The sequence below is a fragment of the Apiospora aurea genome (genome assembly GCF_038362705.1).
Source record: "Apiospora aurea strain CBS 24483 chromosome Unknown utg000005l_segment0_segment0, whole genome shotgun sequence".
NCBI classification, from domain to species: Eukaryota; Fungi; Ascomycota; class Sordariomycetes; order Amphisphaeriales; family Apiosporaceae; genus Apiospora; species Apiospora aurea.
The window spans coordinates 226,510-495,602 of record NW_027117392.1 but is presented as its reverse complement, the minus strand read 5'-3'; the positions used below and the strand labels follow the sequence as shown (position 1 = coordinate 495,602).

Below are 269,093 nucleotides of genomic sequence, written 5' to 3'. Positions count from 1 at the left end.
GAATCCGGGATGGCCCAGACTCATGCCACATGGATATAGGGCTGCCTCAATATAGGAATCAGTCTTACACACGCTCCTTTGGCTGACATGCTCCCCTGTTCGCCATGGTTGCGAATAACGGCGAGGCCGGGGAACCACGCACATTGCCCGGCGACAATTATCGAGAATAACATTACACCATGCAACACGAATCTTTTCCCGTTAGGCTGCCCAGCATGACAGTTTGAAGCCATGACAAGGGGTGCACTGGCAAGGAAGGAAAGACTTCGGACCCAGGAATTGCACAATGAACATGCCGTGACATGCTGGCCAAACCCTGTAAATTAAAATGTGTGCACTTCTATTTTGGTAGCCTCTATACCAGAAGAAACCCGCCTTTTATAATCATACAGCCCAAGACCAAGTTGTCCTCAGGCAGTCCCAGTAGTGGGAAAACACATGGAAGTGACGGCACTAGCCAACCAACCTAGCTGACCCTCTTCTGGAACAGCTCGCTGTTCTTGATCCCGTCCTTCTGGGTGAGGGCCTCCACCGAGCCCGGCTTGATGTTACCGTCCTTGTCGATGAACCGCTTCGACTCGGGCGTCCACGACTTGAACCGCATGCTTGCCCGGGGCACCGGCACCATGTTCTTGGCGTCGCTCTCCGTCGCCCACTCGAGGCCCGTGGCGCCGATGTGGTCCGGGATCGAGGGCGTCACCTTGAGCTTGTCGAGCATCTCAAAGTACCAGTTCCAGACCCCGACCCCTTGCTCCTGGTTGCGGAAGTGCGGCGCGCCCTGGCCCCGCGCCATCCGCATCGCCGCGTCGTAGCCCGCGCGCATGGCCGGGATCACGCCGACGGTGGTGTACGACGGCCCCGCCACCATGAGCTGGCCCTGGAAGGCCGACGAGAGCTCGTAGTGCGCCTTGCGCAGCCGGTCGCGGTGGCCCACGGTGTGCTGCGGCAAGCAGTCGCGGCAGAGTCTGGCCGAAGCGACGAGACCCTCCTCGTCGGGACTGATGCCCAAATGGCGCTGAACCACGTTCTTGGCCATTTCGACGGCCATCTGCTCATCGGGAAGGAAGGCCCATTTGTCCCACTGGTGTCCGCCCATCATCACGGTCAGCTTAGTACCGGCCTGTTCCTCTCGCGTCTGAATGTCAGAGTCGAAGAGAACGCCGAGGGCGCGTTCTGGGTTCTGTTCCTTGGATACACCTTGCGGGATCAGGTAGCCAAACCCTGGGTTGGCGGCCAATAGGTCTTCATTGGGATACCACATGTTGACCACCATGATGGTCACCGCAGGAACCTCGCTCAATGAGGGAAGAGAGTTGGCCGGCTGAGCGATTTTCGCAAGTTGGCCGGCATAGATAGTACTGAGGACTTGATCGAATTGTTCAGTCTTGCCATCAGCAGAGACCTGGGCCATTATTAGCCAAGTATTTAAATATGAGCAAACGGCGGGTACTTACGAGGACTTTGCCATCTTTGTAAGCAAGAGAAGTCACCGGAGTATTGCGCTTGATCTCAACGTTTGCCCACTCTTTCAGGTCATCTTCCAGACCACGTACAAGCGTAAGCAATCCGTCTTCGAAGGCAATCAGTTTGTGCTGGATACCTCTCTCAGCCAAGTCGATGACATGGTAGGCATTGGGGCCGTCTAGTATATCGTAAGGGAGGAAGATGTCCTTGACGGCCATCCAGACCTCGCCATCGCGGGTCAACGACTGGTCTTTGTACCAGAAACGGTCGAAGATGGTGTGCTTGGCGCTCAGCTTGTAAGCGTCACCGCCGTAGATGCCATGCAGCATGCCTGAGACAACATTCTTGATCAAGCGGTCCTCGCCCATGGTACGCAGAAGGTAGTCAGCGACTGACTCGTCCTGGTCAAGCACACTCGTGTCTATAATCGGCATCGGCTCGTTCCTCATCAGGGCGGTCCGTATCTCTAGCTCACGGTGGTCTCGCTTATTTTTCGTCTCTAGGGAATACTTCCACATATGCAGACCCGCGCCAACGGTGCCCTCCCATATCGGTTCGGTCAGGAAGGACTGCACGCTTTCGAGGATGTTGTTCAAGCTAAACTCCTCGGACGGTAGCTTCACGAGGTGGTCGGGGTAGTAGAGGTAGCGCGAATTGGCGGCGCCTTTGGGATAGACGATTTTGTGGCCGAGCTCCAGGTTGGCGAGCTGCAGACGGGAATGAGATCAGCACATATCACCAAGCGGCCGCGATTTTAGAGGACTTACCACATCGTACAGAATAAGGTCGTCGTACTTGTTCCCGCTCGCACCGGACCTTAACATGCGTGGGCCACGCTGGAGAAGGATCTCCTCGCCTTCTGCAGTCTTGGCGACTTCACCCTTGATCCAGCCACCCAGATGATCGCCTCCCTCATACAAGGTGATATGTGCGTTCTTCGCATGTCGGGCCAGATAGTGCGCGGCTGTGAGGCCAGTGATGCCGCCTCCGAGGACAGCGATTCTGCGGGGTGGGTCTGCAGAGGGCGGGCTTTGGACATCGGTGTTGGCTTGAGGTTGCGGAGGTTGCGGAGGCGTCGCCGCAGTCGCATAGCCACGACTGGATCGTGAAAGGAGTGCCTTAGGGACATAAGGCAACCTCGCGCGGCCGGTTGCAAAGCCGCGGGTGTAGGGCGCCTGAGCTCTCAGGAAAGTCAATTGGGGCAGAGCTCTGGTGGGCCGGGCTCCCGAAACAGCATGACGGCAACCATTGCTATAGGCAGACCGCAGGAGGGCTATAAAGAGCTCTTCTGGGCGTTTGGAGGTCATGGCTGCGATGCCAATGGTTGTTGTGTCATGGAGAAAGACGTGGTTCGTGGCCCTGCAATTGCAATTTGTAGCTGTATGCAGCCTTACCTGGGACTGGTAGCGACTGCGGCCTCGGCTAAACTCTCCACCATCGCATCATCGCATCATCGAACCGGCGCCAGCAGAGCAGAACAGCAAACACATGGAAAATACTCGCCGTCGTATGACAACCGCACCATTCACATACACCAATACCTCTTTCTCGAGTTTTCCTCGTTCTACTGGATAGCTGGTTTGCATGGTTAACTGTTTAGGTAAGTATCTCAAGTACATATCACAATGGCGGAGATTTTTCACAATCAGGCAAAGAATAGCTGTTCTGTTGGGTGTCAAATCACAAAAATGCGCTGGGGGTATATTGTGTATGGTTTGGCTCATAGAGAGAAAGTCTGGGACTTTTCCGTAATCCATGAAACTCCTGAATGTCATCTAAAATTCATCCTGCCAAAGAACGCCGCTGTCATGTCCCCTGCAAAACACTCTCGGCTGAAGACCGATGTGCTGTCACCCAGGGGTTTCATAATATACAAACACCGATTCTGATTTGCTCTCCGAACGCTTCTCCTTTTCTCGCTTTCGCATATGACGGCCACAACCTCGTCCGCGGCAACGTCATCACATCGTATTACCAATACTGTGGAAACAATGCATCTATGCAACTGATTCATCCATAGCAGCATTCTCCTCTGCACCCGGAACCACCAACTCCTCCGCCGTGTCCTGGTCGACAAATTTCCTATCGCTGACGTGCGATCCGTCTGCAGTCCACACCTTGTCCTGGAATTTTCCTCGCTGTCCATCCTCGTGCTTGTAATGGCAGTAACGGTTTGTGCAAGGATTGAATCGGCACATGGTGGTGATGTGGGTGAACTTGCATCCCTCCACCTTGCAATCACCTCCGTTACGGCAAGCCGGCATATCCGGGTGCTTGAAGGGACACTTCGGGTTGGTGCAGTTGGGGTAGAACTTGCACTCCTGGTCGTTTTGATGCGCACGCTTAGTAGCCGGCGATGGATGCCTGCCTGTGCACTTGAAGTTCTTGCAGGCTGCGCCGTAAGAGCAGACGTCTGAGACATCTATCGTGGTGTTGGGAGGTGCGGCAGGCGATTGGTGAGCGAACTTGCAGTCTCGGTTCGTGCAAGACAGGTTGAACTTGCAGAGTGTCGTCTCGGGGGTGGCGTTCTGTCGGGGTTGAGACATATCGACATCCTCTCCTTCAGCGCCAGCAGCACCATTGGCAGACTCAGTCTGTTGCGAAGGGCCATTGCCATGATGACCACCACGGCGGAAGTTGTTACCACCACGTTGGGTGCGCTCAAACAGGGACTTTCCTCCACGACCACCACGGTTGCCCATGTTTTGTTGTTGCTGGCTCTGTGCCAGCTGTTGCGACAGCGCAACCATCATCTGGTTCTGTTGCTGCAAAAGAGAGAAGATATCACCCTGCTGGGCACCGTTCTGCATCATCCAGTTGACATCGCCCATACCGTTCATCGGGGGGACTCCGTTCATGCCGTTCATCTGATTTGCCATGCCATGGGCAATGTTGTTTGCGCGGTGGTTCATAGCCCGGTTGTTGCGGCCATTTCCGCGAGGGCCGGTCGGGGGTGTTCTTCCGTGGGCATTGATGCGGTCAGTACCAGCACCGCCACGGATGCGATGGAGTGCATTCTCATGAGGTCGGTTCATATGACTGTTAAGCTGACCCAACATGTTGCGCTTTCCGCCGCGAGCACCACCACGCATGTCGCCGTTGCGCATCGACTTGGGACCCGTAGGGGCGTTGAACTCGGGCGCGTCGCTAGCAGACATGCCCATGTCCATATCTTGGTCCATTTGCGAGGACGCGTCTTGTGTTGGTTGGTCGAAGGAGGGTGCATTGCCGTTCAGTTGGGCGTTCAGGATCTCGATCTGCTCGAACAGCCATCGTGCAAAGTCCTTGGCGGCAGGGTCGTCGGGACCTAAGCTAAGCAAGTCGCCAGCCAGCTCGCTGGCGATGTCGTCCTGGGTTCTGCCGTTGACGAGCATGAGGATGATGTATTCGGAGAGGGAGGCATCGTCTCCGCCGCTTGCCCATCCAACTTCGACAAGCTTGGGTTGGATGGCCGCAGTTAGAGCCTCGGAAAGAGGAGTGTTCATAGCTACTTCGACCGACATGATGACGAAGCGCCGACGCAGCAATGAGAGAGGCAATTAGGTGCGATGTGTTGAAGATTTCGAGTAGGTAGGAGGGATTGGCGACAAGTAACAGATCAGATTGTGCAGATTCTGTTACTGGAAGGATCAAGTCGCGTGCGAGATACCAGTGGCGAAGCCACCTGAAAAATAGCAGAAAGTCGACAAGGTTCGCAGAGGTCTTGTCTCAAAGAAGTAATGCAGAACAGTAGGAGTGATTTTTTTTTATCTTGGTATGGCTTTCCTCAATGAATCTGGGATCAAGAAAGGGAAAAAAGCCAGGGTCGATGTCTGTCTTTCCACGGTTGGATAAAGGAATGACGATAGGTGGTTGTTCAAATGTTGTGGAGAGCTTTGATGCTGCTTTGCATCTTCGGTAGGCTACTTAGCAAGCCATGTGTTGCTGACATTCAAGCCTTCTCCGACAATCACTTTGGCTCACAATCCTTTGGTACTCGCGATAAGATTTATCCGGCCCACATTTTCCTGCGCCACTTTCTGCTGACAAAGCATGTGGCGCTTATTCATACTTCGGAATAACAATGGAATACACCAGATGGCTCAACTATTTCATTGTCCCGTTCAACTCTCGAATCAAAACTCGTCAAAACCTTGCCAAAAACGATAATGACAAGGCTTAACAAATGGAATAACACGCTCGTCTCGCCCGTGTCTTACTAGGGAGAAAGAAGTGTAGAATGTTTGAGAATCGGTCACGACAAGAACAGATTCAGCAGCTGGCCAACTTGTTCATCAACCGACCTTGAATGAAATAGTCAGAGAAGCGGGAGGTTACTTGCGCGCCTAAGTAAGTGCACTTTTGGTCAACGCTGGACAAGCCTGGGCAATCCAGGCAGTCTCATAGGAGCTGCTCTCGTCGCAACTGTAGCAGATCGATCTGTGCTTGTTTGGCGAATTTGTGCTCCATGGTCTACGAACACTCTCAGGCTTGACAGCTTCGTATGGAGTTTCTTGCTGCATGCCAATGCCTTAAGGTACTCAGCCTTCGAAATAACAACAGTAGAATGTATCGGCAAATGTACGTGCCAAACAAAGTTGTTTGGTATGAAATCGGATTCAAATCGCAGCGAGAACACTACCATGTAACCTACCTAGACTTGGAGGTGTAGTTGCACTACGATGCTGCCGGTAGAGACTTAACCAGCTTTCTCGAGTCAAGTAGTTTGTTTACGCCTGCCGAGACTAGGATGCTAGGCGTACCGTGCCATATGAGCGGTCAGAAACCAGTAGCTTCCGAGACGCCTCTAATGACATGGCTCACTGTCGGTCTAGAGCCTATTCCCAGTCAATCAGTCCCTGGGGTTGCCGGCGTGTCATGCCTACATTATAAGTTTCGGGAGATGGGCATGATCCAACATGTTCGTCCCCGCCTTAACCGTTAATTGCATACATATGCCGTCTGTTAGCACTGCATCACTATCCACTGGGACCCTCGGGGCCCAGACTGAGTCGACAGTCGGTGGGAAGTATGCACAAAACTCTGAACTTGGGCACATAACAAGTGGAAGTGGCGTACCTACCTAGTGCTAGGTACGTCGTGCATGTGCCGGCACGGATGTGAGGTAGGTGGTAACGTTCGAGGCTCGTTATGCTTATATGTGCTATGACTATGACATCCAGAATACCCGTCCATTTTAAGTTGAACCCCGCAGGCCAATAGTAGTCACAATGCGGGACGGATGACTTTGTACATGCCATGCCGTACCGTACTCCATAGAAACACACCGTATATTCTTCCAATATTATATAGAAACGACCATTATTTGTATTAGGGACACAATAGCATATCGTACGACTACGTAGTTCTTCTCACCGCGTATGACAGGAAGGTTGGAATGGGGACTGGAGGTTGGTATTGCAGTGCGGTGGTGATGTTGGGCTTCCAGGTTGGGGCAGCGGGAACGGGCGCGGAGGCGCTTGAGCCAGCACACGAGGCACACCAACCAGAGATAGCCATCGAATGTTTCTGGCGTAGATCCCTTCCGGATTCTCCCCTCCTCATCTCCAGGTTCAGTCAAGCTCGCCACAAATAGTACAGCAGTCTATTGCAGACCAAGCAGGCCCATGAAATTCCCCGGCTCAAAGATCAGCACAAAGCAACTTGATGGGCATAGTCAATTCAACTGCCTAAGTACGGCAATTGCTCACTGGCGCGACTGGCCGGAGGAGCTGCATCCTAGGTACATGATCCCCTTCAGGCACATGCACACGCGATTCGGATCGACCTGTCTGGGCCAGTCTGGAGACCAGACGACAGACTCAGCTGCCAAGCTGGGAGCTTCTGAGCAAGCAGATTCACAGCGCCGCATATTGTCTCTCTCTGCCCTCCCTGTCGAATTCGTGGCGTCGAGGAAGCAAGTCAAGTCTCGGATCGTCGCTGTGAGGAGAAGACGACCTGACCTGGCCCTGACGTAACGTTGCCCTGCCCGCTGCGAGATTCGCCAAGCGAAGATCTGTCTATCTACATACGGCAGCCCTCCATCTAGCGTCACCACTTGCATCCTCTGCGAGACTCCCTGATAGGTTCCTTGGTGTATCCTTGGAGCTCGGAACCTGCAGTTGGAGCAAATATTTGTTGTTTGCATATTATTTTCCGTTACTGGGGGGTGGGGTCCCAATCCAACACCGCCAGGTTCCAACACCGCCTGCAGAAGAGTAACTTGACAGCTTGGTGGCGGCACAAGCGAGCTGCATTCGATGTCCTACTACACTGGCCAGCCGTACCAAAGTTTATAAGCGCCCTGCACACAGCCATTCATACGTCCCTCTCATAGCCAACCTCCTCTGCACTTCTGCCGGGCTTCTGGTTGGACTTCGGCAATTTTCTTAAGCGGTATCTCTTTGCCACTCTACGCTGTTTCGATGTTTTGATTCCCGCGAAATCAGTTCAACAACATTAAATTGCAACGCAATGAAGCTCTTTGGCGGTAGTAAGGCGTGGTTGTCCACATGTCTTGTGGTCTTGGTCGCTGTTGCTGCTCCTGTTCAAGCCATCTGGCCAGCCCCGAGTAACATCACCACTGGCCAGTCGACTCTTTGGATCAAGCACGGCGTCTTTGTCACTTATAATGGAGGGATTGTATGCTGGTCTTCCTCGTCTCCTGCCCCTTCATGCATGTTCAGTTCGCCAAGTACTAATAAGAAACCCATGGTGCTGCAGCTCCCATGGACCTATGGCTTTGTTCCGCCGGGTCCCAAGTTCTCTAGCAGAGATATCGTGACAGGTGGTGTGTCGCGGGCTTTGGATGCTATTCTGAACAAGAATTTTGTTCCGTGGAAACTCTATGCCCGCAACAAGGTCCAAGAAACCGAGGCTGAATACACCAGGCTGAAGACATACATCACGCGACTTGAGATTACTCAGACGAGCAAGGACACGGATAGCACCTGGAAGCCTGTGGCAGGCGAGGTCGATGAATCATACAGCTTGACTCTTGACACCAAGGGTACTGCCAGAATCAAAGCTGTCTCGGCAGTCGGCGTACTGAGAGCTCTCGAATCGTTCACGCAGCTGTTTTTCAAGCATTCTCGGGGGTCCATCTACACCTCAGTTGCGCCAGTTTCCATTACTGATGCGCCCGAGTACCCTCACCGTGGCATCCTTATGGATGTGGCTCGCAACTGGTACCCTATCGAGAACATCTTCCGGACCCTTGATGCCATGTCTTGGAACAAGATGAACAGGCTTCACCTTCACGTGACTGACTCCCAAGCATGGCCTCTCGAGATCCCCTCCATGCCAGACCTCGCCCGGAACGGCGCGTATGCGAAGGGGCTTACGTATTCGCCCTCAGACATCAGGGCTATCCAAACCTACGCCATCCATCGTGGTATCGAGGTCATTTTTGAGATCGACACTCCGGGGCACATTGGTATCGTCGCCGAGACTTATCCCGACCTGATCACTGCCTGGGGTGCCGAACCCTGGACGACGTATTGTGCTGAACCTCCTTGTGGCCAGTTCCGACTGAATGAGCCAAAGGTCGACAAGTTTATGGACAAGCTGATGGACGATCTCCTCCCGCGTCTTGCTCCCTACACGGCCTATTTCCACACCGGTGGTGACGAGGTGAACTTCCAGGAATACCTTTTGGACCCAACCGTGGGCACCAACGATTCAGCGGTTATTGGACCGCTTATCCAGAAATTTACGGATAAGAACCACGCCCGAGTAAGGAAAGCAGGATTGATTCCCTTTGTGTGGGAGGAAATTCCCGCGTCATACAACGTTACCGTTGGCGAAGATGTGGTGGTTCAAAGTTGGCTCGGTGGCACAGCCATTAAAGACCTTACCGCAAAAGGCCACAAAGTCATCGATAGCAACTACAATTACTGGGTAGGGAGCATCTTTCACCCCCTGTTTCTAGATCAGAGCTAACCAATCATGTCGCAGTACCTGGATTGTGGCCGTGGCGCGTGGCTTACATTCGAAAACGGCGATGCTTTTGATGGGAACTACCCATTCAACGACTGGTGCGGCCCTACCAAGAGCTGGGGGCTGATCTACTCGTACGACCCACGGGCGAACCTGACGGAGGAGCAGGCCAAGCTTGTCTTGGGCGGCGAGGTCGCGGCATGGAGCGAGGAGATTGACGAGACCAACCTGGACAACATCCTGTGGCCGCGGGCCAGCGCGGCCGGAGAGGTTCTTTGGTCCGGCCGCACTGTCGGCGGGCAGAACAGAAGCCAGGTCGAAGCAGGGCCCCGGCTGAACGAGTTCCGTGAGCGCATGGTCGCGCGAGGTGTCCGGGCCGCACCGATCACCATGGTGTTCTGCACGCAGGGCATGGACGGAAGCACTTGCGAACTGCCCATGTAGAAACGGCAGGTGCTCTATACACATGCATCTTCCTCTTCGTAGCTGATAACGGGACACGAAACTTTATTGTTCAAGATAACAATATAATAAAATTCTGACTGCAGCTCGGGAGTTGAGAGCAGCCTGATACTGAACTACAGCAGATCGCCGCTCTTCAACCGAATCAGTGCGTTGCCTCGGTCCAGATCGAGGTCCCGTACACACCACGTCCGGGGCTTACCCCACACTTGTCTGGCTGCTCCGATCCTAGCCAAAGGTGACGACATTTCCAGGCCGTTGATGCTGTGACTGGTGAGGGGTCAACATGTGAAGCTGTCTGATACGTACAAAAGAGGTGTGCCATGTGGAGGAATCACGCCTCGGGTGACCGCTCTTTGAGTAACTGTTCATAGGGCCGAGAGTGCTACAGACATTTTTCTTTCCTACTCGTTCAACGGTGATTGGCAAGTGATTTACTTTCCTTGGCGCATTCTATGCCTGTCGCACCAGGTACGGCGCCGCCGTTATGGATTCTAGCGTGGGTTGGTATATCTTGAGTCGAGATAGGTCCCGAGGGCACTAAATATACCTGTGTACTTCTGTAACTGGAATTCCTCAACGGCAAACGCCACCTTAGACTAATCACTGCAGGTCATGACTCTTTTCCCGGGTAGTACACTGCTTAGGCGTGTCTAGTTCCGGGCGCATATCAAGATGAATGAATTACACGTTCTGATGTACGGCAGGCACTGACATCAATTGTTTTACAACACGTACACTTTGGGGAACCCGGGAGAAGAGATCCTTCTTAATGCGGCAGGGGGAAGGCAAGAAAAAGGAAACGAGCCCACTATTTCCATCGACGACTTGGGATAGCATTTCATCGACCAAAAAACCCCACCTTCTGCACCTCGGCATCGTTTACCCTGTCACCCTGTCAAGCTAGCAGAAAAGAAGGTTGTCGGAGACTCGTGTTGACGTTGACACAACTGCCATGTCTGCGTTGAGATCGGCTTTCAGCTCGACCAAACAATTGGTCACTCAGGCCGTCGGCCGTGTCACCCGAAGCACCTAACTAATAAGCCTCTCCCAAGCCTCTCCTCCTCAGCACCACCTACCCCAGGATCCAAAGCAACCCCTCGACCTCGAACGACGGGCTGGCTGCAGGGTCTGAGAGCCTCTAAGATTACCATCCTCGCCTTTTTCCCCTCCAGCATCCCATATCACATCCCGTTTCTTCTCTTGCATCTCACGCAGTGCTGTACAGGTCGGCGGCTGTCTGCCTTTTTATCATCTTCATTCTAGCTGCGTCCGGCTTGGTCAGCGTTGCAACTCTGTGCTTCTACTCCCTAACCGCACTTTATGTGATAGCCAGTGGCCCAAGACCCAAGCTATCCTGGACAAACTACTCGTCGGCGATTGGTTGCTGAGCTAGTGTGTCCCTGATACGCAGCAAGAAGTTGTACTCGGGTTCACTGCCAACAGGAGAGTATAGCTTTCAAACCTGATTGCCCTGCCAGTGTCGCATCGCCTACACGACATTCGAATCTCTTGCCCTCTCCCAACTACTGCCTTCACGGCTCCTGCGCGAGACCAGCAAACAACATGGCTCTTTTGGAGGAGCTCGTACACCATGTCTCCGTTACGGGGCTACTCGTCTTCGTTGGCGTCAGTTCCATCCTGTACATCGTGCTCACTAGACTCGACCAGTCAATGCGACTGCGCCGGCTCCCCGGTACCCGAGCTACGAGCGTGAAAGGAACTCTACCTTTCGGTAAGTCCCACCAGTCACCATACATGTCGCCGTGCATTGGCCATGGTTATACTCACATCCACTCTAGGGCTCGATATCGTGAGGGACCAGGTGAATGCTACCATGAACCACAAGAACCTGGAGATGTGGACCAAGATTCTGGGCGATAAACCTGAGTACACTGCCGAGACCACCATCGTTGGCAAGCGCATGTTCTTCACTGCAGACCCGGAAAACATCAAGGCTATACTGGCCTCCCAGTTCACCGATTACGGCAAGGGCAAGCCCTTTCACGATGAATGGAGCGAGTTTCTGGGGGACAGCATCTTCACCACGGATGGAGACAAGTGGCATGCTAGCAGACAGCTCATTCGCCCCCAGTTCGTCAAGGAGCGCATCAGCCATCTGGATTGCTTCGAATCTCACTTGGAAACTTTCTTCAAGGCCATGGCTCATGGCGAGGCGCTAAACGGAGAGACCCAGAAGGTCGACTTTGAGTCGGGAAATGGCAAAGTCATCGAGATCAGTGACTTGCTATTCCGATACACCCTCGACGTCGCCACTGATTTCCTGCTGGGCCTGGACGTCAAATCTCTCACGTAAGTTGCACAGAAGCAGCCACTGGCTCTTCTCAGACCCTAGCCAACTATAGTCGGAGAAACTAACCTCCTGAACAGTACTCCCCGCCAAGCCTTTGCTGATGCATTCAACGAGGTTCAACGAATCCAGAACATTCGCGCGCGTGCCGGACCTCTGCAACGCTTCGTCCCCCTTGGCTCTTTCCGCGCCGGTCTCAAGACTATCAACGAGCTCTGCAACGCCTACATTGACCGGGCCCTGCGCCTGAGCCCCGAGGAGCTTGCCACCCACACCAAGTCTGACGAAGGTTACACATTCCTCCACGAGCTGGCCTCGTTTACGCGCGACCGCAAGGTTATTCGTGACCAGCTGGTCGCGATCTTGCTGGCAGGCCGTGACACTACCGCCGCCACCCTCTCCTGGACCATTTATGAGCTCAGCCGGCACCCCGAGGCCGTACGTAAGCTGCGCGCCGAAATTATTGAGCAGGTCGGCCTGACCCGCAAGCCGACGTACCAGGACCTCAAGAGCATGAAGTACCTCCAGAACGTCATGAACGAGACGCTGCGAATGTACCCCGCCGTGCCCTTCAACGTGCGCCTGGCGCTCAAGGACTGCACGCTGCCGCGCGGTGGCGGGCCCGACGGCTCGCAGCCTGTCGCCCTCCTCAAGGACACGCCCATCGGCTATAGCACGCTGCTGATGCAGCGCCGGCCGGACCTGTACCCCCCTCCCTCGGAAAAGTTCGCGCCCATCGACCAGTTCAGCCCGGACCGCTGGTTCCACTGGCAGCCCAAGCCGTGGCAGTACGTGCCCTTCAACGGCGGGCCCCGCATCTGCATTGGGCAGCAGTTCGCGCTGACGGAGATGGGCTACGTGCTCACGCGCCTGTTCCAGCGGTTCGAGCGGGTCGAGAGCTTCATGCACGAGGTCGACGGCGGCAACCCGACGCTCAAGGCCGAGATTGTCATTCAGCCTGGCGACGGGGTCAAGGTGGCCTTTTGGGAGGCGAAGAAGTAGGGGTTGGTGAGAAAGGGTGAGGTTGTGTGTATATAAATTATCTAGGCTTGTCGCGGTTGTGACGGCTGGAAGACATTCTTTGTATATAGCTTCATCATTGTCGCAAAATGTCGGAGAGGGCGGTAGGTCTAGTTGCCCGTGCTATCTTCGGGCTGTATTTTGTTGATTAATTATATAGCATTATACAAAAGGTCTACATATAAAGTGTGCATCCCCTGGTGATTCTCCTGTCATCTATTAAGGGGGCACACGTGTCTGCTACAAAGGCCTGCCTACTACTTCCCATTCTATCATGAGCCCCTGGTCCGTTGTCATTTACTTGTAAGCTTTTAGCAATAAATGGCCAGCTGTGAGACCCAACATCACTCTAGGAAGATAGTCTATCATCAGACTCAGGTCGAGGTTAGTGCCCTTAGTTCAAGGAGAGGAGGTCGTTCGGCATAGTTCTGTTGAGAAACAATGCTCTGCTTTCCCCCGACGACTGACATACCGCTGTCGGATTAGGGAGCCGTGAAGAAGTAACCTTCGTATACGCCGCCTAGGCCTCCCATACATATTGGCCAAGACTGAACAAAAGTTGGCAGGCGCCTGCCTATATGGCAATGCACTGGGGCCTGTTGGAGACCATTGTTGGGACTTGGCTTTGCCTTTTGCCGGGAAAATGCTCGTGTAGTGCATCAACGAAGAATAGATATATAGGGTAGGTATTTCGGCGTTGTCACAGACATTCCTCCCCTTCGCACGCCTTGGTGGCCGTGGGCTCGACGCCTCACCTAACCATCTTGGCCTGTAAAAGGAAGTTTCACTTAATGAGACTTGAGTGCAGCCACTGTTTCCGGTCCCTGGTTTTTCTTTCTTTCTTTCTTTCTTTCTTTCTTTCTTTCTTTCTTTCTTTCTTTCTTTCTTTCTTTCTTTCTTTCTTTCTTTCTTTTTTTTTCATTCTGGAGCGAGGAGGGGAGGGTAGGGGAGGGTTCGAGGGACCTTGTGGCCACCGAAATATTGCCACGAAGAGACTCCGGCTGTCGTTGTCGCGGTGCTCTCCTCCGACCAGCGATACTTTTCCAAGCTGTTGCCCTTTATGACTGTAACAGAGAGAGGCAGGATACGTATACTCAGACAACAACTGTGGTATATGACGGAAGTCGAACTTGGACGTTTTGCCCCGGCTTGCTGAACCCTTGGCCCGTCTGGCCTAGTCTGGCCCAGACTCCCTCCCACCTTCCGACAATCAGCCTGTCCCTGAAGCCCTCGAGGTTACTTACTTGACCAAACCAGACCTTCTCACGACGGCTCAGCAGGACTGGACAAAGATCTTGGCAGACAGTTGACCTGTTCAGCCAGCCTTCATCGTCGTCCGGCGTCTTCCTTTTTATACCACCGGGCCGCCACCAATGGGGGCCAAGGACTGCGCACATTGGCTTGACGGGCTGCGAGACTGCTCATTCGAGAGGAAAAGGAAGATCTGGCAGGAAGCTAACCGCTCAGCTCGTCGTCGGGATACTCCGCCTTCCGCCTCACTTCTCGTCCGCGCGCCCGCCCGCAGTATATCGTAAGGAATACCGTAAGAAAGCCATGCCAGCCGGTTTCCGAAAGCATATTCAAACGATGAGCAATGCAAGATCGAATCGCCGCCCCAAAACCCGGCCGGTCCGCAGAATGAAGGAGGGAAAAGAAAAGGGGAAGGATAAAAGAAAGAAACGACCGTGTGTCCCTCGCACGTCCCAATTTACCGTTGTAAGACCCAGCCCGACCGGAACAGCCATCAGCTCAAGATGCAACCAAAGCTTTCTTTCATCACGGTGCGTGCAGTGGTTTTTCTTTCTTTACTCTCTTCCTTCCTTTCCTCAACGGCCGCCGCCGCCGATCCCACCCTGAAAGCTCGGTGTCCCGACAGCACCCCACGGAGCAGATCCGAACTCCCGGGACCCAATCAATTGCCCTTCAATTGGGTCTTGCTTCAGCTGAGTCGTCCTCCTTTTTGGCCCCCCGAACTCTCGCCTGAGACTTCGAAATGGTCACACACAACCATTTTTGCTTATTTGCCCCCCTATCCCCTCTCTCTTCTTGCCCACCTTAAGATCCCCAAAAGGAAAGACAAAAAAGCAGATCGGCTTTCAGGAATCGTTAGGTTTTCTGCATGGAAGCTGGGCTAATCGGGCGGGAAAGCAAGAGGGTTGGATCTTTCTCATGCAAGAACCCATCCCCCCCCCCCCCCAACCTCATGTGGTGTACCGGTTCGACTCGTTTAAAATGTCGGATAACGGGCAAACACTCCAGTGAAAGCCTCCTCTTACGAACAATGACGTGCATCGACCCCCTTTCCTTCTGGGGGCGCTTCTGCAACCACATACCCCGCGAAGCTCAAGCTGATTGACTCGTTGCTCGTGACACTTACATGGGAGGTTTCAGGGGCTGGAAACATACCTCGGAGCTCAGCACGTATGCGCTTCAGTTGATTCGCCCCATCATGCATATATCCGTGCAAGTCGTAGTACGCAGGCAAAGGAACGCACAAGATATATGCCACGAGAAACAAATGAAAAGCGACTGACGTGCTAGAAGGGGCAGACAGGAGACACACACTTGGATCTTGACGATTGGTCATTTTAACTGTCTTGGTAAATGCAAAACGCCTACATACACGATGCCGAAAGATAAAATGAGCTGGTCGCTCATTTTCCACCTTCCGTCCCAGATGGCGCCAAGGGTGCTTTTGTTCCTCTGCACCAAAACTCCGTTCCGTGCCGATCTGCCACCAATGATGTGGTAATATTGTACAAACCATTCATGAATTCTCGTCTCGACGCAACGCCAATGGGGCCAATGCCGGGCCTTGATGATGATAATGATAAATGCTGGTAGTGATGGGTCAATGGTTCGCCATCCGTATGGGTATTCCGAATGCTGAATGAGCCAAACATATAAAAATAAAATAAAAAAAGGCCTTGGTATAAGCGACTCCTCCTCCACGTCTTTCCTTTTGCGAACCGCCGTGCTGCCGTCTTTCATGTCGTACGCCAATGCCATAGTGTGTGGTAAAATATAAGACACGCGTGAATAGAATCGAATCCGTGGTTGGACCCAAAAAGGCCTCAAAGCCTTACGAAGCACCGTCGCTTGGCGCAAACGCGTTCAGGTAGTTGTAATGTAGAAGAAACGGGGCAGCCGCAGGCGCAACAGTGAGGTATCCTGTCGCCGAAATCCTGGGATGACTCCGTTCCGGGTATCAATAAATCTAGGTGATGGCGATCTCGTTCGTGTCGGTTCCTGCTAAATCAGGACTCTTGTCGCTTTGGTCGACCAGGGGCAACAGCGACGGTACGAGCTTTCGCTAACAACCTCTTCCCCGTGCTTCAAATTGGTAGTGCAGTGCGTTGTTATAACAACTCATTTCCTGCCTCGAATGCCGCCTGCGGTAATTTTGCTCGTGCTCATAAGATCGCCGATGTATTTTTGCAGGAATTTGTTGTTGTTGTCGAGTTTGTCATGCTCCTCCTTGACAGCCTCTATACGGTTGAAGAGAAGCAGCAGAGAATCTTGCAGGGCTTTTGCGTGTCTAAACAATGGCAGGTTAGCTTTGCGTCCTTGACAACGTCTTCTCTCCTCAACATACCTGTGAAGCTCCTCGCGTGCTTCGCGGCCCATCTTGTCGAGGTCTTCGCTATTCCGCCGGGGGCTCATTGCTCTGACATCATCGGATCCAAAAACGGTTGGTACAGGGCCGACTTGGGATGAATCGCGGGGGACAATCAGCGTCCCACTGCTCTTGCGGCTCGGAAGGCGTGGCCTCGTAGGAATTGGCATATGAATCTCTTGGCTTTCGACTGACGATCCAGAAGACGAGTCGGCACGCTGAGGGCGCGGCGGATCCACTGCTGGGAATGATTCACTCATTTTCTCGGTGGTTCGTGTATACCGTGTATACGTTTGACGATCGGGTTCTTGTCGTCGAGCAGTAGTCGGCTGCCGTGTGTATGCCGGGTCAGGATGGTAGACGGCGGCGGCAGGTGATGTGTAAGCGGCTTTGCAAAGTGCAAAGTGGGAATTCGACCAGGTAGAGAGTGTGTGTCCGAGTCTATGTTGCTGCAGAGTGGTTGGCAACAGCAGTCGAAGTGATCGTAGTGTTGGTATATGCGTGTTGTACTGCTGAGCAGGAAGAGGGAGGGAAAAAAAAAAGTTTGGAGAAATAGCTTTGTACAAAGCAAGGGGATGGTGGTGGTAGTGGTGTGATTCCACAAGAAGTGGTAAGTGCAGTGCAAATGTGTGGGTGTGGGAGTAGGCGTTGGTCCAGGGAGGGTTCTTCCGGAAAGTGCCTGGCGGGCGGCCTTATGCAATGGGACTAGTCTGTAGTTGCAGATTGCAGTTGTGGGAGAAAATGCAGTTGCACGTAGGGAACTGAGAGAAAGGCCGAGGGGTAGGTAAAGGGTTTGATGGTTTGTCGCCTTCTTTGCCTCGCAATCCGTCCGCTTCTGTTCCTTTTTGCTCTTCTGCCTGGCTTGTCTCCTTTCTGTGCTGTGAGCGAGCGAGTGGGAGCGAGCGGGAGTGCGATGGTGGTGCAGCAGCGGCTACGGGGTGGGAAACCAAACAGCTCCTCCTCTTCTTGTCCCCCTGCAGTTTTAGATTTTTTTTCTTCTGTCTCGTTGCAGTGCTACCCACTCTCGTTCACTTCACAGTACACAGCTGGCGATGAGGATGCAGGGAAGGAGTCTGGTGGTGTGGGAACGCGAGGGTGCTGTTGCTGACAGACTGCGGCCAAAAAGGAATTGTCGGTCTGGTCTGGTCTGGTCTGGAAAGAATCAAAAGTCGGAAATGTATCTTCAGGTCGAGAGCGATGCCTGGAATAAAAAGGGAGAAGGCCGACGGGCTAGCGAGGTGACAAGAGCACAGAAAGATGGGTTCAATGGGTCGGGGCAGGTTCGCCGCGCAACGAAGCGGCTTGATGGAAAGGCGCGAGAAGAAGGGCCATGAGGGCCTTGGGTACTACTCCTTGGGACTTGCCTGGGACTTCCCTGGGACTCTCCCTGGGGCCTCGGGGGGCTTGTACACGCTATGCTCAGTGGCAGGTGGGAAGAATACCGGGGTCCCGTTGCAATTTTTGGGGCGGGCGGGACCCTCTCTGCTGAAAGTTGGAAATTGTACTTGTAGCAGTACCCTGATTCCATCCTGATAGGGCCATGTTGTAAGTGATCGTCAGTCCTGCCGACAGGTAATTGGGGGGTCCGACTACGAGGCAAGAGACTTGTTTTGGGCCTCGCTCCCATGCCCCGAAAATGCTACAATGGGTGTGTACATACTTCGAAATCTGCGGCGCTGCGGCGGTACCTCGAACCCGTGCGGCGCGCGCCCCCTTTTGACTCGCTGATCAACCAAACATGTAGCGTGCCGACGAGAGCGTCAGTGCCTACCACCTACATACATCGCTTGATAGGCAGGCAGAGAATCCAGAGATGGGAGGGGCATGGGCATGGTGGGTGAATGACAACGGTTATGCCTACATACATACTGAACCTAGCAGCAGCCTAGCACAGCAAAGCAGACCCAGCAAAGCCAGCTCGCATGCTCCAAGCTCAGCATGTAGGCAGGTATATGTATGTACACCTGCCACCGTCACTGTCACTGCCTAACCTACGGTTTGCTCTACTTACACCTGCTTCCAACCGCATGCCCCTCTCTGGCCTTCCGGCAGCTAAGCAACTCGACGAGGTTGAACGCAGATACCGGCGGAGATGAAAAACGGTTCGAAGCGTGCCGATTCGTGCGACTAGGGAGACTGCCATGTCCGAAAACAGCAACCCTCAGACCTGCCTATTTGGGCCGGCTCTTTCACCCTCGAAGGCTAACCGTTGGTCAGTGGATGGCACAAAGACAGCAAGGTAGTCCCCTGCCGTCGTACATACATACACACGTTCAACCCAGGAGCTACCCTGCGGTTTTGCTCAGAGTTGGTCCCTGTCACCACCATCAGGAGCAACAACGGCAACAACAGCATCGTCATCATCATCATCATTCGATTATCCTGTCATAGGATAAAGTTAAGAAAACAAAGGATTCAAGGGAAACCCTGGCCAATGCGACCTAATTGTCAGCAGTGTGAGGCGTACTGGACGTACCCTTCAATTGTGCAAATACAAAATACCTCCGGCGCTTGTCCTGGACGGTATTCATTAATAGATCTGCACTTGTGACGACATTACTCAGTTGTGATTGGCGAGCGCCGAGGAGAGCAACCGGGGCTAAAGAGGATATGCACATGTACGAGCAGGCATGGGATGTACCTCACGTACCGCACCAAGCACCATGGGCAACTTGGGCAAGTACCTCGAGGGAGGGAAATTTATGGGAATGTTGATGGGCCCCCATGTCGACTCCCCTGCCCCTGGCGGATAATCCCATTCTGGCCAACGCCCTGAGAGCCAATTGGGCATCTTTTTTGTCCGTTGTGCGGTCCCAGTGTTTCCACGCGTGCCACGGCAATTTGGTGCCGGCGTTCCCTTCCAGCGGCCAGCACGACTGACAGTGACCAGCAAGCCAGGCGAGCATGTACCTGTGCAATGTCGCCCGTTGCGACGTCATGATGTAGCCCCTAGCAGTCCCGTCTCCACCCGCAAAAAGCGTGGCCGCGTGGGAACAAGCATCGTCACGAAGGTCAAGTTCGGCTTCTCGCAAACAAAACGGATTTCGACCAGCTGAAAGCGAACGGGCTATGTAGGTACGACCTCGTATAGAGCATAAACGCGGTTGGGTGCCACTTTGCACGATGCAATGTGTGCATACATTGTAGTTCCCAGTGGTGATGTGTGTGGACGGGTGTGGCTAGGGCGGTACTCGAGAAAAGAAAAGAAAAAGAAAAAGAAAAAAGAAAGAAAACACAGACAGACAGTGTGCATCCAGTGCCGGAAGGACACTCACTAACTGGGAGAAAGTCGTGTTGTTGTATGTACATGGGCACATGTAACGCACAGGATTTGATGAAAGCAAAGCATGCAAGCCATCCCACTCCTTCCCATCCGGGCGGGTGTCCCACCCCCCTGTGATAATAATTGGCTACGTCTCAAACTCATGCAACCGCAGGTGACAAACCGCTCATCCACCCGCTATCTCTGTCTCTCTTAAAATATGACCTATACGTGCCTCATTAATTAAAATCGCATGCGCCGGGAACCATGGACCCCTATTGGAAAAAGCATGCTGCTTTGCAGCCGTTCGACTGGATGCTTCCTTCTTCTCATGCAGAGGCACACCTATCGTAGCCGTAAATTCACATTCTTGTTTTTGGAGGGGCCAATGTATTTTGGTGCGTGACCAACCGTCAGGTCAGGTCAGATCAGGTCAGGTGCAAAATATATGTACATCAAAATTGATGTGCAGCCATTATTGCTGAGATCAAGCGCTCGACCTGACACCGGCATGGCAGATACCCCGCTAAGGTGCAACTCCCCAACCCTCTATTAATCAATGTAGGTGACTTGAGTCAGTGCTCAGAGGGCTAGGAAGAGTCGGTCATGCAGACTCGGGCTCCCGTTCCTCCCTCTGGTTCTTCCGTTGGCGTTGCGCAGAGAGGCGACCCGAGCGAAAATGAAAGTGATGTCATGATCGCTTAGCACGGTCAGTCCTGGCACGGGTACGGCCGGCCAGCCCTGCCTGCCAGCATCGATAGCCATCTCTTTGCAGTCACGTTGTGTCCAGCAGACACGACACGACCATCGCCGACTCCGAAATCCATTGTTCCTGCGAACAAGAACCGCTTGGTAAGGGAACACTAGCGACGGTGCAGCATGTACATAGGGAGGGCCATGGGGTGACGGGCTAGTGGTCGCCCAGCATCCGTGGTAGAATCGGTGTTGACGGCATTGCCAGTGCCAATCATAGCAAATAGCAAAAGTATGTTGATGCATACCTAATGTATGCTAGGAAGTACGTACCTATTACTTGCGCTAAACTAATGTTCTATTGTGCGGTGGCTCGTCTTAGCCGGCGACATATCACTTCGCAGCCTGCGACATTTCGCGTCGTCGTCTATCTCAACAATCGTCAAGATCGTCGCCCTTAGCGCTTGCCCTCCAAGGAAGGTACACGAGCAATCGCAATCATAGTTGTATAACGATTCGCTATTAGGACACGCAGGGCTCTATGTATGCTCTACTTATTTCATATCTACTATCTTACTTACATTGAACGTCAGCTGCCGCTTTTCAATACGCGTTGCACAATTCCCCATCCACGAAACCCGACTCCCGACCGTCCTTTCGACTCCGTGTTCCTATTTCTCTTACATACCACCATCACATCACATCACGTTCAAGGATCACAATAAGCTGGGATTCAGTGGCGTTTCTTTCTTTTTTAAGCTTACATGGTCGAGCAGAAATGACGCCATTAAGCAGATAGCCGTCTCACATCTTACCACCCCTCATGATGTAGCTACGCCCGTATTCGCCGGCGCGAGGGCTTGGAGGCCGATTGAGACACTATGGCTGATTCGGACGGGGGAAGGGGGGGGCCTTTGTTCTGCATTCAGCATACAAAATGGTGCCGACTGCGCCATCATCGAGGACCCTTTTGTTCGCATATCTGCCCTGCCAGATCGTCTCTCGGAGCAAACCGCTAGCTGGCGTTTCATGCAGCACTGGTGACATCATCCCATCAACCTCCCAACAGCATGTGCATTCCCCCCCAGAGCCATCCTAGCGAGTGAGTGCGTGCTACGGTGTAACCATGTCAGGTAGCGGCACTCCTACAACAAACAGCAACCCTTCAGAAGCCTTGCATCCAACCAAACGCCTTTTGCTCGAAACTATCGCGTAGTGTGTTTGCTTGACAGGAACCAACCGCACCCGTAATGCCTGCTACCGTGCCTACCTTATTTTGCTAGGGCCAATAATGGACTCTCGCTAACGATTCCAAGTGTTTTCCGGCCGGTCACCGCTAACCCTACCTGATTGCAAACGAGATCCCAACGTGAGCGAACCCCCCATTTGTGGGTGTCCAGCTAGGCCGTATCACGATATGATACCTAGAATCCTTCCTTTAGTCATCTAGAAGCAATCGGGAGACTCCACCGACATATACACCTTCCAGAAACGGACCAGAAAGGCCCCGGGCACAGCACCCAAGGCTATCGGAGGTAATGCGGGCAGCCATAACTAAAAAAAGAAAAAGAAAAAAAAAGTCGCAGAAAGTCTCTGCCTCTTCGGTCAGAAACCGACAGAGGGGTTAGCGTCTGATGGAGATCCGTCTTGACCGCCTCGACGAAAAGTCTCGCTCCCCGTCGCACCACGCTCCCAGCTGCAATTGATCGTCAAGATTGACCGACGCTCAATCACCCATTGGTCGCATCTAGCGCATCAAGGAGAGCATGACTTCCTTGGATGCTGATCTCTCAACGCTCGTTCCATTGAAACTGGCCGAATCCCACGAATCAGGCGTCTCGGAGCATGTCCCCCGTCGCCCGTCCGCTGTCCAAGCTTCAAGAAGCTTCTCGTCGGGGCGTAGTATGATCACGTTTGACAATAAGGTAGCAACTGGACGGAGGAGTTCGGTGTGTTCCTTCGCAGTTGTGACACCACGCTCATGGCTTTCAGGCTGCTAGGCTGTCTTCACCGGTGCTTACCTACGTGCGATAAGCATTAGGTATTTACCTTTTACCTGCTGCCACAAAACTTGGAGGCAACCCGGTCATTGGTAGTGCTTTCCCTGGATTGCATGTCGCCAACTCGGGAGTCGGTGCGACTCATACACTGGCCGTTTCTTCTTCGGGTCATTTGACAAGTAATACATTGGAAGTATCGTGGCCATCTTCTTACCCCGAAAGTGCCCCTGGTCGATACTTACCCGTCAGACGGACATCTGGACAGGCGACGGTTTACCTCGCCACGGTATTCCACCGTTTACTCCCAAAGCCGACGGATACTGCTTTAGTATGCCTGGGCTGCGTGATGTGGCATTATGTATGTATGTACAGGCAGCATCGCTGGTTCAGGCTCTAGTCAGTCACCACCGAAGAGGGGTGACTGGACATCGAAGGAATGTGTGATCCAAGCGCCGCAAATGAAACGTCTTCATCCCACGATACATTCACAGTACCTTGGGAAGCACCCAGACACCAAGGCCCAAGACGATAGCTTCGTGGCATGAAGCTTCTGACCAAGTCTCTCAAAAAGACAAGGGCTGGCTTGACTCATCCATTTCCAGCGGGACATTTTCAAAGGGAAGCCGCCCACCGCCCTCCCTGCCGCCATGCCTTGGTGGATGGTGTTTCTGGTAGGCTGTAGGCTACTAGGCCACCGGGATTTGCACATGAAGGGTCCAGAGTATGGACCCTGAATTGTACTTCCCAGCCTTACCGAGCCAGTAAGCCGCTGCTGCTGCCCAACGCTGTGTCTCGTGGGCGGGACTTGTGGTGACAGGGGAGCCCATAGAGAGAGCATTTTACTTCCCTGCCCGAAAGAATCTTCAAACATGTTTTTCGCAATACCCACCCGGTAGTGGACCTCCAGAGGACCCAGCTGGCGTTACATATTCACACCACCCAAGTCGTATCTCATCATCTCACCCAGACCAGCAAACTTGTTTTGTGAGATGGCCAACTGGCCCGCTATCTACTGTCTCAAGATATGGACACAGGAGATGGGCAGATATGTGCCCCCTTCAAGATAGGCTATCCACTATGCGTGCTTACTTACGTTTCTCAAATCTCGGAACGATCTTTACGACTTCCACTAGTATATAGACCAAGTATATATATAATGTAAACTTGCGAAGATCCTCGAAAGGCATGACGGATAAACCCCGCTCACACATTCACTCAACCCCTCGGCCGACACTGAAGCCGGCGGGCAGGATCACGCAAGAACAAGACTTGACGGCGATCATTGCTTTTTCTTGGCACCTACATGACGACGATTCATGTCCGCAACTGCCCAGGGGGCGCATTGGCGCATGCATACGTCGTAGGCGGCGGGAAACTCCTCTGCCAGATGCAGGTGCAAACAGGCACGCAGGGTCCTGCCAAGGCGGGCAAGGTTTATGACTCATGAGCTTGCCGCAGCCTGGCAGTCTCTCCCCCATGCTATGCAAGTAGTTTGGTCCCCTTATTCAATATCCCGTTGCGATATGATTTCCTGTGTGGCTGGCGCAAGGCAAGCACCCCCAGTCGCGCTTCAACCCGCGAAACATCAAGGTCCAAGGCCGGGAACTGGGTTGCTACTGTGAAGGGAAGGCTGTCCAGATCTCTGTCTGGGGGAGGATGACGGGGAAGGGGGGCATGACCCTTACTCGTGCGTGCCTCATCTTTCGAACGGGGGAGGAGGTCTAGACCTTGGCTTGCTGACTTGAAAGAAGGGCCACCGTTGTTGCCACTGCCTTGGAAACTCCAAAGCTTGGGGGGCATGGGTGGTGTCATCGTCACTCATCGTGACATTCGTTTGAGCTTCGGACGAGCAAGGGTCCGAATATCATCGTGCATATACCACCAGCACTCAACCCGGGGTCAGTTTCTTGACGAATACGCCTGCAAGAGTGGTGTGTGGCTAGCACGTGGAAAGAAAAAGAAGGAGCAGCAAATTGCCACCAGGGGTGATGCCAATGCCACCTGCATTGGGGGAGTAGGAGAGGAGAGGAGAGTGCGTGAGGCTCGTGACTACAAGCGCGTCTGCGTGGAGTTGGGGCCGTGTCGTGCGTGTCCTCTTTGCTTCTTCTCCTCAACGGCCGCGTACTTCTAGAATGGAGAAGCGCTCGAAAAGAAGGTCCCCGTGTGCGGGGAGAGAGGAGAGGCAGGTGTTCGAGCCACTTGACGGTAGCTCCGCCGGGCTGTCCAGGCGGTCAGCCGCCTCCACGGGCACACCTCAGACAGACTAGAACGGGTGTGGGCCGGAGGGTTAGCGGCTACCGCGAGGTAAACCACACCAAAGCACCCCCCTCACTACTTACACGTACTTGCTTGGTAAGTCAGTCAACCCGGGTTGACCACCCTGCCGCCGGAGAGCAAACCCCTCTTTGGGTTCGGTAAGGAGGCCGGACAAGGGCATACGTCACCTTGAAATACCAACGACATCGTCAGGCTGGTTGGTGCTGGTATTGGTGTTGGTGTTGGTGTCGGTGGGTATAAGAAAATGCCAACGACGTCGTCGGACTGTTTGGCATCGACGGGCATAGCGAGATGGATATGAAAGAGTTTATCCCAGGCAGAAACATATGTATACTGGGGCTTACTATAGAGCCTCGTTGTCCATGGTTGAAACACCAGTTCTTGCGTTAGTTCAGGATATTATCCGCCAATCAAGGTGCAAGTGGTAGAGTTGTCTGCAACGGCTGCAAGAGCTAACTACGTCCACGTCGCCCATCGCATGCGTATAGACGCCATGTCCGCAAAAGGATAGAGAGAAACACGTGACTCATAATAAATATTCTCGCCGAAAGGGCATCCGTTTGCGGCCGGGGACAAGCAAGGAAAAAGGGGGCGAGGATGGCAACAGCCGCGCCGGATGGGGCCGAGTTAGGCACCGGCCGGTCCGGGCCTCTCAAGATGGGCACTAGTAGATCTATGCTGCAGATCTCGGGTCGCCGTGGTGGGTGGCACCGCTTTGAAGTATGTCTCAGTCTAATATTCATCTATATAAATATCATTCGTTGACAATGTACCTTCAGACGCTGTGCAGTCGACTAAAGCTTGTTTGGTCGCTTCTCGAGTTTACACATGCCTGACTGGCTGTAGAGGACCAGTACCAGGGGCCAGAATCTCTGATATGGACACTTAGGAGCTTTCGGTGTCACCACCAAAATCTACACGTGGTTAGTCCGGGGTCTGGGTGAAGGTGCTGTGCCACAAGAACTGGACGGGTATACTCGACGCCCGATGATCTGGTTGCGTGCGACCTAGTGTAATTGCGTTATTTATATCTCCGTTCTGGAGTACCTGTATTCTTCCATATCCAATGCAGGAGACTGCTGCGGTGCTACTCAAGCAGGCCAGGGTCTTTCTTCTGTTCTGAAGGTTGCCAATGTATAACTGCGCAGCGTAAAGGTACTCCAATCGTGGATCACATGCCGGTCGACACGTGTTGAGAGACGAGGATCAGGTATCGATGGCCTATGGAAGCGGAAGTTCTAATGCTAGCCATTGCTCGTTCGTGCTGGCCGGTTGGCTCTAATGCAAAACGGTTAGTATCACTCCCACGTGTATCTAGAAAGAAGCCGACGACAATCACACGGCAGTTGATATTCACAGGGGCATTTATTGACTCCGCAGCTTCGTGGCACGACCAATGGAAAAGACCGTACTCCTCGCTGCTCGGCAGGACCGTATGTATGTAGATCGAGATTTTCGCAACACGAGAATATAGGGCTCAATCGTGGTCGAATGACATGGGACTGGCTGGGCCTATCTATCTATCTACTGTATGTACACATAGAGCCCTGCCAATACCTACACCAGCAAGTCTATTGATAGGTCCGTCCTCCGGCGAACCCGTTCCAACCCCTCCGTTGGTCCGAAAGATGGACCTGGACCACCTTTCAGGTGCGTCAAGCCCTGAGTCAACCACAACCAGTCAGCCGTAAGCGAGGAGCCGTCTTATACGATTTCCGGTCGGCACATGTGTGACGCAGAACCAGCACATCGTGCCGCCCTTTACCGAGTTACGCCTGGCCTGCCTGGTTATTTCACCCGCCAGACTGTTATCGAGTGCCCACAAGTACAATGAGTATGGATGCCTTGAGAGGTGTGCCAGACCAACTTGGTTGGACAATGGCATCCCAAGTGGTTTCTGGGCCACAAACTATGACTGTACAAGCAAAAACTTGGACCAGAGGGCATATACGCACCGGTACACATGGTGCCCAATAACCGAACCAGCCACAGTTACCGACCCATCAACGTGGCCTGCTGGCCGAGTTGGTTGACGCGCGGGTTGACGAACCACGCGCGGCCTACAACGAAAGGGTCCCAAGCCATGAGAAAAACCCCTACCCGGAGGGGTTGTCGTAGGCCATTTCGAGCCCCGATGGGGGCTCGCAGGCTGAGCTTTTTGGATGCTCTTTCTGGCTTGCCTCTCTCCTTTTCTCCCGATTCTTTCCGCTCCAACCAACGCCGCCGCTGCTGGCTGACTGCGAGGCGGATACCCCTGGCTTGGGGTAACAGCTTCAAGTGCTGTTGCTCTGTGGTGCTAGACTCGAACCTCTTGTCTTTTTGGGTTATCCCCCCTCTGCAGTTGCATTGCGGGACCTCTCATCAAAGGTTGGATGGGAAGTGGCAGACACTGCTTGTCCCGCGGCCGATCATGGTTGATTCTCTTGAGCCGCTGCTGCCCATTTCAGATGGCATCATAAAATGCAAAGGGGCTGGTTCTCGTTGCTCCTCCTGATTATGGCTCAAGGGGGGGAGTGCGATAGCCTCGCTTTCTATACTTTTCATCTTCCTTGAAGGCGATGGTGCATGGGGCGTAACGACTTCGTTGGGTCGGAGCGGTCGACCGACAAGCTTCGCATGCCGCTAGACGAATCTTCCGTCGTCTGGAAGGGTTCCCGAGCTTATGAACAGTCACATCGCTTCGGATCACCGTCAGCCTACACGTCAAAACGTGACAGTAAGGCTCTGCGTTGCCTAGAGCCGAACGGCATCGGAATACCACATTGCTACTGTGATATCCCAGACTAGATGCACATAAGAGCAGAGACATGAACCAGCGCGTCTATGTAACTGTAACATTGATGCCTTCCTGCCAGATCGCCTGCGTCACTTCCAATGCGCTACAAGTGTTACGGCCTAGCCCTGCCTAGCCTTCTGGCATGGTACGCACGCGGCGGTGGCAGGGCAAACTACGCAGCACTGGGAGGCCGTTTGTTGGTAACTGAAAGCCTCCCCTTTTTAGCATTCCTCGATAGGGGTATCCCTCATCATCAACGCCCCGCCCTCGGCATAAGGAGTTTCGACTGCTAACGTGGGGAAACGCTACCAAGGCAATTTTTGTTGCGCCCGGCGTGGCAGTAGACAAACGGCATCAAGAGCCGGTGCTTTATTACAGACTTTTGACGGGGGATGGCATCGGCTTGGTGTTTTCTCCATGGATACTAGGGATCTGATATAGTTGCTTCACGCATTCTGGAAATCTGCGACAGCTGCCGAAGAGCCAAGTGTGTTGTTGATGGGCCTCGTAGTCGTATTCTCGAGTTCGCTCGGGGGGGTTGATGGTTCCCTAGCCGGCGTTTTCGGGTTTCGAGGCACATTGTTTATGCTTGTCTTGTCTTGTCTGTCCAAGGCGACATCGGATTAGGGTTGGGAAGACAATGCAGTCGTCTCTGAATGACAAGGGGCGCCGCAGGGCGCCAAGAGCCATGGCAGCCCTCCCCCGAGCTCCCCTCCAGGTCGGATTGGGGAAGCCCAGCTGAGTCGCACAGAGGCTCTCCCCGCATTCTGGTCAGACACTAACCTAGGCCCGAACGAGTAACTGGCGACCGCTCGGTTGCCGTGGTGGGAGACAGAATGCCTCGGCCCATCAGAGGTGGACAAATGATGGGGGGTTGTTATGCAACTCAGCTAGCTGGTGTGAGCTGTACTGATATATTATCAAGGCATATATATAAGCACATATCTTGTTCTAGTAGCTGAGCATCATACCAACACGTTTCGACCTCAATTGCGCAGAATCACAGATTCGTTTCCTGATATTGCTCAGTAGATATTACTCAGTCGCTACATCAATCACAGGGACCTTGAATATCACCCAGGTTTCCCATCGCCCAACAAGCGCCTCATCAATCGTCCTCTGCTCTTTGTTTTCACAGGGCCTGATAGTTTGTTCTGAACTGCACATGCTTGCTATTTCTGGCCTAAGATAAGTGCCCGCCCCTCCTCAGCCGGCATTACGTACCTTAAAAAGGGGCCCCACCACGACCTTCATATACAGCTCAACAACATACCTCTCTCGGGTAACGTACGACGGTGCTCCTACATCCAAACCACCTTTGCCAGATACACGAGCGATAGTCCTTTTGTTTTCTTTTTCTTCAATCTTCCAGAATACAGCAAACGCCACAGGACCACGCAGAGACACACACATACACAATGGCAGCCCCAGCCAGCAAGACGATCGGCGATCTCAACGGGACATGGGCCATGGTACGTGCAATTCCAGCCGCCAGGTGGTAGCTTGCTCATGCGGGTCCGCCGCATTTGCATGCATACCGCCCAGACGCAGGACAACGAACGGCATGGCTAACGTCCTGGGACACGCACACACGCACACAGAACAAGAGCCTGTCCGACAACACGGAGCCCGGCCTGGCGCTGCAGGGCATCGGCTACCTGACGCGCAAGGCCATCGGGCTGGCCTCGGTGACGCTGACGGTGAAGCAGTACTCGGGCCCGCACCTGCCGCCCTCGGCGGCGGCCGGCGACTGCGTGCGCATCGACATTGAGCAGACGGCGACGGGCGGCATCAAGGGCACGACGGAGAACCGGTGCGCCGACGGCGAGAAGCGCACCCACAGCGACTGGCTCTTCGGCACCGTCGAGTCCTCCTCGCGCTTCGCCCCGGCCGGCGACGCCCTCAAGCAGGCCGTCGGCGACTACGGGCTCGACGCCGCCAGCGTCGAGTATCTCGCCGGCAACTGGCTAGTCGACGAGTCTGAGAAGACGGGCCCCGACGGCGCCGCGCACCTGGTCAGCTGTGCCGACAACCAGAAGGACGGCTGGGTCGCCGTCCAGGTCTGGGGCTTCCAGACCATCGGCGGCGAGCGCCGGTACGCCCGCAACATCGTGCTCAAGAAGGGCGACAAGAAGGTCGAGATGCGCCTTGTCTACGACTACATTTCTTAGGCTGTGCTGCTGAAGACACTGGGACACCTAAACTCCGCAACAGGAGGGCAGAGTCCATGAACGCGTGAGATAGGGCCCAGGAAAGCACTCGGGAGATAGCACCCATCAGAATTTAGACATACATATATATATGCACTTTTCAGTTTTGTCGGGACACCGGTTGTATTGCATATATTGACCCTGTGTCACTTACAGCTCTCATTTTGATGCTGTCAGTTTCAGTCTTGCCCACGTCAAGTACTCTCTATCTGTCATAGGGGGCAACACCAACGTCTCGGATCCTCACTTCTCCGTAGATCCTTAATACCGTCGCAGATTGGTACTGATTGGACTTCATTATTAATTCATTTTATTACCCATCGTCGTACGTAACTCGTTGAAGAGCCCAATGCCTCCTTTTACAGGAACGACGACTACGTGCCAAAGTACGGAACCACCCAAAGAAATTACGCAACGCCGATATGCATGTGCCTCCCAACCAGTCTAAAGACCCCCTAGTTCCGTTCTTCCCTAGTTGCCATTCTGACCTGGTTGATCCGCGCGAAGTCGTACCGTGCAAAGAGCGGCTCATTGTTGAATGCAGCCTCCTATGCCGGTATTCGTTTACCCCCAGAACTGTGTGACCTGGTCTTCTACAGGCCTTCGGGAAATCACTCCTATGGAAGATGTCGTAATGCTAACACAGCAGGAGAGGAGAATATTGTCGACTATCCCAATAGCAGCAGGCGCACTTCTCCAACCGCAGCACTGGGCAATCCCTTTGCAGCTTTTATACGTTGCTCTTACGCGGGCCTCCGCTTGACAAACTCCTCGAGGTCGGCGCGCGTGGCGACGCCCAGGACGAAGCGGCGGCCCTCGTCGGTGACGACGGCGAACTCCTGCTTCTGGCCCCAGGGGTCGTTGGCGCCCTCGAAGAAGGCCTCGAGCTCCTCGAGGGGCGTGGCCATGGTGATGACCTTGTACTTGCGGCCCTTGCGCTGGAAGCGGGCCATGGCCTGGCCGATGGCGTCCTCGCCCTGGACCTTGCCGGCGTCGAGCTGGGCCTGCAGCGTCGGGATCGAGACGTAGCCCAGTAGCGCGCGCGTGTCGCCGTCCACCACCGTCAAGTGCGTGTAGTCGCGCTCAAAGGCCGAGAGCATGGCGAGAGAGATGGGGTCGGTGGGGTTCAGGGACAGGGCGGCCGGGGGCTCGAGGTCTTGGACGGTCGCCTGTTATCAGAGGCAAGAAGCGATTGTCAACAGCATGTTCCCGAGAGTGCAGCATGGGAGAGGGACGTCAGGTACAGGGGGAAGAAGAGGAGAGGGAGGGAGAGAAAGAGAGAGAAGAGAAAGAAAGGAAGTCTGCGCAAGAGGACTTACACCTCGGTATCGCGAGGACCACTTGGACACGAAGGCCGGCTTGAGAGGCGAGGGCCCGACATGCGGACCTTTGATGGACACTGTTGTAGACATGGCGTCGTTTGTGACGGTGTTTCCAGTAGTGAATCTGCGAAGCAAAGCTTTAATGATGCAGTCATATGTCAATATAGCGGTCCTCTTATTGTGCTGGGTTGGCAACCAAATGTTTTAAGATCGGCAAAGGTAAAGGCGAGCGTGCATGCCGTTGTCGCTCGGTCGGATCGCTTTTCTCCCAGGGCTGATAGTGGGATGGCTGGCACTATTTCTCAGAAGGTGGGGGGGGGTTTCAATAGCGGCTGCAGAACCCCGAAGTGGGCCTTCAACTGTCAACACCCTCCATTGTCTAAGTCTCTAAGACGGCATCCCTGGTGCTGCCAGTACCTCCAGCTCCCGACATCACGGAAGATATCCGACTTACAATGTTGGGCGTGGGCGGGGCCTCGTTCTCGCTTGACGGGCATGGGCACTTGCTTTGCTTTAATGTACATAACACCGGCGTAGATAATAAGTCGGACAGCACAGGAGAATACGAACCCTCATATAAGCCTGTCTGTCTGGAAACCCAGTAAGCACCGGCACAATCTGACACAGTTCGGGACATGGAGTTATCGAGCTTAACTCCGTCCTGTACCTTAGGTATGTACAGGAGTCGAGTAGGTACTTGCCATCTTCAGCAATGGGGTAGGTTAGATGCTGCCAGGCAGGACGGACAATGGGATGGGACAGTCGGGTAATCACATCACGTCGCGGATGGCACCTAAATAACTCCCCTATCATCATGATAACCTAATCCAGCATCATTTCCTTTCTCTTCCGTTCCTCTGATTGATTCGACCTCCTTCCCATCCGGAATCGAATCGACTTACATTACCTGATCGAAGACCAAAACACCATCCTTTCGCGGACCTTGCGCATTCCAGCTCCAGCCATTTGAGAGGCTTTGACATATGTTCGTCTGTTCCCCGCCCTTGCCAAGTAGACCCTAGACACGATCAATGCGATTGCTACCACGCTTTCCACCAGTCCCCAGAGTCGTGTTATCCATGGCAGATCCCGCGATCTAGGCTAACATGAACCCTTGACTCAGTAGTAGCATACACCTAGCGGCCCGTAATCCAGATTGATGACACCCCAGTAACAATCATGCCTGGACTGTTTCCGAGTCACAGCATCCTGCAGCAGAGCTTCGGCTCGCCTGCGCCCCCCGCGCCGTTCCCAGGCCACGCCGTACCAGGCCCGCCCCGAGCTGTACGGCGCCTTCTCCGTCGTGGACGATGCCAAGAACAAGGCCAAGAAGCTGAGCTCCGAGGCGCAGGCCGAGTTCGACAAGGCCAGCGCCGCCACCAAGGCCAAGACGGGCCAGCTCGAGCTCTACTCGCCCGGCTACTATGCCGCCTGCACATTTGGCGGGATGATGGCTTGCGTGAGTCTGACCCGATTGGACGGGGCGGGAAGCCCGGGATCATCCTCAGCTGAGTCGAATGACTAACAACCGTTGCTAGGGACTGACGCACACGGCCGTGACTCCATTGGACCTGGTCAAGTGCCGTCGCCAGGTCGACTCGAAGTTGTACAAGGGCAACTTCCAGGCTTGGAATTTAATCTACCGCCAGGAAGGCCTCCGAGGAATCTTCACGGGTTGGGGCCCGACGTTCTTCGGTTACTCCGCCCAGGGTGCATTCAAGTATGGATGGTAAGTAATGCTGCATGCAGACAGTATACCCCTTTTCAAGTATACCGGGGAGTGGCTTAACGTGATGCCAAAGGTATGAGTACTTCAAGAAGACCTACGCCGACCTTGCCGGCCCGGAAAATGCCTACAGGTACAAGACTGGACTGTATCTGGCCGCATCCGCTTCTGCCGAGTTCCTCGCCGATATCGCACTCTGCCCCTTTGAAGCCGTCAAGGTCCGCATGCAGACAACGATTCCTCCGCCATACACGGGAACCTTTGACGGATTCTCCAAGATCACTGCTGCGGAGGGCTTCGGTGGGCTCTACAAGGGACTCTACCCCCTTTGGGGCCGACAAATCCCCTATACGATGATGGTATGGCTTCCCCTTTCCATTCTGATAAAATCCAAGAGCAACTTCATGTGAGCTGGAGCTGTGGTAAGCTAATTGAGTCTGTCAGAAATTCGCCTCATTCGAAACCATTGTCGAGATGATGTACGCCCGCCTACCTGGCCAGAAGAGCGATTACAGCAAGGCCGCCCAGACCGGTGTCTCATTCGCCAGCGGCTACCTCGCCGGTATTCTCTGCGCCATTGTCTCCCACCCCGCCGACGTCCTTGTCAGCAAGCTCAATGCGAACCGCGCATCCGGTGAAGGATTCGGCGCCGCCGTGGCCCGCAACTACCGCGACATCGGCTTCATGGGACTGTGGAACGGCCTGCCGGTGAGAATCGTCATGATTGGTACCTTGACCGGTCTCCAGTGGATGATCTACGTAAGTCATGCATAATTCAATTGTTATACAACTTTGACTGACTCTTTCCCCTCAGGACTACTTCAAGATCTTCATGGGTTTCCCCAGCACTGGCGGTGGCGCCCCTGCGGCGGAAGAGAAGAAGTAGTTGCATGATCTCCAGCAATGGCGGAATCTGGCATAGCTTGTAGACACGATAAAAGCTGGCGCCCTGACGGTACAGTTTATACAGGTTATAGCAACGGAAAGACAAAGATGGTCATGATTGCCCGCTCGATGGCGGACTCTCGTAGTGTGTATTATGCGATTCGGGTCCTGGAGTTGTTCATTTCTAGTGTTTCGTGTATAGCACAGTAGCCACCTATTCATTCGTTCTTTCTCCAGAAGACATACTGTTCACAAGTGACGTAAGAAGGAGACCTGGAGCAAAGGTTGAGCTGGCTAGTTTGAAGACCGTTTCTTGACTGTATGTAGATCTGACTTGGTGTGGACCTGAGAGCTATTGGTGCGAGAATTACTGGATACAGAGAAGCAGCAAGTCACCATATTCTTGACCCTCTGATTCCAATTAAGCGTCGGCTGAGAAATCCATTTGATACCCAAGACCTCCCCATCAGTGCGACCCTTTCCAACTTGTCTCTCTAACATCGGTCACCAATCCGTAACGTCGTCGTCGCCACCGGTACCTGTATCCGTCGCAGGCTGCAAGAACAAAAGGGTAAGTATGGAGAGAGAGCAGTTGTATACTCCAGCACGGAAAGCCCGTGCGGTTCTCAACTTACCTCGAGAAGTATGACTTCGATATCCTCATGCGGCTTCCATCCGCAGGGCGAACTGCCGCCGCCCATGATGAGGAGTTCGGAGCCGGAGACGGTCTCGATTTCAGGCATGGTTTTATTTAACTCCTTGTGTATGATTTGTAGTATATTGAAATATCTTGGTTATTATGCCTTGTCAGCTTTACCAAATGGGCTGTTGGTTTCAAAGGCGGTTGATGGTTATGAGGCAAATAACCATTCTATGGAATAGGTACTGGTATGTGTTCCCGAGGTGTTATCTTCCGTATGTCCCGGTGTTCCCCCCCTCACTCGACAGTACGTCATGATCTTGGCATCTCTGCTGCCCAAAGACCCAAGCGGTATCTTCCCTGGGTCGAGCGTGCGTCATGATGATCGTGACGAGGCGCGGTGGGGATATTTGGGGTTGCAATGGGCGGAAAATAGAGTTCGCCCGAGCACTGGTAGCGAGAATGGAACCGCCCGTGTTCGAGTGGCATCGACCGGAGACGGCCGGACGTCTTCATCCCACAACACTCCCACTGAGATCAGACTACGGAGTGAACGCTACCCCACCATTGACTCAGGGAACGTCTTCCGTCCGTCCGTCCGTCTGCCCGTTGCCGATGGTATGTGCGTAGACATGATATCTGTTGCTATTCACCAGTCACCGTCCATACCCGCTTCGCTCGCCGGACTCGCCGTGCTCGACGGACCCTGCCTCACTTCATCATACAACACCGTCCCGCGCTTGCCATAGAACTCAGCGTCCTCGACATTATCGAATTCTTCCGACCGGAAGCTCCGCGGCACGCGCAACAATACCTCGAGATCCACGGCCGCCGCCTGTGCGAGGTCCTGCATCCTGTCGCCTCCCGGCGTCCGCCACGTCGCAATGGCCCAGTTTCGGTCGCGGTCGACCACCTCCCTCTCCTCGACCGCGATTCTCCGCATCTGCCTCCCGAGCTCTCCCTTAGTGACTCGGCGCAGCAGCTCGGCGAGCCATGCTAGCCCGTCGCCGTCCTCGCGGAGACGCCGGTCCCACAGCTGCGACTCAAAGGTGCCGCTGCGCGTGTGCTCGCGCATCTCGGTCAGGGACCAGAAGAGGCCCAAGTCTCCGTCGAACGCAATCGTCAGCTTCGCCAGTGCCGGCGGGAGACACGGCCAGATATCGTCTCCGCTCGATACCACGGGGCCCCTCCCGGCGCCGAAGAGTAGACACGCGGAGATCTCGAGATGGCGCAGGCGGTCAAAGGCCGAGAGGTTGATCCGGGAGCCGTCGTGCTGTGCGGGGAGGGACACGTTGTCCGCGACAAGGTCCATCTGCTCCAGCGACGCGGCGGCGGGGGCCAGCACCCGCCCGATGGAGCGCGGGGACAGAACGGGGCCCTTTAGGTCGTAGCCTCCGCTGCTGACGTCGTTGCACATCTTGCGGTTGACCTCGACGGCCGCGCCGGGCAGGCCCATGCTGAGCATTCTGATATTAGGGGTGCGCGGTAGCACTTCACGCAAAAGGGCCATGGAGACCGGCCGGCCATACCCGAAGGACATCTCCGTGAGCCCTAGCGTGGGCGGTGGTTCGCTGCTGGCATCACAGCTATTGTGCTGCTCACCACCACATCCACCACGGCTACCAACAACGTCGTCATCATCATGGTCTACGGCGGCGGGTGCACAAATGGTGATATCTTGTAGACTTGGCAGTTCACACAGCCGGACGAGGAAAGCCACCGGAACCCGGGCAGCGTGGTCCACATTGTCCATATGGACATGCAGCTCGCGGAGCGCCGCGAAGCTGCCGGGCTGCCACTGAAACAGCGCCGACAGAGGACCGCCGGCGGTGGTGTCACCACCGGCCGCCGCTGGTAGAAGCGGCGGCGGGTAGCCCAGCTGGGCCTTGAGGGAGACCAGCGACTTCGAACGCGCGAGATGCGCGAGGAATTCCTCGTAGTGCGGAGTCGCGTAGTCCTGGTGGAACCAGCGGGTGTCGGCGGAGCGGATGCGGTGGACCAGCTGCGGGTTGGCACGGCAGGAGCGGTTCAGCAGCACCATGCGCTGCTCGTCCCTGGCAACGTCGCCGTTGCGCTCGAGCGTGATGGCGCCGTACAGCAGGCCAGTGGCCACCTCGGCGAGACCACCTCGCGCGCCGCTGAGGGCCAGGGCGCAGAGGCTGGGCTGGCCATGATCTGCATACTCCCGCCCTGTCGCGTCATCTTCTAGTAGGTGGGATATGATCTCCCGCAGGAGTTCTGGCGGCAGATTCATCAACTGCATTTTGTCTTCGTCTCTGGCTTCTTCTCGCCCAGACGCAGACGACGGGGCGCTGCTGATCTGCCGGCTAACGAGGCCGAGAAGGGGAAAGAAGCAGGGCACATCATTGCAACCCCGCGAACGCAAAAAGTGAAGCGCCGGCCAAATCGACGAACAGCGGTGAGTAACTAGGGGGACAACTAACGGCCAAGGCTAATGATATAGGTAAGCGGGGGGTCACTTGTAAGCGCCTACAGGTCCGATCGGGATAGTAGGCAAAAAAGCCCTCCACGAGAGCACTGCAACGTTCCAAGCGAAGAGCTACTGGGCTTGTTCGCCGATCCAAGAAAATTCCTCTTTGAGGTGTAGTTTTGAGCATGTAGTCGCGCTAAGGCATGCGGGATAGTGGTAACTGCGGGCCTTTTGATGCGAGGAGGGATCAGGCACTGACACCGTCGGCTCTCGCAAGCAAACGTTGCTTGGTTGGTTGCGGCTACACACAGTCTGATAGAAACCCCCACCTGAACATGAGACGAATCTCGCCAGACTAGTAGAGGGACACGGGAAGCAGATGTCATGCTCGGGATTCTTGTTCATTACTGACGAAACGGGAAATTTAATGATGTCCTATTCGTACATGGCCGTAGCCTCAGGTTTGGGAGAAACGTCTCACTCGAACGCCGAAGCGACATTGCCCTCGTGGTCGCAACCCGTGTCCCTGCAACGTCTGTGAATATAGGCCATATCCAATCGATTCTATCCCTGCAGTGGCGGTCGTATATGGTCTGGCGATGTCATGAACCTTTGTGTCGATATTGGAATTTATGTATATGCCCACTTGTCTCACTGCCGCGTGTTTCACGGCCACCACTTCATCTTCTTGTAGCTTTCGATAACTTCCTCCAGCAGCTCCTTGGTGATTTGCGGCTTTTGGTATTCGAATCCAACCACCTTCTCCAGGCGTGATCCATCCATGCTCAGATCGGTATCTTTGAGAAGCTCCTTCTCCATGAATGGCGTTAGCGGGCCAGGTCTCGTAATGCCGGCATCAGCCAGAAGGTCTGCCCAGGGACCCAACAGCTCGTCGTTTATGTCATCGACGACACTGTCCATGTTCATCCGGGCGAAGGTGCTAATGAATTGGCCTTGGAAGCCAGTCTGAATGTCGAACATTTCTCCAATGAGGTTGGCGACGGTGCCTTGTGTCGTTGTGCCCTTGTCTACCACGTTGAACGTCGGGGTTGTCCCCATCTCTTTCTCATCCCAGTTTGCCTTGCCAGCGTCGTACCAGTGAGCCACGTCCCACAGGGCACGTGTAACATCATCAATGTGTGCCGTGTTTGTGCGCAGGTCCTTGGTCCAGAGCCACTTCATCTCCTCGTTGAGGTGCTTGTAAACGCGGGCCATGCAGAGCGCCGTGGCTACCCACTGCGATGCGTAGGGGCCGTATACATGAGCAAGGCGTACAACTACCAGGTTCAATCTTGTTGCGCGTAATGTCAGTACCACTGCCAGGAGTTATGCGGGACGCATGGGTTGAACATACCCTTCAATCTTGGCCAGCTCTTCTTCGGCTTGCAGCTTGAAGACTGCAATCTTGCTCCAAGGCTTCGTCTTATCTCCTTCCTTGCTAGGCGACGAGTCAGGCTTGTACACCATGCCTGTGCTCAGCTCGACGAAGCACTTGCACTTGCGTTTTGCCGCTTCCCGGCCGACAGCTAGAGACAGCTCTTTGGATCGGAGCCGATATACTTCGTCCTCCTGTGAGTACCTCGTCTCGCCTCCACAGTTGAAGACATAGTCCCATTCTTTGCCATCGGGCCGGTCGAATATTCGCGACAGGGCTTCTGTAAAAAGGGCGAGCAGGATTAGCAGATGCGCATGACGGCCCCCCTTGATTGGCGTGGCGAGGCGAGGCGAGGTGAGGGGGAGAGAGCATTGGCAAAGACTTACGTTCTCTGGTTGCATCTGCCTGTATGAACTTATCACCAGAGCAGGCCTGGTCAAACTCGGGTGCCAGCCAGGCCAGCTGGGGGAGGACCTTGTCTACCAGGCGGACCTCGGATGCGAGGTCGTTCTTGTGGATATGAAGGGCCAAGAAGCGTCCGATGTAGCCCAACCCACCAATGATGAGCACCGAAGGCTTCTCGGCGGCCATCCTGGGAAGGAAGTGTTCAGACGAGTCTGCGACGTTCTGGTTCGAGGGTCTGAGGTTCAGAAATTCTGTAGGAAGGGGGGTTGACGCGGGGTGGTGTCGAGCGAGTAATCTCGAGGCCGCTGGCGAGGAGGGGGGGGGAAGTGTGCAGAAGAAGCCGTTGAAATTCGAAGCTCCACTTGACGGGCAGCAGGAGACAGTTCTGGCCTCGGGGAGGGATGCTTATTATTAGGTCAACAAGAAAGAAGTAAGAGGACTGGCGATTTCTATGGCCAGGGAAAGAGGGGATACGGTTCTGTATCGCTTCCAAGCACACAAGCAAGAGCAGGGCAGAATATTGCCGGAGACAGGTACGATTGGGTCAAGAGTGGACTTTCTTGATGCCAGAGAGGAGGGAGCTAAGATGTGCTCATTTCACTTGCTGGGGAGGGTCCAGTCAGTTTCCAAGTCCAAGCGGGAGGGAGAGCCCCAGCCCTATATAAAAAGACAGGCCGGAGCTAATGAAGGAATCCCTGAAGCCTGGGAGAGAGGGACTGAGACTGGCAGGACTGGGACTGCACGAGGCGAGGAGAGAGAGAGAGAGGAGGCAGACGGTTTGGTTTGAGTGAGGGTGTCAGTGTCAAGCAAGATTGGCAAGTACCACCCCCGGTCCCCAAGACAGTATGGAATTTGTACGATGTGACGCAGGGGCGGAGGGGGAGGGGGTGGGAAGCGACGAGGGAGAGAGAGAGAGAGAGAAAAAAAAAGAGCGAAAATAAAATCAAAAATAAAAAGGCCTGAGGCACGGTAAGTCTTGCTGTCTGTCTGTCTGTACCTAATACTAATTTGACGTGAACGAACGCATGTTCGGAGCAACGGGTGACACGAGAGATGAGATTGGCAGCACACTGAAGGTTCGTGGTGGCCGAGTTGAGTATATGAACTTGTAGAACCCAATATACCACACGCCTACCGACCGTGTCTATTGATCCCTCAATCAATCAAGGCAGGCGAGGGGGATGGCAGGAGGAAAATGGATGGATGGATGGATGGGTGGGATGGGTGGAGGAGGCCACTTTGAGCTTAGGGAACAAGACAAGGAATAGCTCTCTAACCAGCTAACTTATTGGGTACATGGGCAAAGAGAGAGAGAGAGAGAGAGAGAGAGAGAGAGAGAGCGGGCGGGCTGAATGAGGCGGCGTTGAACTTGGGCGCTCTGCTCAAGGGTCAGTCTGGATGGGTACCTACAGCACTGCACTGCAGTGCATGTGGGCTGTACTCACTCACCTAGCTCAACGAACATTATTGCTGTAGGTACACGCCACTCTGTCCGAGTTTGGGATATCATATTTCTTCCCTCTTACGGTATTTTTTTTTTCTTCATCTAACCCCCTACGTACGGGTCGTATACCTATCTTTTTCATACGCTCTTCCCTCTTGTTTATTATATTCACTTTTTTTTTGCACCTCGAAAACACAATTATGTTTACGAAGAGATGAAACGGAGGATTGGCCAGTCGCTGCTTGCATTCAAGGGAAAATACTTGTGGAGTCGATAGCGGGCTGGTCCTTTTTTTTCTTACATGAGACCTCTGTGCGACCACTGAAGGATTCAAAGTCCACTCAGGTTTAACTTGGAGAGATGGAAGTCCAGTGCTGCTGCATCAATACAGATTGAATGGTTGTAAATACCGTGCTGGGATTCTATGTCCCGTTCCAGTCGACGATTGACACAATAATCAATAAACCCCAAATAAAGAGGTTTAAAACCCGATGACGGCTGTTCGTTCGACCTACCAATGCCTCCACTGTCTTAACGCCGAATATGCGCACCGAACAAATGTATACTTGCGCTATTCTACACGTAACCGTATTAATGTGCTACGTTGTGTAATTATTGCGCCTGATCTGGTCTTCCGGTCTAGCATTGATGGCTGGAACTTTGAAATCATTGATCATTGAAACAGGGACGGTCTTGCAAGCGATAAGAGCAACGTCAACCACGCTGCCGTAGATCCAGGAAATACCCAGAGGATGGCGAGAGGGAGCAAAGAGATGAACACCAAGGCGATCAGTTCGCAGAAGCTACGACCGCTCATATCTACTTAAGGTTAACTGTCGTCGATTCGCAGGTAAGTGCACTTACTCCATTAGGAAACCCCCTTCCTGCCCTTTCGGCTTCGATCAAATGCCTCCTCCTCCAACGGGCCTTCCTTTTGCATTTCATATTGATCTATATATATATACCTAACCTACGTACATTGGACAAGAAAGATACCAGACTTGCCATTTATTGATTTGTACTATTGGCCCTTCCCACACCCATTGGGGTTGTATCAACAATATTCATCAAATCACTATTCCATCCCTATCCCCTACCCAATGCAGCTCGATGCCTTCCAGCCAGCCTCTCAGTGTCAAGTGGTTCCAACCTTGGGCCACCTTATGCACACGCACACGCACACACACACACCTGCATTGACTAATCCGTCTTAGGTACTATGCCTCGCCGATGCCGATGTCGACTTCGAAACCAATACATTGATCTACATACCTCGTTCCATGGTATGAACAGCTGCATTGGAAGTACTGAAGTCGCGATGGCTTTCTTGCCGAGCACCATTGCTAGTAATCTTAGGTAAGTATGTACATGATGCAAAACGCTTATGTGCGTCGTTGATAGGTCCCAAAGGGATTCCCTTGCTTGAGCAATTTCACCAGCGACTTTTTGTCCATCGTTGCTTCGAGATACTGGTTGGTATCAAGATACTTGTTGGTCGTCCTCAAAACGTGGCGGACAAATCCAAATAACACGCACCACACCACATCACAACCATGACCATGTTTGAGTTGAGTTATGGCCGCCTGGCAATCCAATCCCTCTCACCGACTTTGTGAAGCTGGTGGCTCGCATCCATCGTCCACATTCGCACTCCTTAAAAGGGTTATCCTATTGGTCATACAGGCCAATCAAGCTCTGTCACCCAGCACCAACCGTGACGACCATGGATTCGATACATCGTCCATCCTCCCCTCGTGCGCCAGCCTGTATTACCAACCACACTGCCATGGTGGAGGATGCTACCATCTGATTACTTCCTCTCCCGCGATGAGGCACTTCACTGACAAACATCTGCAGCCAGGGCGCAAACAGGAGCCGGGCTCCATCTGGTCAGCATGCTTGCGTATCTCTCTCTCTCTCTCTCTCTCTCTCTCTCTCTCTCTCTCTCTCTGTGTGTGTGTACCTGTAGCATGCATGCAGCGTGCATGGCATGGCCCCTCGGGATGTGTGCTCGCGCTCTTGCTAATTTGACTTGGGACCCCTTCGTCTGCCGTCGCCATCATCACCGCCGCGCCGCACCGCACACCACCACCAAACTGTCTGTCGTGCCATGTCGCGCAGTGTCGCAGATGTCGCCCCAGAATAATGTCTGACTTGCTGCGGCGAAAGCCTGGTGCGTCCAGTACCAGCCATGTTCGGGGAAATTCTCCTCTGCAGCAACACGTCAACGGAAGCTTGCAACCTCATAGAATCCAGGGGCAGCAGCTGTTGGCAAAGTGCAATAATGGTAAATGCTGCATGGTGGTGGTTGGCACTGCAAGCGTACATGCAAGTCTGCTGCAACCTGGTGGCTTGCCCCAATCATGGCTCTTGGGGGCACGCAAGCAGGCAAGGGCCGTCCGGTGCTGGTGCTGGGCCGCCGCTGGTTGGCCTACTGTGAAATCACCTTACTGCATCCTGGGCTAGTGGGCACCACCCGTTTACACAGCTGGTGATCCCGCTGGAGGCCGCATCAGAAGGGACCCCAAAAATACACCGCACAGCTGACTTGTACCGCCAAAGCCCCTATGCTATTCCACGCACTGTAACTGCTTCAAATAACGCCGTGAAAAATACACAAAAAATATCTATATTAAATCCGTATTCGAAATATATAACTTGAATTTCCCTGACTTTTATAACGCTGCGTTGCTGGAAATAAAGGTAGGTTAAAACATGCGACTCCTTTGCGGCACCTTGGAGCTGTGCGGTGTATTTTTGGTGTGGCTACTGGCCGCATCTTCTGTTCAGGGGACTTCCTTTCACGGGATTTCTTTAGGGGCTTGGTAGCTTCGGAAACAAAAACCTTCTAGAAGGGTTCCTTGCATTGCACACCATTCCGCGCCGCCCGTTCGACGTTGACCCTTGCCGTGGTGTGTGTGCGTGTCTCGGCCTTCTTATCGAAACATTGTTTGCTGCATCTACATCTCGTCAAGCAGCTAGACAGTCGTTTCTGCCAACCTTCGGTCTGCATGGCCGCACATTTAAATCCGAAATTTGCATGCCCACCAACGGAGATCAGGAACAGTACCATCCGCAATGACTCGTTTGAATCGCGATTGACGCAAGAATATATCGAAGGGCGCATTTAAGGGAAGACAAGACGCAGCTGAAACTACGAAAGCCCTCCCTCAACCACAACAGGGACAATCTCCCAGCTTGTCTGTCCTCTCTGCACCGGCAACCATCCCCGCGACATGGGTTTACCGAAGATTTGCACGCAGTCATGCTTATTTTCCTTTGTTTTTCAGCCCGAAAGTAATACGGAAGTACTTCGCGCCTCACCTGAAGCGCACCACTACACGAACAATACCCAGCCTCTTGGGTCGCACTCTGCTAGTGACAAGCAATAGGCATGGATTGTATTGAGCATGCAGCAGTAGCCTGCTCGAACATCCAGAGTGGCATACGGCGCTCGAATCAATCAGGGGTTTTCCACCTGGATCAGCACGCACGCCAAGTATTCTGGATGCAATGCTTGTAGACAATCAAATGCGAATGACGAAGAGCACTGCTCGTCTGCTTATGATGAAACACAACAGTTGAACAACTAATCATCCAGTGCGAGGGCGAGGGCAATAGGAATTCATTCAGAAGCTTACCCTCTCAGCAAGGATGGAACCGGCAGGCGGCCGATTACAGCGCAAGGGCGATTGCTTGTCACGATGGATACCCATCAGGCATGTACGAACATAGGGGTGATGATCGAAATGACACATCGGTAGGAAAGTTTGCTCTCTGAACTTCCATTCTCAGGTGGGCAAGCAACGCACACCCCTTTCAGCCGCGAACGTGTGTCGAAAATTCGAAACTAAGCGATATGCATGTCATTTTCCACCCATGACACCGGCCATGCGGGAGTAAAATTACGACATTGAGAGACGACACAGCAATCGCTTATCTTTTCCCTGGCTTGCCGGTCACAACCTCCAACCAACTCTCAACCTCCTGCCAGGCCTTCGCCCGAGAGCTTCCCCAGTGCATCACCGCGATCCTGCTTTTGTCGGTTCCATCAAATCATATGATGAAAGCTTTGGAAGTCGTCAACCAAAACGTCGTCGTCGATCAGCCATGCGTTAGCAGCCAATTGTTGGCCGGTCGAGACCCAAGATTTGTCATATTGTAATGTAACCTACGACCAATTTTCAACATTTATTCGCGGCCTCAGGTTTAATTTCGGGCCACAGCTAGCCCCGATGGACCAGTCGATCAGATCCTTCGGAAAGAATCATCAGAACATGCATACACACAGCTGGAGGTGCAGTTAGGTCCCCATCCCCTTGCAGTGACAACAAGAATGCATATGCAGGCCAAGGTTGGATTGACCTGCCCAGGCGGGCCAGTCGCAAGTTTAGGTAGGTAGTACCTGGCTATAGGACGTGGACGGGCTGTACCGAGAACTTCCAACATCTGCTTGAGCAGGTGTTTTTAGACCAGACGAGACGACGAAGGAGTGGATGAAGTAGGTATGAACGGATACCTTGTGAGTTGCGTCTCGGTTATGGTACTGGCAGATTCCTTTTCACTGTGCTCATCTCCTGAAGACACCGGTGTGTCCCATTGTCCATTCACCATTGTCGTGGCCTTAGGATTTGTGAATTGCTACACCGAAACGTATGCGATCTCTGCGAGTGCAGCAAGCAGGGCTACAAAGAGAAGCCTTGACGACGAGCGCTTGACAAATGCTATAGATGTCCCTTCAGCCTCGGTGTCATCTGAAAGCCGGCCAGCACAATATTACGTGCTTGTGGTAACCGTATGCAGACGATCCTTGTGCATCATTAAAGGGTGAGAGATAATATTTAACTGTAGTAGCCTTAACTCTGACCTCGCATAGTCCAAGTTCTATTTGGCTCTCTTCTCCGCTAGCTCTGCCCCTGACGGCTTCTGTTTCATTGACTGGTGGCATTGAGGCAAGGAGAATGGTACACGAAGCCCAAATGATGAATACTAGACTGGGAAACAGGGCAATGCAATAACTTTATGAAGCATGTCTCTTATTTCACTAAAGCCACAGAGACATAGATCCGATCGTGAACGATGCCAAACATAGATACATGATGTATGCATGCGCGCTCACCAAGAGGTGAGTCTGGCTCATGTACCGTCAAGCCTGAGAGATACACACCCCTTTCTCGTGGTTTCAAGTAATAACGAGCTCAACCCCCGATCCTTGTCTCGACAGGAGCCATGCCAACGATAATGGCACCCTTCCTTTATGGGTGATGTATCGTATCCATGAATTGGCATCACACGCAGTCCTCGCCCCGCGTATTATAATGTGATACGGCAAAACGAATAAGCAGAAATAAGGAGCAGACGAACCTCTATTCCGCCCCTTTTTCCAACTCTTGACGAGATGGCGTGCCAGAGAGAGCAGGTCACACAGCACCGGACAAATTCTGGGCGGTGGCTGAGACCTTGGGAGTCCTTCGTGTCCCCTTTCTCAAACGACATCCCGGTTTGGGGAAAAGGATGGTCGCTCGCCCTCGTGTTCGAAGCTTGGGAATAGAAAAAAAGTAACAAAAAGTTGGCATCGGATAGCTACTTGGCTTGACGAGGCGTCTCTCGTCAGGCCAGAGAGGTGCGGCCGTCTTACTCGGTCTTATGTGGGGAATAGGAGAGTGCCGAACTTCGTTATTCGTTCATGTGTTGCATTGGATGTCTCTTATGGTGGGAAAGTCGATTGAGAGCTTGCCGCCCAATCTATATCGATCTTGACCCGTCTGTGCTAGAAGCTAGATGTTTTTTGCTGACAGTTGCCCCCTTCCCAAGGATCATCATGGTCAGTGAAACATTTCACCCGATTATCACTTCTTCTACTAATATGGGATACGAACGTCGAGTGTTGCAACTGATCAAAGACTTCACCCTGGGGCCGTTACTACGCAACATACATATAGCCCTGGGGGTGGGCTTTCGTGTCGGCTAGGACCCGCGACTCCGGCCGCTCTAACGGAGGAGCAGCAGTCGCCGATTCATCCCAACGGGATCCACCAGTTTGTTGGCTATGCGGCCTGCGTGCGAGGCAACTTCTAGACCGTCGGGCGCAGGGACTATCGATGGGGCTCATCAGCCAACATGAACGTTACACGCACCCTACTTATCTGTAAGGGCGGCCAAGATCGACACGGTACAGGAGGCGACATCGCTGAGTGAGTGAGTGGCTTTGAGGCTCCTATGTAAGGGGCAGGGCCGTCGGCCGAGCTCAGCTACACCATCGGCACAGAAGTCACCACCAAAAGCCCCCTCGCTCAGGCTTAACAAATGTCGGCTCTCTCGGACGTCTAAGACACGACTAACTGACCGCTCGTAATGGTTCTGCAGCAGAAGAGCATGGAATCAATCTATCCGCCACGCGAACAGCTTCCCCAAGGAGAAGGAGGAAGAGAACATGCTGTGTAACCGCATTTTAAGATGAATTGTGTTTCTTTTGTCTCATCATCGTTATTGGCCATGCCCAATTTCACCCAGTTCTTCGTCCTGGGCGAATGAGAAGATATAGTCCCCGAACAAAAAAACTCCGTAACTGAAATGCTTCTACCAAACAGCAGCGGGTACGCCGGTCTTCTTTCGCCGTCCACAACAAACTGCTGGCGCAGGTACATGAGACACACAGCAGGAGAGATTATACATCTGAAAGCCAGAATAAAGCAAGATTCCCCCGAAATCTCCATAGGTTCATCGCCGCATGCTGCCAATGAGCTCGCGCTGCGCCTCGCGGTCCCTGCCCGCCTCGCTCAGGCTGCCGACGCTCCGCAGGTCGCCGACGACGTCCTTGGCCTTGCCGAAGTAGACCTCCTGCAGCAGGTTGCGCATCTTGAGCTCCATGTCCTCGACGAGCTTGCCGATGTTGGCGATCTGTTGCTCGTCGCTCTCGGCCGGCAGCTCCTGCTCGATCTGCCGCGTCATGTTGCCGCTCAGGTCCATCTCGCCGAGGCCGGTGCTGCTCGTCGATAGCGACAGGATGACGGTCGACGTCAGGTTGTACTGGGTCATGCGGGCGCGGTCGATGGCCTCGAACACGTGGATCGAGTCCCAGGAGCCTTCGCTGGCGCTGCCGGGCTTGGCCTCTGTGATGGTCATATGGTTAGCTAGCCAATCCCAGTAGAAACAAATATTTGCCTTTAGACGATCATGTCGTGAGCTCCCCCGGATCTTGGGAGGGCAAGGTAAGACCTATGACTCAGGTTCCTGATCGATCGAAGCATGTTCGGATCACAGATCCGAAGTCTTAGATCGCAAGTAGCACAGGTAGTAGCGCAAGTTGCGCCTCTGGATGCTGTGCACTCGGCCCCCTGGTACACCGAACACACCCCTAATATATTCCAAACGACATTGTACTTTGAATGGTTCTGCGAGCCACACAGTCCGACCTTGGAAACGAGCCCTCTGCCCCTTGCCAATCGAGGTTGTAGACCCACTCGTAGTCGTAACGATATCGACGTTGCCTACACCCCCCAAGCTGGGAATCACGGGCAGATAATCTGGAAAGGAAACACCATTGTCTCACTCACCCTTCTTCAACAGGACCACACCGGCGAACCCATCGTCGAGGTTCCAGAAGTAGACGGAGCTGACGCCGCCCTCGTAGTAGAGCTCACGGTAGACGTCGAAGGCCTCGTTGGCCTTGACCTCCATGCGGCGGACCTTCTCGCTCGGGGTGGCGCCGCCGCCGCCTTCGGCGCCGCCGGGGGCGCCGGAGCCGAGCGGGGGGTCGAACTCGTTGGACCAGGGGGAGCGGTAGCTGTCGCCGTCGCGGTTGTAGTCGCACAGCAGGTAGTCGCGCCCCGTCTGCTTGCAGCGGCGGATGCTGAGGGGCTGGTCGACCGACGACAGCAGGTCCTCGGTCAGGTCGGGCGCGAGCGAGATGAGGCTCTGCAGGTGCTTGGTCGTGTGCTTCGGGTTGAGGCGGCGGAGGAGGTCGCTGCGCGGCGGTGACAAAGGAGAGGGGAGGGGTTAGCCTAGCTTTCGGTTCGGTGTGTAGCGAGAGGTCAAATTGGGTGGGCGCATTTGGCACTTACAGAGCCGAGTCAAAGGGATCGGCGGACGCCATGATGTCTACAGGAAAGAAGGAAAAGGCTGTCGCGTCCGGGAGTCTGGTGACGATTGTTTGGCTTCGGAAAGGGGAGGCTTCAATGGCTGCTGCTGCGTTGGGTTCACAGATGATGGATGCCAGCATTAATCGTGGTGGGGTTCAAGGGAAGGGGGGGAGCTTGGGCCTGTGCCTGGCGTGTCGGAGGGGCTACTACAAGTCTGGTTAGGCCAGTCCAGTGCATCATTCCGTCAGCGCATTGTCAATGAAACATTATCTTGACTTCAGGCACCAGCCTTTTCAAGTATATGCATGTAAAGATACTCTAGGTGTCCGGGTATATAAGGAAACAAATCAGGGTAACGGGTTAGTTTCTCAGGGTTGTCTTCCCCGTTCCTTTGGTCAATCTTTCGTCTGGCCTCCAATAGCTGTCCACTGGACGGCCCATCCCCCCATCTTTTCGTCAACATCACTGAGCTCACCCACATGCGAATATCATGAGTGAGGCGCGCCCTGTTCAGAAGACCACGTCCAGCTGAGCGTGATGTTGTGCTCCCCCATTATTGTGGCATATTGCTCATAATATGGCTTCCACATTCTGGCTGCCCTCAACTCAGTGCTCTCCGAGTCCAGCTCGTGATCAACGACTAGGGACTGCAAATTGGGTAACTGGTCAGAGGAGACAGCTTTTTCCAGCTTGAAGAAACACAGTGAGAGCCAAGTGCCCCTCGGCTCGCCCAGATCGGACCGTTTCTCGCCTTCTCGACCTTCGTGCTCGTCCTTGTCCGGCTGGTACCAGTGACGGTGGAAGTCACTTTCGCAGGCGACAACCACTGCGAGTTCCTTCAGGCTCGCTGGCAAGCATACCTCAGTAGCAGTCACTCTAGCCAGACCCTCCAAGTCGACCCGTAGCTTCTCCAGCTTGGCTAGCCCCTGAAAGCATCTGAGAGGCATGGGCAGGACTTCTTCCTCTAGGAAGCTTTGCGGCAGCTCATAGTCGTAATCTCGATTCACCAACCGGAACTCTTTCAATGCCTGCCCTCCAAGCCCCAGGCATGTTGAGTCGTGCTCATTGTCTGGGAGTATCTCAGACCACGATTGTGTATTCAGGTCCCACCGTAGCTGCTCCAGCTCTGGACAATGCTCCAATATGTTCTTGATGACCATGAAGGTCATCGAGATTCCAAACAAGTTAAGACGTATTAGGCTCCTTGGTAATGAGTATGGGAATGAAAGCTTCGGCGGGATACAAATGTTCTGCGGCCCCCTGAAACAGAACGTTAGCTTCCGAACCGGGTCTGGAAGCTTGATGTACACCATCTGTGGAGGAAAGTCTCTCTTCTTTGAACCCCCATACGACTGGAAAATCAAAGTCCTTAGTGATGGCCATTTCTTCTTCGCGGCCAGGCAACATATCCGATGACTGAGCGCGCGAAGCTCTTGATCCGGCATAAACAGTGCGACGCACCGGGGGTTTATAGGGTGCTGTAAGACCCGCATGAGCCTATTCGTGACACTATACAGGCCGTTGCCTGAAGACAGAGAACCATCTGTGTTGGAGGACCATTTTCTGGAGTATAGATGCTGAACATGGGCTGCCTGCTCTGGTTTCTTGTCTAGGGCGTCAGAGAAGCTGTCCAAGTTCTTGTCATGCTGGATGAAGACAGATTGGTATAGAATCGGCAATCCTATGTCGTGGAACCTCTTCGATGCCCTGCAAAAGTTGAGGAGTGAGCCGCTGTCAAGTAGAGTTTGGCTTGCCCAGGTCTCAGGGTGCCGCTCCGCCGTTTCTTGGTCACAGATGAGACAACCAAATACAGCTTGTTGCAGCTCCGTGGGAAGGCCTGAGAGGCTGGCATCGCTAGATGATGGCGGGTTGATCGACATTGTCCCCTTTGCTCAGGACACTGCTGGGAATATGGGGTGAAATGGAAGAGATACTATCGTAATGAAAATACTCACATTCCATCGAAATTTTCAGTAAACTTTTTAGGTTATAGAAACCGCCAGGCCGACGGTGCGGAGGAGTCCCTCAGGCATAAGGATTGGACGCGGCCAGAAATTGAGATCCAAGGCCGTACCGGATAACTGTGAATCTTGAACTCATCGTCTTCCCAGCTCAAAGTATAACACTACTGGCTATGCCATGGCTTGAAGAAACTATACTGTCCCGGCTATGGGTATAGTGCGATAGGCACAGAATTATGCGTGCGAGTGGTATTTGGGAGTGATGGTGCGGCTCAGTCATCTTACCATCTCGCCTTCTATCACACCCCAGTGACATTTTCTGCCGTCAGCCTCGGGTGCCATCGAGCCAAAAATCGAATACCGCCTCAATCAACTACAGCCAGCCAGTTCCCGGATGAAAGGACTACCTCGTGAATCTCATCGCTGCCATCAAAACTTGGTTCCATAATAAGTTTAGCTTGATCAGGGTCGGTTCGGTCCCCATCTTCCCATAAACCCAAAAAGAAGCCTCGGAACGGCCAGAATATACAGCACTGCGGTAAATACCAGAGCTCCTCAAGGTTCTGCCCAAGCCAGGATGTTCTCAAATCTTGGGACCTTCGTCTATTTGGTTTTCTGGGAGCTGGGGCAAAGTGAAGAAAGAATACCGGATTCAACGCTGAAGCACCATGAGGCGTACTCAGTATAAGCTCATCTTGCGTATGTGCTGCTATAAGTCGACTCATGTCTATCTTCGCTGCCCCGATGCGTCAGGATATGGTCTCGGCCCGAGCTAAGAAAGCTGACTATAGAGCTCTTGGGAAGACCTACGTAGATAGCCATCAATGGATGGTGCTAACCACTCCCGGCATCTGGTTGGGCCATGCTAAAGAGTATGACAGTGGCACACACCATGAGTGGGCGGCACTCCGACCTGATTGGGTCGCAAGGCGAGACTCTCAGCCATTCTGGCATGGTGGGATCAAGCAGTGGTTGGTAGGCATTCGTAGTTCATCCCCCGCGATGATATAGCTGGCTATGGCCAGCACCCTTTACATTGTCCATACGTCATAGGCCGTGTGCTCAGACTAGCTATACGGCAAGAGATGACGTGAGGCGGTACCGGATGGCGGTTATATCAAGCAACGACGCAAACCCATTGGCTTTTCGCGTCGCTGGCGCATATCGCTCGGGAGCAGCACGCTGGGATAGCCGCCCTATCACCAACGCTACGCCAGATGTTCAAGATGGGATGGGATGGGATGATGACGAAATACCAGCCGTCGTAGGAGAGTTTCAAAGCCTACTGTAAGCCCCCCGCCCTGGCTATCCAATCCGAGCAGTCCCGGTGGCTTGGTTAGCCTGAATGAAGACCGGTTCAAATTACTCCAAGCGAGTGGAGTGCATGATGGATTTTGATGGCTATGGCTGTCTACTTCTTGCTTGTGTGTCCAAACCGGATTCGGGCTCAGCTCACCATCTGGTGTGCTTGGTGCCCAGAAGGTTTGAGTCCGAAAGCGAGTGAATGTCAGAAGTTTGTTTTGGCAGCCAGCGCCACGTTGCTTGCTTCTAGAAGGCCATGCGATGCGTGTTACACCTTCTGCATCCAGCCTAGAGGAGGTTCGTAGTAGTGCTGGAACTTGGGGGGTCGCATTCTCCACTGTCTGTGCAAGAACGGGCGGGAATCGCGACGAACTATTATTGCCTTAGGTATCTGCTATTGGCTTTCTCGGATAAAGGAAACCTATGCATTTTTAGCTGATCCTGCGCGGCGCGTCGCGTGAGGCGGGACTTCTGTTCCTGAGAATAAGTATGTGTACATACATCCTACATAGCAGCAGGCAAGAGAGCAGAGGTGAGGTGCAGTGCAGGTCTATGTATGTATGCAAGTGGGAGGCCGTTCCACTGACATGCCGGAACATTTACAATACATACGGCTTCCCACACTTGTCGAATGTGTCTTCAGGTGAACCGGCGTCTGCAGCCGTCGACGAATAGCGAATTGGAGCTCAGCGTGTCAACCTGAAGAGGCCATCTCTCCGATGGATGTCACCCCATCTTTTTGGCCCCCCCTTCCCCCCTCCCCCAGGCCCCTCATAGTGTGCTTTTTCCTGCCTCTTTTCTGCTCCAGGGTAAATAGCTTGGGACGAATTAGATCTCGAGCGTGCTCCAAATGGGTCGCTTGTCTAGCGCGCCCCAAGTTTTCGGGTCCTGTGCCATGCTCTTCGACCCAGACCCACGAGGTCGCGGTCAGGTCAGCGCCAGCCAGCCGTCCACCCCCCTCCATCGATTCGATTCAATCGACGCAAAAGCCTGCCGGCCGCTGTTTTTCCGTATCACGGACCCGGCTTCACTTCATGCTGCGACGAGGAGGGCAATAACAGGGGAAGAACAGGATGTGGAAGGGGCAGAACGACAAGGGGCGAGATCCTTCGAACATTACTCTTTACCTACATAAGCAGTTGGCCCATTTATGGGGTAATAACAGATAATCTGCACGGGATCTTTCTCACCTGCACTTGGCTGGATCCGAGCAAACCACCTACCAACCTTGTTCAGTCCGACCATCCATGCTTGACTGTCTGCAAGGCACTCGTTCCATGTAGGGAGAATAGGGGGAGGAGGAGGAGGAGGAGGCAGAGGTATGTATGGTTGGTAGTAGAGAAGGAAGAAGCAGAGAACTCGCCGCGACAGGATGCATGTAGGCGGATGGAGCAGGTGTCCATAGATCGTAGGCAAGTGGAGGAGAGCAGGAGACAGTCCCCGGAGTGCTGCTCATACCTCTCTCGACTCTCCTCCAACGGGACGCATCGCATTACCTAATCATTACGACCGAGGGTATCTGTGAGCTTACACCAGCTATAGCCGCGGCAACTGGCTCCCCCAGCTCCAGCGCCCAGCCGTGACAGAAGCTGTTCCAAATCCGAATCCACGGGTGCGTCCCTTGCTCTTGCTGCACGTACTTACTCGGTCGGCCAGGCCTCTCTGGTGCTAGTGAAATCGGGACCCCAGGTCTGCCCAGGCTGCTGCTATATTTCCCCAACGCCCCGATCAGCGAGGGTTCCCCGCTCGGGCCAATCAACCAGCCCAGTTTCAACCGTTTCCAACGTCCAACGTGCCTGCGCGTGCCTCTGTTCCTTCTGTACCTACTACTACTGTACCTACTGTAGCAGTCGCCCTGGGGACCTGCCTGGAACCTGCCCGGAACCTGCCTGGGCGTGGGACCTACCTAATTTGCTAATCTAATGCCTGCTGAGGCCCTTCACTTCAGTCGCCTCGATTCGATTCCCTCGATGTAACTCGAACTCAACCTTCGCATTCAACATCGAATGAGGCGACTGACTTACTTCTCTCGACCACGCTTGATCCCGACCCAGCAACCGGCAATACCAAGTCGCTCCTTATCCTTATGTTTTGGTATTGATCGCATTCTTTGCTCCCAATTAATTGTACTTCTTTGACCCAGTATACTACCCGCCATATATACCCTGCGCCGCTGTCCTGCTACTTGCATACTCGACGTGACCTCCGAATGACGCTTTGCGACGGTGCAGCCGTGTCTTGACCTGCTGACACTTGCGCAACGCCTACTTGGCCGCCGGGGTCGAGCGCCGCCATTCTCCCTTCGCTCACCCCCGACAAGAAGCCTTCAATTGAGCCTCTGCCGACACCATGACGAGCCTCCTCAGCAGATTCAAGACCGGCGCTGCCGTAAGTTCCCGTCAACCAGCCAGCCACCTTGGCGGCCACCCCTTCGGCCCAGACGGACGGCACACTCGATACATCCTTCTTGAGACAGGACTAACATAACGTGCGTTTTGTTCCAGGGCGACGCCAAAGCCGCCAGCAAGGATGCGCAAAAGAAGAAAGAAGAACCGCCGCCCGAGTTGACGCCGTTAGAGAAGATGCTCCAGAACGCGGGTCCCGTACGCGAAGACGGATCCGACAAGTTCTATGGTCTCGAAAATGTATGTCCCCTCAAACAACGGCGCACCTGGTCGCATAATGCTAATGCCACCCCTCTCAGTTCGGGAATACATGGTAAGCCTCCTGGTATTATGAATAATGGCAGCAAGGTGCTGGGTGCTAACCGAGTGATAGCTACTGCAATTCCATGGTGCAGGCCCTTTACTATACGACTGTCTTTCGCGAGAACGTGCTCAACTACCCGCCTCTGTCACCATCCGAAACACCCGAAGGATTCAAGCCGAAAGTCAATATCGTTGTGCGGGCTCCTCAGGCCGAGAACGGGACAGCAAACCAGGCAAACGAAAAGAAGACTCTGACCACAGCGGAAGTCCTGGCGCGGCGGAAACAGATCAACTCTGGACAAGTAATACCCGCTACCCAGCAGGGAATCAGACCGGAGGATAAACCAGACACTCCGGAATACAAGAAAAAGCAGGCAATGCTCAAGGGCCCGATACTGGAGCTGACGCAGGAGAACCCGGGCGCATATGGCATGGACGAGTGCACCTTTACCGGCTTACGCGACATCTTCATGACTCTCGTGGAAGCGAATACCCGAACGGGTGTCCTGAGTCCCCAGCGGTTTCTCGAGATATTTAAGCGCGATAACGAGATGTTCCGCAACTCGATGCACCAGGACGCTCACGAGTTTTATGGCCTTGTACTGAATGATGTCATCTCCAATGTCGAGCGGAATGCGAAGCGATTAATGGAGCAAGAGTCGAAACACGCCAATGATGGACTTCTGCGGTCGCTCGAGTCTGCGTTTAGCCACACCGTCGTGCCGACATCGACCGGGGTGAACTCGCCCGGTACTGGCTGGGTGCACGACATCTTTGAAGGCGTACTGACATCGGAGACCAAGTGCCTGACATGCGAGACTACATCGCAGCGAGACGAGACATTCTTGGACTTATCCATTGACTTGGAGGAACATTCGTCCGTAACATCGTGTCTACAGAAGTTCTCCGCCGAAGAAATGCTCTGCGAACGGAATAAGTTCCATTGCGACCATTGCGGTGGATTGCAAGAAGCTGAGAAACGTATGAAGATAAAGCGATTACCAAAGGTATTGGCATTGCACCTGAAACGGTTCAAGTACACTGAGGACTACAGCCGACTTCAAAAGCTGTTCCATCGGGTCGTCTATCCCTACGAGCTCCGAATGTTCAACACCACAGAAGATGCTGAAGATCCAGACCGGCTTTATGAACTATATGCCGTCATCGTCCATATCGGCGGAAATGCATACCATGGCCATTACGTCTCCGTTATCAAGACCGAGGATCGGGGCTGGCTACTATTTGACGACGAGATGGTGGAACCTGTGGACAAGCACTATGTCCGCAATTTCTTTGGCGATAAGCCCGGCATGGCGTGCGCATATGTTTTGCTATACCAAGAGACCACTTTCGAAAAGGTGCGCGCACAACAAGAAGCCGAAGGCCTTGAAGAAGTCCGCATAGCAAGCGAAAAGGCGGACGTAGCCACAGAAGAGAATGGACTGGGCGGGTCAACCAATGGCCTTACGCGGCAAGTTTCTCAACCAAATGCTACCGACGACCGCGAAATGATGACGAGATTGGCTCATGCATCCACTGCTCCTGGAATGGTCATCTCATCTCCGCCTCCGCCGTTGCCTACCCCTCATAACCAGGTCGAAAGCTCTTCGGTCCTGGCTCGATCACTGACAGCCAAGCCGGACCCCAAATCCAAAGAAGAAAAGAAGGAGGCCAAAGCGGCAGAAAAGGCCAAGAAAGTCGCCGAGAAGGAAGAGCAGAAAGCCAAGGAGAAGCAGAAAAAAGAGCAGGAAGTCCAACTGCGGGAAGCTCGGAAAGCCGAGGCTGAAAACCTCAAGAAGGCGCTCGAGGAGAGTAACAAGGCCACCGAAGAAAGCACCCCGAAGACCAAAGAGGCACCAGGGCCAAGCGTTCCCTCAGGAACCATGGGCCTTCTGAACCGCACAAGGCAGGGGAGCAAGTCCATGTCTAAGAAAAGTCTCAATTTCCTGTCCAAGGACAAGTCGAAACGCGACAGCAGTGAAATTCCAGAAGAAGCGGGACAAAATGGCGAAGCAGTGAATCCCGACAAGCCACCGCATACGCCCAAGATCAAGGAGCGTTTCAGCTTCAGTCTAGGCCGGAAGAAAAGTCATAATGTCTTGTCGTGAAGCAGCAGCAGCATTAACATACTGGAGTTTGGCGTAGACGTTTCACAGACACATTCTGCATCAGGAGAGAAGCGTACACAAGCTGTTGTATATATATCCATCAGATGGAAGCGTGCTTTTCTTGTGATGGCCGATACAATACTTTTTCAGCGGAGAGGCTTGGATTATTGGGTAGTGCACAGCAAGCAGCATCACAGTCTATAGCTTAGTAGACTCTGGGGCCTCGATTGAGCGATGGCCTGTTCTAAAAACCAGCCCATATGTCTACTTATCCGTCTCTATTTCAGACTGCCCGTACTCGAGGTATACACTTAGTCTGGTAGCTCATATCTTCAGGAATAAATCGTTCGTCCGGACAATATGCAACTACACATCCAGGCCAGCCATGTAGGCGTTTAAACCGGAACGCCGAGCTCAATAGGAGCGCATCGCCTACTTCAACCGTTTTATACCTTGACCCAACCTTCGTTTTAAGACTTCATTGCTTCGTTTTCTCTTCGCGGCGCGACTGCCTCAACCCAAAATCAGCTCGTAGAGAACGATCAGCGTATTGACCGCTATTAGAGGAACTGCGAACGAACTTATGTTAGCATCTGATGCGTCTCACTGAATCCCGAATCCTCAAGCCCTGCCTGTAAGGTTGCTCTGCTAGACCACTGCTTGGATGCATCGATGCGACTGCTGACCCCCCCCCATGTGGGTCGGGGCTCGCGTGTAGAAGACTGACAGGTTGCAGGGTGAGGCTAGTGACTGTGCGGAATAGGGGGGAAGGGAGGGAGGAAGAGGACGTACTCCGTGTAACCAGCCGCACGCTCGCGATGCCGTTGATCACCTTGGCCTTGGCGCTCTGGGAGTCGCCGGCGCCGAAGGCGGGGTCGTAGGTCGAGGTAGACAGGTTGATGCGCGCGAGGAGGCGGTCCTCGGACAGGACTGCTATCGCGTTGATGGCGAGTACGATGACTGTTGTATGTGTAAGAATCATGCGTTAGCGAGGGGGGCAGCGGACGAGGACGAGGGTATCATACCGTAGAGGAAGTTGCCCAGAAGAAGCATTTTGAAGGAGTTCGCGGAGCAGCGCACTGGTTTACTCGGAGGGGAAGGATGGGAGAAAAGGGCGTTCGGAAATGCGAGGCCTGTTCGAAGTCGTCTGGAGGAATTGGCTCGTAGGTGGTTGCTCAGGAGGTTGTCGCCGGGCGTTCAATGGTGCTGGCGCATTGGATTTTTGACGACGACACGGAGATACGTAGTGCCAGCTTGCAGACACCTGGAACTTTGACTTAGGCCAGGGGGAGAAGCAGTGGGGATGCTACTGTTCGGGCGCATGTTTTGGGGCTGGCTGATTGGCTGCTCCAGATTCCGGCATCCCTCTGTCTCACATTCGCTGTTGGCAATCGACAGGCAGCGAGAACTGGGCCGCATCCTCTGCTTCACTGCCGGTTGAGGGAGGCAACGACATGAGTGGTTTTACATCTTTTTGACATTATACACATTGACCAATTGAGCTGTGAGGAATCTCCTGTACACCGGTACTGCGACGATACCGTCTTGCCACGCTGGAGGCAGCGCTCGAGCTAGACTGATGCTAGTTGCTGCCACATCAGCAATTGGATATCGTTAAGTCCGATTGGCTCTTTCCTCCTATTCCATACTTCATACTTCTATAGAATGCCGATTCACCTTCCCTACCACTGAATCTCCAGATTTCAGCAGGCTTTCTTTGGGGAGTCAACATGGGGAAAACCGGGGAGGCCGTGCTAGACACGCTGTTGTCTTTGACCATCCCGGCACTGGTCATCTTGCACCTCATCATCGCTCCCTACACCAAGGTCGAGGAGTCGTTCAATCTCCAGGCCACCCATGACATCCTGGTGTACGGGACACCCACAAGCGACGTCCATCGCCGTCTCTCGGCTCGTTATGACCACTTCGACTTCCCGGGCGCCGTTCCCAGGACTTTCATCGGCTCCGTTCTTCTCGCCGGCCTCTCCCAGCCCTTCATTTACCTAGCAGGGTTTCGGCATGCACAGCTCGTCGTGAGGGCCGTTCTGGGGCTCTCCAATGCCGGTGCTCTCCTGGTGTTTAAATCCCGGGTCAAGCAGGCCTTTGGCAAGCCGACTGCACGGTGGTACACACTGCTGCAGGCCAGCCAGTTCCACGTCTTGTTCTACGCCTCGAGAACTCTCCCGAACATGTTTGCATTTGCGCTCAGTGAGTCTATGGGCACCCCCTTTCACTACTAGAAAACGAGCAAAGCGCTAACTATGCCTGTAGCCACACTTGCATTCGCACAACTGGTGGGTGATCCCAGAACCATCTCGGCCGGGCGATGCCGTGTGGCCATCGGCTTTTTCACCTACGCCACGGCCGTCTTCCGGTCCGAATTGGCTATTCTGCTCACGACCACAACGTTATACACCCTCTTAATGGGATGTACGACAATCAGACGGATCATACCCGCCTTCCTCGGTTCTTTCGCTTTCTCTTTACTTGCGTCGGTTCCTGTGGACTCCTACTTCTGGCAGAAACCCATCTGGCCTGAACTATGGGGTTTCTACTACAACGCAATTCTGGGCTCATCATCTGAATGGGGTGTCTCGCCATGGCACTCGTATTTCACCAGTGCGTTGCCCAAGATTATGATCAATCCCTTGACCTGGACCGTTCTGATCCCCTACGCCTTGTTCAACAAATCAACGCGGCTGTCGGCTCAGTGTCTTACTTTCCCCAGTCTCTTGTTTGTCGCCATCTACTCGATACAGCCTCACAAGGAAGCGAGATTCATATTCTACGTTGCGCCCCCTCTGACAGCGGCTGCTGCACTGGGCGCGAACTACATTTTTACCAGACGGGCAAAATCGGTGATCTATGTAGTTGCATCATTGGCTCTGGCCGGCTCAGTGGTTCTGTCGTTCGTTGGCAGTACCGGCATGCTTATGCTCTCGTCCCTTAACTACCCCGGCGGCGAAGCACTGTCCCAGCTTGGTTCGGTCATTGATATGACCAGCCCCTCCCCCGATGTCAAGACAGTCACGGTGCACACGGATGTGCTATCCTGCATGACGGGCGTCACACTTTTCGGGCAGCTCGCTTACCCGAAAAAGACGCTGAATCCGGCAGCGGACACGGTCTCTTTCGTCTTTGACAAGTCCGAGAAGCCGGCGCTGCTGCAAACGCCAGGCTTTTGGGGCAAGTTCGACTACGTCATGGTGGAAGACCCGAGCAGAGTCACGGGGAGTTGGGAGACGGTGGGCGTGGTTGAAGGCTTTGCCGGCGTGGAGCTGCTGAAACCCGGCGCCGAAGCTGCAGGAAGCGACTTGGAGCCTGGGAATGGGAATGGGAATAAGAACGACCTCGTCCTGGGACGCGGTGCGCTGGTGAGGCGTGTGCGGGACGCAGTCAGGAAGCTTACGGGTGGGTGGTGGATTGGACCGCGGATGGAGCCGAAGATTCAGATACTAAAACGGCTGAGGGCGGCTCCTCGTAAGGAGGTTACCGAGTAGAGCAGAACTCGCGTGATGGGTGGAGATAAAAGGAGAAGATCAGCCGATATGGTCGGTTCCAAGATTTTTGTACGAATATGGCTTAGATATACACACACGCGCCTAATGTTGCTTGCCCAATTATGAACAGTCAAGCCTCCAAGGCCATTACTGCAGTGTCGCGCAGTCTGGAATTTAACAACTGACACAGAGGCATGGGAGGTAGCAGCGATCTGGCATGGCGTAACCTATATCAACGCATGTTATTGCATACCCAAGTACCCAATCTATCCAAGGCGCGCTTCTAACAGCAAGCAGGCGCAGACACGTTTAAGCTGCATGCATAAGGCCACCGAAGCGCGTTACTACTATACTTGTATCAATTATTCAAGTACCTAGGTATCAATTGATTCGAGTGTTGGTGTTCCCGGTTAACCTATTCGAGATTTACCAGCAGAGTATACGGAGTATCCAGCTAGCTTTTCGTATTAGTTGTTGACTCTGGAGTCTTGCCGAAACCAAATGCACCTCTGCATCATTGCATGCATCTCAAGCAACCAACGCTTGAAATGCGGGCTCCGGCCGTTTAGTCAGGACAACGCGGGCATGTAACTTGGTTTAGGTGATGATGCAATCAGTCTCGCAGATCAAACCCATTTCAAGAGGCCTAATTTCTTAATTTTTTTCCCCCAAGTGCAATTTTTCCCCCTTGGACTTGAATAAAGCCGATCATGTTACCTGAGTGATGAGGTTTCCGAAGTACGTAAAGCATCAATGTCAAAAAAAGAAAAACATCCACCTCGTCGGTTAGCGACATCCTCCACTTACACGAAAACTCATCTTGGCCCAGCAAGCGCCGCAACGAGGACGAGGGGGAGAAGAGGAGGGCCGAGAAAGTGACTTGACTTTCTCGGCGGTAGCGCAGCCGATTTTAGAATGACAGGAATTGCCGGGCGCCGGGATGGCAGGTTGCGCTCATGTGATGGTGCCTGAGTGGAGGTGGAGGTGGCTCAGTTAATCAATAGAGACTTCGTAACTCCCAAGCAAAGCCCGGCCTGTCCCTGTCTGGCCTTTTGTCCCTTATTATCACCTTATCATCCTGGTAGCCTCCGGCCTAGTACCGGTTCTGGGCACTCTATCCCTTTGGTGGTCCCCTGGCGGCTGGCCTCCTGGTCAGTCTTCCTGGTGCCCCTCTGCCCCTGGTCCCCTGATGGAAGCTTTTACTTACGACCCGAAATTTCCAGAGCGGGTCGGTTTCCAAGCCTGAAACGCGTTGATCTCATGTGAGACCCTGAGAGAGACAGCTGGGAAAGAGGACGGCGCGGAGAGGGAGAAGCAGCGAAAGCCCATCTGCCATCAATCAATTATTAGTCAAGCGTATTCTTTGGTGCCACCTGCTAACCTACATGCTACCATTGCGTACATAGCGCAGTGCAGTACGCAGTACGCCGTAGGGCGCTGCTGGTACCGACATGGAGGCACGAGGAACATTGCCAAGTTTGTGTTTGTTTGCTTCGCACGCAGTCTCACTTGCAGCAGTCCGACTCCGAGTTTGGTCTCTGGTCGGGTCGTACCTGCTACTAGCAGACACACGATCAAGCTGCACAGCACATGTACACAATTCTCACCCATTCGCACCCTTTAAGGCTCATGGCATCGCATGTGTCGGCAGCCGTGAACGGCCTGGGCTGGGCCAAGTTGTGTCCTATGCAATCTTACCGGACTTTCCTTTAGGCACACAGATCAACTGGTATGCCCAGATGCCCAGTTGAGTGTGTGAGGGCCAGACATGAAATAGCAATATAATCTGGTTCTGGCCCCCTCTCATGTCTCGCCCTCCAGGCTTCCTCGTCCATGTCCATCTCCAGCCGTCTGTCCCTCTCGTTTAATGATCCCGCCTACTTGTACATCTGACTGACATGTGGTGCACGTCAAAAAAAGTTATTATTAGTTACTTACCTAAGGTTAGTCGCCTGTCCACTTTCTCCTGCCAACGCCCACCACCACCAACAGGCTATGTACTCCCAGCCCAAGCCCAGTACGGCCAGCACTACACACGCACACACACGCACGCACCTTGCCTTGCTGGACTGACACTACCCTCGTCCCCTCGTCCCCTCGTCCCCTCGTCTCCCATGCCACAGTCCGTCAATTGATGAAGGGGTGTGCCCACTTCCACCACTGACGATCTCGGGCGTCGCGTCGTCTCCGTCTGTCTCCCCATCAGCCATCCCATGCCCATCCTACTGTATCCCACCCATCTCCAACGGCTGCCACCACTAAAACAATCTCCGTTCGTTCTGTTGCTGCATGTCTCAAAACCTCTCCTGTGCAACTCGGCCCCCTTTCGCAAGCAGCAGCTGCCGTTGGCTGTTCCTCTAGTTAGCGGTTGACCTTGGGTGGCCTCCCCTGCATATCTCCAATTCATCTTTTCTGTTCCTTCGATTCATTTGATTCCCTTTCCCGTTGCAGACAAAAACCACCCGAATACACTGGAACTTCCTCATTTCCCGTCCATTCTACATTGCATATTAATTACCCCGCCAAATAAAGCCAAACGCTAGAGGCATAGAACAAAGCCCAATATTCCCAAACTCCGACGCAAGACCACCACCCTGGACTTGGAACTTCGATTTGGCCTTGGAACCCAAGCCCTGCTCCGATTTGGTTTTAACTGCTGGGACTGAATTGACTCTTGACTTGGCTTGACGGGCAAAACAGCCGCGGGCGTTCCTGTCTTGTCTGCCTTAAATGGTCCGCCCCACCCTCACTCGCCATTGCCGACAATAGCTTCCTCCAAACAACTCCTCGGGCGTTTGCGTGGTCTTCGACAGCTCTAATACATACAAACCACCCACCACCCACCACCACCGCCCACCATGGAGAACGACCCGCCCGTCGAAGGTCGCCATTCGCGAACGAATCGGCTCATGGGCAAATTCTTTGGAGGCGAGAGGAAGGCCGAGAAGCAAAGAGAACGCCAGTATCGCACCGAGCAGAGCGCCAACGACATCTCGGCCTTCCTGGGCGGCAATGGCGACAGATTGGCCGTTACGCACCCGCCCCCACCGCCGCCTGCGCAAGGCCACCGCGAGTACGATCGCCAGCAGCCGATGCTGGCATTAGACACGAGCCGGGCGACGAGATATCCCCAAGCTACCGGGCTGGAGGCCGAGGCCCGATCGCAACAGAACATGTCATATCGTGCACGCTCGCACAGCCCACCGCACACCCGGAAGGGCAAGGGACTCGCGGTTCGCTTCGTGGACAGCTACCCCGAGATCATCGGCGAGGGAGGTGACGAATGCTCCACTGTGGTCGCCGAGATTGGGAACAGGAAGCGCTCCAAGTCCGCCCCGGTCTCCTCGCCCATACCGCCTACGAAGCAGGGCCACGAGTACGCAAGGCAGGTTGGTGCGTTCCAGGAGGTGAAGCCGAATCCAAGTCCCTCCGAAGGCTTTAGCCCCGGTCCTATACGGAGAACGCAGACAGGGCTTGTGTCGCAGAGCGACCTTGCTCAACAAGACGCTGCGATACCGCCTCCCGAACCCCCGCAACAAAGGACGGTACCGGTGGGCGAGACGACGCGGACCAGGTTTCTGGACACGTCCGACAGGAAAGACGAGAACAGACGATCGTTCATCGAGGTTCAGCAACAAGAGCAAAGGCAGGCCGAAGGAATGGCCTTTGCCGAAGCTTTGAGAAGTGCAAGCACCAGCGCGAACTCGCATCACGAATGGGATGATGAAGTGCCCAGCTCATCCCCTGAAACGACGCCGCAGAAACCCCAGCGAAGAGATGTACCCCCCGTCGTGGTGCAGGACCCGACGATTCCTGAAACGCCGCCACCACCTTACCGTGCTCAGTCGCAAAAGACGGGATCGATCGGAGACCACGAACGGCCGCCCATGCGAGCGCAGTCTACGAGAACCCACCTGCCGCCACTGATGCCGCAACCAGAAGCAATGTCGTGGCAGTCGCCGCCGCAACTACCCCCCTCCGCGCAACCCTGCCCGCAAGTCTCCCCTCCCGGACACACCACAGGCCTCAGCGGGCTCTCCCATAACCGGTTCGCCTGCTACTCGATCGCCCATGAGTCGTCCTCAATTACCTGGCCAATATGCTAGTTCAGACTTCATGAATCAACTTGCGCGTTCTCTGCGGCCCACGTCACCGGATGAGTTACGCTTGAATACGTCCAACGTGAGCCAGAGCCCAGTGTCTCAGAATGCGGCCTCTCTCCATTCAAGTACCGATCTTTCTCAGCCTACGCCTGTTACCCAGAACCCAGCGGACAGATTAGACAGGATGCTTAGTAACTCCGGTAATCCTAACCGATCGCCTGAGAGGGCTAACCGGACTGCAGCCGCAGCCGACGAGGCGTTCGAGGAGTTCGTGCAACGAACCAAACATTTGTATGAGCTCTTCAGGTTGCACGCCGAGCAGCTGAAGCCGTTGGGGTCATGCCAGCCAGATGACTTGACTCGGGCAGCTCTCTGGTGGTTCCTCAAGGGCCGCATGGGGGTCGAGTCCACGGTCCGGAATCGTGCGACGGAGACGGACGAGACGAAGGCCCTTATGGGGAAATATCAGGCCTTCACCGACTTGACCAAGGCATACTGGCTGACGGAATTAGCGCTACCAGAGATCGCAGAGGGGAAATTCAGCCCGGTAGACGGTGAATTCGGCGAGGTCAGACAGGCCATCAAGGCAGCAGCCACGAAATTGGCTGGATCGATGAAGAGAAACGGACTGATGCCTCCCGACGAACCGTTCATGCCACAGATGATGGACAAATCAATATGGATCGAATACCCCGTTTTGAGCCAGGATATCACGGCTTTGATGAACAGCAACTGGGGTTCCCTACTGAACGCGAACAACCAAGCCAATCGCCAAATCAGTGCTCTGGAAGCTCTTCCCTTAGGTGACAGCCCGCAGAACTTCAACTATGGTCGGTACCTGGTGGACGTGTACTTGATGGAGCAGGGAATGGAGTCCAACCAAACCCGTTTCTCATGCATGCTCTCCGTCAACCGCCCGACCAAGGACTCGCAGCTTGTTTTCACCATAGCCAGCCAAAATGGCGCCGTGACGCTGCGCATCCAGTCGGACAAAACCGCCGGGCCTTGCTGGGAGAACCTACGATGGAGGGCAGAAGCGAACTCACTAGAATTAAAGATGCCGCGAGGATTCATGGCAGCGATACAATGCTCAAAACAAGATTTCCGCATGTTATGGAACATTTTCGACTTTGGTTCCAAGGTTCAGTCTTACCTTTACCCTCGGCAGGACGAAACGGTCGCATTCAGGACGCAACTTCGAGGTTTCCACTACTTTGATGCCGATCCCAACTCGAGAAACTTCCCGAGGGAAGCTGTGGGGCAGTGTGAAGTCGGGCTGTATGAGAAGATTCTGAAGGAAGGAAGCCCAACAGGCCCACGAACATTCCACAGAGGGTACCGACTAGCAGTTGTTACGGGTCCCAAGATCAGAACGCTCAGCGGGGTTACCCATTTCTACACACCGCAGCAGCCCATACAATATGCGTACCTGCGCGGGGACCAACGGGAGCCCATGTTGCAGCTCGCGTTCAAAGATGCCAAGGTGAAGTGTCGCATGGTGCTCTCCTTCAATGACGAGGGCGAGCGTGAGCAACTTTTGACCATGCTGAAGGGCAGCTACGTTCATAACGACGAAGAAGTGGTTGCCGAAGTAGCACTTCAGGGCCACAGCATCAGCCAATCGCTTGCAGATTCGCAAGGCGGGTTCCCAGCCCTGCAGCGGCTGCCCTGGCAGATTGCGCGCATCATCAACGACAAGTATGCGGGTGATGCCCCTCCTACGGTTTTAGCGGAGAAGCTGCGCCTGGAGGTCACATCGGTAGATGGCCAGGGCGCCCCCGTGGGTACCATCACCGACAGGTTAAATTTGGCCCCGGGCGAATTCAAGGTTCGACTGGACACCAAGGACTTCTTGACAGTACATATCCTGCGCCATCCGCAATCTGACATGACGGTGTCGGTGCTCGATCGGCCAGGTCTGAGCGAAGCCCCCGGGAGTTTACCCAGGTGCAAGATGCCGTCAGCCGATCGCAGACTGTCCGCACGTACCGGTTCTCCAGTTTCAAGGATCTGCATGCCTTTGAGGCTGGTGTGACCGGATACACTGTGCTCTACGATGGAGCAGCCGCTTCGCTCAACATCTCGCGTCGCCGCATGGTGGTGCCTGTCTACAAGAAGTGGGAGTCCGGCATGGCTCGCATCCAAGTCGTGCAACAAGAAAAGACCATTCAGCTGCTGGCTTTCTTCCAGGACTGGCATCACGGACAGGCCATGGGCATTGTTCTGAAGGGGACCGACGTGTACGAGGTGTTCGGAAAGGGGAACAAGGCGGGCCTCAAAATGGTGGATGCCAAATTCCCGTTGCCCAAGGTGCCAGAAGAGGGCCGTGACAAGACGGATGACATGGCCTTCGTGTCCCTGGACATGCCCGACTACGCGGGAGAACACGACGACATTAGTATAGTCTTTGAGGACGAAGGTGGTAAGTTATGCAAGCTCTTTCTATTCATTTCTGCGTCGGCCTTGCTAACGAAAAGACAGAACGAGACAGACTCATCACAGTCCTACCTGCTCCCGTGAAGGGATCGCGGCTGAGCAGAGCAGGAAAATAAAGCTAAGCGAACCGGGCCAGGCCCTCAGAAAGTACTATATGAAGGAATGAGACCATGAACAAGTATATGTGCGACTACACAAACCCCGCGGCCTATCGAGCTATTTGGATGGGCGACGGCTATATTCCCCCCATTAAAGATTGAAATGGGCGATTCGATCTGCTTCTGCATTGATACGAGACTTAGAGTGAGACGGAGAAAGGAAGGAGACAGTTTTACAGGCGGGCCGGAAGGAAAGAGACTTCAGTTCACGTGTGCCATATAGATACCCCTAGCGGTAGAGGAAGTTAGAGACCGAAGATAATGGAAGATATCCAATAACAACCAACAACAACAGCCCGGCGTTAATGATTTTCGTGCATGCCCCATTCCAAGCCCGCGCCGTTCCAGCTTAGGCTCCCGCCAGTCTAGGGTGTACCTCCGGAGCTGGGGCCGATACCGGCAAATATGAGCCATCCGACTGGCTACACGGAAGGACTCCTCCCTGGTACCAAAGCCTCGTCGCTTTTTTTGGTGTAAGCAACAAACGTCTTACGCGTCTTCGACATATAGCGACAAGTTTTCAAGGTTACCGACGCATATCAGCTCGTATGCAGCGCGCATGTATCCGTATTGATGACAACCTTGTTGGGCTGCATGCTGACCGGATCTTACGTGGTAGCAACCCCCATCCTTTTCCGCCACTGCCGTCAGCTCGGCGGCTTGCATGCACAGATCACACCTAATCTTGACCCCCTTCACTTTCGCTGCGCCGCAATATCAGCGTGGGACGGGCTGTCATTAGTCCCCCGTGTCCCGGTCTGCTGAATAGGCAGACAACGAGCTCTAACTGGACACGCGCACATACTCTGAGGGACCTACCACGACGGTCTGGACTATGGCGTCAGGAGATGTCGACCAGGCCCTCAGCAAACCCCGTCCCATCCCCGACGGCTTCGAGATCGTCCACGTCGGCGCCGAAGACCCGGAGCGCATCGCGGCGGTGGCCCGCTTGTTCGCGGCGTACACGGACTCCCTCGGGATCGACCTCGCTTACCAGAACTACGCGGCGGAGCTCGCGGGGCTGCCGGGGAAGTATGGGCCGCCGGATGGTGCGCTACTCTTAGTGGTTCGCAGTCACAGTCGAGACACCGGAGGGGAAGTGGAGGAGGACAATGAAGCAGCAGCGGTAGGGTGTGTGGCGCTACGGCCCCTTCCCGACGTACACGACACCACCGCCGACACCGCTGACGTCAGCACGAGGAAAGGGAGAAAGAGGAGGAGGGCCGAGATCAAGCGCCTGTACGTCGACCCGGCGGCGCGCGGACACCGGCTGGGCCGCGCGCTGTTCGCAGCGGTGCTGGCGGAGGCGCGGGCCAAGGGCTACGACGAGGTCGTGCTGGACACGCTGGCGCACATGGTGGAGGCGCGGCGCATATATGAGCGGGAGGGGTTCGCGGCGCTGGAGGAGCCGTATTACGAGGTTGCGGCTGGGGCTGGGGGCGAAGAATCGCGGCATCCGGACGGGACTGTGTTTTATCGGTTGGAGTTGTGAGAGCAAGATATGGAGAGATGGGACAGGCGCACAGGCGTGTAGGTATGCTTCATAGGTCGTCAGTTGGATCGCTGAGTCATCTAGATCGATAATCGGATCTCTTTGCGCCGTCCTTCATTCACGCCTGTAGACTTCAGTCCCTGCGATGGTACAAGGGTCGGAATTAGAGATATGCGGGATACGAGAGCTCCATGGGTCCGAGTCCTCCAAGCCGTTCAGAGATGGAGCCTTCGAGTATGCCGGGGAACGTAAGGGGTCGTAAAAGACGTGGCTGCATCTTGGTACGGTGCCGTTAGCCGTCCACGTGGGATTTTGAACCTTATCGTTTACCAGTTGCCGCCGGAGACATAGTTGGAAACGGACTTGTCCCCGAAAAGCTATACCTATATCGTAGGCATCCGATTGCACTCTGTGCCCTGCTACTATGCTGAGTCTCTTTGGGGATATTAGCCCCCCGTACCACCACTACCATACGACTCTTCTATCCCAGCTGCCTTCAAACGCCTAAGCGAATCAATGAAGAACCACGAAGATGGAAACACCACTCCAAATCATATGACATGTGCTATTACCGCAGTTAGGGGTTGGCGGAATGCGTACAGGATCTCCAGAATGTGGATGGGTGGACGCTTGGACGGGTTGGCGCGATGTCACTGCACACAACAGCCGCCAGCCCTTATAAGCCAGACAGCTGGAGCCGGTAGGTAGTTTGCAGGGGCTTCCGCTTCCCAGCTCGCCTCACTGTGTTTCCAAATGTCGACCGCACATCTGTGGGCTTCATCTGCTTCACGGCCCATCACCTGTACTCGACAAAACGAGCCCAGAGACGCTCGCTGCGAAGACTCTTGCCGTTGCTAGCTCTTACCGCTGCTCTTATGGGCGGCTTCACCACTGCCAGCATCTTTGCTGCTAAAATTGCCACCAGCTCCGAGGTCCTCATATCGAGCCCGTCTTGTGGCGTTAGAGGGAACGACAGGCCGCTGCCGGACGACCAGTGGCAGAGAGACGTGCAGTACTGGTTCCAAGTATCGCTGGCCGCGTGGCAGAAGGGCTTCGTCGATAGCGCCGCCGGGGTCTCGAACCCGGACGTGGCGTCGTGGGTACAGGCGCCTAACAACACGGAGGAGTACAAGATGTGCGAGAGCCAGGTAAGCAACCCCCTTTTCTATTCCTTTTGGTGCACCGACTGTGCAATACTGAAACGGGATTCGTCTACGGCGAGGCATCCGCACACAATGTCGTAATAGAAACTTGGTGGGGACAACAAAGCAACTTCAAGACGATTTTTGTGTACCTTTTCCTATGTCGAATATAAACCTTAAGCCACTTAAATGTCCCTTTCGTCTTTTGGCCATCCACTTCATACGTTGTAGTTTGCCACGCAGCTCTACCCCTGACCTCAATCTATAATTCCGGGCCAGGGAAAGTATATCCCAAGCGAGCATTTTTTGACAGCGTACAATGCGGATTGGGTCTAGTTCCTACTGTTAGGACCAATGGTATAAGAACCATTAGCAAACGAAGGGGCAAATATGGGCGCATTGCTATCATTCTTTGTTGGCACCGCATGTTTTGCCGCTGTTTCCAAACCTCGAGACTTCGATCCCTTTCTCTCACAACAGCTCGTCATCATGTGCAGTTTCAATCAATAACTAATCATGTCTTGCCTTGCCACCATATAGTCTGTGCTCTTTCCTCCCTCTAGTCGAGCTTGGAATGTAGCAAAACATCCGGTGGCCCAAAAACGGAGAATACAACGATTAGACCACACATCAGACGAGTCATTCAAGTTTTGTTTGAAAGTTTGCTCGGTACCATCCTAACCTACCTGATCCAATGCCAAGGAATGAACAACGTGGACATACCCTTCGGAAGAACTCAGTATAAACAGAGTTGACGGTCGAAGCCTTGACCATGCGCCGAAACCTCGCTATGTTTATCTCCTTGATTACGGAATACGGCTCAAAGGGTAGAGAAGTTTCGATAAATACAACAGCGGAGGTAACCAACAGAATGTCAAGAAGGATATTAATGCAGCACAGGCAGGTTCGGCCATCAGCCCCGATGTGACAATGCAATGCAGGAGATAAGGCCATCCTGTCGACGCCAAGGCTGCAGAGGGCACGCCAAGCAGAGCTAGGCCAGGTCCACGGTTGCTCAAGACGGAAGGTGTAATCATCGGACGAGACTCCGTGAACCGGTGGCGCGGCTTTTTGTGGTTTTTTTGTCAGTCCTGCCCTTCCTGACGGTCCTGCCCGTCGCTGCTAGACCCGACACAGCAGCTGCATCTGCAGTTTCTACTGTCCCTCCTCTTGGCGCAACGACAAGGGCAAGCACGACACGACAATTCAGGCCATCTCGGCCGTGCTTGCCGTTTCCATGCAGGGTATTGGTTGGCAGGTGCATGTGTGCCTGCATATCCTAATTTCCAGACGATGTGATTTACTTGTATTCCCCGGACCGCACCTCTTCAATCATCGTCACCCTCCCTCCAGTCCCCCATCTCATTTTTTTTGGTCACCGCATATTCCCGTCGGGTTGGCATCATTAGTACTTGACTGCCCACGATGCGTCTCCTAGGCCTCGTGCTGAGTGCCGCCATCGCCCAGGCCGCCCGCCCGAACGAGTACATTGTCGAGTACACCTCGGGCGCCGGCGGCAATGCGCTGCGGGCCCGCGACAGCCTCGCCAGCAAGGGCGGCATCCGCGTGCGCAAGTCCTTCAACAGCGCCGTCTTCTCGGGCGCCAGCATCGAGACCGAGGCATTTGACTTTGACGGCCTGAATGCCCTGCCCGAGGTCGCCCGCGTCTGGCGCAACAACATTGTCACCCTCGACCCCATGGCCCGCCAGGCCGAGAAGGTCGGGGCCTACAAGGATCTTGACTATGTTGTTCACAACTCCACTGGCGTCGCTAAGCTGCACTCGGCCGGCGTGCTCGGCGAGGGCGCACTTGTCGGTATCGTGGATACAGGTGTCTGGTGGACACATCCTGCGGTGAGTATTTGTCCCTCTGTCACTTCTGGTCAAGATTGTTTGCTGTACAGTCGTGCTGACGGCTCGTATGTGTGGTGCAGCTGGGTGGTTGCTTTGGCCCAGAGTGCAAAGTCACTGGTGGTTATGACTTGGTCGGTGATATCCACTGGCGACCCGGCCTAGAGAAGCACCCAGACGAGGACCCCATGGACAACGGCGGTCATGGAACCCACGTCGCGGGTATTGTGGCCGGCGAGAACGAGTATTGGAGTGGTGTGGCGCCCAAGTCGAATATTCGGATGTACAAAGTCTTCTCAGACGCCGACGGGCCTGAGTCGGACGACGCGACGGTCATTGAGGCATTCCTCATGGCCGCCGAGGACGGCGTTGACATCATCACCTGCAGCATAGGTAACTTCAACGGGTGGACGCAGAACGCCTGGGCCGTCGTCGCCGACAGGCTGGTCGACGAGGGTATCTTCGTCTCCATCTCGGCCGGCAACGAAGGCAGCGCTGGTCCTTTCTTCGGCAGCACCGGTGCCTCAGGAAAGAACGTGCTCGCCGTGGCATCCATCGCATCAGAAAAGCAGCCAGTCAAGACTGGCGACAACGTAACTTTCGTTGACTGGGCAGCCGGCGGAAAGGCGAGCGACTTCACCACGTGGGGTGCCGGGAACGACCTGACGGTCAAGCCTGATATCGGTGCCCCTGGTGGTAGGATCTACAGCACTTACCTCGACAATTCGTACTCCATCCTTTCAGGTACATCCATGGCCTGCCCCTACGTTGCCGGCGTGGCCGCTCTGTGGGTCAGCCAGTTCGGAGGCCGTGCGGCCCACGGAAAGGAGTGGGCTCGCGCTCTGGGCCGCCGCATCATCAGCAGCGGCCAGCAACTGCCATGGTACGACGGCGCCAACACCGACTACAACTTCACAGCGCCCGTTGAGCAGGTCGGAACCGGCCTCGTCGACGCCTGGAAGGTGCTCAACTACGATACGCAGCTCGAGTTCGACGCGATGGGCCTGAACGACACGCACTACTTCAACCGCTATCACCAGGTGGAGTTGACCAACAACGGCAAAGAGAACATCGTCTACAACTTTTCGCACGCGCCTGCGGCGGGCTTTGAGACGTACGAGTGCGCCGCTGCCGACGACTGCCGCATCAAGCCCCGGAAGAACCTCAAGGCCTTTCAGCTCGACGCCATCGTGACGCGCCTTCCCGAGCCTTTCACCCTCAAGCCCGGCGAGAGCAAGGTGGTCGAAGTTCACTTCGACAACCCGGACAAGCTTGGCTGGAACGCGGCGGCGTTGCCGGCCTACAGCGGCAACATCCGCATTAAGGGCAGCAACGGCGAGGAGCTCTCGGTCCCCTACTTCGGTCTCGGCGCCAACCTTAAGGAGGTCATTTCCCCCATCTTCCGCAAGGACTACCCTATTGCCGTCTCGGGCCCGAACAACACGTCCATTTCTGACAAGTCAATCTACTCCTTTGATTTCAGTGAGGGGGAACTCGACTTCCCGCGCATTACTGCTCGACTCAAGTGGGGATCTGCCCAGATCCGATGGGATGTAAGTTTTCATCTATATATCGATTCAATGACTTGCGTAGCAACTGCTGACAGTGCGTACCCAGATTTTCGAGGAGAACTGGTCCGAGCGCGAGTGGAAGTGGCCCCTGAAGGCCGGCGAGAATGGCTACGTTGGCACAGTGCACGGTATCGACAAGTCAACGGGCTCGGTCGACTACCCCAACATCACGGTCACATTCCCCGTCACCTGGGCGCACCGCAACGCCGACGAGGCCCCGCTGCAACTCAACCACGAGTACTGGTGGCCCGAGGGCAAGCTCGGCAACGGCGAGAAGATCAAGCCGGGCAACTACACGTGAGTTCCTTAAGCCCTTTTCTCCCCCTTCTTCATCTTCTTCTTCTGCCCTTTTGAGTGTGTATATTGAGATAGGCTGATCATGGTTCCTTTTCTTTCTGCTTAGAATGCGCTTTGCTGCCTTGAACCCCTTTGGTGTCCCTGAGAATGGCAACCAGTGGAGCGTTTTCAAGACGCCCAAGATCACTGTACTATGAGTATGAGATACCGGCATACTGTATCATTACGCTAGCTTAATACCTAATAAACTTCGTTTTGGACTATACGAGAAACCAAGGCTGTTTCACGTGGCTGTCCTTTCATTCGATGCGATGGTTGCATCTAACTCAAAATGCCTTTTCTTCGCTCCGTCATCGTAACAAAAACAACACAAAAGCGCTATTAATCATGTCACAGAGATTGAGTCACCCCTTTACATGCATTCACCGGGCGTATGCCAAGCGTGTATATAAAGGGGCACTTGTTCAACGTATGCCAAGTGTACCCAATTTTAGTATTTCTTATCCTCATACAACACCACACGCAGCTCAAACAAAAGCACCAAAGAAAAGGATCGAAACGGCCATGTCAGCATAACTGTTACACAGCATTGGCGCCGGAGCTGGAAGAGGCCCGCCGCGAGACCGATCTTCTCCGGGCGGAGGTGGCTGAGAGCACCGTCGTCTTGGCCGATACGATGCTGAAGATCGCAGATATCCGAGCGCGCCAATTTGAGCTGGGGCAGTCGTTCGACAGGCTGTGGGACGTAGTGCAATGGCTCAAGGTCGAGATGCACAGCATGGAAGCCATTTTGATCAGGCGTAATGCCTGATACCAACAGCTTAAAGAGGAGGCGGAGGGGGTGTCAGCAGAAGGAACAGGTGGCGGTGCTCCAAGAAAGGAGGAGGGTGCGACGTTGTAGTGCAATACGGCGTAGTGCAGTACGGCACAGTGCAGTACGGTGCAGTGCTGTTGATCCTAATCCTGGGTTATGCTGGCATAATATATGCATGTCGTATGCGGTTAAGCGAATACGGCGCGTAGGTGGTTATATCTAGGGATTTTTATGCATATTAATGGATGCAGCAGGTAGAAATTCTATGGTGGGACCGGATGAGAGTAACGTTAAATAGTAGATTAATAGAAAAATAGAGAAAGAAAGAAGAGGTTTTAATTATAAAAGATTAATTAAGCCTTTATTAATAAAATACTTTATTAATATTATTTAAATTAACCGCTTATTTATTTAAGCTTAGCGGGTTAATTAAGCCTTTTTAAGTGGACCGCTTAATTAAGGTTATTAAATTACTAAGTTAAAAAAAGCTTTTTATTATTTTTAATAAGCTTTTATATTATATATTCTACTTTATTTATATTTATATAACGTGGTTTACCACTACGCGACGTATATTATTTAGCGACGTACCTTAATTTAATTCTAATATAATTAAACTTTAACGTGTAATGCCTTTATAACTATAATACTTAATTAATTTTAAAAAGATCGAATAGTTTTAATAATTTAAGCGATACGAAATAAACCGAATTAAATAAGTTAAAAAATAGTAACGTGGTTTATTATTACGCGACGTATATTACTTAGCGACGCACCTTTTTTATTTCTCGATTTTTTTATATAAATTAATTTAATTATAACGCTTAAAATTAATTAAAATTACTCGCTATCCGATTTTTTACTTAATTTTATATTTTTTTTATATGTTCGCGTATTGTGACCTGTTTCGCCGTAGACACTATAGCGTTTTTCACCGGTCGCCCTCTGCTTTAACGAACCCCTATTTTTATTTTTATTGGGCGTTAAACGCTTCTTTTTTACCTTTTCGTTTTATAGCTGTTGAGATTCTTTAATAGTAAGGGCTTTTTTAAACTAAACTCGCGATTTTTTAGTTTTTCGGCGTTTAAAAAGTGCTAAATTAGCCTCTTTTAATATATATATCTTATTACGTATAAGGGTTATTTTATAAGCTATTTTAATTATACCCTTCGCTATTTAGTCTATTATATTTAAAATCGGCGTCGGAGAGTTTCTTTAATAGGTAAATACCCTCTTTTTAATATAAATAGAGTACTTAGTTATTTATTAGGGGTTAAACGGCATTTAAAGGTTATAGGTACTAGCCGTCCCTAAACGGGATAAGTTAAGTGTAAGCGTTCGGAGACGTATATTTAACTTATTAATTACTTTATTAAGGTTATAAGATATTAAATTAAATACGCTGAATTTAAATTTAATGTTAACTTCCGTAAAAATAATAAAATACGCGGCTTTAAAGGCGATAAAAAACTCGAGCTTAATAATATAATTTATAGAAACCTTAATAAATAGCTTAATTTCTTTTAAATAAGTATACTTTAAAGGCGAATAAAGTATTATATCGAGAGGTTAAAGTAAGTGCGATAAATAAGGAGGTATATTAATAGTAATAATATTGTTATTTTAATAGTATACTTTAAATTCGGCCGAAATATAGCTCTCGTGGCCGTTAAGAATTAAGAGGCGGTAGCGACCCTTCGTTTACGATCTAATATATTTATCGAAGTGTTTAATCTAGTTTAAACTTATCTCGTTATTAGTTTAATTATTAAAAGTCGGCTTAATTACTTAATCGCTTAGTAAATCGGTTTCGCGGGATTAATTCGCGAGGTAATATTAGCCTTAAACGATTAAAAACGACGGAATATATTAACCTTATAAATTAATATATTTAATCGCTATTACTTATTCCCGATTATTAAGCTAAACCGACTTCGCCTTTCCACGCCGCTCGGCGCGTATTACGATAAATATTAACCTAATTATACTTATTATAAAGCCGGTTTCGTCGAAATTCTAGATATTTTCGTTAACGATCCCGTATTTCGCCTTTATATTCGCGACCAACGTAAATTAAACAGAAATAACTTTAAAATCCTCGTAAAAAGCCCTTTAATAATTATACTAACGATTTATTTTAATCTTTAAGTCCGGGTTATAATCGATAAAACGTTTAATTTAATATTTACCGACGCGGTAAAAAGATTAGTTATATTTTTTACACTAGTAAAATCGGGAGGTATTCCTCGGATATTTAAATTAATTATATATTTACGAAATACCTCTTTGTAACGAACGCTATCTGGGTTCTAAAGGAAACCTAGTAAGACGTACTGGGGTTTTATGTTTAGCAATACGAGAGAGTATTTGAACGTGCGATAAAAGTCTACTTTTATCGATATAATGTGCAATAGCCGTAGGAATAAAAATAATTAAGGTGCGTAGACTTAAAGGTATTTATAATAGGGTCGTTAAAGCTGTTTACTTTATTAATGGGTTAGATTAATGTTTAAATTAATTATTAAAGTAGAGAGTATTTATATAAAATATATAGGGAATGTTTATTGTTATATATCTAATTTTTCCTTTACTAATTTCCTTAGATTTCGGGGATTTCGCAGCTCTCGCAAGATCCTGTCGAGCTGACTTTCTAGCTTTTGTCGCGATCCCGAAAGTCGTTACGTGTATTTTATTTCCACGTAATTAGTGTTATTCTGTTATGGCTTATCTTTCCCTAGCTGTTTAGTTCGTACTGTTTAATTCGTATTGTTCAGTTTGTGCTATTCAATTCGTGCTGTTTAATTCGTGGTGTTAATTATCGTCGTAGTTGGCCTTGCTGACCAGTAGGGTCGTGATGACTGGTGGGGTTTCGCTAACTGGTGGGGCTTCGGATTACGCTGGGTCTTTGTGCAAAGGTTTCGGGGTATCGTAAGGCCGTGCCGTAGGGTGGGTTCTGGGCCGTATGGCTGGGCCAGGTCGTAACACTCTTTTTTAATTAAATTTATTTTATATCGTTTCGGTTAAATTTCGCGTTTTAAAATTTAATTATAAATTCGATAATATAAAATTAATTCGGGTATATTATAAACTTTTATTACTACTTTTTAGTTTATTTAATTCGGTCCGTTTCGTATCGCTTAAATTATTAAAACTATCCGATTTTTTTAAGATTAATTAAGTATTATAGTTATAAAAGTATTACGCGTTAAAGTTTAATTATATTAGAATTAAATTAAGGTGCGTCGCTAAATAATATACGTCGCGTAATAATAAACCACGTTAAATAAAAATAACGTTAAATAGTAAATTAATAAAAAAATAAAGAAAAAAAGAAAAAGCTCTAATTATAAAAACCTAGTTAAGCCCTTACTAATAAGATACCCCACTAATACTGCCTAAATTAACCGCCTGCCTATTTAGGCCTAGCGGGTCAATTAGGCCTTCCTTAAGTGGACCCCCTAGTGGGGTCCATCATTCCAGCTTACTGTAAAATTAACGCCGGGTGGTGACTCACTTGCCGGGCAAGCCCAATTTTTAATGGACATGTCTATAGCATTGCACGAGTTGGGTATAGTGGCGTGATGTAGTAAATTATAGTGGTACCCGAGAAATTCGGCTATAAGTAATAGCACCTCCTTCCTGTCGGGTATATAGCTAAGATCTTGAGCGCATACAAGTCTGATGTTATTGTTGTTTCTTGTCAGTCTTTCTTAAGTTGGATTTATTGTTCTTTCTGAAGGATTCTTATTTCTGGAGAAACTGGGTTCCAGGTCGGTCAATATTAGGCCTAGGGTTGAATAATACTTGGAGGCTACTGGTCAGTCTATTTCTTAGTCGGAATTATTTCCAACGTCCGTCCATCTACCTTCTCGACACCCACCAGCACTAAAGAAGCTTGTCTATTCGCTGTGCCACGGCAATATCGAGACTGATTGTACATTCGACAGAAAGCACCTACATATCCGGGGAAACCCATGTCTTCCACCAACGTCAAGATTGTCTGGGGCGCGACGGGGCTCTGGGCGGCCACGCCAGAGCTTACCGAGACTTGGCTCGAGACTCTGCAGGACCTCAACTTCACCGATATCGACACGGCCCAGAACTATGGGAAATCGGAGGAGCTACTCGGCCAGGCCGGGGCCGCGTCACGCTTTCTCGTGGACACCAAGGTCTCGGAAACCATGGGCCCGACGGTCGCGACTGGAGACGTTGTCATCAAGGCGGGGAGGGAGAGTCTTGAGAAGCTCAAGACTAAGAGTGTGAGTCCATTAGCAACCTCGAAGTTCACTAAGGTAGTTAGTCCAGCACTCTGTGGTGCTAACGAGCCGTTGGCAGGTAAATGTGTACTACCTCCACTTCCCAGAGCGCCGTTGCGCGCTCGAAGACACACTATCGGGCATCGACGCCCTTTACAAAGAGGGCGCCTTCAAGAAGTTCGGCCTGTCCAACTTCCTTCCCACCGAGGTGGAAGACGTCGTCCGCGTCTGCAAGGAGAAGGGCTACGTGCTCCCCACGGTCTTCCAGGGGACCTACTCGGCCGTCGCGCGCCGCGCCGAGACGGAGCTCCTGCCCGTCCTGCGCAAGCACAACATGGCCTTTTACGCCTACAGCCCCATCGCGGGCGGGTTCCTGACCAAGACCCGGGTCGTGCTCGAGACGGGCGCGGGCACGGGCCGCTGGGACCCCAACAGCTACCTGGGCCAGGTCTACATGGGCCTGTACGCCAAGCCGAGCTACATGGACGCGCTGGACGCGTGGGTGGCCATCGCGCGGGACGAGGGGGTCTCGCAGGGCGAGCTGGCGTACCGGTGGGTGTGCTGCAACTCGGCGCTCCGGGGCGAGTTCGGGGACCGCATCCTCATTGGGGGCGTGAAGCCCGAGTTGTTTCGGGAGGCGGCCGGGTGGATCCAGAAGGGCCCGTTGAGCGCGGAGGCGGCGCGGAGGATCGAGGCGCTGTGGGATGGGATCAAGGCGGACGCGCCGCTGGATAACTTCAACGACTCCATCTCGAAGATGCCAAGTAGCTAAAGGGGGTGCAACATGCGGCTACAAAGTACCCATGTTGGCAGTCTATGGCGATCAGTCATTGGGAGGGGAAACAGTTTGCTATCGAATCTTCGTTCCAGGGGGTTCCCTTCCCTTTCCCCTCTCTTGTCTTACGGAAGCGGCAGTATGCAGTGCGACTGGGAGTGACATAATGGGGTTACATGGTCGAGGATAGTTCACCAATGAGGTGCCCCCTGAGCCCACAATTTGTAGGGTTTGATGTCTCAGTGACAGCACGACCACCACTTACAGTGTTTGTATTGGCTGTGATCATCACGCCGTCATGGCGTATTTGGGCCGTATTCAGATGGGGCTAGAGATGCATATCCTACCCCGAATATGCCGGAGTTTTGTAGATCTGCAACGCAGATCGCCGATGTCGTTTTAGAGTCGAGAAGGATTTAAGGCGCTGGTAGTTTGGCTGGAATGAGGAGTATTTTCGACCGTCGTAGTTGCCGCCATCACTTGCAGCGTTCAGATCACTTGCCGCCCCTTCTGCCATGCTGTCGTCCCCTGGCGCCGCCCAGATGAGCGCCTATAACCGCAATGTCGTTGCTTTTGCCGCACTCGGCTCCATGGTCAGTGACTCCTTTCTTTCAAGGTGGGCTTAAACTATGCGAAGTACTGGACTGGCAATGCTGAAACGCAAGCTTTTGTTAATGCGCCGCTAGACCTACGGATACGGCGCCTCTATCATCTCGAGCACCATTGGGCAGCCGGGTTGGTATGCCTTCTTTGACCTCCCCCTACAGGAGAGCCGGGCTACGCCGAGGTCACGACGCCTGCCATCGCGACCGCCAACGGCCTCCTGAGCGCGGGTGCCGCCGTAGCCTGCCTCGCCATCATGTGGACAGGCGACCGCTTCGGCCGCATCCGCAACCTGCAAATCGCGAGCCTACTCGGCATCCTGGGCGGCGCCCTGCAAGGGGGCGCCGCGAACCTCGCCATGTTCCAGGCCGGCCGGTTCATCATGGGCATGTGCATCGGCCTCATGGTGACGGTGACGCCCATGTACCTGAGCGAGATCTCGAGCCCGCGCCGCCGCGGCTGGCTCGTCGGCCACCACGCCATCTTTTTGGTATTTGGGTACATGCTGGCCTCGTGGATCGGGTACGCTGTCTACTTCGCGCCGAGCGCCGCGTTCGGCTGGCGGTTCCCGCTCTGCTTCCAGGTCGTGCCGCCCCTTTTGCTGCTGGCCGGGACGCCGTGGCTGCCGCAGTCGCCGCGGTGGTTGGTGTCCAGGAACCGGCACGACGAAGCGTGGGCGGAGCTGCGGCAGCTTCGTCGATCGGCCGAAGATCCCGATGACGCGGTGGCGCGGGAGGAGCTGCGCGAGATCCAGGACCAGATCGCGCTGGACCGGCAGAAGCTGATGGCGTGGGGCGGGAACCCCTGGCGGGCGGTCTTGTCGAAGAAGAGTTATCGGAGGCGCATGGTGATTGGGTTCCTGACGCAGTGGGGGGCTGAGTTTGGGGGGCCTCTTATTATTGTGAGGGACCACTGAAACTGCGCATCGGATTGAATGAGCTAACGGGATGGCTACACAGAATAACTATGCCGTCATTCTGTACGAAGGACTGGGCCAGAAGGGGTCTATGCCACTTCTGCTCTCGGCCCTGTGGATCACGACCGCAGCCCTGATCTACAACCCAGGCGGCGCCTGGCTCCACGACAAAGTCAACTCGCGCAGGTGGATGTTCATCACTGGCTTTGCTGGGATCATCGTCACCACGTCCTGCCTGGCCACCATGATTGCACGCTTTGCGGGCACGGACAACAAGGCCGGCAACGGCATGGGCGTCTTCTTCATCTTTCTGTACCTGGCGTTTCAGGGGACGTTTTGCGACACGACCATGTACATCTATGTCTCGGAGATCTTCCCCACGGAGATACGATCAATCGGGATGGGATTTTCGTTGATTGGCCAATTTGCAGGTACGTTGCCTTTTCTTACTCTCTACTTGCGTCGAGGACTTTGGACCTTGACTGATATCTTCCTTCCAAGCCACCATTATCCTGCTACAGACGGCACCGATTGGGTTCGCGGCGGTGGGCTGGAAATACTTTCTGGTGGTGATCTGCTGGAGTGTGGTTTTTGTTCCGGTCATCTACTTCTTCTTCCCGGAGACGTCTCGGTTGTCGCTCGAGGAGGTTGAGAAGCAGTTCGGGGACGAAGTCGTGACGCGTGTTGTCGAAGAGCGGGAAGAGAAGTTCTAGAGAGAATAAGGGGAGGGAAACTTGATAAAACCTAGAGCGACCAGGGGGTTGGGCTATAGAATCTATGCAACAATGTAACCATAACGTTACCCATTTCATATTTCCCTGTGTCATCTCTTAAGCTAATTTTGTATAACCCTATTGGGGATCCTTACCTGGTGGGTGTGGCAAGGACGAAGGCAGCTTCTGACTTTCTTGTCTATCAGCTGCTATGTCTAATCATCTTATATTGGAGTCCCGATCTTTTATAAAAGCAGACTATTTTGGTAACACCCACGAGAGTCACTCAAGGGGGAAGAGGGGGATGACAATTAGTATGGACCAAACGTATGCTTTCTTGATGTATAAAAGTATATATACATATATATATATATATATATATACCAGCAATAAGACAGAAGCTGTAGATCAGATGCATTGCTAGCCAGGTGCCGCCTAGTCCAAGAAAGATGCCTGAGGAGACATCACATACCAAAGAAGGCAACAAAGCCACTTGGAATGAACTACACTGGCTTGCAAAATAGTGTACTGCACCCTCACTCACGTCGGCGCTTAAGTGCAGCGGAGAAAGCCAATCACGACGGGGTTTCCCCAGAGACTTCATATGTTTTGTGATTCGAAAATGACCGGCTGTGACTTGAATGAAGAGAATATCAGGGTCGACCCTCGAAAAGGCATCGGTCCGTGCATGAAGCCTGCATGTACGAGTCTGAAGGGGTACATCGGAAACTCCAGGCAGAGAAGGGAACAACCTGGTCACATTTCAGGATGTCTGGGGTGAAGTTGAGGTTACATTAGGTAAAGAAGGATTACCTAATACAAGTAGATCTGGTTGCTGGTCCAAGTGGCGTTGGGGTTTTCCAGCCACAGCTAGTGCCTGGCGGGTGGGTCCGAAGTTTGTCAGCCTCGAAGCTCTGAATCGCAGCCTCTCCCATTGAATTTATCGCGACGCCACCACGAGATTCCATCTTTCCTCCCAACACCGCGACAATTTTTCCAGTCGTCGACCGAATTTAACGAATCATTGAACGCTGTCAACTCCAAATACTACACCGCGACAGCAGATTTTCATCCCAAGCTCGAGAGGATCCGACCGACCGAAAGACGCACATCGATCCCAACCCCCAGCGCCCGCCGCGGCCAACCGACCTAATAATCCCACAATGGCCAACTTTCTCGCCTCCATCTTCGGAACGGAGCAGGACAAGGTCAACTGCTCCTTCTACTACAAGATCGGCGCCTGCCGCCACGGCGACCGGTGCTCGCGCAAGCACGTGAAGCCCTCGTACAGCCAGACCATCCTGCTGCCCTCCATGTACCAGAACCCGGCCCACGACACCAAGTCGCACAACCGGCTGACGGCGGAGCAGTGCGCGAACCACTTCGACGCCTTCTACGAGGACCTGTGGTGCGAGCTGTGCAAGTACGGCGAGCTCGAGGAGCTGGTCGTGTGCGACAACACCAACGACCACCTGATCGGCAACGTCTACGCCCGCTTCAAGTACGAGGACTCGGCCCAGCAGGCCTGCGACGAGCTCAACTCGCGCTGGTACGCCGGCCGGCCCATATACTGCGAGCTCAGCCCCGTCACCGACTTCCGCGAGGCCTGCTGCCGCCTCAACTCGGGCGAGGGCTGCGTCCGCGGCGGCTTCTGCAACTTCATCCACCGCAAGAACCCCTCCCCCGAGCTCGACACCGAGCTCACCCTCGCCACCAAGAAGTGGCTCAAGATGCGCGGCCGCGACGACAAGAGCGCCTCCCGCAGCCCCAGCCCGGAGCCGACGCGGAGGAGGTTCTAAGGGAGAAGAAGGAACGAACAGAGAAGCGTTAGTCGGCAATAGGGGACCGGTCATGAACGGGGTGCAAAAAAAAAACAAAAAAAAAAAAAAAAAAACGCTGCAAAAACGCTATCAATGCATCTATCTTCCGAATCTTTTAGCGAGCGGAGGCAACAACTTGAGTCCATGCCTACACCAAAACAAGGGTTGACTTGGGACTACGAAGAAATCACAGAACAACACACATTAATGCAAACCCCATGCAGGTTGAAATAAGGGCCCAACGCTTTTTAGTATCGCGTTTCGACTGTTGAGGCGGGTCTGAGAAAGAGGGAGAGATAGCGAAATAATCCCATGGAGATATTCGGCCAAAGCTCTCTGGCGATCGAGATAGCTAAATCATGGTTATCTTGCCTCGAAGGCTCGCATAGCAATGCGTGCCCATCAACATTTAAGGCGTTTGATGATGGATGAAATGATTACCGGGCGTTCTTTCTGGTCAGTCTATCTATCCACGTAGCTCTGGGAAGAAGGCCCTCTTTAAGGGGCAATCAAGAATTTGCAAGAGCGAATGGTTGTAATTACGAGCTTTGTATCATTACTGAAAGAGTACTACTTGATGCGTCTCCCAAATGCTAAAACCCAATCGTTGCTGTCGATAAACCTTGTGGTATCCATTCGTAAGAACAATGCAGTACAAAACTCTACTTGCAGAAGTTGAACCTAGCGCTGGGGTCAATTCTAACACGCGCAGAAAGCTTCCCCCGTTACCCGCTTGACACGATGCCCTGACATGGATGTGCAGAGGCATCTAGTAACATCAAGGCTCTTCTCAAGTGTTACTAGACATGTTGGTTGAAAAGCCATCGGGACGCGACATGCAAGGAGCCGTTGTGTCTCCCTCCGTGCCCTCGTTTTTCTTGAGCATCCAATACGTCTAGCCATCCTTGGGAAGGTCTTTCTTCATATCTCCGGCAAAGTCGATGAGCGGGCCATCTGATTTCTGGCCCGTTCCCTCGAGCATCTCTCGGATGTCGGCGGACTGCTTGCTGTCGCGCTTTTCTGCTATCGTTTCACTGACCGGGCCCTTCAGTGCCGTCGGGCTAGCTGGGGATTCGTGGCTTTGGCTGGCATCGATCGAATCTTTGTTCTGTGTAGACACTGTTCGGGAGAGGTCGCTAGAAGCACGCGGCGGAATCACGTTGCGCTGTGAAGGTTTCTGCCCTGCCACCACAGGGTAGATGGCCATGACCTGCTCGGCTTGCTTGGCGGGGGTTGAACCGTCACTAGGAAGTTTTGTCAGCCTTTTCAACCTCTCCACCAAGGACGCTTGACCTACATCTTTGCGTTGATGATCCATTCCAGTTCTTCCTCGCCTTCTTCTTCGCCGCCGGGACCACCCTTTACCCTTCGGAATAGTCGCGGGTGCCACTCAACATTCTCTGCAGCGCGTTTGGCGGCCTCCTCGCGCTGCATATCCTCCACGCGCGTTTTCTCATCAGTAGCGAGCTCGTGGTTCTTATCCAGAACCGCCTGGGCCGTGTTGTACCATAGCTTTTGTGACTCACGCTCATCCTGTTCTTCAAGTGGCCTGACTTGGTACTTTGCTGGCCTTGCCTTGGCGCCGTTGAAGAACATCTCCTTGAGGCCAGTCTGCGGACACCGGTCAGTGCGAGCCTTACGCCACGACTTCGCCGTGGAACTTACTCTGACATCCCGGATGAACATTTCATCGCTCCACAAGCCAGAAAGCTCATACAGGATCTCGCCAGTCTGCTCATTCTTTATCGTGCCACCGATAGCGTTGTAAGTGCCTCCTACCCAGCCTTTCGTCTTGAAGTCTATGTCGGCTACAAGACCCAGTTCAGGGCAGCGTACGAAGCTGTGGTCGCCCAGCTCATATTTCATCTTGCCGAATAGTATGCCGCGCGCATACATGTTGGGTTGCGTCAAGATGTACCGTTCGCCCTTCTTGGGGTCTTTGCCCCGGTTGAGCAGGGAGAGTATCGCAGTGCCTTCCATCATGCTGGCAGCAGAGTTACCCAAGAACTTGCTCCTAGGCTTCAGGGTACCATCGACTCGGATATGGTGGTCAGGAACCAGATAGAAGTAGCTGGACTTGGGTGGATGGTGTGATGTTTGCTCCGAGATGTAGTACGCGCGCGTGTCGTCAGGTAGATCCCAGTAGCATGTAAAGATCTCGCCGAGGATGGGGTTGAGTGGCTTTTTGACGCCCCTGTCGGCATTATTGGTAAGTTGCAAAGTCTAGATGGTCAAGAAGAGGGCGTGAACGAACGGAGGTCGTATATGCCAGCCACTGAGATAGAACTTAACTACACCAACGAAGCGATCAACTGGGTTCTCCAGGTCGGGAATGCCGAGGAGCATCTCGGGGTGGCACATGAAGCTGGAGAGCAGAATTCAAGTTAGCGATGTCCGCTCTCGCAGAGGCGGTGAAGGTGCATCTCGGGGTTGCGCACTTGGTTATTCTCTCCAGCATACTGCGTGGCTCGAGGATGAAGGTAGGCAGGACCACTCGACTAAGATCGGCACCCGGTCGCAGCTGGGATATGATGTGCATGAGTACTACGCTGCTGGCTTAGTTTGCGGTACACCCTGGGCATCGCCATGAGACTCACCGTTGCCCTGATCGGGCTCGACCACAAGGGTGTCGTCATCCGCGTCGCCGTCGAGCGACGAGCGACTGCCTAGGTGCAGAAGAAACATGGTCAGTCATGGCGGTGGCCAGATCCGTGTGCTTGCAAGGGCAAAGAAGTCGTACTGGCATTCGAGGCCGTCCGGTGTCGCCCGGAGAAGCTCAGTGTTTTCGCATGCATCTTGGCTGGCAGTCGTGGTTGTTCGGGCGGCCTCCGACGACTAGAATAAGCTTTAGGTTGAGTGCGTGCTGGGCTGCCAGGCCGGGAACAGTGGCGGAGGTCTTCGAAGAGTCGAAGACTTTCCCAGAGCTGCCGGTCGGGACGAGGAGCAGGGTGCCAAGGAAACGCCTTCTTTACTCGGCCTTGCTGCTGCAAAGATATGCTGGTAGACGAGGTATGGATGGATGGGAAGGAATGGCACTCTTCTACTTTACTGCAAAGCGTGAGGACTGGGGGCTTCGTTCAGGTGAGGTCGGTTTCCTGGACAGGCAGACACCAAACGTCAAGTAAGTACTTGCATAGGGAGGGAAGGCAAATGTGCAAAAAGAGGGACGAACAGCGGGAGCTATCAAGTACAGCACAGACAACCCCTCATCGTCAATGACAGGGGAGTGCGTAATAGCTGATTGGGCTTTTGGGGGGCGGGCTGCTTATCGATTATGGTGGGTGCTGGAATGGATGCTCTCGGGCGGCGGCGGCGGCTGTTGCTGCTTGTGCTGCTTGTGTTGCTTGTGCTGCTTGTGCTTTTGCTGTTCGCTGTTCGCTGGGCGGCTGGGCTGGGGAGCTGACAGGACGAAGCAAGTCTGCAAGTGGAAGTGGTGCCTATGCCTCTGCCTATGACCTCACTCACTCGGCTTTTGCCTTTACCATCCCAGCATCCAAGCAAACCCAGAAGCTCCGGTCTTCCGCCCTCTCGGGCTGTCGGTCGTACTCAGCACTCCATGCCCTGCCGCACAACCCCTCGCGACTCCCGGCGCTAACAGTTACCGGTGTCCCAATACAAAACTACGTTAATAACATGTGCTCTATTCGAGAGCGATATCCACGTGCATACTGGTGTGTTCCCAATCATCGACAGACCGACAGAAATATTGAGTGCTGGATGCAACGGAAGTGGTGCGGAGTGGGTATCTCTCCGCACAGATTTATGTAGGTACATCAGACCAACCCAGCCAACCAGCCTGCGCTAGGCAGGTGGCAGGCGGCACCTGGGCCGAGAGGTAGGGATTGGGCGCTGGACCAAACAGCCGCCCGCTTGGTTTGGGACGTTCGGGACCACGAGCGGAGGAGCGTGACCATTTGAAGGAGGGCAGCCGAGAATACTGTACACGACACGAGCATGACCTTGCCTCCCTGCCTCCCGCCCATTCAGCTCCGGGGAAATATGAGTTGGAAGTCGTCAGGCACTCGCACCACAGGATGCTGGACAGCGCGCCCGCCCAAGCAATGCGACGGCTTTCCCGAAACGAGTTAGTCAAGTCCAACCTCCCTCTCTATTCGACGGACATCCTGATTTTCGTCTGGCAGACATCAAACATTTGAAGTGTACCATATCTTGTGTTGAATATGTACAGAGTTACATACCATATATCAACACCGTTGATCCGCGGTTATTCGCCCAATGGTGCCCCGAACAACGAACGGTGAGAAGAGTCTGGATGAGGAAGGACTCCATTCCATATGCTTCCCAGCTCCATTTATGCTACATGCAGCCCAATCCAGGACGGATGATCGACTACGAGAACCTAGGCCGCACGTTTTTTGTCGCTGGTTTTTAGCGGGCCCATTCCCATGGAGCCGTCCGATCGGTTTCGTTCGGTTCGTACCTGCGACCAGAAAAAAAGGAGAAGCCCATCCCCTCCATTTCCCAGTCCATCCTGAACGGGTCCCAGGGTCCCGGCTTTGGTTATTAATAAAGTTTGTTGCCTGATCGGGGCCTTCAGCCCACAATTCGGCGTCGATTCGCATCGTCGTCTCCGTAGCGATCGGTCGGGCTCGACGGTTGGGCATAGAGTCTGGTGGATGGGCAGCGTCGCCACTAGCTGCCTATATTCTTGCGCTTCGCCGTCGGGCTACCGTCCTGAGGATGGCTTCTTCCTTAGCCGTCGAGTTAGCGAGACATTTCAACAAGAAGCGAATCAAGATTTGATACAGCGGTCCAGGCCATGTTCCACTATCAAGTATGGCACTAGTGGCACTGACGTATGGGCGGCCGGCCCGTTGTTGGTCGAGCGGCGCGTCAAGCGACAAGCGTCGAGAAGAATTGTTGTTGTTCCAATTGTCCCTCGCTTCGCACTTCTCGTTGTCTCGATCTGAACCCAAACCGACTGCTCTTCTCCGACCCTCGCCCGTCCCTCCCTATCCGCGAGAGCAAGCGACCCAGTCACTGGCGCTGGAGCGACCTGGAGGCCCAATGGTTCCGCGATCCTCGAGATACGCGGAAAAGCAGGGCAATGTTGGAGTCTTCACTCCCACCTCCACCGTGGCAAGATAGCACCGCCGATCCCCTGACAGAACTGCCAGGAACCCGACAATTCTTGGACGCGGATCCGAGACCAACCTTTATTGCGCCCATCGACCCATCCGCTCCGCTGTCCTTTGGTATTTACTTTGCAAACCGTGCCTTCCGTCTCGACGGACTCGAAGAGCAGGTCCTGCGCGACACCCGGACTGGAAAACAGTTCCGGGCCTGGGCGCAGACCGTGGCACAATGGCGGCCACAATACCGATTTTCTGGCCGCATCTGGTCCGCCTTCACCATCTCCGCCAAATGGAAATGCATTCAAGCCACTGAAGCAACCGTCGCCTACCAGCAAAGGGGCTTACGGCCCGACCGCTCCCTTTCTACCAACGATGCCCCCCGGAAGCTAGAGGACGCCAGCTTTTACGATGCCAGACTCACCACCCTGTACAAGGTGATTGATATGGGTGAAGTCGGCAACTTCGAATACGACACTTACGGAAGGCTTTTACGAGCTAATGTACTGAACTTATTGTGCATACTACACTCGAAGCATAGCTAACGGCAAAGCGCAGGAATCGTTCTATAGGCAAAGTCTTCATCCGAGAGACCTAGCCCTCCACCAAGACTTCTCATTCGTGGACCTAGTCTATCCACCTGATGTGGAATTGGCGTTATTCCAATGGAACAACCTGACTATGGGCACCCCAGTCACGTTCGAGATGCGTTGGAAGAACGCGCAGTATGGTATTCCCCACGACGAGGAAGTGGAAGACTACCAATGGACCCTCTGCACGTGCGTGCCGATTCGGGACAACGACGGTAACGTGGCTAGTATCGCGGGCAATACCATCGACATTGGCGCCCAGAAACGGATACAGAAGCAAGCGCTCCAGCGGGCCGAGGCTCTAGAACGGGCGCGGGCCAGCGAGCGTAAGTTTACTCGTTTCGCCCTTTTGGCGCCGGTCGCCATCATTGTCATCGACACGTCACGGAGGATCACGTACTGCAACACTCGCTTTTTCGAAATGTCGAATCATCCTCCCACCAATGAGTTCAAGAAGATGGATTGGCACAACTTTGTCTACGAAGAGGACTACCCCATTGTAGACAGGCAATGGGATACACTGATTTCCGACCAAGAACTAAAGCAAGCTGTCTTCAGGTTACAACGCACCTGGGCCGATGGGGACGGCATATCTCGACCGGTCTGGGTGGAATCTTCAGTCATTCCAGAATTCGAGGACGACGGTACTGTCGCGTCTTATCTCTGTGTCATGACAGACATATCACGCTTCAAGTGGGCCGAACAAGTCCAGAAGACGCGGACTGAGGAGGCTCTCGCAGCGAAACGGAAGCACGAAAACTTCATCGACATGACATCTCACGAAATGAGGAACCCCCTGTCGGCCATCATACAATCGGCAGACTCGACTATTGACTCGTTGAAGGTGGTCATGGCGATGATTTCCCAATCGCATCCGGGAGACGACCGACTCGTCCAACAGACGGATGTCGAAATTAAACAGTGTCTGGACTCACTTCAAACCATTGTTTCGTGCTCTCTTCATCAGAAGAGGGTTGTGGATGACATCCTGACTCTTTCTAAGATGGACTCCAACCTCATGGCTATTGCGCCGGTGAGGGTGGATGTTGCGCAGGTTATAAGCGAGGCCGTCCACATGTTTGAGCTTGAATGTAAGAAAGACGGCATTGACCTGATATTTATCGAGGATCCCTCGGTCAAGCAAATGAGAGCTGAATATGTCATGATGGATCCAAGCCGAACACTACAAGTCCTGATCAATCTCCTGACAAACGCTATCAAATTCACTCGGGACCGACCGACGCGGCGGATTGTGGTGCGCTTGGGCGGCAGTGCCGAACCACCATCATCCGATAGTTCCAGTGGCATCTCATACGCCGCTGCCCCTACGGAATCGACGGGCCTGCTTGACAATTCGGAATGGGGACTCGGGCGTCCGGTATATATGTGGGTATCATGCCAGGACACCGGCTGTGGCATGTCGTCGGAAGAGCAAGGTAAGCTCTTTACCCGATTCACCCAGGCAACACCGCGTACGCACATCCGGTATGGTGGCAGTGGGCTCGGCCTTTTCATATCGAAGAAACTCACCGAGCTACAAGGAGGCTCGATCGGAGTACGATCGGAACCAGACGTGGGCTCGACGTTCACTTTCTTCGTGGCTACGCGCATTGCACCTCCTCCTACGCCGATCAAACTCAGCGCCGCGAAAGACTCGCCACTGAACTGGCCTGGGACCGTGGAGCACGATACTCGGAGAAAGATAGGCCACCTGTCTGTGCTTATTGTTGAGGATAACCTGGTCAACGTAAGTCCATTCCGCACCCTGCGCTGCCATTAGTTTCTACTCCATGGGCAAATGGCTCACGACCACACAGCAAAAGGTCCTCTCGCAGCAGTTACGTAAAGCTGGCTGCCAAGTGCATGTCAGCGATCACGGCGCAGAAGCGCTCGAGTTTCTCCGGAAGACGTCATACTGGGCGGCGGCGAAAGCAGGTGACAGCAAGCGGGCGTCGTCGCCTCCGCTAATAGATCTGTCGGTAATATTGATGGACATTGAAATGCCTGTGATGGACGGACTCGCATGCACGCGCAAGATCCGGGACTGCCAGGAAAGTGGTGAAATCATCGGGCACATACCCATCATGGCCGTGAGTGCTAATGCCAGAAGTGAACAAGTGAGCATGGCGAGAGATTCTGGCATGGACGACGCCATCTCCAAACCGTTTCGGATACCGGAGTTGATGATGAAGCTGGAGACGTTGGTGAGTGGAGGAGGTGCATTGTTGCCTGCGAATTCAACCCCTGGTGCTTGATAGCAACGATAGATTCGAGGATTCTGTCCCTACGTACCTGTATTTAGACCATACCGTATACATACCCAATGTTGCTACTATGGTAGACCAGTACGCCAGCTCTCCAAGCAGGCTGATGTATCGTCCGTGGAGGTTCTGTAGTGCATGCTTCGAATCCTTCCCTCTGGTTTGACCCTTGCCAATCACCGGGGTTACAGTAGAAGTAGGCCAAGAGGAAGCCAAGTGGGGTGCAAGGGTCCTCACATGAAATATCCAGCACCATGCTAAGCCTGGCTGGGAGTAGTGGCGATAAGGAGCATGCGGCTAGGCAAGTACAGTGCGTACGAGCTCACGGACTTGCCCGGTTTTGACCTCGTTTGATCGAATGAATGTTGGCCGACGAGAGCCGGTACAGGTACGTACCACGCAGCCAGCCGCCTAACAACCTTGATAGGAGCTGTGATAAGGTACCGCCGTCCACGGCTGATCAGTGGGACGGACAGCACTTTGCGCGACCAGCAACGGGCAGCAATCAACAATCAGCAAGCAACCCAGTACCCTGCTAAGCCTGCTAACGAGCCAGCGATTCACCACATGTTCACCATGGCTTCCAGTCACTCACTTACCTGAGCTTACTGCACTGCACATCGCACTCCTGCTCCGGTTGCTGGTCTCGTGCCTACCTACATGGCATACCAATACGCACGCACGGTACAAACCAACCTCCCCTGTGCAGGCTCGCAGTTGTATTTATTATTCTTTTTACTCAACGGACCCCTTGCCGATCTGACTTGCATTGATTGCATCCATTCACGCATCAATAGACGCGCTCCGACATCCATGGTTATATCAATTAATTGTGGATGAGCCGTCCTACCAACTCCACCTCCACAGTCATCGTCTGACCCCCTCCGTCTTCGACGCCACCAGCGCCGACAGTTCGAGCTTAATCCCATCTTAATACTGGGATAACTTTTTGTTTGCCCGCAAGTCCAGCCTCGCCCTTTTCACCAAGAACCCGAGCTGGGCCACCGAGATACGCGTTGACACCATCGGTTCATGGCTAGCCCGTCTGTGGGCACATTTGCAGAGCCGCACCCTCCCCGCCATCGCGACCACACACATACCGTCCCGCCCGCCCCAACCGAACAGCCACGAGACACACACCATGGCAAGTCGCCAATCCTCTGCCGACGTTGATCAGCGCCCTGGCCCGAACGACGACGAGTCTGGCAGCTCGTATGCTGGCAGCGATAACGGATCGGCCCTCGAAGCAGCCCATGGCGCACGCGCACCCTTCAACGGCCCAATGCTGAGCCCCCAAATGAGCGAGGGCCCCCCACGCTCGCCGGACGACCAAGATCACGATGCAGCACCAGAATCCGCCGACCGCCAGGCAGAACTCGATGCAGCTGGCGAAACGACCGAATCGCCTACGATTACAGAACCGCTGGGGATCATTCCGGAATCACAGAACGAGCACATGGACGGCGACCAGGAAACAATAGTAGTAGGAGAAGCGGGCGCTGCGACCCCTCCAAATCAAAGCTCTGGAGAACGAGCTGAACCCGCCGAACTGCCATCAACATCGGCCGCCGCCGAGCCAACAAGGGCCCCTGGGCTGACCCTGCTGGAGGCTTTGAACGACTTGACTGTTTCCCCGAGGACTGCAGTTGGTACCCAAAATGAGCTGCCTCCTCTCCCAAGCTATGCTGCCGAGCCAACGTCTCCCGCATCTTTGGTTGGCCGACGAGGGTCGTCGCAAAGTGGCCGACGCGGTGATAGACCCGCCTCTCAATCGTCAGGCCTACTCCCAGCTCAACCTGCCCACCAGGCTCGACCCAGCGAGCCCCAAGGAGTGCGCCGGCGACCCTCCGAGTTCACGCTGCCCAGGTGGCAACCAGACGCCGAGGTCACCCTGTGCCCCATATGCCGTACGCAATTTAGCATTTTTGTTAGGAAACATCACTGCCGTAAGTGTGGCAGAGTCGTCTGCGCCAACTGCTCGCCCCATCGCATCACTATACCGTATCAGTACATTGTTCGGCCTCCTGGCGACCAAGCCTTGCTGCGTGCGTCAGGAATCTGGGACGAAGAGGGCACCATGATGGATTTCAGTAATATCGGTGGTGGCGAGCGCGTGAGGCTTTGCAATCCCTGTGTTCCTGATCCGAATACGACGCCACCGCAATCCCAAGGCCAGCCATCGGCCCATGGTCCTCCTTTTTCGCCAAGATCTGCCCATCAGAGGTCCCAGAGCTCCGCAAGCGTTACTAGCTATGGAAACCCCGAGGCTTCGGGTAGTGGGTTTTCATCTTTCTTCATGACGAATTCTCCGGCAAGCGCTTACCCTAGGAATCGGAGCGTTACGGTCGTAAGTCGTATCACTGCGCAATACATGAATCTGGCCAGACTGCTAACACCGGCTCAGAATTCCAACTTCTCTCGCTCTAGCCATGCTGAACGCGATGCTCGCACCATCGCTTCTGGGAATGTGGTCGGCCGCCCTGGCTATTACTACCACCAATCCACGCCAGCAGGCGAAGCTTTTGCCTCCTCTTCCCGCCAAGGCTCTGTTCAGCCGCGAGGCCATGCCTCTTCTTACTACAGAGCTCAGTACGGGTCATACCCTGCATCATCCTCTTCAGCTGCTGCTATGAACGACCGGCCCCTGCCGCCCCTCCCCAAATTCCGGAGGAAGATGAGTGTCCCGTCTGCCATCGAGAGCTGCCCTCGCGCGAACTACCCAACTTCGAGGTTCTGCGCGAAGCCCACATCAACTCCTGCATTACATCACACAGCTCATACTCGCCCGCGCCATCCAATCCCAACCAACAAGGTGGTCATAATACACCGCCACCTCGAGCCGTTCGACGAACTGGCATGTTCCCGTACGTGGCGACGGAAAAGGACTGTGTCGATTCTGCTGAGTGCACCATCTGCCTCGAGGAGTTTGAAGAAGGGGTGCCTATGGCCCGACTGGAATGTCTCTGCCGTTTTCACCGTTCCTGCATCACAGCCTGGTTTGTGAATCACCCAGGCCGCTGTCCTGTCCATCAACACGACAGCTTCGGGTACTGATTGGTATATGCCTTACATGGTGGCGTTCATTCCCTACATGCTGTTTCTTTCGCTTTGGGTTGCTTCGACTGTTTGTGGCTTAAAAGACGCAGTGAGATGGAAGAGCAAGTATTGGCATATGCCAGTGACTTTGCGGTTGCATAAGCGCGGTACAGTTTGGTATCATGTGGCCGAGTGGGCCTGTTGTTTTGTTTTGTTTTGTTTTGATCAGCGATGCTTGGGTTTTCTTGACAATCATGCATCTTACACACGTCTGGCGTTTGGATGGTGGTACACTCTCATTTTAGAACGTCAATACCACGCAGGGCTCGCACCAAAATGTGGTGTATTAGCCTGCCCCTGCAACTACTAGGGGAGCTAGCCCCCCTTACATGAATGTCGTTACTATATATAGCGCGGCCCTGCATGCCAGGTTCTTGGTATTGTCTCTCTTGTGGCTCTCCGCTGCTCGTAGAACAGAGGCAGATCCGGCTGATGTAACCGAGCACTCTGCAATAGTGTGCCACGCATACGATCTACCAATCATCGCTGGACTTGGCGCGGACTGCAAGTCAGATTTCGCGACTATTGGTTTTGCTTGGCAAGGGTCTCATGCATCTATGGTAACCTAAGCCGGCGGGTGGTATCCCACCGTCATCGAAGGTCTAGGCCCAACGCCAGCACCGGGAGAGGCTCGCTGTCGCAGAGGGTCCATGTCGCTCAGCGACCCGGAACTAGGGGGGCGGGGACGGGGACGGCTCGTGTTTGCACCATCGATACCATCTGCATCACCCTATCACAACGAGGTTCATGCGGCTTATGTTGCAGTCTATTATTGACTGGAAGAAGCAATTACGAAAACCTTAAAGTGCAACCCTCCATCTGCAAGCTCATGGCCATCGGTAATATTGGCGCCGGCGTCGTGGGGAGACGGCCTCGGCTCAATCAGTATATAAGTATTGGTTCAGCTCAGCCTATGATAGCGTTAATAGAGATGATTATTACATACGTTCTCTTCTCAACTGTGGCATAGCAAAACTACCTCCCTATCATGGCGAAAGCGCGACTGATCGCCATCGGTGCTACTGTTGCCAGCCTTGTGATTCCGGCTCTCTCAGCTGGGCCTGTCGAGGGTCGCCAAGCAGGGTGCGCACGCGATAATCTTCTGCGTGGGCTCTTGAACCCGGCGCGAACGGCTGAAGCGACCTCGTTCTGCAATGACTACCTCTGTCGACCCTACTCTACGGTAACAAAAGCAGCATAACTCCCCACCATTTGGCTGTCCCCTTTTCTTCCCCGGACAGGGCTGATAATGACAGCACTTAGGTCACTGCCACGACAGCAGGCAGCGCCCACCCGCTGTACCTGTATAACCTGCAGCCGTCTGCCCATGGCAGTGGGACGCCGTTGAGCTACCCTTCGCCCCCCACACCGAGCACTATCCCAGGAAACGCCGCGTGCTATGCCTGGCCGGGCGGTGTGCCCTGCCCCTATCCTCCGACCCGCAAGAGGTCGCTTGGCCCTGCTCTTGCTGCCCCAGCCCTAGCCGTCCAGGGTCGTCAGGCGGCCGACTGTTCCACGCCTACGGTCCCGGCCTTCCTCACGACGACGGCCACCTCGTCTTACCCGGCCTCCCGCCTCAGCAGCGCCTGCTCCTGCCTCGTGGACGCGGCCCCGCTGCCGACCACTACCACCACCTGCACCGCCATCGGCGCGGGCGCGACCTGGCCTCAGACCACCATACCGGCCTTCTGTCAGCCGTCCTTCCACGCCAACCGCGCGTCGCTGGCGGGCATCACGGGAATCAGCACCGCCGTTGCGACGCTGGGGCTCGTGAGCGATAAGCTTGACTGCTGCGTCAGCTGCGCGGGGATCTATAACTGCGTGGCGTGGAGCTACGTGCCTTTCCCGTCTCCGGCCACCGCAGCCATCGCGACGCCGCCGTCTACCCAGCAGCCGGACGGGAACAACAACAACAACAACAAGATCAACCCCTGGATCTCGGGCACGTGCGTCGCCGTGTACAACCACGGCTCTGTCTCGTCTCCCAACAGCGATAACGGCAACAACGCGGCCGCCGTGTGTCCCAACGGCGCCGTCGGCGAGGTCCTCGGGGGCGGGTCCGGCAACCCGTCCGGGGGCCTCCGGTGGGAGAATCTGTACTACAACGGGTGGAACGAGGGGCCGTGTGGGAGGCCGCTGAATGTGTTTCAGAGCGGGCAGGATGGGGGAAGCGGGGATTATGATACGCTTTGTCAGTGATGATGGGATTGGTTGATTGATCAGCTGAGGGACAATTCTGGGGATAGAAGCCCGGGAGGGCTGGTGGCGAGGAAGGAGAAGGGGTCAGAGCGAAGGGCAAAGAGGTCAAACATCGCGTACCCCTTTCTCCCTGCTGAGACCAACCTAGCCCAGGTCTTTTGGCCTTTTTGAACTGCAAGTCTCGAAGCGAATGTGGTGATAACGGCGGGAAGGTTGGGCTTTGGCCTGTAAGTAGTACTAACCGTGTGCGTATGCCTTAAACACACGCACAGGCTACCTGCCGCGGTGTCAAGATCCCCTCTTCGCGTTTGATAGATGGCGCAAATACCCCAGAGAATGCGGAGTGGTCCGTGATTACAACGCGCCATATACCTACAGAAAGCGAAGGACTCTTCTGGTAGCAAACTGGGCTCCCCGTTTCAGCGAGGCTGACGAGGTGTATGGTCGACGGGCCCCGGATACGAATCATTCCAATAAGTCTCCGAACGCGGCACAGACAACTGCTACAAATATTGCATATAGCGGGATGGATGAGATGGAGAGTGGCGGGGACTGGGTAGAATGCTTGTTTCTGGTCATCGACGTGGTGTATGCCCCCATGGGGATGTTTTAGATAACTGTGTGACTGTTACACCCACTAGAAACGGACGCACAGCATCAGCATATACGTGTTGCAGAGAGCATCGGCATGGCCACCCTCCAGAGTTCAGTGACCATGATAACCCTTTCATCGAAGTCCAACCCCCTTCAGAGGCACACCCGTCGACCACTCGGGGCGATCGTTAATCTGACACTGCGAGATGTGTCTCGGTATTGTCTGCGTATACGGCGTAAGCCAGCCAGCTCTTGTATGCCCATCTTGGGTGCTACTGACTTATGTAGATGGGCGATTGCATAGCATCATACGTTATGAAGGAGAGACTTGCATTCGGTCACAGCAGTGACAACGCCGCTGTTTCAAAGACCATTCGATAACATCGTGAGGTCGCAAAACCGCAAGATCGGCCCATTTTCGTCGAGGCCATCATCCCAGCTCGCCTTGAGACGCCGTGAGGGAAAAGGCTAGATACCTATCCCGTTCCATTACTCAGACCATTGGGAGTTCCCTAGTCATAGATCATGTCAGCGTGAGATGAGTCCGAATCAACTATAAATAGGCGTATTTTTCCTTTGCTGATTTAGTGTTCATCTCCCTTGGACAGGACCACCAGCAACCACAAAGAAACAGCATTTCTTTACCTATTTTATTTAATTTTATATTAAATTTCGAATGTTTCCGATTTAAGTGGGAAACTATGGAATGTATTGGTCATTTGAGGGGGGGCAGCCGATAGGTGTTGCATCTTATGTGATACTGCGACGCAGGCATGTACGTGCAGGGGGTGAAGGTGGGTGGAGAGCAAAGTGGCACAAGAGCCTGAGATGTCATGGTTTGATGAAAGTTGCTGGAAGTAAAATCGACAAATATTTGGTGACAATGGGAAAACTAGTATCTCGTCTCATAAAGCAATCCCCGTACCAATAGAAAAGACTGAGCTTTGTAACGCGGGAGCAAAGAGATATACTTCTCAGGCTCAACAGCATCGACAGGGTGAGTCCCGTAGTGTTGATAGGGGCGGTTCATCCTGTCTGCATACCACATATAGCATGTCCTCGCCTGTGGAAGATATCGCCAAAGGGTCATTGTTACCGAGTAGGGTCTAGGTGGAGTCCACAATTAAGTCTGTGAAGTATACTGTCGCTCCCCCTGAGAACAACGAGGTACGTTTTCCCCGTTGCCTCGTTGGGAGTGCCTCGTTTCTGGGAGAGGCCGTGTTGAAACAATCCCACTGACAATGGCTACTCGAGTGGTCCTCCCCAGAAGTAATCGAGGAGAAAGTCCACCACTCGACAGGTGTCGACAACGACAGCTTACATATTGCGGATTAACCTTTATTGGCTTCGACGGCAGAACCTTCGGGGCCCTGTCCGGCGTCAAATCATATCCACGGCCCCAGCAAGAGGATCAAGCGCATAGTAATGGATGGCTCTTGGATGAGAATTGGTCTGGGAGGACGGGACACCCAGCTCTAAAATCGACGACCGGCTCGAGACCAAGTGGCCCACCCAGACGGCCGCCGGTGCAGAAGATGTGCGCCTCTTACTAAGCTCTGAATCAGCACTTACCTCGAGTTGTACCTATACTTGGTCAGACGGCCAGGGCTGCCAGGGCAGGGTGGTTTGGGGTCTCCATATGTCAACAGATCGCGGGCCCGGCAATTGGATCGAACTTGTGTACAAGTAGATCGTCGAAAAAGACGGGGTAGCATGCGGACCTCCTCAGGGTTCAGATCCATCTTTCGGTGACAGGGGAGGGGGCTCAGCCCAGTCTATTGGCCCAATGAGAGGATGACACTGGATGCGGGACATCGCCTCCATCATGGATGACGAGTCAACAGCAAGGTTTCCCCGGCATCCCACAAGACAGCAAGAAATGAAGTAGCCGATGTGTATTTGGTGGAGGAGCAACCGATTAGCGCAAACCGGTCCGCATGTTCGGACCCTGGACCCCTGTGATGAGCAAGGAGAAGAAGCTCGGTCCTAAGGACTGAGCTACCGTCAAGGCTCGCCTGGTCAGCCCTGGTGGATGGGCTCGCGATGAGCGTCGCTAGCAGTGCATACTCGAGAATAGGAAAGGGGTCCAATGCGACGTTGAATCGCATTGTAACCGAGGGGGCTTCCATCTTTACAGCGCGCACTCATCTGATGCCTCCAGTATCTCTGGCTTCTACCCGTACATTGTTAAGTGTACGCCGTATCTTTTAGCAAGGATACGCCGGAAGAAGGTCCAGAAGCCAGAAATCTATGCTATATAGATTGCCTTGCCACGTATATACTGTACCTAGGCAGCCAGCCAGCCATGTCTGCCACGCCGGGAAGGCAACCTCCTCCGTATCTGAGGCATCCGTACTAGTAGTAGAAGTAGCAGTAGTGATGTTGGTGTTAAGTCCTGCCATGCGTGTCGGCTTACTGTGGGTGCCCATGATTCGGTTGGCTGATCCTTGCAAGCAGAGTTTATAGGCCAATAAATCTAAGTTCACTGGGGGATGATTGGCCCCTCGGGTGGTGCGATGCAGAAGGGGGCGTGATATGCTGCGCTGGATATGATGCAGTATTGCATATCCTGGATTTGCACGACCTGGTGGTCCAGAAGAGCAAAAGGCCCAGAGGCCCTTCTCCCCCAACATTTGTTTGTCCCTCACAGGCATGACACCACCCCTCCTCCACCCCACCATGCCTGCTAGGCTGGGGATGCCGAGCCCCTAGATGGTCTCGTCATTACACGTAAGTAAGATCCTGCAGACTGCATGCTCCTTGGCGAAACCGCCCCCCGCCCCCGGGTTCGCTACCTTCCCTTTCCCCCCTTCCCCCCTTCCCCCCTTGTCGGCTGTCGGCTCATGCCGGCCTCGAGCAGGCGGCTGGATTGAGCTACCTGCATCTGTCAAATTAGCTTGACGAAACTTAATATAGCAGGCCTATTATTGGCAAACAGAAAAGAAACACGCAAGACGGAAATGCCGGCTGCATACATCCGGCAAGGCTGCTGTGAAACCCTCTTGTCTCCGGGGAGGGTTTCCCATCACTTCCGCGTTACCCCACCGTCGCACCTGGGGGGGTAAAGGAGGTACATAGTGCAGTGCAGTGCAATAGAAGGCCCTGGGACTTCTCTTATGTCCGCCCACGCGACGATCAATCGCGTATTAATCGCTTAAACCGTTAAATATTATAATACGTGTTAAGAAATATTAGCCTCACCTAGTTAATATAGAGAATCTAAGCCTTTTTAAGTGTTTAATAGCCCCTTTTAGAGTTTTTACACCACGTTATATAAAAAGGGGTATTTTCGATTTTTTATTAATTTATATATTTATATAACTTAGTTTACTATTAAATCGGTTATATTATTTTATCGATTACTTTTTTTTACTTTTTAACCTTTTTATATAAATTAATTTAATTATAACGTTTAAAATTAATTAAAACTATTCGCTATTTAATTTTTCGTTTAATTTTATATTTTTTTATATATTCGTGTATTATAGCTTATTTCGCCGTAAATCTTATAGCGTTTACCGCTCGTTACGCGCCTTTTTAATAAACCTTTATTTTTATTTTTATTAAGCGTTAGACGCTTCTTTTTTACTTATTCGTTTTATAATTATTAAAATTCCTTAATAATAAAGGCTTTTCTAAATTAAACTCGCGACTTTTTAGCTTTTCGGCGCTTAAAAAATATTAAATTAGCCTCTTTTAATATATATATCCTATCGCGTATAAAGGTTATTTTATAAATTATTTTAATTATACCCTTTACTATTTAATTTACCGCATTTGAAATCGGCGTTAAAAAGCTTTTTTAATAAATAAATACCCTCTTTTTAATATAAATAAAATACTTAATTATTTATTAAAGTTTAAACGGCATTTAAAAGTCGTAAATACTAACCGTCCTTAAACGAAATAAGTTAAATATAAGCGTCCGGAAACGTATATTTAACTTATTAATTATCTCGTCGGGATTATAAAGAATTAAATTAAAAACGCTAAATTTAAATTTAATATTATTTTTCGTAAATATAGCGAAATACGCGGTTTTAAAAATGAAAAAAAAACTCGAGCTTCGTAATATAATTTATTAAAGCTTTTATAAATAGCTTAATTCTTTTTAAATATATACGCTTTAACGGCGAATAAAGTATTATATTTAAAATTTTAAATAAATTAGAAAAATAGGAAAATATATTAAGCGTAATAATATTATCATTTTTATAATATTTTTCGAATTCGGCCGAAATATAGTTTTTATAACCGTTTAAAATTAAAAAGCGATACGTGCTTTTTATTTATTTTTTTATATACTTATTATTATAGTTATAGTAATTCGGGAGGTAAAGCTATAGATTATTATTTTATTATAAAAGACCGAAAAAAAACAGGGAAAAAAGGAAAAGGTTTAGCCTTATCGGAACGATTTCCTTACTTAAATAAGTATAAAAAATTAAGTAGCGCTTAAACTATCTCTCGCACGCCTTACTTTATTTTAATTAGTAAGGCTATTAAACGCTTTTTTTTAAAGTGCGCCGTAATATTACCCCCTTTTTTAAAATAGCTCGTTTTAAAATATATTAAATAAAAAATTAATACTATAATTATTTAAACTTTATAAATAACGGGTATTAATCGATTCCTCGATAGTAATCTTTTTTATACGAGACTACGTCCCTTATTCCTTTATTTAAATTACTATCTTTTTTAACCCCTTCGTTATACCGTTTTTTTCGAAAGCGGTTAATTTATTATTATTTTTATAAAACTCGTTAAACGTATCGTTCTCGGCTGCTTATAATTAATACTATAAACGTATCGAGGGATTAAAAGCCTCGGGATTTTACTTATAATAAGTTTATAATTATTTAACCGTATTTTTAAAGTTTTCTACGGGATATTAAATTAAATCGGGATTTTATTTTCTTTATTTAATTTAATATTACAATTTCCGATAATAAATGTTTAAATTAATAATACGGTATATTTCCTATTTTTTCTTCGCTTAATTCGATTACCTCGCCGTTAAAATTTCGTACCGTTTATTTAATTAAGGGGTTATTCGGGTATTTTTTAAATCGGTTTATATAAGAAACCTTGAAACCTATTATCCTTTTAAGACTTTTAATAAATACGAATAACCAATTTTTCGTTTAATTTTATAATATTATCGGGTTAAAAAATAATCGAGTTTATTAATAAGCTTTATAAAAAACCAGATTTTTTAATAATAAATACCCGATCCCCAATATTAAAATCGGGTTATTATCGGTACTTATTTTTTTAATTATATATTTTTTATTAAACTTTAATTATATTCTTTTCAATTATTTTATACTAATTAACGATTCGCTTTATTTAATTCTATACGATTATTCGGTTAAACTTTTCGCGTTCCTTTAAATCCGTTATATTTTTAATCTTAACCTTTTAATCTTAAATAAACTTTATAAAAAACCCTATTTCGATCTTATAAAAAGAATACTTTATTAAATTTTAAAATAATATAACTTAAACAGTATTTATAATCGGTAAAAATTTATCTTAATTATTTTAAAAATAATTAATAAATACTCGTAATTTTTACTCGAAATATTAAATCGCTACTTTAATTTATTCCGCTGTTTAAAAATAACTTATCGAGAATAGTTTTTATGTATTTTTTAAGATTTTAAAAACTTTATTTATAAAAACGGAAATAAATTACGGTCCTCGGTTTAAAGTTATTATTAAAAAATAGTTATACGTCCGGTATAATTTTTCGTAATATAGTCGGACTATTTCGATTACGGTAATAATTATTCGGTAAGCGATATTCTATATTTTTTTTTAATTTATCGATTATTAATATAATATTATCGTTTCCTTTTTTGTTTTTAACTATTATTTTAAGGTTTATCGTAATAGTATTTTAAAGTCGTAATAAAATTAATAATAAGTATAAAAAGTTTAGTATTTTATCGCGGGGAGTTTTACTCGATTTATATTTTATATAATTAATTACGAATATATCGTAATCTTTATTTAATTTTAATTATTAATATTTTATTTATATTAGCCGCTTAGTTTCATTTTTTCTTAGGTATATTATATGGGTTTAAAAGTAAACTTTACTAATTATATAAGTTCGAAAATCGCTTTCGTCGGGTATAATAAAGCGGCTTTAAAATAAAATAAACTGTTTATTAATAGTTTATTTTTATAATTTATTTTTTCGAGCTTTTTATTTATATATTTTTAATCCCGGATATATAATATTTTTATATAAGAAAATATTAATAAATTTATATTTAAAGCGTTTAAGTAGCTTTTTAATTAAATATAACGTGGTTTACTACTACGCGACGTATATTACTTAGCGACGCACCTTTTTTACTTCTCGACTTTTTTATATAAATTAATTTAATTATAACGCTTAAAATTAATTAAAACTACTCGCTATTCGATTCCTCGCTTAATTTTATATCTTTTTTATATGTTCGCGTATTATAACCTGTTTCGCCGTAAACATTATAGCGTTTTTTACCGGTTATTCTCCGTTTCGACGAACCTTTATTTTTATTTTTATTAAGCGTTAAACGCTTCTTTTTTACCTTTTCGTTCTATAGTTACTAAAAATTTTTAATAGTAAGGGCTTTTTTAAACTAAACTCGCGACTTTTTAGCTCTCCGGCGCTTAAAAATTACTAAATTAGCCTCTTTTAATATATATATTTTATCGCGTATAAAGGTTATTTTATAAGCTATTTTAATTATACCCTTCGCTATTTAATCTACCGTATTTAAAATCGGCGTCGGAAAGCTTTTTTAATAGGTAAACACCCTTTTTTTAATATAAATAGAGTGCTTAATTGTTTATTAAAGATTAAACGGCGTTTAAAGGTCGTAGGTACTAGCCGTCCTTAAACGGAATAGGTTAAGTGTAGGCGTTCGGAAACGTATATTTAGTTTATTAATTACTTCGTTAAGGTTATAAGGTATTAAACTAAATACGCTAAATTTAAATTTAATATTAATTTCTATAAAAATAGTAAAATACGCGGCTTTAAAAGTAATAAAAAACTCGAGTTTAATAATATAGTTTATAAAAGTTTTAATAAATAGCTCGATTTTTTTTCGAATAAGTACGCTTTAAAAGCGAATAAAGTATTATATCGAAAAGTTAAAGCAAGTATAATAAATAGGGAAGTATATTAATAGTAATAATATTGTTATTTTAATAGTATACTTTAAATTCGGCCGAAATATAACTCTCGTAACCGTCGAGAATTAAAAGGCGGTAACGACCCTTCGTTTACGATTTAATATATTTATCGAAATATTTAATTTAATTTAAACTTATTTAATTATTAATTTAATTATTAAAAGTCGGCTTAATTATTTAGTTGCCCGGTAAATCGGTTTCGCGGAACTAGTTCGCGAGGTAATATTAATTTTAAACGATTAAAAACGGCGGAATATATTAACCCTACGAATTAATATATTTAATCGCCGTTATTTATTCCCGATTATTAAATTAAACCGATTTCGCTTTTTTATATTACTCGGCGCGTATTACGACGAATATTAACCCGATTATACTTATTATAAAACCGGTTTCGTCGAAATTCTAAATATTTTCGTCAATAATCCCGTATTTCGCCTTTATATTTACGACCAACGTAAATTAAATAGAAATAATTTTAAAATTTTCGCAAAAAGCCTTTTAATAATTATACCGACAATTTATTTTAATTTTTAAGTCCGGGTTACAATTAATAAAACGCTTAACCTAATACTTATCGACGCGGTCACCGCCGCGTAACGTAGTAAAAAAAATTAGCCATATTTTTTATACTAACGAAATCAGGAAATATTCCTCGAATATTTAAATTAATTATATATTTACGAAGTACCTCCTTTTTAATTAAATTTATTTTACATCGTTTCGGTCGAATTTCGCGTTTTAAAGTTCGGCCGTAAATCCGATAATATAAAATTAATTCGGGTATATTATAAGCTTTTATTGCTACTTTTTAACTTATTTAATTCGGTCCGTTTCGTATCGCTTAAATTATTAAAACTATCCGATTTTTTTGGGATTAATTAGGCATTATAGTTATAAAAGTATTACGCGTTAAAGTTTAATTATATTAAAATTAAATTAAAGTGCGTCGCTAAGTGATATACGTCGCGTAGTAGTAAACCACGTTATAGTTTTAAGGCCGTTATCTATTATATTATTATTAATTTAATTAACGAAAATTATATTAAAACTATTAAATTATTTATTATTTAATTAACGTATTACTTTATAATATTAAATTTACTTTAATTAAAAAAATACGACCCGAAAATCGGGTTTTTTAAATATACCTTTATTTTTAATAACGATTATTACCGAAAATATTATAATACGACGAAAAACCCGGTAAAAATTAAAGCGATATATAACGTACCGTTAAAAAATCGATCGATAAATTTACTCGCTCGGCCCGAAAACTTAAAATATATAAATATCGCGAAAATATTTTTCCGCGTTTATTAATTATATTAACGACGCTATTATTATATATTTATTATTACGTTAAGAAAATTAATGAATTATTAAAAAAAGCTTATTAAACTCGTATTAATTATTCCGTTTAAATTATTTAATTATATAAATATTCTTTTATAGTAAAAAATAAAAGATTTACCGTTATATCGTAATTACGATTATAATTTTTAATTTATAAAAACCCGCTTTTTAAATTATTATATTCGATATTAAAAAATTAATTAATTACGTTAAAAAAGTAGTTAAACGAAAATCTATAAAAAAGATTTATTCGTTTTAAGTTTTCGCCCGCCGCGTTCTCCGTTTTATTTATTAAAAAAACCGATAAAAACCTTCGATTTTATATCGATTATCGAAAATTAAATAATATTACCGTTAAAAACCGATACCCGCTACCTTTAATTAAAAAATTGCTAAATAACTTAAAAAAATAAAGTATTTTATAAAATTAAATATTATCGTTATCTTTAACGCTATACGTATAAAATAAAAATAAAAATACTTAATCGTTTTTTATACTCGTTTCGGCTTATTCGAAAGTTTAATTATACCGTTTAATTTAACGGTCGCGCCGTTGACGTTTTAAAAGTTTATAAATAATACCTTAAAGTTTTATTTAAATTAATTTTATACTGCGTACTTATATAATATCTTAATTTATAGTCACGCTATCAGGTCTTAAATAAAACGGGGCTGTAAGTAGGTCCTGAAATAAATGGAATTTGCGATAGAGAAGGAAAGGAAGAGAAAATCGAGCTAGGGCCAATGCGGCAGGTCGGTTTTAATAATAAGGTGATAGGGCTAGTATAGGGTCTCCACACTAACTAGCGTATAGGCTAACGCATTATATTATTACCCCCCCTTGTAAAAAAGCGGTGCCTTAATAGTTTTAAAAGGGATTTAAATAAAGGTATTTTTTATAGATAATCTCGGGTTTTTATTTAATTACTTAATTATAGGGCCCTTTTAAAATAATCTTATCCTCCTTTTCCTATTTCTTTTAAGATTTTCCATTATAATTTATTTAACCTTTCGTTTCGTTAATTAGCGGGTTTCCTTTAATATTAATAATTTATCGTTTAAATAATCCTCGTTAAAGCGGTCCTCTTTAACCGTAAGTTTTTATTACGTTAATTAGATCGGGGGGCCGGCTTTATTTAAATTCCGGCGATAAAAATCTTTTAATTTATCTGGTACGTTTTTAAAGTTAGAGGCCGAATATTAAATATCGTTATCCTTTTAATTAACCTAATTTACTTTATATTATAACTTATAATAATAGGTTTAAAATACTTTAATTCTAAATACTTTATATTCTAAACTTTCGGGTTTATTAAGGTTTATAATTTCATTAATTAGGCGCTTTAGAGCCTATTTAAATAACGGGTTATTAAGGTTTTTAAAGAGTTAATCGATATAATATATCCTATTCCTCTACGAGTTAAAAGCATTTAATTTATAGGTATAGCTATTACGGGATAGAATATAAAAGGATTATTAAGTATAAAGGAAGGTTAATTTATCGCCGGGTTAATCCGTTCCCGAACCGGCGATCCTTTTTAATATAAACTTAGTCGCTTATATTAAAGTTTAGTTCTTTCCGGTGTTTATTCGTTTATTCCTTTATTTTTTTCTTAAAAGGTTAAGATTACCCGTTATATAGTCTTAATATATTCTTTAATAGTTTATACATTTTATTAAGCTTAGGCTCGATTTAGCTTTTCGTTAAAAGGAAGCTTCCTTAAGTCTTAGGTTCTTTTTCTTTAATCGAAATAACTCTAAGGTTTAAAACCTTATTCTACTTTAAAAGAGGATATCCCCTTAAGGGAGTTATGCGAGATAGTAGCCTAAGCGTAATTTAGAGCGGGTAATATATTAACCTAATTATCTTAGTAATAAGTTAAAAATAGTCGTAGCCACTAATCTATATATTTATTTATAATTTCTATTTAACCGATTATATTATAATATACTATAAAGGCGAACGTTTATTTAATACCTAGCATTTAATAAATTTTATTTATAAAGGAGGCTATAAATTAAGTACTTTTATCGCTAACTATAATCCGTAATAATCCGAATACTTAAAACGGCCCTTAGTAATAAAATTAAGCGGCTTTCTTCGTATCTACGTTCTTATTATAAAAGGAGGTTTAATTATACTTTATTAAATAATCGATAACTATTATTACTATATCGTAGCCCGTTTTTTTATTTAAAAGGTTTATAGCTTTAAAGTCTATTATTATATCCTGCTACGATTAGTTAAATATTAGGAATAGTTAAAGCTTTCTTAATATCTTTATATATAGGATCTTAACTAATTTATATATATAGTTAGCGATAAATATATTATAATCGTTCGCTAGTCTTAGTTATTAATAGCTTTAAAAAACCAACTTCCTAATTTTATTTATTCTCGAATAAGTAGTTATTACTTAATAATAAACGTCCTCGATAACTCTCGTTTAAAGGTTATTCTTCGATAAAATTACCAGCTTTCCTTTATAAAGTAATAATCCGTTAATTAATATAAAATCTTTATAACTTATACGCGTTTTCTTACGTAAGACTTCGAGGTCCTTTAATTGTCGATTAGCGTGGAGAAGGGCATTTAAAAGGGATATCCCTGATAAATCGAGGGATGGAATATTATCCCTTAATAATATAACTTCGATACCTTTAATAGCTTTAAGGCTAGAATTTAATAATATATTAAGGCGTTTAAAAATAGCCTAATATCCTTCGCTTTCTTTCTTAATTTTAAGGGTCCTTAATTCCTCCGCCTTTCGAAATAACGCATCCGCGATAATATTATCTTTCCCGGGTTAATAAGTAATAATAAAATTATACTAGGCTAATATCTTAGTTTAATGAATTTATTAAGAGTTAAGGTATTATTTAATATCGAAATATTTAAGTATACGATAATTAGTGATAATAGTAAATAGCTTAGAGCGTTAAAAACCGATTAACTCTACGCATTAATATTATAAGCCTTAAATTACGGTAAATAACTCTTTATTATAGATAAGGTAATTAAGCTCTAGATTTTAAAGGGACTCCGAGAAATACCTAATTAAATATTATTCTTTATCGTCTTATTTTTAAAAAGGACGTTAACGATAATAAAATCGGAAAAGTTAATTTTAAGCTTTATCTCCTTTTTATGATTAAAATACATAAGGATTAGTACCTATAGTAAAGTATCCTTTAATTTATTGAAAGTAATTTATTATTTAAGTCTTTAAACTTACAATTAATTAGCTTTTATTAATGTCGTTAATAGTTTAATAATCCTATTATAATCTTTAATAAATTTGCGATAGAAGTTATAAAATTTAAGGAATAATTATATCGTTTTTACATTCGTCGATAAAGATTAATTTCTTATCGTAGAGATTTTATTAAGGTTTACGGCGATACTATTAGTTTTAATAATAAAGCTAAGGTATTTAGTTTTCGTTATATTAAACTTATATTTTTTAAGGTCGGCTTAGAGGTTAACTTCTAATAGTTTCTAAAGAACTTTTTTTATATACCCTTCGTGTTAAAAAGGGTCTTTAAAATAGATAAGAATATCGTTAATATAGGTATAGTAGAAGTTATTAAGGTATTCCTGTAGTAAATCGTTAATAAACCTTTAAAAAGTGGATAGTTTATTAGTTAGTTTAAACGGGAGGACTTTATATTTATACGCTCCGTAATAGGTTTAAAAAGTCATTAAATCTTTATTTTCTTCCCTTAAGTGGATTTTATAAAAGGCTTATCGGATATTAATTTTAATATAGATTTTAGCCTTAATTATCTTATTAAGGGTTTCTTCGATTAATAGTAGCGGATATCGGTCCTTTCGTGTAATAATATTTAATTTCTTAAAGTCTATATAAAAGCGAAGCCCGCCGTCGCCTTTAAAAGCTATAAGTATAAGGACCGCTTAAAGGGCGTCGCTCGATATAATAAAGCCCTTTTAAAGGTTTTTTAAAATATATTTTCGGGCCGCGGTAAACTTTTTTAAGAGATATTTTATAAAGTAGGTTATAGTTTAAGTCGTTCGGTTTTATGCCGTTTATTAGTTTAATTTTATAGTTTATCGATTCGCGATGTTTAATTAATTTATCGGATTATGCTTTATTAAATATATAGTAAAAGTCTTTATATATTTTAAGTATTATTTCCTTTATTTTTTAGCGTAGTTCGTCCCTATCTTTAAGTAAGGAGTTATCCCGAAAGGTTTCCTTTTTTTTAGATAAATTTATCGATTTAGTGGAGGGTTATTTTATAGATTTAGTATAAGTCGTTTCTTTTTATATTTTAATAAAAGTTTAGGGCGTTTAGGATTATTATATCAAGTACCCTTTAGCGGTACTAGTTAATTACGTTGCGAGCGAGGTAATAAGGGTTACGCTTATCCTCTTAATTATAATAAGGCGTATATTCCGATATTTATTTACGATTATCGCTTAGCTGTTTTAATTACTATAATTTATTATTAAGATTACATTGTATTTTAATTAACCTTTTATTTAATCAGTGAGTTATACGCGGAAGGATTTTTAGAATTTTTTCCTTTATAACCGGGGAGTTAAAAGTATTAAGTAACCGTATATTTTTTCCCTTTATAAAGCGGGCTTTTAATTAAGAGAGTCGGCTATCTTATTCCCGTTTATCTTTTTTAATTTAGGCTTTTAAAGCTTAGTTCTAAGTATCCATATTTTTCTAATAGCTTAAATGTTTTAATAATACGTTTACCCCGTTTATTAATATATCCATATCCTCGGTAGGGTTTTAATCGTTAAGATAGTTAAGATAGTAAATTTTCGGATTAATAACGACATTATATTCTTTAAATTATTTCCGCCCGATAATAAAATTATATTTTATATTAATTATTATAAAAGGGATTAACCTAGTATTCCGGTAATAAATTTATAAATTAACGAATATTATTACGTTAAAGAGTTAAGAAGGTTTATCGTTAAAACCCTTAATTTTATAAGGCCGGGAGGCGGTTACTCGTTTTACATTTAATTATTTAATTACCTTATTAATGAAATTCACGTTTATAAATAAATAACCGGTTACTCCTATATTAATAAGCGTTACGGTAATGGATAATAATAATCTATTATTACTTATAATATATTTAAAGGTTAAAGAGGATCCTTTAATTAATTTCTATAGAAAATTAAATGGTATCGTTATTAAGTTATTTTTAACGGTAATTAATATTTATTTTAAGAGGGAGTCCTTATTCCTTGGAATTAATCTTTTAATCTTTTCGGCTTGGCGAGGGTTTAATTAAATTTATAATTATTAAAAGGGAGGCTAGGTGAAGATCCTTTATATTTTTAATAGATTTCATTAATATCGATAGATTTACGTCCTCCGGTATTATATTACTTTAAGGGATAGTTAATTTTCCGATAATTAATCTAATAATAATTAAAGTAACGTCCTTCCTTTATTAGCTTTTAAGTTTCTTTAACGGTAATAGGAGGAGGGTAAGTTTTAATTAAGGAGTTATTTATTAATAGAGTAGACTTCGTAGAGGTAACGGTTTTAAAACCGCCGGCTTTATCGTTTTTATTATTAAAGTTATCCTTAGCGTTTAACGAAGAAATGGGTTTATCGGACCATTTTATCTTTTTATCCACGTTTATAAAGCTTTAAATTATTTATTTATAATACTTAGCGTAGGTATTAAAGTCGATAATTTCGTTAAAATATATTATAATAATGGTAATTATAACGTAAGGTATAAGTTTATCGTGGAAACTTTCCTTTTAAAAAGTACGAGGGAGTTTCTTTTCTCCGATTAATCGGATAAAGTTAGATAGGAATTTTTAATATCTAGTTAAGGAAGTTATTTCTAATTAATCGTATTCCATTTTAACTTTTTCACGAGAGGTATAATTAAAGTAATGCTCCTATAAATAGTCAAGGAATTTATCGATAGTGATAATATAATTAAGGTAATAGTTTTAAAAGAAAAGTAATAGTTTACGGGCGGCCTTTCCTTTTATATAATTATAAATAGCATTGAATATTTAGCTATTAAAGGTAAAGTAATTAGCATTCTTAGTTTATATATCTTTAATTTAATGGAATTAAACCTTAAAAGGAACTTTATCCTTATCCTTATTATTATAGAAGTCATTGATTTTTATTTTACGACTTTTCTTATAACGGGTGTCTCTATCGTTAATTATAATAAAGGGAATATTATTACATTTATTTATAATTAATGAAATAATAGTAATTTAAACGTTATATAGTTGCTTTAATCGATCCATCGATTTAATATTAACTTTTATAAGGTCGGTGGTTAAATCGTTTACAGTCGCCTTTACGAACTCCCGAATGATAATGGCCTCGTTATAAGCTTTAATTAATTCCTTTAAAGTGGACTTTAGCGAGTTAAGTTCGCTATTTAATTTATTAATTTTAAATTATTCTTTTATTAGGTTCTTACCTTTATAGATATTATAATAATTAAATAAAGGGAAAGAAGTTAGGTATTTAACTTAAATAATAATTATATTTAGTTAAAAGTTCGCTCGACGGGCTTTAATATAAAGGTTAGATATTTATACCGTATAAACGTAACTTAGTAAAAAAGCGAGGCGTATTTCTTAAAATAATTTATTCGGGTTATTATATATATTTTAAATTTATCGATAATTATAAATCCATTTTTAAAAGGTTATTTAACTTTTTTAATTTTAGTTTACGGAGCGAAAAGGAAAGTAATTTTATTACCGTCGCGTATATATCGGTTAGATAGGGCGTTTAATTAAGCTTATAAATCTTCGTTATTTAAGTTATTAATAATAGTGTTATATCGTAAGGATTAGGCTTCCTTTTATAATCGTTCGAAATCGGTAAAAGTATAAAAGCTTTATCTATTTTTTATATTATCGGGGTTATTTTAAATAGTTTACATTAGCTCGGTCGTTAGGTTAATTAATAGGTTATATCGGTTAGAGAAGCGGCGAGAAAAGTAAATTAAATTTTTATTAGATTCTTTAGGTCCGTTAACGGGCTTTATAAAAATACTTTAATTAAATTATATATATCGCTTAGCCTTAGTTTAAGAGGTACGGTTATTCTCGTTACGCGCTATAATATATTTATTTTAAGGTGAATCGTTAAGCGTTAAAAGTTTTTAGCGTTAATTAATTAGGGTTTACTTCCTTATCGTATAACGGTAAGAGTAATATTAATTAATTTAAATAAATGGGTAGAATATTATATTATTAAACGATAAAAGAGGCGGTCGTAAATAGTTACGCTATCAGGTCTTAAATAAGACGGGGCTGTAAATAGGTCTTAAAATAAATGGAATTTGCGATAGAGAAGGAAAGGAAGAGAAAATCGAGCTAGGGCCGATGCGGCAGGTCGGTTTTAGCAACAGGGTGGTGGGGCTAGTATAGGGTCTCCACACCAACCAGCGCACAGGCTAACGCACCATGTTACTTTTATAATAAAACGCGAAAAGAATATATTAAATATATCTAAAAAGTTTTATAAACTTTAAAAAGAATTAAGGTTATTTTTAAAACTAAAAAAATACGAATTCACAGTTTAAAAAACGATATTTTTAAAAATAATTATAAGCGTTAAAAAAATTCGGATAAATCTTAAAAAAATTAAACCGATTAAAAACTAAGCTACGTTAATTTATTTAATTAATGTATAAACTTTTATCGAAAGTTTATACGCGACTTTTAAAATTATCGCACCGATAATAAACTTAACGAAAAAAAGTATACCCTTTTAATAAATTAATAATTATAAAAACGTTTTTTAAAAACTAAAAAAAGTATTTATTAAAACACCGGTATTAATACCGTTTAATTAAAATAAAAAAGTTATTTTAAAATTTAATACGTTAGATTTTATATTAACAGAAATATTATTATAATATAATAACGAAAAAATACTATAGCTAGTAACGTTTTATTCGAAAAAATACTTTATAACGAAATATAATTACGAAATTTATAATAAAAAACTATTAATTATTATTCGTTATTTCGAAAACTAACGTTTTAAATTAAAAAGCGCCGATTCCCCGATTAAAATAATTACGAATTCTGAAAACTTTAAGTATTTTACGATAACGAAATTATTAAACCGAAAATAAACCCAATAATTTAAATTCTTATTAGAATTTAACTTTAAAATTATATACCGTCTTAAAAAATAAAGAGTTAAACTTAATATTTTAATTAAAAAGTTAAAAAACCTATTAAAAAAAGATAAACGTTTAAAATATTAAAATTAAATAATATTAAAACGCGTTAATTTTAAAAACCTTTTCGACTTCGAGTAACCGTTAATCCGTCCGTAAAAACACGTTCGTTTCGCCGACCTTTTAATTTCTTTAAGCTTATCCCTAATCGCTTAATTTTAAATTAAATTCTAAATAACCTTACCTATTATTAATACTAACTTAATTAACCCTACCGATTTTAAACCGCCTCGAAAAAAAGAAACACTAGTCTTAATCGTTTTAATTTTACTATAGCCTCTATTTAATAAAGGCTACTAAAACAATAAAAAACTCTTATTCGTTATTAATGCTTTAAAAATTAAAAAAAACCCGCTAACCCCGAATTTTTTAATTAAATATAAAGTAAAAGGCTAATACCTATTTTATTAAAAAAAAACTATATATCCCCGATTTATTTAAACTATACGCGAAACTTTTAAAAATATATTACGTTTTTCCCGTAACCGGATATATAAAACGTTTATATATATTCATAAAGCGTTATCCCGAGATTATTATTAACTCAATATATTAACGTATATTAAAACTTAAATTAAAAACTATTATACCTATTAAAAAATTACTAGTTTTCGTAAACTCCGCTAAAAAATATTAAAACCTTTTCCCGTTCTTTAAAAAGCTTAATAAAACTTATTAATAAACTTTATTATTTAGCTATTAAAAAATGAAAACTATAACGTTATTTTAATCGTAATTAACCGTTTAATTAAAATAAAATACTTTATATACTATGAAAATATTTATAACTTTAAAAAAATCGCCCGTTTATATACGAAATATATATAAAAACTCTATAGACTTTTAAAAACGATTATATCGAACCGAAAACTTTAATTCGTTTCCGATTTTTAAAAATATTTAATCCGCTGCTTAAAAATAAAGTCCTATTTATTTATTACGTATTACCTTAAAATTAATAAATAAACGAAAATTATTAACGTATTTTTAAAATAATACTTATAAAATTAAATATTATATTTATAAAACGATTAAATAAAATAAATACTATTAACCGAGTTCCCGTTTAATAATATAATTAACGAAAATATAAACACGACGCTTTTTTTCGCGAATTATGAATTTTACCTACGTTTCGGTTTTAAACTTATTATATTAAGTAATAAGATTACTATTAAAAACGTTAAAAACCTTACCCGCCGAATAAAAGAAATATATAAATATTTTTAAATCGAAATCCGCTTAGTTTAAAACCGATAAAAAAATACATAAACCGAAAATATAAACCCGCCCGCTAATTTTTAACCGGCTAAAAAATATAACTAAATACTCGTAATATATAAATACTCCGCCCGTAAAAAAACTAAACTAAAAAAACTTAAAACCTTTTACGATTAAAAAATCGTTAACTCGTATACTTACCGCTTAAAATTACCTATTTCGATAAAAACTTACCCCGTATTTTACGTAAATTTATTAAAACTTATTACCGAAAACTTTTTATTTAAATAACGATAAAACCCTCCTTTACCTATAAAAATAAAAATTATTAAAAAATAAAATATTAAAAAAATCTTAAACTTAACTTAAAACCGCTAAGGTTACGATAACCGCCCTTACTTAAAATATATCGTGAAATAAACGGGATATAATAAACCGATTAAAAAACCCGCCGCGTTTTTAAAAAATTACGCCGAAATTATAATAAATTATTACCGCCGTTACTCGAATAAAATTAAACCTATTTAAATTTAAACCTAAAAAGTTTACCGCTTAATTAAAAACTACGCTAAAAACTAATCAGTTAAATTAATTAAATATTATACCGTTTAAACCGTTTAAATCGTTTAAACCGTTTAAACCGTTTAAACTTTACCCCGTTATTTTACGTTAATAATACTCCGCTTTAAAAAAAGGGTATTATTATAGCTTTAAATATTAAAATAAACCCTCGGCCCCTAACGAACCGATTAATTTAACGCTATATACGAACGTTTAAAAAATGTCCTTTTCTAAAAACCTCTGCTTTTAATCCCTTATTTTCGTGGCTTTTCGAACTACGTCCTCGTTATATAATTACCGTTACTTAAAAAACTATAATAATAAAATTAATATCGCCCTATCTATCTTAATATTTATTTACCGCCCGTAACATTTTATAAAATATTAAATAATATCGTTATTAAATTATTCTAAAATAATTAATATTTATTTTTTTAAAAAATCTTTATTTCTTAAAATTAATTTTTTAATTCTTTTAATTCGATAAAAATTTAATTAAACTTATAATTATTAAAAAGAAATTAAACGAAAATCCTGTATACTTCTAAAAATCTCGTTAATATTAATAAGCTTACGTTTTTCGGTATTTTATTGTTTTAAAAAACAATTAACTTTTTAATAGTTATTTTAATAATAATTAAAATAACGTCCTTTTCTATTCATCTTTAAATCTTTTTAATAATAATAAGAAAAAAATACGTTTTAATTAAAAAAATACTTATTAGGAAAATAAACTTTGTAAAAGTAATAGTTTTAAAATTACTAACTTTATTATCTTTATTACCGAAATTATTTTTATTAATTAACGAAAAAACGAATTTATTAAACCGTTTTTTTATTTACGTCTATAAAATCTTAAACTATTTATTTATAATATTTAACGTAAATATTAAAATTAACGGTTTCGTTAAAATATATTATAATAGTAGTAATTATAACGCGAAGTATAAGTTTATTATAAAACCTTTTTTTTAAAATAAAATATAAAAAAGTTCCTTTTTTCGATTAATCGAATAAAGTCGGATAAAAAACTTTAGTAATCGGTTAAGGAAATTATTTTTAATTAGTCGTATTATTTTTTACTCTTTTCGTAAAAAGTATAATCGAAATAGCGTTTACATAAATAATCGAAAAATTTATTTATAATAATAATAGGATTAAAATAATAGTCCCGAAAAAAGATAATAGCTCGTAGACGGTATTATTTTTTATATAATTATAAATATCTTTAAATATTTAATTATTAAAAATAAAATAAATAACGTTCTCGGTTTATATACTTTTAATTTAATAAAACTAAACTTTAAAAGAAACCTTATTTTTATTTTTATCGCTATAAAAATTATCGATCTTTATTTTATAATTTATTTTATAATAAATACTTTCGTTATTAATTATAATAAAACAGTCCCGTTATATTTATTTATAATTAATTAAATAATAATAATTTAAGTGTTATATAATTATTTTAATCGGTTCGCCGATTTAATATTAATTTTTATAAAGTTGATAATTAAATCGTTTATATTTACGAAATTTTAAGCGGCAACGGTTTTATTATAAGCTTTAATTAACCTTTTTAAAGTAAACTTTAATAAATCGAGTTCGTTATTTAGTTTATTAATTTTAAACTATTTTTTATTAAATTCTCGCTTTAATAAATATTATAATAATTAAATAAAAAAAGCTAAGTATTTAATATAAATAATAGTTATTTTTAATTAAAAGTTTACTCGGCGAGCTTCGGTATAAAATCGAATATTTATACTATATAAACGTAATTTAATAGAAAACGAAGCTTATTTTTTAAAATAACTCGTTTAAATTATTATATATATTTTTAAACTCGTTAATAATTACGAGTTTATTTTTAAAAAGCTATTTAGCCTCTTTAATTTTAATTTATAAAGTAAAGAAAACAGCTTTATTATTATCGCGTATATATTAAAAATATATAACTCGTATAAAAGGAATCGTAATTAATACTCGTTAATTTTATATAGGGTATAAAATAATACGCGGTTTACTATATTATTGTAATTAAGTATAAAAATTTTAAGTAAACGTAAATAGTAAAAAAAGAGTATATATTTTTAATTTAATTATTTTATAATATTAAGCGTTAAGTTTTTAATAATATACCCTTTAAAGTTACGTGTAATTTAATCGCTACGAGTTATATTAAGCCTCTTAATCATTAACCGTATTATAATATTAATCGGATAACTCGTTTAATTAAGCTTATAAATCGTCGCTATTTAAACTATTAATAATAATATTATATTATAAAAACTAAACCTTTTTTATAATCGTTTAAAATCGGTAAAAATATAAAAACTATATTCGTTTTTTATATTATTAAGATTATTTTAAACGGGTTATATTAACTCGGCCTTTAAATTAATTAATAAAGTATATTAATTAAAAAAGCGGGGAAAATAACTTAAATTTTTATTGAATTCTTTAAGTTTATTAATAAACTTTATAAAAACGCTTTAATTAAATCGTATATATCGTTTAACTTTTAATTAAAAAATATAATCGTTCTCGTTATACGTTATAACGCGTTTATTTTAAAATAAATCGTTAAATACCAAAAGATTTAATATTAATTAATTAAAGTTTATTTATTTATCTTATAGCGGTAAAAATAATATTAATTAATTTAAATAATTAAGTAAAATATTATACTATTAAATAATAATAAAAATAGTCGTAAGTTATATAGCGCTATCGGTAGTATATACGAAATTAATTAGTTAAGTGAAATTAAAATATATTAGGCTAAAGAAAAAAGGAAGGAAGGAAGGAAGGAAGGAAGGTTAGCTTTAATGCGGTGCGAAAGGTAAGGTAGTGATAAGTTAGAGTGGAGCTTTAATAATACCGACTAATTAAACTACGTGCATTAGCCTTAGTGGGGCTTAGCTACGTGACTTCGTAAATAGTTATATAATTAAGTTTTAATAAAACGAGGCTATAAGTAAATCTTAAAATAAATAACATTTACGATAAAGAGGAAAAAAAGAAAAATTTAAGTTAAAGTTAATACGGTAAATCGGTTTTAATAATAAAGTAATAAAGTTAATATAACGTAATCCACGGTTTAATTAAACATACGGTTTAATTAAACACTTTCTTTTAATTCCGTATAACTTATATTTTATACTTTATACTTTTACTACTTACGATAATAAATCAATAAAAAGAGAACGATATATAATTAACGCTTTAAGCGTTTTAAAAAAACCTTAAATTACGCGTATAAGCCGTAGCGCGAATATATAATATTTTTTATATAACTTTACGTTATCGGCGTTACGATAATATTTTATAACGAGATACGTAGTCGTTAACGTAAAAGTTTACGAATTTTAAAAAAGTAATTAATCGTATAATATATAATTAATTTAAATTCGCGATCCTTTCCGCCTCGGATAAGTAGTATTAAAAATATAGCGAATTAATTACTTAATTTACGCGACGCGGGACGCGTCGGCGTTAATTAAGCTTCTAATTTCGTACGACGATAATTAGATTTTTAAACGCGTTTTAATCGAAAAATCGATTATTAGAGAGTTTTTTACGAAGATTTCGACGCGTATCGCGCGTAGTTTATTTTTATACGGAATATAATTAATAAGTATAGAATTTAAAAAAAGGATATATATAATTTTAACGAAACCGGGTTTTTTATAAGTTAAATCTCGTTCGAAATAATCGTAATTATTTTTAATCGACGCGGAAAGCTTAAGGTAATATAGTAAGGGAACCGGGAATAGGTTATAATAATATAGGGCGTCGGATTATACGGTTATATTATTTTTTCGTATATTATTTTTACGGGGAAAACGTACCTTTTTTTTAGTACGAAAATAACTTATTACTGGAAGACTAGGTAATCGTAATTATTAAAAATAGTTGGACTACGAATAAAAAAAGTAAAGATTAAATTCGATACTTCGATAAATATACGAAGTTTCGTACGAAGGGTATTTACCGCTTATTAATTTTTAACGGTTATAAAAGTTATTACTCGATAGTTTTCGAACTTTATTATAAAAAAAACTCGATTATTATATTTTATATATTTTTTTATTTATCGTATAAGCTTTAACCTTTTAATATCGGCTGTTTTCGTGCGTTAAAAAGGGCGTATAGGAAAGAAATTAAAGGTTTTATACGGGCGCATATTACTTATATTTTAAAAAAGACTTTTTATCAGCGTTTTTAAAAGCGTTCTAAGCGATTTTTACCGTTTCGAATATATAAAGAGGCTTTCGAGGGATCGGACTTGTCCTGTATAATCCGGAATATATTATTTTATAATTAAATATAAAGCTACGTATTTTAATATCTCCGGGGACGTTTTTCGGCCTACCTATTTTTTAAGAATTAAAGATTTTAAATAACCCGATTAAGGCTTAATTTTAAACCGAATACGTTCGAAACCGTATCGTACGGTATTAAAATAGCTTTCCGACGTTAATTTTAATTAAACTTAACTAAATTACGAAAAGTATAATATAAATAATATACCGGCTCGCTTTTTTAAAAAGTAAAGTAACCGTATTACGAGAAATAAATAAAATATTTAGCCGGCGCCGCCGTACGAAAAGAAAACGGCTATAGGATAAAGGATTACTTTATATATAAGCTAAAAAAAAACCTATAGTTTTAAAGGGACGTTAATAAATAATTATAGGATAAATCGCGCCGAAATAATAATCGTACAAAAAAGCTTAAAACGCGCCCGCGACGCTATAAAATCTACGGGGAGCCCGGGTATAATACGCGCACCTATTAAAATAATATAAAAATATTTAAAGAAGAGGATTCCGATTAATTTTAATATATTAAATACGTTATAGTGGAATTAATTTATATTTCGTTATACGAGGCCTTAGAAAGTGTTTAATTAAACCGTGTATTCAATTAAACCGTGGATTACGTTAAAGTTTTTACATTAATTAATATATAAGTTAACGTATTATATTATTATAAAAGAAATACTTTTTATAAACTTGATTTTAAAATAATTATAGTTTATTATTTCGATTTTATATAATTATTTAAAATATTAGCTATTTTAATATAAACCCTCGGCGCGTTATATTATAAGCCGGCTTAGTTTTATATAATAAAATAAATAATCGAATGAATATATATACTTAAAACGTCTTTATTTTAATTAATTAGTTTTTAATTTATTAATTAGCGTACGCACTTTTTTAATTAATTAATTTAAAGTTTATTTAAAATAAAAGTAATATTTCGAGAAATTAAGTATATAATTAAGCGGACGTTAAAATCCGAGCGCGAATAATACTATATTTATTAATTTTAACGCACGCCGATTTAAAAGCTAAATAAAGCTAAGCGCGAGTAATATTATACTTATTTATATAACACTTTTTTTAAGCTATAGCACCTTTTATAATACTTTTTATAACGCTTTTTATAATACTTTCTACGCCTTATAACGCTTTATAACGCCCTTAAAAAATTAAATTAACCGGCTTAAAAGCGGTTAAATCATTTAATTAAAATTCGTCGACATAATTTAATATAATTAACCGGTCTTAAAAAAACAAAAAAAACGATAATTAGCCGGCTTTTTTATTTTTAATTAAAAAATTAAAATAAACACACTATTAAATTTTTAACTAATATATATCTATATATAAAAGCCGTCACCGGACGTATACTTCTAACCCCTTTAAAAGGACTTGCGCGGCCTAAAAGCTCAGCTAGCTTACCAGAGTAAACACGTCCTTAGGCAAAAAGGAGGCAGATCAACGCGGTGGACTCGCTGATTGTATGGAAAATTTGAGATGGCATTCTTCAGGTAGAAATCTCTGGAAAGCAAACATACATAGTCGTACACGTTGTTCGCTACCGCTCATTCAATAGCGAGCCACGGGGGTGCCAGTTTTGACACGTTCCTGGTCGTCGAAAGCTATGGAGAAATACCAAATAATGCGGCGTGACGCCATGAGACTATGCTACCAAGATTGCACATCCTGACAATTTGCCATATCTAGGTACTGTACGTATGCATGTTTACATATGGGACGAACGGGGACTCAGGTACCAATACGTACGTACGTAACGCCATGGAATGTGGTACCGGCAGATATGGCTTGCTTGATCTAGTAGTTTTTTATGCACGCCATTTCACGGCAAGGCGATACTTTCGGTGGCTGTTTGGCATCAACGCGCTCGTACCCGAAAACATGAGACGACACGGAGGGCGTGGCGTCCAAACAGCAAGGACAGACTGGGGATGGGCCTGGAGACTCCCTGTCCTGAATTTAGGTGTCGGGCTTGGCGAATATCCTGCCCCAGCCAGGTGGCTCGGTGGGCTCTCAGATCCTCTTGATGAAAGGGTTGTGTATTGGAGGGAAGGCCCTGGCCAGTGGCTTGGCTTCTAGATTCCAGGGATCTGCAAGTTGACGTGCCGGGCACAGCGAGGAGCAAAGAAAGGAAGAAATTAAACACATGTCAAAATTAAACATGCTTCGGTCCACATACTCCTCTTTCGTTGGGGTGGTTTTTTTTTTTTTTACCACAACCGAACCGGTAGTTACTCGGCACGATGCCCAATGGCAACCGAAAGCCCTAAGGATGCAGGGAGGGTAGGGAGAATGAGAAATCACGCTAGGGTTGATATTGCTGGGCTCTCACGAAACCTCTTCAGGAGGGAGTGTTATACCAAACGGAGACTTCGTCTGAGTGGAATCCCTATCTTATGAGATGTCTGCGTGCCCATGCACAGCAGCCTGCTGCAAGCGAGTGAAGTGACAGGGCTGTTCGAGACGGCGGCCCACGATAGATCGATCAAACGGCGAGTGGCCAACTCCCGGCGGCAGCAGCGAGAATGGCATCGGAAAGAACAACACCCATAAACCACTCCATCGTTATTATGCAAATTCCAAAACGATGGCTTGCCACACATGGTATGACAGGATAAAGAACGAAAAGAAAACCGATACCGAAGATCAGCGATCCAATGGTCGGTCGATGAGATGAGACGAATTTGTCGATTTGACGGATGCCAGCCCCTGGTGAGCTCGGATCGTCTCCGGTTGGGCGGGAGATAGTTACCTATATCGCGTCCTTTTGCCCAGCAGGCTGGGCCATTTATGGGAACTGCGACATGGTGCGTGTCCCATGGATGATGCATATCTCGGACCTTGAAAAACTAGGAATGAGGGGCTCGGACTACCCAATCGGGGTGCATTTACACGGCCTCGTCTCTACACAAGTGTAGCAAGAAGAGCCATCTGGAGCGGGCCTTCAGGGGCACGAGACCAGAGATATGCTTGCCTCAGAATAGATGGCAGGAGAGGCACAGACTAAATGATCTGATTGCTGTTGTATGTCTTTTTGCTCCGTCCAACGGAGGAAAGAGGGTTGCAGACACTGTAGAGGGGATGCTCTTTGGTAAACAAAGAAAGATAGAGAGATAGAGAGAGAGAAAAGAAAAAGACGGCAGAAATGGCGTGACTTGTTACGGGATGTGAGTGAACAGCGGTTGCAACCAGTCCTTCCCTTAGTTGGGTTCCCGGTTGTGGTCCGAGGCGATGTGGCCAATCAGGGGCTGAGAAAGGCTCGGACCTGTCCGGACCTCTTTGCAGCGAATGCTGATCCTGATCCATAACCCCCAAATACCCGATTTTTTTCATGGCCAGCCAGCATTCTCCACTTGGGCCAAGGAAACCCTGGGAAGGAACCACTGGACCGTCCAGCAGCAGCACGAACGGGCTTGCTTGCACAAAATGCACACAACCCCCGCCAATCAGGCCGTTATGCTGCAGCCTGGACCAGTCAGCGCCAGGTTAGTAATTGGCTGGCTCTAGAAGGGCTAGAAGGGGAGGCGTTGGAGTCTTGGAGAGCCGGCAAAGTTGCCCATGGTCCTATCCCCTTAAACGCCCTAACGCTGCCCGTCACCAAAACCTCCCGTACTATACGGATCAGGGATAATTTAGTGTTATCGGTGGTTCGTTCTAAACGTCCGACGCTCTGGTTACAACTTTTAATTGGTCGGCCTCACCTGGGTCCGTCTCGCACGGCCACGTCGATCACTGAATGGAAGTATTCTACGGAGGGCAGCGTTAGGGCGTTTAAGGGGATACGCGGGTGCGTGCGGCATCGTGGTATTGCAGTATATATGTGTTTGCCTCTCGCATCAAATACATAGGCTGGAAGAATTCCACCAAAACCCCATGATCGGTTGCGCAAGGGTAGGTACTTTACCATACCTAAGTATGTAGTTGAGTACATACCTAGGTAGGTAGGCCAGGTACATGGTGGTAGGTACCACAGCAGCAATTCGGCAATCCCCCCCAAGCGTCCCCCCACTCGACGCAGGTTACATCACAGACAGAGGAAAGGCCAATGGCTTGCGATACCGAGCCAATCAAGCTGATGGCGCATCCTCGACCGTGACCCCCGCTCACAAGTGCAAGATTTCCTCAGTCGCCTTACTACTGGGTGGTACGACGTGGTGTAGGCCGGCTCTCCCGTCCATCCGTTTGGAGGAGAGGGGCGCGGAGAGGGAGGGAGGGCGGACGACAGAACCTAATGTTGCCAGCCAGAGGGTCTAGACACCGGATGCTAACCTTAGTTGACGCGTTAGCGAGAAGCATAACTTTGTGTCCTCGTCCTCCCACCTCAAAATAAACCATGGCCTACTTGTACCTTGAATAGAAGAGGGACCCAACCTTGTGCTTGCTATGTTGCCTGCTATCAGATCAACTGGGTGGAGAGGCAAACCGCAGACCTACGTCTCTTCTGAGTAGCAGGCAGGGCTATCATCTGCCGTTGGAATAGGCGGGACTAGTGCCAAAATATCAATTCGACGCCATGGAAAAAAAAAAAAAAAAGGTACTTGCTTTCGCTACTGCTGCGCTGCACTGGGGCTGCCAGGCTGCTACGGACCCGTAAGCATGGATGCCGGAGGGTTTACTCCAAACAATCGCAGGTATTGCGGTACCGCCGGTACATGCAAGCCTCAAAAACCGGCTTGCTTCCAGGATTCCATACCACTCACTCACTCTGCTCGGAATGGTCCTGGGGAGTCTGGCTTCTTCTGGAAATACTGAGGATTTGCCGAGCCTGCGATGGATACATATGTAGTCTGGCAGGATGAGTACTTATGGGGGGGCATGACATCAGCTTTTCTATCCTCTCACTTCTCAGATGCCCTTCTGTTGCCTCTGGTTATTAGTGCATGCCTTTCCCGATCTATCATTTATAATCCCCTATTGATCATTGAATTTACCAAACCTGTATATCCAGTGGCTTCCGGCACGACAAGACAATACACCACGCAACGCAACGCAACACACCACACCACACCACAACAAAACCTTGCCGAAATCCGACCCCGGCCTACCCACCACCACCACACCAACAGACGGCCCGCCATGGAGTTCTGTCCGCACCCCTCAGACCACCATATGGCCTACGAGATCCCACAAAGCCCAATGGGCACCAGTTGCGACCCGTTTCTCGATCCGTGCATCACAAATGCCTACCAACACGATCCCCAGCACTTCTTCGACTTATCTACGGACCACCAAGACGCCATGATCAAGCTGGAGGACATCGGGCAACCCCAACCATGGGAGTCCTTCTCTTCCGTAAGCCTTCCCTTCCGTTTCTCCTGGTACTAGAGATATACCCGCCTTTGACCATAGAACCTTGCATGGCTGACCCCGTCCGCCCCGCAGACCTCGGAATCCGGAGTCAGTGATATGATGGAGCCCATGGCGCCCACGCCGTCGCGGAGAGAGTCCGCCGCCACACAGCCGTCGTCCGCCGCGGCCAAGAAGCCCCGGCGCGACCGGGCCCGGTCCGGCTCGTCCGGGGGCTCCACCGACCTGAGCCGCGAGAAGAACCGCATCGCCGCCAGCAAGTGCCGGAGGAAAAAGAAGGACGAGGAGCGCATCCTCGAGGACCGCCGGCGCATGCTGCAGGTCCAGAACGCCATCCTCGTCGACTCGGCCACGTCGCTGCGCGCCGAGGTCCTGCAGCTCAAGCACGAGATCCTCCGCCACGGCACCTGCGACTTCCAGCCCATCAACTCGTACATAGCCACGGCTGCGGCGAGAGTGGGATGAGAGAGTTAGGGACACCTCGTGGGGACCTTCTTATCCTTCTACTATTATATGTTTTACGAGGTTGCTTGGGCTGGAGATACCAAAGAACCACTTTCAAACGGCGGGAACGGAGTATTGCTTTTTAGGGGGGCTTGCGGTATCGAAGCCCACTCGGTGTTGGCGTTACGGATGGGAGACAAGGGCCAATACTGGGTTACGATCACTTTTGGCTCGGTCATTGTCGAGAACGACAGATTTGGCCCACTAAGCACTTTGGGAGGCAAAAGGCGTTCAGGCGATTACACGGGATGCATCTCGAAGTATACCCGAGAGAGATGGGATTCTTCTTCTTTCTTCCTTCCTTTTTTCCTCCTTCCTTCTTTCTTGTTCTGTTTTCACGGCAGTTGTATTGGTACATTCATTTGGCCTGGGGCTTGGTGCAGGTTTACTGGCTCGACCTGTGTAGCAAAGGGAGAGGGGGGGGCTGTAATCAAAATGATCCGATTCTTTGGAGAGGCCCGCGAGCTTATCTGGTTTAGTCTCCTGGGTAGAGGCTCTCTAAAACGAAGCTACACCAACAATTTTTAGTTGTATAATGAATCACTCACGCAAAATACCATGAAGCCCACTGAAGAAACCAAACGCAACCCGATGCTCCCTCGGTTGCAGAGAGAGGGAGCTTGAGAGATCGAAGCAACAAACGCCGGTTTATTCCTGGTGTTTCCAGAAACATGACCATCCCCACCCGAGCGAAGTGCCAGCACAAATGCCACAAACGGCAGCTATCTACGTAGCGTTACGTGCTAGATAGCAGGCAGTGGGCCAAATGGCGCCTCTATCTCCCAGGCACGACTCAAGAACCCCGATCCAGGATTTCGAATACTCCGATCCCCATATTCCCGGCCCCAGCCTCTCCATCCTCCTCCTTCTGATGATGGCCCGGAGGCTGATGGGAGCTCTTACCCCTGAATCCGGGTTGAGACGTTGGGCGAAGAGCACGGTATCCCTCAGTTTAAAGTCGGCCCTACGGTACCTCTGAGAGTTTCAGCTTGTTGCGTCACCCCATACATCAGTGCGCTAGTAGCTTATCCATCTTAATCATCCTACCACCATTGCCGTCTAAACGAAACCGATATCGTCGAGCTTCCCGGTTCTTACTGCCGCGAAGCCAGAGGGTCGTGACCTTGACGCTGGGGGCGAGATCGGGTCTTGGCACGGTCTTGAAGCATCGGTTGACGCGTACATGCAGGGCTAAGACTTTTGTCTCTCTACCTCCTCCTCCTCCACCTCGCCGGCGTCGTTCCCTCGGAGATGGCATCCTGGCACCCCCTGGTCCAGCTGAAACGAAAAGTGGGACCCGGCTGCCCAAAATACGAACCTGCATCTCAATATCCAGGAATCCGTTCTGCTGGGCGTGAGAAGGTTTTTCTGCGTTAGCCCGGCGTCGCGTCTCGGGGCACTTCGGCGTCTGCTTGCCCAACTGCATACAACTGCATTTCGGCTTCTGGTTGGTGGTGGTGTTTGGGGTGGTGGGCAGACACTGCAGCAAGTGTTGGGTGGGGCCGGCCACAGCCAGGCTGCGAAGGAAGCTGCTTGCTCGGCGTGTTCTGGCGCCAGCGCAGTCAGTTCCGGCTCTAGACTATTCACCATGGTTCTACCCGAGCCATGCCCGCCCAGCCCGCTTCGAGGTGGTGCGGTTCGGGTGCGCCGGCTGGTCACAGCCGGGCCTTTGTCTCTTAGTCCCGTCGTTTCTCTCTCTGTCGAAGAAACAGAGGGGCTGGGTTGGTCGGCTGCCCTCTTCTCCAACGGTTTCTCTTTGCATTCGCGTCGTGGTTGCCTCCCCACCCCGCTCTCGCGCCGTAGTGCAACAGTGAGAAGCGCTGCTCGGGGGTTTGCAACGGGTTATTGCTCGCAGGGCAGGTATTGTTAATGACCTAGCCATACGGGACCGGATACAAGTGGCTCTTGAGTGATTAAAGTAAGGTGGTTGTGACTAGACAACTAGACCCAGACTCTGTCTTAGTAAGGCCCGCCTGGTGGCCTCTTCTGTCTCTCGCTCTCTCTTTCCCTCCCTAAGATCCTACTTCACAGCAACGGAGTAGCTCGCCAGGCCGGCGAGCCGGTTCTCACTTGGCACGCCATTTTAGTTAGTTCGCCATGTATCGCTAGACTTCCAGTGCTGCTAGGTTCTTGGCCCTGGGACGTCAAACTAAGCGACGATTGTTCCCCCCCGAGGAATGCGTCCGGGTGCAAATTCGAGCTTTGTTGCTGGATCGGTTAGCTACCTTGTGACAGTTCTGATTGGGCGGCTTGGGTCAACAGAACAGTCGACGTCGGCGGGGGTGGGGGGACGTCATCCGGTGGCCGACGTATCGCTATCAATATTCCTTGTCAGATCCCATTGGCGGAGGGAGGTTCGGGGGATGCAAGCCACTTCTGCAACAAACCTCTTTCTTATAGCGTGGCGAATTTAGTCCAGATTCCGCTCAAGATGTCTCAGCTGTCAAGATTATTATAAGCGCGTCGAAGCTGTAACTCCATCCATGGGCAGCCGGTGAGATTCGACGGTACCTGCGGTCTTCGGCTGTCTTGTGATTACACACCAGGTAGATATCGATTTCCATGTAGCCTGGCATCAACTATCCGCATATGGCCACTGGTCGACTAAACACTGGTTTGTACCACGATATGCAAGGCCGGTGGCGGACTAGGTACCGACGAACTATGAAGATTCCGCATACTGGGGGAAGCCACACATATAAGGTTTCGGCCCAACGTTTGGCGGAGAAGGGCTACGGGTAGGTGGGAAGTATGCCAGTATGCAAACCGCTCTCGGGCCCAAGCCGAAGCACGTCAACAACGGGGCCTTCGTTGGTCGTCCGTTCGTCGTTCGTTGGGGCCAAACTCAATCCTCCCCTGTTCCCCTGTTCCCCTGTTCACCTGTTCAAAGCCGTGGCCCCAGGTGAGCGTTGCCCGTCGACATAACCAGCACCCGACCGACCTTGCAGGCCGCCAATTGATCGTCGGCAGGGGAATGCGACACCCAGTTAGCTGGATTTGGTTTATGCAGGTCACATGCACCACACACGTTGGCCGGCAGTCAAAGTGATATGCAGTGCGCTTCCACGAGCACAAGTCCAATCAAGGATATGACATGTTGGCTACCAAGGCCACCACCGTTCGTGGACTATTGTTTCAAGCCAACGCAAGTATCCGGCCATATTGTCGTCATCCATAAGCTACTCAGTTCGCAGCATGTACTATAAGAAGGAATGCTCTTCGCGTAGTCCCCGAGGATTGACTAATGTAGGTTTTGCTGGCTGGCACATCATTTTTGGCTGTCACATGCGCCATCACAGCGCACAATCCTGCGACCGACTCTCCCCGCGGTGTTTTTGGTCTCTCGACCTCTTTGGCGGGTCCTCCGCGGGGTAAGAGCGGGACAGTCTTACGGGGTGGTGCTATGACGGCATGCGCACCTGTCCTTTTCCCGGGGGGGGATGGTGCGATTGATCGCGGGCACGAACGAGATTCATCGCGGGATGGCCTGACTGAAGTGAACATGCACGCTCGCAGGAGTCAAAATTGCTGGAGGCCCAGGCGCAGCCTGCATTTCAGCCTCGAAAGTCGGGCAAACTTCCACCTTTCAACTCAGTCATGCGGAAAATTTACGGGAAACTGCGTTACGTTACGTTACACCCGAGGGAGGACTGAGTGATTTCGTTGGCAACGTGGGGTAGGTAATAGCTTGAAGCGGGGAGCTCCAGCACGCAGGCAAGAAAGTTGCACACACCAGCAAAAGCATTTCACGATAATCATTTCCCCTACTCTTTTTTCCCCATCTCCCATCAAACACTCTCACCTTGGAAAGTACCATTATTATGTCTGGATCTGTACCTACCGTGACCGCCTTGGATGGCGTGTACACCCACCAGTCGCTGCCCGAGCAGGAAGCGCGATGGACCAAGCTGCTAGCCAAATTCCAGGCTCTCTACGGCCGCCCCGCGCAGTTCGTCTCGCGATCGCCCGGTCGCGTCAACATCATCGGCGAGCACATCGACTATTCGCTCTACTCGGTCCTGCCCATGGGAATGACCCACGATGTCATCATTGCCGTTTCCACCGATCTGACGCCTTCAAATGATTCCACCTACAAGCTCAAGCTGGCCAATCTGGACGAGGAGCGGTTCCCCGCGCGTGAGTTCGACGTGCCCTACGGTGAGGTCAAGATCGATGCGACAAAGCACGAGTGGACAAACTACTTCCGGTCCGGGCTCAGGGGCGCGCTGCAGCTCCTGCAGAAGAAGTATGGCGCCGATTTCAAGCCCAAGAGCATGCAGGTCCTCATGGACGGCACCGTCCCGGCTGGGGGCGGCTTAAGCTCCAGCGCCGCTTTCGTGAGCGCCAGTGCGCTGGCTGTCATGATCGCCAACGGCGAGAAGGACGTCGACAAGAAGGATCTGACTGAGGTCGCCATCGTCAGTGAGCGCGCCGTCGGCGTCAACTCCGGAGGGTAAGATCGTCATCATTCCCCCAGGTTTGATTCATTCTGAAGGTCTCACAATGCAATGCAGTATGGATCAGTCAGCGTCCGTGTTCTCAAAACAGGGCTCTGCTCTGTTCGTGGCCTTCGCCCCCTCCCTGTCTGCGAGGCCTGTATTCTTCCCCAAGACCAACCCGGAACTCATCTTCGTGGTGGCGCAATCCTTCGTCACATCGAATAAGCAAGTCACTGGCCCCGTTCGCTATAACTTGCGCGTTGTCGAATGCAGCATGGCCGCGGCCGTGCTCAATGCACTGTTATGTCCCGGCATGGATCTCCCCAAGGATGCTGGTCCATTAGGCGTGTCGCTTCATGGGTTCCACACGAACTACTTTAAAGACACCCAGAAGTCGATGAACGAGCAGCTGGCGGAGTTGGTCGAGTTGACCAAAACAAAGCTTACCAAGGAAGAAGGTTACACCGTAGACGAGATCGCCTCGTTGGTTGGTGTCTCGGTTGACGATATCAAGGCGCGTTTCATGTCGAGTTTCCCGGTCCGCGGAGATCACTTCAAGCTTAGACAGCGCGCTCTACACGTTTTTACTGAAGCTCTGCGGGTGCTGCAATTCCTTACGCTGCTGGAAGACAACAGCGCGCATTCCATGACGGGCGACACGACGGAATACAACAAGAAGCTCGGCGACCTCATGAATGCGACACAAGACTCGTGCCGAGAGCTGTACGAATGCAGTTGCCCCGAAATCGACGAGCTCTGCACCATCGCCCGGGAGGCTGGTGGCTACGGCAGCCGCCTGACTGGCGCCGGATGGGGCGGATGCAGCGTGCATCTGGTGCCCGCAGACAAGGCCGATGCTGTTCAACAGGCCATGATGGACAAATACTACTCAAAACGCAATTTGAGCCAGAGAGAGTTGGAGGCTGCAATCGTAGTCAGTCGGCCGATGAACGGAAGTGCTGTTTGTGTGCTGAAGGACGGAAAGTTGCTTTGAGAGCATCGGCTAACATCCATAGTATCTCTTCATACCCTTGTATTCACTTAAGGCCTCGTCCTCCTCGAATGACCTCATCAACTGTTACTTCCTCGGGCAAAAAGCAACCCTGATAAGCGTCACGTGCATACATGCTGACTGTACAACGCGACTACGCGATGCATGCATCGTGCGACGCTGGCCCCCTTTGGCCCCCTGCATCTCTCTACGAAGCGTGCATGCCAAGTGCGTCTGGTAAGCGTCCAGCCCTGCAGACCGGCAGTGCAAGGACTATATTTGGAGATTTTATGAGCCCAATAGGGACTAAAGGCTCTTGGTCGATCCACTTTTGCGCTTACCAGCCAATCAACAGAGTTATAATTACAGACATAGACACTAAATTCTTACAGAGCGCCCGCATCACTCTAGTCCGGCAACCCGTTTGATGCACCCAGGCCGTCCCGCGGTTCTAGGAGTAAGTAGTAAGTTTAGACTGGAAACACGTTAACTTTTTCTTCGACAGCTTACTACCCCCAAACCTTTCATCAATCGTATCTGCGCCAGCAAAATATACGCGGCATAGCCGCAGTTACGGCCGTTATTCACATAACATTTCAGCATGTCGTCGTCGAGGGAGGAGGATCCCTTGTTCGACACGAACAAGTACTATTTCCCGTTGGGGACCCTGCGGACGGCCCCAGTCCAGTCGGGACTCGAGGTGCCTCCACAGCGCGACGAGAATGGAGCTGCCCCGGGTCTGCAGTTAGTGCCGGACGAGCAGAAGCACTCACACCAGGATCTACCCGGACTATACGGTACGCGCAGCGCGCTACGGCCTCCACCGGTTTTGCTCTCCACGGGGCAGGCTGTACAGGTGGATGAGTACGCTTCGCAGGGACTGCAGTCTATTGACCAACATTATCAGCAACAGTACCAGCAAGACCAACAGCAGCAGCAACAGTTTCCCCATGATGTAGATCATGTCGGCGTTCAGCGTCACCAATGGCCCTTATCGTCTCAGTCGGAGCAACCTTCTGCGCAATGGTCTGCATTTCCATCGTCAAATCAAGGCACCTGGGGATTTCAGAATCAGCAGCATAACTACCAGGCCACATCTTCTGCGGATAGTTCCTTGCCGGAAGCTGTTACGATGCAGGCGGGTACACACCCTGGCTTGCATCCTGTTCACTATGCAAACCCAGCCCTGAGCACGACCGGAAGTTCTGAAATGTGGCCCAACAAACATGAAGCGACAGCGATGGTAACACCGAAGACCCCGGCATGGAGACGACGGCCCTGGTTGTTGTGGGTGGGCGGAGTTATAGCGCTTGTGGTCGTCGCCGGTGCAGTGATAGGTGGAGTCCTAGGCAGTAGGAAGTTACCACAAGAAAGCCAGGCGGTAGCAAGACCATCCTCGTCAGCTCTGCCAGGCCCGGCGGGTGGTTCCTCGGAGGACAGTATAGCACCACCAAAGTCACTCAGGATGCACTCCAAACTCGCCGCGACTGCGTGGCGCGATAATACGCACACAAACTACACATTAAGGCTGTTCTACCAGGGTCCCGACGATGTCTTGCGGTTCGTCGAGAACACGAGCGAGGACAAAAATTGGACCGGGGCTGTGGCCTTGGATACTCTGGATTACGCGCCCATGAAGAATGGCGCGATAGCGGCAGGGGTGTACCTCAGCAGCGATGTCGTAAGTCAAGAGTTCATCCTCTTCCCGTTGAGACAGATCGATGATGTTCCTGGTCTAAGCTAACTGTCTACCCCTAAGATGTAACCCCCTCTGGCGCCCTCCCCCTCACGCATTATTTTACTTTTTTTAGTTTAAAAATAGAGGATAAAATAAAGGAAAGATATATTTTACGCTTAGATTTAATAAACTATATATTTAAGGTTTTTTAATTAAAAAATTAGATTTATTTAAAAAGATATTTTATATTTTCTTTTATTTTTTATAATTTTAAAAACATGGTATATAATCTTAGTTTATTATAAAAACTATAAAATCTTCTTATAAATATAATTTCTACTATTTTTAATCACGTAGCTAAGCCTCGCTAAGGTTAATACACGTGGATTAATTAATTACTCGATATAGTACCTTATATATTACTACTTTACTCTTCGCATTATATTAGAGCTAACCTTTTTTCCTCCTTCCTTCTTTTCCTCTCTAGCCTAATATATTCTAATTTCACCTAACTAACTAATTTCGTATATACTATTAATAACGCTATATACCTTATTTATTTGTCACAGTGCCTAATTAGGCCTGGAATCGAGGGGCTTACAGGCCCCCTTTGGGGCCTATATAGTGCCGATAGCTGCCCCTCTTAATTGAAGGAGGACAAGCGTAAGCTTTGTCCTGAACACCTACCTGACGATAGATTCGATACCTAGACTACGCTGTGAACCCTTACATTATTATAATAATAATTAAAAGTTAAAGCTTTAAAAAATTATTCAATGAATTATTAAAAAGAGAAAATACTCTCGCTTAAAATTTCTTAATAAACCTTAATTTAAATTTTAATATTTAAATAATTTAATAAATAAAATAGTATAAAAGTTAAAATAAGTATATTACGTTTTATTCTTAGTTATTCTCGAGATTTAAAATTAAACATTATTTTTAAATAATTTATTTAAAAAGTTATTTCGATTTATATTTTACTAGTAATTTATATATAACACTATAAAACGAGCTATATTTACTCTAATAAATTTATTTAATTTATTACCTTAACTTTATATTCTCACTTAGTTTTAATACTATTTCTATATAAAATCGGTATATTATTACCATTTTTCGTTAATTTTATATAAAACTAGTAAGATATTTAATTTAGGTGGGAAAACGAGCAAAAGGCGGGGGCGCGAAGGGGGGAGGGCGCCAGAAGGGGTTGCATCTTATAGTGGAATTGGGAGTTGATGTACCTCGACTCCAATTCGGTCATCCGCTGCCAGAAATTCGATCTGGATGGCAAGAAGATCGGAGCTAAAGGCGCTCGAGGGAGCATGAACGATTATTCCATACAGGTCGGGCCGGATTCCAAGATTGTCGTCTACTTCCCTTACGTTTTGTCACAAGATGCGGACGACAAGCTCCGCTACTCGCGCATGCTGGGGCAGAATGCTGCCAACTTGTCAGCTCCGTGGTGGGTGAACGAGACCAGCATGAACGCGATGGGCGTCAAGAACACGCCTGTGGTCATGCTGCCGCTGGCGCAGAAATACATCGATCCCGCCGGGTTCATCTACCGCGACGCCCAGTCGGGGCGGTTCGCCGCGGGCACCAACGACAATATCAAGAGCGGTGGCGACATCCGGAGCGACAGCCTGCCCTGGAACCAGGGCGCCAAGGCGCTCGGCGAGCTGCCCGCGATACCCGAGGGCTCGCCCCTGGCCGGGTTCACCGTCGGCCGCGCCTACGACGCCAGCAAGATGAACACGTACATCTTGTACGTGGACAAGGACACGGTCCAGGTCGTCTGGCAGGACGATGACAAAACGGGCTGGCAGGGGCCCCAGACGTACGGTGCGCTGGGTGATGCGGAGCCGGGCACCGATATTGCATGCGCCACGCAGGGCTCGTGGGACCAGTCCGGCATCAACGTCTCCAAGGAACAGAACCTGAATCGGTGTTTCTTCCAGGAAAAAGGGACGGGTAGGCTTAAGGAGGTTTGGTTCGACGGTAAGGACTGGAAGAATATTGGGTATGTGCCGTTGCCCTAATACATATACAACAAGCAGGCAAAAGAACAAGGGAATGCTTGGGATGGAAAGGAAAACCACTTGGGGTTGGGTTGGAAGCGTAGGAATATTATGATGGTGCTTTCGAGATACCCTGACGAACCAGTTTTATGTCGCGAAAGCATATTTCTACATCTGTAAATAGTTATCCATAATCTGATACGAACCTTTTGGGCGAGTCGTCGATATCTCCGTTTCCCATACGCCTTTCGTTTGTAGAGGCCATATCCATGCGCCTGATGGAGAAAACAACAGCAAAAACGGATCAGCTGCTAATTGGCCGCCGTGGTGGGGAGAACAGCCGACGAAGGGCCAAAATTTCTACAAGTAATCGGTCCGTGACCATTTTTTTCCCATTCGAAATGCGTTCCTTTGTGTAACCTTGCCAGTCAGCGAGAAGCCGAGTTTGAGGGTCAGGCGCTTTCTGGGGCATTTCATTACGGCCGAGCAGAGAGAGCTTCGTTCATTCAATGGTTTGGCCATTGCCCCTTTTCGTGGCCGGCACCCCCTGATAAACCTATCGCTACTCTAGCCCCAGATTCTTCTATTTCGAATCATTTGTTTTTTTGTTTTTGTACCCCCAATAGCGAGCGTCACGAGACGCTCTGGCATTGCACAAGCGGACAGGCAACCAACGACCATGCCACCCTCGTACGGGACAAAGGATTACTGGGACGCCAGGTTCCAGCACGAGGACAACTACGAATGGCTGCTGCCGGCCGACAGCCTGAACGCCGTGATCCGCGTGGCGCTCTCGTCCCGCCACCAGAGCCAAGGCGCGAACGGCAGCTGCGCGCCGCAGATCCTGCACATCGGCTGCGGCTCGTCCGACCTCTCGTTCCAGCTCCGCGACCTGGTCGCGAGCCCCCGCCAGGTCACCAATGTGGATTACTCGGCGACCGCGGTGCAGAAGTGCCGGCAGCGCGAGGCGGCGGCTCTTTCGGCTACTACGCCTGATGGGAGTGGTGGTGGTGGTGGTAGTGACGTGGGCATGCGATGGGAGACGGCGGACTTGTTGGATGCGGAGTCCATCGCTAGGCTGGCGGGCGGGAGGGTTTGCCAGAGCGGCAGTCCCTCTTCCGCAGATGGCGGTGAGGATGGGCCTTTTTACTTTGACGTGGTGGCGGACAAGAGCACGTGCGACGCCATCTCGATCACGGAGGATATTCCCGTGCGCCTGCCCTTTATATCGCCCCGCGACGCGCAGAAGCAGACGGGCAACGACGATAACGACGAGAAGACGGAGAGGAAGACGGAACTCGTGCAGCCGGTGCCCCTCCTCGCGGTGCACATGGCGGTCCTCACGCCGCCGCGCACGGGCCGGTGGTGCGCGATATCGTACTCGGACGACCGGTTTTCGTTTTTGGATAGTGACAACGTCAGCGGCGGCGGCGGCGGCAGCAAGAAGGTGGTTGGTGATGAGGGGGTTCACGGGGAGTTGCTGGAAAGGGGCTTTCCCGACCCCCGGCGGTTCTGGAGGGTGGAGCGCAGGGAGAGGGTGACGGTGGCGCCGTCGGGGACGACGACGGGGAGTGGGGGGCACGTGGTGCATCAGCCGGAGATTGCTTATTGGTTGTGGGTTTTGGGGCGGACGGAGGAGGTGGTGCTTTGAGGGGGGTTCGGGTTGGGAATGATTCATGGGATTATGTTTGGATAGGGACGTTGAGTTGGGGATGATTTGCTGTAGAACATCATGGAGGGTGGGCTTTCAATATAATATTCAACTTTGTCTTGTTGGGCCAGAAGGAGGTGGATAGATTGAACCAGATGCCTCCAGGGGCCTTAGTATGGCTCGTTTATTTCTGCGTCACGTAGTCTGAGTAGAGTAGCCCTGGGATCATCTGCGTTCTGGCAGATAGTATGATGTCATGAGAAACGACCGCGTTGTTTTAAGTTTTTGACCAGTTGTATGACTGGAGGAAGGAGTATCACTGAGTATCATTGCTGATCAACTCAGCATCCCTATGATATACCTTGTAAACTCTTGCTTTTAGGCACACAGACAAGCACTTCCGCCAACTACCACAGTACTGCATCGTCAACTCGATCCTCATCACAAAATACCCATCCACCTCGCATATTTGTCTCGTTCACGAAAGCTCTGAAATGTCGTCGTACTACGTTCCTCAGTTTCAGCATTACAAAACCACATCTTTTCCGCAATATGGGACAACGTTCATGACGCCCACCCACACTACGGGCACGCTTTACACAGTTCCGCAACAACAACAACAACAACAGACATACGTCATGGCGTCCCAGGCACCAGTTTGCTACGGCACAGGTAAGCGGTACTATCAGGATTCGTGGTGGAAGAGGCGGAAACATTGACCTTGGGTGAAGGTGCCACCTACATAATATGCTAGGCAGCTGAGGTTTTGTGGAACGCTTGTCAGGGCGGGAAAGGAAGGATGGATTTACAGATGGTGATGGGACTCTCTGAATCTACCAGTTTCTCGAATACCTGCTGACAGGGGCGGTATGAGGACATTCTAATGGATATAGCTACATGTGCACATACATCGCTGTTGAAATCCGCAGAACGCATACGCATATCTGATCATCTTTGGTTTGTTTGCGTGTAGACATCGCTACGGTGCATGCGTGTTGCTTCCCGTCACGCTTTCCTGGAAGGCTCGATGGAAAGCACGACAACTACTGCCGAGCTGGCCAATCGTTATGTGCATGTGCCTAACTCCGGCGGACTTGTGCCTGCCTTCAACACAACCGCATTTTGCAGGAAGCCTTGAGTGGTCGAAGTTTGAAGTCCACCTGGTGTAATCCAATAGTTCCCTCACGTGCTCCTTTTGCAATCCAACCCATCCAACCTCGATCTACATCACATTTGCATCTCTGTAACTTCACTATACTTCCCACCTCCAGCCATGGTATCCTTTATCACCCGTGCTCGTCTGACCCTGAAATACTTCTCTTACTGTATTGCCCGCAAGGCCTCCAAATTCTCCAAGTTCGTCAAGAAGTCCTTTGCCTCCTGCGTCTCCAGCAAGAAGACAGGCGAACGTGCTCCCCTCCTCCTACAGCATGCTGAGCAAGCGGACAATGTCCCGGAGCAACAACCTGACCCCCGAGAATGAGATTACCAGTGATAAGAGCTCCTGCACACCCTCATCACAACTCGGTAAGTCTACGCCCGTCACTACCCCAACTACCACTTCGTTGACTTGAATGTCCCAGATGAGGGTAGTCAGGCCTACTTTGGCCAGCACTGGCTCTTTACCAGCCGCATCAAGAGTTCCGATGCCGAACCCACGCCGCGTCCCCTAAGCCCAATCGATAGCAATATTTCAACGGCCGCAGTGACACCGTCACTTTCACCAGTTCCACTAAGACAGCCTGTGCCACACAATGCGGCTCTACACTGGCGTGGTATTGATCAAGACGATATCATACCATCGTGGCTGCGAAGCATCACCGATGATAACCCACCGTCCGTCGATCGCACTTGGCTGATAACAAGCTGGGGGAGTAGGACCATGCGCATGGGATCTGGCCTTGACGGTCCTGCTAGCCCTCATGATGACATTGAAAACCCGAAACCTTCTATCCAACCCAGCAAGAGCTTTCCGTGGTCGACGGCAGATGGTACCAGACACCCTGATTCAAAATATGTCGACTCAACTACGCCTGGGTCCGTTGACTAGGAAAACAACTGGCTCAAGCACAAACCACGCCGGGCACATGACGTGTCAGAAGTTTCAAGACCTGATGCTAATACCCACAAGCACGCCATTGGGTTGTTCTCTTTGGACTTGGCTGTCGACGACGAAGACGGTGATGTCGGAAACCACGATAATGATGCAGAAGGTTGTCCCAAAGTGACTCAACACCATGCCCAGCTTCATACCTTCAAGTCATACGCTCTCAAATCCTGCCCTGAGTTGCATAACGCACCATTTGACTGTTTTCAAGACACGGACTCTCAGGTTAGCATTGACAATCATCTATGCGCACGCCAGACGTATTGACACTAACTACAGGGTCTTCTCAACAATGGGCAGTCGTTGCATGATGACGGATCAGAGAAGCCAGCCAACAAGACACGACTCTCAATGCGACAAGCAATGTCTCGGGGCTTACGTTCGCTCGGAAAAAGATTTCGCCAATCCTCCTCAAGTTACTCCATCCGTTGCGACTTCCCAGTTCCCCTGGAGGGTAAGGAGCGTCGACTCCGCGCTCGAGAATCGGCCGACGTTCATCCCTCCTCCGGTTCGGAGACACCATTGTTCAACACCCCCGAGACAGGCGGTACTCCCACCAATTCAACGCGGGGTAATGTAGACCTCTTAGCAATGACTGGTACAATGATTGCAGCATCAGAGCTCGACCGTTTGTCCTCAATGGGCACTGCACACAGCGGTCCTATAAGTACGACCGGGTCGATATCTGACCGACAACACGAGGCTCCCTACTCGCCTCTTTTGCCGTGGAGGAGGGAACAGAGACGTAGAGCAACGGCACGCAGTCGACTGTCCGAGGTCACAACGACAGAAGAGCTGGGAACCGCAGAGTCTACAGGTCATCAGTTGCACAGCCCTCCTAAAAGGGATGCCTTGTTCGAACCGGCCGACAGTGAGCTGCGTCGCCTCGTACCGCAGCCACTCAAGATCCACCGTGATGGGAGGAATGAGCAAGGCTTACTAGCGCCTAGAGTTACCCGGTCTGCATCGGCCATGCAAAGCACAACCTCTCCCAATGTTGGTGAGGAGTCAACGGGAACTGTTCAACGGGACGCAGCGATGCATATTCACTCCCTTGCAGACGCGATTTCTTTGCACCAAAATGACAGACTTTATGCCAGACCACGAGTTAGCAGGGCCACCAGCTTCCACCCACCTATCATGGTCTCTGAGCCTCCGTTGGTGGCATCAATCCCCATGCGGGCGGAGCAAAGAGGTGCCATCACTGATTCGACTTCTGCTAAAGAAAGGACCGCTGATAATAAGGATCAGTGCAGCAGACCCTGTCATCCTGACACATGGGCAGAGACAGGGGGAGAACCAGGAGACTCCGATCCCTTCTGTCCGCCAAATTGTGGCTCGAGGCATAGCCTCGAGACTGATGTACCCTCCAAGAGGCCACCACAGCTGGTGAGGCAGGCCACCAGTGGCACAGTACTTGTGATGGAACCTGTGGACTCAAGTGAAAGCGAGGCAGAACAAAGTACAAAGGGGAAAGTCAATTGATGACCTCGAGCTTGCTTTACACTTGCATCCTATACATGAATACAAGGCATTTCTAGATGAGAACTCATCACCGACCATATGTTTCACTGCCCACCGTGATACAATTCCAGACAAGAAAGAGGGCAACCATATGTTGAATAGAGGCAGCAGTTAGGTAAAGACATGGAGTGGTATGGCGGAGTAGGAAGATTCAGCCAAGGCTTGCCCCAGCAGACTATCCGCCCATCAACTAACTGCACGCGACCAAGCCAAGCTGTACCAACCACGGTGCCCCTAGGAACAACACGCTTGCTTGCAAACAGTAAATGGTTGCATTCTGGCGCTACTGAAATCGGTGCGGACGAACGCCGCTCTGTCGCCGGGTGCCTGGTCGAGGGTTCCCGGATATTGGCGGATCCCCGCTTGCCGTCGGTTTTCGCGGCAATGGGCTTAGTTACCCCAGAACTGCCCGACCTCGGCAACTCGAACCTCGAAAGGATTCCTGCCGGCGTCTCTAAAACTTGGCGATGTAGAACACCCACACACAAACTCGCTTCGTATCGACCCGCCGGAGTGAGTTCGAGGAAGCCATAATGTTCCGACCCGCTGTTCGACGATGCGCAAGGCCATTCACCACGTCATTTAGACAAGGTCGTGCTGCCAGAAGCTATGCCTCGGCGAGCCACCCGGCCTTCGATTGGGAAGATCCCCTCGCCAGCAAGAGCTTATTGACTGAAGATGAATTGGCTATTTCGGAAACAGCGGAGCGGTATTGCCAGGAGAGGATGTTGCCTCGTGTACTTGGTCAGTTTTCCAATCGGCCAAATCGACGAACCCCACGCTTGATGCATCATACTGACTATGCTCTGCTGTACAGAGGCATACCGAAACGAGAACTACGATGCCAAGATCCTCTCGGAAATGGGCGAGCTGGGCCTACTCGGCTCTAACCTTGAAGGCTACGGATGCGCTGGCGTCAGCACGGTAGCGTCGGGTCTTATTACTAGAGCAGTCGAACGAGTCGATAGCGGTTACCGATCCGGCATGTCCGTACAATCATCACTTGTTATGGGCGGCATTCACGAGTTTGGCACCGATGAGCAAAAGCAGAAGTTCCTTCCCGAGATGGCCAAGGGTAAAATGCTCGGCTGCTTTGGATTGACCGAGCCCAACCACGGCAGCGATCCCGGTTCCATGGAGACGACAGCGCGACCTCACCCAACGAAGAAGGGATACCTGGTGCTGAACGGGGCAAAGACCTGGATCACCAACAGCCCCATCGCCGACGTGCTAATGGTGTGGGCCAAGTTCCACGAGACGGGCAAGATCCGCGGGTTCCTGGTGGAGCGAAAGGACTGCCCGGCGGGCACGCTCGAGACGCCGGCGATCAAGAACAAGAACGGGCTGCGGGCGAGCATCACGGGCATGATCCAGATGGACAACTGCCCGGTGCCCGAGGCGAACATGTTCCCGGACGTGGAAGGCCTGTCGGGCCCGTTTACGTGCCTCAACAGCGCGCGGTACGGTATCGCGCTGGGGACCATGGGCGCGCTCGAGGACTGCATCGCGCGGACGCGGGCGTACGCGCTGGAGCGGCGGCAGTTCAAGAACAACCCAATCGCCAAGTACCAGCTGGTGCAGAAGAAGCTGGCCGACGCCGTGACGGACGCGGCGTACGGCACGCTGGCAGCGATCCAGGTGGGTCGACTCAAGGACGAGGGCAAGGCGACGCCGGAGATGATCTCGATGATTAAGCGGCAGAACTGCGATCGTGCGCTGAGCAATGCGCGCGTGCTGCAGGAGGTGTTTGGCGGCAATGCCGTGAGCGACGAGTACGGCATTGGGCGGCACGTGGCGAACTTGTTTGTCACGCAGACGTACGAGGGACAGAGCGATATTCACAGTAAGTTTTTCGGCCTTTTCTTTTTGCCCCCCTTCCTGCCACCTTTCCCGCCTCCGTCTCGTGTTCATGTAGGAATGGCGAGCTGTCAGCTGATACATGTATCCGATAATAGGTTTGATCCTGGGAAGGGCTATCACGGGCCTCCAGGCCTTTGTGTAAAAGACAATGTTATATGTCCTCGAAATTTCCAGTAAGAAAATTAGATAAAGAAATATAGCCACAGTACCTACATCCAGAACAATACCGGCTAGCTGTCACGCATACGTAGAAGACCAGGCGCTGTAAATCCCCTGCGATCTATAGAGAGTATCGTTATCGTGAACTATGGCGTCATCGTCGAGAGAAAGCAACCAGATGCACATAGGTTGCAGCCCACTCGGCAGGGCCGGGCTACGGCTAGGTGTGCGGGCATTCTGGAAATTGCCGAGCAAGCACCTAAATAGCTGCATGTAGGTGACTATCCGAGTATGCCGGGCTGGTATCGTGAATGCGGTCGATTCCCAAAATCGCTGCCAGTCTTCGGCATGGCCCCTGGGCGGGCGGCTTGGGGTGTGACTGATTGGCCACCGAATTAAAACCTTGCTTTGCCGCCTGGACGTCCCCGCCATGCATGGGGCAAGGCCGCGCAGTTGTGTAATGTAATGCGACCCTCCCACTCCCGCCAGTTCGCTGGCCGGCCGCGTGCCTGCCTGCTTGGCTACACCCACACGAGCATGTATGTGCAGATATGCCATGCCAACGAGACAGGAGAAAAGGGGTCTTACTGAAGCGAAAGCAGCACCTTGTCGGTGGCCATGCATGGGGCGGAAGGGGGGGATGCTTCTACTCCAGACGGATCGCTCGTTCGACTGCTGGTTCAGCTGGGGCGGCGAGTCGCGGATCTAAGAAGTGAACCTAATAAAAGCTCTAACCCAGGCGGTGCTTGAATGAATCATGGGCGACGGGCTGTTTAGCTGTGTAGACAACATTGATTTTGATCCACGTTCCACGTTCGTTCCACAGGGCAAAGGGGGCTAATCGGCAAGTAGGTTGGTTAACAGGTTAACCTAGCAGGTTAGCAGGCCAGCAACTGGGGCCCTGGCTAAGGGTGGCCAGCCACTGATGGGCTGCGCTGGCCTGCGCTGGCCTGCGCCGGGGCCGCTCTTTCCTGCCTCTCTGCCTGAGAGGGTGGAATGACCGCCTGAGCCTGGAGCCAAGCAGAGCCTGAGAGCTGGCCACGCAGAAGTTGTTGCCCGGCAATCCGTCAATCAGACCCAGCCCAACCCGGATTTTATCGGGCAGGCGAATCCAGTCTGGTGCATGCATGCATTTGCATTCAATCGCTCACCTCTACTTGACCTGCCTCTTGACCTACAGTCAGTCACCCCCGGCGGAATCTTGGTCGGTGTTCGTTCGTGGTGCATTCGACTTGGTAACGGTAACCCAGTCCAGTAGTGCACACAGCGCAGTGGTCAGTGTCATCCTTTGGATCAACCAATCCACCAAATAGCCCAAGGTAAGTCAGTCAGTGGCCCCCCCTACATAAGCAGTTTACCAGAGAGGGGAGTAATATTCTGCCTTCCCTTTATCCCCTTTCACCCCGCCCTCGATTTCAGACTTCTACCACTCCCGACTCCAACTACATCTTTTTGCCCTGGGACACATCCAGCCATAATAATCCATACCAACCACATCGCCTGTCTTCTTAGTCACCCGACGACTTCGAAAGCCCTTCCTGCTGGTTTGTCCACCCGCCCGCCTGCTTACCTACCCAACCCAAAGCCCAAAGTCCACTGACTCGCTTGTCTTGTTCCCTTCAATCCTTTGTTCGCTGCTTGTGTGTGCGTGAGTGTGTGCACGCAACGCCAGTTGGCTCTCCTGGTCCTTTTTCCCCCTTACACAAAAGACCACCAGTCTCCCGTTCACTTCGCCCCATCCATCTTTTTCTCCCGCATTCCATTCTTGGTTGCTGACCGTATAAAACCCAGCCAACGCACAGCCTCGATACCCGACGGCAAAGAGACGGTCTAGGACACTCTCGCACAACAACACCACAACACAACCACATCGCACTTCATCACAATGGCCTTGAAGCGCATCAACAAGGAACTCACAGACCTGGGCCGGTACGTCGATCATTCTGCTCCTTTTCCAAGAATCCTGCAGCCGTTGGTGGCTATTTCCCGCGAGGCAAGAGACAGATAGCCAATGGTGGGGCGCTTCTGCTGGGGAGGGGTAAATCCATCTGGCATTCTTCTGCACCCTCGTCGCGATGATGCATCCGTGTGAGGCGGGCGGTCTTGAATGCATCGTCAGGAAATATGCCTTTTTTTTTCGCTGCGGGAATCTGGGGCTACATCGCCGACTCGAACTTTTGGCTGATTTTTGTTTCTACAGTGACCCTCCGTCATCATGCTCTGCCGGACCCGTTGGTGAAGATTTGGTAGGCAACCCACCCGCCCCCGCCGCGCGATAAGAGCCCGAGAGGCTGGACACGCATGATCACGGTTATCGAACACACGACCAGCGGCATCAGATGCCATTATGGACATATCGTACTGACTATGAGTTTCTTTTGCAGTTCCACTGGCAAGCCACAATCATGGGTCCTGTAAGTTGTCGCTCTTTTCCTGCCCTTTGTCACTGTCGCTACTGGTTTGTGGGCACGGTCGGCCTCAATAGGCAGGGCGTGTACATGCAGCCAGTCTGCTTGACTTGATATTCGGCGATATGCTATCATGACTGTGATGCTAACTGTTGATCAATAGGGTGACTCTCCATACTCCGGCGGCGTGTTCTTCCTAGCCATCCACTTCCCGACAGACTACCCGTTCAAGCCCCCCAAGGTCAACTTCACCACCCGCATCTACCACCCCAACATCAACTCCAACGGCAGCATCTGCCTAGACATCCTGCGAGATCAGTGGAGTCCCGCGCTCACAATTAGCAAAGGTAAAAATCACCCCCGTCACAACCCATGCTGGCGTTACGGCATGCTAATATGAGAAATAGTGCTCCTCTCTATCTGCTCCATGCTCACGGACCCCAACCCCGATGACCCTCTGGTGCCTGAGATCGCACATGTCTACAAGACGGACCGCCCGCGATACGAGGCCACGGCCCGGGAGTGGACTCGCAAGTACGCCATTTAAGGAGGATCGGCACGGAACGGTGATAGGGATGCCATCTTGGAGATAGGATGGCGTTGCATGTTTGCGGCGGATCGAGCATAAACACTTCTCTATGTGGAGCTACAACAAAGCGGACTATCAGGCGTCGTCATTGATACATCTTTCGTGTTTTACGGTCAGGGTCTCCTTTGCGAATCACCGCGAACAGAGTTTACTTGGGGCGGGATGGATCGGTTAGTTTTGCCACGGCAGCTAGGTCAAGAAAGCCGGCAAAGAAGCATTATGAGAATACGTTTGGGCGTCGCAGGCATCATTACAGAATCTGAAAGCGGATGGGTGTCACCAAGACAGCGTTGCACTAGTAGTCGACTTAATGAATACGTGAAGTCTACATGTATGCATCGCTATTTCCTAGTTTGTTGAAGACCCTTGGTCTTGTTGGTTGGTCTGGGTAGGCTGGACTGCTGCCAACTAGCAATGTAATGGATACCCCGAAGCACTTGCACGTGTTATATATATCGTGAGCACCCATTGGATGCAGATGTGAAGAGAGTTCGTAATTATTACTAAGCCTCGACTTACCCGTGGTATTATTCGGGCTGCCGCATGCGTGAAAAACAAGTTTCGAGAGAAGGATGCCTAGAGGGCAATAGCAGATGTCATCGGGCCACTACTTCCAAGCATGGAACATGTCAAGAACTTCTGGCACCTTGCTAGCGATGAGAACAGTCAAGAGGATGTGTCGGCAGCTAGTGGATGACACTGCTGGGGCTTGGTCGACAGGCCGGCTTAGGATGATTGCGATTGGGTACAGATCTTGAAACTTGGCGGCGGTGGTAACGCACAATACATAACAGGACGCAGGCTTCAGGCTTCAGGCTTCAGGCATCAGGCATTTGTATCTGATAAGGGGAGCAGGCATGGAGAAATTCGCCTGCTTGCGACCAGATTTGTTGCAGAGGGCAGGCCCATAATTGCCAGTATGGGTACAACAGTCCTGCTGGATTTGATATCGGTCTGTTCTCATGTATGCGTGCATACCTTGCCCATCTTGCCTGTGTACGCAGGTGAGTCAAAGCTGTAAGCGCCGGGTTAGCCTTGTGCCAAGTTTAGGCAGGGGATCTGCTCAGGGGGGAGGGAGGTATTGCTTGGCGATTGTCTGAATAGTAGCCAGAAGGAGAATAGCTATGGAAGAAAAGAAGGAACTTCTTCAACACAAATCGTTTTCCTAAAGGGTAACTTTAGGAGATGACGGACGGCACAGGACGGGACAGACACTTCCCTCTCCCCTCTTCCCCTCCATTGGGGCCTTCCCCTGCAGAATCTAGAATTTCAAGACTGTAGAAACAAAAGTTGCATAGTACCAGCCTATTGGAGCTTATACTTGAGCCGTCCCCGTCTCGCTCGGTGTTGCTGCGCTGCTGCTCATTTTCCCGTACGTGGTCGGCTTCGACCGACCGAATCGACGGGGACCCTCACTCGGCAGGTTGTCGCGCCATATCAGGCCTCCCCAAGGCTTGGACCGAACTATATACCATTTATTTGGGCATTCTGGAGCCCTGCGGGAAAACGTCCCATACGAGCGCACCCAAGAGTACAGGGTGAAGTCGGGTAATACGTCAAAAAGACCAGATCCGACTGGCTGCCTGCCATTTGAACTGGTTGCTGGCCCTCTTCATCTGAGCCGAGCGAGTGCGCTTATGAGTGGATAAGAGTAGTGATCGATGTGTGGTTGATAGGTAAAGTAAGCAAGAGGCATTCAGGCATTCAGGCAATCAGGCAATCACGCGCAAAGGATGGGAAGAAACCTCTGCGACATTGGTCGAGTCGTTCCAAGTCGCCAAGTGCGTTTTAGAGTGTCAGAGACCCCTGGCGAAACGGTCTGCGACACGGGGCGCCGCTGAGGTGGGGCGGCATCATCATCACAGGTCCTCCGCCTTCAAATTCTGAATTGAACCTGTCCAAAGTAACCTTAGTTCTGACCTTACCTTGAAAGCAGTACATAGACTCCTCGGCGAGTGTGAAGATTGATGGTTGATGGGTGTGTTCGACCACAGCCACCCAATCAACGGGCGACGTTTGATCCATCGCTGTCGCAACTTTCTTCTCATCTCGCTACCGGGCTCAATGGAGGATCGAGAATGGGCACACGCGGGCGCACAGCTTGCCCATCGAGCCATGCACGCGGATTGGACGCATGGCAATAATTGTGCTGCCACCACCTCGAGCCACTCTGGTGCCTGGTTCTAACGTCTTCCTCCTGCGCGGTGCTGGAATCGAAGCCCGTCCATAGCGAGAAGAGCCGGGAGCGAAGACAGGAAAGCTTGTGCCAGATATACTGCTGTCTTACTGGCTGCGGCACACACACACACACACATTGCATATTGTATCCTACGATACGATACAAATCACAAAAGGCAGCCAGGGGTTGGCGGTGTATGTAACGGCTCGTGCCCGGGAAATGGCGCCACTACCCACTTGTTCCCGTCAAGTCAATTCACCATGTTCTCCTTCAATTCTTTTCCAGATGTAGATTCGCAGATTGCGGCTCAACTTTGGATTGCTGCGGTTTGGCCCAGGGTACACGTATCCCATGATCTGTGTATGTGTAGATATGCGCCTGGATCGAGCTGCTTTTTGATAGATGAAAGTCCTTCCATCCAAACCACGACCTTCTCCAGGCCTTGTTGGCGGACGTTTCCGTCTTGGAAGGAACCGACCAAGTCGCGGTCGAATATTTGATGACCTAGAAAATGGGATCAAATGCCAGATGGATTCGGAACTCTATGCATAAAAGGCAAAGTCCCGGCAAAGAGAGCCGAAGAGGCAATAAGACAGCGTCAAGACCCCCGTCCATGCAGCCCTTTGCAGCACCCTTGTGAGCCGAACGAGTTTCTTCAGCCCCCCACCGGGTCCTTGTAACTTCCTCTAGGCCCGATCCGGACCATTTTGTTTCGAGATTCTGGCCATCCTGCCAATCGAACTCCAAAGCGACTCCATCATCCGGTCTAGCCATCTGCCCATTGCTGCGGCACCCACGGCCATCGTCAGAGCACCATGGGCCATGGCAATTGCAGTCGAAGTGGATCGCCCGTCTGCTGCGACGCCGACATGCTGTGGATGGACACGTAAATGCAGACAGAGAGGTAAATGGCCGTACGGGCATACGAACGGCTGACAGCAGGGAATAGGCGCTCATCTCATGGCATGGCATGGTCTTCTCTTCTTGCTGTTTCCCGTCTCCTGTGTGGCCTGCCATTGACGTCTCCGCTACACATCTCACCTACCCACATCTCACCTGCGCGACGGTACGATATCGGGCTACATTGCCGCTGTTGCTGGATCCCGCTTGAGCCTCATATTGGGTCTGCGTGTTACGGATTATCGACAGGGTACCACCCGCGGCCCTGGACCGCCTCCTGCCGCCACTGCTACAGTATCAACTGATCTCCTGTATCTTGCCCTCTTTCTCGCAGTTCGGTCTTTTCGGGGGTGTCTGCGTCTTTGCCTGGGCTTTTACTTTCATGCCTCCCGCCCTTCTCGAATTCCATCCCTCCTGCGCGAACGAAACGCTCACAACCTTCTTTCCGCCATTATCATCTCTTTCTTAATCCTCTCTCTCGGGTTCCCTAGCCGTTGAAAAGCAAGCCGCCCGGTGCAGGCACAGTGACAAGGTATGATCTACCGACGAAAGTCGACGAGGCGATCCCATGTTTCTGAAAACGCTTGGCGTCTTTTGCCCTTATCCTCCTCTAACCGCCCCCCTTCCCTTCCCGCTTCCCGGTGTTGCCCTTCCCTCCCCTTCCCGCCGTATGCACTGAAGTTTGCTCTTCCCTCCTGCTTTGTTGCTGTTACAGCTGCTGCTACTGCCTTTCTCTTCTCACGCCCATACCCTTTTTTGGCCATTTTTTTCTTTCCCTATTTGATCTTTGGTAGCGTGTTTGTTGACTGACCGACCCTAGCTCTCTTTGCTTCCTCGCGATTGCAGGCTCAGTCCCGATTCCATTCTTTACGACTCAGTTTGTTGTATATGTGTGTTGTGTTGTGCTAGGAACGGGCTGCCCATACGTCTACTACGCCGTTTCGCTTCTTCGTCCACGACTTTCCTTTGATACATGGACATTCGCCAGTTCAGCAGGCTCTGAATCTAATCGACAGACTACCCGAAAACAAGAAGCCGATTACTGTGTGGCAGTATAATTAGGGAAGAACTAATCAAAGAGGAGGATTCAATCTCTCTCGACGAGTGCGTGGGACCTGGCCGGCTGCAGGCGGACACCACATTTTCGGTTTACACGATCAACTTCCGATACGGAGCACGACCCGGAAAACAACAGCCAAGATGTCTTACGGCGGTGATTATATGGACTACAGGGAGAAGCCCACAGAGCGATCGAGATGGACGCCGTTAACGCGCATGCTGCTGTCGGGTGAGATGACACAGGAGAAGCAGAAGGAGTTGACGTCTCGGGAAAGATTCGACAGATGGATGGTTAACGAAGGTTATCGACGCTTGTATGTCTCTCGAAACGGTGAGTCTTCCCCGGGGAGAATACGAGGCTGACGCGCTGGTGACTAGTTTCGTTTTTGTCTTCATGGCTCTGCACGCCATGGTGTTCGCCTTTGGTTTCGTCCATTACGCACTCAAGGACAGTTCGCAAATCGCCCGCGACACTTTTGGGCCGACTTTCATGATTGCTCGAGCCTCGGCTCTGGTGCTTCATATCGATGTGGCTATGGTTCTGTTCCCCGTTTGCCGCACGTTCATCTCGCTCGCCCGACAGACGCCTCTGAACGGTATCATCCAGTTTGATAAGAACATCACGTTCCACATCACCACGGCCTGGTCCATTTTCTTCTTCTCTTGGATGCACACGATTGCCCATTGGAACAACTTCGCCCAGATCGCAGCCAAGAACAACCTGGGCATCTATGGCTGGCTGCTGGCCAACTTCGTGTCGGGTCCTGGTTGGACTGGATACATCATGCTCATCGCCTTGACGGGAATGGTCATGACCTCATACGAGACCCCCGCCGAGCCAACTACGAGCGATTCTGGTACACTCACCACTTCTTCATCGTCTTCTTCTTCTTCTGGGCCATCCACGGAGCCTTCTGCATGATTCAGCCCGACTCGGCGCCCTTCTGCACCTCGGTCGGAGCTTCGGCCATCGGTGTCTTCTGGCAGTACTGGATGTACGGAGGATACGTCTACCTCGCCGAGCGTATCGCTCGTGAGCTGCGAGGACGTGACAAGACTTACGTCTCCAAGGTTATCCAGCATCCCAGCAACGTCTGCGAGATTCAGATCAAGAAGGAGAACACCAAGACCCGGGCTGGTCAGTACATCTTTTTCTGCTGCCCCGAGGTGTCCCTGTGGCAGTACCATCCCTTCACTCTGACCAGCGCGCCCGAGGAGGACTACATCTCCATTCACATGCGTGTGGTCGGTGACTTCACCAGGCAGGTCTCTGCCGCCCTGGGCTGCGAGTGGGACAAGAAGGGAGACTCTTCCAAGGTTGTCGGTGTCAACGGCAATAGCCCCGAGGTCGATCCCGCTCTCCGACGAGTTCTTCCCCGTGTCTATGTCGATGGTCCTTTCGGTTCCGCCTCCGAAGATGTGTTCAAGTACGAGATCGCCGTTCTTTGCGGTGCTGGTATCGGTGTTACGCCATTCGCTTCCATTCTCAAGTCCATCTGGTACCGCATGAACTACCCGCAGAAGAAGACGCGTCTTTCCAAGGTCTACTTCTTCTGGATCTGCAGAGATTTCGGTTCCTTCGAGTGGTTCCGCTCCCTGCTGCTCGCTATCGAAGCCCAGGATGTGGACGGCCGCATCGAGATCCACACCTACCTGACCGCCAAGATCAAGGCCGACGACGCGACCAACATCATGATCAACGATGCCAACGCCGACAAGGATACCATTACCGGTCTCCGCAGTCCCACCAACTTCGGTCGCCCCAACTGGGACATGATCTTCCGTGGTATCAGGAAGCTGCACACCCCCGCCGAGGCTGGTGTGTTCTTCTGTGGTCCCAAGGGTTTGGGTAGTACCCTGCATATCTTCTGTAACAAGTACAGTGAACCTGGGTAAGTTTATATCAAGCATCCCTTGAACGGCGTCACGACTAAGCCCAATTGCTAACCTACTCTATAGCTTCTCGTTCGTCTGGGGCAAGGAAAACTTCTAAACGCCAAACAAGCCATTTCACGGACATTCTTGGAGGAAGGAAATCATAGGTTTACCGTCAACCTTCCCGGCTTGTTACAAGATTCCCCGAGCAATCCACCCAATCGACTTGGGTGCTTGCCATCTTGTACATTTTACATCTACCACTATCTATCTTAAAAACACGCGTACGATCTACCTTTCGGGGTCGTCCCCACGTGATCTTCAAAACTTTTCAAGCATATATCGCCCATCTAATTTCACCTTTATCGAGATCCTTGTTCCGTCCTACTTTTGTTGATTCACACAGCGTCTGTTCCAAGGGGAGTAATGAGAGGCGGGTGTCTGTATACGCAGCGCGTGGGATTAAGCAAGCCCATTCGGGGGTTTCTGATAGAGATTGGAACATGCGGGGGCTGGAGTAGATATGAAGAGGGAAGAATCAGGAGGCATGACATGTGTCTATACTGACATTTGGGCTTCCTGCCTGCAAGGCTTTTGTGCGAGGCAAGGGGGGGGAGATGATGCATGGAAAAAGACGAAGGGGAACGCCAGAGAGGAGAGGGACAGTACTTAGCAATAACATGGTACACGCTCACCACACGCAAATATATACACACCTTTTTCTTGTATTTTAATTTCTCTGTATATCCGCAATGGGTCGTTTTCGATTTGGCTCACATGATTAATAGCGATGCGCTGTTGATGGGCGGAGGCTTGTGTACGTTGATTCACGTAAACCTACGCCTTGGGGACACGAACTGGCTGTCCGCAACTAATGGCCGGTGACTGCCCGTGAATCCTTTCCTTCATCAGCCACGCCGGCTATTATTGGTTGGCCGCTATTTTGCTCCGGCGGGCGTTTCTTCGGCTGCTCTTCTGTCTGGTTTTCGTATGCGTGGCTGTTTTCCTGCCCCGCGGCTTCTGCTGCCATACGGAACCCCTTGAGCACGACCTCTTTCCCTTGGGGCCGCCACTCCAGCTTCCGGCCCCCGTGCGCCAGATCCTGCCGGACCTCGTGCTCCGTGGCCCAGACGAAGTCGCGGTGCTCCTCCGGGTCCAGCTTGACGAGGCTGTTCCACGACGACAGCGGCTGTGGGCGCGGGTTCGCGTTTCCTTCCTCTTCCTCCTCCTCCTCCTGCTGCTGCTGCTGCTGCTACTTCTGAGGGCGGGGGAGGCTCGACGTCCATGAGGAACGTCACGATGGTCAGACGCCCGTTCCGGCCGACCCGCTGGACGTGGACGAGCCTGCGCGCGGCGCGCGCGGCGAGGCCCGTCTCCTCGCGCAGCTCGCGCGTCAGGGCGGCGAGCGGGGTGGGGTCGGCGGTGTCGTCGCAGGAGCCGCCGGGGAGCTCCCAGATGCCGGAGTAGGTGTCATTTAGGGCGCGCTGGAGGAGGACGCGGGGTTCTACGATGGTGGCGGCGTCGGTGGTGGTCGATGATGATGATGATGATGGGGGGAAGAGGAGGGGGAGCATAAGGGGAGGCGGCGGACGATGACGACGGCACCGACGACGAGGTGGGCGATGTTGGGCTGGAGCTGGAGCTTGTACGCGGCGGGGGTGGTTTGGTGGTAGGGGGTGAGGGAGGGGTGAATTGTGAGGGCGGTGGCGAGGACGGTGGTGTTCTTCTCGGCTGAGCTTTGATGCTCGGTGCTGTTCTTTTCTTCTTTGACGTTGGCCTTCTCTCGCTCGGTGGGGAAGTGGGCGTCAGTCGCCGTAGAAGCTGGGGGAGATTGCGTATTGGTCGCCACAGGAGTTGGGACTGTGGCTCCTTGATCTGCCATGGTTACGGGGCCGAGATCGGACGGAAGAGAGGCCCCTTTTGCGTATCAGGAGAGAGAGAGAGTTGGGCAAAGACAACTGACAACGAGTTTCCAATGGGAGATGGTGTTGGCATGCGATGGACGGTGCTGTGATGTGTTGTTGTGAGAGGTTCTGGAAAGTGATAGAGACGGGTTATTATTGTTTTTCTGAATCCCAAAAATAAGGCATCTATCACTATATCGACGAGGAATTGCTGTTGTTCGGGTTGGTTGGTCATCGCGCATATAACATAAGAAAGTAACAACCTGCTCTTAATAAATCGATCACATCCCTCTGCCTGCCGGACATTACGTTCAAATCTCGGGGAACCACTTTTTAACCCCGTTCATCTCGTCGGCCACACTCCGTTCCAGCGCCCTCCATCCTTCCTGTCCTCCCCATTTCCTCAACAACGCCAGCTGCTCATCGCGTTCTGTAGTAATATCCAATTGTGTCTGGTTCGAGAAGTCGTCCATAAACTTCCGCCCGGGATACATCCTGCGTAGAATGGCGAGGATATCGTTCATGTTGCAATGCTCGCCCCAGGCCTGCAGCCGTGAGCCGTCGCAAGCCGGGTCCAATGTTGCTGCCACGTGGAGCAAGGCGGCGTCCTTGACGTCGATGTGGATGACTGAGGGGGTGTGTCATGTGAGCCAGGGAAGTATCTCAGTGGTTGGGTTATTACTCACTGGCTTGAAACAGAGCCCCTACGCTCTCGTCGCCGTCGTACAGGTTCTTGATCCAGGGATATGGATTCTGCAAATGCCTCTTGGTGAGGGCCTCGCCCAGCACGGTGGAAGGGCTGACGACGTTGACGGTAAAGTGCGGCTTGTTCTTCTCGGCAAAGGCCCAGACCGCCTTCTCGGCCTCGACCTTGCTGGCCTGGTAGACGGCGTGGCCATGGTCAAAGGAGGCGCCTGCCGGCGGCGGAGCATAGGCCAGTTTGACCGCACGGTCGTTCCACGAGTCCCGTCCCACGTGGGCAGCAGCCATGCCAGGGCCGATGTCCACGGCCGCGGCGATGGAGCTCGTGTAAACGAAGGATTTGACCGACGGCTCCGCGCGCGCCGCCTCCAGAATCGAGGTCACGCCGCGGACGACGGGTGGGATCACTTGGCTGGGATCGCCGGCGAACGTAAGGATCGACGCGATGTGGACGATGGCCGAGGCGCCCTTGATCGCGTGGTCGAAGGCGTGTTCGGCGCCGAGGTCCGGCACGTGCGCGAGCTCGAGAAAGCCGCTATCGGCATACGCTTTGAAGACATCTTCAACAAGCCAGGCGGCGCTTTGCAAGTCCCGGACGGTGCCTCGGACCCGGTAGCCGCGTTCGAGAAACTGTTTGACGGTGTGAGCGGCTATATGACCGGTGGCACCGGTAATAAGGACCAAGGAACACTTGGAGATCGAGGCTTGGGGGTTGGTCATGATGTGGGAAAGGATTAGTGTGGTACTGGGTGGAAAGGTTATCGGGTGGGATGTTTTGCAAGATGGGTCTGACTTGGTACGGAACTGATCTACGAGCCGTGCTTCTCTTGGGGCGTCGAAGCACCACCTTATATACCAGTTGCTTGTGGACCAATCGAATGAGCCCGCATGCTTAGGAGAAGCAATTAGATTCATAAGTATCGGTAGGCAGTGCCCAATTGGCAAGAGCACCTCTTGGCGATGTATGATAGCATGGTGACTTCCAAATAAATGTAATGGGCACCCAGAGTGAGGTGTGGCCAGCATACTTGCCCAACCAATTATCGTCTCTGAAAGGTGGGTCCGGGTCCACCACTGAAATAGGGGGGCCGTTGTTTTGGCTTCTCCAGACCTCTCTACGCCCGAGTGGGAAGGAGCAAAGCTTGGCAACGGCTGACAAATACTGCACCGAGCGAGCCGCATAAGGTCAGCTACAGCCAGTACTAGAAACGCCTCCTGCAAGCAAGCCCTGACAGACAATGCCAACTCACGCATCCGAATCACGATCAACATGCCCACCAACAGAACTGGTAGTGCTACCTTCATCCACTCCCCGTATTCTCAAGGCCCAGGCGCATCAGGACTTGGTGCACTGCAAAGCCGCCGAGCTCACTCGCATGCAGCCCGCGAGGCCCATGCCCACGTGAGACGACAGAGACTCGTCGAGTACCAAGCCACGAGAGCACGTGAAGAAGAAAAAGAAAGATTAGCACGCGCTACCGAGGTAGAGGCTGCTTCCCCGTCTTGGTTCCTGTTGGGCTCCTGGGGCCGGGCCGAAGAGACCCCTTCAGGAGTTTTGCCCGGCGCCTCAATTATACCGAGGAATTCCTTCTGGATTACTGTAAGCAAGTTCCAGCAAGCCAGGGATTTCTCTTCGCTGACCCGACATAGATTTACAGAACGTTATACCCTGTTCCAAGATACAACGCAATAGGACGAACCACACACGGGTGCAGAACCTGGCCAGTCAGTTTGTTCGACTTGCCTTTGTCAACAGTAACTCCCTAGCTGGACTCTTCCTGGTGGCCTGTCGCCATCTGTCGCAATATTCATCTCAAGTTATGCCACACGAGTTACCACACTTTATTCAACTTACCCTCCAGTACAAGGTGGCCTGTACGCAAGCACTGAGGGAGGCCATAGCTTGCTTGGACATACAATCGTCGATCAGCGATTGGGTCGTTGGACTGGCGCTATTTCTAGCCCAAGACGAGGTAAAGATCGCTTGTTTGCGTTGGGCACCGTTGACAAGTCCATTACAGGTCCTGACCGGTGATGTCAACTTCACTCAAAAACATATACAGGGGGCGATTCAGATGACCAAGCATAACGGCGCATTGAACAAGACCGATCTTGACGTGTTTCCTTACGACCTTATCCGGAGAGAGATGACAGACTCTGCTAGGTAACTTGGGGGAATTTTGGCGGTTTAGGGTCTATGGGCACTGGCTGGAATATCTTTGACTGGCAGGAATTTGAATTTTGAGCCTCTACCGCGACCTACCTCCCCAGCCACGACGACACCATGTCCCTGGTCCGGCCAAATGTCTCCCACGGTCAATGGTCTATCTTATTGATCCAGAGTCACAAGAGGACCTGATACGCACACAAAAGTCGATCTTAGGTCATGACGGCTATGAAGAGTAAAGACATACAGAAACCAGTTAGCGCTTTCGCCTGCCAAGCAAGGATTTCGGTCTACGCTGTCAAACTGCAAATGGATTCGTTCACGAAAGGAGTACACATTATTAAATTGGACCAAACGGTTGGATTGATGACTTATAGTAAAGACTGGCTAGTATAAAAGAGGGCCGCTTTTTTTTATTCGTTTATATTGCGAGCCTTGTGAAACCCCGTATAATTCCTCTGATTTTGTTTTAGACCGCCATCCGTACTGTAAGTACGGTCTTTTCCACGATTACTTTTGGGCAGACAAGAAGGGAAAATAATAAAGGAAAGATGAAACGAGACGTGAGCTCATGAATACGAAAGAGCCGTACTACCGCATGGTAGCCATGTGTGTTTCAAAGCTGTCCCCAGGAGGTTCCGCCGGTCACCCAGCTGCTTGACTCTCCTCTGGTTCGGGGCTTGTGTACATAACAATGTCTTCAATCCAGAAAGCAAAGTCTGAGACCACGCGTGTGCGTTTTTGACCATCGCCTCTCGCCGGTCCGGGTTGCGGTTCACACTGCAAAGCAGTCGCGTCCCAAATCTCTGGTAGCTCTATGCTCTTGAGGGAGAGTGACTTGTCTCTCGTCACCACAGTTCGTATGATCTCCCGGTAAGGGAGTTCACAGCTTGCCTTCCCGCGATGGAGTTCGTCTGGGATCGGCACACCGATTTCGAACGAGCGTGGTGTATGAGGTGCCACCTCTTCTGATTCATCCTTTGACGGGAAGATCTGCTCGATTGAAAACCCAGGGCTGAGGTTGAGTACGGCGAAATACAATTCAATATCGCTGTCATTCTTGAAAGTGTATTTGAACTTCTGGCCATCGATGATGGGATCATCACAGCTATACGCTAAACTCAACCTCGCAGTAAACTCCCGCTTGTCCATACTTGTTTGATCGCGGAGCTCATACAGTTTTGTATACCGGAATAGGTGCGCCAAGGAGTCGGCGGAGTTGATTGCAATTTCTTTGCTGTTTTTTCCTCCGGTGTCCAGACACCAGGCGGTACCTGGATAGTAGTCGAGAGACCTTGGGCCATCAATTGAAATGCGGTCATCGACAGGTTTATGCAATCGAAACTGGATAATTCCTGCGTCGTCCACTGCCGGCGAACTTCTTTCGACAGACCTTGCTCGCGATCCTATCCTGCAGAGCGTCTTCTAAGTCTGTGCAAAACTCGTCCTTCAGACTGGCGTCAACATAGATTTGACTGGGTTTCTCGGAGTACCACTGGAACGGTACGAATTCCGGTATGGTGGTCAATAGTCCACTCATGGAACCAATACTGGTCAGGTTGTCCACCTTTTCAATCGTTAGGAAGACACCTGTCATCTCCCAACGACTGATAAAGACTGCCCCGGCATTGACGCCATCGACTTTCCCGATGGGAAGCTCAGCCCGTTGACCATCGACAGAAACCCAAACAGTTGCTGCCAAGAATGACTCGTTGGTCTCCAGGAACACGAGCCTCACTCGACCAAAAGCCTGCGGTGTCTGGTTTGACGGCATCCGAGCGCCTACGATCTCTCGTATAGTCCGGTACGTCGGGCGCCTTTCCTTGGTGGAATGGTCGAGATACTGGCAGAGCTCGTAGGTGAACAAGCCGTGTGGAATGGCGTCGCCTCATCGTATTTAAGCCAATCACTTGAACCATCTCTCGGATGAGATTTCCCAGTCACTGCTAGAGGGTGTTCTGTATATTTAGATGGCCTTTCTTATCAGGGCTTCAATAGGGTGATTTCCGGCTGGGGTGATAACGAGGCAGGTTTAAATGAGGGGTGTGGTATTTAACATGTTCGCTACCAGATACTAAATGTGGAAGGTGTTACTACGACGCTGCATGCTGACGCTGATATTGGCTGCGAACGCAATGCCGCATACCGGTGGCAGGGATCTTTCAAGATGACTCACAATCTTCCTGACTGGAGATCTGTTTTTTGATTTGAGAGCGTGCTTGAAATCTTGCTCGCCGTCTCTTCCTACCGTCTCTCCTTGCGAGGCGCTAGGTTACATCGCATTATAAGCCCCTATATGTAACAGTTTAGTATTATTTATTAATTCGTTGTTATTTGTTAGTTTATTATTATTTAATTAAAGTTATTACTTAATACTTATTTCATATAAATAATTAAATTACTATTAACACTAAAAATAAGGTAATAAACATAACGGTAAGAGACGTTAATTAAAAGTGCGAGACTATACGAATACAAAAGGGGGAGGAGAAGGAACGGGGACGAGACACTAAGACTCCACTGCCCAGCCACGGCTTGCATTCTTTAGTCCATGATCTTTCTGGGAGTAACTTGCTCGTTACGCAGGTTTCATTTTACTAGACATATCGCTGTTAATAATGAACCAAGCCGAGACGAGACACCTCGACGTGGCAGACGTTCAGAGTTAAGTCAGTTGGCATTGGACTGCATCCGCCTAAAGGGTAATGCTGAGCTGGCGGTGGCTCAGTTCGAGTGAGGCCGGTAACCCTTTTGGTGGAGACGTATGGGAGAAGAAACTTCTGGCATCTTCTCTAGGCCGGAGTCAAGTACGGGGGAGACAGGAGGTGATGTAAGGGAGGTGTCGGTGATGGCAACAGGCATGAATAGGGCACTGCTTTCCAGAGGCGAATCGCCGATCCGCCCGGGGGTGGTGGGTTCGCATTGATGCATCGGCCGATAACCAGCAGGATATCGGCCCGGCTCCACGGTCTAAGGCAAAGATCCTGGTGGTACACGTTACTGGCACGATACCGCAAACAGCACCTCCGGCTCTGCGGCTGCCGATCGGCCGCTTACTTGGGCGCATCGGCCGCTACGATTGTTCGTTGTACTTAGCACGGCTAAAATCTCTGATGGAGGAGACGCTTGGATAAGAAAAAGAGGGCTGGACGGGCGGACTAGCTGGCATCGAATCGGTGATGAAGGGCCTTCTCGCCTTCTAGCGGTGCGACGGCGGCGGCAGTGGGCTTCTCGGGCTATGCACTTGAGGAGGAGCTTGCGAGAAGCACAGAAAAGTCCCGATTGGACAAGACGGGAAACTGGTGGCAGGGCAAGAAAATCAACCGGGCAACGGCAGTCCGGGCAGGTGAAAGGCAACCGCCTTTTCCGAGGAAGACGAAGCTGAATCGTGGCTCGTAGAAGGTGGTCGCACTTTTGTAGCGGGGCCCGTCGACGTCACTGCGGATTCGTTCCTGGCGGGTTTTGGTTTGGAGTCTTTCCGGACTGGCGACTTCATTGACTGACTGCCAATAGTCGGCGGAAGGGAACCCACACCTTCAACTGCACTGCAATGCGCCCCCCAATTGTTGCGGGCATCAATTGATTTCAGGTGCTGCTGATGTTGTTGGCGATGCATGTGTACTATATGCATGTGTGTACCTATTGTCGGTAAGCAATGAATCAAACGTCTGGTACATGCATGTATCTTTACTGGCCAATGCAAAGCATGGCAGCATGGGACGAGAACCGGTATATTCCTTCTTCCTGTCTTGGGATTGGAAAGACTCGAACTGGACTGATAAGACGCGCATGGCATGGCATGGCATGGCATGGCATGCAGGCGCGGAAGCGCGGGCTTGAGTTTACTGGCCGGGCAGTATTTCAAGTTTGCAGTGCATTTGGCTGCTGCACAGCTGCTGCATTTCCATCAATTGAGTTGACTGCAGTGCAGGACAGGCGGGACAGGCAGGATAGGACTGCAATAGTTCATGATTGACTGCAACCCCACCAAAGCACATGCAACCCTGCTGGCTCGCGCTAATGGCTCCTGCCAAACAGCCGTTCCGACGTGGTGCAAACCAGTCCGAGTCCAGGTCGTCCAAGTCTCCAAGTCTCCAATGGCGGGGCACCGCAGGTAAAAGTTGTCGCATACGTAAGGTAGTCGACTACGAAACCCTCAGCATCCAGCCATCCAGCCATCCGGCCATCCCAGCGAGTCGCGCACCACCGCAAACCAACCTCTTGTGCTTCGTGTTACCTACTTCCAAATCCATCCATCCCTGTGGGCGCATCCCATCTGGACTGGGAGTCTGGGACCCTCACTTGTCTCCAGGACTGCAGGACTGCAGGACTGCAGGACCACAGCATCCCGAGCCTAGCAGACTTGCAGACCCCTCCAATGACTAGAATGACTGGCCATCGCTCCATCAGAGCAGATGCACTTGCCCCGCGTTGCCGGTGTCATCTCAACCTAGAACCATCTCATCACTGATCCTTTGTCATAGCCATGCATCCATGATGTCACTCGCAAAGAGCTCAAATCTCTGTACTCCACAATCCAAGGTTCATCGAGCCATTGCTAACTAACTGCCTTGATGAAGATGGGGCCAAGATCCAGGCCGCTGTGTATGCAGGTAGGCAAACGGCTCGACATAAAGCTGCCTCTTCCCGCCGTGTCTAGGTCGGTTCTAAATTCTGCATTCCAATCACTTTCATCACATCTCACCATATACCCACGAACCAATATACCCCTACATCTACATCTACCTACCTTATACCCAACACAACAACCGCCATCATGCCTCAGAACATCCCCACCGCCAACCGTCTGATGGACCTCTTCAGCCTGAAGGGCAAGGTCGTCGTCGTCACCGGTGCCTCCGGCCCCCGTGGCATGGGTATCGAGGCCGCCCGCGGCTGCGCCGAGATGGGCGCTGATATCGCCATCACCTACGCCTCCCGCAAGGAGGGCGCCGACAAGAACGTCGAGGAGCTCACCAAGGAGTACGGCGTCAAGGTCAAGGCCTACAAGTGCAACGTCAGCGACTTCGCCAGCTGCGAGCAGCTCGTCAAGGACGTCCAGAACGACTTCGGCGGCCGCATCGATGCCTTCATCGCCAACGCCGGTGCCACCGCCAACTCGGGTGTCATTGACGGCTCCAAGGAGGACTGGGACCACGTCATCCAGGTCGACCTGAACGGCACCGCCTACTGCGCCAAGGCCGTCGGCCCCGTCTTCAAGAAGCAGGGCACCGGCTCCTTCATCATCACCGCCTCCATGTCCGGCCACATTGCCAACTTCCCCCAGGAGCAGACCTCCTACAACGTGGCCAAGGCCGGCTGCATCCACATGGCCCGCTCGCTGGCCAACGAGTGGCGCGACTTTGCCCGCGTCAACAGCATCTCGCCCGGTTACATCGACACCGGTCTGTCCGACTTCGTCGACAAGGACACCCAGAACCTCTGGATGTCCATGATCCCCATGGGCCGCAACGGCGACGCCAAGGAGCTCAAGGGTGCCTACGTCTACCTCGCCAGTGACGCCAGCACCTACACCACAGGTGCCGACATCGTCATTGACGGTGGATACACCTGCCGATAGATTATTATCGGCGGCTTGTTTGATTGCTGCATGAATAGATGATATCGCATGGAGTTGGGTCGGAAACACCTCTGATTTCTTGGGATCGTGTCGCTGTAGGATAGATACCAGCACCAGCAGACATGCATAAACTCAAAATAATACAATACAATAAATTCCTTAGTTGAAAAGTATTTTTCTTATTAAAATCGCCCGTGATACTTTGGATGATGCCTGCAATACGTCCACAAGTTGCCGACCGATGCACGTGGCATTCTCGGTCGCGTACGATCCCCAGTTATATAAATATAAGCCGCATTCATTATTTGGCGATAGGATCATTGTAGGATCATTGTAGGATCGCAGCTGCATTCCGCGGAGCTGCGAATGCGAAAAGGCGTAAGATCTCGGGTACAGTCAGAGGCTAATTAGCTTGTACACCGAGGCGGCTCCGGCCGTCAGCCAGGTGGCCATAAATAGCCCAGACTTGCTCTTGGTAGAGTTCGGTCTCTCCGGTATCGCTACCTTTGCAACTCAATCTGACGTCCGTCGCCAGGGGAAAAAGAAGAAGACACTCTCCTCAATGATACGCAGGTCAATTTGCAACTCTCCCTCATGTTCAACCTCTCGCTCTTGAGTCTCACCAAGGGAAGAGCCGAAGAAAAGTGGGCGTGGTTTGTGAGTGGCCCCTCTCTGTGGCGGTAACGGCTTTGCTGCGATTTTGGCCGCACCTGCACCTGCACCTGCCGGTCTGTCTCCCTAGGATTGACACGTGCATCCACTTGCGCTACCATCGATCAAATCATTCGACACAGCAACAGCAGCGAGAAAAGGAGAGGGTAATCTTCGAAGGCTGTTTAGAAAGAGAGAGGGGAAAGAATCCGCTAGAAAGAGTGACAGACAGCCAAGAACAAAAGAGGGCAATCAAAAGCGAGGAAGAAGTTAGGAAAAGCCAAGCCAAGAGAAAACAAAGATGTCGATGGAGGGGATCGAGAACCCGGCCCTCATCTCCGAGGCGCCGGAGCCCACGTCGTACGTGCGACCGCGCGCGCCGCTCATCCTGATGCACGACGGTGGCGGCACCACCTTCAGCTACCACTGCCTCGACCCGCCGGCCAACCGCGCGCTGTATGGTATTGCCAACGCCCACTTCGATGATGGTGGCTGGTGGCACGGCGGGCTGCCTGAGATGGCGGCTCATTACATCGGGTTGCTCTCCGAGGCGCTGCCCGAGGGCGGCGATGTCGTTCTTGGTGGTGAGTTGGGTTCCTTTTCCTTCTTTTCCCTTTTGCATGCCGCATTGCACACGCTAACATGTGCATGATGTGTTTCGCGCCCACAGGCTGGTCCCTGGGCGGCATGCTCGCCCTCGAAATGGCGCACCAGATCGCGACGCAGCCGACGGGCGACGGCAGCGCGGACCGGCGCCCGCGCTTCAACGTGCTGGGCATGGTGTGGGTGGACAGCCAGTGCCCGCGCCCGGCGGCGGAGGTGGCGGCGCTCGCGGAGAAGCAGCTGCCGGAGGAGGTGGTGCGGCGGCCGCGCGAGGAGCTCGAGGGCATGAAGCTGCTCGACAAGGTCGGGCTCAACATGCTCAACGCGCGCATCATGCTGCAGTCGTGGGAGAAGCCCCGGTGGGAGCGCGACGCCGTCCCGCCCACGGTCCTGCTGCGCGCGCGCGAGAGCTACGCCGACCCGGCCTCGTCGTTTGTAGATTACCAGCGCGGGCACCGCATGCTCGGCTGGGAGGCGTACAGTAAGGAGCATGGGGACTTTTTGCGGGAGGTGGTGGATGTGGAGGGGAGCCATTTCTCGCTGTTTGAGGATGACAACGTAAGTCCTCCCCTTCCCCCTTGAGTTAAGGGATGGGGCGTGCCCCATTCTTCGAGCTTCACCACGTGTTCGGTTTGTCTGACCAGCTCTTGCTTCGTGAGCAGATCATCGCTATCTCCGAGAAGATCAACGCTGCAGCCGACAAGGTTGACCACGACTGATTTCCGAACGAATGCTGCCGCGTTGACTAGACAAAGGTTTTGATGTCATGAGTATGGGTTATTTCAGCTTACTTATCCTTTCCCTTCGATTCCATAGTGGCTTCATTTCCAACGACGGGGATATATTAGACAGACGATGCACCTGCGGTCATGGTATGGGACAGTGGGCTTGCGAATGGATGGAGGTAGACTATGCTGTGGTCTTGGTTTCCGACTGTATTCTGTCTTACCTTCAGTTATCTGGGGTGCACGCGCACGAGCTCCCGTTGGTGCTGGCCTCTGTGAGAGGACTTCGGCTGCATAGCAAGTTAGGACACACTTGCGGCACAAATCCTGCTTTCGATATGCAAGATAGAGAATAGTAACCAAAGTGAGGTAGAACTACCTCGATTCCAAAGCTTTTGACTCTTTGCATGTTGGAGTGGGGAGACGTTCAAAATAGTGAATATCAGGGTAAGGCACCCGAAGGCTACGCGCACCGGTTATCACGGCTTCCAGGTGGGTTGGCCCCAATAACAAATAGAAGTATGGTTGCATGCCCAGATTCAGCTGACTCTGCTGAGAGGTTTGCCTAGTCAGTCCAAGGCCAAGACCTGCACAATATTTCGCTATCGAAACGCCGCGAGCAGCTTGAGGTTGATCGTACCCCTGAACCAGATCGCCAGCAATACCAAACTTTTTTTTGTTCTGGGAGCTGGGGTAATGATGATTATGACGACGATGAAAGTTATGAAGAATGGAAATTGTATATGCGTTATCGATATATAGATGAAACCGAAACGCCAGAAGGAGAACAGAAAGTGCGGAGGGTAGGAGAATAAACGGAGCCACATCGAGGGACGTGGCGAGATATGTCTCAGCTACAATGCTTGTTCTTCTTTCTTCTCCCGCCGCATGGCAGCAACAAGGGGATTAATTACTCATGACAACGCGATCCCCTTCAGGGCACGCGTGCTTCATTGCTCTGGGCCGAAAGAAAAACGAGGCGGAGAATGCAGGATTAGGCCGGCGAAATAAGAAATCACACGGACATATTGCTAATATAAAAAACCCACGAGCCATATACTTTCCGGGGTGAGCGCTTGGTTCGCCAAGCGCTGCCAAGCTGCAAACCGGTAATGCTTTTGAACGTTTCGACGCTCCCATCGAAGGGGAAAAAAGGTCTTGCTCCAGCGCGCCAAGCACCGAGATGTCGTTGGGACAACCGTACGCCGGCAACGGTCAGCTGGCATCTTACTATTGCTGTACCTGGTTGCTTAGGTAGAAGGAAGGAGAGTGATGGGTGACCCGCGCGCGTTGGGTCAAACACTCATCGCCCCCCCTGCAGACGGGCTTCTTTGCTTTTTCCTCTGGCTCTTTCGGCCTTTTTATCTCACCCACCCCCACTCCCCGGTTCATGCGCCCAGCGCCTCCGACTTCTCAAATCACTGCTCGCGCGTCTTGCTAAAGGGACGTTGGAAGCCAAGGCCCGCAAGGAGCCGAGATCGTACTTTGGGAGCTGTGGCGCTGTCGTAGCGTCAATGGCTTTTTTTGAGGGGGCCTCGAACCATCTCCTACGCTAGCAGAGGGGCAACAAGAGGCTTTGGGAGGGTTTCCTAGGATTCCGTCATCCGACGAAGTGCTGCCTGTGTTTTGTTCTTGTTTCCTTTTCCTCGGCCAAGGCACTGCGCGCAAAGCAACGCCTTTTTGCTTGTTTTTCTTTGATATTGCGTGCAGGTCAGTCCGGCTCACTCATCGGACCAAAAGCAGTCCACCCATCATGGAACGCTTCGTCATGCAGGCAGTTTGCCGCGTTGCTAGCACCCGCCCAGCGTTGGTGCATGTTTGTCGTGGTCGATATGTTTGCCAAAGATACCAAGGCCCCCATTTCGCTCGCATCGTACTATCAGATATGCTGGAAGATCGACCTCGACGGCCAAGCCACAACTGAGGGTTGATTTCAGCCGTAAGGCTGATACCGCCTACCAGCACAGGAGCACACACAGACGCACCTAGAAACACCCAAGTCGTTGGGTCGTGGGTATTAGGTTTAACTGACAGGCGACCCATGTGGCCGGTCATTGGCACACCGGCTGGGGGGCTAAAATAAACCTGAACCACCACCACCATCAGATCACCTTGGCAAAGAAATTGCGGCTGATCCAGTCTATCGGACCCTGGTCTTTTTCTGGCAAAAGGAAAGAAAGAAGAAAAAGCATAACTCAGTCTGCTTCTAGCACCATGCAGGACACAGGCATCGGGCTTGTACTAGGGGGCCCTAGTCCGTCTTGTTCCTGGCCGAAGTCTGGAAAAGGCAAACATTTGGCTGCAGACACAGCCAATCAGGTTGCTCCTTTAGCTGTGCCTCTGTGGTGACAAGATGGAGGAAGAAGTCAGTCCCCTGTCGTAAGCAAGCACAGATCTTACAGAACGCTGCTTGAGACAAGACCATCAGGATTCGAGCGCCGGTGCGAAATTACTGTACCGTAGCTTCTGTCACCAACGTGTTGGGCTTGTGTGTGCGCAGTTAACCAGGAGAGAACGCGGTCTAGACCCCTGTCAGAGCTGCCAGGAGCCGAATCGGCACAAGATGCATATATATCCTGCCAGAGCGCCGTCCATCCTCATATTGTTGTTCAGCCAGCATCTTCTCATCGTCCGTCGCTACATTTGTGTTGTTTTATTTCCTCTAATCTTTTCCCTTAGTGTGTAGCATTGCACCATCAAAGATGGTCGTCCTTTCGTTAACCCAGGCATGGCTCTGGTCTAATGCCCTCCTGTCACTCGCTACCGCCCTAGCACTACCTTCACCAAACGATCTACCCAACCCCAAGAAATACGAACTGACCATCACCTGGGAGAAAGGCGCCCCAGACGGAGTCGAACGCGATCTCTTCAAGATCAATGGACAGTTTCCGGGGCCCGTACTCGAGCTGACCGAGGGTGATTCTGTCGAGGTCCATGTCAAGAACAAGTCTCCCTTCAACACCACAATTCACTATCATGGTCAGTATCACTGCAAAGGAATGAGTATTGGTTGAGTGAGGCTGACTAGCGGATTGCCAGGCATCGAGATGATGGGTACCCCCTGGTCCGACGGAACCCCGGGTCTCGTCCAGAACCATATCCAACCGGGCTGTGATTTCCTGTACAAGTGGAAGGCCACACAACACGGGTCATACTGGTATCACTCTCACACCGATCTCCAAATCGACGATGGACTCTTTGGACCTATCGTCATTCACCCCAAGCCAGACGCGCCGAACCCTTATAGCTTGGTCACCCAGGACACGGCCGCACTCGACGCCATCAAGTCGGCCGAGAAGCATCGCTATCCCCTGCTATTGTCCGACTGGCGACACACCCCCTCGAGTCAAGCTTGGGACATCGCGGAGAAGTCCCACATCGACCCTCTCTGCTTCGATTCCATCCTGGTCAATGGCAAGGGCAAAGTCGACTGTCTTACTTCTGAGCAACAGGCGCCTCTCATCACCAGGCCTCAGCAGACTCTGCTCTCGAGGGTCAATGGGTCCGCCCTGACTGACAAGAGGTGTGTAAATATAAACGACCCAACCTCCCAAGCTGTAGATCAGAAGAGAGAGAGGAAAGCTAATGGCACGACAGCTGTCTGCCTCCCAATGTGCTTGCCACGCTTGCTGAGCCGGGCGACCTCACGCCCGACCCGAGCGCCATTCCGAGGGAGATCTTCAACGGATGCAAGGCCACCAATGCGCCGCTGGATGTCGTCAAGGTCGTCAAGAGCAAGAACTGCGACAAGGAGAAGTGGATCATGCTGGACCTGATTGCCACCTTCAGCATGATCCAAGCGCAGGTTTCCCTGGATGAGATCCCGCTGACCGTCATTGCGGCCGACGGCAACTACATTGAGCCCAAGACCGCCCACTCGATCCCCATGGTGTCCGGCCAGCGCTACACCGTCGTCGCCAAGCTCGAGAAGCCCAAGAAGTACACCCTCCGCGTGAGCTCCACCGCGGAGCCGCAGATCCTGTTCGGGTCGTCCGTCATCGACTACCAGGTCGAGGCCGAGCAGCAGTCGCCAGACCCTTCTGTTGCCTACATCAACGAGCGCGGCGCCAACACCACTTCGGACGTCGTGGCTTTCTTGCCCGCCCAGGCCAAGCCGTTCCAGGCGGCCTCCATCCCCCAGGCCGTGGACGGCACCTACAGGGCCGTGATGAGGCAGGCCGGCGCCACCAACCACTGGGCCCTCAACACGACGGCCCGTCCCGAGTACCTGGACGACGCGCTGCCGCTGCTCCTCAACCCCCAGCCCAACGTGCGCAATGACTACACGGCGACCATCCCGGCCTCGCAGAAGTGGGTCGACTTCATCATGCTGCAGCCGCGGTCGGCGCCGGCGCACCCGGTGCACTTCCACGGCCGGCACTTCTATGTCATCGGCCAGGGCCAGGGCGCCTTCAACTGGACCTCGACGGCCCAGGCCGCCGCCGCGTTGCCGGGCAGCTTCAACCTCGTCAACCCGCCGCTGCGCGACACCTGGCCCTCGCTGCCGTCCCAGCAACAAGAGAGCTGGCTCGTGGTGCGGCGGCCCAACGACAACCCGGGCGTATGGCAGGTCCACTGCCACATCCAGTCCCACCTCCACGGCGGCATGAGCATGGTCCTCCAGGAGGGCATCGATGCGCTGCCTCCGATCCCCCAGGAGTACCGGGACCAGAAGTGCGGGGTTTGATTGGATTTAGCCGAGTTTGTGTAAACCGAATTGCATTTACTTCATGTGTTTTACCTTTTGTATTCTCCTTATACTTGCTTTGGTACAGCATATAGACTCTGCCTTGTACATTTAACTCGTTCAGTGTACTCATCCTTAGCATGTCATATTGACTTTAATATACGATGGTTTGGTATTCATTGTGACCGGGTTCTCCTGAGACCCTCTCTGTGCATACATGGTATGATGAAAGGTGATATATGACTCTCAGCTGAACATAGTCCCCCCTATACTTGACACCTTCGCGATGGACTAGTGTGATTGTCCGCATCTAACACTATCCCTGCATCAGAACCACATAAACAAACGTTTCGCTAGTGCTGATTGGCTCGTCTAGAAACGCCGCAAAGAACATCCAAATCTCCGCTTCCGACAGACCCTGTCAAGCCCTCTTGTCTTAGCAAGCCGCTCAGGTACCCGCACCAAGAAAAGAGAGCAAAGCAAGCGACTCTATTGGCCAGACACCTGCAGCACAAACGTCTCACATGTATTAGAAAGCAAGGAGCGTCTTATACGTGCATACCCCATCTACGTGTAGCAACGCCATGAAACCAGCAGGCGGGCGACGACATGTGGCTCATCAACGTCGACACCCTTGAGCTGGAGCACGTCCTCGACCACGAGACGACCGAGTACGCCATCCTGTCGCACACCTGGGAGGAGGACGAGGTCACGTTCCAGGAGTTCCGCGACCACCGGCGCCGCGGTGACGACGTCGCGGTGCGCGCCAAGCAGGGGTGGCGCAAGATCGAGCGCTTCTGCGCGCTGGCGCGGGGCCACGGCGGCCGCCGCCTCCGCTATGCTTGGGTCGATACCTGCTGCATCGATAAGACGAGCAGCGCTGAGCTGTCGGAGGCTATTAACTCCATGTACCGGTGGTACGCTGACTCGGCTGTCTGTTTTGCGTATTTGGGGGATCTGGCCCCCGAGACTACCACAATGGCAATACGGGGTCTCAGAATGGGGGCCCCGATGCGGATGCTGATGGCGATGTTGGTGGCGTAGCAGCACTAGACGAAAAGGGCGGCGACGATGACGCAAGGACCGCCCCGAGCGCGTCGGGCCTCGTCGACGACATATTCCAGTGTCGCTGGTGGACGCGCGGCTGGACGCTGCAGGAGCTCATCGCCCCGGGCAAGCTGATCTTCCTCGACCGCGACTTCAACCTCCGCGGCAACAAGGTGTCGCTGCACTCCAAGATCGCCGAGCGGACAGGCATCGAGAAGAAGATCCTCCTGCACCGCAAGCCGCTCTCCTCGGCCCACGTGGCCCGCCGCATGTCGTGGGCGGCCGAGAGGCAAACGACGCGGGCGGAGGACGCGGCGTACAGTCTGATGGGGATCTTTGATATCAATATGCCGCTTCTCTACGGGGAAGGGAGCAAGGCGTTCCTTCGGCTGCAGGAGGAGATCTGTCGTCGGTCCAACGGCGACCTTACGCTGTTTGCATGGACGGCGGACGCCCCCCCTGTCGCCACGGGGAAGAAGAAAGGGGCCGGGGCCGTGGACGGCGAAGGGGACCCAGAGTACCGCGGCATCCTCGCCCGCCACCCGCGCGAGTTCCTCAGCGCCAAGACGCTCGGCAAGCAGCCGGGCGAGCTGCACCGCGGCGAGCTGAGCGTGACCAACAAGGGCATCCGCATCGACGGGACGGAGCTGCTGCACGCGCCCGCCCTCGGCCTCTTCCTCCGCCTCGGCCGCCTGCAGCCCGACGCGGCCCAGCCGGGCAAGGGCAACATGTACGTGCAGCTGGCCAAGACGATGGACGGGTACGTGCGCGCCAACGCGGACCGCGTCTTTTACGGTCTGGCCTCGAGCGGCGGCGTCACGCACTGGCTGCCGCCCGAGAACGTCTACGTCGCGTCGGACCTGTCGCCGAGCGACCGGGACAAGGTCGCGAAGCAGCGCAAGCACATGGTGCGGTTCGCGGCCGCCCCTCCCGCCGCGCCATCGGAAGCAACGACGACGACGACGACGACGACGGCAGAGAAGGGGGCGGCGGCGGTCGCCCTGTCATCCGCCTCGGACAGGCCACGTACCCGCGCCACTTCTGGGACCGGCACGAGTCCGCGGCGCTGCTCGACTTCGCGTCGCAGCAGGAAGGGCTCGTCGAGCTCGTGGCGACGCTAGCCGACGGCCACACGACGGGCCGGCTGGTGCTGGCGTGGTCGTCGTACATGGCGGGGGTCGAGGGCCGGCGCAACAAGCGGCAGAACGCGCTCAAGTACGCGCTGCTGGACGCGCGCTCGCCGCACTGGGAGGCCGTCTCCGCGACGCTGCGGGGGCTCAGCGGCGGGCGCGCCGTGGACCGGCTGCTGCGGTACGGTGTCCTGAACGAGGGGCCGCTGGTCCGGCACGGGGAGGGGACGGCGCGGCACCGGCACTGGATCGCGGGGGAGGAGGTCGTGGTTACGGTCGCGGTCTCGCGGCCGGATTTGCCGGATCGGTGGAGGATGTGGACGGTGGAGGTGGCTTGTGGTGGGGATGGGGATGGGGATGGTGGGAAGGAGGCGGCGGAGGAGAGTGGGAGGATACGGCAGGGGGTGTGGAAGGGCTGGAGAAGCGCATGTTGGTTCGTGCTGCTACGTGGAAGACGTTATGATAATATGATAATGTCTCGTGCCTGATTCGGGTAACAACACAAGAGCCACACCAAGTACGCAGGCTTGGAAGATCACGGTAAATCCAAATAAGCCCCCACGGGCTGAACAAATAAGCATATTACAGATTCTGGGACGTCGCGGATTTCCCCAAGCACAGCTTCCTTTTTCTTGAGGTGTCCCTCGTCTTCTATTCCTGGCCTGAGATCATGACTCCCAGTCGAGCAGCCAACTGCGAGGAATCAGTTATATTCTTTTACCCCTTTGTATTGGTCGTTTTGCTACAGGTTCCGCCAAGGCTATATTCTTGTTCGTAGGACATTTCTAAATGTATCTTGCCATTTGTGCTCTGTATCCGCTCGCTTTTCGTGAAACAGGACGATGTAGTCGATATTATCCTCTACGATATCCGAGTTCAATATAACGCGGAGGAGCCACCATGGGCGGCAGAACCGGTTCTAGAAGTGTAGAGTTTAGGCTGCCAACAAACGGCCTCCTTTGATGCAAACACCTGGCGCTTTGTTTACTTATTCCCCCGGCCACTGCCTAATGTTAGCGACAGACGGCTTACATAACTCTACCAAAATCCCCGCAGCTAGGCCCTCAGCGGAACGCACCACGGCGTGGAGACGGCATGGCATGCATGGCAGGTGGGTGACAAAAAGAGGAAGCCCGCAAAACTGAGTGCGAGATTCGAGTAGCACGCTACCCTTGGACAATGAGATATAAAATAACGAAAAACTAGATGATACTATGTAAGAGTATTATAGTAGTTTTTACTATTTTATTTCGTTGCCTATAAGGCCGGCAGGGGCCAGGGAAACAATAGCAGGATTCGAAGGGTACTCCGGTGAGGTGCGTTCGCAGTGTTTCGTTTTCTGTCACCCGCCTGCATGGGTCAATTGACTTCCTGACCTACATAGCTGTAGTAGATTCGAACCAATAGACCCAGAAAGATCCATGGCGTGTTAAAGACGACATGTCGGAATAAGGTTGGGGTTGGGGTCTAGGCGCTGCCGGCTCCGGACCCGGGGGGGCCGTTTGTGGTATCCGAGTCTTCCGTGCAGTACATGTAGCCCCCCCCTTTTTTGAACACTCCGTTTCATCATAGCTCCAGGCAACGACCACTAGTTCCCAACTTTGACGTTGGGTCGGCATGAAACTCCTCTCCAAGATCTACGTTGACTTTGGGGTTGACGATAATGAGGTCGACATTGTACCTGGTGCCGCCCCAAAACATGACGTTGGCTGGAGTTTAAAATGCAGAGGGGAATTCCCGTTCAAAGACTTGGAGATGACCGCATGTGTGTGTATATATATATATATATATACATGAGCTTGCCGGGGAGAGGCTCAATGCTCGCGAATTCTGATCTGATAATAATGAATTTCTTTCAAAGACAATACCGCCGCATTATTTCAATACTTTACTATTGATCATTCCAACCCTAACCGCTCGACCAACCCAACCCTCAACATGACCCAATACAGAAGAGGACAAACCGTTCGGTACAAGCCCATCGGAGGTCCGTACGAGCCCCTTCACTAAATCCTTTGCGTTGGTTGATACTGTCTAACGAGACTGACACTGTCCCGCACTCTACCCAGGCGCCGACTCCAACACGCCCGAGAGCACGGGCAAGATCCTGAGCGTCCTGACCGAGCCCGGACAACAGGCCGGCCTCAACGTCGACGCCAGCAAGGAGAATCCCCGCTACGAAGTATGATGTTCCCATATGCCCTTTTCATATTTCCCATGTATCTGCAGACAGGGCCGAGTCGAAAACAGACTAATACTGTGTATTCATTCAGATTGAGAATGCCAATACGGGCAAGTCGACCGCCATCTACGAAGACAACATCCTGGGCCGTGCCTAAAGACGGAAGTGGATGATGCTGTGTCAAAGTTCGTGGTCGCTGTCGACATAGTTTACGGCCCATCTTGGGATAAAACACGACAATAAATCAATAAAGCTTGAAAAGTATCTTCCAAACTTTGTATCATTCTCAGGGTGGAACGAGTATGCAGTGCTGGCGATTAGAGCAAGTCCCCAAAAGCCCAATTATCCAATCCGATTTCGGTTTCAGTTGGGTTGTGAATGATCAGAAACGAGATGGTGGGATAGTTGGCTAGTCCAATGGTATGATTGTCGAGGGACTTGATCCATGTTGTACCAAGTCCGAGCTGAGTTCAACAATACGACGAAGTCATTGGGTTGACACTATCCTGAAAGAGCCTAAAGACTACAACATTATAGGATGGTAGTACTAACAACACAGACGACGACCAGACCCCAAGCCAAGCCCCCCACCCCCCGACTCCCTTGCCAACCGCGCCGGGTACTGTCATTGTAGGTTACCAAGGTCTCCTCCAATTACTCATTGCCCAACCCTCTCTCATTCCCGCCGATCTCACGCCAAGACCAAGACTGCCCCTCCGACAGCCACCACGCCCGCCATCACGGCATCGCCCGTCTGCCTCGGGTCGGCGTTGTTGGCGGACTTGGGATTGTCGACCACGGTGGTAGTACGGTCGTCATCACAGCGATGCGTGCAGCCGAGCAAGAAGGAGAAGGGTAGAATGCAGAATATATTGGCGGGACAAACCATGGTTGCTGATGGGATGGCGGAGAATGAATGTGTGGAAATTGGGAGGCTCGGTGTTGGTTGTTTGTCAAGCGATGCTGAAGAAGCAAGTAAGACGATGATAAGACGATGATTCGGCGGTGGTGTATGAAATGCTGAATAAGTGGTTGATGAAGAGAGGAGATGGGAGAGGTGAGCCTGGCCGGGCCAAGGCGAGGGCTCTTGTAGTCGGTTGACCAGGAGGACGGAATGTAACAGGTACCAACAGTGTATGTATGCAATAAGTGAGGAAGGCAAGCTGATCTTGTCAGTGAAGACATGGCCGATGGCTTCCATGGGGAAACAAGAGGCGCCGTTGCGTGCAGTTGATATTACCTTACATCGGAAGGTGAGGCCTCTATAAGATGGGTGAGGGAGGTGCCCTGCTGGGTATGATGAACAGGCTCGGCGCAATGTTACTAAACACCGAACTGATAGACGGCTACTGCCTGTAAGATATGTCGAGTTTGACAGGTTTGCCGACTGACTTATCCGTTCCTTCCTGGGCTGGCACTTGGTGGCGGTGTCGCTGCCGTAGTCGATCCTCACCTACAACCTTGACTCCTCCCAGCAGCGACTACCTGCAATTGCTGCTGCCTGTCCGCGTGTTTACGGGTCTGGACAAGAGCATCCATAGCGCACGTCCGATCTCGACTACATGCAAGGATCTAAGTAGAAGTTGCAGCTACGAGGCCGAGGGAAACAGTACGTGGGAACTTGTAGTATTTAGGAGATTGAGTGTGTCGATTAGTTACGCGAACCGAACGTGTATCGTAGGTGAACATCGAACACGCTCGACTATTGGCACTCGAACGCTTCATATTGGCCTCTCCAATTCCACCTTATTTATCTACATAGATTACATACTTGGGTAGTCGCAGTGGCACAATTGACCACCTTGACAGTGTCTACGGAAGCCGGGCCTACTCGACCCGATGGAGCAAATCTATCGTGATTATCTTGCTGCCGAACGTCTCAGAGCGGCGCATGCCGCCTAGCAAACCATTCGTGTCGTCGCCAATGCAAAGGTACATAGAACACCAATAACGCCTGTCCATGCTGATGATGCCTTACGTTCTTGATATTGGTGACGCAAGAGAGACCTATACCTTCTTGAATGTGGCGCTCTTTCCGGGCTTCTCGCCGTGCATCCTTCGCGCAGGCTTGGGGCCGTCCGCATTGAGGGACTTGTACGGATTGAACACCTTGCCCTTCCCTCCCTTGGCATCCCCATTACGCTGAGTCTTGAGGACCGACTTGGCCGTGCTGTAATCAAAGGGCGCTTCTTCTTCGGCTTCCGCGTCCTTCTCGGCAGCCGCCTGGGCAGCTTTCTTTGCGGCCTTTTCCGCCTTCTTCTGGGCCTTCCGGCTCTTCCTGTCTGCTGCCTGCTGTTCCTGCTCACGGTCCGAATCGTCCAGAGCAATCTCATCACCATCCATTCCGGGCGTTGTCGGGTTCGAAGTCCCAGTCACGTTAGCGTCCTGCTCTCCGTCATCCTCTCTCTCAGGCTCCGGAGCCTTGCGCTTCTTGCCAGCCCGCAGTGTGAACTCAGTGTCTCCCACAGGCACAATATCGGTACTTTGCTGCGCCGGCGCCGACTCATTTCGAGATCGCACCGTAAGGCTTTCCCCAGAGGCTTCACCTACTGAAGCATTCTCCATGAACGCCGCCCATGGCAGAGCAAATCGTTGGCCATCTGCGGCGGCGTTCGCCCCCGAGGTGTTGTCCCAGCGGCTGCCGACCGGGACTTCACCCCAGAGCTTCGACTGCTCAGACACAAGGTCTTTCGTATCGAGGACACCAGGACTAGTGGCGCGCAAATGCGGAAAGACCTGTTTTGCCACTTCACCAACCCCAATCGTATTCCCGCGGAAGAAATCCGACAAAGTCGGACCGTTTTCGCCATCGGCCTTCGCTTTGGACACGAGCTTGGAAAGCTCCGCCACTGCCGTCTTGGCAACATGCGATGCGTGAGACGTAGGGAAGCCGAGGATGCTGAACATGGCCTTCGGATCCGGAGGCAGGCGCCTGGCGATATCAAAGACCGCGGAGTTGCTGAAGATGAACATGGGGCTCTCGTCTTCACGGCGCGCGACATCATCGCGCCATTTGTGCACGGCACGGAATACGGCAAACTGCTCACGGCTCAGATTTCCGGATGATTTGATGAGCATGTTGTACCATCCATTCGGTCCCTGGCCACCTGTAGTGTCATAGACGATCCGTTCGTGTCTGCGTAGAGACGTCTCTTTTGACTTCTCCAAGACGTGCGTCATGTAATCTTCCTCCGGGTTGCTGCGGTTCGACCGCGCAAGGAGCTCGTTCCTTATCAGGTCAAAGATGTAGAGTAGGAAATGGGTATCTGAGCGTGCATAGTAGAACATCTCTTCGGGTATCGGCCTATTTTCAAGTCAGTATGCATCGCTGAATCCAGGGAAAGGATATTGTACCGTATCCGCCAGTCAGCCAACTGGTACTTCTTGTCCGCGTCGAAATCAACGAAGCGCTTCAGCAAGTATGCGAGGCTTTTAGATGTGTATTGAAGGGATTCGGCGGCATGGAAAGTGTCGAAAAGGCCAACCACATAAAGACCCAAGTCTCGCTGGAGCCATAGGATATCCATATATGCACCATGTAGAACCTAATGTTGTCAGTTAGCTTGAACCATCAACCGTCACGGAATCGACTTACCTTCACGATCTTGGGGTCTGCAAAAACTTCGTTGAGAATTTCTAGCTTGTGACGCCAAGGCTGCAGGGTGTCAACTATCCAGTCCTTTTCACGTGTGCTGATCTGCATGAGCGAGAGCAGCCCGTAGTATGTCCGAAAGTCATGGTGTTCTGTGTCAATGGCAATCACGTCTGCCTGTTTGAGCTCCGCTAGCATATCAAGCACGCCGGCGAATGTGTCGACGAATGTGGCAGTGGTGGTTTCGACAGGCTGGTATTTGATCGGCTCCTTGGTTTCGTACATGGAGTCAGGGTACTTGAGTTGGAGGATCTCGGTTTCGTAAGGGTGTTTGTATCTGAATACGCTGTTAGTGTCCCACGTTGTAGTCAGATCGCGCCAAACACGGCGCTTGTTGGCTTTGTGTCGCTTGACTCTTTTCCCCCAGCCTTTAACACTTGTGTCTGAAGCGGGATCGCAAACTGGAATGGCAAAAACGTGAGGCAAGAAAAGGCTATAGTCGTACTGTGTGGAATCCGCCTCGTTGCTGAAGGTACCTAAGCTCTGGGCCAAGGGGATCGTAGCGTGTGGTTTCTTTGTCAGAATGGGCTTCCAAGGAGATGTGCTGATGTTGTCGGGCTTCATCTCGAAAGCATTTTGGGGCTTGAGGATGTTGGCGCGGCGCATCGAAGCATCGAGGGCAGTGAAGGTCTTGGGCTTCTTGGGTTGTGTCGCCTCCTCTGTGGGTGCAGCCTTCCGCTTCACCAAGCCCGTGTACTCGTCAAGGCAAGTGTCGGCCTTCTCGAGCAGGGTGTCGATGACATCGACAATGCGCGACCAGTGAACCTCGACGTCGTCGGCATCTTCCAGCTCGGGGGCCTTGAGGTCTGTGGATTTGGTGGCCGACTTGAGAAGGTCGCTCGAGAGCGTCAACAATCGTTCGCTTGTCTCGTCGAGTTGCTCGTCGACAGTGGGGTTGCTGCTGCGATGGAAGCCGAGATCTTCTGCGGCAAGCTGGTTTGCTGTGCGCGTCGTTGCAACGAGCGCGGACTGGATCTGCGCTTGTATCGACGTGAAGTCGCTGGATGACCCCATGATGACGGCAGTCTTCTTGGTGGATTGGGTCGTCCTGAGATGTCGCGAGGAATGCGACTTCAGTCTTCAGCGCGGATGCTGCTCAGATGGTAAATGCATTGGTTAAACAAAATTTCAGGAATGTCGGCAGGTGTAAACGCCGATTGCCAAGGGACGTGGGGCTTTTGGCTGGAGACCTGCAAGCCCAAGCTGGGAAGCACAGGCAACGGCGCAACGGGGATGTTTCGCGCCACTTTAACCGCCATTGAAGCTACTAATTTATTGCTGGATAAGGATAAAGCATCGAGCATTCGCCTCCAGGCCTTCAGCTAGCTTCAGGCAGGTAGTTGTGTTCAATATGCCCGACGACCAACCACTTACATCAGACAGTATCTGATACCTACATACGTACATCGATCACACCTTGATACACATCAGATTCTGGGGTCTTCTTGGATTCGGGCTCACTCGAAACGTACCAACGCACCAAGGTCGGCCTGAAAGATTCATACGTACCCCAAGAAGAGGCAGATTTGGCAACCACTGTTAGAGTTGCCGCATTCTTGTAATCATGTCAGCATCTCTCGCACCCGAATGCAACGAGGTGAAAGAGTAGGTGGTTCCCATAGCCTCGACCGGCGTCAGTCAAAGACAACGTGCTAATGCCCCTTCAGGCGATATGATACCTGTTTCTTGAAGTGGTATAGCGAAAGTGTGTTTGAGATCCCCGTGCAAAATGCTCACTAGATCCCTGGCACACATACTGACTTGCCCACCAGAATATCTCCGTGGTAATGGCAAAACCGACGAGAATGAGTGCGCCAGCATGTTTAAGGAATACCAGAAATGTCTACAGGTGGGTACATGCGAGGCCATGGTCGCGATATTGGACTCTAACCATCTATCTCACATCAGGTCGCCCTCAAGGACCGCAAGATAGACAAGCTCTTGGATGAGGCACGCGAAGATAGTAAAGATTACGACACTATTCACCTCAAGCGGAAATGAGCAGGTCAACCCCCAAGAGAGGAACAGTCCTGCTTTGCGCCAAGCTCCTGGGACAGTGTACTAGGGATGGGTTTGGCATGTACGTAATACTACATGAACGTCTCACGCCCCTCAGTACGAAATGAAATGCACGCAACTCAGGCCCTTTATACCTCAGTTGGTTCAGTTTCCAGGAAGCAAGGGATTTTTCCTTATGTGAAATAAGTATAGAACTTCGAGCTTCGGGGCCGTGTCAAGGAACACGAAGAATAGCAGCCCTAGAGGGTGTATCTCCATTGAATGATAGGTTTGTAGGCCTACTAAGGGGAGCGAGACGCGTACAATCCATACTTGTACGCCTGCTCGGTGGAAACGGGATGGATCGGGGGCATCAGAGGATCTGGGATCTCGTAATTGCGGGATTCGGGAAGCGCAGAAAGAAGCTACTTTCCTTACTTATTACACTCAGATCATCGGCTCAGTTCCCCCAATATTTGTACTTGTATCTAGACCCTGCCAGCATATACTACCTCGAATATTTACTCGTTTACTCTCCTCTTCACGATGTTTCCCCTTTTCCACTCGGAATGTGAGTGTTGGCGCACTCTCGGGAGCGCTTATGCTGATGGGTATCTTGGACACCAACACACACCGCACGTGATAATCAGATCAGCGGTGGTGGTGGTCTAGACTGCCATCCAGCGCAGGGATAAGATCGGGGTGCCAGGAAAACAAAGACAGCGAAGGCCAAAGGCAGAGAACAAGCTTCATGCCGATTGACGTGCAACATTGATGATCGAGCCGCCCATTTGCATGGTGCACTATGCAAGGGGCGTTGCAGATAAACAAACTTCTAACTTACCTCACCAGCATATGGAACGTTTGATACGAAAATATTGCCGTTCACCAATACGATGTATATTGCGGGAGAAATCCTTGTAGCCTTTTTTTTCTTTTCTTGGGAGGGCTTGAAGAAGCTTCCACTCGATCGTGGTTTTACGATCTGCAGTTACATGCATACCTCCTGAACGCTGGAGCAAAGCGCAAAAACTCCAGCTGGCTGGCCTGTGCGACCAAGACGAAAGGCCCCATTCCGCCCGCAGTTCAGCTTAAGCATTGGAGAAGGGACCTTAGGGGACTTGGGACTTGGGACTTGGCTGCCGCTAACGATATTCTGGCAATTGCATCACACAAATCGCACGAGTCAACACATTGCACACAGAGTCCGCGCCAACTTCCAACAACATATTTACAGTACCGCCTTTGCACGCATCCTCGGACACCGCGACCCCATTGCAACGACTAGACGCATTCGATCCAGCCAGCGTCCGCCCATCTCGATATCCTGGCCCAATCTTGTAGCTCCGTGATGCGCACCCGCTCCGGATCTTGAGCAAAAACGACCAATTCATGCACCCCTTCTCCGTCGTCACCCTCGCCATATTTGTAGCTGGCTACGGTACTGCTCGATGGGATCTGGTCACACGGCTCTACGAGCTAGCACTATTTGCCTGGGATAAAGGCGTCATCGTGAGTGGCTTTCCCTGCCAGATCCAGTCCAGACGCAGACGGAGCGCGTTCCTTGCCTCCTACTTACAACCCCCAGTATTTGGATATAACCATTGCGACTAACACGTCTATGCGCTTGTCTAGTCACGCAGTGTCCAGGGATTCGCACTCCTATCGCTACTATTTCTCGTCGTTCTCGTGCCTGTACAATATCTAGCCTCCCTCGAGGCCGACCTGGTACGACCCTCCTGCAGCCTCTTCGCCGCCCGGTCCCTGTACGAGCTGATTTGAGACACTTCCGACCCAAACAATCAGACAGTATACGTTGCGATACGAGCTCAATCAGCGCTGACACACTCTTCATATAGCATCCACGATCCCTCAGCTCGGGGGTATCCGCCCGCGAACAACTCCGGCGCAGAGGCTCCTTCTAGGCGGGATATCTGTCAGGTTGCTGGGACATGCCCGAGCATGATGGGCTTATGAGAGTTTTCTGGCCGGCGGACATCGAGAGGTCTGAACTACCCGGTGTTATCGTCGGCTGGAAGAATTCAAGCCTTGATGTGGTGGTGGTGGCCGTGCTGAACCATGTTGATGTACGTCTACCCGCAAGCGCGCCTTGTCCGATTGCACCTCTGATCTCTACGTAGCCGAAGAATGTCGAGAGCGCCTTGAAGACGGGCATTCTGCTCCGCAATGCGCCGCACCCTACAGAACGCATTTCCCAACTGTGCGGTTCCCAGTCCATGCATGTCCTCGGCTTGACGAATGTCGGACCAGAGGCCAGTCTGGACTCCGAGCCATCGTGGGTCAAAGCCAAAATCGACCCCTACCAGCGAGCGCCAACGATTGCATGCGCCGTAGCATCGAGCGTCCAGATCATATTGTTCGAGAGGCCAATCCCCCGAAATATGCAGTACATCTCGTTAAACCCCATCGCTCTTGCATTGATCGACAAAGAGGATGCTCGTCAACCTTCCGTGTCCGAGGCTTCGGATGCGGAGGAGGAGGAGCAAGAAAAATGGCAAAGCAGAAGAGGCAGCATCTCGTCGAGAAGCTCCGGCAGCACTCTGTCATACGGCATCCCCCCCACGATGAAGGACAGAGTTCTTCCAAGGATTGTCAATCAGGTGAATTGGGCTTGGGAACTAGAACAGCTGCTGCAGAAGAACGTGTCGTTGATAGGCACTCGACCTAAGCGAACGCTTAGTGTGTCGGAGCGCGTGGTCGAGCAAGCTACAACGATGCGAAACTATGTTGTCCTACAGCTCTGGGACTTCATCATTCTTTACATCTTCCCAATCATCAGGGCCATATTCATTTTCGTGCTCATCGGCCACCGCGGGGCAGCCGAGATATTGCTTCAAATCCTGGAATGGAGACCCCGTCCGGGTTCACCAGCGCTCAAGGACATATCCGCCACTGCTCAACAGGTTGAGATACGGCTACAGCAGTTTTGCTACTGGCCAATGCAATATGTCAAATTAAGGCTCCGGAAGAACGACTGGGACAGCGTCACGACAAGCCACCCGGACTATATACGCTTCTACAACAGTCTGTGGTTGGTGGCCAACGATGTCATCATCGGCATCGCTCTTGGTTCCTACATTATCGACAATGCCGCATGGGTATCCGACCAGATTGGGTTGCTGTTGCAGCAGTACACTGTCGATGCTCTGCACAGCAGCATCGAGTGGTTGATGGGCTGGCCCGCTGGATTGAAGCTCAACAAGGAGTTGGCTCTATTTCTAGGCGACCTTTTCCTGTGGGTGATTGAGTACTGGGCAGGCTGCATCAGAGCTTTACAGCCCGTCTTGCCTCACATCATATGGTTCATTGGCTTCTCGAGCTTTGGCGGTGCCAGCATGCCCATCGCCTTCTCCTCGGATCTCCTTTCGCTACTGACGGTACACATTTACTCGTTCTATCTTGCGGCGGCCCGCATCTTCCATTGGCAGCTCACTATCCTGTTGTCCCTTTTCCAGCTCTTTCGGGGGAAGAAGTACAACGTGCTACGGAACCGTGTGGACTCTTGCGATTACGATTTGGATCAATTACTGCTTGGTACCATTTTGTTCACACTTCTTTTCTTCCTTCTCCCGACGGTCGCTGTGTTTTACCTCAACTTTGCGGTGGCAAGAATGGCGATCATCCTGCTCAAAGCCATGTTTGATACGCAGCTCTCTTGTCTTAATCATTTCCCCCTGTTTGCCCTGATGCTTCGGGTGAAAGATCCCCGACGTCTCCCTGGTAAGCAGCCTCCCTCTCCAACAAGGCAGGTAGCCCAATTACTGATTACTTCAAGGTGGCATTCGTTTTGAACTTTTTGATACCCAAGATAGATTTGCATTCGATTCCTCTTCCATGCCTCCCACGCCAGCTCAACCGCCTACTTCCGTTATCCACCTCAAGGTTAGCTGCCTTCATCAACTTTTCCAGACCGGGTGCATGTTTGATCATGATACTAACATTCTGCAAGCCAATCCCCCTTTCATTTACGGCCATGTTCCACCAGTATTTCCGAATGGGAAAACGTATCCGGAAACATTACTTGTCGCCCCGGGTTGTATTCTGCCTCGCGACTGGTCGATTTGTTCCGCCCATTAACCGCAGGAATCTATACTCGCTCCAATATAGCATGCTTCCAGCAGCTCGAGCTGGAATCCTGGACATGTGGCATGCTCTCAATTCTCTTCCGACAACGAAGCGACCGGTCAGGGTGCACCCATTTGTGTCCAACGGGGTCAGTGCCCGGCGTGTTAATGGCCGAAGGGGTGTGTACTGAGGCGGTGCATGATGATGAACGACGAGCGATGAGGCGTTTTGTATTGATAATGATAATTAGGAGGAACATAAAACTGCTACTCGGATGATCCCAATGTTTGGTACATAGACGACGGAGGATCAGGTCACATGATCGGACTGGATGATGAAGACACGCTGCTTTTGTATATGATAAAGCCTTTATTGCCTCAAGTAATCTCCCGGGGACATGCGATTCTCGTCGAGCCTGAAGCTGCGGTTGGGTTGGTATTCTTCAAATAACTTGATCCCAACCTGCCTTCCTACACGCCGCAGCTGCCATTTACACCACAGCCTCTGGGAGGTGTCAACAGACTCCAGACTACAGGCGACCGACAAAGGCCAGGTTACAAACCTATATCCTCTCTGGCATGCGCCCGATCCCTCGTTCAAGACCACAGTGGTTCCGCCCAACGGTGTGCTCGCAACGTGCAAATCCCCCATGATGAACGCATTGCTGCTCACTACGATGTCGGCCATCTGCTCTGCGACGAGCTGGCATTGGCGCTCGATTGAAGGGTCGGTGGCCACCAGGGCTTCACTGCAGAGCGATACGATTTTCAGGTGCGTGTCGTTGACGAGCAGCCTCAGCGCGGCGTACTTTGACCACAGCAAGGCGTAGGACAGCTTCGAGTACGTGTAGACTTTTGACGGTGACGGGACACGCTGCGCCTGTTTGGGGTCGTCGGATGGTGGGAGCGTGTGCTGCTCGTAGAGCCAGGAGCGCTGGAATTGGCGGACCCAGTCGCGCAACATCCTGTCGAGGTCTTGCGCCTCACTGTTCAGATCACTCAGCACCTCGGCCATAGGTATTCCAGGTTCCGAGGGGATTTCCGTCGGCTGGAGCAGGCGCAGCACTCGATGCCGGAGGTCCGCGGTCCGTACCGTGACGCGGTCGTGGACCAGCTCGAACCCGGCCTCGTCAAAGATCTCGCCGTCCTTCATCCAGCCCGGGACGTCCAGGCCGTGCATGAGCAGGTACCGCAGCAGTCCACGTCGGCTCTCTTTGATGACCGGCGAAGGGCCGGGGCCGCCGGCGGCCCCGTCGCGTTCGTCGCGCAGGTGCTCCTGCCAATACTGCAGCAGGGCCATGGCGCCGTGGTAGTGGTGCACCGGGCTCGCCCGCAGCTTGCGCCACAGGTCCGCCAGCCCGTGCGTGCTGGCATCGAAGCGGCTGAGGAAGAAGACGCCCAGGAGGCACTCGTCCAGGTTGCCGGCGCCGCGACAGGGACAGGAGCAGTTGGTAGTGGTGCGCCGCCTCGGCGCTCGCCCTTGCGTCGTGGCCATGGCCACGGACGATAACCCGCGAGTACATCTCGAGAGCCATGCAGCGGATCGCCGCGGAGAGCAGCGCCGAGGGCGGGGACGCGGCGGAGAGGTGGCAGATGTAGTCGTCCAGGGACCTGGTCACGCTCAGGGCGTCGGGGGGCAGGGGGCGCATGTAGTGGTTCAGGTAGAACGTGACGGCTTGGACTTGGAGGCTCAGGTGCAGGGGTGGCGGGATCGTCGTCCCTCTTCCCCCTCCTGCTCCTCTTTCTTCTCGTCCACCATCTCCGGAGTTAGTGCTGCTGCTGCTGCCGGGCTGTTGCGGTTGTCCGGCGCCGCTCGGAAGGGCTGGGCGCGGGCCCCTCGGCCTTCTGGCCTGTCCGCTCGCGTACTGGTTCTCGAAGTGGATGTCGAGGGCTTGCTTCTTCCAGAGGCAGGGCCGGCGCGATTGCGTGCAGCGCTTGCAGGTTGGCTTGGCGGTGTCGCACTAGAACGCGGCGGCGGCGACTCGGTCAGATGGTAAGTCCCGAAGTGAGTGACCATGGCAGCACGGCAACACACACACGCACCTTGATCCGCCTTGTCCTACAGGTCTCGCATCCTACCCGTTGTTGCGCCATCTGGTCATCTACTGTACCGACTTATTTGCAAGGATGTCTTGTCTTGCTGATTGGCCTGTCACAGGAGATGATAGCACTGCAATGAACGAGGCCACGGCTGACCAATCCAGATGGTGTAATTATTTGCTTTTTGATAGATGAAGCTCGCGGAGTTTCTCCCGTAGAGGAAGAGCGTGCTGCATGCGGGAGGAGTAACTAAGTATTTAAAGGCTTACCTACGGGCGTTTGCCTTAACTCCGTGAGACGGATGGATGCACGCAGGATGCGACGGATCTTGCCCGGGTTGCATTTGCTGGCTTAGCATCAACGTACCTAAGCAAATACTGCTCGCAGAGTTTCTCCCGATTGGGAATGGTCCGTCGACAGTCCCCTTATGACAAAATACGGACATAACGGACAGTATACTAGCTATCGCCATCTTCGTCTTCCTGGCTGGGCAATCCAACCAGTCTATTCTTCAAGCCAGAGACTATATAAATATGTCGTTTCTCGCTGGATCTGATGTTTGGTTTGTCCTAAGTACTCAGCAGCAAGACAAATAACAGGACTTCTTTTTCATAATCCAAAAACAACTTGTCCGAAACCCCCAATATGGCTTCAAGACTTGTTCTCATCACTGGCAAGTCACTACACGAACGGTAGATCTGATACCCCCCTTGCTAACCCTGATCCGTAGGCGCCAATTCGGGAGTGGGATACGCAACCACCCAAGTCCTCACCGCCGCCCCTGAGAAGTTCCACGTGATCATGGCGTGCCGCTCCCTGGACAAAGCCAACGCCGCCAAGGCCGAGATCGAGGCCGGCGGCATCACGGGCAGCATCTCGACCGTCCAGCTGGACGTGACGGACGACGCGTCGATCGAGCAGGCCGCCGCGGCCGTCGAGCGGCAGTTCGGCCGCCTGGACGTGCTGGTCAACAACGCGGCCATGGGCGTGTCGGACCTCGGCGCCCGCGCCCGCTTCCTCAAGACCATGGAGACCAACACTTTCGGCCCCTTCCAGGTCGCGAAAGCCTTCCGCCCGCTGCTGCTCAAGTCGTCGACCGCCGGCGCCGGCGCGTACTCCATCTACGTCACGAGCGGCCAGGGCTCCCTCGCCCACACGTTCGAGAACCCGCCGCACCCGAACACGCCGCCCGACGCCGAGGCGTACAACGCGTGCAAGGCCGCGCTCAACATGTACATGCTGCTGGACTGGCGCCAGAGCAGGCAGGCCGGCGCCGCCGTCAGAGTCTTCGGCATGTGCCCCGGCTTCGTCGTCTCCAACCTGCGGGGACCCAGCGAGGCGGCCAGGAACCCCGGCGGAGCGGCCCAGGACCCGCGCGAGTCGGGCAAGCTGGTGCTGAGCATCGTCCAGGGCCAGAGGGATGCAGACGAGGGCCGCGTCGTCCGCAGCGAGGGGACTTGGCCTTGGTAAAGGCGTAAGATTCAGGTAGCCAGCGACATAAATCCCAACCTTTACACTCTTTTCTGGAGCGTTTTCTTCGTCTGTCCGCGTCCACTTCAACATGCCCAAAATAGATCTGGACTTGGGCGTATTTGAACAGTGATACGGCTTTTGTTTGCTCCGCCATTGTCCGCATCCAAAACATTTCGACGAGTTAGATTCAACGGCGCGGGCACTCCCGGAAATAAGTCCTTAGTTGGCTTACTACGGGGCAACGGGGTAACTGCTCTGGGGCAGCTGGGGCGGGCTCGAAGAAGCTAGTCGGGGCTGTACAACGGACGACAGTGACAAGCCGGGCTAGTGTATACTTGGCCACCGACTAGTCCGCCTAGGGTCACTCAGGGGTCGCCATTTGCTGTAGTAGTACAGCGTTTTCTTGCTCCATAAAATATCTCGATACGCCTGGCCCGTGCCAGTTACGCCCATCTCAGATTCTCAGCTTGACACGCCGGATTTCCCACATCGGCCCGAGTCGGAGATGCCCTATCACGTATTACAGGGAGCCAAGGACTGGGCTCCGCAAGGGCACATGCGAATCTCCAGCTGGTGAGGGGGCAACGGCTGCTGACCGAGGCACATGTATATAAAGCGCGGAATGCAGCCCTAAACTCTGATAATAGCCCTTTCTCGAGTCATTTGTGTGCTAGTGGGTCTGTTGAAGTATTCATCATCTCTTCTTTCAAGAGCTCACCGCTGACGATGGCTGCGCCTGGTATCGTAGGGCTTGTCGGGATCCTCGTCGCGACATACCTCGTCTACCAGTTCTGCAAGGCTGTCTACAACATTTCCCCTTTGCATCCCCTGAGCAAGATCCCTGGGCCATGGCTGGCGGGTGCGACGTACCTGCCCGAATTCTGGTGGGACGTTATACAAAATGGCCGCTATACTAGCCAGATCGTGGAAATGCACCGCAAATATGGTAAGGATCACTCAAAGGGCAGATGTAAATCATTTTCTAACAAGCAGTCAGGCCCTATCGTTCGTATAAGCCCCAAAGAGCTTCATTGCAATGATATCAACTTTGGAGATGAGATCTACGCCGTGGGAGGCCGCAAGCGGGACAAGCCCCTTCATCAAGTCAACGGCTCAATGCAAGGTCTCTGGGGAGTAGCCGACTTGAGGATATCGACTAACACGGAGAAAACAGCCTCAATCTGGCCGAGTTCGGGACAGTCGACCACGACCTCCACCGCCTCCGCCGCGCCCCCGTGGGCCGCTTCTTCTCGCGTTCCATGATCTCGCGCCTGCAGCCCGACATCAAGACGCTCGTCCGGAAGCTCTGCGACAAGCTGCTGGCGCAAAGGGGCCAGCCCGCCTTCGACATCGCCGTCGCCTACAGCTGCTTCACGGCCGACGCCATTTCGGGCTACGCCTTCGGCCAGAACTTCGGCCTGCTCGACCAGGAGGGCTGGGAGCCCAACTTCCACGAGCCGACGCTCAGCAGCCTGCGCCCGGGCCTGCTCTTCCGCTTCTTCCCGTTCCTCAAGGGCGCCGCCGAGCTCGCCGTCCACTTTGTGGATTATTTGCCCGAGTCTACGGGGCTCTTCATCCGCGAGCTGCAGATCAACATCCCGCGCCAGATTCGGCAGACCAAGGCCGATCTCGACGCCGGGCTCGCGGGCGAGAAGGAGCACCCGACCATCTTTGCGGAGCTGTGCAAGACCACTGACTTGCAAGAGGACGAGAAGACGGTGGCTCGGCTGGCGGCGGAGGCGCTCGGTATTGTCGGCGCAGGAACCGAGACGACTAGTTGGACGTTGGCGGTGATCACGTATCACCTGCTTGACCAGCCGGAGCTCCTGGAGAGGCTAACTAAGGAGTTGCAAGATGCGCAGATCGATCCGATGGACCTGCCACATTGGACGGAACTGTAAGTGAACCCTTTTTCCCTTGGGACGAACATTATTTTCACCCCTTACCCTGCCTGGTAAAGGGGGCGGTTGCGTTGCAATAGAAACCAGCTGCAACTATAGAATTCCGTATGGGACCAAGCGACAGGAATAGCACGACGACTAACCATGACTTCCACCCCAGCGAAAAACTCCCCTTCCTACGAACCGTCATCCAAGAAGGCCTCCGCCTCTCGTACGGCGTCTCGGCCCGGACCGCCCGCGTCGCGACCCACGAGGATCTGCACTACCACGGCGAGTGGGCCAAGAAGCCGCTCGACCTGACCATCCCGCGCGGCTACGCCGTCGGCATGTCGAGCTCCATCGTGCACCACGACGAGCGCATCTTCCCGGACTCGCACCGGTTCGCGCCCGACCGCTGGTGCGAGGGCACGGCGCTCTGGACGCCCGACGTCGACCGGGGCATGTTCTCGTTCTCCAAGGGAAGCCGGTCTTGTCTCGGGATGAAGTGAGCAACTCTCTAATTTGCTTTTTTCCCTAGCTGCAAACTCCGGATTGAGTAAGCAACGTGCTAATGCGTGCTTCTGTAGCCTGTCGTTGTGCGAGATGAATCTGGCGCTCGCGGCGTTGGTGCTTCGGGTTCTGCCCCATATGCGCATCTTCGAGACGGATGAGAGCGATTTACGATACGACCACGACATGTTTATCCCTATGCCCAAGTCAGATACCAAAGGTGTACGCATAACGATGGCATAAGGTGTTTTTTTCTTTCTGTAGGTAGAGGAAAAGAAGCAAAAAGTCTAGTGTCTTGGCCTGATATGGGAGCACTATGTATTTCTTGTTATTTTGTGATACTCGGTTAGTATACTACTATAGAAAACTCTTTATTGGAGAGGTAATACACAGTCAAGTCGAATGTTACTATTTTTAGCCAAGTACGTTGAGTAAGCGGAAGTGGCTAGTTGGTCGTACTAAAACGCACCGAGCTGTGAAGGCAGCACTGCCTCAGCACAGGCAAACATTGCTGCCTTATTTAGACCACAGCCATTAGTATAAAGTCGCACCACCCCCCTCCCTCTAGATAACTCCCCAACAACTCATTCATTAGCTCTCCTCTGATCATCATCTCGCCTCTACCCATTGTCTACTCAACACACCCCCCAACACAGATTCCGAGGTACCCCTTGTGACTCGCATCCCTATCAGACCAACACACCCCCCTTCACACACCCCACCACCACATCCCCCAGCCCATCATGCTGCCCCAGCTCAGGATCCACGTCCACGGCAACGGCTCCGTCTTCCGCACCGCCGAGCGCGGCGTCCTCAACATCCGCGTCTCCACGACGGACAAGTCGCAACAGACCGCGTCCGACGGCGTGCGCGAGACGTCGGCCAAGCTGACGACCAAGTTCCGCGCCCACGCGCCCAAGACCGACGGCGCCGACGGCCGGCCCGCGCCGCACCCGGACGCGGGCATCACCGCGTTCACGGCGTCCTCCATCAGCACCGACTCGCAGCCCGAGTACGAGTGGGTCGACGGCAAGCGCCGGGACCTCGGGTTGACGTACCGCGCCAGCTGCGAGTTCGAGGTCGTGTTCCGCGACCTGACGCTGCTGGCCGACGCGGCGGGCGAGCTGAGCTCCATGCCGCGCGTGTCCATCGTGTCGACCGAGTGGCGGCTCACGGCCGCGACAAGGGCCGAGATCGAGCGCGAGGCGCGCAAGAAGGCGATCGAGAACGCGGTCCAGAAGGCGCAGGACTACTCGGGCGTCGTGGGCCGGGCCGTCGTCGCCGTCGAGATCAAGGACGGGCCCGCGTCGTCGGCGAACAGCATCACCAACCCCTGGCGGCCGGGGTTCTCGACCGGAGGCGGCCTGTTCGGCGGGGGCGGGGGCGGGGGCGGACTGTTCGGCGGCGGGGGCATGATGCAGCAGCAGCAGCCGCAAATGCAGCAGCAGCAGCAGCAGGCATTGCAGCAGCAGGCACTGCAGCAGCAGGCGCAGAGGCAGGCGAGGATGGCGACGGGCCAAGCGGACGATGCACAGGTGAACGATGGGCCGTCGGTCGAGCCGAGGACTATTACGGCTTCGGCGATGGTCAATGTCAAGTTCATCTCGGTGGACGGGGAGCCGGTGGATATCTGATGAAGGTGTATGGTACTTGCTTGCCTGGGCTTAGATAGATGTGACCGGCTTTAAACGGGTAATCGTTCAACATAAATACACGGTTTTTACCCAATAAAGATCCCCACGGACTATAAGCTGGGTGTTTTGTACAAATCATTAACAGTAACCAATATCCGCTGATATGGAGCAAGCAGTTCACAACAATAGCCCGGTTAATATCTTGCCACAACGCCAAAACTCCCTTGACTGAATTTGCCCGAGATTAACAGATTTCTCACCTTCCTCTGCTCCTCATTTCCCACAAGTTCAAACCTCTTCCTTTGACCGTGTAGCTCTACTGGGCCGTAACTTGCCGCCCTTGGGGTTGAATGTAGCTCAACCGGGTATCTCGGGGTCTTGTTCTCGCGGTAGCTGTTCGTGATGTATTCAACCTCCTGTGGCCCGGACGTCTGCTGTTGTGTCTTGGCTTCTGATCGCCGCCTTTGTCCACGCCGGAACAGGTAGACGATGGCGAAGACGGTGAGACATATCATCGCCAGCTCGCCGATGACACCACCAATGATGGCGCCGGTGTTGTTGGGTGTAGCATTGTCAGCTTCGCCGCTCTGTGCTGTGGTTGCCGGTGAAAGCGAGGTACTACTAACTTGAGACGGCGCACTGGCGGGTGATCTGTCATCGGCAGATGAAGGAGTCGGCGCTGCCCCTGTGCCTGAAGAAATCGTACTTGGGCTTGGGCTTGGGCTTGCAGTTGTCGATACAGATGTAGGGGGCTGTTCTGTTGAAGTCACCAGAGGGGCTGTAGGTGCAGCGAGCAAAGTCTCCTTAGTCGCAGCGCTCCCACAAGCAATGTGCGAGTAGGTCTGATCTCTCCCGGAGTCGAGGAGCGCGGTTGAGCAGAAGCCGGAGGATGTGCTGTTACGGTTCAGCGAAGACAAAGCCACACAGTTCGCAGGGAAGATTTACCAAGTCATTGTAGGGATGTTGGTGAACCCCAGCTTGCCGCAGCCGTCGAGGCAAGAGTCTCGATCAAAACAGGCCCCCGCGAAGTTGCAGTCTCCCGCGGAGATGACAGTCGTGGTACAGAAGCCCCAGAGCGCGCGACTAACGTCCACTCGACAGTCGAAGCCGGCTTCGGCTGTCCTTTGTCGGCGGGGATCTCCATTGTAATAGCCACATGTCTTCTTAGTCGGTGCACTCGTCGTCACCGCCCTCCGCTCGAGGCTAGGGGTCACTATGTGCCCGCCATGGTTCAGGAATTGTAACTTCAAGGCTAGGCCGTCCATTGATCTCACATCTCTGGAAAGCGCATAAACACTTGGTTCGGGCCGAGGCTGGACATAATACTACTCTTCCCGATACATACACGGCTACCCGCGCGACTGTGTCTCTTGGTGTTTGAAATTGAGACCCCTCAGCGGTTAAACCAGGCCATTGGAACATTGTCCTGCATACCTAACCTACGTTGTGCTTCCTCCCTTCTTCCCTTCTTTTGACAGGGTTTGAATACGGGCCAGGGTGAGTCAACCAGCCGGAGCCTGACCCAACGCAACGGTATGGGCGCTGAGCCCATGCATCACAATCACCCATTCCAATTTGACTCGTTCATGTCGTTGCTTACTACCGGCCCAGCCTGTGATACGTCGAGAGATAAGCCACCCCGGCACACAACTGCTCAGCTCATGCAAGTCATGCGACTGTTGGTAGCATCTGTCCGTATTCATTCTGACAACCCCCCCCTTTCCGTCCCTTCTCTTTCTCTGCGCTAGCCAACTCGCCTTCTCGTAATCGGGCTTTTGCTGACAATGATCCTCGCAAGCGTTCCCTGCTGCATTGGGTGAGTTTTTTTTTTTTTTTTTTTTTTTACCTTCAAAAATGACATTCCTGCCCTGAGACATACGACATTCCCCCAACAACCATCACGTAGTCGCGTACCCTCCTTTGATCAACCTGACTTCCGCGGCAACCTGATCGTATCAAAACATGCGCAAACCTACATCATGAAGGCACGCCGAATAGTGATCATCGAGGTATTATGCGCCTTTATCTTGCTCTCTATCATCCACGTGAGCATCCGGGGCTCGTCCACGGAATCATGGAGCCGATTGAAGCCGTACGTGGAGGTCCCCTGGACAAACGACGGCGGTGATCATGGTGATAAGAATGTCGACATTGCCGGCATTGCCGACATTGTTTGGCCATACGAGCCGCAGCTGGACAACGTCACGGGGCCTTATGTCAAATCTATCCTGAACTCCAACGATAGCTCAATCCCGCGCCTGCAGTGCCCGGCTTTCAACCGTTCACGCTACGCGTATATGAAGACGGCGCCTGGGAAGACGGACAGCCAAGATGTGCGCTACTTCTTCGCCCTGAACCTGCGGCAATCCGGGCACCTCATCGCGAGACTGCTCGGCTCGATAGTAGAGGCCGCCCACTTCCTCGGCATCTCCTCGTGCGCCCTATCCATTGTCGAGGGAAACTCAGACGACGCCACCCCCGAATCCTGGCGGCCCTGCAGCCCGAACTCCAACGGATCGGCCTGCGGTACTTCCTGAACCTAACCGACATCAACCCCAAGGAGGGCGAGCGCATAGCAAAACTGGCGCAGCTCCGCAACCTCGCGCTAGATCCGCTCTCTTCTTCGACAGCACCCGTGTCCGCGTCGGCGGACACGACCGTCGTCTTCGTCAACGACGTGGCCCCCTGCCCGGACGACCTGCTGGAGCTGGTCCACCAGCGGCGCCTGCAGTCGGCCGACATGACGTGCGCCATGGACTGGACGTACGCGGGCAAGGACCCGACCTTCTACGACGTCTGGGTGGCGCGGACGCTCACGGGCGACAGCTTCTTCCCGATCCCGCCCGACGGCAGCTGGGACCAGGCCTGGAACATCTTCTCGACCGACCCCGAGACCCAGCGCCGGTACATCCAGAGGCTCCCGTTCCAGGTCTTCGCGTGCTGGAATGGGGCTGCCGCGTTCAGCGCCGGGCCGATCCTGGGACTGCCGGTCGAGCCGGGCCGTGGGGGCGGGGTGGTGCACGGAGGCAAGGTGGCTTTCAGGAGTAATCGGGATGAGGAATGTTATGCCGGCGAGCCGACTTTGTTCTGCAAGGACCTGTGGTGGGCTGGATATGGGAGGATTGCCGTAAGTGTCTTCCAGCCAGCGACTCAAAACTCATCTGCTAACGACGGACGCACAGGTTATCCCTTCTATTAACATAGAGTATTCTGACGAAGCCTCCACCAAGATCAAGAAGCTGAAAGGATTTACGTCGAAGTGGACTGCGGAAGAGGATTTACCCGCCACCAAGATTCTATGGCAGGAAGAGCCTCCTGCAGAGTGGAAGTGTATGCACGGCTGGCATGACCAGGTTTGGGTGCCGTGGAACCAAACGTTGAGTTGACAGAATTTAGATCAAGGGCGCGATATCTTAACGAGCCATGATTAATAGACACATCGAAGAACCAACAAGCACATCCCATTCTCGTCCCGGTGCGAGCTGGATCAACAGTTGGACCGCACGCACGTGTTCTGACCAGCTCTGCCCGAACCGGGTTCTGTGCAACGCGCTTGACAGACTCGGGAGGCCAAGGAATCCTGGTGTGCAAGATCTATCTTGAGCACACACACTTTGAACTAGATCTGCTGCTCCCCGCCCAGAGGCCAAGCTCCCGATCTATGCCTATAGCGGACTTCGCTCCGTGCCATGCTCGGATTCGATTGGTGGGTCCCTAGTTCTTTCATCCTACTGCAACCCTATCGAGGACGAACCATGGCATCTATATCTGGCATAACATCTCGTGTAGCACCCGATTGGCGAACTACCGCAACATGGTGGCATCTGAGGTGTACGGTTCGTACAACAGAACATCACATCTGTGCCCATGCCAAGCCTATGACCTTATAGAGCCAAGAGGTCTATGTGGTTGCAAGAAGCTTCCAAGTGACCATCGACTTTATTTAGCCTAACAAAACATCACACTAGACGGAGAATAAACAGGAAGGAGTATGAGAGTGGCTTTATTGATGGAGCAGGTATACTGGTATGAAACGCGGAGCATTAGTACTATAAAAGAAGTAAATCAGTTCTCCTGTGTGAAGCCTCCCCTTGAGAACGGATTTGCAAGCGCCATCTGGTTGACTGAGCAAACTGCCATTCTTTGTGACTCCATTGCAGATCTCTACACATTGGTGATAGCCATCCATGGGCGTCAAACGTATCAGTGCCCTCATAGCGGCTGTCGCCCTGGCCCAGGGGTCACTGGCTGCCCAACCTGTCTGGGGTCAGTGCGGAGGACAAGGATGGACAGGAGACACAACGTGCGAGTCAGGGTCGGCTTGCGCCTCGCAGAACCCATGGTACTGTAAGTTATTATCTGGCCCTCGCCCTATCGAGGAGAAGGGAACTCTGACCGTATTCCGACTTTCGCAATTCCTAGTCCAATGCATCCCCGGTGCACCCACCCAGGCCCCGAATCCGGGCACTACCACGGCACCGCCAACGGTAACGACGACAACTGCTGGCAAGGGTGGCGGCGGCGGATCGCAGACTACCAGCGTTACCGCGACGTACTCCGTGGATCCCACCCTGCCGGACCACACCATCTACCGGCCCGTCGACATGAACGCCTTCGACAAGCTGCCCGTCATGGTCTGGGGCAACGGCGCCTGCTCAGCCAACTCGCTGTCACACCAGGTGAGGCGCGAGAAACGAACAATAGTGAACATGATGAAAACTGACTGGGAAAACCAGAACTTCCTCCTCGAAATCGCCTCCTGGGGCGTCATCGCCATCGTCTCCGGCACCCCCAACAACGGCGGCGGCACCACGGCGCAGCAGATGACCAACGGCATCACCTGGGCCGTCAACAACGCGGGCAAGGGCACGTACGCGCACATGGACACGAGCTGGATCGCAGCGGCGGGCATGAGCTGTGGCGGCATCGAGGCCTACGCGCAGGTACGTTTCGGATAGTGATCAAGGAAAGAGGAGGGGGGGGGACGCTGACACGGTAATCAGGCCTTCGACTCCCGCGTCACGGCCATCGGCATCTTCAACTCCGGCCAGTACGACGCCGGCGGCACCAACAACGTCCTCCCGCGCCTCACGAAGCCCATCTTCTTCTTCCTGGTCGGACCCAGCGACATCGCCTACAACAATGTAAGCCCCCCATCCATCTAACCCATCTATCCCGTCCCTCCCTTCTGCACCGCTGCATTCATTCCTCCCTTCCTTTGACCACCTTCGCAAGCTTGAGCTGCTGCTGCTGCTGCTGCTGCTGACTAACGTTTCTTCTCGTTCGTTCTCACCAGGGCATGCGCGACTACGCCGTCGTTCCAGCAGGCCTCCCGACCTGGGTGGGCAACTACCCCCGTCGGCCACGGGGGCACGTACGGCGACCCAAGGGCGGCAAGTTCGGCACCGCCGGCCAGCACTGGGCGCGCTGGGTGCTGCGCGGGGACACGTCGGCGGCCTCGTACTTCACCGGCAACGGGGCCCGGCAGGACGGCTGGACCGTCGAGAGCAAGAGCCTGAACAACCTGCAGACCACCCCTATCTGATCGAGAGATAAGATAGAAGGGAGGGTGAGGGGGCATGGATCGGGGGAAGAGGGGAACACAGCGGTGGGTGACTTCTCTAGAGCGGGCGCCACCATACATTAAACGTAGAGGACATCATCAACAGAGGTTAAGAGATACATATTAACAATGTGAACACATCATATCTTCTTTAAAATCTGCATGGTGGTATCATGTTGCCGAGCCCTTATCTAACAAGGACCGGCATTACTAACAAACAGTGCTACACATTCTCTCAACGACACACGACACCTCCCAATGATACGTGTAAAAACAAAGGAGAACGAGGCCACTCTGGCATCCAGCCAGAAAAAAACAGCCAATGATTGTAATGCCTCAATCCCCAACCATCTAATCCATCCCAAAACCCCCAGGCCGCTTGCAGATTTCACCGAATGTCAAGATTAGCGTCATGGTTGACAACCATGTTGAGGTGCCGTGGTGCTGCCGCGGTCGGTCACGACTGTATCGCGATGAGTCGCAAACTCCCATCTCTGTCTCCGAGATGGTGCCGTCGTAGTAAGCGGTGAGGTCGACGATGTCGGTTGGTTCAAGGGTTGTAGCGGGCAAAGAGTCATCCGGCACAAACCGAGGGACGTATCCCCCTGATTATGAGCGCTGATGTTGTGACCCTTTGCCATAGCATAGAAATGAACAGTGCCGCATCCATTTGGCCACAGAATCACTCTAGCTTCGTCCCGGCAATGGAGGCAAAGCCTTATCAAGACTGTCCTTGCTGAGGCGGCCTCGTGGTATGCTTCCTATACTGCTAGCGCCACTGGCGCCACTGCCACTGCGCTTCCTCCCATAACCACCACCGCCGCTGGTATTCAGGTAGCTCGATTTGGGTGGAGTGGGCGGACCTCTGCCTCCAATGCCATGGGGGCCTAGGTCGGTGAACCCGTCAGGTCTAGTGACACTCGGCGTATCCATGGCATTAGGCGTAAATGGTCGACCTGCGCTAGTGTGCTGCTCCTCGCGACTCCTGCCACTCACACTTCCCGCCTCCGCTGTTTCTTCGACGACAGGTAGCACGGTATGCGAGTTTCCCTTCCCTTGCGCATTGGATCCAAGAGGGTTGGCCGTGGAAATCTTCCGGTCGGGTACGTCCTGTTCTTTGGCGACATCCTTCTCCTTCTTGAAAGCTTTTCGGCTGGCCTTTTCCAGTGTGGGGTTAGGTTCTGGAGACCCTGGACTGCGTAGTCCCGGAGGTGCGGGTGGTAGATAGCTCGGGGCCGCTGGTGCGCTGTGCGAGTGAGGGAGATTGTGACCTATTTGCTCCTCCTCGGCCTCGGCTTCTGCAAGCCGAATGGCGTTCTCACGGTCTAGCGCATCCCGTTCGGCTTCCTCGGAAGACATTGTGACGCCTTCCATGAATTTGATGAAACGCTCGCCATACTCCTCCGGCGGAAGCGCCGAGATCTGAGTACGATCACTGGTCAAACCTTTCCAGAAATGCTCAATCTTTTTGATCATTCCGTACTATTCCAATTGTCAGTTTGGGTATACTTCGTCGAGACAAGGGAAAGAAGACACGTACATGAGTAAGGCAGTCAATGACGCCGAGGTAGTATACTTCCTCTCCTGCAGTATTGTTCTCGTGAGTGGCCCTCAAACCACCATCATCGCTGTAGAAGATCCCCCCAGGTCGGTTACCCTCTTCCAGTTCTTCAGGCATCCTGTTGCTTGTCTGGCCCATGGGCACTGGCCGTTCTGCGCGGATCATCTGCCTCAACTCTCTCGCCTTACGTGCACTTTCGAGCTTAGATGGTGTCCGCATGAGAATCTGGTTGGGGTCCGCCTCGTCACTGGGACCCTCGCGGCCGCCTGGGTTGAAGACCTGCAGAGTTTTGTCGCGAAGATTCTCCTCATTGCCCTTCTTCAGGTCGTGAACGCCAATGAGCAGGGAATAGTCCATAATCTTCAGCTTCTGCATCAGGCGTACGTCACGTTGCAGCTGTTCCATGAACAGCTGCTTTTTAGTCAGACCCAGTTCCAGGTGTCTCTTCCGTCGTAGCCAGTTCAGATCCTTGAGCGTTGCGCGTGGGTTGTTCTCGAGATCCTCTTCTCGGTAGTCGCGGCCAACGGTGGAACCCTTCAGGTCGAAAGTCTGGTGGATATCGCGGTGTGGGGGAAACAAGTTGTTCATGACGACGAAGTGAATCTTCTTGCCATATGGCATTTTGACGCGATGCAGACCGTAGAACTGAGAGAGGAGAGTATTGGGATTGTCGGCAACGTGGTTGTAGTAATCCTTGAGGATGCGTCGCAGAAATTTGTGCTCGCCATGGTGAATGGTCTTGATGATGTACTTGTAGTCCCGAGAGAAGTAGAAGAAGCTGCCGCTCTTTCCCGGAGACCCAAGCTCAGACAGTATGTACTTACCAGTCAGTGACATGAGGTAGTCGGCGGGGTCCAACCTAAAGAGAGCTCGGAGGTGCCTGAAGACCCAGGGCGCATAATCCTTGAACTTGAAGTCGTATTTGGCCGAAGGCACCAGCTCGTTCCCAGCGATATCAAACGTCGACTTCTGCTTAGCCTCAAAGTCGGCATCGGTCAAAGGACGGTCGAGCTTGGCATTTGTCCGCGATACCGAAACGCGGATACCCGTCAACATGTTGTAGGCTGTGGTCCAGTTGGCGTGGTTCTCATCCACCTTGGTTCCCACGAGCACCTTGTCATCGTCCAAGTCGTCCTTTCTCTTCTTCTTGGCCCGCTTCTGCCTGTAAGCTTCCGCCCATCGCAGAGCATCATCGTCAGGCACGACTTCATCACGGACCGCCTCCGAGTGCAAAGAACGCGTGTTCTTACGACCGAGACTAAGCGACCCTCTGCGACCATTGGGCCCTGGAACAGTTGGAGAGTAACGCCCGCTGGCATAAGCACCGTCGACGCCGTCTTTGGACGCGCGTCCAGTGACCTTGGGTACTTCTAGAGTATGTCTGTGTTTGAGTTGGCCAGGTGGTGGCTGCAGCGCAGACGACGACGCCGAGGTAGACGCGGGTGAAGAAAACCTCTGCTGGATTCCCGCGTTCGGAGCGAAAGGACTCAGGTTCTGAGAAGCGTCATTGGAGGGTCTCGGTGGCATGGCGTCAATAGGAGTTTGTTGAAGGGATCCCCGTGCTGACGAATCGACCGAGCTTCTAATAGCATATTGAGAGGCTGTAGCATTCTCGGTGGATTGTCGGTCGCTCGGGGGAGGTTGTGTGGCGCCATTTGACCGATTCCAGAAACCTGTCCGACTTGGTGGGTTGTGCTTCTCGGTATTGGGGCTGTGCCCATTCGCTACGCCGTAGCTCGGTTGGGAGCCATTGGGCAATGGCGACATGCTCGAGCTGTGATCTCCATTCATCCGAGCTCGAGGATCGGAGGTCTCTGAGGAGTGGGAGGAAGCGTTATCGAACTCGCTGAGGCTGTCGTTCGTGTCCCTTGCCGAGTCGTGTCGTTGATGATGGGGCTGTGACAGGGTCTTGACGAAGTGCTGGTCGTCGTTTAGATGAACCACGCCGTTGTGAGGTGCATAGACAGGTGAGTTTTCGTTGGTGACAAACGATGGCATCTCGCCGCTACAGAGCGCTGGAGGGTGTTGTTGTTGTTGTCGCTGCTCGTTCGATTACCAGCGGATGGGACTATGCATCGGTGTCGTCGCGGTTTATTGTATGTAGTACACGGGTTGGTCAAATGGCCCTTCAAGTTTCGGCTTGAAGTAAACAACAAGTCGAGGTCGGGCGCTGGTCGAGAACAAATTGAACTTCCGTCCCTCCTCCCTACTTTCCGCTCCTACTGACTCGCTTGACCGTGTTCCGTTTTAACCGAGTGTTTCTGAGACAGGCAAAGGGAGTACAATACAACACGCTGGACGCAGCACTTGGGGCGATAAGGTAATTGAGCGATAGTGATTGCTGGCTGTCAGAGGTGGAAAGAAGGAGAAATGGGCCAAGTGAAGGAGGATATGGAAATTCAAAATAGGAGTTAAAGCGTAGTATTGATTGCCAGGGGAGGCAGACAATAGAATAGAATAGATAGATCGATAGATAGGGAGTGAGTGGAATTGGAGCTGGAGCTGCAACGCGCCCAAAAAAAAAGACTGGACGTTCGGGTTTCGTTGCGTTGCGTTGCGTTGGATGCAGGAGCCCCGGGAAGATCAAAAAATCATGGACGGTGGATGGGTTCAGTCATGCAGAAAAAGAGTAGGTTAGTAGAGAGACAAACAGACGGGCTTGGGCTGGCTGGGCTGGGCTGGCATGGCTGGCTGGGCAGGACAGGACAGGCTCGAAAGAGAGAGGGAGAGAGAGAGAGAGAGAGAGATTGAGAGACAGAGAGACGAGACTAGAGACAGAGAGAGAGGGAGAGTTGGCTACTAGTCGGCACAGGCGTAGCATAGGTTAGCACTGGAGAGAGACTGGAGCACTGGACACTGGACACTGGACACTGGACACTGGACACTGGACACTGGGCACTAGACACTGGGCACTGGAGCACTGGGACATCCGAACAGGGCGGGCCACGCGCATCAATCTCAATACAGCAGCGCACTTGAACTCAGGGACTTGGCGGCGAGAGCAGCGAGCACAGGCCTCTATTGCTGCTTGCTGGGCCTTGCTGGGCCTGCAAGCCTGCCTGACACCACCAGCGACCAGGAGCGACCACCAGAACCGGCACCTCGCTGCGCTGGTTCTCCAATCTATCCTCGCAGGGCACGGTGTGGGCCCCGGACCGACACACGCTGGTCAATATCGCCCTTTCATTCCGCCGTCTGATTGGTAACCATGTCAAGACTGCCTGCTTTTAATCTGCCTCCCCGCCCTCCCCCTTCTCGCTGCTCCATTGCGCCCAGGCTGGCCAGGGGGTCCCTCGCTGGCAGCACAGCAGATAGCGAAACACCGCTGGGTGAGGCAAAAGTTCGGGAGTTGGTTGTATTACACGCAGAAAGAAGGACAGCATGCACCTATTATTTCGTATTGGACGAACATCGCCGCTATTTGTCGTAAGCAGAAGTCGGGTTGACAATTGGCAGCCAATTTCCAGTCAACACCTAATTGCAGCCAAGGTATATTCATTGATGTGTGCCTGCAGCATCATCGTATGCCATTGAATGCAGTCCCTTTCTACCTTTCCAGGAATGGAAGAGACCCCGAACGGCGTGACGACATAACGCAGTGGCAGGTTTTCTTGGGGTTGCATTTTTCTGCTTCTTCAACAGCTAGACTCTAGCTGGGATCGCTAATCTTCGATTGATCCAGTCTTCAACAGCTGGATTGCCTGTTTAGCCATGTTTACGCCTACATCGGAACAAATCTTCACATCACGAGGCAGTTTCCAGACGTGGCTGTCGGTACTATTGACATGGCATCTGCTAGAGGTCTAGCCAGGGAGTGTTATAAACGGTCGCCGGCCGGCCGTCTATGTATGTATTTGAGATGCGTCCAGGAATCTCTCACGCGTCAGATTAGCCAATTCTTCCGCCATGAGGCTTGCCCGCGAGAGGCCTAGAACACGAAGGAGCATCCAGCAGAGCGGCCAAAATTATTGCCCATCCACCATTGAAGCTAAGAGCGCCGCGCTTCCGACCGTTCGGATCCAAGCCACGATTGTGGACAAATCCCCTAATTATGTCCCATGCATCCGCATATGCTTCAACACGCAAACGCCCAAGGATTGTGAATCGGTCGGGCGAGATTGAAGGAAATACCGTCCTGTACGTCTTCATGCTGCCCAAGCCAAACCAGTCCACCGACAACACGTGTACTGTGCCATACTGTAAAAGATCACACTCTCCCACCCACTCACTGCCGGAGGGATAGTAAGCTGTCATGCTATCTCCTTGGCGGCATCCCCTTTTCTGACATCCCGTCTACATGTCTCAAAGCACTTACCCGCAGCGCGTCACGCCGTACAACTGCGAAAAGCAGTGCTGCTGCTGCTGCTCTCAGCTGCTCAGTTGCCATATTGCCCTACTGGTCTGGTGCATAAGATCCTCGGCTCCGTCTTGTGGCATAGTCGCATAGCGTCCGGATCTGCGCGACATGCGAGCCCAAAATCGACCAGTCCCCATTGACACTTCTCCACGCAAAACGCAATCTCCTTTGGTAGGCTTGGCCACCGCAGAGGCCACATGCTGCGGCATCGTGAAGCTCTGAAGGCATCCCGCTTTTGCCGATTGCCGTGTTTTCCTTTCTTTTTTATTATTATCCTCCTTCTTGGGGGCTTGGCGACCTCTGCGGTCAGGTGACTTGCTGCCCATTCGTGGCATTCCTTCGCAGTCAGGTCGTGGGCTCGGAGGCCGAGGGTCCTAATATGCGCGCTGCGCTGCGTTGCCCAACACCTAAATGCGCCTGCCTCTGGTCAAATCCATTAACACCTACATCTTCAGCCTGCGAATACGTCGTCTCGAAAGGACCGGCATGTTGGCATTTTCGTAGCAGCCGGACTGCTAAGTGACGAAAGGCCCGGCCACCGATTATCACCTTGACGCTCGATTCTTCTTCCATTTTCCAACGAGGCTCTAGCATCGTCTAGCTGTTCCCCTGCCAAGGCCAAGCAAGCGAAGGAGAGACCATTTGCTAGCGATCAACAGACTATGAGGTCACCGTAGAGCATGCGCTGTCCATCAATGCACCGATCTTCATCATCCCCGGAATCAGCCTTAAGTTCCTCCTTCTTGCACTTGCAGTCGCTCGAAAAGATCTCCTCGGAAACCCGGTATCAATCTCTAAGGCCCAAGGCTCGCAGGGCTCGATGAGACAATGCCCATCTGCCCCTTATCACCTCGCCTGCCCTCACCTAAACAGGATCTTCTAACAATGGCCGTTTGCCAGCCCCAAAACCCCTGGTCGGACGATTGCTGGACATTTCGCCGTGGGGCGGCCTCGCAGCGTGGGGCAACTGCATGTGGTCAAAGAGAGATATCTTGCTCATTCGCAATTTTATCCACATCGAGGAGGATTGCCCGACACCACCTGTTGATCAATGTCAACTTCCTACGGTAATACCTAAAGAAGGCTATGCTTCAGCCCGCCAGAAGCTGCCAGTGCTCAATACGATCAGATAATCGTAGACATTGCCCTCGACCCAGGACTTCTAAGCATCAATCAGCGCCTGGGTCATCTCGTTGTGCACATGTGCTTCTGGATGTACAATTCTTGTACAACGATATTTTTGCATATCTTGGTGAAAGCAGAGAGAATCTTCGCCCCATGTTTCATCCATGTTCAATCCCAACGCCCAGTGAATGCTCGACGCTATCATACAAAGTGTTACAGACCGTGGTTGCCGTATCGTATCGTCCTCTCGTAAGACCCAGAGGCGTTTTCTGCTCCTCGCCTGGCCTGCCCAGAAGCCAACCCTATCGTCTCAATTCGGGTCAAATCCGCTTCCGGCCCTTCCGCTCACATCTTGTTCGCGCCCTCCTTTTCCAACCTCTCGAAGGTCTTCTTCTTCTGGTAGTCTGCGACACGGAACTTCTTGAAATATGTGACCTGCCGAGGTGGGGAAAGCCCGAGTATCAGCAACAGAACGGGATCCATTCAACAGCCTCGTCCGTCTCAGCAGCTCGTCTTAGCAAGCAAGCATTAAGGCGCTGTCGAGCTGAAGAAGCGGGGCGGGGACTGCTCCGTCTCGGCAAAAGGCCAGACTACTACCACTGCTACTCACCCAGGCTGCCGCGCAGTCCTGCTCAAACTGCTTGTTCTCCGCGGCGCATTCCCGCTCCGCCGTCTTCTTGCCGTCGCCGTTGAGCGAGTCGATGACATTGTGCTTGTCCAGGCAGCCGTAGAACTTGTCGCGCGCCTCCCAGCACCGCTTGCGCTCCGACCGGTCGGGGGCGACGGCGCCCTTGCGCACCTCCTCGGCGCGCTTCGACTCGGCCGAGGAGGAGAAGTAGTCGAATATGCCCATCGTTGATTGGTTGTGGTTTGCTGCTCTACTCGATCGGGAATTGAATTCGGGCGCGTGCGCTATGGTTGTCGGCTGTCGAGTCCGATATTGGAGGTTGGTATCGTGAGGATGTGCAGGTCGGTTGTTGCTCGTGAGGTCACCAATGACGGAAATAGAATCTCTCCTCTAGCGTCGTAGCTCTCTCTCTCGTTCTCTTGTAAGTTCATTGGAAGCTATTCCAAGCCAATCGATTTGGCTATCAGTGGGGTCCGGCGCCCAAAACAGCAGGCGGCCAGAAAGTTCAGGGCTTTTGAGTGCTAAGTACGTACTGCTTCTTCTCCAACTGACGCAGCTTCAGCCATCTACCATTACCACATGCAACAGCAGCTTCATCGACTATTTATCAGCCACTCTTAAGAACCATTGTATTTCCGTGATATTCTTGATATTTTCAGTTTTCACCACCGACCACGGAGTTATGTATGAAAGTAGCTACTTCCGCTGCAAACACGGTGAGAGATAATGGGCTACCTGTCAAACGCCTCATTGAACTCACTTCTGAACAGTAACTCGCTGAACCAGCTCACACAGGGGATGCAGGCATAATGGAGCAAGTTGCAATTGAGCTGAATATGGATTACGATCTATTATATGCTTCAACTCTAAATATGGTGTCTTCCCCTTATTTATAATTAACCTTGATGGTCCAGCTGTCCGAGGCCTCATCGTGCTCGGTCAGGGTAACGGTAACACCCCACTCCTGCACAGTCAAGGAGGACTTCCGGGGCGACGTGCAGGACAGCGGCGCGAGGTTGGAGGGGTAGCCGCCGCACCAGCGCAGGTCGACGTCGAGGCCGTTGACGACGCGGACGGGGCCATGGCCCGACGGCATGTTGGTGTCGACCGTGTACAGCAGGACGCCGGGCCCGCACAGCATGTCGTCGACGCCGTTCTGGGTGCGCGCCTCGGCCACGAGCAGCGTCGTGCCGCTCGTCGCCACCACGGCGGCCTGCGTGCTGTCGGGCCCCTCGGCCTTCTTCTCCAGCGGCGACAGCACGTGCGTCGTCGAGCCCCGGTCCATGATGCAGTGCACGGCCGAGTCCGCCATTAGCCCATTCGCCACTTGTCCCACGAAAAGAAGTCGGGCGCTTGCTCGAAGGTGACGGCCATCAGGCTGAAGCCGCCGACGAGAGAGCCCGGTAGCTCGGAGCCGTCGGTCAGGTAATAGTCGGGCAGGCCCAAGGTGTGGCCCGTCTCGTGCACCAGCACCTTGTAGCCGTCCGAATGGTACAGGTCCTGGCCGTACGCGATGGCTCTGTGCGCCACGGCCGTGCCGACGGTGCCGTTGCCGGTGCCGTTGCCGGTGCCGTTGGGGTCACGGAACTCGGCGTCCTACATGAAGGTGTTCGAGTTGTAGAAGTCGGCGTTGGGCGGCGCAATGAGGTAGAGTATGTCCATCTCTGGGAAGACGGAGGCGTCGCCGTCGGCGTTGTGCGCATGCATGTAGGCGTCCAGGGCGTCCTGGATGCACATCTCGAGGTAGTAGCTTTTGGGGCCACCAGCCCCCCATTGGTACGAGGCCGTGGTGGCGGGCATGCGGTAGACCTGCTGCGTGTCGGCGCCAATTTCGAGCGACAGCTTGCCGTAGGACGACGTCTGGTAGAACTTGTTGGCGGCGGCCGCATGGCTGTCGAATAGAGCCTGCGGGTCGGAACCGTTGGCTTCGGCGTCGGGGAAGTCGATGAACATCATCCAGCCCTTGATGGTGCCGGTGCTCTTGACGTTGTTCCCGAGGTCGAAGCCCGCGATGTTCCTACCGTCTGGGCCGCGCCAAGCTTTCTTCCCGTATCAAGACACGCTCCAAAGCCATAAGCAGACAATTAATGGGTACTGATTTTTATTGATTCTTGACTCTATTAATATACTTATACTATACTCGTGTCATTCGATTATTGGACTTCGCCTTTTTATATACCTCTTGAGTTCCCCATAGAATGGTGGAAGAGTTCCAGCTGATTCAGCCGCCTGTTCCTGTTGCTGGCTTACCTAACCGTAATGTTACCGTTTAAAGTTGGACGTACGTTTTGTTTGACCAGTAACACACGGACCGTGCGTGCCAGGTACCGTCCGTCTGTCGCGGTGGGTCTAATGACAGAATGGCAGCTTTGGAGAGATTGCCGATATCCATCTGTACATGTGTTGTTTGGCCAGTAATTACAGTAATATGGGAAATCATGGTACCATAACAACACAACACCACGTCCTTTCTTGACTATCGCAAGTTCTCTCCCGCAGAGAGAATCCCGTATCGATAGCGTGCGTCCAAGTCTGGAGATGATCACATCATAGGCACCGACGGAATTCCAACAGCAACAACAACAACAACGTCCTTCCTTTCTCTTCGATCCGCTCCTTCGCAACCCTTTTGACGCCCGCCCACGCCTCTTGCTACCGACTACTGCGCGCACCCGGCTCGGCCGACTGCAACTGGCTACGACCCCTCCTCGATTTTTATTTTTATTTTTTCGAACCGGGGCTTCTCTCTGTACCTAACCCAATCCATTTGCGGCGCCAACCATGCCCAGGAGGAGAAAGCCGCCGCGAGCCGGCGCCATTGGCGAACTGCCGCCCCTCCGAATCCTCAGCCAGATCGCCGCCATACAGGGGATATACTATGCGACGGCATTGATACTGTTCCTCTTCACGGGGCTAGTGGCTGGGACGGGCTTCCACATGGACCTGGTCTTCGGCTGGGCGAGCTTGCGCGGTGACACGACCCAGGGTTTCGTCTACGCCTTCGTCTGGCTGTGCTGCTCGGCTGTAGTGTATGTCTTTCTCTCCAGACTCTCCCCCTGCCCGCTCCTCTCCCCTCGGTTGCCGTTGTTTTGTTCCGACGACTCCGCGCGTCGAGTGGATTTGGGTATCGATCTGTTGCTAACCTTGACTTTCTATACAATAGGGCGGTGGCATTAGTCGCGCTCGTGGCGCGCTCGAAACTCGTCCCCGACTTTGTGTTCACGATGCACTTCCTGCACCTCTGCGTCGTCACCTTCTTCACCGGCTTCCTGCCGCGCAACTTGATGTGGTGGGCGACGAACCTGTGCTCCATCGTCGCCACGATCGCGATGGCCATGTGGGGGTGCCAGTGGCGCGAACTGCGGCCCATCAACTTCGGCGGCAACGGCGGCCGAACCACGGGCGCCGCGGGGGCGGAAGAGAACGGCCACGCCGGAGGCAACCCGGACGGCGGGGGCATGGGCGACGAAGAGATGGGCTTCGGGCGGGGCAGAGGGCGCGGGCGCGGCCGAGACGGGGCGGGCGAGTACGAGCTGGCGTCGATCCGGGAGCAGGAGGGCACCTAGGAATACTTGTAACCAAGGCTCTCGGCGTGTATGAATGGAAATCCAGACGTTATAGACGGATCAAAGGCGTACTTGTTAGTTATTACGGATGCGTTGGTTCGGTTGGCATTGCAAGGCGTTTAGGCGGTAGAAGCATTCGCATGCATGATGGACAGCGGAAACGGCAGCTGCCACCAATGAGGGATACGGCGGTTTCTTATGAGGGTTTGAAACGATTCTTGGCCCGGTACAAGCCGAAGAAAACACGAAAAGCGCCTGCAAAATAATTGTGCTATTCGGTCCTACGACGAGCATATCATTGGTGTCAGTCTGGGGGGCCAGTACTTGCTAAGGTTAGGAGTTTCTCCTGCTGACTCAGGGCGCCAGTTTCAATCATTGTATATATATATGTACACTATTATACACCTGATTGTTTTCTCTATGAAGTTGCCCGGTATGTTCTATGTGTTCTAACATAATATTTGTCATATTTATTGCGTAAATCAGTAGTGAGCAGTGCTGGTCATCACCAGTCCAACGAGAGGATGAGCCACAGGCCTAGTGTGGTCTTGCAGTCCATCAAATTTCGCCCTGCCCTGAGAACCACACATTGCCGACGCCATGAGCTCCTATGGTAAGTTAAAACCCCCTCATTAGGCCACTTCAGACTTTCCCCAAAAGCCCCTCGGGCGACAAAAGCTTGAAGAGCAGCGCGATGAAGCCGCCAAAGACGCACACGGACCCGCCGAACATGGAGAACTCAAAGTAGCCCCCGTACGACCGGACGAGGGCGCCGCCGATGGGCGGCCCGATGAGCAGGCCCAGCGAGCCGAGGGCCAGGCCCATGCCCATGTAGGTGCCCATGTTGCGGGGGTCCGGGCAGCAGATGGAGATGGCGGCGGAGCCGGCCGAGGTGATGCTTCCCGAGAAGAAGCCGACGAAGATGGCGTAGACGATGAGGGCGGCCTCGGTCTTGGCCGCGCTGAAGCAGAAGATGATGATGCCCGTGGCGAGGCAGCCGGTCGCGAGCGCGTTGATGCGGCCGTACTTGTCCGCCAGCACGCCCGGGATGATGCGGCCGAAGGTCGAGGCCGCGTTGAGGATGGCGAGCAGGTAGCCGGCCATGGTGGCCTCGACGCCGCGCGTGACGGCGTAGGTGGGCAGGTAGAAGAGCGGCGTGAACATGCCGATGGAGGCGAAGAAGAAGGCCGCGACGACGAGCATGAAGCGGAGGTCGCGGAGGGCGCTGCCGAGCCAGAGGCTGGTGGCGCGGGGCGGCAGGCGCGGGACCAGGACGACGCACGCGAACAGCAGGATCGGCATGATCATGAAGCCGATGATGCGGACGGTCCACCCGTAGCCGAGCGTCGAGCCGTTGAGCATGCGCGCGACGGCGATGGGGATGACGACGCCGCCGACGGACGAGCCGGCCACGACGATGCCCAGGGCCGCGGCGCGCTTCTTGTCGAAGTAGTGCGACACGGCCGCGAAGGCGGGAATCTGCATGAAGCCCTGCAGGGTGCCCATGATGACGGCCTGGACGAGCATGAAGTGCCAGTACTCTTTGCACAGCGAGAGGACCATCATCATTATGATGTACAGGATAGCGGCGATGCGTACAACCTAGATTGGGGCAAACGTATTGATCAGCAACTTGTCTTTCCTTGAGGGCCAGGAGTAGAGTAAGGGGCAACAGAGAAAACTGGATGATGAAACCCACCTTCGCACCCCATCGGTCAAAGGCCGGGCCACCAAAGAGGCCCATAGCCATCTGCAAATAACTGTTGAGCGAGCCGATCCAAGCGATGTCGTCGGGGTTTTTATCGGGGAGCTGGTGCGTGGCGTAGTACTGAGCGAACGTGCCGAACGAGTTGGCGAAGCCCAGGCAGCAGAAAAAGACGGACGCGCCGCCCGCCGCGACGAGCCAGGCCCGCAGGCCGCCGTCCGGCGCCGCCCCGTACTCCTCGTCCATTGTGAGCTCGACGCCGGCCGCGCGCAGCGGCGCTCTCCCCGTTTTGCGAGCTGTCCGAGGAGCGCGCCAGGACGGTGCTCTCCATGCCCGGATGCACCTTCTCTTTGGTGTCTGGGTTTACTAGGCCCATGCTGGTCTCTGTGGTAGTATAATAACTTGGTAGTGTACAAGATTAATGGTGCCCAGCGGCCGAGCAGGATCTATATCGTCGTTAGCTGACTTGAAACTGGGTATGTCCGGACTGCAGCCAGAAAGATGATATTTACTCACAAAGATATATGGAACAAATGGTTTTACAAAGACTACTCCAGGTAAAGTCGAGAGTCGGTAGTTCCAGCGACTCGATGGAAAGGGTCAGTCTCAGTCAGGGCTGAGGTTTGAAGTGAGGAAGGAAACTGTGAATACAAGGATACTGCGTGATAAGAGCGTTTGGAATGGCAAGGCTTTTCGAATTTGTTCTTTTATATAAAGTTTTCTCATTGTCGTTGGCTCCTCGCCGTCGTTGGTGAGGCAGAGCGATCCTACCAATCATGTGTTACCGCCCCCTACCAAGTAGGTATGGATTCGGATTCGGATAGGGGCGTGAGACCCACATCGGACTCGGCAAATTCATCCCATTCCACCATCAGCAATCGGCCGAGTCCGCCATGGCACGTGGGAAACCTGGATCAACCACGTTTTGCTCTCTCAGCTGAGCTGCACTCCATAAATAAAGATCGGGCTTACGCCTTGTGTACAGGATGGCCCGAACCAACGTCAGAATTGGATTCCGTCAGTGTGCATCCATCAGTGGGCGCTCTGGCAGAGTCTCATCCCGTGCCTTGGCGGCGACCTCCGGGGACGCCAGGCACCATGTTGGTTTACTGTAAATAGTACCTAAAGGCCCCATCCGGTTGGCCCGGACCAGGCAGTCCTGTCATCTTACTCACTGGGCGTAGGATGCGAGGGATCGATATCGCCTCTTGTCACAGCTATCACCGGAATTCAGTGACTCAAACGGGCATTTGGCATTTTCTAGACCTATCGATGATGCTACCATCGATCGCTAATCATATGATAAGCTGCAACTACCTGACTCCAGCGAAGTTAGCAGCCTATAGATTCAGGTTTGTAATATACTTCCCATGTCACTCCGGCCCTTGCCAATCGGCTTCAACGATCCAACGGATGGCTCCAGCGGGTTGACGGGCGCCCAGATAGCGATATCCCGGATGCGCCCGTCTGAACAACTCGGGCCACTCATGCATTTCCCGCTGCTGTGCGTTCAAGAGCTGTAGCATTCCCACGTCGAGATTTCTGTTGTTGATATTATCAGCCTGCTGGACCTTTGAGGGTTCATCATATGAAGCAGCACTGACATGGCTCGGCGAGCATCTACCGTGGTCAGGCTTACCAGCCCTGGCAAGATACGCTCGTGGATTATGATTCTTGCCCCCTTCTTGAGAGCGGGCACTATAATGTGTGAGATTAGCAAAGAGACGGACTATGGATGACTAGAATACTTATCTGCCCAGTTGTGGAAGATGGACTTGAAGCAGTATACATCTGCCGTAATCGTCTGATCAGTGAAGAAGTCACTGTGGTAGTTAGCCAGCTGCCCCCATAGTCGCGATGGACAAACTCACTGTTCCTCGAAGATCACCCGATCTTGAAGCCCGGCGGGCAGGCGCGCGGCTCCCTCGGCAACTGTATCCCGAAGGTCCTGCACGTAACATCTCATGTGCGGAAACCGCTCTGCAATCCTGATGGCGGCGCTCCCATGCGACCCGCCCACATCGGCCATAGTTGTCTTGTCAGCCCAGGGGTAGTTCTCGAGCAGCCCGTCGGCGGTCTTGTCTTGGGAGAAGTAACGCCCGAACGGCTCTCCGCGGGCCGGCTCTTCGGCGAAGATGTCGAACATGCTCTTGTTGCTGCTATTGGCGAGGGAAAGCCCCTGGCATGCTAGTTAGCATGTCCATTGACAGAATGGGTGTCCCACAGGCGATTACTGTTTCGTTGTTTTCCTCGGAATCGGGCCATTTCTCCATCGCATCAGCCATCTATCGATCTAATTAGCGCCTACAAGCCCTGATCCAGAGTCCCTCAGAAACATGAGAAATACCTTGACTGCTGCGGGCCAGAACTCGTCGAGCTCCACGATGAGAGAGTTGCGCATCGATTCGCTACCGGCCAGAGCAGCCGTGAGCGCAGAGTGCGTGACCACGCCCGATGTATCCTCCTTGAAGAAGTGGTGGTTTATGATGGCGTGCCTCACGATGCGTCGAACGTTCATAACCTTGAGGCCCGAGAACCCCGACATGGCCTCGAACGAGGTAGACTGGCCCACGTAGAAGGACTTGTCTAGCTTCAATCGGAGAACTGCCTTCACGCTGGCATAGTCAGTCCACTGCGCACATTTGTTAGCGATCGATCAAACGTTGCGAACTCGGGCGGTCGAGCGGGGCTGTCAGACCTTGAACCTCAGCAGCTCCTTTGGGCCAGTCATCAGGTCTTTCAGTTCCGGGCAGGCTTCGATCACTGCAAGCCTGGCTGCCTTGATATCAGTGAGCTCATCCGGTATGGGGATCGTCTGCAGGGCATCTTCGTCCAGTGAAGGCGTCGGAAGGTTCCTGCTGCCGAGGGAACTGTCCATTTTTGCCGTTTCACTTGCAATAAGCTGCGAGAGCGCAATAATTCGGGCCGTAGAAGTCATAGCTACAAGGTCTGACTAGATGTGATCTATCTGTCCTATTCGAATATTTACCACGGGGAGTTTATCACGAATGCCCAACATTGAACTACAATGCTCTTATCATGCAAGGGGGCACCGCTTGGCTGGGTTGAGTGGAGTGGCCAGTAAAAACGAAAGCGACGATCTCCTACTGTCCAACCATCCTCCGCTTGATATAACGGACACTAACGGTGGAACTGATAAGGCGGACCTGGGACAGTCTCTCAATAGAAGACATGTCGAAATAGTGGTAGAGTCGGTTCTAGGCTCGAGGCGTATTAGACTACTAGCTTTGGATCCACTCTAACGAGCTGTTAATGACCAGTATTAGGATAGCTGTATATCACAGCGCTGGCATCGTCTATTATTAAGAACTCCGGAACATAGTCAAAGATTCTTATGTTAACTGTCTTTCAGACTATTCGTCAGAAAGCCGTAGCTGACGGGGTAGGGCGTCTTCCCTGTTTTGATGCAACCCAGAAGGAAAGGTCAAGAAGCTTCACCTCTAATTACACAACCATATCCCTCGAAGTGGTTCTGCCAAGAGAATCAACGATACACGCCTGCAGATCGCAACCGGAAACCGTCTTACTGCATGCATTCAAAAAAAGCTTGTGACGTTGAACGACCGATGTAAGCTGATCGGCGATGGGGGCTGAGCCGAAAGAAAAAGCCGCGTTATCCGCTCGGCTATTTATGTAAGCCGAATTTGGTATCCCCGAAGCTCGCGCTTACAAGACAGCACCGAATAGCGCGGGTGTTCCTGAAATACTCTTGCTTACATCCATGCCAAAAATACTGCTCCCTGGGTGGGCTGTTCACATCGGAGACCGGGTAAGCGCTCTGCGTGGGCAATATGACAGGCAGCCTTCCCTAGACCAGTCTGAGCCGCCAAACTGATGACATCGGACCTTCGAGTAAGACATTCTCCAGGCCTCGAAATTCTTCACTCACAATATCCAGGACAACGTGACACCACATGCCACCTGCCACGCTGACACATTCCGTCTGTCTACGCCACGACGGCCGGCAACATACCAGTTCGGCCCCAGGCAGTGGCCCCGGCGATCGATGCCGAGGACCAGACAGACATCTGCACGTCTCGCCAACAACGTCCATTGGAAACCCTACCTGGAGTATAGCGAGGGGTTTCCTTCTTATACCTTCCCCGGGACGCACCACGCAGTGCAACAAAGCAGTCACATAGCGGCCTTCATGATCTATCGCATTGAGTACATATGCCCCTATTGCCGTGCGCTTTAGTGGAGTTCCACTTTTGCGTGCGACATGATCCTCTCTAGGCCTACCATATATTCACCTTACGATAACACATAGTGCTACGCACAAATGGAATTTAAGAGAAGGTAAACTCTGCATTTCATCTTTCCGACACCAACCAAGATAGGGGAGTTGATAGCGGCTGTACTGTGATCCTATTGTACTGTCCTTGTAAGATCTTTATGGGCATAGGGGGTTAGTTATCTAACCATGCATCGATGCCCCGGATCGAAACCAACGCCCAAGATTAAGTTTCCCGCCAGGAGGTTGGCCCGATTACAACGAGTCTTAGCCTCGAAGCCACCAAGCCCCATGTCGACCACATAGTTACGCTAAGTCCCGCCGGCGCTCGTATCGGCAAGCCCAGGCTCTTCCAGATATATGGAAAGGCGGGAACAATGCGGATGACGTTGGAGAGTTACCAGTGTGGCTTGCCCCTGGGGGAGATGGACGTTGTCTTGGAAACAAGCTAACTTGGCAACGGCCCAAAGGGGGCAAATTGTGACCAATCTATGGCAGTTCAGGGGGAAGATAAACATAGGCTTCGTCTCTCCCATACTCTGCTCTGCTCTAGCTGAGAGAGCCTCTCTCTCTCTCTCTCCCTCCCCTCTAGTTATGCCATTATGAATCTCTCCCCGACCCCACGATCCCCAAGCATGGCAACTTGGGAGCCCGTACCGCAGACCGAGCAGCGGCCCGTCTCGCGATGGAGCGAGGACAACGACCCGCCGGCGACGACGTCGCACAACTTCACCTCTTATATCCCGCCCTACCGCTTCCTCGACCGCCTCCGGGAGTCGCCCGTCTTCGGCAGCCGCGGCAGCGGGCACCACCACCAACACCAGCACGACGACAAGAGGGGCACGACGCGCGAAGCCCTCGACGACTTCCTGCACCGCCTCCGCGGCTGGCGCACGGGAATCGTGCTCTGCACCTCCGTCTGCGCGCTCGTCTTCGCCCTCAACGCGGCCACGACCGTGCTCGCCGTGCTTCGGATCGTCCAGGGACGCGGCGGCGGCGGCGGCGGCGGTGGCGATGGCGATGGCGATGGCGAGAACAACAATGACGACAACCTACAGCAGCAACCCGGCGCTGACATCAACGACGAAGTCGTCACGTTTTACCAGGGCGACTGCGCGACCGCACGCACCTACTCGATCGTCCTGCGCCTCGTCGTCAACATCCTCGCGAACATCCTGCTGGCCTGCGCCAACTACTGCATGCAGATCCTCGTCTCGCCGACGCGGGGCGAGATCGACCTCGCCCACCGGAAGAAGCGGTGGCTGTGGATCGGCGTGCCGAACCTGACGAACCTGCCGTACGTTGGAATCAACCGGGCAGCGATCTGTCTCTTGCTGATCGCCAGCACGCTGCCGCTGCACCTATTGTGGAACGCGGCGCTCGCGGAGACGATCAGTGCGAATGATTTCGCCGATGGCACGCCAGAATTATGCAGCCTGGGCGCCCTTCCGATTCTGCAGTACTCCGTCCTGGGCGCGAACGCGCTGATGCTGTTCTGCTTCGTCGCCACCTGGTTCGCCGTGCGCCGCGAAGCCAAGTACGAGAGCGAGGAGCGCATCGTCACCAATGGCGACCTCATCGCGAGCTACCTGCGCGAGCCCGACCTGCGCTTCGCGGGCCGCTGTCTCGCCTCGGCGCGCTTGGTCATGAAGGCGAAGCGGCAGCGCAATCACCATCAGCAAAGACGCCGACGCCGAGGACGAAGAGCGTCCGCCACGACGCAGGGGGCGCAAGTGGACATGAGCGATGGACGGATAGGAGGGGAGGAGGAGGAGGATGAAGAGGACACCGCCGTCGGGTTCTGGAACTCGACCCAGCCCATGCCGCTCCCATGGAACGGACGGTCGCGCCGCCGCACCACGGTCCTGGGATCCCACGAGAGGGCGGGCTTCACGCTGGAGCCCGGCGTCAACGTCCCCGGGTCCCGCAGATCCCGGCTCGGCTGCTTCGGCCAGGACCCCGAAGACGAGCAAGCCGCAGCGATGGAGCAGCAGGGCAGGAAATCCGCACCGCGCTGGCACAAGGGCGTCCCCGGATTCTTCGTGCGGCTCCTGCCCCCGATCCTCCTCGTCCTCGCCATCATCGGCCTCTTCTTCGGCTTCGGCCTACAATCGAACCTATCCCTAACCAGTTTCGGTCAGCCCTCCCCCAAACCATCGCCGGCGTCCCCGCGCAACTGACCGAGAACAACTGGGGCGCCGCCGCGACCGCCCTCGTCGCCCACACGCCGCAGCTCGCGGCCGTCTACGTCTACGTGGCGTGCAACGCGGCCCTGACGGCGATGCTGGCGCACGCCGAGGTGAGCCGGTTCGCGGTCCGGCGCGCCGGCCTGCGCGTCAGCTCGCCCCGGCCCGACACGGCGCAGCGCTCGACGCTGCACCTGCAGTTGCCGCTGCACGTGTCGCTGCCGCTAGTGATGGGGTGCGCGGCACTGCACTGGCTTGTGGGCGAGAGCCTGTTCCTGCTGCGCGTGGCGGAGTACGGCGTCGACAGAAGCTCGCTATCGTCGTCATCGTCGGTGCCGCCCAGGTCCGTGACGATGGCGGTGGGGTACTCCACCGTGCCCATCCTCGCTGTGGCGGGTCTGCTCGCGTTGCTGGTCAGCATGATGCTGGCCGTGGGCTGGTTCCGGTGGTACATGGGCGCGGAGCGGATGCCGTTGTTCGCCACGGGCAGCGCCAGCCTGGCCGCGGCGACGTGTCCGACCTCGTCCTTCTTCTTCCCGCAGACCATAGCGGCCGCAAGCGGCGGCGGGATCGGCGAAACGAAGCCGGAGGCGGGAGAGATACGAAGATCAGAGACCGTGGGCGTCCAACGGCGGAGCCGCGTCGGCAGCTGGGTCGAGGCGGTGGGATTGTATACGGGCAGTGCGCCTGGCGCGGTCGGATTGGCTCAAGGGCACCCCAGCCGGGACGAGCTGGGCGTGATTTCGACCCCGGACCCGATCGCGGGCTCGTATGCGTACTATCGGGTGAGGAGGTTCGAGGAGAAGCTGTCCGAGCACGGATTGGCTTGGGGGATAGTGGACGACAGTGAACCAGTGCATCATGCGACTTTCTCGTTGGGGCCGGTGCTGCCTCTCGAGAAAGGGCAGTTCTACGCGTAAACGATGTTATCATTATTAGGCTAGTGTAAAAACAATTCGTGGGTTTCATGCAATCAAATCTGTAAATATTGATCCGAAGAGTCTTTGACAAACACTTTACCTGGTGGTATCGAGTCCTCATCGCACACCTACTGCTGTAGAGTCGCTGCCAGTCATGCCACGGCCGCTCAGCGATGTCATCTTCACTCGCGAGTGACATCCACGGGCCTTGCCTTGGTGTCGCTACTCTTGGCAGCAGCTTGGCTACCCTCGGCACCGGATGGTTCCATGTCGTCCGTCTTTGCGCTTTCGATGAGCGTCGCGTGGAATGCCTCACGCTTCGGGCTTTATTGAACTGTCAGTCGGATGCTCTTCAACACCACGGCTTTGGAGTAACATACCGGAGATACTTGACGTCAATGTAGCGAAGAATGCAGGTCATAATGATGACAAGGATCCAAAGCGCAATGGATGACTGCCAACCATATTTATCTGCAAGAATGTGAGCCCCTGAAACACTTCACACGATGTAGTGTTACTACTTACAGTAAGGAGCCTGTACAGCTGGCCAAACCAGGACTTGCGACCATGCAGATATGGCGTAGTACACAGCGATGGCGACTCCCACAATAAGCGTACGGGACTCGGGGTCTTGGGGTAGTCTTGTAGTTCATTAGTCAAGCTACACGAGAAGGAGACGGGGAGAGAAAGGCTTACAGATCCGACAGCCAGGCAAAGATCAATGGCGCAGTCCCCAGACAGAGGAAGGAGATGAAGTAGCTGGCGTACGCAGCGGCGACCGGGGTCGAGTCAGGATGCGATGTCCAGACGCTCATGACGATACATGGGACGAGACCAATCACAGCTAGACACGCATCAGGTAAGCCGTGCTTGCCGAACATGAATCTGGAATGAGCTTCTTACATTGAGCGACGATGAGGGTCCAGCGTGTCCTGAGTAAATCGGAAAGGATAGCCCAGATCCACACTACGTGAGAGGCAAGTCAGTAAGACAGTCTGGCGTTCGACTACTCGCAGGTGACTGACCGAAGATGATGTTGATAGCGCTACCACCCATTGGAATGGCATTGACCTGGGTCACGGCCCAGACGAGCGATCCATCAGGGTTTTTCAGACTCTTCAAGAACAGGTTGAAGTAGGCGTAGCCCCATGATGCTAACACCGTAGCGATGTAGAGCACCGACACGAAGTAGACAGCCCAGCTCGAAAAGGTACGCCTGTCCAAGGGTCAGCAGCTTTCAATCAATGGTACAGGCGCATTGGTGCTTGTTCTCATACTTAGCACTGGCCCAAGTCATCTTCCTCGGCTCGGCACGGCCATGGCGCTCCAACCGCTCCATCGCCATGCGGGCATCGCGCTTAGTGAACCAGAACGCTCTGGGATTCGGGTTGTTAGGCAGGTCAGGAAGCATGAAGATCCCGAGGCCACCTGCGACGACGGTCATGATTGCGTTGATGATGAACAACCATCTCCACCCGGCCAGACCATTGGCACCGTGCAGGGTGTTGGTTATGGCTACCTGAAGTGCCCCTGACATGAGGGAGCCTGCCGCCTGGCACGAGTGGTAGAAACCCATCCGCTTCGCCAGTTCAGAGGGGGTGTACCAGTGCACTATTCACACAGGTTAGATCTCAGCGCGTATGGCAACTGATATGTTCAGGGGTGAGATGACTTTCACTCACTCAGAAGTGTCATCATGCCAGGCCAAGCGCTGCTCTCGCACAGTCCGAGAAGGAAGCGCAAGGCATAAATCTGCTGGGGCTTGTGGCAGACGGCGATAAGTCCAGTGATGACTCCCCATACAATCTCTAGCCCCGAAAGCCAGTAGCTTGGTCGAACATAAGTCAGGATGACTTGCGACGGGATGAGCATGATTGCGTAGCCAACATTGAACAGCATCTCGAAGCTTCATAGTTCTCCGCGTTAGCAATCTTCAGTACCTGGGAGCCTGGCTCGATAACCTACTAGTTTAATTCATTGCCATACATGCCAAGGTCCTCTTTCATACCTGTGCGCTCGTTAGGATGCGAAGTGAGTGTTGGCGTTGTCTGTTTCCTTGACTTACCTGAAACATAAGCATTTCTGAAGTTTTGCTGGTCGAGATCTTGGTCGCGTGAGCCACACGTACGAATGAGACACTGGCGCAAGGATAAGGATTACTTACACTTGATAACTAAAACAGGCGATGGGTTCAAATTAGTCGATTGCTCATAAGTTCCGATATCTGTGAGACTTACTCTGAGAAACACATCCGAACGTCATGAGGAAAATGTCGAGCCTCCGCACGAGACTCCTCTCCTCGGGAGTTCGCTCATGGCGCTGGAAGAACGCTAACGAGCCGAAAGCCATCTTTGAGCTCAGTTGCAATCGATGTATCGCAAGGCCTCTAAGTGTCGGACAGATTCTCGCTGATATGGCCCGGAACCCAGATGAAGTCGGATTATTCAATTGGGACTGCCTCTCAAAAAAATCTGACAAGACGTTGCCGACGTGAGCGCTCAAGGAAAATCGCTATCAGAAATTCCCAGTGTCATTGCCCATTTCCCTTATCGGAGGACGGAGGTGAATCCGATGGCGCGGGACCTTTCGTTTCCCAGGACCCCGGCATTGGTTCATCCAGTCAGCCAGTCAGCAAGCTTTCTGTCAATATCTGATTGTCCTCCCACCCCCGCAGCTGCGCAGCCTGTGCTGCTCGTGTATCCATCCCATGCAACGTTGGCTGAGATCGCCTAGGGGGTTACCCAACCTATCCTAGGCTATCGGCTTACAAGTGCGCTGTGGGGACCCCGGACAGATATCGACTAGAGTGGCCTCCTGATAGTGCACTGTGCCGCTAGAAGCCGGCACTCCCCGTCGCCTCCCTTGCCAATTCCCCGTTGTCGGAGTTACCGAGAGGTCAGAAGGGGATGGGTAGGGTACATTGTAGTAAGCTGCGTTACCATATGGAGGGGGTGAGCCGGCTCTGTTGAGGCTCAAAGCTTAAATGATGCTATAGGATTGCAGTAGTAATGCATGTTCAGCACGCGGGGGCGGGCGCTGCTCCGGGCAGCACCATGTTTGATTTCAGGCACATACCACTGGAAATGCCACAACAATGCAGTCAAACCCACCAAATTACTAGGCTTGCGCCGTAGTGGTTAATGTTAGCAGACCAGGCGTAGCCCAGATTCGGGTCGACGTTTCTGCGCAGAACTGAACGGAAGGGACATAAAAGACGAGAATGTTACATGACTCAGCCATTCCGCCTTCTTGATTCAATTCGGAGCCAAGCTCAAGGACATTCTTTGCCTTAGTGCGTGCGCGTACGCCAATGGGCCCACATAAGATTTCTTAAGTGTCATTCTGCAAATCTCGCTGGGTGTTGTATGTATTATGTTATACTTCTTCACTATCATGAGTAATCGGGTCGATAGAAATCGCCTCTCGGCCGAGTCTGGGAATTCGATGGGCACTCCTCTGATCGTGAACGAGACCTTTGACCACCGGACTCCTCAGGGTCGTCGCTAGATGTCCTCCGGCGCTTCTTGGACTGGTCATACTGCACATGACTATCCCAGGCCCCGAGGGATGTGAAGGGGCTCCGGAGAAAGCTCCTGAGCTCGTGGAGAAGCAGTCGGGCATGGTCCCGCCCCAGAAACTCCTGCAACATGTCTTGGGCCTGCCCCTGGCTGCCTTGTATATCCACAGTCTTCAGTATGGCGACGATGTACTCGAGCAAGAACTCGGCGTTGTTGGCACGCCGTCTGGTAGTGGTGTCGTCGGCCCCTTGAGGATTTGATAGCGGCGTGTGAAGGAATTCAAACACCTTCAGTTCCCTTCGCAACCACATGCGGGCGCGCGACACCAACGTAGGATCCTGCTCGAAAAGCTGCGGTGTCAAATCGCGGTATTGCGATACGCGGTTCGATCCTACGTGGAGCGAGTACAGTTGGTCCCGGTAGACTTCACGGCGGAGCAAGACAGCCTCATCTTCGGCCACATTTGGTGTGAGATCCACGTCCTGGTGTCTCCGGGGGGCCGTGTAGTAAGGTACATTGCGTCTCGGCGGCCGTGGTCGTTGCGGGACCGAAGTGACGACCTTATCCGCCTTGGGCTCCGGGACTTTATATGTCTTCCATGATGTTTGACGGGCCAAGTCATCAAAGTCATAGCGGACTTCCCGGATGCCAGCCTTGCACAGCGGGCATTTTGGCTGCTCCTGTATCCAGCTCAAGAGACATAGGTAGTCAAAGTCGCTGTGCTTGCAGGGCTGGGCCTCGCAAGGCTCCGAGATGTTATCAAGGCAGATAACGCAGCATTTTCCACCAGAAGAGTCGGTATCTCCGTCCTGCCTGGTTGCGACTTGGGCTAGTGTGTGCTGAAGGACCTTGGATTTGATGTCGATATTTCCGTCACCCGCCAAGTCCATGTATTCGGCCAAACGAGAGAAGGTAGAATGAAGGTGGATTGGATGCGTGGTCAGTATGCGGAAAAGACCGAAGCCTGACGGTTTCTAAAGATGAAGATGATGAAGATGTGAGTTTTGCAGTCAATTCGGATGGCAAGCTGATTTGGTCTTTTACGGTGAAGTGTGGCGATGGTTGTGGACTGAGTTGCGGGACGGGACATGTCAGCTTAAGTGCTCTCTACTAGTTTGGGTTTAGTTCAGCGGCACCGGGGAAGTGCATGTACTGAAAGTACTCTTGAGACGGATGTGCTCTGAATTCTATTAATTCGATGTATTATCTAAGTCTCTTTTACTGGAAGTACAATTATCTCGAGTCCTTATACAATCCTACTGAACCACAACCCCAAGTACGTTTTCTTTCAAGACGATTGACGTGTTGTAAGGTGCTCTGGGCTTCCTTCCAGCGATAGGGATGACCCCCCACAATCTGATCGCGTAACGCCCAAGCTGCCCCGCCTTGTTACCCGCTCTGCTGTCAAACCCCCCTGTAGTAGTAAAATCGATAAAGCCCACTCGCTGTTTGGCAGTCCAGGCCACTGAGCACAGAGTGGGCCAGGCCAATGCGCGAAAACGCGTAGGTGATTGCATGCCGTTCCTCCAAAGCGCGTCCTGCTTTAATTGACCTTCTCCCGCATCGACATCGCGTACCTGTGGATCGTTTCTGTATACTCCCGTCCCGTCGCAGATCCTCCCTACGTTCTATATACAGCCTTCTGCAGATACCCTATCTTTGTTCCTTTATCATTGTCTGCATTCTAAGATTGGACCACTCGAAGCACACCCGGATCCCACTTTGTACTGTACTCTCCAGACCGGCCATGCAAGAAGAAACTCGAAAGAGCTACGAGGCCAAGGCTCAGGACCTTCGTGCCCAGTTGAAGCAGTTCGAAGGCGACTGGGCCAAGAGCAATGACGGCAAGAAGCCAGACCGCAAGGCCATCAAGCAAAACCCCGACATAGGTGAGTCCAGCCCAGATCACCAAAGCTTCTTCTCGGCCCCTCCTGCTCACCACGCGTTGCCGTAGCCCAAAAGTATCGGAAGTACCAGCAAGTCCGCGACATCTTGGACGGGAAAATCCCTCCCCCGAAACAAGAAGCCAAATCCAAGAAGCGCAAGTCGGGAGAAGATATCAACATCACTCCTTCCAAGCAGCGCAAGTCGCAAACAACCCCGTCTATCTCGCGGCATTACGACATCTTCGACGAGGTCGAGACCCCCTCGATCCGTAGACTGTTCAGCCCCGCCGCCCCGACATCCATCGGTCCCACCCCTCATCGTGACGGCCGCGTGCTAGGGCTGTTCGACTTGCTCGAGGAGAAAGATGACAAGACCCCGTCCAAATCGAGACTTGGTGATGTCGCTCCGCCGGACCTGACGACCACCCAGGCTACTCCTAGTAAGAGGAAGCTCGGTGACACAGACCTCCCTCGCGACACCAAAGTCGGTGATACGCCCATATCTACGAGCAAGCGAGCCATCTTCATGACGCCCTTAAAGGACCGCAATGGCAACCAAGGTGCCAACACTCCCAGCACTGTCAACAAGCTCTTGTTCTCCACACCCTCCTTCCTCAGGCGGGCACCCATGCCTGCCATGGACGAGAATACCGAGTACAAATCTCCAGAACCTATCCGATTACCCCGGAAGCCTCTAGGGCGAGGCCTCAGCAGCGTGGTGGCTGATCTGCGGAAGATGGAAGAGGAGAAGTTGGATGAGGAACTCGAGGCGCTGCATGACATGGAGAACGAGGGTGCGCCAACCACAACGACGAAACCGTCCAAACCAAAGGACGACATTCTGGTCCCTGACAGTCAGGCTGGGCAGTTACTTGGTGGTTTCGATGATGAGGGTCTATACGACAGTGATCATGAGAATCAGGTCGGCAAGGATGGACTGCCTCTGCCGATCTATAAGAAGAAGGGCCAGAAGCGAACCACAAGAAAGGTCAACATGCGGCCGACAAGATCCAAGCGCCCGGGCCAGGCCTCAGATGGTGCTCTCCGGGATGCGGACGAAGATAACCGGGTGGTTCCCGAGATCCAATACGACTCGACGAAGTCGGCTGCTAGTGACGATCCGCTGGATGACGCATCAGGCTCCGAGTACGAGGAGCCCGGCAGCGACAAGGAGAACGGCGAGAGGCCGGTCAAGAAGGCCAAGAAGATCACGAAGCCCAAGCAGACTACCGAGGAGAACAACGGCAAGGATGTAGAGAAGAAGGAAGGTGCCATCAAGAAGGCCGCAAGGAAGGTGAACGAGCTGGCGCACGCCAACTTCAAGCGACTAAAGCTGCGAAATAATGGAGCAAAGGGTGGTCCTGCCTTTGGAAGCCGCTTCCGCAGGCGCAGATAGACGCCATTGAATGAATGGATTGGGAAGTGAGGATATACACCCAGAAGGCGGCAAATGAGTAGAGCATGTAATGAGTATGATACCCAATAGATATGAGGAGCTGGTTTACACAACTTATATGAACGATCAATCGTTGTCACATTCAAGTCATTCACTTCTTGCAATGATCGTGTCGTTATGGCCTACACTGTCCTCCTGGCTACCTGTTGAGCACGCTTCAGAGTGCAGCAATGCCGTGCTGCGTCCTCATATGTCTGTCCAAGTTCGCTTTTCGCGCGGTACCCTCTACGGCTAGCTTGTACTTGCACCCTGGAACGGTACAGTACCAACGCGTTGGGCTGTGAACCTCTTTGGCATGGCGCTCCAGGTCTTTCTTCAGGGCAAACCTCGCACCGCATTCTGCAACTTGACAATGGAACGGGCGAGTATGCGTTCTGAGGTGTGTTCTAAGATGGGCACCTGTTAGGAATGTTCTTGCTGCTCGACAGGTGCGGCGACACCACCAGGGCCGACTGTATGGAAGGGAGAAGTCACAAAACAGGGTCCAGGAGGAGCAGTTCATTCTTTATGGTCTCGATCGGAAAGCGGCAGGTCACGCTGGCCGACACCTTGAGACGGTTTGGACTCACGATATGGTGTCGGTAGATGGGCCACTGGTACAGGGTAGGCCTCAAAATCTGCAAGGCGAATACTAGCTGAAAGTAACCGTGAAAGACCAATCAGAACGCATGATGGTCTCCGTCCAAGTCAAAGGGGAAGAGTTGCTCTTCAAACAGAGCAAGCCGGCTTGCAAGGTATATAGAGGACTTACTGTCCCCTTCGAACCACCTACATTCTTACTCGGATCGTCTACTTCTGTCCCCATCGATATCTCATCGTCTGCCTACTATCAAACTGTTGCTCCAACTCCCTACCCATCATGTCTTCGCTGTTTTGCTGCAACTCTATCAAGCTCCTACCGTCCCCACCCAGTATCTGATGCATGAGGGGAAGTTCGACACCTTCATGGCATGGGCATCCTACCCAAGAGCTGCATCTCCCGCCAATGACGTCGACCGCAAGGGGGCTTTTGCCAGCGGGGGTCCCCCATTTGCTATTCAGCTTGTCCGCCAGGTCAACTACGGGCCACTGGAGTCCAAGAGGTACTTTGCTCCTGCCTCGGCCTCTCCTAGTGGGTTCGTTGAAGTGGCCGAAGACGATCTCATCCAAGCCAACTTCCAGGAACTGAACTCGTAAGTATCCATTGGTGATGCTTCTTCCTTTACCCCTTAGTGGGACCCACAAGCCAATATATGTAGCATACTGACTCGGCAACCATCTTGCTATGCAGGTACAAGAACTACAAGTGCGACCGACACCCATGACAGGTTCTTCGAAGTCAACATCTACCAGAAGGACCCAATCAACAAGCACCCCTGGCGTGCGAATCTTGCTCGACCTGCTAGCTCCATTGATTTGTAAGGATGACTAGGCGGGAAAGGATGTGCAGCCATATGGGGTTGTTTTGTTTAGTAAGACCCGGGGGTCATGGCTATACTTGAAAAGTCCTTGTACCACCAGAATGATGTATCATGAATTGTTTTGTTTGTCAATAGTCAGGCTGAATGCAACCGTATGGCCCGATCCTTACTGCAAATGGCCATGCAGCCAAGTGAACAGAGCAATCAGACAACTGCCGCAACCTTTCCAACACAAGGCTAAGGGTCCTGTGAGGCGAACCCGGTGTTGGCTCCTGCAGTTGCTATTGGGTTATTGGAGACGGGATTTTGCAGCGTTGTATTGGAGAGAACGGGCTGGCTTCGCGTAGGTTTAGTTTGTGCCATTCCCGGGGCATATCTCCCCCAATGAGGAGTAGCTTGCTATCTGGCGGCTCTGCTCGGGCCCTGCAGGGACTTTGCCCTCATCCAATATATTAGAGAGGGCTCATCATTAGGCTTCGGGGCAGATTTGGTTGTCTCGTCATTTCTGCATTCTCTTGAGTCGGCTTCAAAACATTGCCCCTATAGTTAACGGACGCACGAGCTCAAATGAATCCATCTCCGATGGCTCACAACAGTTCCACTGCCGCGCCATGGAATTTGCCCTACGGCCATCTTCTGGCCATCTTCGGTCAAGACGAGAAGTCTAAAGTCTTGGCCATCACCTTCGCATCGGCGCTTCTCACAATAGTGTGGCGCCTTGTCGCTTACCAACTGTCGCCGCTGCGAAAGTACCGTGGACCAATCTTAGCGGGTAGGAAATTATACCTACTTCCACACCCCCTATTTTATACTGATAATCACGGGGGATATAGGCTGGACAAAGGCCTGGAGGTTTTGCCTTGCGCTATCTGGGCAGCATGCGCCCACTATCAAGAAACTCCATGAGAAGTACGGACCAGTTATCCGGACCGGGCCGAACCTGCTAGAGTTGGACATTCCTTCCTTGATACGGACAGTGTATAGCACCGACGGAAAATGGAAAAAGGTGAGCGGCTCACTGCCCCTCCCGGAATCTGGCATGGGTCATGCTTATATAGCTGCAGTCGAACTTCTACAATGTCAACAGTACCATCGTAGATGGTAAGATCCTGTACAACCTTTTCAGTGAGACCGACCCGGCCGAGCACGCCATCCTCAAGAAGCCGATTGTGCGGCACTATTCGACCTCGAGCGTCTTGGCTACGGAGCCCCTGATGGACGAGGTCCTTGAGGATTTCTGTGGGCATCTGGAGAAGCGCTTCATCCAGCCGGGCCACCCTTGCCCCCTTGACGAGTGGCTAAAGCACTGTAAGTCGTGGTCATCTCCACAGATAGACTCGGTCGGTCAATATCACTGACACCTGGCTCTCAACCTTCCATACACAGTTGCGTGGGACTTCATAAGCGCCGTGACCTTTAGCAAACGCTGGGGATACATGGACAACGGCTGCGACTTTGACGGCTCCCAGAACATCGGGGACCGCGCCCAGGACTACATGGGCATTGTCGGACAGATCCCCTGGCTCGACCGCTGGCTGGACAAGAACCCCCTCGTGCACATCGGACCTCCCAACCTAGCGAACGCGACGCGCATCTCCGCCGAATCGTTGTTCCCGCGCCTCAGGGGGAAGACGCGAACTTCCAACCCCAGAACCCCGATTTCCTGCAGTACTTCATCGACTCCCAGACGTCGCATCCGGAGGTGGTCGACAGCACGACCATCATCGCCTACCTCCTGCTCAACGTGGTCGCCGGGGCCGACACCACGGCCCACGTCTTGAAGGTGCTCTTCTACTACTGCCTGCGATCCCCTCGGGTGTGGCAGCGGCTCAATGCCGACGTTCTGGCGGCGGGACTCGACCCGACCAAAGCGCCTTCCTACGCGTCCGCCAAATCGATCCCCTACCTGGACGCGGCCGCCCGCGAGGCCATGCGATTCCATCCTCCCGTATGCATGACCGTGGAGCGGATCGTGCCCGATTCCGGCCTGGCCCTGCCCGACGGGAGCGTCGTGCCCGGCGGGACCACCGTCGGCATGAACCCCTACGTCCTCGGCCGCAACAAGGCCGTCTTCGGCGCCGACGCCGACGAGTTCATCCCCGACCGCTGGCTCCAGCAAGACGGCGAGACGAGCGACAAGTACCAGGAGCGCATGCGGCTGTGGAACGCATCAGACCTGACCTTCGGGGCCGGGTCGCGGATCTGCCTCGGGCGGCACCTGAGCCAGATGGAGATGTACAAGGTTATTGCGACCCTGCTCACGCGGTACGAGATGGAGCTTATCGATCCCACGGAGGATTGGAGGGCGGTGTCGCGCTGGTTCTACCGCGTGGACGGGGGCTCACATGCCGGCTGCGGAAACGCGACGACAACAGGGGTTGATGATGACCTGCGGGCCGGATTCGGATTTCGGGATTGCAAGGTTGTGTGTGTCGCATGGGGATGACAGTTCTGATCCTGATCCTTATTTTCGATCCTCTGTTCCATAGTAAATGTCGTTCGTTCTACAGTCTCCTGCGGGCTTGTGCAGGAGGCGGCCTGAGAAGTCAATGCGAACCTTCATCGTCGGAGTTTCCCCAAACCACCATCGCCAAGAAACGAAGAAAACTAAAGCCTGAAAGAACACGGGAGAAGAAAAGTTTGTTTTGTGCAATAACAAAGAACCTCTCATTGGAGAATGAAGAACGAAGAATAAAGAATGAAGGAACCTCCGCTTTTGTCATGTTTGTCATCTACTGAACCAACAGTTCAGGGGGCGGGCTCTTTGTCCGCTATCCATATCCCACCCCTTAAAATTCCAAGCCGACCCAACACATCCGAGATGTTTCTAATTCTAGAGTAAAAAGAGACAAAAAAACAAATCCTAGCAGATTGGCCCGTCTCTCATGACCTGACCTTTCGAATACGCCGCCAGCTCTTGTCGTGAGAGCGCCCCCTCCCAAGCGCAATGAGGTCCCACAACGCCTTTGCGAGCTCCTCGAGCCTCAATGTCGATTACCACCGCGCCGCGACCGCAACCGCGACCGCAGTCGAGACCGCGAGGGTGAAGAGGGAGTCGTGTCGTGCTGCGACCACCGCGGCCGCGGCCGCGAAGACCAAGGCGAAGGCGAAGCGGGAGTCGTACAGGTGCCACCGGTGCCTCCGGCAGAAACAGACGCCTCGAGTCCCCGACGGGTCGGTAGACGACGTTCCCTGCGACATCTCCTGCGGTCACAGATGCTGCTTGTCCTGCACCGAACCCAACATAGGGAGTCCCAGAAGCAGGTGTCCCGTCTGTGGCAAGAGAGTTGATGTGCGTTTCGAGCGCTCGCTCTACCTGGCGCTGAGGGAGCGGAAAGCGGCGGCGGCGCTTCAGGCGTCACCCAGCTGCGAGAGCCTGGCGAGAACCGAGTCTGTGTGTAACTGCCACAATTGCCGCAAGGATACCGGGCTGGTCTCTTTCGGGGAGTGTCGGAGAGATGATACGGAGTCTAGCTCCGAGGACGACGGCACCACCATCGCCGAGACCGACTATTCATCGGACGAGGACGGTGCCCTGGGCGAGGTGACTGGTGACGAGGACGCAGACGAGTATGCAGGCGAAGACACAGGCAAGTATGCAGACGAAGATGCAGATCATGCATATGAGATTGCAGACGAGTACTCCGACGAGTATGCTGAAGGGTATGCTGACGAAGATGCAGAAGAATATGCAGATGGGGTTCCAGATGAGGTTGCAGGCGAGGATTCAGGCGAAGATGGAGGTGCATCCTGCACTTCGAGAAGGACGAGCCCCGAACCCACGACGCCACGGACGGCGACTGTCAATGTGTTTGATTACCTTGAGAGTCAAGACCCGTTGATTTACCAGGAAATACCAGAAGAAGAGGTGGTGGAGGAGGAGGAGGAGGAGGAAGAAGAAGAAGAAGAGTATCGCCGTCAACGACCAGTCTCGCGCGAGACACGCTCCAGGTCGGTCGTGTATGAGCCCGAGACGTATTGGGTTTCTCAAGAAGACCTGGCCGATGGTTCGACGCCACGGTTCGATTACGAGGATCCAAGATACGACAATGATCTCTATTCGGGCTCGACTCGATGCCACGCCAGTCCGACAAGAACCGAACCCGCGTATCGGCAACAACAAGAGGTAGACTACTCCCGCGTGGAACCGGCAGACGAGGAGAAGCCAAGGCGGCGGAGGCGGCGAAGGCATACGCTCGCTGACCAGAGCCGAGACGAGACGGAAAGCTCGCACTCGAGCGGCGTGACTTATCTGCAGGTCGAACCATGCGCTCATTGTAGTATCCAGGTAGACATAGCGTTGGGCCATGTTTGCCCTCGCCCAAGCGCTCCTCGGCTTCCCAAGCAGCATTCCCACAGGCCTCCGTTATCCCATGCTTGGACCGAGTACAGCCGGCCACACCCCGCCACGCACAGCGACCACCGCCACTGCATCGCTCTAGACTTCCGCGGGGAAAGCGACCTTAGGGTCCCCGGATACAAAGACGAAATGCATGGCAAACACCACCGCAAGGCCCGAAGCCCCGGACGGGTCAGCGCCGGCTCGGGGGACCACGAGCACCACTCAAGCCGCTCTAGACACCATTCAAGCAGCTCCAAGTCCCACTCGAGCAGCGGGCCACGGGATTGGCTAGCGGCTATCGTAGGAATGCCTGCCTCGAGAATGAAAAGGTGAAGTCAGATATGGGTTGTATTGCAAGGGACGACATGACGATTATGAGAGCGAGCATGTGAGGACATGATTTAGACCATAGAGCGTTTCCACTTCCTGTTTCGCACGAAAAAGATGCTTCCCTCCCCAGTACAAACAAGCAAAAACCATTAACTCATTAGCACAAACATCACTTTGGCTATCGTAGGTAGTCAGATCTCAACAACAACCTCCCCTTCCCCATGAGGGTCTTCGAACCCTTCCCAATACATCTCGAACGTCTCGCGAGAGATATCGAGCGCAGAGTTCGCCTCCTTGGGCTGCGCACTCCGGTGGCGGATCCTCGCCCACAGCGTCTCCTTGTCTGCGGCCTTGAAGAAAACGAGGACCCAGCGGCCCCCGTGCTCGTCGACGATCTGCTTGAATTCGTCTCGGTCCTCCTTTGCGTAGAAGGACCGATCGAGGACGACGTCTCTGCCTTGCTCGAGCAGGCTGTGGAATCGTTGCAGGATGGCAGCGTCGTTTTCTTCCTGGTACTGCTGGTACAGAGCATCGTCGGCTGGGTAGTCCACTCCGTAAAGCCCGTGCCGCTCGTGGATGATTTCGTCGCCTGACAGACGAGTGAACTGGGGCAGCTCTGCGACGACGGCCTTGGCTAGGGTAGTCTTCCCCGAACCTGCGCATTCTTAGCCATAGGAGAGTTCAGATAGCAGTAGCCTTGGGTGACAAAGGCGTACCGGCGATCCCGCAGGTCATCAACACCACCGGCCGTTGGTCCTCCTCGGACCTCTCCAGGTAAGGGCGTATGCGCTTGGACACTGACAAATCAGTCACTCCCGACATTGCTTGCGGCCTCGAGTACTTCCAACTCGACCTTATTGACTGGGTTTAATGCGCTAAATTGTAATCGTCATTGTAGCTGAGGTTCGGCTTCTTTGTGCTGACTCAATCTTTGCTCACGTGATAATGACTCACTTCCAGTCCACGGCCTGAGAGTCTGAGGAGCGAGCGCAGTGCAGTTGGTGTCAATGTCATTCAAAATATGGAAGTTGCGATATAGCGAGCTTAGTCAAGGTGCATCGCGGGCCAAAATCCCAAACCACTTACAACCTAAAGTATATCTCTATAGACCAAGCCATGTGGAAACAACACGGGAAATTTTCCTTTTGCGGTACCTTGGGCAGGCACCGGGAACCCAGTTGCGGTTTCCAATGCATGAAGCCTTTTTCTACGTACAAAGATGCAGTAGTTGGAGGCATGCTACCCAGGTACTTGTTGATTCCGTTTCAACTTTGTTCTAATGGCTTGCCGGAAGGTAGGGGCGAACGAATATGCCACCCAACCTCTCGAGAACGTTCCAACGGCCATGTTCCAACTCCATCAAGTATAACCCTCAAGCTTCACACTAACCAATACGCCAGAAAGTGCGAGGTTGAGACTGCCGTATTTGCCCACGATACCGATATATGGGGCCATTCCTTCCCAGAAGCATGGCAGCAGCTTGCAACATTCGCTTGGGAACCGATGCGAGAAATCGCTCATCACCATTGGTATGCCCAACAAATACAACCGCGCGGGCGTGCTGGTGCGTGGCTTTTACAACCTGCTCATTCCCAGTCCAACGGTTGAGCGACCAGTGAGGCCCACCAAACCGGAGACCAGACCGAAAGATACAAGCCCGCTGTCGAACGACATTGCTGTCACTCCATCTTCACACCACTCTGTGGGACGCCCCTCGCAGCCGCAACACTTGCGAGATGCCCTTCTGCTCCTCCCTGTGGCCCTCCTTCTGGCCATTCTCCCGCCGAGGCGCCCTCCCGAGCAAGAAGCGGCCGTCTAAGCCGTCGATCCCATCTTGGCTGCGCCACCCGTTCACCCGTTGCCGATGGCTGCGCCAGCGCATCCGCGCCGAACGGTTCGAATATGACTGCGACATGGACCTGTCGATCGACAAGCCGCACCGGCAACCGACTTCCATCGACGAGCCCTCCCGCGGCCTGAAGAGACCGCCCTTGGTCAAAAAGCCCTTTAGATGGCTGTTCCTCAGGTTCCTGGTCCATAGCTTCGTCCTATCCCCACGCCAGCGGTCGATACACGAGATCCTTGGCACCAAGGGCTTCGAGGTACGGGACTTGTTGAACCGAAGACACCCTCCTCCTCGATCTGGCGGCTCACAATCGCATCCACCTGCCTCCGCGGGGGATCAAGGCCTATCGTTCTCGGATGTGTTCGAGAAGACGGTGTTCCACTTCGTCTGTGCCCTCGGCTGGTATCAGGATTGGCTGCTTTATACCAGCTTCGAGTGGTATGTTAAGACCGCACTGTGGCACTCGGCGCAGTTCATCCGCCGAATCTGCCCCTTCTGGACACAAGGCACCATGGCGTGGAAGATCGAGTGCTACGCCATGAATCCGATCCCCGGCACCTTCGTGGCGCAGCGATACGACGGCGGCTACCAGGATCGCGACCCTGAGCTGGGGCCGATCATTGACGAGTTGGAGAGGGCACAGAGGGTCATCGAGAACGCTTTGGCTTACAAGGGGTTTGGCCCCCACTCGGTTAAGTGTAGTGTCGGGGATTTGGCCCGCTTGTCGGGCTCGCTGTGGAAGATCAGCTGGATGCTGTTCGGCATCTACAAGGCCATGGCAAAGAAGATGCTGCTTCGATATCTCAGCGAAGCACTGGCGTTGAGCTAGAGTCGGGAGAGCAAATATTATTCTTTGCATCGTTTCTGAAGAGATTGTCACGAGGGGAGTATTGGGGGAAATATTTTATAGAGCGGTTGTCTTCGCAAACCCGTCGGGAGAGGAGGAAATTGTTTATGCTTTTGGTGTTCATATTAGATCGAGTCACCTTACTGTTTGTTTACTCATAGTTAGACACCGCGCAGAACCACGAGATTTGACGTAAGAAGACAGTCTTGGAGCCGGTGGCGGAAAGTAACCTGCCGCCGTGTTGTTACGCTAGAAAAAATAACAAGATCAAAGATTGGGACGCTTCCTCTTAATCATATTTGGTATGCAATAGAAAGAAATCTGCAGAACAGTGGTCATGATGCTCTCCGCCATCTACTCAACATCAGTATTTCAAGGCCGTACTCCATCAATAGTATCGACACCTTCCGTGGTCATGTACAGCACCGTCACCAGCCCGGCGACGTGGATCGGGACGCTGAGCCGGCAGTAGTCCCACGGGCCCGGCACCCAGCGACGCCCGCCCTCGCCCGCGCCCGGGATGCGGAAGGCCATGGGCAGCGCGTACAGGACCATGACGGCGATGAATGCGAGTGAGTAGATGGTGCCCGAGGCCACAGGCGAGGAGGCCAGACACAGCATCAGTATGCCGCCGTCGGTCAGGAGCATGCACGTGCGCACCGGCATATTGCTGCGCATTGTACAGCAGCCCGCCGTCGCGCGCGAACGCGGCCGTCTGGCACGACACGGTGACGGGGGCGGCGCCGCCGCCGATGGCGGTGTTGAGGAAGGCTAGCAGGGAAAAGGCCACGCCGGCGGTGCGGCCCCGGCGCTGGATCAGGAGGGCGAAGGCTGGTGACCCCCTATATTTAGGCAGTAGGGGTCGTTATTAACGGATGAATGGTGATTTCATCATGACTTGTGGGTCCCACGTCGACAATGCTGGGGTGGTACGGTAGGTAGATCAACTCACGAGGGACCGAGGGCCGCCGCCTCGATGTCCAGGATGCAGAATGCCAGCAACACGCACACCATGGACCCCATGATGGACATGGGACAGTAGGTCGTGACGATGAAGCGCGGGGCGACGCTTCGTGCGTTGTGGGTTTCCTCGGCCACGGCGGAGGCGGCGTTCCAACCAGTGATGACCCAAGCTGCGGTGAACCAGGTCATGGGCACGGCGACGGGCTCATTCCAGTCGCTGAAATTTACGTGCTCGATGAATTACGCTGGAGGCCGAGGCGAACGGGACGCCCTGCACGGCCTGGGACACGGGTAGCGCTATGAAGAATACGACGGGAGTGATGAGGACGATGGACGCTACATTCGCAGCAGGATTATGCGCATCGAGGGCTCCACATCGACGAAGACGGCCGGCCCGACGAAGAAGCCCTTTGCGATCCCCTCCTTGGCGCCTCCTTGCCCAGCGAAATGTAGCCCAGCATCCTGTCGTAATGGTCTTTGCCCACCAGAGGACCCAGGTACGTCTCCTCATCAAAGGGCTGGCCGACGGGGTAGTTCCTCGTCGTCTCCACCAGGGCCTCGAGGAAGCGGTCGTAGAGGCCGTCCTGGACCAGGATGCGCGTCGTCGCCGCGTCGAGATCGCCCTGGTTGTACGTGAAGCCCATGTGGGCCCACTGCGCGGCCAGGTCCAGGTCCGCGTCCGCGAAGACGACGAGGGGCGATTTGCCGCCCGCCAGGTAGAGAACGGAGAGCGGCGTGGGCTCAGGCGGCTTCAGGACGACGGCGGTGCCGCAGCACAGGGCGGGCGCGAGCTTGGTGACGTCCGTGTTGAGCGGGAAGTTCCACGACACGATAAGCCGGCAGACGCCGACGGGCTCCTTGACTGTGTAGGCGAGTTTGTGTAGGCGGCGCGGTCGACGTCGACGACCTGGCCGAAGAGCTTGTCCGCGTAGCCAGCGTAGAGCCGGACGATGTCAATGGCGTTCACGACATCACCCTCGAGCGTGGCGCGGTACGCCTTGCTGGTGTTGATAGGCCCGATGGCGGCCAGCGTCTCGGCCTGGGCCTCCACCCCGCTACGAGTCCTACATGGAAAGAGGGTATCGCCGGGCGCCAGGCGCAACAGGGGCAGACCGTCAGGACCTGGGCCGAGCGCACCCTGGGCACGGCGGCCCCTCGCCTGCCTGATGGGAGCGTCACGAACGTCGTGGACTGGCCGCGGATTAGCGGCCAACTGAGACAGAATCGACGCCAAGCCAGCTGCTAGGGAAGTTAGCGACTGGGAACCTGGACGGCCCAAGAAGTCCTGCTCTCCTTCATCCAACCCTGTCGCACGACTTCGTCTTCGGCACGTACAACGACATCGACGCGACCCGGGCCGTCCTCTTCTTCAACGAGGTCGTCACCTCCAGCCTGCACTACCACGGCCTCCAGGGCCACCACGGCATCCGGCCGGACATGACCACGCTCGGCAAATACCTCGGCGGCGGCCTGCCCTTTGGCGCGTTCGGGAGACGCGCCGACATCATGGCCCTGTTCGACCCCGAGACCAACCCCGGCCACGACCCCGACCCTCGCGGCACGAGGGGCTCGCGCCGGCTGGCGCACCCCGGCACCCTCAACATGACGGCGGCCCTGGCCGCGGCGACGGACCTCATGATCGAGCCGGAAATCGCCCGCATCAACGCGCTCGGCGATGCCATCCGTGACAGGATCGCCGTTCTGCGTTCGCAGTTCGGGTTCTCTGGCCTGAAAGCGACGGGCTTCAGCAGCGCCGTTGGGCTTCAATCTAGCGGCCCTGACGCGAGCGTGCTCCGGGAGTGTTTTTTCTTCCATATGCTACAGCAAGACATCTCTGTTGATCGCAGAGGTTTCGTCAACCTCAATTTGGCAACACGGCTCGTCATTTGGAACAATTCCTCGTGGCCGCGGAGAAGTTCTTAGCAGAGGTCAAATAGATTAGGTACATAATTGTCATGGATATACCATCAAATCAGCATCTCAACATCTCTGGAGGCCAAACGTGATACTGAGCCCTGTTGGAACCAAAGCGATGATGCCCTTGACCTACTGACAACTTGGAAAACATTGTATCATTGCTCTATTTGTCTGGATTAATGAACCCGAAGCATCCGTCTTCAGGTTAACTCTCGACGACCGTTTCGGGATGTTTCTGTTTCTTCATCCCGGCCATTTTCATGATTTCATCTCTAAACCGGGTCGGAGGCTCCGTCAGAGACTCCTCGTACGCATCAATGATCGGCTTGTCCCAGACAAGGTCGGCCTGAGCAGGCAGGACAATCTTGGTCCGCTTGATGAGCTTCCAGCTGAAGTAGGTCACGAAAGCGACGAAGACCATCGTGTAGAACGAGAAGAAGGTTCCCAGATCCCACTGGCCGGGGAGGAACACCGTGTAGCCGTAGATGCACACGACCGTGGTCATGGAACCACCGCCGATCCAGCCGGACCACGGCTGCCACCACCCGACGTAGGGGAGCGTGCTGCGGTCGATACCTTGGACCTTGAGCGCACGGTAGAAGAAGAGGTACGTCACACACATGACAATGTAGCTGATAAGCTGGGACGCTTCCGTCAAGTTGGCCAACCAGGTCACGACTTGCGCAGTGTCGTTATTGACCTGCAAGAAGGAGAGGAACGGGAAGGCCATGACGAGGATAAAGCAATAGATCGGAATGCCGTTCTTGGTGCACTTGGTGAAGATCTTCGGTGCGTGGCCATCGAGCGCCATGCTGTACAGAGAGCGCATCGCACAGTACGTGTAAGCGTTACCGGCGCTGAAGATGGCCGTTACCATCAGGGCGTTGATGATATGCGGGAACACGCCAATGCCCATGTTCTGCATGGCAATGACATAGGGAGAACCATCTGCCGTTCCGGTGCCTGCGTTCTGCAGCTTTTCGTTATTGTAGGGTAGAATGATACCGACACACTATCAAAAGGTTAGCAGATGTTGACTGTGTTGCCCCTCCGTAGGCGGGCAATTCTCCTTTTCGCCGGAAATGTGTACATGACTGCGGAAGAGTGATGAGGGGGCAGTCGGCGTTCGACCTGCAAATGGAGCAAATATGTGTGCGACGGCTCAAATACGTACGAGTGCTCCTCCGATGAAAAAGGTACCAAAACGCCAATACATGGTCTTGAACCCGTTCTTCAAGTACGTCCTGGGTCGTTCCGCTTCGCCCGCGACCATGGCCAAGTACTCGGGCCCGACGACTGTGAAGGCCGCTGAAAAGAAGGCGCCCAGGAAGCCTTGGAATCTACCTAGAGCACCTTTCGAGATGTATTCGGCAAAGGATCCTGGATCTCTCCAGTACCTGAAACCGAAGGCATCGTGTTGAGGGTTGCCGCCCACCATAACAATGAAAGTGAAGCAGAAAAGCATTATGATTAGCAGCAGCTTCCCGAAGGAAAGCCAGAACTCGACTTCGCCATAGTATTTCACCGCGATGATGTTAAAGATGCTGCGACAGTAGATCAGTATGCCGAACATTTACCAGGGAGTCAAGAAGCTCACGCGTAGAAGGCAATGCAGGCAGCGCAAATTGCTGCCGGCGGAATATCGTCCCTCCAGAAAGTGAATACTAGATTCAAGGCAGAAATCTCATAAGGAATGAGGCAGGCCTCATAGAGGAAGAAATTCCAGCCGGCCATGAAGCCGAAAGCGTCGTCGACCCATCTACATATGATCACCAAGTCAGTTTATCGCGCGTTGAGATAAAATGGGCCCCCGGACTCGAAGTAATGCCTCAGTTGCAGTTTGCGCCTCGGCCGCGGACGGGGGAATTGACGCACTTTGAAGCCATTCGGATGAAGCTGCCGGATACAGGCATATAGATGACCATCTCGGCGAGGCAATTGTTCACCAATGCCAAGAAGCACGAGTAGAGAGTGAAGGCGATGAACAAGCTGCCCGGGCCGCCCTGCATCAAGCCGCCGCCAATGGAGACGAACAGGGCGGTACCAATAGTACCGCCCACGGCGATCAGCTGGATCTGGCGGTTGCCGAGATGGCGCTGCAGATGGTCCGCATTGTCGGCGACTTCAATGAGGCCTTGGTGGACGGTATCGCTCTGCGAATCGGGCTGCTTTTCGCCGGCAGTTTTTGCCCCTGGCGGGACCGGCGCAAAAGGCATAACGATCAAGACGTACTCAAAAAGTCAAAGACATGGAAGTCGAGTGTACAGCTGCTCGGGGACGTCGAATGTCGGGGTTTCATTCGTTCGTACAGACAACGGCAGATAGCAAACCCAAAAACTCGGAGGGAAAATCGTAGATTAAAGAGAAAAAGGTAGAACAACCGAGCAAGCTTCGTAAAGCTTGTTCAAGTAGCACGCCATTCCGCAAGCAAGCTACTGCAAAGTAGCAGAGGCTGGAGACTTGGTGATACGACACCATTGTTCTTCGATGCCGACCCCTGTCTTGGACTGTCTTGGACTGTCTTGGACTGGGCCCCCCATAGCCCTCCCCCCGCTGAGCTGCAGTTCGGTTCAATCTGCATGCGCGTGTTCGCGTCAGATCATTGGTGCGGTCCGGTCGCACACTTATCTCTGTTGCCCTGGGACGAGACGACTTGTAGATAAAAGAGATGGGGGTAGTAGAATCGCATAGCTAACCACCTCAAAGCAACATTGATCAAAGAGACCAAACGCATCATGATTGAGGAGATGAATCAATGGGTTCAATGAGCACGCACGACGTACCTGGCACTGGGTGTCGACTTCCAAAATTTTGCCAGACCGATTGAGTTTTCGTAGCTTCCAGCTTCCAGCTACCAGCACAGAAGCGCCAAAGCTAGCCTAGCGCAACCAAGCTCGACCAAGCATATCTCGGCAAACTCCATACCCCGTTCTCCAGAACTTGGCAACGGGCACCAGCATCTACTAGGTTAGTAGCCGAATCTCCATCTACAGACACAGCAATCTTGAGACCGACATCTTCTTCGGCACCCTTCAATGCCGACTGCAGAACGAACTCTTCGATCAAGTCGCAAACCAAAGCCTGTTTCTCGCAAAAACAGAACACAGCTGCCGGAGACCAGGCAGAGTTTCTTTCCAACTTTTCCATCCCGCCATCGATCTGGTTGCCCCTTGCCCCCACTGCTGTCTCCGTAGTGCGAGGAGGCGGACGGGGACGATTCCACCGCCACCGAGTCGATCCACCGAAACGTCCCCCATAAAGCTTGTCGCCCTGACGCGTGAGTTAGATTCAATTCCGAGAGTTTTCCAGATCGACCAGGTATGCATGGGACATCGGGGTGAAGTCAGCAAATAGAATGTGTCAATAATAATGCGCAAGTACTTGGCTAGAAATGATCAAGCGAAATACATGATGAGAGCAAAGCGATGGAGGGTCCCACGACCAGTCACCAGAGGGTAGCCAAACAGGCCGTTTGGGGACACTGCCTTGGAGTGAAGCTCGGCTAGTTGACCTGCGAGCTCAGCTGGGTCGGGTGGGCTCTGTTGCTCCATATCGTGGTACTCCATCATGTAAAAGTAGACGTGCTTCCCCATCTCGTCGTGGTATTCTCCCTTACCGACAGGCCTGGGGCCAAAGTCGGGAACATGGCTTGCTATGATGCCAGCCGAATAGTGTTCTCCCCACATGTGAATACGTGCAAGTTTCCCAGTTGCACACTAGTCCATGCCATCGATCAGCCTTTATCAGGTGGAACACAGGATGCCGAAGATGGTTCTGATACCTTCAGGAAATACCTTCTCTCTTGGCCATCAGGAAGGTTTGTGGTGACTTTTGCGGGTTTTGTCCAGGCCGAGAGGCCCCAGGACTCAGCTGAAATAACCTTGGTGCCTGTTGGCAGGGCTGGACGCATTTGGCTTAATCCCTGTCCGGAAGATCAGGCCGTGGCTCTGCTCATACCTGATACAACCTCGGCATGAAGAAGGAAATCCCCTTCGATCTCCTCGTAAAGGTTGGCCATTGTGTTCCCATGCGTCTCTGTTGGATAAGATACGTCTACAGCTCTTTCAGAAGCTTGGCGAGTTGTGAGAGACAAAACCTGCCGTTTTTATGGCACCGAGAAGTGCGGAGAGCAAATCGCTTCATGGGGGATCACACTTTCGTGTGGCTGCATTTAAGCGCCTGAATGAGGTGACACTGTTTGAAATGATAGCCAACGAACAATCGATTGCATTGGATATCGATGTGGCCTTCCCCTCACCAAAGACCCCTGTAAGACAGACTGATATAAACGCATACATCAATGCATATGGCTGACGGTAGATAAGTAGGGGTGCCAGAAGTATAATTATGTAGTTATAATGGAGGACATATCATGTCAGATGCTTATCAGGGTACACGAGAGCGGACGCAGGTTTCTGCCTGATCAGCAAAAACATCATTTCTCAGCCCAGAATGCCACCTTAGGTAGGTACCCGATGATTGCATACCATCATGTGATCTCACCGTCTACTCGCGAACTGACAAATCAAGACTAGGGTGTGTCATATCGTCTTAACTCTGCATCATCAAGAAGACTACCCATTTTGTCTGAGCAGCCCTCTCTTCTAAGCTCCCACGAGTAGGCTTGCATACAATCATGGTTCGCTGCGCTCCACCCTTTATCATGACTGCCCGTAGCTAATGAGTTATAGTTCAAGAGGCTCACATCGAGGAGAAAGCAGAGTGATGGAGGAAACAATGCCGACCGTCTTCCAAACCAGGACCTCGGCAGTCCTACTGTCAGCCCAACTTCAGTTGATGACAGGCGTACATCCATTACCAGCGACGCGACTATGACAGCAAGGAAGATGCCAACTTCCAGCAATTATTATCTGTCCAGGACAAAGACCATTGAATCCGGTTCCATGGGCCTCAATGTAATATACACTCCAGATAATGCACACAAAGTCGATATAGTTTTTGTGCATGGCTTGGGGGGCAGCAGATGGACCTGGTCAAAGCACAGAGATCCCAAACTGTTCTGGCCTCTTACATTCCTTCCCCTGGAGCCGGACATCTGCCTTTCGAGAATACTGACTTTTGGATACAACGCCGGGTTCCACAAGGCCGACAATGTCAGCACATCCGTCTTTGATTTTGCCAAAGAGTTGCTGTTCGACCTGAAGTATGGTATGGCAAGGACGCCGAGCTAAATGACCTAGATATGGGCAGAGTGCCATTAATCTTTGTTGTTCACAGTCTTGGGGGACTGGTTGTGAAGGAGGTATGGGTCGTGCGAGCCACTCTTCGATACAACGATAACTGGCCCTATCAGGCATATATGCAAAGCCAGAGCGATCCAGAATACGAGGCAATCATCAAGGGTATAACAGCTATATGCTTCTTGGCGACTCCACACCGTGGATCAACCTTGGCACAGACTCTCAATAGAATCCTGGACACAACCTTGGTCGCCAAAGCGAAACAGTACGTCGCAGATCTGGTGCGTAACTCACTGACTCTTCAGAACTTGAACGACCAGTTCCGACATATTGCTCCTAAGTTGGACATTGTGTCCTTTTATGAGACACTACCAACCCCTATAGGACTCAAGGCAGCAAGCGTCGTCAGTATTTTCCCTACCTCAGACTTAGAGACTCAGGGAATACTAACGTAAATCAACCAATCAGATGATTGTCGAGCGAGATTCATTGATCCTAGGTTACCCGGGTGAGATCTCCAAAGCCCTCGTTGCAGATCGTCACGACGTTTGCAAATATGGGAGCATCGACGATCTGAATTATGTCACCATCAGAAACGTTCTCAAGACTCTTGTGAGCAAGATCGTGGCCCGGAACAATTCGAAAAGACCTGGGCTCTCAGACCGGAGAGCAACACTGGACCTGAAGCACCTTCTAGGTCTATCGGAGCTCCCGGGTGCTGACTACATCTTCTTCCGAAACCAGTGGACCAAGGGAACAAATCAATGGATCCTGGAAGATTCAAAGTTTCGGAATGGCGCGACGTCTTTGGCTTCAAGAGCAGTGTACTGTGGCTTTCTGGCAGCGCAGCAACCGGAAAGTCGATCGGGGCTGCACACATCATCAACAGTATGGTTGAGAACGGGTTTCACTGTCATTATTACTTCGTTCGCCATGGTGATCGCCAAAAACGGACCCTGAGCCTTTTGATTCGTTCGTTGGCGCTGCAGTTGGCGCAGACAGTGCCGGCGCTTTCGCAAAAGCTGTTGGAGTTTGCGGAAGAATCCATCAACTTTGAGACCCTCGATCCTAGAGTGGCATGGGAGAAGATCTACAAGTCCAGTCTCGTCAAGCTCTCTGGGATTGGAACAATTTATTGGGTGATCGATGGCTCGGATGAAGCCCAGGACCCCCGAGCATACCTGAAGCTATTTTCGGACATATCCTCCTCCTCGAGCTCCATCCGGGTGTTGTTTACCAGCCGCAGAAGCTTAGACATCAGTGCTGGTTTCGAGAGACTAAAAGAGGAGCTTGTCACGTACGTGGTAGACACGGAAGGGCATACTGATGATCTTGGTCTGTATATTGACGTCGAGCTATCTGTTTCGGGTCCTGGTAATATGAAAGGGGACGTTGCCCAACGTATCCTCGAATCGTCACAAAACAACTTCCTCGTAAGTAGCTCCCGAACTGGTCACATTACCCTCTTAGCTGATCTTCTTGAGTAGTGGGTGCGTCTGGCTGTTGACAGGATCAACAAATGTTACACTCACGCTGAGGTCCAAGAGGCACTTCAAGAACTGCCAAAAGGCATGGAAGCCATCTACGACCGAATGGCCATAAACATTGTTTCGAAGCAGTCCAACGCAGCAAAGGACCTAGCCATCAAAATTCTGCAAACTGTCAGTTGTACATTCCGGACATTGAAGGTGTCAGAACTTCCGGCTGCTCTCGGCGAATGGTCCACCGACATGTTGGATCTGCCACGGACTGTCATGGATCTATGTGGCGACTTTGTAATTGTTAATAATGACGGAAACGCTACACTACTCCATCTGACAGCTCGGGATTACCTCGTCGACGAAACGAATGAGAACCGACCCCTGTGTATCAGCAAGGAGTCAGCCCACAGAGATATCTTCATGAGCTCCATGAAATGCATGATGCCTGTAGGGCTCCGGGCAAAGCTCGACAACATCGCGACACTGGTCGTTACCTATGGATATAAAACGACTAAAGTTTGGGAGATATCCACGGGCAAATGCATGGTTTCTGTCGATAGCATTGAGTCAAAGACACTACCACTCACCCTACTCTTCATTGAAAATGACCGGACATTGCTGCTTGGTACTGATGACAGGAAGGTCCGCTCGTTGAGTCTTCAGGGTGACCCAGTGCCTACATGGGAAATCATCGCGGAACTAGAAGAGCCCGAGCTTGAGAGACACTTCATGAATTCCGCAAGCCATATGGCTTTTAGTCCTGACGGAACCTTGATCGCCGTTGGATACCGACGGCATCCGTTGTCGGCGTGGGAGACTGACGGCCCAATACACGTGGGCCATTGCCGACGACAGGACGATTAGGCGGTGCTTCGTGAGCTCCGCGAGCTTGTATGGCACCCACATGAGCCAGAGGTCTTCGGAGTCAACCTGGAAGGCTTCGTGATCAGATGGAGGCCCTACGAAGACGAGGTCGAGGAGCTGTCTGCAGCGGCGACCAAGTTGGCCATTAGCAAAGACGGCAGTCTTCTGGCCACAGGCGATGGCCATGGCAGGGTGAAGCTGTTCCTCGCATCTTCGTTTACACTGATCCATCAAATTGCGGCGCCGGATGCTGTGTTTGGCTTGGCGTTCAGTCCCGACGCTCGGCGATTGTAGGATATCAGGGGCTACTACGCCAACGTCTGGGAGCCCAGCGCTCTGGTTCGACTTGCAGAGGAAACCAGCGGGGAGACGGACTCATTCAGTGAGACAAAGCCCCCATCTCTACCTCGTCGCATGGCTCAGTCATGGTACAGGGCGCTGTTGATTCGACCACGTCGGTCGCGACGCGTCCGCAAGGCCGCTGGTATTGCCACGGCACGGAGAGAGGCGTGGTCCGGCTTCATGACGCACAGCTTGGCAGCTCGAAGGATATATACGTGTCGAGGGCAAAGTTCACCATCGAAAAGACCGCTTGGAGCGGCGCCGGAAACTGTGTATGCTTCTTCGATATGAGCAAGCAGTTGATTGTCTTGTCGATAGGTCAAACTGATGGACAGACGAGCCCGCTGATCCAACAACGAACCAGTTTCTCGCTACGACAGTCAGGCAAAGGGGTTCTTCGAACATTGATGCTCAATTCAGACGCGACGAAAATATTCATACATACTTCGTCGGAACTCTGCGTCATCAACATAAACTCGTCCTCTGTGGGGGCTTGTGCCGATCTGGAGCATCCCGATATCCGAATATGGATCATTCACCCAGTTCAACAAGCCATTCTGCTCGGATTTGGGAGCAACCACTTGTACATGTTCGACTGGAACTTGAAGCAGTGTGGGAAATATGACTTTGAGTGGGCACTTGGCCAGCCCCTCCACGATCCTAGAGAATGGATCATTGAACAAGCTTTAACCACGCGAGACTCGAAGCACGTGGTACTACACGCACTACTACAGAACACAATTGAGCCACAAGGGGAGAAACAGCTGCTATTCTTCCCAGCATCTGCCCTCCAGTGGGATGGGGCAGATCGTGAGCCTCCGATACAAGTTCAGGTGTTGAATACAAGTTTGCCGACGTCTGCTCTCCTTATCCCACTGGCACTTCTCCCAAGGGATCGCCTGGTATTCATTTCTCGCCACCACGGTGTTTGTTGCATGCAGCTTTCGTGGATGGCAAACCCGACAGAGACCAAGTTCACTAGAAAGCCCAGCTTTCCAAAATCCATCGCAAGTTCCGGCCCGAGAGGTTCCGCAAACGAAGTAATGCAGGAGTTGTCCGCATTACCTGGTGATTGGGTGGGCAGGGATTGTTTGGCTCTGTGTACTCTTTGGGCGTCTGAGAAGTCGTTATTGTGTCCTCGGAATGGAAGCGTAGCCGTGGTGAAATGTGCAGTTCTCGGATGATGAACCCGAGTACTGCTTTTGCGTCTCAACTTACTTACACGTACTTAATAGAACCATGTTGCTGATTTCATTCGCCAGGCAGTTCGTTTGTGATACTCGACTGAGAATAGACCAAGAACAACGAGTCAGAGCCCAGAAATGCAGGTAAATGTCCATCCAACGTCGATGGCTTGCAGGATATCTTCCAAGTAAGCCACTGCAAGAGCCGCCAATCCACATCGCACGACTGCCGTAGATGCATTAGCCGCAGAGGGGGCAGCGCGATTGATGTCAGATATTAGCGTGTTGAAGCCCTAGAAATGCAGGGTTAGCTGCAGTAGATTTAGGGAGCGCTAGCGCTGAAGGAGCTAAAGAAATGCACCAGAGCGCAAATCCCACAACGAATGGGAGCGTCAGTGGAACAGCAAGGTGCCATCGCTCGTGAAGCGCCCAGCCGTATGTTAAGATGCACAACAACGTAACCAACACTGGCGCCCACATGATACTCAACCGAGCCCTCTCAATGGGGAAATCATCTATATCATCGTCTCTGCTTGGAGAGCCTGGTAGGTCATGCCTGGAGCGGGCTTTTCTATAGGCCCAATTGAGTAGTGCCCCAGAGACGAAGGTCGAGAAGGTCCCTCCAATGCCAAATGGCAGATAAACAAACCCAGCTTGCCATTGATTGAGATCGTAGATCTCGATGAAGAGCGTGGACAACGAGGCTATTACACAGGAGTACACGGTGTACATCATGGACGATGCCAGGGCCACGACCGTGTTGTCCCGTCGGAGCAGGATTCGGAGAGACTTCAATGGGTTAGGCATTCGTCGACGTTTTCCACGAGAAACCGCGCTGGGACTCGCTTTCCAGTGGCGCATGAATCTCGGATGAAGCATGGGCAGGCAGCCTGCAGTAAACCGGAGGCGGAAGTGAGCCATTGCCAACAGCGCTTCGAGCGGTTTCGGGCAGTCCAAGGACGACGAGGACGAGGCATGGGCCGGTTATGGTGACCAGGAACCAGAACACCCATCTCCATCCAGCTGCGTAGCTCAGCGCGCCGCCAAGGATAGGCCCAAGACTGGGGGCGATGGTGATGCTTAGGAGCTCAGCATCCTTCGTTGCTTCTATGGAGCCAACGGACCATGGGACGGCACTTACGCGAAGGATACTGCGCTCATGAATGGGCCTCTGTTTGCTGGGGTGGTTATGTCTGTAACAACACCATACCCGACAACGATAATTCCTGCCAGGTATTTCTTTCAGTTTTGGAAACTCATCCAAAGCCCCGTGAACGGCTTACCAGACTGGCCAAGCGCCTGCAGGACCCTGAGGCCAAGAAGCTGCCCGTAAGAGTCTGCCAAGGCAAGGAATACGTCGGACACCAAGAACAAGCCCAGGGTAACCAGATACGTCGGCCGTCTCCCAACCACGTCTGCTGCATCGCCGGCTAATGTGGGCGCCACCGTCGCCACGGCCATGTAGACGGTGAGAACGAGGTTGATCTGGTTTCACCGAGACCGAAAAGGTCTCGGCCAGGAGCTTCAAAGCAGGAAGGAATATGAAGGCACTGAGGTTGGAGCATAGCGAAGCGCAGCACACAATCGCCACAATGACCCATCTCTCCAGGTCAGTGAAAGCTGAGTACTTCTCGCTTCGATGTTCACGCAGCTCTTCATTCAAGGGTGCCTCGCCAGGTGGGAGGTTCTTGGCTGACATGTTGGCCTCGCGAGCTGAGGTCGTGCTATTCATTAAGTGGGGCACAAACACAGATTACAGTCGCGTAGGTTACTTGGGGGGCAACAGGTTCACCTCACTGTTGGTGTGTGGTGTGTGTTCCCCGCATGCTGCAATGTTTGCTGTGATGTAACGGTAAGAGAAGACCTGGCGTTCTCTCGTCTCCCAAACCACAGGATAAGTTACTTGGTGTGGTGAAGTGGAACTATTCCTCAAAGAACATGGTCTGGTGTTTTCTATGCAGCTTTTTTGTTTACTCCATCAAGAATGCATAGTGGCCAGTCTTCTTGATGCCAATATCGACACTGAAGCTGGCAACAGACCCATGCTTGGGCACCGACAAGCGATGGCGGTGCCTCCCAAACCCCATTTTGGCTTGGTACTCATTGATTCATTGCACATGAAATACTAAGTCAAACGACGTCTTTCACAGGTGGTTCCAAGCGGATGAGGATGAGGCTGCCCAGAAGAGTCGCAGGTCTCGACTTGGCGCAAGTGTCTGGTGGTGTTAGCGGGAATAGCTTTGCCCCAATTGGCCACGGCCGTTGTGCGACAAGTTCCAGAGCCCAACGTTGAGACTGCCCTCAAAAGCTGCCGGACATGGAGGTTTATATGCTCTCTTGCAACGGCAGGGTGATTTAAAGACTAGATACTCTTGTTTGCTTGCTTTTTGAGACCCAGTTGCTAGGTGTGTTCTATTTTGAAAGACCATAGCGGGCCAGATTGGTGTTGCGTTGCATCTTCAAGAAAACCATTGGTTGTTGACGAAGCCGAGTCCCAGAAAGACGGCCCCTCCACTAACAAACCCCCCTGTAGCTGCCGCAGGAGGCGCCCGCAGACAACCCGCCATTGGCTCAGAATCGTTTGCGGGCCGCGGCTACAGGCCGCCAGAGAATATCCCGTCCACAAAACATCTTCAACCGCGCGCATTCCACGACACGATTGAACACGAAAACCCACGATGGAGAAGGCGCTTACCAACCGCTCTCATGCACCCAATCTGGTCTTGGTAAGTCAAAATGCCGTCGGGGGCAGCATTGACTGGCGGCCGGGGCAATTTGGCCCAATGAGACGCCATTGGATCGGTGCCGTCGGGCTGCCAGATGGCCTTGGCCTTCTTCAATGGGTCTCATCTCAAGCTTTGCGGCCGTCACCTTGCATTTGCGAGCGCGGCCGCTCCTCGACCTCGATGCTTTCTGCGAGGATACGCAGATTGGTAAGCTCCGGGATGCCTGTGGTTCGAGAATAGACTGATGGCTGGGCCACGAGTCTGCCTCTGTGTCCCGTACAAGAGGCCCACCCCATCCCCTCCAAAGTGTCGATCTCGACTTCTCCTTCTGGCTGGCCATTCTGCATCGTGAACCGGTGGCCACTGTCTTTTTCCCTTTGTTGTTCCCTTTCAACTCTCCGACGCCGTCTCTCTTGTTCCAGCTCTCCATAATTGCCTAGGCCCTTTGAACAAGTCCATTGAAGATCGACTCCTCTTTGACTTGCATCTTGTCTTTCTCCTCATTCCCAGTAATATGAACCCTTAGAGCTGCCTGCCCTCCCCCGAGCTCCGTCATAACCCACATTTTCCCGTTGGGCTCTTTCTCCCTCTATTACCGTTTTCGTTCTGCTTTCCTTCGTTTCCTTTCCGAATTCGAAAAAGATCTTCATGATGCTATCTTCCGCTTTCTTTCTTAATCTTCTCTTGTTATCCGAGGCCTCAGCGGCAGGCTCGCTGAGGCGCCGGGAACGGTAAGTCCTGCCTCCTCCCCCCTTCCCCCTTTACCACATCTCCATACAACCGCAATATACTAACAATACTACCTAGAGTGAGACGCGACGAGTTAGACGAGGCCACCTCGAGGCTCTTCAAGCAGCCGTCTTCGTCAGCTGTACAACAAATGACTTCCATGTCTACATCCCTGCTGCCCTCGAGTAGCATTCCATCTTTACCAGCCACGTCGAGCAACCTTGCTGCCTCTGCCGGATTCGCTGTGGACAGCTCTAGCGCGACACTATCACTACCATCAGAGACATTATCATCTACTCACGTTCAATCCTCGCCATCTTCACTCGCGGTAGTGGTCATATCGTCGTCGTCCTCCTCAGCGTCGGTAGTAAGCCAATCCTCTATCCCAGCTTCAACCGCCGCTGCTTCCACAACTTTATTATTGGCAAGCAGCGGTTCAGTGGCTGAGTCTATATCAGTCACTCTTTCGAACACACCTTCCGCCACATCGTCGGCCATCTCATCTAGTCTGGCATCACCGACGACGTCTTCATACAGTTCCGTATCACGCCTGTCTAGTCTCATTGACACCACAGACCATGCCGTGTCCAGTAGCGCTCTTCCTACCTCGAGCGCTGCCGCAGGCTCTTTGACAAGCAGCCAAAGCTCTTCATCGGCTGCCGCCACCACTCAGTCATCCTCGCTGGTTGCAACTGCTTCCCAATCAGCTGCTCCAGCATTGAGCTTTGCGAATGGAGAATCCAGCAGCTCATCCAGCCAGTCGAGGAATTCTAACCTACTGGGGTCAAGTTCACTGAGCACCGCTTCTTCCAGCATCCCGACTGAGGTTGCTTCTGAATCAGCGTCCGGGTCCCTCGTGCAGACCCCGTCCTCTTCAGTAGCAGTCACTTCATCAGCTCCTGCAACTTCGGCTGCTAGCACTAGTTTGTCTGAGTTCCTCACATCAGCCACGGGAAGTGCGAGTGGCACCGCCAGGGCTCCCTCCAGCAGCTCGATAAGTTCCACTGCATCCTCGAAAGCGTTCTCGAGCGCCAGCAGTATTGCTTCTTCCACAGGGGTAGCTTCGTCTGTCGCAGCAAGTTCTTCTGGTGCGGCAGGTTCTTCCAGCGCTGCTGCGTCTTCTACGGCAGTTTCTTCGACTGCCCTTGCATCTTCAACTGCCGCTACATCTTCTTCTGCCGCTACATCTTCTTCTGCCGCTACATCTTCTTCTGCCGCTACATCTTCTTCTGCCGCGACATCTTCCCGGGCTGCCTCTTCTTCGGCTACTGCCGTAATCCCTTCTGTCTCGGAGTCAAAGCCTGCGTCAACGACAGTTCCAGGGGCGACTTCAAAATCATCCCACGTTTCCCGCTCGGTGACGGCATCCGGCACCGTTAACCGGGATGTGCCCACAGTTATCACCGCTGTGCCGTCGTCGGCTTCAACAGTCGGACCCGATGTCATGGCTAGCAACCTAGCAGAGGCGAAAAAGTATAATGGCCTCTTTGGGGGTCTCAAAGAGGATTCCGCCTGCATGGCCGGACAGGTCGCTTGCGTCAATGACAACATTGGCCAGTGTGGTAACTCTGGAGCTTTCTCCATTACTCCTTGCATGGGAAACACGAAGTGCTTTGCGCTGCCAATGAATACAACGGCAGGAGTTCAGGTTGGGTGCTATGACCCCAATGTTGCTGGGCGCATTCTGGGAGACTCCAAGCAAGCCCCGTCCGCGTCTGCAACTGCAACTGCCACCACATCCAAAGCCAACAGCGGCCAGCCATCGGAAGTGACAGTCACTGTGGTCCCGACTGAAGTCGTTACTTCGATTATCATGGCCCCACCCAAGGAAACCCCTGGAACTACGACAGTCACCGAGGCTCCTTCAACAACTCTAGTGACGATGACTCGGTCTTCTACATCCCCGCCACCTGCCAGCCTTACGACAATCTTAGTTCTACCGCCAGTCGTTATCCCACCAGTCGTCAGCTCCTCCTCCGCTCCTCCGCCCCCACCTCCAGCCCCGGTGCCCAGTACCACCTCCGAATCCAAGCCTTCGCAGCAGCCGCCCTCGACCCTAACTTCATTGGAGATCATTCCAATTACGAGGCCCCATCACGGACCCAAGAACCCCATACCCACCAATATTCCTCTACACAGCACTGCTAAGGCCATTGCCAATCCAGTTGCTGGTGGCCCTGTCACGGTTACTGTCAAGGAGACTGAGACCGTGACCACTACTACCACCACCACGGATCTGGCAACAGTCACAGCCACGCCCAGTGTGTAATTGGCATGGCTCTTTGGTCCTAGAGATAAAGCCCCTCCCTGCGAGCTCGTTTTAGTGCTCGTTGGGTCTGGCCATATGAAGCTTCCTATCCTCTGATTTGCAGGGCGTTGTCGCCATTGCGACCCCTTTGGTGTGTATTGCAGGCAGTAGTATGATACCCATTTTGATAGATATATTATTTTTATTTCAATGTAATTACAATTCAATTCTCCATATTCATACAATCATTCGTTTGTCCAATACAACTGGGATTTTATCACAGTTTCTTTCTGTTGATTCCATTGACATCCAGTGGTTCCGCGGTCGTAAACAGATAGCTGCAGTCACTAGCCCGCTGTGGCTGTGCTCTGGAATGATCAATCAATTGATGAATACTTGACACGTCAATAGGACTTCACGAGTCAACCCATCGAGTTTCCCCCAACCAAATCGCATCTGTTTTCTTCACCATCTTCTCGCTGTCTACACGCCCATTGTTTCGGGTCGGCCTCCCTGCTGTCATCATGGGCGATGACCCCGCACCCAAGCCGCAGCGTCCGGTGATCCTCATGGTCTGCCACACGCTCTCCGGCCACCTCCAACCCCTGATCCGTATCGCCCACGGCCTGTCCAGCCGTGGATGGGACGTCGCCTTCCTGGGCCCGACCGCGCACCGCAAGCGGATCGAGGCGGCGGGCGCCGAGTTCTTCGCCTTGCGGGGGCGTCGCCGATCTCAACGACCAGGAGTACTACGCCAACCCCGACCACCTGGCGCCGGGCTACAAGACCCTGCCCTGGACTAAGCGCGGCAAGATCGACCTGCGGCTGCAGTGCCTGGACACGCTGCCGACCCAGTGGGAGAACCTCAAGTCGACACTCGCGGCGCTGCACGAGCGAGACCCCGGCCGGCAGGTCCTGGTCGTCGCCGAGGCCTTCTTCCTTGGCATCTTGCCCTTGAAGTACGGCGCCCCGCTCCCGCCGGGCGTGCCCGCGCCGTTGAAGACGGTGTGCGTGTCCATCACGGTCCCGGCCATCCAGAGCGCCGATCTGCCGCCCTTCGCGTACGCGGCGCCGTTCGACCAGTCGGAGGCGGGCCGGGCGCGGAACCAGGCCCTCTGGGCGAAATGGACCGAGAGCGCGGCCGAGTTGACGAGACTGCTGGATCAGCAGCTGCTGGCGTCGGGGGCTGAGCGGGGGACGGGGGGAACCCATCTTGGCGGGCGCGAATTACCGATGCCATGAGGCGATTTATCAGGTCGGCGTGCCCGGGCTCGAGTATCCGCGCAGCGACTGGCCCGAGGGCTTCAAGTTCGTTGGGCTGGTGCAGGGGACGCCGAAGGGGACTGTGTTGCCGGATCCGCCCTTTGCGTGGTGGAGCGAGTTGAAGGCGAACTCGGCGCTGGCGGCGGATGATCCGGGGCGGAAGAAGGTGTTGGTGGTCGCGCAGGGGACCGTCGAGGTGAACCCGCACGACCTGATCATCCCGACGATCCGCGCCTTCGCCGAACGAAACGATGTCGTGGTCGTCGCGATCCTGGGGTGGAAGGATGCGACCCTGGCCGAGTTCATGCCAGACGGCGTCCCCGGCAACGCCCGCATCGCCGACTACCTCAACTACGACGCCGTGCTGGACCGCGCCGACGTCTGGATCCACAACGCGGGCTTCGGGGCCGTGAACCACGGCATCGCGCACGGCGTGCCCATGGTCGTCGCGGGCGAGGGTATGGACAAGACGGAGAATGCGCGGCGGGTGGGCTGGTCGGGGATCGGTGTTGATGTAGCCACGGCGAAGCCGTCGGTGGAGCAGGTCCGGGCGGCCGTGGAATCGATATTGCGGGTGGACAATAGCTTCAAGGAGCGGATCGAGGTGTTGCGGAGGCAGAGCGAGGGGTTGAATCCGTTTGATATCATTAGCGAGGATTTGATGAAGATGGCGGGCACGCATTGAAAGGGACGGTTTGATGAATTGTCGGGGCAAAGATAGAATTGATAAGCCAAGACTACTTAGACAAATTGGCTTCTACAATGTCCGCACTTAATCCTTGCCGCCCCCCCCTGTATCTCGGTTCCCACCCAACGCCTGTCCTTTAACACCCCCTATGGCATCCCACATTTGTCCCCCGGGGTCTCCCCCTCAAAGAACCCCCTTGACGTCAGCAAAAGTATGCATGCCGAGCACCTGCTTGATGCCCTCGCACGGCTGCAGCCAGCCGACGCGGCTCTCGACGAACTGCTCGACCTGCGGCCGCAGCCGGGTCTCGTGCAGGTGGAAGTCGTCGACGGTGCCGATGCGCAAAAAGTACTTGCCCGGGAACCCCGAGCTGGCGCGGTACATGAGCGTGCCGCACACGCCGCAGAAGTGGTTGGTCATGGTGTTGCCGGTGGCGATGGTGCGGGATTGGGACCTGGTCACGGATGTCGGCACGTGTTTACTTGTCTCGTGGGAAGGAAGGGGAGGGGAGAAGAGAGAGGGCGGGGAGGGGAGGGTTAGTTACCATTGCTTCAGTTCGTCTTGGCCACGAATGTGTTTTAGGTACGGGTCCTGTACCGTGAAGTTGGACGCGAACATGGTGGCTGTCAGTTTGCGGCAGTCGAGGCAGTGGCATATAAAGCGCGATACAACGCCCGGATAGGAGGTTGGCTATACGGCAGATTAGCGGCAATTTTCTACACACACACACACATATATATATATATATATGACTAAGCTAATAGAGGAAAATGGGGGGCCTCACAAAGGCAAGTTGAACGGTGCCACAGAAGCAAGTCGCCGTGGCTTCATTTTCCTTCGAGTATCCGTCGTGGGCGTGGCCGACGGCGGGGATGTAGGGCTTGGATAGATCAGTTGGTGCGGTTGCCATTGTTGCCTGGTGATCGAGTTTTATATGGGTTGTATTATGGTCTATTATTCTCCTTACCGGGGGATTGATCTGTGAAGCCTAGGTATAAAGGAGCAAAGAGAGTAATAATTTAATTTGGATTGGAGAGTAGTGATATAATTAAGGTATGCCTTTTCACCTAGATTACTGTCGCACGGCAGAGAGCGTTAAATAATATATAACGTGTTAGCTAAAGAAAAGAAAGAAAGGATAAAAAAAGAAAGGCACTACGGTATTAATAAATATATTCCCCGATAAAGAACATTTCCCCCATAACGGGCGCTGGCCACGACACGGTTGGGGTATGCAGTCAGCAAGCGCGCTTTGTCATGCATGCAGTACGTCGGGGATAAGCGGAAGTGTTTGTAATTGGCAGCTGGTGCATGTCCCCCGAGTTCGGGTGTATACAACCGGCTATATACCTTTGCGAAACCTGCCGTCTTCAGGTTCAGGTTCAGGGACTACGTGCCACTGTGATCTCTCTAACAGCGCTCCTCGTGGCAGCCGGTGGTCGAAGAGTACATCAGGTCATTTTCAAAATAATGTCCAAACCGTACAAGTCCGAGACGCTGCCTTTGGAAGTACGCTAATGTACAGGGCGTACGAGAGACAGCATGAAGGGAGTTGGGTTCAAATCCTGGTAGCGCTGTAGGTGTTCCCTTCATGTCCTGGGCGTCGTGCGAGACAAGTCGCAAAGGCGAGGCAACCCATACAATTAGGTTTCATTACTCAATTCATGTATGTCAGTAAGCAGCCCGGGCAGCGGCCTCTGCGGGAACGATTCATCTTGCGGGCCGCGCCGTGTCTCCTCGGTGATAAAGGTCCAGATGACAAACCAAAGTAGGAGTCGCTGCACCAAATATATTCGTCCGGCGCATCCATGACCCGCTCCCAGGATCAGGAGGACCAGCATCTCATGACTATTTCCTCAAATCATGGCTATGACAAGCTGTCAAGTCGCGCGGCCGGCCTAGTATCACCGACCGAAGTCTCCAGCCAAGATGGATACGCCATCCTAGGGCACGCAGACGCAGCAATGGACATCGAGCAAACCCCGAAAGGGCCCAGGGTTCGAGGGCAACCAAGCCACTGAGATGAGTACACATTCCAGCCTATGGGTTTCTAAAAAGAAAAAAAAACGGCGCATGAACCCCAGCACCGATGGGAATATCGTGACCTCATCCTCCGAAGCCTTGGGCTTCCGTTACATGCTGAGCCTGGGACTGGTCACAATGAAAACGGGAGGCCAGATCACACCCCTGGTAACGTTGGGCATGACCGCGCTCAGTGGGCGTCCTTGGATGCACCCATATAATTCTCCAAGGCGACGCTCAACGCGGTGGAGGTCAGCATCTTTGGCGTCGACCTGCATCACACCATTGGTTCCGACGGTCCCGACGGCGGCGACCCTGCTTACGGCTTCTCCAATACTTAGGAGGACAAATTCGCCCTGTGCACGACAAGGAGCGTGCTCCTGGGCCCGAACTATCTGTTCCCTGTTCGATGGCTGTCGTTCACGGCCAACAGTGAGTTCCCCAATGCCGTCAGATATGTCGATCGGGGACTACTCAGAATGGTCGAAGACAGGAGGCGCGGAATGTCGGCACTCATGGGGTTCGACAAGAACACTCGCAACTCGCGCAACCTCTTACCGTTTCTCATCAAGGAGGCCATACCTGGTGGCCCGGCCGCCGGTATCTCCGACAAGCAGAGCGCGGACCAGGTGAGTTTCAGAACAGCAACAGCGCATCATCGTGGGGAATCCGCAGCCCAGCGTTGGACCAGATTGTACATCACAAGCTGCGGGCCAGAGTTCAAGAGGCGATGGTGGCCGGCAACCTGAGCCCGAGCATGGCCGTCACCGAAAAGCCTACCGTGCCGGCACAACTTCCTGCGCAAGCCGTTCCGGCTGGGCCCCACCGACGCCGCGCTGCACCGTCGTCGTCGACCTGACGCGGACCACCGGCGGCCAGCTGGACCCCATCCCTGTCGGGCCCCCTCTGCGGCACGGCGCCCGCATTGACGGAAACGAACCCGCGGATGCAGGGGGCGACGACGACGCGGCCATCTTTGACCCGGACCGCTGGGCGGCTGGGTCCGCGCATCTGCCCCAGGTAAAGAAAGGCGTTTGGAATCCTCGCTCGATCTGAAGATCATGCCTGATGTTCCCACCTGGCGCGCGGGCGCCCGCCGTTCGCCATTGAAAGCCCCGCGCCGACGCTGCGGCCGCGCGACATGAAAGGGGGAGGGCGACTGGGTCTCGTTGATGAAGATGCCGACGACGATCAAGCTCGGTTCAGCTGCTGTCGATGCACTTGGCCCGTCGCGAGAGCCTTCAATCTACCGGATTTGCTGCGCTGTCAGCCCTTTCGTGTACACAGTACATCCGTGCATGCATAGACAGATAGATGCATTCGATAGGATCAAGCTGACAGACCGGCTGGCTGCGCGCATCCCGACCCTCATCGCCGTCTTAGCGCTGGCATTCGCGTGTGTGTGGCACCTGAGTTCTCAAAAAAAAAAAAAAAAAAAAAAAAAAAGGGATGCACTGTAGGTAACAACTGCCCGCCCGCATCCTGGAATCGGTGAAAGTTCGGTGTCCGACCTGTCATCTGCGGGAACGGCTCAAACGGAAAAAAGAAAACGTGACGAAAATCCAGTCGGTAAGTGAATTCTCCGAACGGGAGAGGGCCTGCCTTTGCCGCCTGTCTCCCTAAACAATTATGCATGCATCCTGCCGAAGCTTCATTACAAGCCTACCTACCTAAGAAGTAACCTCGAGGCCCAAGCAAGCATTCACCATCGAACCATTTACACAACTCCAGATCAATGCTACGACGGCACTACCCACACCCCGCGAGATATATAATTGCAAACAGTGCATGAATTCCCGACGAAACCGGCACTTTTTGCGGACTGCGGCCGCCCGTACAGTACCTAGTGCCGCAACCGGTTCGTCGTCCGCGTCGCATTTGGAGCCAAGGCCCGAAGCATCGAGTTGATTGCCCTTTTCCCACTTAACCTACAGACTTTACCTACATAGTTACTTACTTAATATAGGTCAAGTTTGGTTGGGATTGTGCGTGCGGCGAACCTTGCGCCAAAAGCCATGCCAGCCCACTCTCAAAAGGAGTAAGCTGGATCTGGAGGCAGCCTGCACTGCTTAGCTATCGTGGCGCGGAATAACGATTCATCATTCAAAACAAACCCCAGCGCAAAAGAAGTGCAATTGAATGCTGTGTATTAATGGCTATGAATTCATCGGCCGCAAGGCGTATGATATACACTCTAAGAAAATTAAGTAAGAACCCAGCCAGCCCAAATGTCTAGGCCCGGCATGTGTCAGTGAGAAGTAGTGGTAAAAGTCGTAGCGTAGTAATAATACTCTCTAAACCCGGTACTCCCCCAATTATCGTGACATTATTTCCGAAAAAGAGGTGTGCGTTTGCTTCCACCCCTTTATCGCACATCGAAGCGGTCCAGGCTCATCACCTTGTCGAAAACCTTGACAAAGTTCTTGACCAGCCGCTCCTGCCCGTCGGCGCCCGCGTACACCTCAGCAATGGCGCGCAGCTCGGGGTGTGACGCGAAGATCATGTCCGAGCGCGACGCCGTGAACTTCTCCGACGTGTACAGTTCGCCGTCCTGAGAGGGCTTCCAGGTGTTGGACATGTCCAGGAGGTTGATGAAGTAGTCGTTGGTCAGCTGGCCAGCCTTGCTGGTCAGGATACCAGTCTTGGAGCCATCAAAGTTGGCACCCAGCGCGCGCAGGCCACCGACAGCGACGGTAAGCTCAGGGGGTGTCATGGTAAGCTGCGCGGCCTTGTCGACCAGCATGGCTTCCGTCTTGGAGGCCTTGTTGCCCTTGCCGTACTGGAGGAAACCGTCGGCGGGGTACTCGAGGTGGTTGACGTTCTCAACATCCGTGTCCTCCTGCCTGGCATCCACGCGACCGGGGGTGAAGGGAACCTTGACATCCTTGAAACCGGCATCATGGGCTGCCTTCTCGACGGCGGCGACACCCCCGAGCACAATGGTGTCGGCGAGAGACACTTGCGGGCCAATGCCGGCCTTGTTGTAGTTATCGCGGACGGTCGAGAGGGCCTTGACGACGTCGTTCAGCTGGGCGTTGATCGGCCATGACTTCTGGGGCTCAAGGGCAATGCGCGCGCCGTTGGCACCACCACGCTTATCCGAGTTGCGGTACGTGTCCGCAGCAGACCAGGCAGTGGCAACAAGCTTGCCAATGCCAATGTTGGCTTCGAGGATCTTGGCCTTGAGGCTGGCAACCTGGTCGTCGTTCAATTTCTCGGCCTCGGGGGCGGGCAGAGGGTCCTGCCAGATGAAGCTCTCCTTGGGCACCTCCGGTCCGAGATAGCGAGACTTGGGACCCATATCACGGTGCAGCAGCTTGAACCACGCCTTACCGAAGGCATCCTCAAACTCCTTGGGGTTCTCCAACCAGCGCTTGGTGATCTTGATGTACTCGGGATCCGTGCGCAGCGAGATATCACTGACGAGCATGGTAGGCTTGCGCTTCTTGTCGGACTGGGGCGAAGGGTGGGAGGCGGTTGCATTGCTGGCCTCGAACTGCCAAGCACCACCGGGACTCTTCACCAGGGTCCATTCGTTGTTCCAGAGGCTTCCGAGGAAGGCAGATGGGTTCCACTTCACGGGGTTCTTGGTCCAGATGACCTCGATGCCGGATCCGACAGCATCTTCGCCGGAACCAGTGCCGAAGGTGCTCTTCCACCCGAGACCGACCTGCTCAAGCGAGGCAGCCTCCGGGACGGGGCCAAGATCGGCTATTCTCAAATTAGTATGCTGTATGGCATAGAAACTTGGTTAGATAGACATCAACTTACAACCAGGAGCGGCACCGTGGGTCTTGCCGAAGGAGTGTCCACCGGCAATCAGAGCAACAGTCTCCTCGTCGTTCATTCCCATGCGGCCGAATGTCTCGCGGATGTCCTTTGCCGACTCCATCGGGTCGGGCTTTCCGTCAGGACCCTCGGGGTTTACGTAGATGAGGCCGAGAACGACGGCGGCGAGCGGCTCCTCGAGCGTCCGGTTGAGGATGTCCTTGCTGCCGCCGTAGCGAACATCGTTCGTGAGCCACTTGGTCTCGCCACCCCAGTAGACTGACTCGTCGGATTGCCAAGTATCCGGGCGGCCACCGGCGAAGCCGATTGTGGGGAAGCCCATGGACTCCATGCCAACGTTACCAGCCATGAGAATAAGGTCGGACCACGAGAGATTGGACCCGTACTTGCGCTTGATTGGTTCTGTGGCATAATGTTAGTGCCCGATCTACGATAGGATAGAACATGGGATGAGGCCAGTTCGATAAGTACGTACCCAGGAGACGGCGGGCCTTGTCAAGGTTGACGTTATCGGGCCAGCTGTTGAGAGGAGCGAATCGTTGTTGGCCCTGAGAGGATAGTTTGTTAGCCTATCAAATCTTATGCAAGAAGGGTCCGGGCATGCGACGTACCATGCCACCACCACCGCGACCGTCCATGGCACGATAGGTTCCGGCGCTGTGCCAGGTCATGCGCATGAAGAAGGGGCCATAGTTGCCAAAGTCAGCAGGCCACCACTCCTGAGAGTCAGTCAACAGAGCAACGAGGTCCTTCTTGACCGCATCGTCTGTAATACGAGTCAGTAACCGGAAGCCATGGCCCGAGGAAGGAAAGTCGTGGCAGATTGTTCTCTTCGTTTCATAGCAAGGGCCACTCACAGTCCAGCTTGTTGAATGCAGCCTTGTAGTCGAAGTCGTCGCCGAGAGGGTCGACGGCCTTGGTGAACTGGCGGAGGACGTCGAGCCTCAGGTTGCAGGGCCACCAGTTTTCGTTCCGGGTGCCGCCGCCGGCGAACTTGCTGACGGTGGGACAGGTGCCGATGGCATCGGTGGGGTTGTTATCGGCCCGCTTGAAGATGGGTTCCTTCTGGCTCTGAGAAGAAGTGGCCGCTCTGCGCGCAGCGAAGGGGCAGCCCTCGGAGGGAGCAGCTGCGGCCAACGACAGGGCGTTGAGCAGAGCTCCGAGTTGGGCAAGCGATAGTTGCATGGCGGCTTCAGTATAGGCTGACAATAGTAGATGAAGTGCCTTGGGGGAGGAAAGCCGTGCTACTGCAGAAGCCCAGAAGCGAAGTTGAGGTTCGGGACGGCCCTATTTATCGGGCAGAGTGCCACGGCATGGCAGGCGATGGGATGGGAGTGTGTGTGTGTGTGTGTACCAGCGAGTGGTCGTTGCATCTTGAGCCCCGTTACCCACCGTCCCAAAGTACACAATGGAGCTGGCCGATCCCTGTACCAATATGTCGTTGTAGCAGGTACTCCGTACCAGCATTATGTCCGATCCAGTAGCAGCGCGGGCGCTGCACTTGGGAGAGTGCTTCCATGGTTCTTGGTTGTTTTTCTGCTGCTGCAGGGGTGGCTTAAGATACCCTTCCCCCTTCTGCAAGGAAGGGCACACAGGCTACATACAGTGCGACAACGCCAAGCCCTTGATCTGCTGCAGTTGGGTAGTGCTGAGTCTAGCGACCTCTCTGGGCAGGTGGCAGCTGTAGCCTGCCTTGCCCTCCCTGCTGCCCTGCCTGTGATGGGAAATCCTGCCGATCCCATTGGCTGTTGCCGGCGACTTCGTCTGGAATCCAATCCCATCTGGGTCGCAAAGTCAAAAAGTCAAAAATAAAAATAAAAGTCCAGTCGCAGTCGCCCTGTCGCGTGCTGCCGAATGGCAATATCCGCGGCGCAATTCCCCAGAGGCGGCCAGGGACCAGCATCGGCGAAGACGACAGCTTAGCCCTGCGGGTGGCTGACGGCCGGTCGTCTGATGATGCGGGCTAAGGTTTGGCAGGAAAATGATGCTACACGTAGAGTAGCGAGTGTCGCGAGCGTCGAGGCATTGAGGCAGGTAAATTGCCCTTCTCCTTGCCGCTCGTCATTGGGACCCCTCTTTCGCTCAAAGTGGCCCGAACTGGAGGCGGGCCTCCAGGGTTCTCTCCCTGTTATTCTGGTTGACTTCCTGTGATTGTCTGGATTGTAAAAGCTCATTCCCCTACTAACCTACTAAGCTGGGAACATCCTCCACGATATCGGTGGGATGGACCCTGTTTTCTGGGTGGGGCCACTGCATCCCAGCGGCCCAGACGGGACAATTGGGCAATGGCCGCCATCGCAGACAGTGATTGCTATTGTAACCCGCTTGCCACACCCGCAAACCAACACACGCACACACGCACACGCACGCACTCCTGTCATCTCCAGTCAGGGCCAGTGCGTGTATGTAGGGAGGTAGGTACATAGTGTAGGTTATTACTACTATCCCGTCTATGTATCTGTCTACATAGATGCACTAGAAGTGGGGATTAGCAGAGTAATAGGTAGGTTTCCTGGTTCGTGCATCGTCAAACAATCAAAAGGAATCGAGTTCGTCGCACATATGTATGGCACGCACATACGCTGACACGGGGTTTGGCACGCGGCAGGTCGATGAGGCTCGGGCCCAATCAGGCGTGTTACCAAGGCCCGGCGAATGAGCATCTACAGCGTGACCTGCCTAAAACTACTGAACCTAAACATCTTGGCATCTTGGTATCTCGACCAACCCAACCCTGCCCAGGACCGGCTCGGTAAAGCCAAGCTACCCACCCTACCTATTTGCTGGTCGCCCTGCATCATCCCTCGCCCAGAACCTCGTCCTCCTGCAAGGTGTGAGGGCTGCGGCGGTCGTATCAGAGCCGTTATTTGTAATCTGCTAGCTACATGAACCTACTGCTTACCTACAGTTCTCCTACCACTACACTCACGTTCTGACAGCACACCCGGCGTGATAGGTGCCCGTGGCAGTGGGTCTTCTTCTGGGTCTTGCCCCCCTTCCAAGGGCGAAAAAGGCGTGCGGCGCTTAGAAACCACCTGCAACCTGGTTGTTCTTAATATATCTTTTTCTCATCGTACATACAAGTAGCAATAGTTTGGGTGGTATTGCATACATACATGTATGATGCGATGCGATACCGTGACACCAAATGGCATGAGTGCAGGCCCATTAACAAGTTTTATATCTCAGGACCGAGATTTGATGGCAATCCAACCGATCTCGGTCCGCGATTTGGAATCGCGCCGACTTCGCCCAGCCCTGTTGGTTGTCAAGTCGTCTGATTCTTTCTTGCTCAATTGTTTCCCGGTGGATGTTGTCAGCGATGAGCAGGGGGCTGCTCTACTTTACTCGTCCGTCTCCCTTTTTACAAACACCCGCAATGTCTGTGGGCAGTGGGCACCCAAGGGGGCGCCTTGGCCATGTTACACTGTCAAAAGTTGTACATACGTCAGTGTCCGTCCATGTACAGTAGGTATCTAGGTAATCGTGGAGAAGATGAAAAAACAAAAGATTTCCCGTGAGACAAAGTGGTAGTAGGTAGTAGGAAAACATGACATACCGAAAGGTCGTGTCAGCAGCATGGCACATTGCAGCCCGGCGCGAACGCACCACAGCATTTTTTTCTTCTTCGCATCAGCACCAGTAACAACGCCAAGGAGATATTTTGGGAGAGGGTCGATGTTTCGTTTCCCATTTGCCCTATGGGGCCTTGGCGTACGCCGTGTGGCACGATGCGAAAAGCAGAGGCGCGAGGGCTAGAATCGTGGCAATGCGACCCCAACGTTGCGAAATGGCGGCATGCAAGCCATTCGGCCACTCGCCAGGGAAAAGCCGGCACCAGAGCCGCTGCTCACCGATTTGGTGGTGCATTACTAATCGGTGTTATTTCGATTACTTTACCTACTGCGTGTAGCGTTATATGTTGGCGTATTGCGTAAGGCGGTATACGTATATATATATACGCGTTTTATATATCGCTAACTGCGTAACTAACTGCTACTACCATAGAGGCGCCTTCGGCATCTTCACAGTCACTAGGCCTAGGTGAGATAGGGCCGCCACTCCAATTGATGGCCCAGCCCATGTTGGTGTGCAACCATGCATGTTAGTTAGGTAGTGTCCCGGCATTTGGGTAGTAGTCGCACACACACACGGGGAAATGTAGATAGGGACTACTGCTGTCCGCCCGTCACACCCGGGCCCCCGACATGCGCGCCAACCCGGCCCATGTCCTGTTCGTCGGGATGCGCGTTCGTGTTAGTGTGTCATTCGCGGCTCTCACCACTCTCCCTCTCACTCTCACTCTCACACCGCAAGATTTACTAATGTTACTGTCGTGATCCATAAACCACGATAGGCTGTGGGTATAAATAGAAAAACTACCTACCCAGGGCAGCTTGGCAGTATTGGTAGGGTGAAAAGAGGTCAGCTGGGGATGGGCGCATCAGGCCATAAATCACCGTGCCCTTAGTCATGTCCCTACGTCGTGGCCCGTGAGAGAGGGAATCGGGGACGGGGTTTGTTTGTCGACGGTAGGCTTCTAGGCTTCTAGGTTTCGGTCATTGGCCAAATTGGGCAAGCCGGTTAAGATGGATTTCTGTTCCAATGTTCCATTTGTTGGGAAAGCGGCGCTGTTTAATCACTTTGGGCTAGTTTGGCTGCATGATTGAGTTTGATGGTGCATATCGCAATCAGGTTTGGGCTTTCTACCATTATTGAAGGCATCCATCCCATGCGCCATGCAGCCGCGGCAACGCCCAACGTCCCTGCATCCTCGACCAGGCCGCAGAAAGGGCCCGCGTGGCGGCGTGGGATTGACCTTGTCACACCACCCACTGTCCTTCTCTTCCATTCCATTACACATTCGGTCAATGGCCTTCGTCGTGGTTTGCGAAACCTAAAAGAAAGGTTCATGTAAGTTAATGTCCCACAACTTCCTTTTCCTCTTCTAGTTCGTCGAAGCTACATAGATGAACTGCCTAATCCCGTCTATTAGTACGTCTGGCTAGCGATATATAAAACGCGTATACATATGCGTATTGTATTAATCGCGGTAAACCCCGGAATATTGCGTTATATTATATAAATAAGTGTTTTTTATATATATTTAAATAGTATAACGTAAAGCCGGTCGATTAATACGTTAATTTTATTATATAATAATATTCGAAATATTGTTTTATTATAAGCCGATATTTTTTAATTTGTTTTTCTCTTTTTTTATTTATTTATTTAATAAAAAACCGTAAAAACTTAAAAACTTAAGGTTAATTTAATGTTTTACCGAAAGGGATAGCGTACGCGAGAAGTGTTAAAATAAAATATAAATACTATAAGCATTATTTATATACCGAATTTAAATTATTACGAATAAAGTTTTACTTAAAAAAATACATTAAATATTTATATAACGTAATCCACGGTCCAATTAAATATATAGTTTAATTGAACACTTTTTAAGGCCTCGTATAACGAAATATAAATTAATTCCACTATAACGTATTTAATATATTAAAATTAATCGGAATCCTCCTCTTTAAATACTACTATATTATTTTAATAGGTACGCGTATTATACCCGGGCTTCCCGTAAATTTTATAGCGTCGCGGGCGCGTTTTAAGCCTTTTTATACGATTATTACTTCGGCGCGATTTATCCTGTAATTATTTATTAACGTCCCTTTAAGACTGCAGGTTTTTTTAGTTTATATACGAAGTAATTTTTTATCTTGTAACCGTTTCTTTTTTCGTACGGCGGCGCCGGCTAAGTATTTTATTTACCTCTCGTAGTACGGTTATTTTACCCTTTAAAAAAGCGAGCCGATATATTATTTACGTTATACTTTTCGTAATTTAATTAAATTTAATTAAAATCGACGTCGAAGAGCTATTTTAATGCTATACGATACGGTTTCGAACGTATTCGGTTTAAAATTAAGCCTTAATCGGGTTATTTAAGGTTTTTAATTCCTAAAGAATAGGTAGGCCGAAAGACGTCCCTAGAGGTATTAAAGTACGTAGTTTTATATTTAATTATAAAATAATATATTCCGGATTATACGGAACGAGTTTTATTTTTCGAAAGCTTTTTTATATATTCGAAACGATAAAAGTCGCCTGGAACGCTTTTAAAAACGCTGGTAAAAAATCCTCCTTTAAAATATAAGTAATATACGCCCGTATAAGACCTTTAATTTTTTTTCCTGTACGCCTTTTTTAATATACGAAAATAATCGACATTAAAAAATTAAAGCTTATATAACGAATAAAAAAGTATATAAAATATAATAATCGAGTTTTTTTTATAGTAAAACCTAAAAGTTATCGAGTAATAGTTTTTATAACCGTTAAGGATTAATAAGCGGTAAATACCTTTCGTACGAAACTTTATATATTTATCGAAGTATCGAATTTAATTCTCGCCTTTTTTATTCGTGGTCTAATTATTTTTAATAATTACAATTACCTAATTTTTCGATAATAAACTGTTTTCGTACTAGGCAAAGAGGTACGTTTTCCCGGTAAAAATAATATACGAAAAGATAGCGTAACCGTATAATTCGACGTTTTATATTACTATAACTTATTCCCGGTTTTTTTATTATATTACCCTAAGCCTTTCGTATTAATCGGAAATAATTATAACTATTTTAAACGAGATTTAATTTATAAGAAACCCGGTTTCGTCGAAATTATATATATTCTCTTTTATATTTTATATTTATTAATTATATTTCGTATAAAAATAAATTACGTATAATACGCGTCGAGATTTTCGTAAAAGACTTTTTAATAATCGATTTTTTAATTAAAACGCGTTCGGAGATTTAATTATTATCGTACGAAATTAAAAGCTTAATTAACGCCGACGTATCCCGCGTTACGTAAATTAAGTAATCGATTCGCTATATTTTTAATATTATTTATTCGAAACGGAAACGATTACGAATTTAAATTAATTATATATTATATAATTAATTGTTTTTCGGAATTCGTAAACTTTTACGTTAATAATTATATATTTCGTTATAAAATATTACCGCGACGCCGGTAACGTAAAGTTATATAAGAAATATTATATATTCGCGTTACGGCTCGTACGCGTAATTTAAAGTCTTTTTAAAACGCTTAAAACGCTAATTATATATCGTTTTCTTTTAATTAATTTACTATCGTGGGTAATAAAAATATAAGGCATAAAATATAAATTGTACGGAATTAAAAGAAAGTGTTTAATTAAACCGTGTATTTAATTAAACCGTGGATTACGTTACTTAAATAATTAATTTAAAAAATAATATCGAGTTTTAATAGTAATTATAAATATTAAAGCTAATTTTAACGCTTATCACCGAAGCTCTTAAAATAAACGAGTTTAATAAGGTTAACTTACTTAGTATACTTAATTAATAGCGTTATATTTATAACATTTAAAAAACGATGGAAAAATAACACGATTTAATCTATAGATCGGTCGATTAGTAAAGTTTAAAAACTATTTACTACGCTCGTTACGATCTATAAAAAGTTAATAAACACTAAATAGCTTAAACTTTATAATTAAATAGTCGCGACGAGATTACTACTTTAATAAATATATAAAAAATCGAAAACGTAATTAAAGTATAATATTACGAATTAAAGTATATTTTAAAAAGAGTTTTATAATTTTTAAATTCGAATAGATTATATTTATTTTAATTATAATATTATACTCGCCGATATTAACGATATAAAATTATATTAATTTAAAGTATATAAATATAACGTGGTTTACCACTACGCGACGCATATCACTTGGCGACGCACCTCAATTCAATTCCAATACAATTAAACTTCAACGCGTAATACCTCCACAACCATAATGCCTAATCAATCCCAAGAAGATCGGATAGTTTTAGCAATTCAAGCGACACGAAACGGACCGAATCAAATAAGCCAAAGAGCAGCAGCAAAAGCTTACAACATACCCGAATCAACTTTACGCCATCGAATCCACGGCCGAACTTCAGAACGCGAAATCCGACCGAAACGACGTAAAATAAATCCAACTGAAGAGGAGGTACTTCGCAAGCATATAATTGATCTGGATATCCGAGGGATGCCTCCCGATCTCGCTGGTGTAGAAGATATGGCTAATCTCCTTACCGCGTCGCGCGGCGGCGACCGCGTCGGCAAGCACTGGGTCAGGCGCTTTATCGACCGCAACCCGGACCTGAAGACCAAAATGAATCGTCGGTACGATTACCAGAGGGCTCTTTGCGAGGATTCTAAAGTTATTTCTGCCTGGTTTGCGCTGGTCGCGAATATAAAGGCGAAATACGGGATCGTCGACGAAGACATCTGGAATTTCGACGAGACCGGCTTCATGATGGGCATGATCGGGTCAACACTCGTCGTAACACGCGCCGAGCGGCGTGGAAAGGCGAAGTCGGTCCAGCCTGGTAATCGGGAATGGTCAACGGCGATTGAATGCATTAATTCGCAGGGCTGGTGCATTCCGCCGTTCTTGATCGTTCAAGGCCAATATCACCTCGCGAACTGGTCCCGCGAAACCGATTTACCGGGCGACTGGGTGATCAAGCCGACTTCCAATGGCTGGACCAACAACGAGACAGGCCTAGACTGGATCAAACACTTCGATAAACATACCAGATCGCAGACGAAGGGTCGCTACCGCCTCCTGATTCTCGACGGCCACGAGAGCCACATTTCGGCCGAATTCGAGGCATACTGCCAGGACAACGATATTATCACTATTAGTATGCCTCCCCATTCATCGCACTTGCTCCAACCTCTCGATATAGCACTTTATTCGCCTTTAAAACGTGCTTATTCGAAAGAAATCGAGCTATTTATCAAGGCTTCTATAAACCATATTACCAAGCTCGAGTTCTTTATCGCCTTTAAAGCCGCGCATTTTACTGTTTTTACGGAAGCCAACATCAAATCTGGATTCAGCGCATCTGGTTTAGTACCTCATAACCCTGACGAGGTAATTAGCAAGCTGAATGTGCGTCTCCGGACGCCTACACCTAACCCATCCCGTCCAGGGACGGCCAGTACCTACGACCCTCAAACGCCGTCCAACCCCCAACAAACAACTAAGCACTCTACTTATATCAAAAAGAGGGTGTCTACCCATCAAGGAAGCTCTCCGACGCCGATTTTAGATGCGGTAGACCAGATGGCGAAGGGTATGACCAAAATGGCCCATGAAATGACCCTTATGCGCGATAGGATGCATATGCTGGAGGAGGCTAATTTGGCACTTTCTAAGCGCCGGAGAGCCAAAAAGTCGCGAGTCCAGCTTGGAGGAGCCCTTACTATTGAGGAATCTCAGCAGCTACAGGACGAGAAGGCAAAAGGGAAGCGTTCAGCGCCCGATGAAGGTGAAAATGGGGGTTCGTCGAAGCGGAGGGCGACCGGTGGAAGGCGCTGTGGTGTTTGCGGCGAGACAGGTCATAATGCGCGAACATGTGAAAAGGATATAGAATCAAGCGAGGAATCGGATAGCGAGTAGTTTTAATTGATTTTAAGCGTTGTGGTTGAATTAATTTATGTAAAAGGGTCGAGAAGTGGAAAAGGTGCGTCGCCAAGTGATATGCGTCGCGTAGTGGTAAACCACGTTAATAGTTTTTTAATTACTTTAGCTTTTTAATTTATAATACTCTTTTAATAAAAATACCTTTTAAGCGAGTTTTTTTTATAATAAACTTTATTAAGAATTGTTTTAAAAATAGATTTTCAAGTAAAAAAATAAATATAAAAGCTTTTATTTATATTATTACACGTATATTAACGTATATACGTATAAACACGTATTCGTTAAGATTTAATAATTTTTAAGTTATTAATATAAAAACCTTTAAAAAAAACTTATATAATAGTAACGTAGTTTATTATTAAGTGGGCCGTATTATTAAGAGGCTTAATATTTCTATTTACTTCTTTTATTAAACTTTAACACGTAATAACTCTATTAATATTATATCGATTTTATCTTAAAAAGATCGAATCGTTTTAACGATTTAAGCGATACGTAAAGGCCGAAATTAAATTAATTAAAAACGCGTTGCCGTTATATATAACGTTTTATACGAAACGTTATATAATTAAATTAACGGTTAAACTTTACGATGTAAAATCCGATACTTACGATATAAATTAAATATAGTTAAAAAAGAGGTATTTCGTAATTATATAATCGATTTAAATACTCGAAAATTGCTTTTTAATATCGATATTATAGGAAATATAGTTAATCTTTTTTAAAGTTACGCGGTAGCGACCGCGTCGATAAACATTAAGTTAAGCGCTTTATTAACCGTAACCCGGATCTTAAAGCTTAAATAAACCGTCGATACGATTATTAAAGGGCCCTTTATAAAAATATAAGTATTATTTCCGGTTAATTTAAGCTAGGTACGAATATTAAGGTTAAATATAATATTCTTAATGAAAATATATAAAATTTCGACGAGACCGGCTTTATAATAAATATAATCAGGTTAACCCTTATCGTAATACGCGTTAATCGGCGTAAAAAAGCGAAATCGGTTTAACCTAGTAATTAAGAATAATTAACGGTTATTAAATATAATAATTCGTAAAGCTAATATATCCCGTCGTTTTTAATCGTTTAAAGCTAATATTACCTCGTAAACTAAGCTATTAAATACGACTTACCGAGCGATTAAATAATTAAGCCGATTTTTAACGGCTAAACCGATAACGAGACGGGCCTAGATTAAATTGGGCACTTCGATAAATATATTAAATCGCGGGTAAAGGGCCCTTATCGCCTTTTAATTTTAAACGGTTATAAAAGCTATATTTCGGCCGAATTTAAGGAATACTATAAAAACAATAATATTATTACGTTTAATATACCTCCTTATTCCTTTTATTTACTTTAACCTTTAAATATAGTATTTTATTCGCCGTTAAAGTAAATATACTTAAAAAAATCGAGCTATTTATTAAGGCGTCGATAAATTATATCACGAAGCTAGAGTTCTTTATCGCTTTTAAAATAATATATTTTACTATTTTCACGGAAAATAACATTAAATCTAAATTTAAAACGGCTAGTTTAATACCTTATTATTTAAACGAGGTAATTAATAAGCTAAATATACGTCTTCGAACGCTTATACTTAGCTCGTTACGCTTAAAGACAGCCGGTACCTATAACCCCTAAACGCCATTTAACTTTTAATAAACGACTCGATACTTTATTTTTATTAAAAATAAGGTCTCTACTTATTAAAAAAACTTATTAATGTTAATTTTAAATACTATAAATTAAATAACGAAGGATATAAACGCAATAATATATTTAATAACCCTTATACGTATAAAAAATTTATACCTTATAAACAATTAATTTAGCCCTTTTTAAACGCCGAAAAGCTAAAAAATAATAAGTTTAATTTAAAGGAGCCCTTATTATTTAAAAATTTTAAGAGCTATAAAACGAGAAGGTAAAAAAAGAAACGTTTAGCGATTAATAAAGGCGAAACTAAGGGTCCGTTAAAACGAAAGGCGATCGGTAAAAGGCACTACGGTATTTACGGAAAAATAAATTATAATACGCGAATATACGAAAAAGAGATAAAATTAAATAACGAATCGAATAGCGAATAATTTTAATTAATTTAATACGTTATAGTTAAATTAATTTATTTAAAAAAAGTTAAGAAATAAAAAAGATATATTATTAAGTAATATATATCGCGTAGTAATAAACCACGTTAAACGTTTTATACTATAATTATATTAAAATTAATAAAAAAGAATATCTCCCCTTTAGAATTAATATATTAACCTCTTTAGTTTAATATAGAGTAACTTAAAAGCTATTTTCTACGTAAAAACGTAAAATGCATATACTGCAATATGCGCATACTGCGTTACGCAAAACGCATTCGTACATCGCTAGGGGGAGGGGGCCAGAAAGAAACGAAAAGAAGCTCGCCGATAACCTCGCGTCTGCTGAAACCACGGCCAAAGTCAACTATATTACACACAAACATACACAATACACGTAACGGCAAAGGGGGATATCGGAACTGTTTTGCTCGGGTAGCTGGCCTCGGCGCATTGATGTGCGTGATTACTTACCCTTCACGCGCGACAGCTACGCCCATGATCGGCCATTGATCGCTGGTTCGAGTTGGGCCTCCGGCCCGTCTTGCTTAATCGTAACAGACCCCATGCGCCAAGAATCCGATCAATCGAGCGGCCCAGTAGCCAGCACTCCTCCCATTGCAACGCCCGTCGCAGAGTCAGATTGCCGTGCTGCGCCGTGCCAGTCTAGGCCCCGTCGGTTGCCAGGGACGCTGCTGCGGGAAGGGTGCACGAAAACAAAGAAACCAAACCTCGTGACTCTTGTGCAAAGTTCAAAGTTCACCGCTGCTGCGTAGATGAAAACGATTTCGGGCACACAGTGTGTCATCCAGGTACCGACAAACAGACGAACCATGCCACGGCCCAACATTGGTCAACCTCGTTCAACACACCCCCGGCCTGTCATCAGATGAACTCTGTCAACCTTAGCAAGATTAGACGCGCGATCAGGCGAGATCCGTAGCTTCTGTGACCGAACAAGAATGAAGCCTGACTAGATGCGAGGCAGACAAGCTTTTGCGTGCATGACAACTTATCTACGGGTATATAGAT

General features: G+C 51.4%; 89 protein-coding genes across 89 annotated transcripts; 52 read left to right on the top strand and 37 right to left on the bottom strand.

Moving 5' to 3' along the window:
* Positions 1-466: 466 nt before the first annotated feature.
* On the bottom strand, positions 467-2,771 carry PG986_006741 (protoporphyrinogen oxidase; the record flags this gene model as incomplete). Its single annotated transcript, XM_066842963.1, has 3 exons — positions 467-1,402; positions 1,455-2,171; positions 2,232-2,771. 3 exons carry the CDS (start codon positions 2,769-2,771, stop codon positions 467-469), a joined length of 2,193 nt encoding a protein of 730 aa, XP_066699075.1.
* Positions 2,772-3,461: 690 nt separating this feature from the next.
* On the bottom strand, positions 3,462-4,967 carry PG986_006740 (uncharacterized protein; the record flags this gene model as incomplete). The annotated part of the gene is made up of 1 exon (XM_066842962.1): positions 3,462-4,967. One exon carries the CDS (start codon positions 4,965-4,967, stop codon positions 3,462-3,464), a length of 1,506 nt encoding a protein of 501 aa, XP_066699074.1.
* A 2,950-nt stretch (positions 4,968-7,917) lies between these two features.
* On the top strand, positions 7,918-9,825 carry PG986_006739 (beta-N-acetylhexosaminidase; the record flags this gene model as incomplete). Its single annotated transcript, XM_066842961.1, has 2 exons — positions 7,918-9,342; positions 9,400-9,825. 2 exons carry the CDS (start codon positions 7,918-7,920, stop codon positions 9,823-9,825), a joined length of 1,851 nt encoding a protein of 616 aa, XP_066699073.1.
* A 1,584-nt stretch (positions 9,826-11,409) lies between these two features.
* Positions 11,410-13,156, top strand: PG986_006738 (glycoside hydrolase family 20 protein; the record flags this gene model as incomplete). Its single annotated transcript, XM_066842960.1, has 3 exons — positions 11,410-11,578; positions 11,646-12,156; positions 12,235-13,156. 3 exons carry the CDS (start codon positions 11,410-11,412, stop codon positions 13,154-13,156), a joined length of 1,602 nt encoding a protein of 533 aa, XP_066699072.1.
* Positions 13,157-16,543: 3,387 nt separating this feature from the next.
* On the bottom strand, positions 16,544-17,050 carry PG986_006737 (uncharacterized protein; the record flags this gene model as incomplete). Its single annotated transcript, XM_066842959.1, has 2 exons — positions 16,544-16,712; positions 16,770-17,050. 2 exons carry the CDS (start codon positions 17,048-17,050, stop codon positions 16,544-16,546), a joined length of 450 nt encoding a protein of 149 aa, XP_066699071.1.
* Positions 17,051-29,216: 12,166 nt separating this feature from the next.
* On the top strand, positions 29,217-29,969 carry PG986_006736 (uncharacterized protein; the record flags this gene model as incomplete). Its single annotated transcript, XM_066842958.1, has 2 exons — positions 29,217-29,270; positions 29,400-29,969. The coding sequence occupies 2 exons, from the start codon at positions 29,217-29,219 to the stop codon at positions 29,967-29,969; spliced, it is 624 nt and encodes a 207-aa protein (XP_066699070.1).
* Positions 29,970-30,751: 782 nt separating this feature from the next.
* PG986_006735 (uncharacterized protein) lies at positions 30,752-31,420 on the bottom strand (the record flags this gene model as incomplete). Its single annotated transcript, XM_066842957.1, has 2 exons — positions 30,752-31,177; positions 31,328-31,420. The coding sequence occupies 2 exons, from the start codon at positions 31,418-31,420 to the stop codon at positions 30,752-30,754; spliced, it is 519 nt and encodes a 172-aa protein (XP_066699069.1).
* Positions 31,421-32,042: 622 nt separating this feature from the next.
* PG986_006734 (uncharacterized protein) lies at positions 32,043-33,942 on the top strand (the record flags this gene model as incomplete). Its single annotated transcript, XM_066842956.1, has 6 exons — positions 32,043-32,047; positions 32,546-32,789; positions 32,869-33,059; positions 33,133-33,415; positions 33,501-33,815; positions 33,871-33,942. 6 exons carry the CDS (start codon positions 32,043-32,045, stop codon positions 33,940-33,942), a joined length of 1,110 nt encoding a protein of 369 aa, XP_066699068.1.
* Positions 33,943-35,230: 1,288 nt separating this feature from the next.
* On the bottom strand, positions 35,231-36,844 carry PG986_006733 (RNI-like protein; the record flags this gene model as incomplete). The annotated part of the gene is made up of 1 exon (XM_066842955.1): positions 35,231-36,844. One exon carries the CDS (start codon positions 36,842-36,844, stop codon positions 35,231-35,233), a length of 1,614 nt encoding a protein of 537 aa, XP_066699067.1.
* Positions 36,845-37,678: 834 nt separating this feature from the next.
* Positions 37,679-38,978, bottom strand: PG986_006732 (uncharacterized protein; the record flags this gene model as incomplete). The annotated part of the gene is made up of 3 exons (XM_066842954.1): positions 37,679-38,303; positions 38,367-38,667; positions 38,774-38,978. 3 exons carry the CDS (start codon positions 38,976-38,978, stop codon positions 37,679-37,681), a joined length of 1,131 nt encoding a protein of 376 aa, XP_066699066.1.
* Positions 38,979-46,956: 7,978 nt separating this feature from the next.
* Positions 46,957-48,331, bottom strand: PG986_006731 (f-actin capping protein- beta subunit domain-containing protein; the record flags this gene model as incomplete). Its single annotated transcript, XM_066842953.1, has 3 exons — positions 46,957-47,348; positions 47,793-48,202; positions 48,300-48,331. The coding sequence occupies 3 exons, from the start codon at positions 48,329-48,331 to the stop codon at positions 46,957-46,959; spliced, it is 834 nt and encodes a 277-aa protein (XP_066699065.1).
* A 474-nt stretch (positions 48,332-48,805) lies between these two features.
* Positions 48,806-50,197, bottom strand: PG986_006730 (uncharacterized protein; the record flags this gene model as incomplete). Its single annotated transcript, XM_066842952.1, has 1 exon — positions 48,806-50,197. One exon carries the CDS (start codon positions 50,195-50,197, stop codon positions 48,806-48,808), a length of 1,392 nt encoding a protein of 463 aa, XP_066699064.1.
* Positions 50,198-53,929: 3,732 nt separating this feature from the next.
* PG986_006729 (uncharacterized protein) lies at positions 53,930-56,396 on the top strand (the record flags this gene model as incomplete). The annotated part of the gene is made up of 4 exons (XM_066842951.1): positions 53,930-53,968; positions 54,085-54,225; positions 54,285-54,298; positions 54,359-56,396. The coding sequence occupies 4 exons, from the start codon at positions 53,930-53,932 to the stop codon at positions 56,394-56,396; spliced, it is 2,232 nt and encodes a 743-aa protein (XP_066699063.1).
* A 513-nt stretch (positions 56,397-56,909) lies between these two features.
* PG986_006728 (uncharacterized protein) lies at positions 56,910-57,449 on the bottom strand (the record flags this gene model as incomplete). The annotated part of the gene is made up of 3 exons (XM_066842950.1): positions 56,910-56,965; positions 57,189-57,356; positions 57,422-57,449. The coding sequence occupies 3 exons, from the start codon at positions 57,447-57,449 to the stop codon at positions 56,910-56,912; spliced, it is 252 nt and encodes an 83-aa protein (XP_066699062.1).
* Positions 57,450-58,126: 677 nt separating this feature from the next.
* On the top strand, positions 58,127-59,896 carry PG986_006727 (Alg9-like mannosyltransferase; the record flags this gene model as incomplete). Its single annotated transcript, XM_066842949.1, has 2 exons — positions 58,127-58,604; positions 58,668-59,896. 2 exons carry the CDS (start codon positions 58,127-58,129, stop codon positions 59,894-59,896), a joined length of 1,707 nt encoding a protein of 568 aa, XP_066699061.1.
* Positions 59,897-62,754: 2,858 nt separating this feature from the next.
* On the top strand, positions 62,755-66,551 carry PG986_006726 (uncharacterized protein; the record flags this gene model as incomplete). The annotated part of the gene is made up of 4 exons (XM_066842948.1): positions 62,755-63,944; positions 64,003-65,946; positions 66,000-66,421; positions 66,481-66,551. The coding sequence occupies 4 exons, from the start codon at positions 62,755-62,757 to the stop codon at positions 66,549-66,551; spliced, it is 3,627 nt and encodes a 1,208-aa protein (XP_066699060.1).
* Positions 66,552-67,428: 877 nt separating this feature from the next.
* PG986_006725 (N-acetyltransferase) lies at positions 67,429-68,085 on the top strand (the record flags this gene model as incomplete). The annotated part of the gene is made up of 1 exon (XM_066842947.1): positions 67,429-68,085. One exon carries the CDS (start codon positions 67,429-67,431, stop codon positions 68,083-68,085), a length of 657 nt encoding a protein of 218 aa, XP_066699059.1.
* An 875-nt stretch (positions 68,086-68,960) lies between these two features.
* Positions 68,961-69,482, top strand: PG986_006724 (uncharacterized protein; the record flags this gene model as incomplete). The annotated part of the gene is made up of 2 exons (XM_066842946.1): positions 68,961-69,233; positions 69,459-69,482. The coding sequence occupies 2 exons, from the start codon at positions 68,961-68,963 to the stop codon at positions 69,480-69,482; spliced, it is 297 nt and encodes a 98-aa protein (XP_066699058.1).
* A 1,170-nt stretch (positions 69,483-70,652) lies between these two features.
* On the top strand, positions 70,653-73,143 carry PG986_006723 (uncharacterized protein; the record flags this gene model as incomplete). Its single annotated transcript, XM_066842945.1, has 4 exons — positions 70,653-71,081; positions 71,162-72,631; positions 72,672-72,946; positions 73,053-73,143. 4 exons carry the CDS (start codon positions 70,653-70,655, stop codon positions 73,141-73,143), a joined length of 2,265 nt encoding a protein of 754 aa, XP_066699057.1.
* Positions 73,144-73,525: 382 nt separating this feature from the next.
* Positions 73,526-73,735, bottom strand: PG986_006722 (uncharacterized protein; the record flags this gene model as incomplete). Its single annotated transcript, XM_066842944.1, has 1 exon — positions 73,526-73,735. One exon carries the CDS (start codon positions 73,733-73,735, stop codon positions 73,526-73,528), a length of 210 nt encoding a protein of 69 aa, XP_066699056.1.
* Positions 73,736-77,734: 3,999 nt separating this feature from the next.
* On the top strand, positions 77,735-78,788 carry PG986_006721 (aldehyde reductase (GliO); the record flags this gene model as incomplete). Its single annotated transcript, XM_066842943.1, has 2 exons — positions 77,735-78,019; positions 78,096-78,788. The coding sequence occupies 2 exons, from the start codon at positions 77,735-77,737 to the stop codon at positions 78,786-78,788; spliced, it is 978 nt and encodes a 325-aa protein (XP_066699055.1).
* Positions 78,789-79,306: 518 nt separating this feature from the next.
* On the top strand, positions 79,307-81,023 carry PG986_006720 (sugar transporter; the record flags this gene model as incomplete). The annotated part of the gene is made up of 5 exons (XM_066842942.1): positions 79,307-79,384; positions 79,478-79,526; positions 79,559-80,295; positions 80,354-80,741; positions 80,812-81,023. 5 exons carry the CDS (start codon positions 79,307-79,309, stop codon positions 81,021-81,023), a joined length of 1,464 nt encoding a protein of 487 aa, XP_066699054.1.
* A 1,163-nt stretch (positions 81,024-82,186) lies between these two features.
* PG986_006719 (splicing factor U2AF 35 kDa subunit) lies at positions 82,187-82,822 on the top strand (the record flags this gene model as incomplete). The annotated part of the gene is made up of 1 exon (XM_066842941.1): positions 82,187-82,822. One exon carries the CDS (start codon positions 82,187-82,189, stop codon positions 82,820-82,822), a length of 636 nt encoding a protein of 211 aa, XP_066699053.1.
* Positions 82,823-83,738: 916 nt separating this feature from the next.
* Positions 83,739-85,638, bottom strand: PG986_006718 (oxysterol-binding protein; the record flags this gene model as incomplete). Its single annotated transcript, XM_066842940.1, has 6 exons — positions 83,739-84,087; positions 84,141-85,037; positions 85,098-85,208; positions 85,282-85,387; positions 85,441-85,509; positions 85,584-85,638. The coding sequence occupies 6 exons, from the start codon at positions 85,636-85,638 to the stop codon at positions 83,739-83,741; spliced, it is 1,587 nt and encodes a 528-aa protein (XP_066699052.1).
* A 2,024-nt stretch (positions 85,639-87,662) lies between these two features.
* PG986_006717 (uncharacterized protein) lies at positions 87,663-90,781 on the top strand (the record flags this gene model as incomplete). Its single annotated transcript, XM_066842939.1, has 3 exons — positions 87,663-88,439; positions 88,495-90,273; positions 90,344-90,781. The coding sequence occupies 3 exons, from the start codon at positions 87,663-87,665 to the stop codon at positions 90,779-90,781; spliced, it is 2,994 nt and encodes a 997-aa protein (XP_066699051.1).
* A 1,147-nt stretch (positions 90,782-91,928) lies between these two features.
* PG986_006716 (Zinc finger- FYVE-type) lies at positions 91,929-93,841 on the top strand (the record flags this gene model as incomplete). Its single annotated transcript, XM_066842938.1, has 2 exons — positions 91,929-93,134; positions 93,371-93,841. The coding sequence occupies 2 exons, from the start codon at positions 91,929-91,931 to the stop codon at positions 93,839-93,841; spliced, it is 1,677 nt and encodes a 558-aa protein (XP_066699050.1).
* Positions 93,842-94,871: 1,030 nt separating this feature from the next.
* Positions 94,872-96,082, top strand: PG986_006715 (uncharacterized protein; the record flags this gene model as incomplete). The annotated part of the gene is made up of 2 exons (XM_066842937.1): positions 94,872-95,066; positions 95,147-96,082. 2 exons carry the CDS (start codon positions 94,872-94,874, stop codon positions 96,080-96,082), a joined length of 1,131 nt encoding a protein of 376 aa, XP_066699049.1.
* Positions 96,083-124,672: 28,590 nt separating this feature from the next.
* PG986_006714 (bzip transcription factor) lies at positions 124,673-125,368 on the top strand (the record flags this gene model as incomplete). The annotated part of the gene is made up of 2 exons (XM_066842936.1): positions 124,673-124,888; positions 124,946-125,368. The coding sequence occupies 2 exons, from the start codon at positions 124,673-124,675 to the stop codon at positions 125,366-125,368; spliced, it is 639 nt and encodes a 212-aa protein (XP_066699048.1).
* A 3,860-nt stretch (positions 125,369-129,228) lies between these two features.
* PG986_006713 (galactokinase) lies at positions 129,229-130,840 on the top strand (the record flags this gene model as incomplete). Its single annotated transcript, XM_066842935.1, has 2 exons — positions 129,229-129,860; positions 129,922-130,840. The coding sequence occupies 2 exons, from the start codon at positions 129,229-129,231 to the stop codon at positions 130,838-130,840; spliced, it is 1,551 nt and encodes a 516-aa protein (XP_066699047.1).
* A 598-nt stretch (positions 130,841-131,438) lies between these two features.
* Positions 131,439-132,581, top strand: PG986_006712 (uncharacterized protein; the record flags this gene model as incomplete). The annotated part of the gene is made up of 1 exon (XM_066842934.1): positions 131,439-132,581. The coding sequence occupies one exon, from the start codon at positions 131,439-131,441 to the stop codon at positions 132,579-132,581; it is 1,143 nt and encodes a 380-aa protein (XP_066699046.1).
* Positions 132,582-133,756: 1,175 nt separating this feature from the next.
* On the top strand, positions 133,757-134,560 carry PG986_006711 (uncharacterized protein; the record flags this gene model as incomplete). Its single annotated transcript, XM_066842933.1, has 1 exon — positions 133,757-134,560. One exon carries the CDS (start codon positions 133,757-133,759, stop codon positions 134,558-134,560), a length of 804 nt encoding a protein of 267 aa, XP_066699045.1.
* A 658-nt stretch (positions 134,561-135,218) lies between these two features.
* Positions 135,219-136,190, top strand: PG986_006710 (uncharacterized protein; the record flags this gene model as incomplete). Its single annotated transcript, XM_066842932.1, has 1 exon — positions 135,219-136,190. One exon carries the CDS (start codon positions 135,219-135,221, stop codon positions 136,188-136,190), a length of 972 nt encoding a protein of 323 aa, XP_066699044.1.
* Positions 136,191-137,463: 1,273 nt separating this feature from the next.
* On the top strand, positions 137,464-137,673 carry PG986_006709 (uncharacterized protein; the record flags this gene model as incomplete). The annotated part of the gene is made up of 1 exon (XM_066842931.1): positions 137,464-137,673. The coding sequence occupies one exon, from the start codon at positions 137,464-137,466 to the stop codon at positions 137,671-137,673; it is 210 nt and encodes a 69-aa protein (XP_066699043.1).
* Positions 137,674-140,354: 2,681 nt separating this feature from the next.
* PG986_006708 (glutaryl-CoA dehydrogenase) lies at positions 140,355-141,823 on the top strand (the record flags this gene model as incomplete). The annotated part of the gene is made up of 3 exons (XM_066842930.1): positions 140,355-140,565; positions 140,639-141,664; positions 141,777-141,823. 3 exons carry the CDS (start codon positions 140,355-140,357, stop codon positions 141,821-141,823), a joined length of 1,284 nt encoding a protein of 427 aa, XP_066699042.1.
* Positions 141,824-143,689: 1,866 nt separating this feature from the next.
* Positions 143,690-144,795, top strand: PG986_006707 (uncharacterized protein; the record flags this gene model as incomplete). The annotated part of the gene is made up of 5 exons (XM_066842929.1): positions 143,690-143,769; positions 144,041-144,086; positions 144,225-144,254; positions 144,412-144,595; positions 144,656-144,795. The coding sequence occupies exons 1-5, from the start codon at positions 143,726-143,728 to the stop codon at positions 144,793-144,795; spliced, it is 444 nt and encodes a 147-aa protein (XP_066699041.1). The 5' UTR covers positions 143,690-143,725.
* Positions 144,796-149,116: 4,321 nt separating this feature from the next.
* On the top strand, positions 149,117-150,968 carry PG986_006706 (uncharacterized protein; the record flags this gene model as incomplete). Its single annotated transcript, XM_066842928.1, has 4 exons — positions 149,117-149,289; positions 149,354-149,742; positions 149,802-150,867; positions 150,935-150,968. The coding sequence occupies 4 exons, from the start codon at positions 149,117-149,119 to the stop codon at positions 150,966-150,968; spliced, it is 1,662 nt and encodes a 553-aa protein (XP_066699040.1).
* Positions 150,969-151,721: 753 nt separating this feature from the next.
* Positions 151,722-152,732, bottom strand: PG986_006705 (uncharacterized protein; the record flags this gene model as incomplete). Its single annotated transcript, XM_066842927.1, has 3 exons — positions 151,722-152,039; positions 152,107-152,334; positions 152,442-152,732. The coding sequence occupies 3 exons, from the start codon at positions 152,730-152,732 to the stop codon at positions 151,722-151,724; spliced, it is 837 nt and encodes a 278-aa protein (XP_066699039.1).
* Positions 152,733-153,065: 333 nt separating this feature from the next.
* Positions 153,066-154,176, bottom strand: PG986_006704 (uncharacterized protein; the record flags this gene model as incomplete). The annotated part of the gene is made up of 2 exons (XM_066842926.1): positions 153,066-153,382; positions 153,441-154,176. 2 exons carry the CDS (start codon positions 154,174-154,176, stop codon positions 153,066-153,068), a joined length of 1,053 nt encoding a protein of 350 aa, XP_066699038.1.
* A 550-nt stretch (positions 154,177-154,726) lies between these two features.
* PG986_006703 (uncharacterized protein) lies at positions 154,727-155,624 on the top strand (the record flags this gene model as incomplete). The annotated part of the gene is made up of 3 exons (XM_066842925.1): positions 154,727-155,056; positions 155,172-155,429; positions 155,478-155,624. The coding sequence occupies 3 exons, from the start codon at positions 154,727-154,729 to the stop codon at positions 155,622-155,624; spliced, it is 735 nt and encodes a 244-aa protein (XP_066699037.1).
* Positions 155,625-156,268: 644 nt separating this feature from the next.
* PG986_006702 (uncharacterized protein) lies at positions 156,269-157,397 on the bottom strand (the record flags this gene model as incomplete). The annotated part of the gene is made up of 2 exons (XM_066842924.1): positions 156,269-156,967; positions 157,017-157,397. The coding sequence occupies 2 exons, from the start codon at positions 157,395-157,397 to the stop codon at positions 156,269-156,271; spliced, it is 1,080 nt and encodes a 359-aa protein (XP_066699036.1).
* Positions 157,398-160,400: 3,003 nt separating this feature from the next.
* Positions 160,401-161,204, top strand: PG986_006701 (short chain dehydrogenase; the record flags this gene model as incomplete). The annotated part of the gene is made up of 1 exon (XM_066842923.1): positions 160,401-161,204. The coding sequence occupies one exon, from the start codon at positions 160,401-160,403 to the stop codon at positions 161,202-161,204; it is 804 nt and encodes a 267-aa protein (XP_066699035.1).
* Positions 161,205-162,156: 952 nt separating this feature from the next.
* On the top strand, positions 162,157-163,177 carry PG986_006700 (Alpha/Beta hydrolase protein; the record flags this gene model as incomplete). The annotated part of the gene is made up of 3 exons (XM_066842922.1): positions 162,157-162,439; positions 162,526-163,016; positions 163,121-163,177. 3 exons carry the CDS (start codon positions 162,157-162,159, stop codon positions 163,175-163,177), a joined length of 831 nt encoding a protein of 276 aa, XP_066699034.1.
* Positions 163,178-165,885: 2,708 nt separating this feature from the next.
* Positions 165,886-167,870, top strand: PG986_006699 (multicopper oxidase-domain-containing protein; the record flags this gene model as incomplete). Its single annotated transcript, XM_066842921.1, has 3 exons — positions 165,886-166,162; positions 166,223-166,706; positions 166,781-167,870. 3 exons carry the CDS (start codon positions 165,886-165,888, stop codon positions 167,868-167,870), a joined length of 1,851 nt encoding a protein of 616 aa, XP_066699033.1.
* Positions 167,871-168,479: 609 nt separating this feature from the next.
* Positions 168,480-170,535, top strand: PG986_006698 (uncharacterized protein; the record flags this gene model as incomplete). The annotated part of the gene is made up of 3 exons (XM_066842920.1): positions 168,480-168,803; positions 168,869-169,830; positions 169,896-170,535. The coding sequence occupies 3 exons, from the start codon at positions 168,480-168,482 to the stop codon at positions 170,533-170,535; spliced, it is 1,926 nt and encodes a 641-aa protein (XP_066699032.1).
* Positions 170,536-171,985: 1,450 nt separating this feature from the next.
* On the top strand, positions 171,986-172,386 carry PG986_006697 (uncharacterized protein; the record flags this gene model as incomplete). Its single annotated transcript, XM_066842919.1, has 3 exons — positions 171,986-172,034; positions 172,117-172,229; positions 172,321-172,386. The coding sequence occupies 3 exons, from the start codon at positions 171,986-171,988 to the stop codon at positions 172,384-172,386; spliced, it is 228 nt and encodes a 75-aa protein (XP_066699031.1).
* Positions 172,387-172,920: 534 nt separating this feature from the next.
* On the bottom strand, positions 172,921-173,118 carry PG986_006696 (uncharacterized protein; the record flags this gene model as incomplete). Its single annotated transcript, XM_066842918.1, has 1 exon — positions 172,921-173,118. One exon carries the CDS (start codon positions 173,116-173,118, stop codon positions 172,921-172,923), a length of 198 nt encoding a protein of 65 aa, XP_066699030.1.
* A 1,118-nt stretch (positions 173,119-174,236) lies between these two features.
* On the bottom strand, positions 174,237-176,895 carry PG986_006695 (uncharacterized protein; the record flags this gene model as incomplete). The annotated part of the gene is made up of 3 exons (XM_066842917.1): positions 174,237-175,533; positions 175,584-175,774; positions 175,825-176,895. 3 exons carry the CDS (start codon positions 176,893-176,895, stop codon positions 174,237-174,239), a joined length of 2,559 nt encoding a protein of 852 aa, XP_066699029.1.
* Positions 176,896-177,445: 550 nt separating this feature from the next.
* Positions 177,446-177,882, top strand: PG986_006694 (uncharacterized protein; the record flags this gene model as incomplete). Its single annotated transcript, XM_066842916.1, has 4 exons — positions 177,446-177,486; positions 177,549-177,586; positions 177,654-177,730; positions 177,790-177,882. 4 exons carry the CDS (start codon positions 177,446-177,448, stop codon positions 177,880-177,882), a joined length of 249 nt encoding a protein of 82 aa, XP_066699028.1.
* Positions 177,883-179,223: 1,341 nt separating this feature from the next.
* On the top strand, positions 179,224-182,155 carry PG986_006693 (uncharacterized protein; the record flags this gene model as incomplete). The annotated part of the gene is made up of 6 exons (XM_066842915.1): positions 179,224-179,391; positions 179,515-179,607; positions 179,805-179,966; positions 180,021-181,620; positions 181,676-181,782; positions 181,850-182,155. Coding segments are annotated over 6 exons (2,436 nt in total), but the record flags the coding sequence as incomplete, so codon positions are not given.
* Positions 182,156-182,334: 179 nt separating this feature from the next.
* PG986_006692 (uncharacterized protein) lies at positions 182,335-183,459 on the bottom strand (the record flags this gene model as incomplete). Its single annotated transcript, XM_066842914.1, has 1 exon — positions 182,335-183,459. The coding sequence occupies one exon, from the start codon at positions 183,457-183,459 to the stop codon at positions 182,335-182,337; it is 1,125 nt and encodes a 374-aa protein (XP_066699026.1).
* Positions 183,460-183,654: 195 nt separating this feature from the next.
* On the bottom strand, positions 183,655-183,981 carry PG986_006691 (uncharacterized protein; the record flags this gene model as incomplete). Its single annotated transcript, XM_066842913.1, has 1 exon — positions 183,655-183,981. One exon carries the CDS (start codon positions 183,979-183,981, stop codon positions 183,655-183,657), a length of 327 nt encoding a protein of 108 aa, XP_066699025.1.
* Positions 183,982-184,805: 824 nt separating this feature from the next.
* Positions 184,806-185,474, top strand: PG986_006690 (short chain dehydrogenase/reductase; the record flags this gene model as incomplete). The annotated part of the gene is made up of 1 exon (XM_066842912.1): positions 184,806-185,474. The coding sequence occupies one exon, from the start codon at positions 184,806-184,808 to the stop codon at positions 185,472-185,474; it is 669 nt and encodes a 222-aa protein (XP_066699024.1).
* Positions 185,475-186,203: 729 nt separating this feature from the next.
* PG986_006689 (uncharacterized protein) lies at positions 186,204-188,110 on the top strand (the record flags this gene model as incomplete). The annotated part of the gene is made up of 5 exons (XM_066842911.1): positions 186,204-186,423; positions 186,475-186,595; positions 186,652-187,374; positions 187,539-187,862; positions 187,945-188,110. 5 exons carry the CDS (start codon positions 186,204-186,206, stop codon positions 188,108-188,110), a joined length of 1,554 nt encoding a protein of 517 aa, XP_066699023.1.
* A 500-nt stretch (positions 188,111-188,610) lies between these two features.
* On the top strand, positions 188,611-189,501 carry PG986_006688 (uncharacterized protein; the record flags this gene model as incomplete). Its single annotated transcript, XM_066842910.1, has 1 exon — positions 188,611-189,501. The coding sequence occupies one exon, from the start codon at positions 188,611-188,613 to the stop codon at positions 189,499-189,501; it is 891 nt and encodes a 296-aa protein (XP_066699022.1).
* Positions 189,502-189,695: 194 nt separating this feature from the next.
* PG986_006687 (uncharacterized protein) lies at positions 189,696-190,766 on the bottom strand (the record flags this gene model as incomplete). Its single annotated transcript, XM_066842909.1, has 3 exons — positions 189,696-190,152; positions 190,208-190,279; positions 190,447-190,766. 3 exons carry the CDS (start codon positions 190,764-190,766, stop codon positions 189,696-189,698), a joined length of 849 nt encoding a protein of 282 aa, XP_066699021.1.
* A 714-nt stretch (positions 190,767-191,480) lies between these two features.
* On the top strand, positions 191,481-192,887 carry PG986_006686 (alpha-1-3-mannosyltransferase CMT1; the record flags this gene model as incomplete). Its single annotated transcript, XM_066842908.1, has 3 exons — positions 191,481-191,935; positions 191,968-192,628; positions 192,684-192,887. 3 exons carry the CDS (start codon positions 191,481-191,483, stop codon positions 192,885-192,887), a joined length of 1,320 nt encoding a protein of 439 aa, XP_066699020.1.
* An 801-nt stretch (positions 192,888-193,688) lies between these two features.
* Positions 193,689-195,046, top strand: PG986_006685 (uncharacterized protein; the record flags this gene model as incomplete). The annotated part of the gene is made up of 4 exons (XM_066842907.1): positions 193,689-193,848; positions 193,924-194,444; positions 194,505-194,645; positions 194,798-195,046. 4 exons carry the CDS (start codon positions 193,689-193,691, stop codon positions 195,044-195,046), a joined length of 1,071 nt encoding a protein of 356 aa, XP_066699019.1.
* A 705-nt stretch (positions 195,047-195,751) lies between these two features.
* PG986_006684 (uncharacterized protein) lies at positions 195,752-198,623 on the bottom strand (the record flags this gene model as incomplete). Its single annotated transcript, XM_066842906.1, has 2 exons — positions 195,752-196,546; positions 196,605-198,623. The coding sequence occupies 2 exons, from the start codon at positions 198,621-198,623 to the stop codon at positions 195,752-195,754; spliced, it is 2,814 nt and encodes a 937-aa protein (XP_066699018.1).
* A 618-nt stretch (positions 198,624-199,241) lies between these two features.
* Positions 199,242-199,831, top strand: PG986_006683 (uncharacterized protein; the record flags this gene model as incomplete). The annotated part of the gene is made up of 2 exons (XM_066842905.1): positions 199,242-199,258; positions 199,528-199,831. 2 exons carry the CDS (start codon positions 199,242-199,244, stop codon positions 199,829-199,831), a joined length of 321 nt encoding a protein of 106 aa, XP_066699017.1.
* Positions 199,832-200,513: 682 nt separating this feature from the next.
* Positions 200,514-201,191, bottom strand: PG986_006682 (uncharacterized protein; the record flags this gene model as incomplete). The annotated part of the gene is made up of 3 exons (XM_066842904.1): positions 200,514-200,822; positions 200,941-200,963; positions 201,023-201,191. The coding sequence occupies 3 exons, from the start codon at positions 201,189-201,191 to the stop codon at positions 200,514-200,516; spliced, it is 501 nt and encodes a 166-aa protein (XP_066699016.1).
* Positions 201,192-202,452: 1,261 nt separating this feature from the next.
* Positions 202,453-202,960, bottom strand: PG986_006681 (uncharacterized protein; the record flags this gene model as incomplete). The annotated part of the gene is made up of 2 exons (XM_066842903.1): positions 202,453-202,542; positions 202,718-202,960. The coding sequence occupies 2 exons, from the start codon at positions 202,958-202,960 to the stop codon at positions 202,453-202,455; spliced, it is 333 nt and encodes a 110-aa protein (XP_066699015.1).
* Positions 202,961-203,621: 661 nt separating this feature from the next.
* PG986_006680 (uncharacterized protein) lies at positions 203,622-204,020 on the bottom strand (the record flags this gene model as incomplete). The annotated part of the gene is made up of 1 exon (XM_066842902.1): positions 203,622-204,020. The coding sequence occupies one exon, from the start codon at positions 204,018-204,020 to the stop codon at positions 203,622-203,624; it is 399 nt and encodes a 132-aa protein (XP_066699014.1).
* Positions 204,021-204,046: 26 nt separating this feature from the next.
* On the bottom strand, positions 204,047-205,127 carry PG986_006679 (uncharacterized protein; the record flags this gene model as incomplete). The annotated part of the gene is made up of 3 exons (XM_066842901.1): positions 204,047-204,331; positions 204,410-204,752; positions 205,048-205,127. 3 exons carry the CDS (start codon positions 205,125-205,127, stop codon positions 204,047-204,049), a joined length of 708 nt encoding a protein of 235 aa, XP_066699013.1.
* A 389-nt stretch (positions 205,128-205,516) lies between these two features.
* On the top strand, positions 205,517-206,301 carry PG986_006678 (uncharacterized protein; the record flags this gene model as incomplete). Its single annotated transcript, XM_066842900.1, has 2 exons — positions 205,517-205,764; positions 205,899-206,301. 2 exons carry the CDS (start codon positions 205,517-205,519, stop codon positions 206,299-206,301), a joined length of 651 nt encoding a protein of 216 aa, XP_066699012.1.
* A 642-nt stretch (positions 206,302-206,943) lies between these two features.
* On the bottom strand, positions 206,944-208,252 carry PG986_006677 (uncharacterized protein; the record flags this gene model as incomplete). Its single annotated transcript, XM_066842899.1, has 2 exons — positions 206,944-207,903; positions 208,001-208,252. The coding sequence occupies 2 exons, from the start codon at positions 208,250-208,252 to the stop codon at positions 206,944-206,946; spliced, it is 1,212 nt and encodes a 403-aa protein (XP_066699011.1).
* A 1,127-nt stretch (positions 208,253-209,379) lies between these two features.
* On the bottom strand, positions 209,380-210,944 carry PG986_006676 (uncharacterized protein; the record flags this gene model as incomplete). The annotated part of the gene is made up of 6 exons (XM_066842898.1): positions 209,380-209,704; positions 209,737-209,829; positions 209,878-210,185; positions 210,241-210,291; positions 210,354-210,638; positions 210,705-210,944. The coding sequence occupies 6 exons, from the start codon at positions 210,942-210,944 to the stop codon at positions 209,380-209,382; spliced, it is 1,302 nt and encodes a 433-aa protein (XP_066699010.1).
* Positions 210,945-212,896: 1,952 nt separating this feature from the next.
* Positions 212,897-215,367, top strand: PG986_006675 (uncharacterized protein; the record flags this gene model as incomplete). The annotated part of the gene is made up of 2 exons (XM_066842897.1): positions 212,897-214,330; positions 214,393-215,367. The coding sequence occupies 2 exons, from the start codon at positions 212,897-212,899 to the stop codon at positions 215,365-215,367; spliced, it is 2,409 nt and encodes an 802-aa protein (XP_066699009.1).
* Positions 215,368-215,549: 182 nt separating this feature from the next.
* Positions 215,550-217,716, bottom strand: PG986_006674 (allantoate permease; the record flags this gene model as incomplete). Its single annotated transcript, XM_066842896.1, has 12 exons — positions 215,550-215,691; positions 215,748-215,838; positions 215,893-216,008; positions 216,064-216,211; positions 216,271-216,333; positions 216,393-216,583; positions 216,645-216,978; positions 217,050-217,273; positions 217,333-217,375; positions 217,433-217,471; positions 217,532-217,540; positions 217,605-217,716. 12 exons carry the CDS (start codon positions 217,714-217,716, stop codon positions 215,550-215,552), a joined length of 1,512 nt encoding a protein of 503 aa, XP_066699008.1.
* Positions 217,717-218,758: 1,042 nt separating this feature from the next.
* Positions 218,759-219,775, bottom strand: PG986_006673 (uncharacterized protein; the record flags this gene model as incomplete). Its single annotated transcript, XM_066842895.1, has 1 exon — positions 218,759-219,775. One exon carries the CDS (start codon positions 219,773-219,775, stop codon positions 218,759-218,761), a length of 1,017 nt encoding a protein of 338 aa, XP_066699007.1.
* An 857-nt stretch (positions 219,776-220,632) lies between these two features.
* PG986_006672 (DNA replication regulator SLD2) lies at positions 220,633-222,167 on the top strand (the record flags this gene model as incomplete). The annotated part of the gene is made up of 2 exons (XM_066842894.1): positions 220,633-220,774; positions 220,840-222,167. The coding sequence occupies 2 exons, from the start codon at positions 220,633-220,635 to the stop codon at positions 222,165-222,167; spliced, it is 1,470 nt and encodes a 489-aa protein (XP_066699006.1).
* A 1,005-nt stretch (positions 222,168-223,172) lies between these two features.
* On the top strand, positions 223,173-223,628 carry PG986_006671 (uncharacterized protein; the record flags this gene model as incomplete). Its single annotated transcript, XM_066842893.1, has 2 exons — positions 223,173-223,399; positions 223,535-223,628. 2 exons carry the CDS (start codon positions 223,173-223,175, stop codon positions 223,626-223,628), a joined length of 321 nt encoding a protein of 106 aa, XP_066699005.1.
* A 581-nt stretch (positions 223,629-224,209) lies between these two features.
* PG986_006670 (cytochrome P450 monooxygenase) lies at positions 224,210-226,073 on the top strand (the record flags this gene model as incomplete). Its single annotated transcript, XM_066842892.1, has 5 exons — positions 224,210-224,399; positions 224,461-224,633; positions 224,692-224,935; positions 225,014-225,180; positions 225,252-226,073. The coding sequence occupies 5 exons, from the start codon at positions 224,210-224,212 to the stop codon at positions 226,071-226,073; spliced, it is 1,596 nt and encodes a 531-aa protein (XP_066699004.1).
* Positions 226,074-226,574: 501 nt separating this feature from the next.
* Positions 226,575-228,302, top strand: PG986_006669 (uncharacterized protein; the record flags this gene model as incomplete). The annotated part of the gene is made up of 1 exon (XM_066842891.1): positions 226,575-228,302. The coding sequence occupies one exon, from the start codon at positions 226,575-226,577 to the stop codon at positions 228,300-228,302; it is 1,728 nt and encodes a 575-aa protein (XP_066699003.1).
* Positions 228,303-228,490: 188 nt separating this feature from the next.
* PG986_006668 (uncharacterized protein) lies at positions 228,491-229,121 on the bottom strand (the record flags this gene model as incomplete). Its single annotated transcript, XM_066842890.1, has 2 exons — positions 228,491-228,954; positions 229,016-229,121. The coding sequence occupies 2 exons, from the start codon at positions 229,119-229,121 to the stop codon at positions 228,491-228,493; spliced, it is 570 nt and encodes a 189-aa protein (XP_066699002.1).
* A 914-nt stretch (positions 229,122-230,035) lies between these two features.
* Positions 230,036-230,974, top strand: PG986_006667 (uncharacterized protein; the record flags this gene model as incomplete). Its single annotated transcript, XM_066842889.1, has 1 exon — positions 230,036-230,974. One exon carries the CDS (start codon positions 230,036-230,038, stop codon positions 230,972-230,974), a length of 939 nt encoding a protein of 312 aa, XP_066699001.1.
* A 390-nt stretch (positions 230,975-231,364) lies between these two features.
* Positions 231,365-232,144, bottom strand: PG986_006666 (amino acid permease protein; the record flags this gene model as incomplete). Its single annotated transcript, XM_066842888.1, is given in 3 exon segments — positions 231,365-231,662; positions 231,676-231,834; positions 231,945-232,144. The coding sequence occupies 3 exon segments, from the start codon at positions 232,142-232,144 to the stop codon at positions 231,365-231,367; spliced, it is 657 nt and encodes a 218-aa protein (XP_066699000.1).
* A 164-nt stretch (positions 232,145-232,308) lies between these two features.
* PG986_006665 (putative aldehyde dehydrogenase) lies at positions 232,309-233,298 on the bottom strand (the record flags this gene model as incomplete). The annotated part of the gene is made up of 3 exons (XM_066842887.1): positions 232,309-232,812; positions 232,860-233,118; positions 233,291-233,298. The coding sequence occupies 3 exons, from the start codon at positions 233,296-233,298 to the stop codon at positions 232,309-232,311; spliced, it is 771 nt and encodes a 256-aa protein (XP_066698999.1).
* Positions 233,299-233,392: 94 nt separating this feature from the next.
* PG986_006664 (uncharacterized protein) lies at positions 233,393-233,878 on the top strand (the record flags this gene model as incomplete). Its single annotated transcript, XM_066842886.1, has 1 exon — positions 233,393-233,878. One exon carries the CDS (start codon positions 233,393-233,395, stop codon positions 233,876-233,878), a length of 486 nt encoding a protein of 161 aa, XP_066698998.1.
* Positions 233,879-234,077: 199 nt separating this feature from the next.
* Positions 234,078-236,088, bottom strand: PG986_006663 (General amino acid permease AGP2; the record flags this gene model as incomplete). Its single annotated transcript, XM_066842885.1, has 4 exons — positions 234,078-234,884; positions 235,047-235,416; positions 235,470-235,631; positions 235,748-236,088. The coding sequence occupies 4 exons, from the start codon at positions 236,086-236,088 to the stop codon at positions 234,078-234,080; spliced, it is 1,680 nt and encodes a 559-aa protein (XP_066698997.1).
* Positions 236,089-237,267: 1,179 nt separating this feature from the next.
* Positions 237,268-237,465, bottom strand: PG986_006662 (NADP-dependent oxidoreductase domain-containing protein; the record flags this gene model as incomplete). Its single annotated transcript, XM_066842884.1, has 1 exon — positions 237,268-237,465. The coding sequence occupies one exon, from the start codon at positions 237,463-237,465 to the stop codon at positions 237,268-237,270; it is 198 nt and encodes a 65-aa protein (XP_066698996.1).
* A 1,144-nt stretch (positions 237,466-238,609) lies between these two features.
* Positions 238,610-239,064, top strand: PG986_006661 (uncharacterized protein; the record flags this gene model as incomplete). Its single annotated transcript, XM_066842883.1, has 2 exons — positions 238,610-238,650; positions 238,752-239,064. The coding sequence occupies 2 exons, from the start codon at positions 238,610-238,612 to the stop codon at positions 239,062-239,064; spliced, it is 354 nt and encodes a 117-aa protein (XP_066698995.1).
* An 11-nt stretch (positions 239,065-239,075) lies between these two features.
* Positions 239,076-242,944, top strand: PG986_006660 (uncharacterized protein; the record flags this gene model as incomplete). Its single annotated transcript, XM_066842882.1, is given in 7 exon segments — positions 239,076-239,477; positions 239,542-239,876; positions 239,897-240,506; positions 240,561-241,388; positions 241,419-241,708; positions 241,721-241,800; positions 241,812-242,944. 7 exon segments carry the CDS (start codon positions 239,076-239,078, stop codon positions 242,942-242,944), a joined length of 3,678 nt encoding a protein of 1,225 aa, XP_066698994.1.
* A 125-nt stretch (positions 242,945-243,069) lies between these two features.
* PG986_006659 (uncharacterized protein) lies at positions 243,070-243,676 on the bottom strand (the record flags this gene model as incomplete). Its single annotated transcript, XM_066842881.1, has 2 exons — positions 243,070-243,237; positions 243,323-243,676. The coding sequence occupies 2 exons, from the start codon at positions 243,674-243,676 to the stop codon at positions 243,070-243,072; spliced, it is 522 nt and encodes a 173-aa protein (XP_066698993.1).
* Positions 243,677-243,743: 67 nt separating this feature from the next.
* Positions 243,744-245,031, bottom strand: PG986_006658 (uncharacterized protein; the record flags this gene model as incomplete). The annotated part of the gene is made up of 3 exons (XM_066842880.1): positions 243,744-244,122; positions 244,228-244,668; positions 244,919-245,031. The coding sequence occupies 3 exons, from the start codon at positions 245,029-245,031 to the stop codon at positions 243,744-243,746; spliced, it is 933 nt and encodes a 310-aa protein (XP_066698992.1).
* Positions 245,032-245,783: 752 nt separating this feature from the next.
* On the top strand, positions 245,784-248,668 carry PG986_006657 (uncharacterized protein; the record flags this gene model as incomplete). Its single annotated transcript, XM_066842879.1, has 3 exons — positions 245,784-245,877; positions 247,334-247,756; positions 247,797-248,668. The coding sequence occupies 3 exons, from the start codon at positions 245,784-245,786 to the stop codon at positions 248,666-248,668; spliced, it is 1,389 nt and encodes a 462-aa protein (XP_066698991.1).
* A 503-nt stretch (positions 248,669-249,171) lies between these two features.
* Positions 249,172-250,595, top strand: PG986_006656 (uncharacterized protein; the record flags this gene model as incomplete). The annotated part of the gene is made up of 3 exons (XM_066842878.1): positions 249,172-249,393; positions 249,452-249,792; positions 249,839-250,595. The coding sequence occupies 3 exons, from the start codon at positions 249,172-249,174 to the stop codon at positions 250,593-250,595; spliced, it is 1,320 nt and encodes a 439-aa protein (XP_066698990.1).
* Positions 250,596-250,781: 186 nt separating this feature from the next.
* PG986_006655 (uncharacterized protein) lies at positions 250,782-251,508 on the bottom strand (the record flags this gene model as incomplete). The annotated part of the gene is made up of 3 exons (XM_066842877.1): positions 250,782-251,052; positions 251,143-251,288; positions 251,383-251,508. 3 exons carry the CDS (start codon positions 251,506-251,508, stop codon positions 250,782-250,784), a joined length of 543 nt encoding a protein of 180 aa, XP_066698989.1.
* Positions 251,509-253,099: 1,591 nt separating this feature from the next.
* Positions 253,100-253,676, top strand: PG986_006654 (uncharacterized protein; the record flags this gene model as incomplete). Its single annotated transcript, XM_066842876.1, has 2 exons — positions 253,100-253,249; positions 253,338-253,676. 2 exons carry the CDS (start codon positions 253,100-253,102, stop codon positions 253,674-253,676), a joined length of 489 nt encoding a protein of 162 aa, XP_066698988.1.
* A 1,309-nt stretch (positions 253,677-254,985) lies between these two features.
* On the bottom strand, positions 254,986-257,594 carry PG986_006653 (peroxidase/catalase 2; the record flags this gene model as incomplete). Its single annotated transcript, XM_066842875.1, has 5 exons — positions 254,986-256,331; positions 256,392-256,811; positions 256,885-256,957; positions 257,021-257,175; positions 257,267-257,594. 5 exons carry the CDS (start codon positions 257,592-257,594, stop codon positions 254,986-254,988), a joined length of 2,322 nt encoding a protein of 773 aa, XP_066698987.1.
* Positions 257,595-269,093: the final 11,499 nt, after the last annotated feature.